At 46.8% G+C, this 288,358-nt stretch overlaps 2 protein-coding genes across 7 annotated transcripts; one reads left to right on the forward strand and one right to left on the reverse strand.

Annotated features, from left to right (window-relative positions):
- Positions 1–8,189: 8,189 nt before the first annotated feature.
- LOC129869502 (protein Shroom2-like) lies at positions 8,190–140,587 on the forward strand. Of its 5 annotated transcripts, XM_055943965.1 has the most exons (12): positions 8,211–8,277; positions 9,061–9,223; positions 9,323–9,544; positions 36,440–36,588; positions 60,252–60,374; positions 63,796–66,604; positions 92,518–92,600; positions 101,591–102,274; positions 110,796–111,476; positions 119,254–119,437; positions 126,802–127,074; positions 134,064–140,587. In XM_055943965.1, exons 3-12 carry the CDS (start codon positions 9,344–9,346, stop codon positions 134,334–134,336), a joined length of 5,460 nt encoding a protein of 1,819 aa, XP_055799940.1. In that variant the 5' UTR covers positions 8,211–8,277; positions 9,061–9,223; positions 9,323–9,343; the 3' UTR covers positions 134,337–140,587. The 5 variants fall into 5 exon arrangements, with proteins under 5 accessions (XP_055799938.1, XP_055799942.1, XP_055799940.1 ...); XM_055943963.1 differs by lacking the exon at positions 9,061–9,223 and having other exon boundaries at positions 8,190–8,277; XM_055943964.1 differs by lacking the exons at positions 8,211–8,277; positions 9,061–9,223 and adding an exon at positions 8,288–8,442.
- A 2,044-nt stretch (positions 140,588–142,631) lies between these two features.
- Positions 142,632–194,479, reverse strand: LOC129869504 (AP-1 complex subunit sigma-2-like). Of its 2 annotated transcripts, XM_055943968.1 has the most exons (5): positions 194,036–194,477; positions 189,399–189,577; positions 179,596–179,704; positions 173,765–173,902; positions 142,632–147,232 (listed from the first exon to the last, which is right to left on the reverse strand). In XM_055943968.1, exons 2-5 carry the CDS (start codon positions 189,575–189,577, stop codon positions 147,197–147,199), a joined length of 462 nt encoding a protein of 153 aa, XP_055799943.1. In that variant the 5' UTR covers positions 194,036–194,477; the 3' UTR covers positions 142,632–147,196. The 2 variants fall into 2 exon arrangements, with proteins under 2 accessions (XP_055799943.1, XP_055799944.1); XM_055943969.1 differs by lacking the exon at positions 173,765–173,902 and having other exon boundaries at positions 194,036–194,479.
- Positions 194,480–288,358: the final 93,879 nt, after the last annotated feature.

Here is a 288,358-nt window from a genome sequence, read left to right on the forward strand (position 1 = left end):
TTCAGACAGACAGTATGGATCTGTAGCATTGAGTTCAGTCAGACAGTATTGATCTGTAGCATTGAGTTCAGACAGACAGTATGGATCTGTAGCATTGAGTTCAGTCAGACAGACAGTATTGATCTGTAGCATTGAGTTCAGTCAGACAGTATTGATCTGTAGCATTGAGTTCAGTCAGACAGACAGTATTGATCTGTAGCATTGAGTTCAGTCAGACAGACAGTATTGATCTGTAGCATTGAGTTCAGTCAGACAGACAGTATTGATCTGTAGCATTGAGTTCAGTCAGACAGACAGTATTGATCTGTAGCATTGAGTTCAGTCAGACAGACAGTATTGATCTGTAGCATTGAGTTCAGTCAGACAGACAGTATTGATCTGTAGCATTGAGTTCAGTCAGACAGACAGTATTGATCTGTAGCATTGAGTTCAGTCAGACAGACAGTATTGATCTGTAGCATTGAGTTCAGTCAGACAGACAGTATTGATCTGTAGCATTGAGTTCAGTCAGACAGACAGTATTGATCTGTAGCATTGAGTTCAGTCAGAGAGACAGTATTGATCTGTAGCATTGAGTTCAGTCAGAGAGACAGTATTGATCTGTAGCATTGAGTTCAGTCAGACAGTATTGATCTGTAGCATTGAGTTCAGACAGACAGTATTGATCTGTAGCATTGAGTTCAGTCAGACAGACAGTATTGATCTGTAGCATTGAGTTCAGTCAGACAGACAGTATTGATCTGTAGCATTGAGTTCAGTCAGACAGACAGTATTGATCTGTAGCATTGAGTTCAGTCAGACAGACAGTATTGATCTGTAGCATTGAGTTCAGTCAGACAGACAGTATTGATCTGTAGCATTGAGTTCAGTCAGACAGACAGTATTGATCTGTAGCATTGAGTTCAGTCAGTCAGACAGTATTGATCTGTAGCATTGAGTTCAGTCAGAGAGACAGTATTGATCTGTAGCATTGAGTTCAGTCAGAGACAGTATTGATCTGTAGCATTGAGTTCAGACAGACAGTATTGATCTGTAGCATTGAGTTCAGTCAGAGAGACAGTATTGATCTGTAGCATTGAGTTCAGTCAGACAGACAGTATTGATCTGTAGCATTGAGTTCAGTCAGACAGACAGTATTGATCTGTAGCATTGAGTTCAGTCAGACAGACAGTATTGATCTGTAGCATTGAGTTCAGTCAGAGACAGTATTGATCTGTAGCATTGAGTTCAGTCAGACAGACAGTATTGATCTGTAGCATTGAGTTCAGTCAGAGAGACAGTATTGATCTGTAGCATTGAGTTCAGTCAGAGACAGTATTGATCTGTAGCATTGAGTTCAGACAGACAGTATTGATCTGTAGCATTGAGTTCAGTCAGAGAGACAGTATTGATCTGTAGCATTGAGTTCAGTCAGAGACAGTATTGATCTGTAGCATTGAGTTCAGACAGACAGTATTGATCTGTAGCATTGAGTTCAGTCAGACAGACAGTATTGATCTGTAGCATTGAGTTCAGTCAGACAGACAGTATTGATCTGTAGCATTGAGTTCAGTCAGAGACAGTATTGATCTGTAGCATTGAGTTCAGTCAGACAGACAGTATTGATCTGTAGCATTGAGTTCAGTCAGACAGACAGTATTGATCTGTAGCATTGAGTTCAGTCAGAGAGACAGTATTGATCTGTAGCATTGAGTTCAGTCAGACAGTATTGATCTGTAGCATTGAGTTCAGTCAGAGAGACAGTATTGATCTGTAGCATTGAGTTCAGTCAGAGACAGTATTGATCTGTAGCATTGAGTTCAGTCAGACAGACAGTATTGATCTGTAGCATTGAGTTCAGTCAGAGACAGTATTGATCTGTAGCATTGAGTTCAGTCAGACAGACAGTATTGATCTGTAGCATTGAGTTCAGTCAGACAGACAGTATTGATCTGTAGCATTGAGTTCAGTCAGACAGACAGTATTGATCTGTAGCATTGAGTTCAGTCAGACAGTATTGATCTGTAGCATTGAGTTCAGTCAGAGACAGTATTGATCTGTAGCATTGAGTTCAGTCAGACAGTATTGATCTGTAGCATTGAGTTCAGTCAGAGACAGTATTGATCTGTAGCATTGAGTTCAGTCAGACAGACAGTATTGATCTGTAGCATTGAGTTCAGTCAGACAGTATTGATCTGTAGCATTGAGTTCAGTCAGACAGACAGTATTGATCTGTAGCATTGAGTTCAGACAGACAGTATTGATCTGTAGCATTGAGTTCAGTCAGACAGACAGTATTGATCTGTAGCATTGAGTTCAGTCAGACAGTATTGATCTGTAGCATTGAGTTCAGTCAGACAGACAGTATTGATCTGTAGCATTGAGTTCAGTCAGAGAGACAGTCTATAGTCTGTATAGCAGTGAGTTCAGACAGTCTATTGATCTGTAGTAGTGAGTGAGTTCATTCAGTCTATTGATCTGTAGTAGTGAGTTCAGACAGTCTATTGATCTGTAGTAGTGAGTTCAGACAGTCTATTGATCTGTAGTAGTGAGTTCAGACAGTCTATTGATCTGTAGTAGTGAGTTCACTCAGTCTATTGATCTGTAGTAGTGAGTTCAGACAGTCTATTGATCTGTAGTAGTGAGTTCATTCAGTCTATTGATCTGTAGTAGTGAGTTCATTCAGTCTATTGATCTGAAGTAGTGAGTTCACTCAGTCTATTGATCTGTAGTAGTGAGTTCAGACAGTCTATTGATCTGTAGTAGTGAGTTCAGACAGTCTATTGATCTGTAGTAGTGAGTGAGTTCATTCAGTCTATTGATCTGAAGTAGTGAGTTCACTCAGTCTATTGATCTGTAGTAGTGAGTTCAGACAGTCTATTGATCTGTAGTAGTGAGTTCAGACAGTCTATTGATCTGTAGTAGTGAGTTCAGACAGTCTATTGATCTGTAGTAGTGAGTTCAGACAGTCTATTGATCTGTAGTAGTGAGTTCAGACAGTCTATTGATCTGTAGTAGTGAGTTCAGACAGTCTATTGATCTGTAGTAGTGAGTTCAGACAGTCTATTGATCTGTAGTAGTGAGTTCACTCAGTCTATTGATCTGTAGTAGTGAGTTCAGACAGTCTATTGATCTGTAGTAGTGAGTTCAGACAGTCTATTGATCTGTAGTAGTGAGTTCACTCAGTCTATTGATCTGTAGTAGTGAGTTCAGACAGTCTATTGATCTGTAGTAGTGAGTTCAGACAGTCTATTGATCTGTAGTAGTGAGTTCACTCAGTCTATTGATCTGTAGTAGTGAGTTCAGACAGTCTATTGATCTGTAGTAGTGAGTTCAGACAGTCTATTGATCTGTAGTAGTGAGTTCAGACAGTCTATTGATCTGTAGTAGTGAGTTCAGACAGTCTATTGATCTGTAGTAGTGAGTTCAGACAGTCTATTGATCTGTAGTAGTGAGTTCAGACAGTCTATTGATCTGTAGTAGTGAGTTCAGACAGTCTATTGATCTGTAGTAGTGAGTTCACTCAGTCTATTGATCTGTAGTAGTGAGTTCACTCAGTCTATTGATCTGTAGTAGTGAGTTCACCCAGTCTATTGATCTGTAGTAGTGAGTTCACTCAGTCTATTGATCTGTAGTAGTGAGTTCACTCAGTCTATTGATCTGTAGTAGTGAGTTCACTCAGTCTATTGATCTGTAGTAGTGAGTTCAGACAGTCTATTGATCTGTAGTAGTGAGTTCAGACAGTCTATTGATCTGTAGTAGTGAGTTCACTCAGTCTATTGATCTGTAGTAGTGAGTTCACTCAGTCTATTGATCTGTAGTAGTGAGTTCACCCAGTCTATTGATCTGTAGTAGTGAGTTCACTCAGTCTATTGATCTGTAGTAGTGAGTTCACTCAGTCTATTGATCTGTAGTAGTGAGTTCAGACAGTCTATTGATATGCTGTCACGTTCCTGACCTATTTCTGTTAGTTTGTTGTATGTGTTAGTTGGTCAGGACGTGAGTTTGGGTGGGCATTCTATGTTTTCTGTTTCTATGTTGGTTTAAGGGTTGCCTGGAATGGCTCTTAATTAGAGGCAGGTGTTTTGCGTTTTCCTCTAATTGAGAGTCATGTTTAGGTAGGTTGTTTCACAGTGTTCGTTGTGGGTGGTATGTCTCCTGTGTCAGTGTTTGTCGCACCATACGGGACTGTTCGGTATGTTTGTACATCGTCATTTTTGTGTAGTCTATTTTTCCCTGTTCGTGCGTTCTTCGTGTTTTATTGTAAGTTCGTATGACTAGGTTTGTCTACACATTCGTTTTGTTATTTTGTTAGTTTATTCAAGTATAGTTCGTTTTCTGTCTTTGTTGTTTTGTCATGTCTTTATTAAATTATGTCATTTCACAACGCTGCGCCTTGGTTCCATCACTACTCCTCCTCTTCGGTTGAAGAGGAGGAGGACCACCGTTACAAATGTAGTAGTGAGTTCACTCAGTCTATTGATCTGTAGTAGTGAGTTCACTCAGTCTATTGATATGTAGTGGTGAGTTCACTCGGTCTATTGATCTGCAGTAGTGAGTTCAGACTCACTAGGGCTCAGGTCCTCCGAGAGAGAGAGAGAGAGAGAGAAGGAGAGAATTAGAGAGAGCATACTTAAATTCACACAGGACACCGGATAAGACAGGAGAAGTACTCCAGATATAACAGACTGACACTAGCCCCCCGACACAAACTACTGCAGCATAAATACTGGAGGCTGAGACAGGAGGGGTCAGGCGACACTGTGGCAGTAGTTTTGTGGCAGTAGACACATTTTTGGACTCACCTTGTTGTGCTGTGCTCACTTGAACAGGAAGGTGGCGCGGCGGTCCTTCTTGTGGGCAAATTTTGCCATCAAACTTTGTCATCAAAGTCCGGCATTCTTTGGATTTATGGTGCTTTCAAGACAACTGAGAACTCTGAAGAAACAGGGTTGAATTATGACGTCAGTGATCTTCAGGTCGGAACTCTAGAAAGAGGCCTGAGTTCCCGACTTGGAATGCCGAGTTGGATGCCTTTTCAAAACGTATTTTCCCAGTCGGAGCTAGTTATTTTCAGAGTTCCCAGTTGTCTTGAACTCACTGAAGTCTGAGATTTTCCAGTTGTTTTGAATGTGGCAGAAGTCATGCTGGTTTGACAGCATGGCCAATGTGTTCAACCTTTTCTGGCCCATGGCATGTGAATATTTATCCTTTTAAGCTTGGAAAAGAGACCCTTAAACCCAGACTTGGACAACACACCCACTCCACCGAATAGTGGTAGGCCTGATCAGAGACCTGGTCGTGTGGTGCCAGGACAATAACCTCTCCCTCAGTGTGAGCAAGACAAAGGAGATGATGGTGGACTACAGGAAAAGGAGGGCCGAACAGGCCTCCATTAACATCGACGGAGATGTAGTGGAGCGGGTCGAGAGTTTCAAGTTCCTTGGTGTCCACATCACCAACAAACTACCATGGTCCAAACACACCAAGACAGTCGTGAAGAGGGCACCACAACACCTTTTCCCCTCAGAAGACTGAAAAGATTTGGCATGTGTCCCCAGATCCTCAAAAATTCTACAGCTGCACCATCGAGAGGATCCTGACCGGTTGCATCACCGCCTGGTATGGCAGCTGCTCGGCATCTGATCGTAAGGCACTACAGAAGGTAGTGCGTACGGCCCAGTACATCACTGGGGCCAAGCTTCCTGCCATCCAGGACCTATATAATAGGCGTGTCAGAGGAAAGCCCCCAAAATTGTCAGAGACTCCAGTCACCCTGGTCATAGACTGTTTCTCTGCTACCGCACGGCAAGCGGTACCGGAGAGCAAAGTCTAGGACCAAAAGGCTCCTTAACAGCTTCTACCCCCAAGCCATCAGACTGCTGAACAATTAATCAAATGGCCTCCGGACTATTTACACAGACACCCCCCCCCCCCCCCCCCCCCCCTCCATTTGTTTTGTACACTGCTGCTACTCGCTGTTTATTATCTATGTATAGTCACTTCACTCCTACCTACATGTACAAATTACCTTGACTAACCTGTACCCCCACACACTGACTCGGTACCAGTACCCCCTGTATATTTTCTTAACTCTTCTTGAACTGCACTGTTGGTTAAGGGCTTGTACGTAAGCATTTCACGAATAAAGGCGAACACTTGTTGTATTCGGCGCATGTGACAAATAAAGTTTGATTTGATAGCAGACTAGTGATTGCTTTGCAACGCTTGCAGTTAGCCACTGATTCCTTTCAAACCACAAATTGTTGAATTTGAGATTTCCAACTTGTGTAATATTTATGTCCAATGGCCAATGAGCACCGATACGTTTTATCTATAATTTCTCTTCATATGACAAGGATTGAAAAGGATTCGCCAGTAGATTGTCGATGTGATTCATGATGATGACTAATGTATGATGTTGACATGATCAGTCCAATCAAAGCTACTGTAGAAATAACGTGATAACATTTTATATGTGGCCAATTACCTTGGGCCTTCTTGGATGGGCACTTCTAATGTAAATCTAAATCTCCCCATAGATTTTGCGGCGAAGTAGTGTCCTCATGAGTGACAGAACATTGAGCCAATCACGGCGCAACTAGGGAACATTACCAACCCCTACGCTCTGTATTTTCCGCTGGCTGCCCCACCACCACAGAAAGCACTGAGCTAGGCTGAAACACCTGCATTTTGGAGCTGCCTTACTCAAGAAAGCAGAGACCATGTTTGTATATATATTTTTTTACATTGTTTGCAAACTGATATGTGACACAAATCAAATCTTATTGGTCACATACACATGGTTAGCAGATGTTAATGCGAGTGTAGCGGAATGCTTGTGCTTCTAGTTCCGACCATGCAATAATATCTAACCTAACGATTTTACAACAACTAACTTATTCACACGAGTGTAAAGGAATGAATAAGAATATGTACATAAAAAGATATGAATGAGCGATGGCCGAACGGCATAGGCAAGATGCAGTAGATGGTATAGAGTACAGTATATACATATGAGATGAGTAATGTAGGTTATGTAAACATTATATAAAGTGGCATTGTTTAAAGTGGCTAGTGATACATTTATTTTTCATTATTAAAGTGGCTAGAGATGAGTCAGTATGTTGGCAGCAGCCACTCAATGATAGTGGTGGCTGTTCAACAGTCTGATGGCCTTGAGATAGAAGCTGTTTTTAAGTCTCTCGTTCCCCGCTTTGATGCACATATTAATGCCAAATAGGTGGGGCTCAAATGACGTGTCGCCCTGAATGATGGGTCGCCACTGCTCTATGCACTCACTAGACTCTACCTACACACTCACATATACGTACACTGACCCTCCAACACACACACACATATGCTGCTGCTACTCTGTTGATTATCTATCCCGATTGCCTAGTGACTATTACCTCTACGTACATATTACTACGTGGTACCCCAGCACATTGGCTCTGTACAGCTACTCCTTGTATATACCCTCATTATTATCTATTGTGTTACAATTTCCTTACTTTTTAAGTCTCCAATGTTGGGAAAGGGCTAGTAGTATTTCACTGTAAAGTCTAAATGAGTCCAAACACGTGATGTGATTGATTTTGATGATATACCAGAACGGGTTTGCCCCGCCTACTTCAGGCTGGCAAGCTCTAGAGAATAATAGGATCTACTCGATAGCACGTCAACTTTATGTGCATAAACTAATGTCATCCTATTCCAGGTAAAGTTACATGTGTACAACACCAGGTGGTGCTGTTGTAGTATATGTCAGAGGCTCGTTGGCAATTTGGAAGATCAACCTAGACTCACGGTTAGACGTAACTTAGTAAAAGTAAATTTGTACCCAATGACTTACTATATGTTACGTTTCGTATTGTATGGATTCATTTGTGGTTGTCCATCATACATTTCATATGATATGTTGCGAATTACAATTTATATTATATGTGCTAGCATGCTAGCAGATACCCATAGACTTCCAGCCAATGCGCTAATGCTAGTTAGTTTTGTGAGCCAATACTATCTCTAACTTCCTTCATACTGAACAGAGACTTAAAATGGTATCCATAAGTTCATCTTTCGCTGGCGAAGTAGATAAAGGCCTCATTGCCAAAATCCTGAAGTATACCTTCAACATATCATACTCATTGAGTGCCCTGGATTTCCGTTTACGATGTTATGTCTAGTCTATGACACCAGGCTGCAACTGTCCAAATCCCAGGTTGCTGTGTAATCCATTGGCAGGCGACTCAATCCACAGGTTAATCAACTAGCATGCTAGCTAGTCTCTTGTAAAAGGTGGGTCGCTTGAAAACGATTTGTTAACTAGATCATTCCACGTATTTCGTTAATTGGCACAAGACAAGTGACGAATATTATGAAGAATGCATAACTTTGAAAGCTGTGCTCGTCGACAAAGTAAACCAGGCAAGATCGGTCATTTTCAACAAATTGAATTCCCAGGTAGCTAACGTTGGAAACACAATTTAACATTATCGAGTTTAAACCTCTGCGATTAATTACTCTAGGAAACAGTTCATGCCTGAATGTTGAATTTATTTAAGTTGAGTGTAATACTTTATTGAATTTATATACCGGTTTCCAGCAAGTCCCAGGTATTTCCATGTATTTGGAAAAATAGCTAATCGACTGCTAGTTTGGAGCTAGCCTAGCAAACATTAACTAGCTTGACGTGCGTGAGACTTTCCGAGTTTGTTGTTTGTGAACAATATGATTTTAGCTGGCTAGTTAAATATTACATTGAACGTATTTGAGTTAACTAACTAGATACAACTTTGCCTGTAAGTGTGATAACTTATTACAGTGACTCACAAAGCAGGGGTCCTACTCTATTTGGACGGGTTATTTAGCTAACGTCAGTTCAACCCTGTATGCTGACAACATGTTTTAAGTCTCAACTAAGAGCATTACGCCTCATGTCCACCAGATTCATCAAACTGTTTGCGTTCCGGCGGAAGTCATTCATTGTCAAGGGAGCAGTCCGAAACGCGACGCTGGGGATGCCGCACTAGGTTTCGGTGCATTCTGCATGAGTCAAATATTTCCTGCTTTGCTTTACAGAGCGGTGGTACAAACGGAAGTACACACATACTCCAACAAGTTGCAAAGCGACGCAGGTGCATCAAGTACAAAAATGTGGACTAGACATCTGGCAAAACAAAACGCAGATGTATCTGGTGGACATTGGGCGTTACAGTCTGGAGTGTGATCAGAAGGCATAGTGGTGTAGTACTTTACTTTTTTCTCATTTTTTTTCTTCAGTTATTAAGAAAAAAATATATTTTATTCTGTTATTGAAAACGGACCTTTTTCTTTTATCAAGTGAGGTGTTTTTCTAAGCCCCATGGACACCTTGAATAGTAGGAGTGAGCCCCGATATTCTGATGGCGATCACAACCACTGGCTGATTGAGAGACCTGAAGACATGGATCACAGGAGCCGGGAGGCGTGGCGGCTGGTAGATGTCCTGCTGTCCGGGGGTGCTCCATGGGGATTCACACTCAAAGGAGGCAGAGAGCACCGAGAACCACTGCTCATCACAAAGGTAATTCAGGAGACAGTCTGCTCTAATTTAAACATTTAATACCATGCAAGAAAGGCCCTCTTCCAAGTATGAGTTGTGAAATATCAGAGGACATTAATACGGTACACTCTTTACTGGTTTATGTTCCTGATAACGTTGACAAGTGTTTCCTGTTGTGGAAGGACGTGTGCTTGTCTTAACTGGGTTGATGGATTGTCTGAAAGCGTATATTCAATAGGTCATGTGTAGACTAGTCTCTATGCCCCAGGAGACCTGTACTTGGTCTGTCGCTGCTGAAGGTAACATCCCGTACTCTAGAAACATATTTAACAGCCCTCTGTTTGACCCATTTCTGATAGATAGATAGATGGATAGAAAACACTCTCTAGTTTCTAAAACCGTTTGAATTATATCTGTGAGTAAAACAGAACTGGAGTTAGAGCAATTTTCCTATGAGGATGTGAGAATGCTGAAATCTGCAGGCTGTTCTGAGGTCAGTTTATTAATTTGCCTGTCTTCTATTGGTTGAGATGCACTGCATACGCCTTCCCCTGGATGTCAGCGAATAGTGAGAATTGAAGTGGTGTTGCTAGGCAGATCTGAGAGCTTATAAATGGGCTGGCAACGTGGGGTCCGTCCTTTCTTCTCTTCGCCATGACGCAAAAAGGACCTCTTGGTGTCGTTATAGAAAGCTCCCTTTATAGCCCTTAGATATATCCGGCTCTGTTTTTATTCGATATAGGTGTTAAAGACATAATGTTGTTATTTTAAAACGAGTTATATCAGTTTATATCAGTATATTGCTATTTTCTGATATTTATTAGTGCTGCGTTATAGTGAGTTGGGCACGTCTTTGCCACATGGCTAATGTTTACTGCTAATTCCAACGTTGAAGACGACAATCTACAACCGAGCAACGATTCTTTTGGAAAAAGGACAACTTGCCCAAGATTCTGATGGAAGCTCATCAAATAGTAAGAATTATTTATGATGTTAATTCGTTGTTCTGTTGAAAAATGTTAAGCTCATATTCCGCCATTAATCTCGGTGCGGTCTCGCTGTAACGCACGCTGTATGTCGTAGTAACGTTAATTGTAAAAATCTAACACAGCGATTGCATTAAGAACTAATGTATCTTTCATTTGCTGTCCAACCTGTATTTTTTAGTCAAGTTTAAATTTAGTTACTGATTAGATTAGGTGCCTCTCCCAAGATTTCTCCCGACATTTTGTTGGCAGCTTGGCTACTTTTCTCATTGTATAACCACGATTTGTGCCGCTAAATATGCACATTTTCGAACAAACTCTATATGTATTGTGTAATATGATGTCATAGGATTGTCATCTGAAGAAGTTTGAGAAGTTAGTGAAAAAATTAATATCTTTTGCTAGTTTATTCGTTATCGCTATTGTTGGCCTGAATCAATGCTGTTGTGTGGTTGGCTATTGTAGTATGCTAATATAATGCTATATTGTGTTTTCGCTGTAAAACACTTAAAAAATCTGAAATATTGGCTGGATTCACAAGATCTTTGTCTTTCATTAGCCGTATGCTGTGTATTTTTCAGAAATGTTTTATGATGAGTATTTAGCTAATTAACATTGGTCTCTGTAGTTATTCTAGTTGCTTTGGTGATTTATACCTGAAATATGCACATTTTTCTAACAAAACATATGCTATACAATAAATATGTTATCAGACTGTCATCTGATTAAGTTGTTGCTTGGTTAGTGGCTATTTATATCTTTATTTGGTCGAAATTGTGATAGCTACCTATGCAGGAAAAAAATGGTGGAGAAAAAAAAGTTGTCTTTTGCTATCGTGGTTAGCTAATAGATTTACATATTGTGTCTTCCCTGTAAAACATTTTAAAAATCAGAAATGATGGCTGGATTCACAAGATGTGTATCTTTTCATCTGGTGTCTTGGACTTGTGATTTAATGATATTTAGATGCTACTATTTACTTGTGACGCTATGCTAGGCTATGCTAGTCAGCTTTTTTACTGATGGGGGTGCTCCCGGATCCGGGACTGTGATGAAGTAGAAGTTAAATAAATTTTTTCCTAAGCTCACTACCTAGTTCCCATACGCCGTAGTAGTTGCCTTGCGAGATTACTGCGTGATCCCAGATGGCAGATTACCTTTAGGGAGATATGGTTAGAATTCGGTAAACTCTGGAGAAGTTGGATATAAACATTTATTTTCACACATTGTATGTATGGCCCGTACCGACTGGTAAGGCATTGCGGTTTATAGATTTGCCTTTGGTGATGTCCCCTTCAGCAGCGACAGACCAAGTACAGGTCTCCTGGAGCAAAGACACTAGTGGAGGTTTGACCTCTCACACAGCAGAAAGACACTAGTGGAGGTTTGACCTCTCACACAGCAGAAAGACACTAGTGGAGGTTTGACCTCTCACACAGCAGAAAGACACTAGTGGAGGTTTGACCTCTCACACAGCAGAAAGACACTAGTGGAGGTTTGACCTCTCACACAGCAGAAAGACACTAGTGGAGGTTTGACCTCTCACACAGCAGAAAGACACTAGTGGAGGTTTGACCTCTCACACAGCAGAAAGACACTAGTGGAGGTTTGACCTCTCACACAGCAGAAAGACTAGTGGAGGTTTGACCTCTCACACAGCAGAAAGACACTAGTGGAGGTTTGACCTCTCACACAGCAGAAAGACACTAGTGGAGGTTTGACCTCTCACACAGCAGAAAGACACTAGTGGAGGTTTGACCTCTCACACAGCAGAAAGACACTAGTGGAGGTTTGACCTCTCACACAGCAGAAAGACACTAGTGGAGGTTTGACCTCTCACACAGCAGAAAGACACTAGTGGAGGTTTGACCTCTCACACAGCAGAAAGACACTAGTGGAGGTTTGACCTCTCACACAGCAGAAAGACACTAGTGGAGGTTTGACCTCTCACACAGCAGAAAGACACTAGTGGAGGTTTGACCTCTCACACAGCAGAAAGACACTAGTGGAGGTTTGACCTCTCACACAGCAGAAAGACACTAGTGGAGGTTTGACCTCTCACACAGCAGAAAGACACTAGTGGAGGTTTGACCTCTCACACAGCAGAAAGACACTAGTGGAGGTTTGACCTCTCACACAGCAGAAAGACACTAGTGGAGGTTTGACCTCTCACACAGCAGAAAGACACTAGTGGAGGTTTGACCTCTCACACAGCAGAAAGACTAGTGGAGGTTTGACCTCTCACACAGCAGAAAGACACTAGTGGAGGTTTGACCTCTCACACAGCAGAAAGACACTAGTGGAGGTTTGACCTCTCACACAGCAGAAAGACACTAGTGGAGGTTTGACCTCTCACACAGCAGAAAGACACTAGTGGAGGTTTGACCTCTCACACAGCAGAAAGACACTAGTGGAGGTTTGACCTCTCACACAGCAGAAAGACACTAGTGGAGGTTTGACCTCTCACACAGCAGAAAGACTAGTGGAGGTTTGACCTCTCACACAGCAGAAAGACTAGTGGAGGTTTGACCTCTCACACAGCAGAAAGACTAGTGGAGGTTTGACCTCTCACACAACAGAAAGACACTAGTGGAGGTTTGACCTCTCACACAGCAGAAAGACACTAGTGGAGGTTTGACCTCTCACACAGCAGAAAGACACTAGTGGAGGTTTGACCTCTCACACAGCAGAAAGACACTAGTGGAGGTTTGACCTCTCACACAGCAGAAAGACACTAGTGGAGGTTTGACCTCTCACACAGCAGAAAGACTAGTGGAGGTTTGACCTCTCACACAGCAGAAAGACACTAGTGGAGGTTTGACCTCTCACACAACAGAAAGACACTAGTGGAGGTTTGACCTCTCACACAGCAGAAAGACACTAGTGGAGGTTTGACCTCTCACACAGCAGAAAGACACTAGTGGAGGTTTGACCTCTCACACAGCAGAAAGACTAGTGGAGGTTTGACCTCTCACACAGCAGAAAGACTAGTGGAGGTTTGACCTCTCACACAGCAGAAAGACTAGTGGAGGTTTGACCTCTCACACAACAGAAAGACACTAGTGGAGGTTTGACCTCTCACACAGCAGAAAGACACTAGTGGAGGTTTGACCTCTCACACAGCAGAAAGACACTAGTGGAGGTTTGACCTCTCACACAGCAGAAAGACTAGTGGAGGTTTGACCTCTCACACAGCAGAAAGACTAGTGGAGGTTTGACCTCTCACACAGCAGAAAGACACTAGTGGAGGTTTGACCTCTCACACAACAGAAAGACACTAGTGGAGGTTTGACCTCTCACACAACAGAAAGACACTAGTGGAGGTTTGACCTCTCACACAGCAGAAAGACACTAGTGGAGGTTTGACCTCTCACACAGCAGAAAGACACTAGTGGAGGTTTGACCTCTCACACAACAGAAAGACACTAGTGGAGGTTTGACCTCTCACACAGCAGAAAGACTAGTGGAGGTTTGACCTCTCACACAGCAGAAAGACACTAGTGGAGGTTTGACCTCTCACACAGCAGAAAGACACTAGTGGAGGTTTGACCTCTCACACAGCAGAAAGACACTAGTGGAGGTTTGACCTCTCACACAGCAGAAAGACACTAGTGGAGGTTTGACCTCTCACACAACAGAAAGACACTAGTGGAGGTTTGACCTCTCACACAGCAGAAAGACACTAGTGGAGGTTTGACCTCTCACACAGCAGAAAGACTAGTGGAGGTTTGAGCTCTCACACAGCAGAAAGACACTAGTGGAGGTTTGACCTCTCACACAGCAGAAAGACACTAGTGGAGGTTTGACCTCTCACACAGCAGAAAGACACTAGTGGAGGTTTGACCTCTCACACAGCAGAAAGACACTAGTGGAGGTTTGACCTCTCACACAGCAGAAAGACACTAGTGGAGGTTTGACCTCTCACACAGCAGAAAGACACTAGTGGAGGTTTGACCTCTCACACAGCAGAAAGACACTAGTGGAGGTTTGACCTCTCACACAGCAGAAAGACACTAGTGGAGGTTTGACCTCTCACACAGCAGAAAGACACTAGTGGAGGTTTGACCTCTCACACAGCAGAAAGACACTAGTGGAGGTTTGACCTCTCACACAGCAGAAAGACACTAGTGGAGGTTTGACCTCTCACACAGCAGAAAGACACTAGTGGAGGTTTGACCTCTCACACAGCAGAAAGACACTAGTGGAGGTTTGACCTCTCACACAGCAGAAAGACACTAGTGGAGGTTTGACCTCTCACACAGCAGAAAGACACTAGTGGAGGTTTGACCTCTCACACAGCAGAAAGACACTAGTGGAGGTTTGACCTCTCACACAGCAGAAAGACACTAGTGGAGGTTTGACCTCTCACACAGCAGAAAGACACTAGTGGAGGTTTGACCTCTCACACAGCAGAAAGACACTAGTGGAGGTTTGACCTCTCACACAGCAGAAAGACTAGTGGAGGTTTGACCTCTCACACAGCAGAAAGACACTAGTGGAGGTTTGACCTCTCACACAGCAGAAAGACACTAGTGGAGGTTTGACCTCTCACACAGCAGAAAGACACTAGTGGAGGTTTGACCTCTCACACAGCAGAAAGACACTAGTGGAGGTTTGACCTCTCACACAGCAGAAAGACACTAGTGGAGGTTTGACCTCTCACACAGCAGAAAGACACTAGTGGAGGTTTGACCTCTCACACAGCAGAAAGACTAGTGGAGGTTTGACCTCTCACACAGCAGAAAGACACTAGTGGAGGTTTGACCTCTCACACAACAGAAAGACTTCTTCCATCAGAGAAGCATGTTTCAAACCCTTGTTCATTTGCACAATGTCTCTCGTTCACATTCACTTGTTAATGTCCAAACTCCCCAAAAAATGACATTCGGTGGCTACTACCTACAATGCCTTCAGAAAGTATTCATACCCTTTGACTTATTCCACATTTTGTTAGTCTGATTTAACACTGATGAAATTATATTATTTCTCACCCATCTACACACAACACCCCATAATGACAAAGTGAGAGTATGTTCTTATACGTTTTTAGAAAATGAAATGCAGGTCTTATTTACGTAAGTATTCACACCCCGGAGTCAATACGTGTTAGAATCACTTTTGGCAGCGACTACATCTTCCTGGGTAAGTCTCTAAAAGCTTTGCACACCTGGCTTGTACAGTATTTCCACTTCTTCAATCTTGTCAAGTTGGTTGTTGATCATTGCTAGACAGACATTTTCAAGTCTTGCCGTAGATTTAAATGAACTGTACCTCAGCTACTCGGGAACATTCAATGTCGTCTTGGCAAGCAGCTCCAGTGTATATTTGGCCTTGTGTTTTAGGTTATCGTCCCGTTGAAAGGTGAATTTGTCTCTCAGTGTTTGTGGAAAAGCAGAAGCAGGATTTTGCTTGTTCTTAGCTCTATAATGTTTATTTTTATGCTAAAAAAACTCCTTGGTCCTTGCCGGAGACAAACACAACATGATGCAACCACCACTATGCTTGAACATATGAAGTGGTACTCGGTGATGTTCTGCCCCAAACATAAACGCTTTTCAGGATAAAGTTGTTTTACTTCAGTGCCTTATTTCAAACAGGATGTTCCTGAATATTTGTCTTCTCTTCACTCTGTCATGTAGGTTAGTATTGTGGAGTAACTACAATACTGTTGATCCATCCTCAGTTGTCTCCTATCACAGCCATTAAACTCTGTAACTGTTTTCAAGTCCCCATTGGCCTCATGGTGAAATCCCTGAGTAGGGAACCAATAGGTGCCCTTCTTGGTGAGATGTTGGACAACCTCTCTGGTCTTTGTGGTGTTTTGTATACCAGACAAAGTGGCAGGTACAGTGCATTCCTGAAGTATTCAGACCCCATTTTGTTACATTACAGCCTTATTCTAAAATTGATTAAGAATTTTTCTCAGCAATCTACACAGCTTATTTTAAATTTTATTTATTGCAAATGTATTAAAACTTAACTGAAATCACATTTACATAAGTATTCAGATCCTTTACTCAGTACTTTGTTGAAGCACCTTTGGCAGTGATTACAGCCTCGAGTCTTCTTGGGTATGACGTTACCAGCTTGGCACACCTGTATTTGGGGAGTTTCTCCCATTCTTCTCTGCAGATCCTCTCAAGCTCTGTCAGGTTGGATGGGGAGCGTCGCTGCACAGCTATTTTCAGGTCTCTCCAGGGATGTTCGTTTGGGCTCAAGTCCGGGCTCTGGCTGGGCCACTCAAGGACATTCAGAGACTTGTCCCGAAGCCACTCCTGCGTTGTCTTGGCTGTGTGCTTAGGGTCGTTGTCCTGTTGGAAGGTGAACCTTCACCCCAGTCTGAGGTCCTGAGTGCTCTGGAGCAGGTTTTCATCAAGGATCTCTCTGTACAACGCTCCGTTCATCTTCATCCTGACTTGTGACGCTTGGCATTCAGGCCAAAGAGTTCAATCTTGGTTTCATCAGACCAGAGAATCTTGTAAATAAGAATTTGTTCTTAACTGACTTGCCTAGAATTGATTTTACTAAGGCTGTTTTTGCTTTGTCATTATGGGGTATTGTGTGTAGATTGATGAGGAAATCCATTTTAGAATAAGGCTGTAATGTAACAAAATGTGTGAAAAGTCAAAGGGTCTGAATACTTTCCCAATGCGCTGTACATACCGTCCACTACAATGTTGTTGTTGTTGCCCTAATTACACAAATAAGCAACAACAACAAAGATCTGCGTGCTTATTAATGTTTCTAAAACAAGAAATGTGGTACCAGTAAGAAGTAATGTGGTATATTGCTCATTTTAATATTCTCTGACCTTTTTAGTATTTTAACAAATCAGAATTTTTAGCTGCCCCTTTAAGGTTACCTTGGTAACAGGGCCACTGGAGTCATCACTGTACATTAAAGGCCAATGTCTCTTGCTTGCAGTGGGAGCTAACTCAAACACTGTAAAGCAACCTAGCGCTGTGAACAAGAAAGGCAGTGTTGCTATGCGAGGTGGGATAGCGATAACGTGAGGATTCGGTTTATGCGTTACCAGATATGAAACAAATGAGCAGAAATACTTTGAAAACAGCTACATTTATTTAGCTATTATAATCACAACTCTCACTTGTGCCCATACCTGACTATTGGTGTTAAATGCAACACTGTAGAGCCCAAAGTGTTACCACGTGCCAACATGGCTGGTGAATTAGACATTTGTTACCCGTTTGACAGATGGAGGCCCTGCCATAACAAGTGACACAATCTCAATTTTAAAATGCAGGCTGTAACACAAAACAAAATGTCTCAAAAGTAAAGGTTTGTGAATACTTCCTGGCGGGAATGTGTGGTAGGTTCGTTTAATGGGGAGATGCTCCATCATAGTACTAAGGGCGATTTTGAAACAAAGTCCATCTGGCCGTATAGACAATCATATAGAATGGTTCTGAAAAAATCCCACTAACTTGTTTGTTATCTCACGCTGCAGGTTAATGATTAACCAGCAAGGTCTTCACCAGACAGTGAGTTCCAGGGGGTATGACAGCAGGCAGCTCCTGTCGTCTGGTTGCTGTGAACCTCTTCTACTTAGTGTAACATTCTGTATTGACCCAAACAGGTGTAAAGTTCAGCTCTCAGTGCTGCACAGTGGGCTCAGTCCCAACACACCACAGCATGCAGAGCTCTCAGTGGGCTCAGTCCCAACACACCACAGCATGCAGAGCTCTCAGTGCTTAGTGCTGCACAGTGGGCTCAGTCCCAACACACCACAGCATGCAGAGCTCTCAGTGCTTAGTGCTGCACAGTGAGCTCAGTACCAACACACCACAGCATGCAGAGCTCTCAGTGCTTAGTGCTGCACAGTGGGCTCAGTCCCAACACACCACAGCATGCAGAGCTCTCAGTGGGCTCAGTCCCAACACACCACAGCATGCAGAGCTCTCAGTGCTGCACAGTGGGCTCAGTCCCAACACACCACAGCATGCAGAGCTCTCAGTGCTTAGTGCTGCACAGTGGGCTCAGTCCCAACACACCACAGCATGCAGAGCTCTCAGTGCTGCACAGTGAGCTCAGTCCCAACACACCACAGCATGCAGAGCTCTCAGTGCTGCACATTGGGCTCAGTCCCAACACACCACAGCATGCAGAGCTCTCAGTGGGCTCAGTCCCAACACACCACAGCATGCAGAGCTCTCAGTGCTCAGTGCTGCACATTGGGCTCAGTCCCAACACACCACAGCATGCAGAGCTCTCAGTGCTTAGTGCTGCACAGTGCGCTCAGTCCCAACACACCACAGCATGCAGAGCTCTCAGTGCTTAGTGCTGCACAGTGAGCTCAGTCCCAACACACCTCAGCATGCAGAGCTCTCAGTGCTTAGTGCTGCACAGTGGGCTCAGTCCCAACACACCACAGCATGCAGAGCTCTCAGTGCTTAGTGCTGCACAGTGAGCTCAGTACCAACACACCACAGCATGCAGAGCTCTCAGTGCTTAGTGCTGCACAGTGGGCTCAGTCCCAACACACCACAGCATGCAGAGCTCTCAGTGCTTAGTGCTGCACAGTGGGCTCAGTCCCAACACACCACAGCATGCAGAGCTCTCAGTGCTGCACAGTGGGCTCAGTCCCAACACACCACAGCATGCAGAGCTCTCAGTGCTTAGTGCTGCACAGTGGGCTCAGTCCCAACACACCACAGCATGCAGAGCTCTCAGTGCTTAGTGCTGCACAGTGGGCTCAGTCCCAACACACCACAGCATGCAGAGCTCTTAGTGCTTAGTGCTGCACAGTGGGCTCAGTCCCAACACACCACAGCATGCAGAGCTCTTAGTGCTGCACAGTGGGCTCAGTCCCAACACACCACAGCATGCAGAGCTCACCGTGCTTAGTGCTGCACAGTGGGCTCAGTCCCAACACACCACAGCATGCAGAGCTCTCAGTGCTTAGTGCTGCACAGTGGGCTCAGTCCCAACACACCACAGCATGCAGAGCTCTCAGTGCTTAGTGCTGCACAGTGGGCTCAGTCCCAACACACCACAGCATGCAGAGCTCTCAGTGCTGCACAGTGGGCTCAGTCCCAACACACCACAGCATGCAGAGCTCTCAGTGCTTAGTGCTGCACAGTGGGCTCAGTCCCAACACACCACAGCATGCAGAGCTCTCAGTGCTTAGTGCTGCACAGTGGGCTCAGTCCCAACACACCTCAGCATGCAGAGCTCTCAGTGCTGCACAGTGGGCTCAGTCCCAACACACCACAGCATGCAGAGCTCTCAGTGCTTAGTGCTGCACAGTGGGCTCAGTCCCAACACACCACAGCATGCAGAGCTCTCAGTGCTTAGTGCTGCACAGTGGGCCCAGTCCCAACACACCACAGCATGCAGAGCTCTCAGTGGGCTCAGTCCCAACACACCACAGCATGCAGAGCTCTTAGTGCTGCACAGTGAGCTCAGTCCCAACACACCACAGCATGCAGAGCTCTCAGTGCTTAGTGCTGCACAGTGGGCTCAGTCCCAACACACCACAGCATGCAGAGCTCTCAGTGCTTAGTGCTGCACAGTGGGCTCAGTCCCAACACACCACAGCATGCAGAGCTCTCAGTGCTGCACAGTGGGCTCAGTCCCAACACACCACAGCATGCAGAGCTCTCAGTGAGCTCAGTGGGCTCAGTCCCAACACACCTCAGCATGCAGAGCTCTCAGTGCTTAGTGCTGCACAGTGGGCTCAGTCCCAACACACCACAGCATGCAGAGCTCTCAGTGCTTAGTGCTGCACAGTGGGCTCAGTCCCAACGCACCACAGCATGCAGAGCTCTCAGTGGGCTCAGTCCCAACACACCACAGCATGCAGAGCTCTCAGTGCTTAGTGCTGCACAGTGGGCTCAGTCCCAACACACCACAGCATGCAGAGCTCTCAGTGCTTAGTGCTGCACAGTGGGCTCAGTCCCAACACACCACAGCATGCAGAGCTCTCAGTGCTGCACAGTGGGCTCAGTCCCAACACACCTCAGCATGCAGAGCTCTCAGTGCTTAGTGCTGCACAGTGGGCTCAGTCCCAACACACCACAGCATGCAGAGCTCTCAGTGCTTAGTGCTGCACAGTGGGCTCAGTCCCAACACACCACAGCATGCAGAGCTCACCGTGCTTAGTGCTGCACAGTGGGCTCAGTCCCAACACACCACAGCATGCAGAGCTCTGTGGGCTCAGTCCCAACACACCACAGCATGCAGAGCTCTCAGTGCTTAGTGCTGCACAGTGGGCTCAGTCCCAACACACCACAGCATGCAGAGCTCACCGTGCTTAGTGCTGCACAGTGGGCTCAGTCCCAACACACCACAGCATGCAGAGCTCTCAGTGCTTAGTGCTGCACAGTGGGCTCAGTCCCAACACACCACAGCATGCAGAGCTCACCGTGCTTAGTGCTGCACAGTGGGCTCAGTCCCAACACACCACAGCAGCTCATAGCACCTTCCTTCACTCCCTGAGGTTAGGGACGTGATCCACACCAGCAGAATTCCTGAGCAGCTTATGGTCAGGTGGGTTCGGCTGCTGAATGGTGTTTAAGCCACCGACCAAGCGTAGCGTTCTGAAGTTGGCTCCAGTTGTCTTGGCAGGAGTTCAGTGGCTTTGTCACAGAGTTGTAGAACAGCCAGCAGTGTCCTAGTGTGAGCTTGGCCAGTGTACCGTGTATAGCAGTGTCCTAGTGTGAGCTTGGCCAGTGTACCGTGTATTGCAGTGTCCTAGTGTGAGCTTGGCCACTATACCGTGTATAGCAGTGTCCTAGTGTGAGCTTGGCCACTATACCGTGTATAGCAGTGTCCTAGTGTGAGCTTGGCCACTATACCGTGTATAGCAGTGTCCTAGTGTGAGCTTGGCCACTATACCGTGTATAGCAGTGTCCTAGTGTGAGCTTGGCCACTATACCGTGTATAGCAGTGTCCTAGTGTGAGCTTGGCCACTATACCGTGTATAGCAGTGTCCTAGTGTGAGCTTGGCCACTATACCGTGTATAGCAGTGTCCTAGTGTGAGCTTGGCCACTATACCGTGTATAGCAGTGTCCTAGTGTGAGCTTGGCCACTATACCGTGTATAGCAGTGTCCTAGTGTGAGCTTGGCCACTATACCGTGTATAGCAGTGTCCTAGTGTGAGCTTGGCCACTATACCGTGTATAGCAGTGTCCTAGTGTGAGCTTGGCCACTATACCGTGTATAGCAGTGTCCTAGTGTGAGCTTGGCCACTATACCGTGTATAGCAGTGTCCTAGTGTGAGCTTGGCCACTATACCGTGTATAGCAGTGTCCTAGTGTGAGCTTGGGCACTATACCGTGTATAGCAGTGTCCTAGTGTGAGCTTGGCCACTATACCGTGTATAGCAGTGTCCTAGTGTGAGCTTGGCCACTATACCGTGTATAGCAGTGTCCTAGTGTGAGCTTGGCCACTATACCGTGTATAGCAGTGTCCTAGTGTGAGCTTGGCCACTATACCGTGTATAGCAGTGTCCTAGTGTGAGCTTGGGCACTATACCGTGTATAGCAGTGTCCTAGTGTGAGCTTGGGCACTATACCGTGTATAGCAGTGTCCTAGTGTGAGCTTGGGCACTATACCGTGTATAGCAGTGTCCTAGTGTGAGCTTGGGCACTATACCGTGTATAGCAGTGTCCTAGTGTGAGCTTGGGCACTATACCGTGTATAGCAGTGTCCTAGTGTGAGCTTGGCCACTATACCGTGTATAGCAGTGTCCTAGTGTGAGCTTGGGCACTATACCGTGTATAGCAGTGTCCTAGTGTGAGCTTGGGCACTATACCGTGTATAGCAGTGTCCTAGTGTGAGCTTGGCCACTATACCGTGTATAGCAGTGTCCTATTTGAGCTTGGCCAGTATACCTTGTATAGCAGTGTCCTATTTGAGCTTGGCCAGTATACCTTGTATAGCAGTGTCCTATTTGAGCTTGGCCAGTATAGCAGGGTATTTTGAAATGCCCACTTCATGATTTTAAATGCCTCCTTTTTTTTCTTTCTCTTTTTGTGTGGGACACCCTAAAGTTTGCAGGGGTGCATGCTACGCCCCAACTATAAGTAATCTCCAGCTCAGGGATCCAGCTATGCTTTTGGTTTGCTAACTGGCTAGATGTCAAGATCAATCTTTTTGGTTACAGCAGAGAATCAATCCCCTCCTGGATAAAGATCCCTGATGCCTAAATTTATTTTGTGCATTAAATATTTTGTTTGGAATGAAATGGCGCCCCTTGTGTGCACTGCCGGTAATACAGTATACCCTAGTATTGTAGAGGTATGGAAAGCTGGAGGTTGCCCAATCCTACCCTAGGGTTCTAGAACAGCCATCCAGCGCTCCAGGGGACCAGCAGGGAAAATGGCCGTCACACCTCAACGACTAACTGGTGAGAGGATGTTAATGTGACTCTGACTAACAAAGTAGACCTAACCGTTTAATATACAGTCTAATAGGTGGACTAGATGGGGGGGGGGGGGCTAGCTTAGTAGTGTGTAGGGGCGGAAGCCGACAGCTTTACGACTCAATGTTTTGCTAGTGATGGGCTTTCACTTTGACACTAGAATGTACCGTTGACGTGGTCACTAATACGATTATTGTGAACAGGGAGGGACATTAACACCTGTTAAATGCGAGTAGGTTTTGGCATTGGTGGGTAAGAATGTCTTTCAACAGTCACGGTGGCGGGTGGTGTGGTGGTTCATTTCTTTACTTTCAAATGAGGAGAGACAAACTTATCACACAAGTCAGCTTTATACTTAAACTAAATCTTTATTCACTTATTAATAAGGGAGCAGGTCAATACAACACACACAGAGTGAATCGATTGAGTGCTCTACGATAATGACGGCTGGTCTACGAATCACCCTCAGATGATTCGTTGAGAGCCCCCGAGACAAAAGTACAAAGGTCTTTTATAGCCAAGATACACCCACCTACATGACAAACAACAGATGTATGGAATGGGTCACAAGGTTAAGATTTGTATGAAAGATACTTATAATTCACAGTAGACATTATCTGCTGTAAAAACAGTACTCTTTGTGTAGAGACCAAGGTCTGGCCTTTTAGTCATCTCTTCCTGGTACCAAATAGAACAGAAACATTAACTCATGCTATGGAATGTGGAATCACCCAAAAGACATTGTACATCTCCTGTCAGTGTTAAATCTCCCAGAAGCCCACTTTCAGTTAACACAGACATAATAGAGTTAAAATAACTATTCTGTTTCATAAAACAACCATTTGATGCAATTAAACTATTATAGCATAATCTTGTAATTTCTCTCAGAGAGCATTTGGGAAGTGTTTTTTTTCAATCGAAAGGACACGTAGAAGTTGGTTGAGTTGACCTGAAAAGATACTTTGTGCTCGTGTTTCTTGGCTCACACACTAGGTGGTATTTCAATAGTAAACTGAACAAAAATATAAATGCAACATGTAAAAAGTGTTTTCATCAGCTGAAATAAAAGATCCCAGAAATGTTCCATACGAACAAAAAGCGCATTTCTTTCAAATTTTGTGCACAAATTTGTTTACTTCCCTGTTAGTGAGCGTTTCTCCTTTGCCAAGATAATCCATCCACCTGCTGGGGACAATAAAAGGCCATTCTAAAATGTGCAGTTTTGTCACACAACACAATGCCACTGTCTCAAGTTTTGAGGGAGCGTGCAATTGGCATGCTGACTGTAGGAATGTCCACCTGAGCTGTTGCCAGAGAATTTAATGTTCATTTCTCTACCATAAGCCACCTGCAATGTCGTTTTAGAGAATTTGGCAGTATGTCCAACCGGCCTCATAACCGCAGACCACGTATCACCATGCCAGCTCAGGACCTCCACATGCGGCTTCTTCACCTGCGGGATCGTCTGAGACCAGGCACCCGTACGGCTGATGAAACTGAGGAGTATTTCTGTCTGTCATAAACCCCTTTTTGTGGGGAAAAACTAATTCTGATTGGCTGGGCCTGGCCTGGCAACCAAGTGGGTGAGCCTATGTCCTCCAAGGTCCATCCATGGCTGCGCTCCTGCCCAGTCCATATATTGGGGCCTAATGAATTTATTTAGTGTTTTAGTGTTGAACACAGTTATAGTGTTTATGTAAATGTACTCAGCCACGGTATCAGTGTTTATGTAAATGTACTCAGACACGGTATCAGTGTTTATGTAAATGTACTCAGCCACGGTATCAGTGTTCATGTAAATGTACTCAGCCACGGTATCAGTGTTCATGTAAATATACTCAGCCACGGTATCAGTGTTTATGTAAATGTACTCAGCCACGGTATCAGTGTTTATGTAAATGTACTCAGCCACGGTATCAGTGTTCATGTAAATGTACTCAGCCACGGTATCAGTGTTCATGTAAATGTACTCAGCCACGGTATCAGTGTTTATGTAAATGTACTCAGCCACGATATCAGTGTTCATGTAAATGTACTCAGCCACGGTATTCGTGTTTATGTAAATGTACTCAGCCACGGTATTAGTGTTTATGTAAATCTACTCAGCCACGGTATTAGTGTTTATGTAAATGTACTCAGCCACGGTATTAGTGTTTATGTAAATGTACTCAGCCACGGTATTCGTGTTTATGTAAATGTACTCAGCCACAGTATTAGTGTTCAAGATGTTCAAATGTTCATAGATGACCAGCAGGGTCAAATAATAATCATCACAGTGGTTGTAGAGGGTGCAGCAGGTCAGTACCTCAGGAGTAAATGTCAGTTGGCTTTTCATAGCCGATCATTCAGAGTTAGAGACAGCAGGTGTGGTACAGAGAGAGTCGAAAACAGCAGGTCCGGGACAGGTAGCACGCCCAGTGAACAGGTCAGTGTTCCATAGCCGCAGGCAGAACAGTTGAAACTGGAGCAGCAGCACGACCAGGTGGACTGGGGACAGCAAGGAATCATCAGGCCAGGTAGTCCTGAGGCATGGTCCTAGGGCTCAGGTCCTCTGAGAGGAGAGAGCGGGAGAATATTGGAGGGAGCATACTTAAATTCACACAGGACACCGGATAAGACAGGAAAAATACTCCAGAATTAACCGCCCGACCCTAGCCCCCCGACAAAAACTACTGCAGCATAAATACTGGAGGCTGAGACAGATGCCCTGGTCAGTCTGTCATCAGGGGTTCATGACCCCAGTTGACCTGGTCAGTCTCTCGTCAGGGGTTCATGACCCCAGTTGACCTGGTCAGTCTCATCAGGGGTTCAGATCATTCCCTTGGAACTCTTATTTGTTCCGTCACTGTGCTGAGGAACACAGAGAGCAGAGCTGACATTAGAGCCTCTGATAGTTATTTTATCTCCATATTTCTTCTTGAATGCGTAAATTAAAGCGCACAGAGGACCAGCAGTTTGAAAATTGCAATATAGTATTGTTTCAACCAGACAGCCAGTCAGAGAGCAGCGTTGTTTCAACCAGACAGCCAGTCAGAGAGCAGCGTTGTTTCAACCAGACAGCCAGTCAGAGAGCAGCGTTGTTTCAACCAGACAGCCAGTCAGAGAGCAGCGTTGTTTCAACCAGACAGCCAGTCAGAGAGCAGCGTTGTTTCAACCAGACAGCCAGTCAGAGAGCAGCGTTGTTTCAACCAGACAGCCAGTCAGAGAGCAGCGTTGTTTCAACCAGACAGCCAGTCAGAGAGCAGCGTTGTTTCAACCAGACAGCCAGTCAGAGAGCAGCGTTGTTTCAACCAGACAGCCAGTCAGAGAGCAGCGTTGTTTCAACCAGACAGCCAGTCAGAGAGCAGCGTTGTTTCAACCAGACAGCCAGTCAGAGAGCAGCGTTGTTTCAACCAGACAGCCAGTCAGAGAGCAGCGTTGTTTCAACCAGACAGCCAGTCAGAGAGCAGCGTTGTTTCAACCAGACAGCCAGTCAGAGAGCAGCGTTGTTTCAACCAGACAGCCAGTCAGAGAGCAGCGTTGTTTCAACCAGACAGCCAGTCAGAGAGCAGCGTTGTTTCAACCAGACAGCCAGTCGGAGAGCAGCGTTGTTTCAACCAGACAGCCAGTCGGAGAGCAGCGTTGTTTCAACCAGACAGCCAGTCGGAGAGCAGCGTTGTTTCAACCTGAAAAATAATATTTTAGTTTTTTTGTTTTGTGACCAACTTTTTATTTTTCAGAAGGGGGTACAAAGATAACCCATTCCCCCCTCAGTCCGCATCCTCCCTCCCCACCCAGAAACCACGCTCCCTTCCCCAACCAGAAACCACGCTCCCCTCCCCACCTAGAAACCACGCTCCCCTCCCCACCTAGAAACCACGCTCCCCTCCCCACCCAGAAACCAAGGTAGGTTGCTTATCAGTAATGTAAAATTAAAATTCTTAACATTCCTCCCATACCGTTAAGTTTTGCCAAAGGTCTTGGTGGACTTTAAGTCCTCGGTCTCAATGAAGCTACATAACCCTGTTCTACATGGCAGCACCTCATACACAGGCAGCTGTGGGTTTTCATTCTTTAAAATGCTCTGCTGGCAGTGGAAGTCTTTAGCCCCGCTGGCAGTGGAAGTCTTTAGCCCCGCTGGCAGTGGAAGCCGTTAGCCCCGCTGGCAGTGGAAGCCGTTAGCCCCGCTGGCAGTGGAAGCCGTTAGCCCCGCTGGCAGTGGAAGCCGTTAGCCCCGCTGGCAGTGGAAGCCGTTAGCCCCGCTGGCAGTGGAAGCCGTTAGCCCCGCTGGCAGTGGAAGCCGTTAGCCCCGCTGGCAGTGGAAGCCGTTAGCCCCGCTGGCAGTGGAAGCCGTTAGCCCCGCTGGCAGTGGAAGCCGTTAGCCCCGCTGGCAGTGGAAGTCGTTAGCCCCGCTGGCAGTGGAAGTCGTTAGCCCCGCTGGCAGTGGAAGTCGTTAGCCCCGCTGGCAGTGGAAGTCGTTAGCCCCGCTGGCAGTGGAAGTCGTTAGCCCCGCTGGCAGTGGAAGTCGTTAGCCCCGCTGGCAGTGGAAGTCGTTAGCCCCGCTGGCAGTGGAAGTCGTTAGCCCCGCTGGCAGTGGAAGCCGTTAGCCCCGCTGGCAGTGGAAGCCGTTAGCCCCGCTGGCAGTGGAAGCCGTTAGCCCCGCTGGCAGTGGAAGCCGTTAGCCCCGCTGGCAGTGGAAGCCGTTAGCCCCGCTGGCAGTGGAAGCCGTTAGCCCCGCTGGCAGTGGAAGCCGTTAGCCCCGCTGGCAGTGGAAGCCGTTAGCCCCGCTGGCAGTGGAAGCCGTTAGCCCCGCTGGCAGTGGAAGCCGTTAGCCCCGCTGGCAGTGGAAGCCGTTAGCCCCGCTGGCAGTGGAAGCCGTTAGCCCCGCTGGCAGTGGAAGCCGTTAGCCCCGCTGGCAGTGGAAGCCGTTAGGCCCGCTGGCAGTGGAAGCCGTTAGGCCCGCTGGCAGTGGAAGCCGTTAGGCCCGCTGGCAGTGGAAGCCGTTAGGCCCGCTGGCAGTGGAAGCCGTTAGGCCCGCTGGCAGTGGAAGCCGTTAGGCCCGCTGGCAGTGGAAGCCGTTAGGCCCGCTGGCAGTGGAAGCCGTTAGGCCCGCTGGCAGTGGAAGCCGTTAGGCCCGCTGGCAGTGGAAGTCGTTAGCTAAATGCTGGAACTCAACATCCTGTCGAGGAATGTTACATGTTCTGAACAATCACCCGCACTTATTTATCAGGTTCTGCTCATTAACCTCTCTGGGATATTCGGGACGGTAGCATCCCACCTCAACAGCCAGTGAATGTGCAGGGCGCCAAATTCAAAACAACAAATCCCATAATTAAAATTCCTCAAACATACAAGTATTTTACACCATTTTGAAGATAAACTTGTTGTAAATCCAGCCACAGTGTCCGATTTCAAAAAGGCTTTACGACGAAAGTACACCAAACGTTTGTTAGGTCAGTACCTAGTCACAAAAAAACACAGCCATTTTTCCAGCCAAAGAGAGGAGTCACAAAAAGTAGAAATAGAGAGAAAATGAATCACTAACCTTTGATGATCATCAGATGACACTCATAGGACTTCATGTTACACAATACATGTATGTTTTGTTCAATAAAGTTCATATTTATATCCCAAAATCTCAGTTTACATTGGTACGTCACGATCAGTAATGTTTTGCTTCCAAAACATCCAGTGATTTTGCAGAGAGCCACATGAATTTACAGAAATACTCATCATAAATGTTGATGGAAAATACAACTGTTATGCATGGAACTATAGATAAACTGCCCCTTAAATCTTCAATAATGTTTCAACCGGAGAATTCCTTTGTCTGTAGAAATGCGATGGAACGCAGCTAACTCTCACTTGAGCGCGAGTGATCAGCTCATGGCACTCTGCCAGAACCCTGACTCAATCGGCTCTCATTCCCCCCTCCTTCACGGTAGAAGCATCAAACAAGGTTCTAAAGACTGTTGACATCTAGTGGAAGCCTTAGGAAGTGCAATATGACCCCATAGACACTGTATATTCGATAGGCAATGACTTGAAAAACTATGTTTAACATTAAAGAAGTCTCAAGGTATTGCTCGCCTGAGGTAGAGTACCTTATTACAAGTTGTCGGCCACACTATCTACCAAGAGAGTTCTCATCTGTATTATTCGTAGCCGTCTATTTACCACCACAAAGCAAAGCTGGCACTAAGATCGCTCTCAAGCAGCTCTATAAAGCCATAAGCAAAGAAGAAAATGCTCACCCAGAAGCGGCGCTCCTAGTGGCCGGGGACTTTAATGCAAGCAAACTTAAATCAGTTTTAACACATTTTTACCAGCATGTCACATGTGCAACCAAGGGAGAATTAAAAATCCTAGACCACCTTTACTCCACACACAGATGCATACAAAGCTCTCCCCCGCCCTCTATTTGGCAAATCTGACCACAATTCTATCCTCCTGATTCCTGCTTACAAGCCAAAACTAAAGCAGGAGGTACCAGTGACTCGCTCAATACGGAACTGGTCAGATAACGCGGATGCTGCAATACAGATCTGTTTTGCACAGACTGGAATATGTTCCAGAATTCATCCAATGGCATTGAGGAATACACCACCTCAGTCATTGGCTTCATCAATAAGTGCATCGATGACGTCGTCCCCACAGTAACTGTACGTACATATCCCAACCAGAAGCCATGGATTACAGGCAACATCCGCATCAAGCTAGAGCTTGACAAGCACGCAGATGAGCTTCCCTGAGACGGTTTCTGACAGTTTCTGCAGAAATGATTCGGTTGTGCAAACCCACAGTTTAATCAGCTGTCTGGGTGGCTGGTCTCATGATCTAGCAGGTGAAGAAGCCGGATGTCGAGGGCCTGAGTTGGCGTGGTTACACATGGTCTGAGGTTGTGAGGCTGTTTGGACATACTGACAAATTCTCTAAAACAACGTTGGATGCGGCTTATGGTAGATAAATTAACATTTTAATTCTCTGGCAACAGCTCTGGTGGAAATTCCTACAGTCAGCATTCCAATTGTACTCTCCCTTAACTTCAGACATCTGTGGCATTGTGTTGTGTGACAAAACTGCACATTTTAGTGGCCTTTTATTGTCCCCAGCACAAGGTGCACCTGTGTAATGATCATGCTGTTTAATCAGCTTCTTGATATGCCACACCTGTCAGTTGGATGGATTATCTTGGCAAAGGAGAAATGCTCACTGACAGGGATGTGCGTATGTAACATTTCTGGGATATTTTATTTCAGCTCATGAAACAGGACCAACACTTTACATGTGTTTATATTTTTGTTCTGTAAAGATCGAAACGTTTCAATGTGGATTGTTATGTTTCCCTTCAACATGGATAGGATCATCAATGAATACTCTGTTTTAGCCCTAACCCTGCTGTGTTAACCCTAAATCAGGTGTTTTAGCCCTAAATCAGGTGTTTTAGCCCTAACCTTGATGTGTTAACCCTAAATCAGGTGTTTTAACCCTAACCCTGATGTGTTAACCCTAAATCAGGTGTTTTAACCCTAACCCTGCTGTGTTAACCCTAAATCAGGTGTTTTAACCCTAAATCGGGTGTTTTAACCCTAACCCTGCTGTGTTAACCCTAAATCAGGTGTTTTAACCCTAAATCAGGTGTTTTAACCCTAACCCTGATGTGTTAACCCTAAATCAGGTGTTTTAGCCCTAAATCAGGTGTTTTAGCCCTAACCTTGATGGTTTAACCCTAAATCAGGTGTTTTAGCCCTAACCCTGATGGTTTAACCCTAAATCAGGTGTTTTAGCCCTAAATCAGGTGTTTTAGCCCTAAATCAGGTGTTTTAGCCCTAAATCAGGTGTTTTAGCCCTAAATCAGGTGTTTTAGCCCTAAATCAGGTGTTTTAACCCTAACCCTGATGGTTTAACCCTAACCCTGATGTTTTAACCCTAAATCAGGTGTTTTAGCCCTAAATCAGGTGTTTTAGCCCTAACCCTGATGTGTTAACCCTAAATCAGGTGTTTTAGCCCTAACCCTGATGTTTTAACCCTGATGTTTTAACCCTAAATCAGGTGTTTTAACCCTAAATCAGATGTTTTAACCCTAAATCAGGTGTTTTAACTGTTTTAACCCTAAATCAGGTGTTTTAACCCTAAATCAGGTGTTTTAACCCTAAATCAGGTGTTTTAGCCCTAACCCTGATGGTTTAACCCTAAATCAGGTGTTTAACCCTAACCCTGATGGTTTAACCCTAAATCAGGTGTTTTAACCCTAAATCAGATGGTTTAACCCTAAATCAGGTGTTTTAACCCTAAATCAGGTGTTTTAGCCCTAACCCTGATGTTTTAACCCTAAATCAGGTGTTTTAGCCCTAAATCAGGTGTTTTAACCCTAACCCTGATGTTTTAACCCTAAATCAGGTGTTTTAGCCCTAACCCTGATGTTTTAGCCCTAAATCAGGTGTTTTAACCCTAAATCAGGTGTTTTAACCCTAAATCAGGTGTTTTAACCCTAACCCTGATGTTTTAGCCCTAAATCAGGTGTTTTAGCCCTAAATCAGGTGTTTTAGCCCTAAATCAGGTGTTTTAGCCCTAAATCAGGTGTTTTAACCCTAAATCAGGTGTTTTAACCCAGATGTTTTAACCCTAAATCAGGTGTTTTAACCCTAAATCAGGTGTTTTAACCCTAAATCAGGTGTTTTAGCCCTAAATCAGGTGTTTTAGCCCTAAATCAGGTGTTTTAGCCCTAAATCAGGTGTTTTAGCCCTAAATCAGGTGTTTTAGCCCTAAATCAGGTGTTTTAGCCCTAAATCAGGTGTTTTAGCCCTAAATCAGGTGTTTTAGCCCTAACCCTGATGGTTTAACCCTAAATCAGGTGTTTAACCCTAACCCTGATGGTTTAACCCTAAATCAGGTGTTTTAACCCTAAATCAGATGGTTTAACCCTAAATCAGATGGTTTAACCCTAAATCAGGTGTTTTAACCCTAAATCAGGTGTTTTAACCCTAAATCAGGTGTTTTAGCCCTAACCCTGATGTTTTAACCCTAAATCAGGTGTTTTAACCCTAAATCAGGTGTTTTAACCCTAAATCAGGTGTTTTAGCCCTAACCCTGATGTTTTAACCCTAAATCAGGTGTTTTAACCCTAAATCAGGTGTTTTAACCCTAAATCAGGTGTTTTAACCCTAAATCAGGTGTTTTAACCCTAACCCTGATGTTTTAGCCCTAACCCTGATGTGTTAACCCTAAATCAGGTGTTTTAGCCCTAAATCAGGTGTTTTAGCCCTAACCCTGATGTTTTAACCCTATTGTGACTCCTGTTTGCCACATCTTCAATTTCAGCCTAGAAGACAGTTTGTGCCCTCAGACATGGCGGGGGGCAAAGGTCATTCAGCTACCCAAGAATAGCAGAGCACCCTTTAATGGTTCAAACAGCTGACCAATCAGCCTGTTACAAAACTTTTGGAAAAAATGTGTTTGATCAAATGAAAAACCGTAGGTGTTATGGATTTGCATCCTCTGCCTTATTATGGTTTGAGATTAACCTAATAGAGGGTGTTCCTTAGTGGAAGCCCCTTATTATGGCTTGAGATTAACCTAACAGAGGGTGTTCCTTAGTGGAAGCCCCTTATTATGGCTTGAGATTAACCTAATCGAGGGTGTTCCTTAGTGGAAGCCCCTTATTATGGCTTGAGATTAACCTAATAGAGGGTGTTCCTTAGTGGAAGCCTCTTATTATGGCTTGAGATTAACCTAATAGAGGGTGTTCCTTAGTGGAAGCCCCTTATTATGGTTTGAGATTAACCTAACAGAGGGTGTTCCTTAGTGGAATCCTCTTATTATGGCTTGAGATTAACCTAATAGAACAGAGGGTTTTCCTTAGTGGAAGCCTCTCCAATGCTAATTCAGTTGAGTCTGGTGTACCGCAGGGAAGCTGGCTAGGGCCATTATTGTTTTCAGTTTTTACTAATGACCTTGAATAAAGCCTGTGTGTCTATGTACGCTGACAACTCAACAGTATACACTTCGGCTGCAACAGTAAAATAAATATCTGAGACACTTAACGTAGAGTTGCAGTCGGGTTTTAGAATGGGTAACTAACGATAGGCCGGTGCTAAATATCTCAAACTAAAAGCATCGTTTTTGGGATGAAATCACTCGCTCAACGTTAAACCTCATTTCAATCTATTACTGAATAATGTGGTGATTGAGCAAGTTGAGGAGACTAAGCTGCTTGGTGTAACCCTGGATAGCAAGTTGTCATGGTCAAAACCATATAGACTCAAACGTTGCTAAAATGGAAAGAGGTGTGTCCATGATAGGGCATTGCGCTGCCTACTGCCCAGCTGTGTGTTCATGTGTAGTTTATCCCTAACCCTGCTGTGTTAACCCTGCTGTGTTAACCCTAACCCTGCTGTGTTAACCCTAACCCTGCTGTGTTAACCCTAACCCTGCTGTGTTAACCCTAACCCTGCTGTGTTTACCCTAACCCTGCTGTGTTAACCCTGCTGTGTTAACCCTAACCCTGCTGTGTTAACCCTAACCCTGCTGTGTTAACCCTAACCCTGCTGTGTTAACCCTAACCCTGCTGTGTTATCCCTAACCCTGCTGTGTTAACCCTAACCCTGCTGTGTTAACCCTAACCCTGCTGTGTTAACCCTAACCCTGCTGTGTTAACCCTAACCCTGCTGTGTTAACCCTAACCCTGCTGTGTTAACCCTAACCCTGCTGTGTTAACCCTAACCCTGCTGTGTTAACCCTAACCCTGCTGTGTTAACCCTGACCCTGCTGTGTTAACCCTGACCCTGCTGTGTTAACCCTGACCCTGCTGTGTTAACCCTGACCCTGCTGTGTTAACCCTGACCCTGCTGTGTTAACCCTGACCCTGCTGTGTTAACCCTGACCCTGCTGTGTTAACCCCGACCCTGCTGTGTTAACCCCGACCCTGCTGTGTTAACCCCGACCCTGCTGTGTTAACCCCGACCCTGCTGTGTTAACCCCGACCCTGCTGTGTTAACCCCGACCCTGCTGTGTTAACCCTAACCCTGCTGTGTTAACCCTAACCCTGCTGTGTTAACCCTAACCCTGCTGTGTTAACCCTAACCCTGCTGTGTTAACCCTAACCCTGCTGTGTTAACCCTAACCCTGCTGTGTTAACCCTAACCCTGCTGTGTTAACCCTAACCCTGCTGTGTTAACCCTAACCCTGCTGTGTTAACCCTAACCCTGCTGTGTTAACCCTAACCCTGCTGTGTTATCCCTAACCCTGCTGTGTTAACCCTAACCCTAAACCTGCTGTGTTAACCCTAACCCTAAACCTGCTGTGTTAACCCTAACCCTAAACCTGCTGTGTTAACCCTAACCCTGCTGTGTTAACCCTAACCCTGCTGTGTTATCCCTAACCCTGCTGTGTTATCCCTAACCCTGCTGTGTTAACCCTAACCCTGCTGTGTTAACCCTAACCCTGCTGTGTTAACCCTAACCCTGCTGTGTTAACCCTAACCCTGCTGTGTTAACCCTAACCCTGCTGTGTTAACCCTAACCCTGCTGTGTTAACCCTAACCCTGCTGTGTTAACCCTAACCCTGCTGTGTTAACCCTAACCCTGCTGTGTTAACCCTAACCCTGCTGTGTTAACCCTAACCCTGCTGTGTTATCCCTAACCCTGCTGTGTTAACCCTAACCCTAAACCTGCTGTGTTAACCCTAACCCTAAACCTGCTGTGTTAACCCTAACCCTAAACCTGCTGTGTTAACCCTAACCCTGCTGTGTTATCCCTAACCCTGCTGTGTTATCCCTAACCCTGCTGTGTTATCCCTAACCCTGCTGTGTTAACCCTAACCCTGCTGTGTTAACCCTAACCCTGCTGTGTTAACCCTAACCCTGCTGTGTTAACCCTAACCCTGCTGTGTTAACCCTAACCCTGCTGTGTTAACCCTAACCCTGCTGTGTTAACCCTAACCCTGCTGTGTTAACCCCGACCCTGCTGTGTTAACCCCGACCCTGCTGTGTTAACCCCGACCCTGCTGTGTTAACCCCGACCCTGCTGTGTTAACCCTATCCCTGCTGTGTTAACCCTGACCCTGCTGTGTTAACCCTGACCCTGCTGTGTTAACCCTGACCCTGCTGTGTTAACCCTGACCCTGCTGTGTTAACCCTGACCCTGCTGTGTTAACCCTGACCCTGCTGTGTTAACCCTGACCCTGCTGTGTTAACCCTGACCCTGCTGTGTTAACCCTGACCCTGCTGTGTTAACCCTGACCCTGCTGTGTTAACCCTAACCCTGCTGTGTTAACCCTAACCCTGCTGTGTTAACCCTAACCCTGCTGTGTTAACCCTAACCCTGCTGTGTTAACCCTAACCCTGCTGTGTTAACCCTACCCTGCTGTGTTAACCCTAACCCTGCTGTGTTAACCCTAACCCTGCTGTGTTAACCCTAACCCTGCTGTGTTAACCCTAACCCTGCTGTGTTAACCCTGACCCTGCTGTGTTAACCCTGACCCTGCTGTGTTAACCCTGACCCTGCTGTGTTAACCCCGACCCTGCTGTGTTAACCCCAACCCTGCTGTGTTTCCCCAACCCTGCTGTGTATCCCTAACCCTGCTGTGTTAACCCTAACCCTGCTGTGTTAACCCTAACCCTGCTGTGTTAACCCTGACCCTGCTGTGTTAACCCTGACCCTGCTGTGTTAACCCTGACCCTGCTGTGTTAACCCTGACCCTGCTGTGTTAACCCTGACCCTGCTGTGTTAACCCTGACCCTGCTGTGTTAACCCTGACCCTGCTGTGTTAACCCTGACCCTGCTGTGTTAACCCTGACCCTGCTGTGTTAACCCTGACCCTGCTGTGTTAACCCTGACCCTGCTGTGTTAACCCTGACCCTGCTGTGTTAACCCTGACCCTGCTGTGTTAACCCTGACCCTGCTGTGTTAACCCTGACCCTGCTGTGTTAACCCTGACCCTGCTGTGTTAACCCTGACCCTGCTGTGTTAACCCTGACCCTGCTGTGTTAACCCTGACCCTGCTGTGTTAACCCTGACCCTGCTGTGTTAACCCTAACCCTGCTGTGTTAACCCTAACCCTGCTGTGTTAACCCTAACCCTGCTGTGTTAACCCTAACCCTGCTGTGTTAACCCTGCTGTGTTAACCCTGCTGTGTTAACCCTGCTGTGTTAACCCTGCTGTGTTAACCCTGCTGTGTTAACCCTGCTGTGTTAACCCTGCTGTGTTAACCCTGCTGTGTTAACCCTGCTGTGTTAACCCTGCTGTGTTAACCCTGCTGTGTTAACCCTGCTGTGTTAACCCTGCTGTGTTAACCCTGCTGTGTTATCCCTAACCCTGCTGTGTTAACCCTGCTGTGTTAACCCTAACCCTGCTGTGTTAACCCTAACCCTGCTGTGTTAACCCTAACCCTGCTGTGTTAACCCTAACCCTGCTGTGTTAACCCTAACCCTGCTGTGTTAACCCTAACCCTGCTGTGTTAACCCTAACCCTGCTGTGTTAACCCTAACCCTCCTGTGTTAACCCTAACCCTGCTGTGTTAACCCTAACCCTGCTGTGTTAACCCTAACCCTGCTGTGTGTGGTATAGGTGGAGGAGGGCAGCAAGGCAGCAGCGGTCAGCCTCCAGGTTGGAGACGAGATGGTGAACATCAACCAGATCCCTCTGAGCGGTTACAGACAGGAGGCCATCTGCCTGGTCAAGGGATCGTACAAGACCCTCAATCTGGTTGTCAAGAGGTAGGAAACCACACACACCCCAACACACAACTGCTGCTCTTATCCCCCTGGCTGCTCCTCCAGGTAACCGGTCCCTATGGTTACAGGGGAGAGATGAGATGGAGGTCCCTGGGCTATCACTGAGCTGCTCTTCTCTGCACAGTGTCGGTCTGACTGGACTAGGGCTAGGGCTGAGGCTCTGCTACAGGGCTGTCTGGGCTAGGGCTGAGCCTCTGCTACAGGTCTGTCTGGACTAGGGCTAGGGCTGAGCCTCTGCTACAGGGCTGTCTGGACTAGGGCTAGGGCTGAGGCTCTGCTACAGGGCTGTCTGGACTAGGGCTGAGCCTCTGCTACAGGGCTGTCTGGACTAGGGCTAGGGCTGAGGCTCTGCTACAGGGCTGTCTGGACTAGGGCTGAGGCTCTGCTACAGGTCTGTCTGGACTAGGGCTAGGGCTGAGTCTCTGCTACAGGTCTGTCTGGACTAGGGCTGAGCCTCTGCTACAGGGCTGTCTGGACTAGGGCTGAGGCTCTGCTACAGGGCTGTCTGGACTAGGGCTAGGGCTGAGGCTCTGCTACAGGTCTGTCTGGACTAGGGCTAGGGCTGAGCCTCTGCTACAGGTCTGTCTGGACTAGGGCTAGGGCTGAGCCTCTGCTACAGGTCTGTCTGGACTAGGGCTAGGGCTGAGTCTCTGCTACAGGTCTGTCTGGACTAGGGCTGAGCCTCTGCTACAGGGCTGTCTGGACTAGGGCTGAGGCTCTGCTACAGGGCTGTCTGGACTAGGGCTAGGGCTGAGGCTCTGCTACAGGTCTGTCTGGACTAGGGCTAGGGCTGAGCCTCTGCTACAGGTCTGTCTGGACTAGGGCTAGGGCTGAGCCTCTGCTACAGGTCTGTCTGGACTAGGGCTAGGGCTGAGTCTCTGCTACAGGGCTGTCTGGACTAGGGCTGAGCCTCTGCTACAGGGCTGTCTGGACTAGGGCTGAGGCTCTGCTACAGGGCTGTCTGGACTAGGGCTAGGGCTGAGGCTCTGCTACAGGGCTGTCTGGACTAGGGCTAGGGCTGAGGCTCTGCTACAGGGCTGTCTGGACTAGGGCTAGGGCTGAGGCTCTGCTACAGGGCTGTCTGGACTAGGGCTAGGGCTGAGGCTCTGCTACAGGGCTGTCTGGACTAGGGCTGAGGCTCTGTTACAGGGCTGTCTGGACTAGGGCTAGGGCTGAGGCTCTGCTACAGGTCTGTCTGGACTAGGGCTAGGGCTGAGGCTCTGCTACAGGGCTGTCTGGACTAGGGCTAGGGCTGAGGCTCTGCTACAGGGCTGTCTGGACTAGGGCTGAGGCTCTGCTACAGGGCTGTCTGGACTAGGGCTAGGGCTGAGGCTCTGCTACAGGGCTGTCTGGACTAGGGCTGAGGCTCTGTTACAGGGCTGTCTGGACTAGGGCTGAGGCTCTGCTACAGGGCTGTCTGGACTAGGGCTGAGGCTCTGCTACAGGGCTGTCTGGACTAGGGCTGAGGCTCTGCTACAGGTCTGTCTGGACTAGGGCTGAGGCTCTGCTACAGGGCAGTCTGGACTAGGGCTAGGGCTGAGGCTCTGTTACAGGGCTGTCTGGACTAGGGCTGAGGCTCTGCTACAGGGCTGTCTGGACTAGGGCTGAGGCTCTGCTACAGGGCTGTCTGGACTAGGGCTAGGGCTGAGGCTCTGTTACAGGGCTGTCTGGACTAGGGCTGAGGCTCTGCTACAGGGCTGTCTGGACTAGGGCTGAGGCTCTGCTACAGGGCTGTCTGGACTAGGGCTGAGGCTCTGCTACAGGGCTGTCTGGACTAGGGCTAGGGCTGAGGCTCTGCTACAGGGCTGTCTGGACTAGGGCTGAGGCTCTGCTACAGGGCTGTCTGGACTAGGGCTAGGGCTGAGGCTCTGCTACAGGGCTGTCTGGACTAGGGCTAGGGCTGAGGCTCTGCTACAGGGCTGTCTGGACTAGGGCTAGGGCTGAGGCTCTGCTACAGGGCTGTCTGGACTAGGGCTGAGGCTCTGTTACAGGGCTGTCTGGACTAGGGCTAGGGCTGAGGCTCTGCTACAGGTCTGTCTGGACTAGGGCTAGGGCTGAGGCTCTGCTACAGGGCTGTCTGGACTAGGGCTAGGGCTGAGGCTCTGCTACAGGGCTGTCTGGACTAGGGCTGAGGCTCTGCTACAGGGCTGTCTGGACTAGGGCTAGGGCTGAGGCTCTGCTACAGGTCTGTCTGGACTAGGGCTGAGGCTCTGTTACAGGGCTGTCTGGACTAGGGCTGAGGCTCTGCTACAGGGCTGTCTGGACTAGGGCTGAGGCTCTGCTACAGGGCTGTCTGGACTCGGGCTGAGGCTCTGCTACAGGGCTGTCTGGACTAGGGCTGAGGCTCTGCTACAGGTCTGTCTGGACTAGGGCTGAGGCTCTGCTACAGGGCTGTCTGGACTAGGGCTAGGGCTGAGGCTCTGTTACAGGGCTGTCTGGACTAGGGCTGAGGCTCTGCTACAGGGCTGTCTGGACTAGGGCTGAGGCTCTGCTACAGGGCTGTCTGGACTAGGGCTAGGGCTGAACCTCTGCTACAGGGCTGTCTGGACTAGGGCTAGGGCTGAGGCTCTGCTACAGGGCTGTCTGGGCTAGGGCTGAGGTTCTGCTACAGGGCTGTCTGGACTAGGGCTGAGGCTCTGCTACAGGGCTGTCTGGACTAGGGCAAGGGCTGAGGCTCTGCTACAGGGCTGTCTGGACTAGGGCTAGGTCTGAGCCTCTGCTACAGGGCTGTCTGGACTAGGGCTGAGGCTCTGCTACAGGGCTCTCTGGGCTAGGGCTTAGGCTCTGCTACAGGGCTGTCTGGACTAGGGCTGAGGCTCTGCTACAGGGCTGTCTGGACTAGGGCTGAGGCTCTGCTACAGGGCTCTCTGGACTAGGGCTGAGCCTCTACTACAGGGCTGTGACTCTGCTCTGTGCTGAGGCTCTGCTACAGGGCTGTGACTCTGCTCTGTCCGCTACAGGGCTGTGACTCTGCTCTGTCCGCTACAGGGCTGTGACTCTGCTCTGTGCTGAGGCTCTGCTACAGGGCTGTGACTCTGCTCTGTCCGCTACAGGGCTGTGACTCTGCTCTGTCCGCTACAGGGCTGTGACTCTGCTCTGTGCTGAGGCTCTGCTACAGGGCTGTGACTCTGCTCTGTCTGCTACCCGGGCTGTGACTCTGCTCTGTCTGCTACAGGGCTGTGACTCTGCTCTGTCTGCTACAGGGCTGTGACTCTGCTCTGTCTGCTACAGGGCTGTGACTCTGCTCTGTCCGCTACAGGGCTGTGACTGCTCTGTCCGCTACAGGGCTGTGACTGCTCTGTCCGCTACAGGGCTGTGACTGCTCTGTCCGCTACAGGGCTGTGACTCTGCTCTGTCCGCTACAGGGCTGTGACTGCTCTGTCCGCTACAGGGCTGTGACTCTGCTCTGTGCTGTGACTCTGCTCTGTCTGCTACAGGGCTGTGACTCTGCTCTGTCTGCTACAGGGCTGTGACTCTGCTCTGTCTGCTACAGGGCTGTGACTCTGCTCTGTCTGCTACAGGGCTGTGACTCTGCTCTGTCTGCTACAGGGCTGTGACTGCTCTGTCCGCTACAGGGCTGTGACTGCTCTGTCCGCTACAGGGCTGTGACTGCTCTCTGCTCTGTCCGCTTCAGGGCTGTGACTCTGCTCTGTCCGCTACAGGGCTGTGACTGCTCTGTCCGCTACAGGGCTGTGACTGCTCTCTGCTCTGTCTGCTACAGGGCTGTGACTCTGCTCTGTCCGCTACAGGGCTGTGACTCTTCTGTCTGCTACAGGGCTGTGACTGCTCTGTGCTCTGTCTGCTACAGGGCTGTGACTGCTCTGTCCGCTACAGGGCTGTGACTCTGCTCTGTCTGCTACAGGGCTGTGACTCTGCTCTGTCCGCTACAGGGCTGTGACTCTGCTTTGTCCGCTACAGGGCTGTGACTCTTCTCTGTCTGCTACAGGGCTGTGACTGCTCTGTGCTCTGTCTGCTACAGGGCTGTGACTGCTCTGTCCGCTACAGGGCTGTGACTCTGCTCTGTCTGCTACAGGGCTGTGACTCTGCTCTGTCCGCTACAGGGCTGTGACTCTGTTCTGTCTGCTACAGGGCTGTGACTCTGCTCTGTCTGCTACAGGGCTGTGACTCTGCTCTGTCTGCTACAGGGCTGTGACTCTGCTCTGTCTGCTACAGGGCTGTGACTCTGCTCTGTCCGCTACAGGGCTGTGACTCTGCTCTGTCCGCTACAGGGCTGTGACTGCTCTCTGCTCTGTCCGCTACAGGGCTGTGACTGCTCTGTCCGCTACAGGGCTGTGACTCTGCTCTGTCCGCTACAGGGCTGTGACTCTGCTCTGTCCGCTACAGGGCTGTGACTCTGCTCTGTCCGCTACAGGGCTGTGACTCTGCTCTGTCTGCTACAGGGCTGTGACTCTGCTCTGTCTGCTACAGGGCTGTGACTCTGCTCTGTCTGCTACAGGGCTGTGACTCTGCTCTGTCTGCTACAGGGCTGTGACTCTGCTCTGTCTGCTACAGGGCTGTGACTGCTCTGTCTGCTACAGGGCTGTGACTGCTCTGTCCGCTACAGGGCTGTGACTGCTCTGTCCGCTACAGGGCTGTGACTGCTCTGTCCGCTACAGGGCTGTGACTGCTCTGTCCGCTACAGGGCTGTGACTGCTCTGTCCGCTACAGGGCTGTGACTGCTCTGTCCGCTACAGGGCTGTGACTGCTCTGTCCGCTACAGGGCTGTGACTGCTCTGTCCGCTACAGGGCTGTGACTCTGCTCTGTCCGCTACAGGGCTGTGATAGCAGGCTGGTTGTGTGCTGCGAGATTGCAGCAGCAGTTGAGAGTTCAGGGTTGTTGACACAGCTTCCAGCAGTATTGATTTAAGATGAGAGGAGGAGGGGGAGGAAAGAATGACATTTTGATGTAGTAGTGGGTTTGGGTTAAGGCCCCACCCCAGCCAGGTTTGGGTTAAGGCCCCACCCCAGCCAGGTTTGGGTTAAGGCCCCACCCCAGCCAGGTTTGGGTTAAGGCCCCACCCCAGCCAGGTTTGGGTTAAGGCCCCACCCCAGCCAGGTTTGGGTTAAGGCCCCACCCCAGCCAGGTTTGGGTTAAGGCCCCACCCCAGCCAGGTTTGGGTTAAGGCCCCACCCCAGCCAGGTTTGGGTTAAGGCCCCACCCCAGCCAGGTTTGGGTTAAGGCCCCACCCCAGCCAGGTTTGGGTTAAGGCCCCACCCCAGCCAGGTTTGGGTTAAGGCCCCACCCCAGCCAGGTTTGGGTTAAGGCCCCACCCCAGCCAGGTTTGGGTTAAGGCCCCACCCCAGCCAGGTTTGGGTTAAGGCCCCACCCCAGCCAGGTTTGGGTTAAGGCCCCACCCCAGCCAGGTTTGGGTTAAGGCCCCACCCCAGCCAGGTTTGGGTTAAGGCCCCACCCCAGCCAGGTTTGGGTTAAGGCCCCACCCCAGCCAGGTTTGGGTTAAGGCCCCACCCCAGCCAGGTTTGGGTTAAGGCCCCACCCCAGCCAGGTTTGGGTTAAGGCCCCACCCCAGCCAGGTTTGGGTTAAGGCCCCACCCCAGCCAGGTTTGGGTTAAGGCCCCACCCCAGCCAGGTTTGGGTTAAGGCCCCACCCCAGCCAGGTTTGGGTTAAGGCCCCACCCCAGCCAGGTTTGGGTTAAGGCCCCACCCCAGCCAGGTTTGGGTTAAGGCCCCACCCCAGCCAGGTTTGGGTTAAGGCCCCACCCCAGCCAGGTTTGGGTTAAGGCCCCACCCCAGCCAGGTTTGGGTTAAGGCCCCACCCCAGCCAGGTTTGGGTTAAGGCCCCACCCCAGCCAGGTTTGGGTTAAGGCCCCACCCCAGCCAGGTTTGGGTTAAGGCCCCACCCCAGCCAGGTTTGGGTTAAGGCCCCACCCCAGCCAGGTTTGGGTTAAGGCCCCACCCCAGCCAGGTTTGGGTTAAGGCCCCACCCCAGCCAGGTTTGGGTTAAGGCCCCACCCCAGCCAGGTTTGGGTTAAGGCCCCACCCCAGCCAGGTTTGGGTTAAGGCCCCACCCCAGCCAGGTTTGGGTTAAGGCCCCACCCCAGCCAGGTTTGGGTTAAGGCCCCACCCCAGCCAGGTTTGGGTTAAGGCCCCACCCCAGCCAGGTTTGGGTTAAGGCCCCACCCCAGCCAGGTTTGGGTTAAGGCCCCACCCCAGCCAGGTTTGGGTTAAGGCCCCACCCCAGCCAGGTTTGGGTTAAGGCCCCACCCCAGCCAGGTTTGGGTTAAGGCCCCACCCCAGCCAGGTTTGGGTTAAGGCCCCACCCCAGCCAGGTTTGGGTTAAGGCCCCACCCCAGCCAGGTTTGGGTTAAGGCCCCACCCCAGCCAGGTTTGGGTTAAGGCCCCACCCCAGCCAGGTTTGGGTTAAGGCCCCACCCCAGCCAGGTTTGGGTTAAGGCCCCACCCCAGCCAGGTTTGGGTTAAGGCCCCACCCCAGCCAGGTTTGGGTTAAGGCCCCACCCCAGCCAGGTTTGGGTTAAGGCCCCACCCCAGCCAGGTTTGGGTTAAGGCCCCACCCCAGCCAGGTTTGGGTTAAGGCCCCACCCCAGCCAGGTTTGGGTTAAGGCCCCACCCCAGCCAGGTTTGGGTTAAGGCCCCACCCCAGCCAGGTTTGGGTTAAGGCCCCACCCCAGCCAGGTTTGGGTTAAGGCCCCACCCCAGCCAGGTTTGGGTTAAGGCCCCACCCCAGCCAGGTTTGGGTTAAGGCCCCACCCCAGCCAGGTTTGGGTTAAGGCCCCACCCCAGCCAGGTTTGGGTTAAGGCCCCACCCCAGCCAGGTTTGGGTTAAGGCCCCACCCCAGCCAGGTTTGGGTTAAGGCCCCACCCCAGCCAGGTTTGGGTTAAGGCCCCACCCCAGCCAGGTTTGGGTTAAGGCCCCACCCCAGCCAGGTTTGGGTTAAGGCCCCACCCCAGCCAGGTTTGGGTTAAGGCCCCACCCCAGCCAGGTTTGGGTTAAGGCCCCACCCCAGCCAGGTTTGGGTTAAGGCCCCACCCCAGCCAGGTTTGGGTTAAGGCCCCACCCCAGCCAGGTTTGGGTTAAGGCCCCACCCCAGCCAGGTTTGGGTTAAGGCCCCACCCCAGCCAGGTTTGGGTTAAGGCCCCACCCCAGCCAGGTTTGGGTTAAGGCCCCACCCCAGCCAGGTTTGGGTTAAGGCCCCACCCCAGCCAGGTTTGGGTTAAGGCCCCACCCCAGCCAGGTTTGGGTTAAGGCCCCACCCCAGCCAGGTTTGGGTTAAGGCCCCACCCCAGCCAGGTTTGGGTTAAGGCCCCACCCCAGCCAGGTTTGGGTTAAGGCCCCACCCCAGCCAGGTTTGGGTTAAGGCCCCACCCCAGCCAGGTTTGGGTTAAGGCCCCACCCCAGCCAGGTTTGGGTTAAGGCCCCACCCCAGCCAGGTTTGGGTTAAGGCCCCACCCCAGCCAGGTTTGGGTTAAGGCCCCACCCCAGCCAGGTTTGGGTTAAGGCCCCACCCCAGCCAGGTTTGGGTTAAGGCCCCACCCCAGCCAGGTTTGGGTTAAGGCCCCACCCCAGCCAGGTTTGGGTTAAGGCCCCACCCCAGCCAGGTTTGGGTTAAGGCCCCACCCCAGCCAGGTTTGGGTTAAGGCCCCACCCCAGCCAGGTTTGGGTTAAGGCCCCACCCCAGCCAGGTTTGGGTTAAGGCCCCACCCCAGCCAGGTTTGGGTTAAGGCCCCACCCCAGCCAGGTTTGGGTTAAGGCCCCACCCCAGCCAGGTTTGGGTTAAGGCCCCACCCCAGCCAGGTTTGGGTTAAGGCCCCACCCCAGCCAGGTTTGGGTTAAGGCCCCACCCCAGCCAGGTTTGGGTTAAGGCCCCACCCCAGCCAGGTTTGGGTTAAGGCCCCACCCCAGCCAGGTTTGGGTTAAGGCCCCACCCCAGCCAGGTTTGGGTTAAGGCCCCACCCCAGCCAGGTTTGGGTTAAGGCCCCACCCCAGCCAGGTTTGGGTTAAGGCCCCACCCCAGCCAGGTTTGGGTTAAGGCCCCACCCCAGCCAGGTTTGGGTTAAGGCCCCACCCCAGCCAGGTTTGGGTTAAGGCCCCACCCCAGCCAGGTTTGGGTTAAGGCCCCACCCCAGCCAGGTTTGGGTTAAGGCCCCACCCCAGCCAGGTTTGGGTTAAGGCCCCACCCCAGCCAGGTTTGGGTTAAGGCCCCACCCCAGCCAGGTTTGGGTTAAGGCCCCACCCCAGCCAGGTTTGGGTTAAGGCCCCACCCCAGCCAGGTTTGGGTTAAGGCCCCACCCCAGCCAGGTTTGGGTTAAGGCCCCACCCCAGCCAGGTTTGGGTTAAGGCCCCACCCCAGCCAGGTTTGGGTTAAGGCCCCACCCCAGCCAGGTTTGGGTTAAGGCCCCACCCCAGCCAGGTTTGGGTTAAGGCCCCACCCCAGCCAGGTTTGGGTTAAGGCCCCACCCCAGCCAGGTTTGGGTTAAGGCCCCACCCCAGCCAGGTTTGGGTTAAGGCCCCACCCCAGCCAGGTTTGGGTTAAGGCCCCACCCCAGCCAGGTTTGGGTTAAGGCCCCACCCCAGCCAGGTTTGGGTTAAGGCCCCACCCCAGCCAGGTTTGGGTTAAGGCCCCACCCCAGCCAGGTTTGGGTTAAGGCCCCACCCCAGCCAGGTTTGGGTTAAGGCCCCACCCCAGCCAGGTTTGGGTTAAGGCCCCACCCCAGCCAGGTTTGGGTTAAGGCCCCACCCCAGCCAGGTTTGGGTTAAGGCCCCACCCCAGCCAGGTTTGGGTTAAGGCCCCACCCCAGCCAGGTTTGGGTTAAGGCCCCACCCCAGCCAGGTTTGGGTTAAGGCCCCACCCCAGCCAGGTTTGGGTTAAGGCCCCACCCCAGCCAGGTTTGGGTTAAGGCCCCACCCCAGCCAGGTTTGGGTTAAGGCCCCACCCCAGCCAGGTTTGGGTTAAGGCCCCACCCCAGCCAGGTTTGGGTTAAGGCCCCACCCCAGCCAGGTTTGGGTTAAGGCCCCACCCCAGCCAGGTTTGGGTTAAGGCCCCACCCCAGCCAGGTTTGGGTTAAGGCCCCACCCCAGCCAGGTTTGGGTTAAGGCCCCACCCCAGCCAGGTTTGGGTTAAGGCCCCACCCCAGCCAGGTTTGGGTTAAGGCCCCACCCCAGCCAGGTTTGGGTTAAGGCCCCACCCCAGCCAGGTTTGGGTTAAGGCCCCACCCCAGCCAGGTTTGGGTTAAGGCCCCACCGCAGCCAGGTTTGGGTTAAGGCCCCACCGCAGCCAGGTTTGGGTTAAGGCCCCACCGCAGCCAGGTTTGGGTTAAGGCCCCACCGCAGCCAGGTTTGGGTTAAGGCCCCACCGCAGCCAGGTTTGGGTTAAGGCCCCACCGCAGCCAGGTTTGGGTTAAGGCCCCACCGCAGCCAGGTTTGGGTTAAGGCCCCACCGCAGCCAGGTTTGGGTTAAGGCCCCACCGCAGCCAGGTTTGGGTTAAGGCCCCACCGCAGCCAGGTTTGGGTTAAGGCCCCACCGCAGCCAGGTTTGGGTTAAGGCCCCACCGCAGCCAGGTTTGGGCTGATCCATTGCGGAGGCCCGTCTCGGTGGGCTGATCCATTGCGGAGGCCACGAGGATAACACACCAGTATCACCAGTAGTACATTCACCATTAATTACCATCATTCCTAATCTAAATTTCTTTTGATGCATTCAATCAATCAATCAAGTTTATTTTATATAGCCCTTCGTACATCAGCTAATATCTCAAAGTGCTGTACAGAAACCCAGCCTAAAACCCCAAACAGCAAGCAATGCAGGTGTAGAAGCACGGTGGCTAAAATCTCCCTAGAAAGGCCAAAACAAAGGAAGAAACCTAGAGAGGAACCAGGCTATGAAGGGTGGCCAGTCCTCTTCTGGCTGTGCCGGGTGGAGATTATAACAGAACATGGCCAAGATGTTCAAAATGTTCATAAATGACAATCATGGTCAAATAATAATCATGAATAAATGTCAGTTGCCTTTTCATAGCCGATCATTAAGAGTTGAAAACAGCAGGTCTGGGACAGGTGGCGGTTCCATAACCCCAGGCAGAGCAGTTGAAACTGGAACAGCAGCAAGGCCAGGTGGACTGGGGACAGCAAGGAGTCATCATGCCTGTTAGTCCTGACGTATGGTCCTAGGGCTCAGGTCCTCCGAGAGAGAGAAAGAGAGGAGAGAATTAGAGAGAGCATACTTAAATTCACACAGGACACTGGATAAGACAGGAGAAGTACTCCAGATATAACCAACTGACCCTAGCCCCCCGACACAAACTACTGCAGCATAAATACTGGAGGCTGAGACAGGAGGGGTCAGGAGACACTGTGGCCCCATCCGATGATACCCCCGGACAGGGCCAAACAGGAAGGATATAACCCCACCCACTTTGCCAAAGCACAGCCCCCGCACCACTAGAGCGATATCTTCAACCACCAACTTACAATCCTGAGACAAGGCCGAGTATAGCCCACAAAGATCTCCGCCACGGCTCAAACCAAGGGGGGGAGCCAACCCAGACAGGAAGATCACGTCAGTAACTCAACCCACTCAAGTAACGCACCCCTCCTAGGGACGGCATGAAAGAGCACCAGTAAGCCAGTGACTCAGCCCCTGTAATAGGGTTAGAGGTAGAGAATCCCAGTGGAGAGAGGGGAACCGGCCAGGCAGAGACAGCAAGGGCGGTTCGTTGCTCCAGAGCCTTTCCGTTCACCTTCACCCTCCTGGGCTAGACTACACTCAATCAAATGACCTACTGAAGAGATAAGTCTTCAGTAAAGACTTAAAGGTTGAGACCGAGTCTGCGTCTCTCACATGGGTAGGCAGACCATTCCATAAAAATGGAGATCTATAGGAGAAAGCCCTGCCTCCAGCTGTTTGCTTAGAAATTCTAGGGACAATTAGGAGGCCTGCGTCTTGTGACCGTAGCGTACGTGTAGGTATGTACGGCAGGATCAACTCGGAAAGATAGGTAGGAGCAAGCCCATGTAACGCTTTATAGGTTAACAGTAAAACCTTGAAATCAGCCCTTGCCTTAACAGGAAGCCAGTGTAGGGAAGCTAGCACTGGAGTAATATGATCAAATTTCTTGGTTCTAGTCAGGATTCTAGCAGCCGTATTTAGCACTAACTGAAGTTTATTTAGTGCTTTCTGCATTTTTGGACAGAAAATTTCTGATTTTTGCAATGTTACGTAGATGGAAAAAAAGCTGTCCTTGAAACAGTCTTTATGTTCGTCAAAAGAGAGATCAGGGTCAAGATTAACGCCGAGGTCCTTCACAGTTTTATTTGAGACGACTTTACAACCATCAAGATTAATTGTCAGATTTAACAGAAGATCTCTTTGTTTCTTGGGACCTAGAACAAGCATCTCTGTTTTGTCCGAGTTTAAAAGTAGGAAGTTTTCAGCCATCCACTTCCTTATGTCTGAAACACAGGCTTCTAGCGAGGGCAATTTTGGGGCTTCACCATGTTTCATTGAAATGTACAGCTGTGTGTCATCCGCATAGCAGTGAAAGTTAACATTATGTTTTCGAATAACATCCCCAAGAGGTAAAATATATAGTGAAAACAATAGTGGTCCTAATACGGAACCTTGAGGAACACCGAAATGCACAGTTGATTTGTCGGAGGACAAACCATTGACAGAGACAAACTGATATCTTTCCGACAGATAAGATCTAAACCAGGCCAGAACTTGTCTGTGTAGACCAATTTGGGTTTCCAGTCTCTCCAAAAGAATGTGGTGATCGATGGTGTCAAAGGCAGCACTAAGGTCTAGTAGCACGAGGACAGATGCAGAGCCTCGGTCTGACGCCATTAAAAGGTCATTTACCACCTTCACAAGTGCAGTCTCAGTGCTATGATGGGGTCTAAAACCAGACTGAAGCATTTCGTATACATTGTTTGTCTTCAGGAAGATAGTGAGTTGCTGATCAACAGCTTTTTCTAAAATTTTTGAGAGGAATGGAAGATTCGATATAGGCCAATAGTTTTTTATATTTTCCGGGTCAAGGTTTGGCTTTTTCAAGAGAGGCTTTATTACTGCCACTTTTAGTGAGTTTGGTACACATCCGGTGGATAGAGAGACGTTTATTATGTTCAACATAGGAGGACCAAGCACAGGAAGCAGCTCTTTCAGTAGTTTAGTAGGAATAGGATCCAGTATGCAGCTTGAAGGTTTAGAGGCCATGATTATTTTCATCATTGTGTCAAGAGATATAGTACTAAAACAGTTAAGTGTCTCTCCCGATCCCAGGCCCTCGCAGAGCTGTGCAGATCCAGGACAGCTAAGCCCTGGAGGAATATGCAGATTTAAAGAGGAATCCGTAATTTGCTTTCTAATGATCATGATCTTTTCCTCAAAGAAGTTCATGAATTTATTACTGCTGAAGTGAAAGCCATCCTCACTTGGGGAATGCTGCTTTTTAGTTAGCGATAGTATTCAATCCATTATTATCCCAATCGTACTGGTGTCATTGTAGGAGTGGGGCACGTTGTTAGCAGAGAGCACCATCTGGGGTTAAGGTTCAACTAGGCTACACTTGGGAGAAAGTTTTGATTTCATTCCAGCTATGAGTTGTCAATTAATTGTCTTTTGTTTGGAGCTCTCCTGCCATTCTTGAGTAAGGACACGCACCTGATTACAGATAGAAGTAGTACTAGGTGACCTGGCCTGCGCGCAAATGTAGTCCTATAGAATGTGTCCCTTTTGGGATCTGATAGTGTCTGATTGTCTTAACTCACCACCACCGTGGAGCTTCTCAAAGTCTGTTTTTCTTCACCTCAAACAGCAAGTAAACAAAGTCTGTTTTTACATCCATTGAGAATGACAATAATTCCTCAAAGTAGCCTATTAGAGAAATATTTCCAGTTCTCTACCACCCAGCATGAAAGGGAAAAATGTTATGCTCTGATCCAGTGGAAACTTCATAAAATATGCCTACCTGATGACTTCTTATCCCTTAAGCAAATAGTCTAAAGCTGTGTCTGTCCAGAGCTCACTGATACAGGAAACACTGAGGGGACAGAATATTTTATACAATGTTGCCAGTTGGTTAGCACCAGTTTGGGGCTGGACCAGGTTAATATTTATACAATGTTGCCAGTTGGTTAGCACCAGTTTGGGGCTGGACCAGGTTAATATTTATACAATGTTGCCAGTTGGTTAGCACCAGTTTGGGGCTGGACCAGGTTAATATTTTATACAATGTTGCCAGTTGGTTAGCACCAGTTTGGGGCTGGACCAGGTTAATATTTTATACAATGTTGCCAGTTGGTTAGCACCAGTTTGGGGTGGACCAGGTTAATATTTTATACAATGTTGCCAGTTGGTTAGCACCAGTTTGGGGTGGACCAGGTTAATATTTATACAATGTTGCCAGTTGGTTAGCACCAGTTTGGGGCTGGACCAGGTTAATATTTTATACAATGTTGCCAGTTGGTTAGCACCAGTTTGGGGCTGGACCAGGTTAATATTTTATACAATGTTGCCAGTTGGTTAGCACCAGTTTGGGGTGGACCAGGTTAATATTTATACAATGTTGCCAGTTGGTTAGCACCAGTTTGGGGTGGACCAGGTTAATATTTATACAATGTTGCAGACTGGCCATGCGTAGCCTATGTGATTTATAGGATATTTATTTTTATCAGGATATTTTCTACCTGCAGGCTGCACTGTTGTTGTTTGGTGGCTTTATGTAGGCTATTTTTACATGTTGACAATGTCAATAGAAGTTACATTTTAGATTTGTATCATTTTCCTTTAGATATAATTTTAATTAACCACACAACATTGATTTTGAGATATGAAGACATTTAAAGTAAATGAAACTGTTCCACGAAAATGGTCTAAGAGTTCAATCTTGGTTTCATCAGACCAGCTAATCTTATTTTTCATGGTCTGAGAGTCCTTCAGGTGCCCTTTGGCAAACTCCAGCGGGCTGTCATGTGCCTTTTACTGACGAGTGGCTTCCGTCTGTCTACCATAAAGGCCTGATTGGTGGAGTGCTGCAGAGATGGTTGTCCTTTTGGAAGGTTTCCCCTAGCCGTTAGCCTCATGGATGAGTAGAGTTAGCTGTTAGCCTCATGGATGAGTAGAGTTAGCTGTTAGCCTCATGGATGAGTAGAGTTAGCTGTTAGCCTCATGGGTGAGTAGTGTTAGCTGTTAGGCTCATGGGTGAGTAGAGGTAGCTGTTAGCCTCATGGGTGAATAGTGCTAGGCTGTTAGTCTCATGGGTGAGTAGAGGTAGCTGTTAGCCTCATGGGTGAGTAGCGTTAGCTGTTAGCCTCATGGGTGAGTAGCGTTAGCTGTTAGCCTCATGGGTGAGTAGCGTTAGCTGTTAGCCTCATGGGTGAGTAGCGTTAGCTGTTAGCCTCATGGGTGAGTAGCGTTAGCTGTTAGCCTCATGGGTGAGTAGAGGTAGCTGTTAGCCTCATGGGTGAGTAGCGTTAGCTGTTAGCCTCATGGGTGAGTAGCGTTAGCTGTTAGCCTCATGGGTGAGTAGCGTTAGCTGTTAGCCTCATGGGTGAGTAGAGGTAACTGTTAGCCTCATGGATGAAGAGTGCTAGGCTGTTAGCCTCATGGGTGAATAGTGCTAGGCTGTTAGCCTCATGGGTGAATAGTGCCAGGCTGTTAGCCTCATGGGTGAATAGTGCCAGGCTGTTAGCCTCATGGGTGAATAGTGCCAGGCTGTTAGCCTCATGGGTGAATAGTGCTAGGCTGTTAGCCTCATGGATGAATAGTGCCAGGCTGTTAGCCTCATGGGTGAATAGTGCTAGGCTGTTAGCCTCATGGGTGAATAGTGCCAGGCTGTTAGCCTCATGGATGAATAGTGCCAGGCTGTTAGCCTCATGGATGAATAGTGCCAGGCTGTTAGCCTCATGGGTGAATAGTGCCAGGCTGTTAGCCTCATGGGTGAATAGTGCCAGGCTGTTAGCCTCATGGGTGAATAGTGCCAGGCTGTTAGCCTCATGGGTGAATAGTGCTAGGCTGTTAGCCTCATGGGTGAATAGTGCTAGGCTGTTAGCCTCATGGGTGAATAGTGCTAGGCTGTTAGCCTCATGGGTGAGTAGCGTTAGCTGTTAGCCTCATGGATGAATAGTGCTAGGCTGTTAGCCTCATGGATGAATAGTGCTAGGCTGTTAGCCTCATGGGTGAATAGTGCTAGGCTGTTAGCCTCATGGGTGAATAGTGCTAGGCTGTTAGCCTCATGGGTGAATAGTGCTAGGCTGTTAGCCTCATGGGTGAATAGTGCTAGGCTGTTAGCCTCATGGGTGAATAGTGCTAGGCTGTTAGCCTCATGGGTGAATAGTGCTAGGCTGTTAGCCTCATGGGTGAATAGTGCTAGGCTGTTAGCCTCATGGGTGAATAGTGCTAGGCTGTTAGCCTCATGGGTGAATAGTGCTAGGCTGTTAGCCTCATGGGTGAATAGTGCTAGGCTGTTAGCCTCATGGGTGAATAGTGCTAGGCTGTTAGCCTCATGGGTGAATAGTGCTAGGCTGTTAGCCTCATGGGTGAATAGTGCTAGGCTGTTAGCCTCATGGGTGAATAGTGCTAGGCTGTTAGCCTCATGGGTGAATAGTGCTAGGCTGTTAGCCTCATGGGTGAATAGTGCTAGGCTGTTAGCCTCATGGGTGAATAGTGCTAGGCTGTTAGCCTCATGGGTGAATAGTGCCAGGCTGTTAGCCTCATGGGTGAATAGTGCCAGGCTGTTAGCCTCATGGGTGAATAGTGCCAGGCTGTTAGCCTCATGGGTGAATAGTGCTAGGCTGTTAGCCTCATGGGTGAATAGTGCTAGGCTGTTAGCCTCATGGGTGAATAGTGCTAGGCTGTTAGCCTCATGGGTGAATAGTGCTAGGCTGTTAGCCTCATGGGTGAATAGTGCTAGGCTGTTAGCCTCATGGGTGAATAGTGCTAGGCTGTTAGCCTCATGGGTGAATAGTGCTAGGCTGTTAGCCTCATGGGTGAATAGTGCCGGCCGTTAGCCTCATGGGTGAATAGTGCTAGGCTGTTAGCCTCATGGGTGAATAGTGCCAGGCTGTTAGCCTCATGGGTGAATAGTGCCAGGCTGTTAGCCTCATGGGTGAATAGTGCCGGCCGTTAGCCTCATGGGTGAATAGTGCCAGGCTGTTAGCCTCATGGGTGAATAGTGCTGGCCGTTAGCCTCATGGGTGAATAGTGCCAGGCTGTTAGCCTCATGGGTGAATAGTGCTGGCCGTTAGCCTCATGGGCGCTGAAGTCGTTAGCCTCAAGCGCCTGTACTGGGCGCTGAAGTCGCAAATCATAGGAGCAGTTATATCAGAACTGGAGGGCAGAACTTCACAATTTTACCTGCAGACTTTCTTGTTCAATAGTAGTTAGTTGAATGACTGTTCAGAAATTAAACTGTTTCCTTCTGTATCTTACTTGTCCAAATGCAACTGATTAAAACTCATAACTGTTGATCAAAACTGTCGGTAGTGTTTAACTGTTAATTAACATGATGATTTTATTTGAATGATGAATTAATCAAGAAGCATACATCTAAGTTTGATGTTTACTTTGTTACTGTCAACAACAGAACAATGATACATATTACAGCTGTACTGATAAATACAAATCCAGATCATTAAGAAATATTTAGTGACGACATGAATTGATTTTGCCTCCTGCTGCTCCTCCCAATCACTGTCTTCCTCAGTTTGGGGACACTTAGAAATGTCCTTGTTTATGAAAGAAAAGCAAAAAAAATATTGTCCATTTTTAAAACAACATCAAATTGATCAGAAATACAGTGTAGACATCGTTCATGTTGTAAATGACTATTGTAGCTGGAAACGGCTGATTTTTTTTTAATGGAATATCTACATAGGCGTACAGAGGCCCATTATCAGCAACCATCACTCCTGTGTTCCATTGGCATGTTGTGTTAGCTAATCCAAGTTTAGCATTTTAAAAGGCTAATTGATCATTAGAAAACCCTTTTGCAATTATCTTAGCACAGCTGAAAACTGTTGTTCTGATTAAAGAAGCAACACAACTGGTCTTCTTTAGACTAGTTGAGTATCTGGAGCATCAGCATTTGTGGGTTCGATTACAGGCTCAAAATGGCCAGAAACAAAGAACTTTCTCCTGAAACTCGTCAGTCTATTCTTGTTCTGAGAAATGAAGGCTATTCTATGCGAGAAATTGCCAAGAAACTGAAGATCTCGTACAATGCTGTGTACTACTCCCTTCACTGGCTCTAACCAGAATAGAAAGAGGAGTGGGAGGCCCCGGTGCACAACTGAGCAAGAGGACACGTACATTAGTGTTTAGTTTGAGAAACAGACGCCTCACAAGTCCTCAACTTGCAGCTTCATTAAATAGTACCCGCAACATACCAGTCTCAATGTCAACAGTTTATTATATTTAACCAGGTAGGCCAGTTGAGAACACGTTCTCATTTACAACTGCGACCTGGCCAAGGATGGCACTGTGATAGACTACAGCTAATTTGCTGAGTAGAGTGCTGGAGGCTATTTTGTAAATGACATCGCTGAAGTCAAGGATCGTTTAGTCGTGAACTAAACCACCCCCACAGATTATCAGAGGACGCTGATTGGTGCAGCCATACGGTGGACGGAAGGGAGGGTCCAAAGCGGTTCTGGTCGTGGCCAGACTATCCGTGTGGCGAAACAGAATGTGAGCTCCCAAGACCAGGATGGTTCGTACGAGGCTAAAAGAAAATTCCGCCTGTGGGCCACAAGTTGGAGAACCCGGCCTTAGAGCGTGGTATTACTTGTTGTCCTGTTTTCCATTCATGACGTCACCGAGATCAGTGGTTCCCAAACTGGGTCCTACAGGGGTCGCGGACAGATTTATTTTATTTTATAAATATTGCTACAAACAACACATTTGGCCAATGGGTCTATGGAAGAAGTTTTAGAGGGTGCAATACGATGTCATATTATTCATCTATACCCTTAGATGCGCAACAGGGCAAATAGTACTCCATCAATGTGTATATATATATACATGGTGACTGAGTCAGCGTGCATGCGCTCGGCCCGCCACAAGGAGTCGCTAGAGCGCGATGGGACAAGGACATCCCAGGCCAGCCAAACCCTCCCCTTACCCGGATGACGCTTGGCCAATTGTGCGACGCCTCATGGGTCTCCTGGTCGCGGCCGGCTGCAACACAGACGGGGATCGAACCCGGGTCTATAGTGACGTTTCTTAGACTGCTGTAGCACTCAGGTGGCCACTGTAATTTTAAGTTTAAACTGCAAAATTGTCTCTGACCCATGAGGAAAATGTGTAGAATTTCAGGAAATGAGCTTTAAAACGGCAAGAGTTTCTCTCGTATGTGAAGAGGCTTTAAATAGTTCTTTCCCAGGGACCGAGAATTGAATAGTCCGGCCATGCACTGCAGCAGTCATAGTAAAACTCCTTGCATGCTATTTCTATCGCTCTCCAAAATTGGAGTTGAGGTCTGATTTTGAGGGGGAGGAAGTTGGAGTTGAGGTCTGATTTTGAGGGGGAGGAAGTTGGAGTTGAGGTCTGATTTTGAGGGGGAGGAAGTTGGAGTTGAGGTCTGATTTTGAGGGGGAGGAAGTTGGAGTTGAGCTCTGATTTTGAGGGGGAGGAAGCTGGAGTTGAGCTCTGATTTTGAGGGGGAGGAAGCTGGAGTTGAGCTCTGATTTTGAGGGGGAGGAAGCTGGAGTTGAGCTCTGATTTTGAGGGGGAGGAAGTTGCTATCACAAACGGGATGTGACGCAGTCATGGAATTCTGGATGGTGGGATATTGGTCAGCCAAAGGACCCTCCCATCATCAAACCTTATAAATTTGGGACACAACGCACATTTTCTCCTCCTGACTGGATGTGCTGCTGCTGCAGGGAGGGGGGTGTTGCCTACGCAACCAAAAACATGTTTGTTTAAGAAAGGAGGAACAAAGTTTTAGTCACATTGTAAAGAGTGTTACCGCGGAAACAAAGGTCGTCCCGTCTTCAGTCAGCTGTTCGTTCTACAAAAACAAACAAAACCTTTTATTTTCATGACGGTCTTAATCCATAATCGTTGTTTACACGATTATACGGTTATTGTGCCAGGCCTAGTCCCTCCAGCGCTTAGGTTGGCCATTTTGTTAGGTTTGTTAAAACAGCCCTACGTGTAGTTGTATGGTTCAGCGTTTCAGCCTGTGTTCCTCCTCCCCTGTCGGCAGGAATATGACAATGGTGGATTTAGTAGCTACTGGAAAAATGCCCTCTGAGACTGATGTCCATGTGGCCAGGAGCTTTCTCAACAAGATATTACGAAGTTCCATGAGGTATGCTTCCATTAGCTAGTTAGCCAATAGTATCTCCTCCGCTTGCTGTCATCCACCCAGACCTCTACCCATAATGCCGTTCTTCTGCTGTGTGGTAATATCATCATTCCAACCATCAGTGTTTCTTCCTAGTTCAACATCTCCCATGAGTAGTCACCATTTTGTTTCATGATAAGTGACCATTTTCTTTCCTTCATCAAGTAGAGTCATGAATAATGCTTTTATCATGAGATTTATAGACTATAGGTAAGATTAATGTCAAGACCTTGACCTGTCATTCATGTTGAGAGTTTCCATGGTTATCATAAACATTATCAGCCCATCTACACTGCCCTCATGTCTTGTGTTGTCAATACTCCTGTTGTGTTGTCAATACTGCCTGTTGTGTTGTCAATACTGCCTGTTGTGTTGTCAATACTGCCTGGTGTGTTGCCGTCAATACTGCCTGTTGTGTTGTTGTCAATACTGCCTGTTGTGTTGTCAATACTGCCTGTTGTGTTGTCAATACTGCCTGTTGTGTTGTCAATACTGCCTGTTGTGTTGTCAATACTGCCTGTTGTGTTGTTGTCAATACTGCCTGTTGTGTTGTCAATACTGCCTGTTGTGTTGTCAATACTGCCTGTTGTGTTGTTGTCAATACTGCCTGTTGTGTTGTTGTCAATACTGCCTGTTGTGTTGTCAATACTCCCTGTTGTGTTGTCAATACTGCCTGTTGTGTTGTCAATACTGCCTGGTGTGTTGTCAATACTGCCTGGTGTGTTGTCAATACTGCCTGTTGTGTTGTTGTCAATACTGCCTGTTGTGTTGTTGTCAATACTGCCTGTTGTGGTGTCAATACTGCCTGTTGTGTTGTCAATACTGCCTGTTGTGTTGTCAATACTGCCTGTTGTGTTGTCAATACTGCCTGTTGTGTTGTCAATACTGCCTGTTGTGTTGTCAATACTGCCTGGTGTGTTGTCAATACTGCCTGGTGTGTTGTCAATACTGCCTGGTGTGTTGTCAATACTGCCTGTTGTGTTGTCAATACTGCCTGTTGTGTTGTCAATACTGCCTGTTGTGTTGTCAATACTGCCTGTTGTGTTGTCAATACTGCCTGTTGTGTTGTCAATACTGCCTGGTGTGTTGTCAATACTGCCTGGTGTGTTGTCAATACTGCCTGGTGTGTTGTCAATACTGCCTGGTGTGTTGTCAATACTGCCTGGTGTGTCGTCAATACTGCCTGGTGTGTCGTCAATACTGCCTGGTGTGTCGTCAATACTGCCTGGTGTGTCGTCAATACTCCTGTTGTGTCGTCAATACTCCTGTTGTGTCGTCAATACTGCCTGTTGTGTTGTCAATACTGCCTGGTGTCAATACTGCCTGTTGTGTTGTCAATACTCCTGTTGTGTTGTCAATACTGCCTGTTGTGTTGCCGTCAATACTCCTGTTGTGTTGTCAATACTGCCTGTTGTGTTGTCAATACTGCCTGTTGTGTTGTCAATACTGCCTGGTGTCAATACTGCCTGTTGTGTTGTCAATACTGCCTGTTGTGTTGTCAATACTCCCTGTTGTGTTGTCAATACTGCCTGTTGTGTTGTCAATACTGCCTGTTGTGTTGTCAATACTGCCTGTTGTGTTGTCAATACTGCCTGGTGTGTTGTCAATACTGCCTGTTGTGTTGTCAATACTGCCTGTTGTGTTGTCAATACTGCCTGTTGTGTCGTCAATACTGCCTGTTGTGTTGTCAATACTGCCTGTTGTGTCGTCAATACTGCCTGTTGTGTCGTCAATACTGCCTGTTGTGTCGTCAATACTGCCTGGTGTGTCGTCAATACTGCCTGGTGTGTTGTCAATACTGCCTGTTGTGTTGTCAATACTCCTGTTGTCAATACTGCCTGTTGTGTTGTCAATACTCCTGTTGTGTTGTCAATACTGCCTGTTGTGTTGTCAATACTGCCTGTTGTGTCGTCAATACTGCCTGTTGTGTTGTCAATACTCCTGTTGTGTTGTCAATACTCCTGTTGTCAATACTGCCTGTTGTGTTGTCAATACTGCCTGTTGTGTTGTCAATACTGCCTGGTGTGTTGCCGTCAATACTGCCTGTTGTGTTGTCAATACTGCCTGGTGTGTTGTCAATACTGCCTGGTGTGTTGTCAATACTGCCTGGTGTGTTGTCAATACTGCCTGGTGTGTTGTCAATACTGCCTGGTGTGTTGTCAATACTGCCTGGTGTGTTGTCAATACTGCCTGGTGTGTTGTCAATACTGCCTGTTGTGTTGTCAATACTGCCTGGTGTGTTGTCAATACTGCCTGTTGTGTTGCCAATACTGCCTGTTGTGTTGCCGTCAATACTGCCTGTTGTGTTGTCAATACTGTGTGGTGTTGTGTTGTTGCTGTAATGGCCGTAGTGATCATGGCGTCATGGCCGTAGTGATCATGGCGTCATGGCCGTAGTGATCATGGCGTCATGGCCGTAGTGATCATGGCGTCATGGCCGTAGTGATCATGGCGTCATGGCCGTAGTGATCATGGCGTCATGGCCGTAGTGATCATGGCGTCATGGCCGTAGTGATCATGGCGTCATGGCCGTAGTGATCATGGCGTCATGGCCGTAGTGATCATGGCGTCATGGCCGTAGTGATCATGGCGTCATGGCCGTAGTGATCATGGCGTCATGGCCGTAGTGATCATGGCGTCATGGCCGTAGTGATCATGGCGTCATGGCCGTAGTGATCATGGCGTCATGGCCGTAGTGATCATGGCGTCATGGCCGTAGTGATCATGGCGTCATGGCCGTAGTGATCATGGCGTCATGGCCGTAGTGATCATGGCGTCATGGCCGTAGTGATCATGGCGTCATGGCCGTAGTGATCATGGCGTCATGGCCGTAGTGATCATGGCGTCATGGCCGTAGTGATCATGGCGTCATGGCCGTAGTTTCATGTTGTGTGTGTGTGATTTTCAGACGTGTGGTGTTACTACTGTAACTCTGTGTGGTGTTACTACTCTGTGTGGTGTTACTACTCTGTGTGGTGTTACTACTGTAACTCTGTGTGGTGTTACTACTGTAACTCTGTGTGGTGTTACTACTGTAACTCTGTGTGGTGTTACTACTGTAACTCTGTGTGGTGTTACTACTGTAACTCTGTGTGGTGTTACTACTGTAACTCTGTGTGGTGTTACTACTGTAACTCTGTGTGGTGTTACTACTGTAACTCTGTGCGGTGTTGTTACTGTAACTCTGTGCGGTGTTGTTACTGTAACTCTGTGGTGTTACTACTGTAACTCTGTGCGGTGTTACTACTGTAACTCTGTGCGGTGTTACTACTGTAACTCTGTGCGGTGTTACTACTGTAACTCTGTGCGGTGTTACTACTCTGTGTGGTGTTACTGTAACTCTGTGTGGTGTTACTACTGTAACTCTGTGTGGTGTTGTTACTGTAACTCTGTGTGGTGTTACTACTCTGTGTGGTGTTACTACTGTAACTCTGTGTGGTGTTGTTACTGTAACTCTGTGTGGTGTTACTACTCTGTGCGGTGTTACTACTGTAACTCTGTGTGGTGTTACTACTGTAACTCTGTGTGGTGTTACTGTAACTCTGTGTGGTGTTACTGTAACTCTGTGTGGTGTTACTGTAACTCTGTGTGGTGTTACTGTAACTCTGTGCGGTGTTACTACTGTAACTCTGTGCGGTGTTACTACTGTAACTCTGTGTGGTGTTACTACAGTAACTCTGTGTGGTGTTACTACAGTAACTCTGTGTGGTGTTGTTACTGTAACTCTGTGCGGTGTTACTACTGTAACTCTGTGTGGTGTTACTACTCTGTGTGGTGTTGTTACTGTAACTCTGTGCGGTGTTACTACTGTAACTCTGTGTGGTGTTACTACTCTTTGTGGTGTTACTGTAACTCTGTGTGGTGTTACTGTAACTCTGTGTGGTGTTACTGTAACTCTGTGTGGTGTTACTACTGTAACTCTGTGTGGTGTTACTACTGTAACTCTGTGTGGTGTTACTACTGTAACTCTGTGCGGTGTTACTACTGTAACTCTGTGTGGTGTTACTACTGTAACTCTGTGTGGTGTTACTACTGTAACTCTGTGTGGTGTTACTACTGTAACTCTGTGTGGTGTTACTACTGTAACTCTGTGTGGTGTTACTACTGTAACTCTGTGTGGTGTTACTACTGTAACTCTGTGTGGTGTTACTACTGTAACTCTGTGTGGTGTTACTACTGTAACTCTGTGTGGTGTTACTACTGTAACTCTGTGTGGTGTCAATCAGCCAGTCACAGTAATGGAGGCCTGTTCATTTCTGCTTCCCAAGAGGACTTGGTCTAATCTAGTGTTATCTCTCTCTCTCACTCATATCTTTAGGAAGAATGAAGCCGTAAGCAGGCCTCACTCCTGGCACGCCACCAAGTTCAACGAGAGCCAATCAGAGACTGCCAAAACTCAGTCCCCGCCCCTGCCAGTCTGGCAGACCAGATATGATGCAAGGTAACCCAGTGTTCTGATCAGACTGCCTGAATCCCCCACTAAGACATCAGGCTTAGAGCCCTACCCATGCCCACAACATTCAGGCCCTGCCCATGCCCACAACATTCAGGCCCTGCCCATGCCCACAACATTCAGGCCCTACAGGCCCGATTGTTTGTGCCAAATTTAAGACCGAAATCAGAAATAACTTCCTCCATTAGTAAATCTATTAGCTGCTTCTGTCTGTCACTTGCTCCCTGCCCGCAGCTTGCTCTGCTCATTGCCGCTCTGGGTCTGTGAGTATCCATAGCAACAGCTCCGCTTGGGCTGCTCTGCTCATTGCCGCTCTGGGTCTGTGAGTATCCATAGCAACAGCTCCGCTTGGGCTGCTCTGCTCATTGCCGCTCTCGGTCTGTGAGTATCCATAGCAACAGCTCTGCTTGGGCTGCTCTGCTCATTGCCGCTCTCGGTCTGTGAGTATCCATAGCAACAGCTCCGCTTGGGCTGCTCTGCTCAACGAAGACCATGAGAATGCAGTTAGCTGTTAACTACTTTTCATCAGTCTAGGAACATTTTATTATTTTCTGTTAAATAATCTCTCCTGTTTTATATTTGACAGGGTTGAAGCACTTCTAACACCACATGATCTTAGTCAGATATGACTGTACTGCATGAGCAAATGGCTCAGCCCGAGCCCTGCCGTACCCTAGTTACTGATGAAACATAAAACGGGCCCTAACCCTATGTATAATGTTAGTGATACCCGAGCCCTGTCGTACCCTAGTTACTGATGAAACATAAAACGGGCCCTAACCCTATGTATAATGTTAGTGATACCCGAGCCCTGTCGTACCCTAGTTACTGATGAAACATAAAACGGGCCCTAACCCTATGTATAATGTTAGTGATACCCGAGCCCTGTCGTACCCTAGTTACTGATGAAACATAAAACGGGCCCTAACCCTATGTATAATGTTCGTGATACCCGAGCCCTGCCGTACCCTAGTTACTGATGAAACATAAAACGGGCCCTAACCCTATGTATAATGTTAGTGATACCCGAGCCCTGTCGTACCCTAGTTACTAATGAAACATAAAACGGGCCATACCCGGATGTAGAATGTCTGGGCCCGTTGTGCTCGGTCGGGTAACTGAGCTCTATTCAGGCTCCATGATCTGATGAAAGTTTTACTATGACTACTTTCCACAACGTCAGAGATTTGTTTCAAAATAAGACCAGTAGTTATTCTGTACCTCAATGCAGTATGGACCTTTTTCATCGTTTTTATAGAGTTGTCTATAGTGCCTAAAGTGCCTAAGATATTGTCAGTTAGTGTAGATAGTTGAGCTAGCATGTAGAGGGTTTCTCAGGTCTAAAAAGTTGAACCCGAACGGAACAGAGGACGATCAGACCCGGACCCTAAAGAACACAATTTAAAAAAATTAAAGGGGGACGTGGACCTGATCCGACCCGAACCTGAATGGACCCGATGATAACCAGACCTATACCCGTACCCTTACGGGTCAAGGTCTAGACCAGATCCGATTGGACTTGAGAGACAATTTTTGGGGGGTTTATCAGCGAAGTTGCTCTTCTGGTTAACACATATATCTACAGTTGAGGTTGGAAGTTTACATACACTTAGGTTGGAGTCATTAAAACTTGTTTTTCAACCACTCCACAAATTTCATGTTAACAAACTATAGTTTTGGCAAGTCGGTTAGGACTTTGTGCATGACACACGTCATTTTTCCAACAATTGTTTACAGACAGATTATTTCACTTATAATTCACTGTATCACAATTCCAGTGGGTCAGAAGTTTACATACACTAAGTTGACTGTGCCTTTAAACAGCTTGGAAAATTCCAGAAAATTCCGGAAAATCAAAAGAAATCAGCCAAGACCTCAGAAAATAAATTGTAGACCTCCACAAGTCTGGTTCATCCTTGGGAGCAATTTCCAAACGCCTGAAGGTACCATGTTCATCTGTACAAACAATAGTACGCAAGTATAAACACCATGGGACCACGCAGCTGTCATACCGCTCAGGAAGGAGACGCGTTCTGTCCCCTAGAGATGAACGTACTTTGGTGCGAAAAGTGCAAATCAATCCCAGAACAACAGCAAAGGACCCTGTGAAGATGCTGGAGGAAACGGGTACACAAGTATCTATATCCACCATAAAACGAGCCCTATATCGACATAACCTGAAAGGCCGCTCATCAAGGAAGAAGCCACTGCTCCAAAACTGCCATAAAAAAGCCAGACTACGGTTTGCAACTGCACATGGGGACAAAGGTCGTACTTTTTGGAGAAATGTCCTCTGGTCCGATGAAACAAAAATAGAACTGTTTGGCCATAATGACCATCGTTATGTTTGGAGGAAAAAGGGGGAAGCTTGCAAGCCGAAGAACACCATCCCAACCGTGAAGCACGGGGGTGGTAGCATCATGTTGTGGGGGTGCTTTGCTGCAGGAGGGACTGGTGCACTTCACAAAATAAATGGCATCATGAGGAATGAAAATTATGTGGATGTATTGAAGCAACATCTCAAGACATCAGTCAGGAAGTTAAAGCTTGGTCGCAAATGGGTCTTCCAGCTGGACAATGATCCCAAGCATACTTCCACAGTTGTGGCAAAATGGCTTAAGGACAACAAAGTCAAGGTGTTGGAGTGGCCATCACAAAGCCCTGACCTCAATCCTATAGAAAATGTGTGGGCAGAACTGAAAAAGCGTGTGCGAGCAAGGAGGCCTATAAACCTGACTCAGTTACACCAGCTCTGTCAGGAGGAATGGGCCAAAATTCACCCAACTTATTGTGGGAAGCTTGTGGAAGGCTACCTGAAACGTTTGACCCAAGTTAAACAATATAAAGGCAATGCTACTAAATACTAATTGAGTGGATGTAAACTTCTGACCCACTGGGAATGTGATGAAAGAAATAAAAGCTGAAATAAATCATTCTCACTACTATTATTCTGACATTTCACATTCTTAAAATAAAGTGGTGATCCTAACTGACCAAAGACAGGGATTTTTTACAAGGATTAAATGTCAGGAATTGTGAAAAACTGAGTTTAAATATATTTGGCTAAGGTGGATGTAAACTTCCGACTTTAACTGTTTGTGCTGGCTAGGCCTTCTGAAAGTCAATAAATTCACCTTATTAGCAGAGCCGTGGTCCGGTCCAATCGGGTCTATCAACTGTAGTTACATAGACCCGAAAAAAACCATCCCACAGGAAAGTTAGAATTTTGGAACCAGACCCGCCCGGGTTCCAGGTCAAGTATTGGGTTGGGGTCGACCCGTGAATACCTCTACTAGCATGTCCCCACAAGTACTGTGTTAGATAATGCATTGTCTTACATAATGCTATTGTGCTACATAATGCTATTGTCTATCTCAAACAGCCCTCCTCCCACCTCTGTCTTCCCCAGCTCCTCCTCTACCAACCTCTCCTCGTCCGGCTGGGACCAGAACCAGACTAACCTACGGCGAGTGTCAGACCAGTTCAGCTCTCTGGGCAGCATGGACAGTCTAGACGTCTCCTACCCCCCTGGACAGCTGTCCCCAGGATGTCTCTCCCCGGTCAAGTCCAACACCAGCACGGAGCTCCCGGGAGGGGGCAAGAGGGACTCGGCATACAGCTCCTTTTCCACCAACTCTGGTACCCCAGACTACACCCTCTCCAAGACACCAGACTACACCCTCTCCAAGACACCAGACTACACCCTCTCCAAGACACCAGACTACACCCTCTCCAAGACACCAGACTACACCCTCTCCAAGACACCAGACTACACCCTCTCCAAGACACCAGACTACACCCTCTCCAAGACACCAGACTACACCCTCTCCAAGACACCAGACTACACCCTCTCCAAGACACCAGACTACACCCTCTCCAAGACACCAGACTACACCCTCTCCAAGGCACCAGACTACACCCTCCCCAAGGCACCAGACTACACCCTCCCCAAGGCACCAGACTACACCCTCCCCAAGGCACCAGACTACACCCTCCCCAAGGCACCAGACTACACCCTCCCCAAGGCACCAGACTACACCCTCCCTAAGGCACCAGACTACACCCTCCCTAAGGCACCAGACTACACCCTCCCTAAGGCACCAGACTACACCCTCCCTAAGGCACCAGACTACACCCTCCCTAAGGCACCAGACTACACCCTCCCTAAGGCACCAGACTACACCCTCCCTAAGGCACCAGACTACACCCTCCCTAAGAGCAATGCTGCCTCCATAGAGAACATGCTGTATGAGGTGAGCCAGTGGGAATCAGGGGGGCGTCCCAGTAACGGCAGACACAGCCTGAGTAGTGAGGGGGTCAGGCAGGATGAGAGACCAGTGTACCTGCAGCTGGCTGTGGGACTTGGGGCCAGCATGGACCGGGACAGCCCCAGGACAGAGGAGCAGTCAGGGCCAGGTTCTTCCCACTCCTCCAGCTCTGCTAGGCCTAGCTGTGGTCCCGTCTGGTACGTTCCTGACAAGAAGAAGACCTCCGATCCCTCTCCTCCCTCACCGCCAGTACGCAGTGACAGTTTCGCTGCTACGAAGTCCCATGAGAAGGTTCTGGTTATAGCCTGTCCAGAGGGACCCGGTGCTCACACCCAGCCCAATGCCCATGGTAAAGGACTGGACAAAGGAATGGACTCTGATAACTCACAATGTGCCAATGACTCTCGGCGTAGCCATCACAACCTACCCTCCAAGAACAACATGGTCCCTCCTTACATTTCACCAAAGAACTGTCATCAGAACCAGGTGAACTGTAACGAGCTGTGCTCTCTATCCAGTAGTGATGTCAGGCTGGGCCAGCCCCACCCTACCTACCTGCCCTGCCACCAGAGACAGTACAGTAATGAGAGCTCTCTCTACTCCCACCCCAGGACTTGGTCTGTCCCCAAACAGCGGAACGTCAGCGGCTGCTACAGCAGCATGCAGGAGCTCCCCACCAACGAAAATGCACAGAACACCCAGCTCTACAGCCAGACCCCCAACTACAGTACCCAGAACACCCTGCTCTACAGCCAGACCCCCAACTACAGTACCCAGAACACCCAGCTCTACAGCCAGACCCCAGACAGCACTGAAGACAGCCGGTACTACTGTGTGACGGCCAGACAGCCTGGTCAACCGGTCACCCAGGCCCTGCTGGTCAAGACTGACGACAGGAGGGGTGGAGGGGGCAGAGAGGAGGGTTTGGAGGGTGGCGGTGAAAGGAGGAGTGCAGTGAGCATCGTACAGGGTAGAGGAGATAAGAAGTCACTCACTTCCCTGGGGTCAGGGGGTTCCAGTGGGGAGACTGGAGATCTCTCCGGTAACCAGTGCACCAGGACTGACCGGTACGCCACCACCCTGAGGAATGAGATCCAGATGAGACGAGCCCAGCTGCAGAAGAGTAAGAGCGCTGCCTCCCTGAGTGGACCCTGTGAGGCGGAGGAGGACCATGAGGTGCCAGAGGTCTGGAGGCCCAAAGACACCACCTCTTCTTCAGATGGCTCCTTCACCTCCACCTATAAGGATCATCTGAAGGAGGCGCAGGCCCGTGTGCTGAAGGCCACCTCCTTTAGAAGGAGAGATCTGGAGCCTGTCCTTCTGGAGCACCCTGGGGCGGAGCCAGGGTCCCCGCCGGACTCCTCCTCTGGTCTGGGGAGGAGCGACAACTCTAACCCCCTGTCCAGCCTCTCTGAGGGCCTCCCAGCCAGGTCTGGCTCTGCCCAGAGTCAGGTGACCCGTATCGGAAGCAGGAAGCGTTTCACCACGGAGAAGAAGGTACGGTGTTTCTCTGAGCCAGACAAAATCAATGAGGTGGGGGTGGAGGAGGAGCAGACCCCCCCTGAGGCTGCAGGCGCCTTGCTGAACCGACGCTCCACCGCCAGACCTGCCTTCACCAGACCCCTCCCTAAAACTGCCCTGCCAGGCCCTGTAGAGGACTGGGGAGAGGGTAAAGAGACAGCCAGGGGTGATTGTGACATGTCCAGCGGCAGGAAGGACCAGAGAGAGTGTCAGGGACAGGACCACAGACAGCAGAGACTGGAGCTGCAGAGACTGGGGACCTTTGCTGAGTACGAGACCACCTGGAACACCCAGAGGAAAGCAGCTGAGACCAGAGGCTCAGGACGCTCCCACTCTGCTGATAACATCCTGGATCCTGGAGGAGATGGGAGGACCAAACCAGCCCCAGTCCACGAGAGGTCCTCACCCTCCTCTGACTTCTATGACAAGGTGAGATACTGGCCTCCTATCCTCCCCCTCCTCTGACTTCTATGACAAGGTGAGATACTGGCCTCCTATCCTCCCCCTCCTCTGACTTCTATGACAAGGTGAGATACTGGCCTCCTATCCTCACCCTCCTCTGACAAGGTGAGATACTGGCCTCCTATCCTCCCCCTCCTCTGACTTCTATGACAAGGTGAGATACTGGCCTCCTATCCTCCCCCTCCTCTGACTTCTATGACAAGGTGAGATACTGGCCTCCTATCCTCCCCCTCCTCTGACTTCTATGACAAGGTGAGATACTGGCCTCCTATCCTCACCCTCCTCTGACTTCTATGACAAGGTGAGATACTGGCCTCCTATCCTCCCCCTCCTCTGACTTCTATGACAAGGTGAGATACTGGCCTCCTATCCTCCCCCTCCTCTGACTTCTATGACAAGGTGAGATACTGGCCTCCTATCCTCACCCTCCTCTGACTTCTATGACAAGGTGAGATACTGGCCTCCTATCCTCCCCCTCCTCTGACTTCTATGACAAGGTGAGATACTGGCCTCCTATCCTCCCCCTCCTCTGACTTCTATGACAAGGTGAGATACTGGCCTCCTATCCTCCCCCTCCTCTGACTTCTATGACAAGGTGAGATACTGGCCTCCTATCCTCCCCCTCCTCTGACAAGGTGAGATACTGGCCTCCTATCCTCCCCCTCCTCTGACTTCTATGACAAGGTGAGATACTGGCCTCCTATCCTCCCCCTCCTCTGACTTCTATGACAAGGTGAGATACTGGCCTCCTATCCTCCCCCTCCTCTGACTTCTATGACAAGGTGAGATACTGGCCTCCTATCCTCCCCCTCCTCTGACTTCTATGACAAGGTGAGATACTGGCCTCCTATCCTCCCCCTCCTCTGACAAGGTGAGATACTGGCCTCCTATCCTCACCCTCCTCTGACTTCTATGACAAGGTGAGATACTGGCCTCCTATCCTCCCCCTCCTCTGACTTCTATGACAAGGTGAGATACTGGCCTCCTATCCTCACCCTCCTCTGACTTCTATGACAAGGTGAGATACTGGCCTCCTATCCTCCCCCTCCTCTGACAAGGTGAGATACTGGCCTCCTATCCTCCCCCTCCTCTGACAAGGTGAGATACTGGCCTCCTATCCTCCCCCTCCTCTGACAAGGTGAGATACTGGCCTCCTATCCTCCCCCTCCTCTGACTTCTATGACAAGGTGAGATACTGGCCTCCTATCCTCCCCCTCCTCTGACTTCTATGACAAGGTGAGATACTGGCCTCCTATCCTCCCCCTCCTCTGACTTCTATGACAAGGTGAGATACTGGCCTCCTATCCTCCCCCTCCTCTGACTTCTATGACAAGGTGAGATACTGGCCTCCTATCCTCACCCTCCTCTGACTTCTATGACAAGGTGAGATACTGGCCTCCTATCCTCCCCCTCCTCTGACTTCTATGACAAGGTGAGATACTGGCCTCCTATCCTCCCCCTCCTCTGACTTCTATGACAAGGTGAGATACTGGCCTCCTATCCTCCCCCTCCTCTGACTTCTATGACAAGGTGAGATACTGGCCTCCTATCCTCCCCCTCCTCTGACTTCTATGACAAGGTGAGATACTGGCCTCCTATCCTCCCCCTCCTCTGACTTCTATGACAAGGTGAGATACTGGCCTCCTATCCTCCCCCTCCTCTGACTTCTATGACAAGGTGAGATACTGGCCTCCTATCCTCCCCCTCCTCTGACAAGGTGAGATACTGGCCTCCTATCCTCCCCCTCCTCTGACAAGGTGAGATACTGGCCTCCTATCCTCCCCCTCCTCTGACTTCTATGACAAGGTGAGATACTGGCCTCCTATCCTCCCCCTCCTCTGACTTCTATGACAAGGTGAGATACTGGCCTCCTATCCTCCCCCTCCTCTGACTTCTATGACAAGGTGAGATACTGGCCTCCTATCCTCCCCCTCCTCTGACTTCTATGACAAGGTGAGATACTGGCCTCCTATCCTCCCCCTCCTCTGACTTCTATGACAAGGTGAGATACTGGCCTCCTATCCTCCCCCTCCTCTGACTTCTATGACAAGGTGAGATACTGGCCTCCTATCCTCCCCCTCCTCTGACTTCTATGACAAGGTGAGATACTGGCCTCCTATCCTTGTTGTAGTGCACCACAAGGGCCCGTAGGTCTCGAAACTGAGTCACTGTCCAACTCATTGTTGGTTCAAATGTTCCTGCGTGTTATGACTTTACTCTCAGTACAGCATCTCTATGGGGAGTAGCTCTCTGCTCCACTGAAGAAGTTACGATCACGCCTGACAAGGCCAATAAAAAACATGCCTCGCTGGAACCTTCCACAGGTCATAATGCCGAGGCTCGGATTCATTCCTTCCATTTTTTCCACTCTTCACCTTGAGCTGAGCAGAACTCGCACTGATTCGCACTGTTAAAAAACATTTGGAACGTGTAAAGAAAAGGACGAGGATGGACCATCTTAGGCTAGGTTGAGGAGTGACGTCTTAGGCTAGGTTGAGGAGTGACTACCTTAGGCTAGGTTGAGGAGTGACTCCTTAGGCTAGGTTGAGGAGTGACGACCTTAGGCTAGGTTGAGGAGTGACGTCTTAGGCTAGGTTGAGGAGTGACGCCTTAGGCTAGGTTGAGGAGTGACGTCTTAGGCTAGGTTGAGGAGTGACGGCCTTAGGCTAGGTTGGGGAGTGACGTCTTAGGCTAGGTTGAGGAGTGACTCCTTAGGCTAGGTTGGGGAGTGACGTCTTAGGCTAGGTTGAGGAGTGACGTCTTAGGCTAGGTTGAGGAGTGACGACCTTAGGCTAGGTTGAGGAGTGACGGCCTTAGGCTAGGTTGAGGAGTGACGGCCTTAGGCTAGGTTGGGGAGTGACGGCCTTAGGCTAGGTTGAGGAGTGACGCCTTAGGCTAGGTTGAGGAGTGACGCCTTAGGCTAGGTTGAGGAGTGACGACCTTAGGCTAGGTTGAGGAGTGACGTCTTAGGCTAGGTTGAGGAGTGACGACCTTAGGCTAGGTTGAGGAGTGACGTCTTAGGCTAGGTTGAGGAGTGACGTCTTAGGCTAGGTTGGGGATGACGTCTTAGGCTAGGTTGAGGAGTGACGACCTTAGGCTAGGTTGAGGTGTGACGTCTTAGGCTAGGTTGAGGAGTGACGTCTTAGGCTAGGTTGAGGAGTGACGTCTTAGGCTAGGTTGGGGAGTGACGTCTTAGGCTAGGTTGAGGAGTGACGTCTTAGGCTAGGTTGAGGAGTGACGTCTTAGGCTAGGTTGGGGAGTGACTCCTTAGGCTAGGTTGAGGAGTGACTCCTTAGGCTAGGTTGGGGAGTGACTCCTTAGGCTAGGTTGAGGAGTGACTCCTTAGGCTAGGTTGAGGTGTGACGTCTTAGGCTAGGTTGAGGAGTGACGTCTTAGGCTAGGTTGAGGAGTGACGTCTTAGGCTAGGTTGGGGAGTGACTCCTTAGGCTAGGTTGAGGAGTGACGTCTTAGGCTAGGTTGAGGTGTGACGTCTTAGGCTAGGTTGAGAAGTGACGACCTTAGGCTAGGTTGAGGAGTGACGTCTTAGGCTCCGGGGATATAAGCATTGAGTTATTTTTTTTTTAAATATATTTTATTTTTGCATTTTCCAATTAACAACATTCAAGACAAACGTGAAAAGATATTAGACAACAATAGGACAAAGTGACAGTGACAGATGAGCGTAACAAAGAAAGAAAAAATAAAACTAATTATATATACAAACATACAATAAAAGAAATATATAATGAGACATTGGATCATATAGTCACCTGCTGTAGGCTACATATTATACATTACGTGTGAAACATTATATAAGGATAATATAGAGATTCATTCAATGTGATGTGGGGGGAGATTCTCCATATAGTCAATAAAAGGTTGCCAAATTCTGTAAAATGTATTTAACTTATTCCTCAAGCGGTAAGTAATTTTCTCCAGTGGGATACAACTATTAACTTCTGATAGCCACATTGCAACTGGCAGGGGGGAATCCAGTTTCCATTTCAAGGCGATACATTTCTTGGCAATCGCTAGCAATATTTCTGTTAGCTTTATAGCGTGGCTTTGCCTAAGATTGGTGTTAGTAAAGTTGCCCACTAGACAGACTTCCGGGTCTGAAGGGAATGCAACCCCATGAATTGAGGATATGGTATCGCATACCCCCTGCCAGAGACCGTGTAGTTTTGAACACTGCCAAGTGGAATGGAGGAATGTTCCTTCATCTGAGCCACATCTAAAACATAGGGAGGAGATATCAGGGTTGAACTTGTGCAGTCTAGATGAGGTGATATAGAGCTGATGGAGGAAATTAAACTGAATCAGTCTGTATCTGGAGTTCAATGTGGATGTAACACCATCCCTGCATAGGTCACTCCATAGACCCTCATCAAGATCAATACCCAGATCTTTTTCCCATCTAAGTCGGGGTTTATCTAGCCCAGGCAGTGTTAGTCCTGACATAAGAGCATCGTAAACACGGGAAATGGTCTTGAACAGTGGTTGGTCTGCGTGGCAGAGTTGTTCAATAGGTGACATCTTAGGTAGGTTCCATTGTCCCGTGAGAGTCACCCTAATAAAGTTTCGTAGTTGTAGGTAGCTAAAGAAGTCCCTGTTAGGCAAGTGGTATTTCTGTTTCAGCTGATCAAAAGACATAAGAACTCCCTCCTCGTAACAATGCTCCAGAAGAGTGATCCCCCTTATCAGACCATAGTCTAAAGTTACTATTCTGGAAAAACATAGGGATCAATCTATTGTTCCATAAAGGGGTTTTAGGGGAAAGGAATCCCCCTCGTCCGAACAGCTCATGCAGTTTGCACCATGCCAGGACAGAATGTATGATTAAAGGGTTGTCTGTGATGGTTTTTATAGATTTTCTGTCCCATTTGTAAAACAATTCTGCCCCAGTGTCATCATTTACCTCAAGCTTTTCAATGTTCAACCATGAGGGAGAGGGACCCTTGTCAAACCTCTGAGCCAGAAACCTAGACTGTGCTGCCCAGTAGTACATTCTAAAGTTGGGGAGGTTTAAGCCCCCTTGACTGTAATCCAGGGTCAGTTTATCCAGGCCAACCCTAGGGGTTTTGCCTTGAGTTGTTATTTTACCTGAAATGCACAAGGTCCTCTACTCCGACAATTAATCCACACATAAAACGTTTCTAGTCATCTCTCCTCCTTCCAGGCCTTTTCTTCTCTGGACTTTATATTGTGATTGGCAACTTTCATAAATTAGGTGCATTACCTCCACCGACCTCATTCGTCTTTCAGTCACACACGTAGGTATAACTTCTTATGGCTGCAATCCCGTTAACGGGATCGATATGACAACAGCCAGTGAAAGTGCAGGGCGCCAAATTCAAACAACAGAAATCTCATAATTAAAATTCCTCAAGCATACAAGTATTTCACACCATTTTAAAGATGGACTTCTTTCTAATCCCACCACAGTGTCCGATTTCAAAAAGGCTTTACAGCGAAAGCACCACACACGATTGTTAGGTCACTGCAAAATCACAGAAAGACACAGCCATTTTTCCAGCCATAGACAGGAGTCACAAAAAGCAGAAATAGAGATAAAATTAATCACTAACCTTTGATGATCTTCATCAGATGACACTCATAGGACTTCATGTTACACAATACATGTATGTTTTGTTCAATAAAGTTAATATTTATATCCAAAAACCTCAGTTTACATTGGCGCCTTGTTCAGAAATGCCTCCAAAATATCCGGAGAAATTGCATAAATACTCATCATAAACTTTGATGAAAGATACATGTTTTACATAGAATTAAAGATACACTTGTTCTTAATGCAACCGCTGTGTCAGATTTAAAAAACCTTTACGGCAAAAGCACACTATTCAATAATCTGAGAACAGCGTTCAGCCACAAAAGGAAGCCATACAGTTACCCGCCAAATTGTGCAGTCAACAAAACTCATAAATAGCATTATAAATCTTCACTTACCTTTGCTGATCTTCACCGGAATGCACTCCCAGGACTCCCACTCCCAAATGTTTGTTTTGTTCGGTAATGTCCATCATATATGTCCAAATAGCTATTTTTGTTAGCGTGTTTGGGAAACAAATCCAAAGTCAGGAAGCGCGTCACTAAAAGCAGATGAAATGTCAAAAAGTTCCGTAACAATCAGTAGAAACATGTCAAACGATGTATTGAATCAATCTTTAGGATGTTTTTAACATAAATCTTCAATAACGTTCCAACCGGAGAATTCCATTGACTTCAGATGTGCGATGGAACAGAGCTCCCTCTCATGTGAACGCGCATGGTCAGAGCATGGTCAGCTCATGGTCAGAGCATGGTCAGCTCATGGTAGACCTGACTCATTCCTGTCTCCTTCGGCCCCACTTCACAGTAGAAGCATCAGACAAGGTTCTAACGACTGTTGACATCTAGTGGAAGCCGTAGGAAGTGCAAACTGATCCATATCCGATAGGCGTAGAGTTGAAAATCAACCAACCTCAGATTTCCCACTTCCTGTTTGGATTTCTAAATTCTGTTATACTCACAGACATCATTCAAACAGTTTTATAAACTTCAGTGTTTTCTATCCAATACTAATAATTATATGCATATATTAGCAACTGGGACTGAGAAGCAGGCAGTTTACTCTGGGCACCTCTGATCCAAGCTACTCAATACTGCCCCTGCAGCCATAAGAAGATAACCAATGAGGAGATGGCACGTCGGTACCTGCTTCTATAAACTAATGAGGAGATGGGAGAGGCAGGACTTGCAGCGCGATCTGCGCCACAAATAGAACTGACTTCTATTTTAGCGCTTGGCAACGCAGACACTCGTTCGCGAGCAGTGTGGGTGCAATAATTGAATAATATAGATTTCTACATTAATTTTGCGACGCGAGCGGTGTAGTCAGAGTATTAGGCTAGGTTGAGGAGTGACCCCTTAGGCTAGGTTGAGGAGTGACCCCTTAGGCTAGGTTGAGGAGTGACCCCTTAGGCTAGGTTGAGGAGTGACCCCTTAGGCTAGGTTGAGGAGTGACCCCTTAGGCTAGGTTGAGGAGTGATCACAATGGTGCATCTGTAGTAGAGGTCGACCGATTAATCGGAATGGCCGATTAATTAGTGCCGATTTCAAGTTTTCATAACAATCGGAAATCGATATTATTATTATTATTATATTTTTTTTTTTACACCTTTATTTAACTAGGCAAGTCAGTTAAGAACACATTCTTAAATTTTCAATGACGGCCTCGGAACAGTGGGTTAACTGCCTTGTTCAGGGGCAGAACGACAGATTTTCACCTTGTCAGCTCAGGGATTCAATTTTGCAACCTTACAGTTAACTAGTCCAACGCTCTAACCACCTGCCTCACGAGGAGCCCGCCTATTACGCGAATGCAGTAAGAAGCCAAGGTAATTTGCTAACTAGCTTTAAACTTATCTTATAAAAAACAATCAATCAATCAATTATAATCACTAGTTATAACTCCACATGGTTGATGATATTACTAGTTTATCTAGCGTGTCCTGCATTGCATATAATCGATGCGGTGGCATTCGCGAAAAATGACTGTCGATGCTCCAACGTGTACCTAACCATAAACATCAATGCCTTTCTTAAAATCAATACACAGAAGTATATATTTTTAAACCTGCATATTTAACTAAAATAAATCCAGGTTAGCAGGCAATATTAACCAGGTGAAATTGTGTCACTTCTCTTGCGTTCATTGCACGCAGAGTCAGGGTATATGCAGCAGTTTGGGCCGCCTGGCTCATTGCGAACTAATTTGCCAGAATTTTACGTAATTATGACATAACATTGAAGGTTGTGCAATGTAACAGGAATATTTAGACTTATGGATGCCACCCGTTAGATAAAATACGGAACGGTTCAGTATTTCACTGAAATAATAAATGTTTTGTTTTCGAGATGATAGTTTCCGGATTCGACCATATTAATGACCAAAGGCTCGTATTTCTGTGTGTTATTATGTTATAATTAAGTCTATGATTTGATAGAGCAGTCTGACTGAGCGGTGGTAGGCACCAGCAGGCTCGTAAGCATTCATTCAAACAGCACTTTTGTGCGTTTTGGCAGCAGCTCTTCGCAATGCTTCAAGCATTGCGCTGTTTATGACTTCAAGCCTATCAACTCCCGAGATTAGGCTGGTGTAACCGATGTGAAATGGCTAGCTAGTTAGCGCGCGCTAATAGCGTTTCAAACGTCACTCGCTCTGAGACTTGGAGTAGTTGTTCCCCTTGCTCTGCATGGGTAACGCTGCTTCGAGGGTGGCTGTTGTCGATGTGTTCCTGGTTCGAGCCCAGGTAGCGGCGAGGAGAGGGATGGAAGCTATACTGTTACACTGGCAATACTAAAGTGCCTAGAAGAACATCCAATAGTCAAAGGTATATGAAATACAAATCGTATAGAGAGAAATAGTCCTATAATTCCTAAAATAACTACAACCTAAAACTTCTTAACTGGGAATATTGAAGACTCATGTTAAAAGGAACCACCAGCTTTCATATACCACCAGCTTTCTCATGTTCTGAGCAAGGAACTTAAACGTTAGCTTTCTTACATGGCACATATTGCACTTTTACTTTCTTCTCCAACACTTTGTTTTTGCATTATTTAAACCAAATTGAACGTTTCATTATTTATTTGAGGCTAAATTGATTTTATTGATGTATTATATTAAGTTAAAATAAGTGTTCATTCAGTATTGTTGTAATTGTCATTATTACAAAAAAAAAAAAAAAAACGTCCGATTTAATCGGTATCGGCTTTTTTGGCCCTCCAATAATCGATATCGGTATCGGCATTGAAAAATCATAATGGGTCGACCTCTAATCTGTAGACTGCAGGAATGATGGTTGAAGACAAGGTTTCCAGGTCTGGTTATTTATTAACCAACTAAAAGGTCAGAGCACAAGGACTCAGGAGCACATGGGGGTAGGTAAGATGAAATGGCTTGTAAGGCTGATAAGGTTGTGTGTGTTCTGGAACATACCTGGCTGGCCATAACTAATAACAGGAGTATTTGCAGTAGACTATACTATGTAGCTAGACAACAATACTAGGATAGGACAACGAGGGACTCCGTCTCTCTTGGCATTGGCTTGCTTTTTTGCAAAGGTTACAGGTAACCTTTGAGATATTTTGTCACGTTTCACAATAGTTAACACACACACATGGACACAGCGGTGTAAGGCACTGCATCTCAGTGTAAGAGGCGTCACTACAGTCCCTGGTTCGAATCCATGCTGTTTCACACGGCGCACAACAAACTGCAAATTTCAAACAACTTTAGGTATTTTCTTACGTAAATAATCGATAAAATTGAAGACGGGATGATCTGTGTTCAATACAGGATTAAAACTAACTGTAGCTAGCTTTCTGGTCCCGCGCTTCTAACAAACAGGACACTTCGAGTGACCCTCCTTCAAGATGGCCGTACTTCTTCATTACACAAAGGAATAACCTCAACCAATTTCTAAAGACTGTTGACATCCAGTGGAAGCGGTAGGAACTGCAAGAAGTTCCCTTAGAAATCTGGTTTCCCAGATCTCTTTTCTCATTGAACAGAGAGTGACCTCACCAAAAAAAAACATCTGAATGGTTTGTCCCCCCTGAATGGTTTTGCCTGCTTAATAAGTTCTGTTATACTTACAGACATGATTCAAACAGTTTTAGAAACTTCAGAGTGTTTTCTATCCAAATCTACTAACAATATGCATATCTTATCTTCTGGGGATGAGTAGCTGGCAGTTTAATTTTGGTATGCTTTTCATCAAAAATACTGCCCCCTACCCAAGAGTTAAGAACAAATTCTTATTTACCATGACGGCCTACCAAAAGGCCTCCTGCGGGGACGGGGGCAGGGATTAAAAAAAGAAATACATTAAATTAAAATATAGGACAAAACACACATCACGACAATAGAGACACAACACTACATAAAGAGAGACCTAAGACAACAACATGGTAGCAACACATGACAACAACATGGTAGCAACACATGACAACAACATGGTAGCAACACATGACAACAACATGGTAGCAACACATGACAACAACATGGTAGCAACACATGACAACAACATGGTAGCAACACATGTCAACAACATGGTAGCAACACATGTCAACAACATGGTAGCAACACATGACAACAACATGGTAGCAACACATGTCAACAACATGGTAGCAACACATGACAACACAGCATGGTAGCAACACATGACAACACAGCATGGTAGCAACACATGTCAACAACATGGTAGCAACACATGACAACACAGCATGGTAGCAACACAACATGGAGCAGCACAAAACAGGGTACATTATTGGGCACCGACAACAGCACAAAGGGCAAGAAGGTAGAGACAACAATACATCACGCAAAGCAGCCACAACTGTCAGTAAGAGTGTCCATGATTGAGTCTTTGAATGAAGAGATTGAGATAAAACTGTCCAGTTTGAGTGTTTGTTGCAGCTCATTCCAGTCGCTAGCTGCAGTGAACTGAAAGAGGAACGACCCAGGGATGTGTGTGCTTTGGGGACCTTTAACAGAATGTGACTGGCAGAACGGGTGTTGTATGTGGAGGATGAAGGCTGCAGTAGATATCTCAGATAGGGGGGAGTGAGGCCTAAGAGGGTTTTATAAATAAGCATCAACCAGTGGGTCTTGCGACGGGTATACAGAGATGAACCGTTTACAGAGGAGTATAGAGTGCAGTGATGTGTCCTGTAAGGAGCATTGGTGGCAAATCTGATGGCCGAATGGTAAATAACATCTAGCTGCTCAAGAGCACCCTTACCTGCTGATCTATAAATTATGTCTCCGTAATCTAGCATGGGTAGGATGGTTATCTGAATCAGGGTTAGTTTGGCAGCTGGGGTGAAAGAGGAGCGATTACGATAGAGGAAACCAAGTCTAGATTTAACTTGAGCCTGTAGTTTTGTTATGTCCTGAGAGAAGGACAGTGTACAGTCCAGCCATACTCCCAAGTACTTGTATGAGGTGACTACCTCAAGCTCTAAACCCTCAGAGGTAGTAATCACACCTGTGGGGAGAGGGGCGTTCTTCTTACCAGCGTCTCCCCTGACACAGACATCTGGCTCAGTAGCATCAGATACCAGCTGGAGCCTCTCCCCTGACACACAGACATCTGGAGCTTCTCCCCTGACACACAGACATCTGGCTCAGTAGCATCAGATACCAGCTGGAGCTTCTCCCCTGACACACAGACATCTGGCTCAGTGGCATCAGATACCAGCTGGAGCTTCTCCCCTGACACACAGACATCTGGAGCTTCTCCCCTGACACACAGACATCTGGAGCTTCTCCCCTGACACACAGACATCTGGCTCAGTAGCATCAGATACCAGCTGGAGCTTCTCCCCTGACACACAGACATCTGGCTCAGTAGCATCCGTTTCCCTCTTTGTGAAGAACATGCAAACAGTTTTTTTCACATTGAGATGCAAACACGAGTCACTGAGCCACTTTGTAACCTGGACCATTACAGTAGTGAGTCACTGAGCCACTTTGTAACCTGGACCATTACAGTAGTGAGTCACTGAGCCACTTTGTAACCTGGACCATTACAGTAGTGAGTCACTGAGTCACTATGTAACCTGGACCATTACAGTAGTGAGTCACTGAGCCACTTTGTAACCTGGACCATTACAGTAGTGAGTCACTGAGCCACTTTGTAACCTGGACCATTACAGTAGTGAGTCACTGAGCCACTTTGTAACCTGGACCATTACAGTAGTGAGTCACTGAGCCACTTTGTAACCTGGACCATTACAGTAGTGAGTCACTGAGCCACTTTGTAACCTGGACCATTACAGTAGAGTCACTGAGCCACTTTGTAACCTGGACCATTACAGTAGTGAGTCACTGAGTCACTCTGTAACCTGGACCATTACAGTAGTGAGTCACTGAGCCACTTTGTAACCTGGACCATTACAGTAGTGAGTCACTGAGCCACTTTGTAACCTGGACCATTACAGTAGTGAGTCACTGAGCCACTTTGTAACCTGGACCATTACAGTAGTGAGTCACTGAGCCACTTTGTAACCTGGACCATTACAGTAGTGAGTCACTGAGCCACTTTGTAACCTGGACCATTACAGTAGTGAGTCACTGAGCCACTTTGTAACCTGGACCATTACAGTAGTGAGTCACTGAGTCACTCTGTAACCTGGACCATTACAGTAGTGAGTCACTGAGCCACTTTGTAACCTGGACCAGTACAGTAGTGAGTCACTGAGCCACTTTGTAACCTGGACCATTACAGTAGTGAGTCACTCTTTACATGCACATATATCACTGTATCATCTGCATACATTTGAACGTCAGACCCAGTACAGACAGAAGGCAGATCATTGATGTACAGGCTGAACTACAGACCCAGTACAGACAGAAGGCAGATCATTAATGTACAGGCTGAACAGGAGGGGCCCCAGTATTGACCCTTGGGGCACACCCACATCATAGCTAAGAGTGGGGCGACAGCTCATTGCTCACTCTGACACACTGAGTTCTGCCTTCAAGGTAGGATTTCATCCATCTCAAGGCATCGGGGGAAAAGTTGAACTTGGACAATTTTGTGATTAGAACCTCATGGTAACAGTATCACAAGCCTTCCTTAGGTCCAGAAACACAGCCCCAACAACGCCCCCTTTGTCCATCTTGGACTTCACATTTTCCAGAAGAAAATGGCAGTTTCTGTGGAGTGTTTCGCTCTGAAGCCAAACTGCATGGAGTGTAATGTGAAGGGGCTGTTGTTGAGGTGGGCAGTTGTTCTGCTACACACTTTTCAACAACCTTTGACACCACGGGTAGTATGGTCTACCATATCGAAAGCTTTGGCCAAGTCAATAAAAATAGCAGCACAACATTGCTTAGAATTAAGGGCAATGGTGACATCATTGAGGACCTTTAAAGTTGCAGTGACACATCCATAACCTGAGCGGAAACCAGACTGCAAACCAGAGAGAATACTATAGACATCAAGAAAAGCCAGTCAGTTGATTATTGACATGTTTTTCCAACACTTTTGATAAACAGGGCAAAATAGAAATAGGCCTATAACATTTAGGATCAGCTTGATCTCCCCCTTTATATAAAGGACAACACAACTGATTGGCTTAGACACATTAAGAAGGAAAGAAATGCCACTATAACTTTTAACAAGGCTCACCTGTTAATTGAAATGCATTCCAGGTGACTACCTCCTATGGCTGATTTTTTTTTTTTTTTTTTATTTATTTCACCTTTATTTAACCAGGTAGGCTAGTTGAGAACAAGTTCTCATTTACAACTGCGACCTGGCCAAGATAAAGCATAGCATTGTGAACAGACAACAACACAGAGTTACACATGGAGTAAACAATAAACAAGTCAATAACATGGTAGAAAAAAGAGAATCTATATACAATGTGTGCAAAAGGCATGAGGTAGGCAATAAATCGAATAATTACAATTTAGCAGATTAACACTGGAGTGATAAATCATCAGATGATCATGTGCAAGAAGAGATACTGGTGTGCAAAAGAGCAGAAAAGTAAAAAAATGAAAACAGTATGGGGATGAGGTAGGTAAATTGGGTGGGCTATATACCGATGGACTATGTACAGCTGCAGCGATCGGTTAGCTGCTCGGATAGCAGATTTTTAAAGTTGTTGAGGGAGATAAAAGTCTCCAACTTCAGAGATTTTTGCAATTCGTTCCAGTCGCAGGCAGCAGAGAACTGGAAGGAAAGGCGTCCAAATGAGGTTTTGGCTTTAGGGATGATCAGTGAGATACACCTGCTGGAGCGCGTGCTACGGGTGGGTGTAGCCATCGTGACCAGTGAACTGAGATAAGGCGGCACTTTACCTACCATAGCCTTGTAGATGACCTGGAGCCAGTGGGTCTGACGACGAACATGTAGCGAGGGCCAGCCGACTAAGGCATACAGGTCGCAGTGGTGGGTCTTATAAGGTGCTTTAGTAACAAAACGGATGGCACTGTGATAAACTGCATCCAGTTTGCTGAGTAGAGTATTGGAAGCTATTTTGTAGATGACATCGCCGAAGTCGAGGATCGGTAGGATAGTCAGTTTTACTAGGGTAAGTTTGGCGGCGTGAGTGAAGGAGGCTTTGTTCCGGAATAGAAAGCCGACTCTAGATTTGATTTTGGATTGGAGATGTTTGATATGAGTCTGGAAGGAGAGTTTGCAGTCTAGCCAGACACCTAGGTACTTATAGATGTCCACATATTCTAGGTCGGAACCGTCCAGGGTGGTGATGCTAGTCGGGCGTGCGGGTGCAGGCAGCGAACGGTTGAAAAGCATGCATTTGGTTTTACTAGCATTTAAGAGCAGTTGGAGGCCACGGAAGGAGTGTTGTATGGCATTGAAGCTCGTTTGGAGGTTAGATAACACAGTGTCCAGGGAAGGGCCGGAAGTATACAGAATGGTGTCGTCTGCGTAGAAGTGGATCAGGGAATCGCCCGCAGCAAGAGCAACATCATTGATGTATACAGAGAAAAGAGTCGGCCCGAGAATTGAACCCTGTGGTACCCCCATAGAGACTGCCAGAGGACCGGACAGCATGCCCTCCGATTTGACACACTGAACTCTGTATGCAAAGTAGTTGGTGAACCAGGCAAGGCAGTCATTAGAAAAACCGAGGCTATTGAGTCTGCCGATAAGAATATGGTGATTGACAGAGTCGAAAGCCTTGGCCAGGTCGATGAAGACGGCTGCACAGTAATGTCTTTTATCGATGGCGGTTATGATATCGTTTAGTACCTTGAGCGTGGCTGAGGTGCACCCGTGACCGGCTCGGAAACCGGATTGCACAGCGGAGAAGGTACGGTGGGATTCGAGATGGTCAGTGATCTGTTTGTTGACTTGGCTTTCGAAGACCTTAGCTAGGCAGGGCAGGATGGATATAGGTCTGTAACAGTTTGGGTCCAGGGTGTCTCCCCCTTTGAAGAGGGGGATGACAGCGGCAGCTTTCCAATCCTTGGGGATCTCAGATGATACGAAGGAGAGGTTGAACAGGCTGGTAATAGGGGGTGCGACAATGGCGGCGGACAGTTTCAGAAATAGGGGGTCCAGATTGTCAAGCACAGCTGATTTGTATGGGTCCAGGTTTTCCAGCTCTTTCAGAACATCTGCTATCTGGATATGGGTAAAGGAGAAGCTGGGGAGGCTTGGGCGAGTAGCAGCGGGGGGGGCGGGGCTGTTGGCCAAGGTTGGAGTCGCCAGGTGGAAGGCATGGCCAGCCATTGAGAAATGTTTGTTGAAGTTTTCGATTATCACGGACTTATCAGTGGTGACCGTGTTATCTAGCCTCAGTGCAGTGGGCAGCTGGGAGGAGGTGCTCTTGTTTTCCATGGACTTTACAGTATCCCAGAACTTTTTGGAGTTAGAGCTACAGGATGCAAATTTCTGCTTGAAAAAGCTGGCCTTTGCTTTCCTGACTGACTGCGTGTATTGGTTCCTGACTTCCCTGAACAGTTGCATATCACGGGGGCTCTTCGATGCTATCGCAGTTCGCCACAGGATGTTTTTGTGCTGGTCGAGGGCAGTCAGGTCTGGAGTGAACCAAGGGCTATATCTGTTCTTGGTTCTGCATTTTTTGAACGGAGCATGCTTGTCTAATATGGTGAGGAAGTAACTTTTAAAGAATGACCAGGCATCCTCAACTGACGGGATGAGGTCAATATCCTTCCGGGGTACCCGGGCCAGGTCGATTAGAAAGGCCTGCTCGCAGAAGTGTTTCAGGGAGCGTTTGACAGTGATGAGGGGTGGTCGTTTGACCGTGGACCCGTGGCGGATACAGGCAATGAGGCAGTGATCGCTGAGATCTTGATTGAAGACAGCAGAAGTGTATTTGGAGGGCAAGTTGGCCAGGATAATGTCTATTAGGGTGCCCATGTTTACGGATTTAGGGTTGTACCTGGTGGGTTCCTTGATGATTTGTGTGAGATTGAGGGCATCAAGCTTAGATTGTAGGACTGCCGGGGTGTTAAGCATATCCCAGTTTAGGTCACCTAACAGAACAAACTCTGAAGCTAGATGGGGAGCGATCAATTCACAGATGGTGTCCAGGGCACAGCTGGGAGCTGAGGGGGGTCGGTAGCAGGCGGCAACAGTGAGAGACTTATTTCTGGAGAGATTAATTTTTAAATTGATTAGATTGAGAGAATGCCAAGAGTGTGTAAAGCTGTCAAGTCAAAGGGTTTTGAAGACTTTGAAGAATCTCAAATATAAAATAACACTTTTTTTTGTTTACTACATGACTCCATATGTGTTATTTCATAGTTTTGATATCTTCACTATTATTCTACAATGTACAGCTGGGACAGGAGAGAGTCGATCTTTGAGGCATTCTTAGTCGATCACCAAACATTTCTACAGAAAAGTCAACAATAAAGCCTTGAACTTTATATCATTGGTGTTGCTCTGTTGGCGGTAGGTGCACTTGATTCAGAAGCCCTGTTGGCGGTAGGTGCACTTGATTCAGAAGCCCTGTTGGAGGTAGGTGCACTTGATTCAGAAGCCCTGTTGGCGGTAGGTGCACTTGATTCAGAAGCCCTGTTGGCGGTAGGTGCACTTGATTCAGAAGCCCTGTTGGCGGTAGGTGCACTTGATTCAGAAGCCCTGTTGGCGGTAGGTGCACTTGATTCAGAAGCCCTGTTGGTGGTAGGTGCACTTGATTCAGAAGCCCTGTTGACGGTAGGTGCACTTGATTCAGAAGCCCTGTTGGTGGTAGGTGCACTTGATTCAGAAGCCCTGTTGGCGGTAGGTGCACTTGATTCAGAAGCCCTGCGCACCGGGTAGGCAAAGTGTTCCCATTTTGACCGGTCCGCTCCTGATCCCCAGGATCGTCATCTTGGTTGGCGTCCTGCGGTAGGAGCGTCGGGGAGGGGGTACTGTCACGTGTGCTCCCCCTCCGGCCTCTAGGTCACCAGGCAGCTCGTTATGGTGCACACCTGTCACCATCTTTACTTGCATCTGCGCATATTGACACTCACCTGGACTCCATCACCTCCTTGATTACCTGCCCTATATATGTCACTCCCCTTTTGTTCCTTCGTCATTGTTTCTGTTTCCTGTCTGTGCGTTGTGCATGTTTCGTTGTTTTGTTCATTAAATGATGCTCTCCCTGAACTTGCTTCCCGACTCTCAGCGCACATGGTTATAAGAACATTATTGGTAGGTATATAGCCAATATGCTATGATAACGTATTAGGCCAGGTATATAGCCAATATGCTATGATAATGTATTAGGCCAGGTATATAGCCAATATGCTATGATAATGTATTAGGCCAGGTATATAGCCAATATGCTATGATAATGTATTAGGCCTACTGCACAAACCTCATTCCTACAGAACTGTTTTTATTAGGTTACATTTTTAAAGTCATGTTTAAAAATCTATATTTCTGAGCGGTAGTTGTCGGCTTGCTGCGAAAGTGATCTTGACTCAGAAAAGGTTGGTGACCACTGCTTTACTTTATTTGGATCTCCGTTAGCTTTTGCCGAAGCAGCAGCGTTTCTTCTTGGGGTCAACTAAATAATAAAATGGTATTTATACCGCTGGACTTACAGGGACTTCAGAGAGTATTTATACCCCTGGACTTCAGAGAGTATTTATACCCCTGGACTTCAGAGAGTATTTATACCCCTGGACTTCAGAGAGTATTTATACCCCTGGACTTCAGAGAGTATTTATACCCCTGGACTTCAGAGAGTATTTATACCCCTGGACTTCAGAGAGTATTTATACCCCTGGACTTCAGAGAGTATTTATACCCCTGGACTTCAGAGAGTATTTATACCCCTGGACTTCAGAGAGTATTTATACCCCTGGACTTCAGAGAGTATTTATACCCCTGGACTTCAGAGAGTATTTATACCCCTGGACTTCAGAGAGTATTTATACCCCTGGACTTACAGGGACTTCAGAGAGTATTTATACCGCTGGACTTCAGAGAGTATTTATACCCCTGGACTTACATGGACTTCAGAGAGTATTTATACCCCTGGACTTACAGGGACTTCAGAGAGTATTTATACCGCTGGACTTCAGAGAGTATTTATACCCCTGGAATTACAGGGACTTCAGAGAGTATTTATACCCCTGGACTTACAGGGACTTCAGAGAGTATTTATACCCCTGGACTTACAGGGACTTCAGAGAGTATTTATACCGCTGGACTTACAGGGACTTCAGAGAGTATTTATACCCCTGGACTTCAGAGAGTATTTATACCCCTGGACTTACAGGGACTTCAGAGAGTATTTATACCCCTGGACTTACAGGGACTTCAGAGAGTATTTATACCGCTGGACTTACAGGGACTTCAGAGAGTATTTATACCGCTGGACTTACAGGGACTTCAGAGAGTATTTATACCGCTGGACTTACAGGGACTTCAGAGAGTATTTATACCCCTGGACTTACAGGGACTTCAGAGAGTATTTATACCGCTGGACTTACAGGGACTTCAGAGAGTATTTATACCCCTGGACTTCAGAGAGTATTTATACCCCTGGACTTACAGGGACTTCAGAGAGTATTTATACCCCTGGACTTACAGGGACTTCAGAGAGTATTTATACCCCTGGACTTCAGAGAGTATTTATACCGCTGGACTTCAGAGAGTATTTATACCGCTGGACTTACAGGGACTTCAGAGAGTATTTATACCGCTGGACTTACAGGGACTTCGGAGAGTATTTATACCGCTGGACTTACAGGGACTTCAGAGAGTATTTATACCCCTGGACTTACAGGGACTTCAGAGAGTATTTATACCCCTGGACTTACAGGGACTTCAGAGAGTATTTATACCGCTGGACTTCAGAGAGTATTTATACCGCTGGACTTACAGGGACTTCAGAGAGTATTTATACCGCTGGACTTACAGGGACTTCAGAGAGTATTTATACCGCTGGACTTACAGGGACTTCAGAGAGTATTTATACCCCTGGACTTCAGAGAGTATTTATACCCCTGGACTTACAGGGACTTCAGAGAGTATTTATACCCCTGGACTTACAGGGACTTCAGAGAGTATTTATACCGCTGGACTTACAGGGACTTCAGAGAGTATTTATACCCCTGGACTTACAGGGACTTCAGAGAGTATTTATACCCCTGGACTTACAGGGACTTCAGAGTATTTATACCGCTGGACTTACAGGGACTTCAGAGAGTATTTATACCCCTGGACTTCAGAGAGTATTTATACCCCTGGACTTACAGGGACTTCAGAGAGTATTTATACCGCTGGACTTACAGGGACTTCAGAGAGTATTTATACCGCTGGACTTACAGGGACTTCAGAGAGTATTTTTACCCCTGGACTTCAGAGAGTATTTATACCCCTGGACTTACAGGGACTTCAGAGAGTATTTATACCCCTGGACTTACAGGGACTTCAGAGAGTATTTATACCGCTGGACTTACAGGGACTTCAGAGAGTATTTATACCGCTGGACTTACAGGGACTTCAGAGAGTATTTATACCGCTGGACTTACAGGGACTTCAGAGAGTATTTATACCCCTGGACTTACAGGGACTTCAGAGAGTATTTATACCGCTGGACTTACAGGGACTTCAGAGAGTATTTATACCCCTGGACTTCAGAGAGTATTTATACCCCTGGACTTACAGGGACTTCAGAGAGTATTTATACCCCTGGACTTACAGGGACTTCAGAGAGTATTTATACCGCTGGACTTCAGAGAGTATTTATACCGCTGGACTTACAGGGACTTCAGAGAGTATTTATACCGCTGGACTTACAGGGACTTCAGAGAGTATTTATACCGCTGGACTTACAGGGACTTCAGAGAGTATTTATACCCCTGGACTTACAGGGACTTCAGAGAGTATTTATACCCCTGGACTTACAGGGACTTCAGAGAGTATTTATACCCCTGGACTTACAGGGACTTCAGAGAGTATTTATACCGCTGGACTTCAGAGAGTATTTATACCGCTGGACTTACAGGGACTTCAGAGAGTATTTATACCGCTGGACTTACAGGGACTTCAGAGAGTATTTATACCGCTGGACTTACAGGGACTTCAGAGAGTATTTATACCCCTGGACTTCAGAGAGTATTTATACCCCTGGACTTACAGGGACTTCAGAGAGTATTTATACCCCTGGACTTACAGGGACTTCAGAGAGTATTTATACCCCTGGACTTACAGGGACTTCAGAGAGTATTTATACCGCTGGACTTACAGGGACTTCAGAGAGTATTTATACCGCTGGACTTACAGGGACTTCAGAGAGTATTTATACCCCTGGACTTACAGGGACTTCAGAGAGTATTTATACCCCTGGACTTACAGGGACTTCAGAGAGTATTTATACCGCTGGACTTACAGGGACTTCAGAGAGTATTTATACCGCTGGACTTACAGGGACTTCAGAGAGTATTTATACCCCTGGACTTACAGGGACTTCAGAGAGTATTTATACCGCTGGACTTACAGGGACTTCAGAGAGTATTTATACCGCTGGACTTACAGGGACTTCAGAGAGTATTTATACCGCTGGACTTACAGGGACTTCAGAGAGTATTTATACCGCTGGACTTACAGGGACTTCAGAGAGTATTTATACCCCTGGACTTACAGGGACTTCAGAGAGTATTTATACCGCTGGACTTACAGGGACTTCAGAGAGTATTTATACCCCTGGACTTCAGAGAGTATTTATACCCCTGGACTTACAGGGACTTCAGAGAGTATTTATACCCCTGGACTTACAGGGACTTCAGAGAGTATTTATACCGCTGGACTTCAGAGAGTATTTATACCGCTGGACTTACAGGGACTTCGGAGAGTATTTATACCGCTGGACTTACAGGGACTTCAGAGAGTATTTATACCCCTGGACTTACAGGGACTTCAGAGAGTATTTATACCCCTGGACTTACAGGGACTTCAGAGAGTATTTATACCGCTGGACTTCAGAGAGTATTTATACCGCTGGACTTACAGGGACTTCAGAGAGTATTTATACCGCTGGACTTACAGGGACTTCAGAGAGTATTTATACCGCTGGACTTACAGGGACTTCAGAGAGTATTTATACCCCTGGACTTCAGAGAGTATTTATACCCCTGGACTTACAGGGACTTCAGAGAGTATTTATACCCCTGGACTTACAGGGACTTCAGAGAGTATTTATACCGCTGGACTTACAGGGACTTCAGAGAGTATTTATACCCCTGGACTTACAGGGACTTCAGAGAGTATTTATACCCCTGGACTTACAGGGACTTCAGAGAGTATTTATACCGCTGGACTTACAGGGACTTCAGAGAGTATTTATACCCCTGGACTTCAGAGAGTATTTATACCCCTGGACTTACAGGGACTTCAGAGAGTATTTATACCGCTGGACTTACAGGGACTTCAGAGAGTATTTATACCGCTGGACTTACAGGGACTTCAGAGAGTATTTATACCCCTGGACTTCAGAGAGTATTTATACCCCTGGACTTACAGGGACTTCAGAGAGTATTTATACCCCTGGACTTACAGGGACTTCAGAGAGTATTTATACCGCTGGACTTACAGGGACTTCAGAGAGTATTTATACCGCTGGACTTACAGGGACTTCAGAGAGTATTTATACCGCTGGACTTACAGGGACTTCAGAGAGTATTTATACCCCTGGACTTACAGGGACTTCAGAGAGTATTTATACCGCTGGACTTACAGGGACTTCAGAGATTATTTATACCCCTGGACTTCAGAGAGTATTTATACCCCTGGACTTACAGGGACTTCAGAGAGTATTTATACCCCTGGACTTACAGGGACTTCAGAGAGTATTTATACCGCTGGACTTACATGGACTTCAGAGAGTATTTATACCGATGGACTTACAGGGACTTCAGAGAGTATTTATACCCCTGGACTTACAGGGACTTCAGAGAGTATTTATACCGCTGGACTTACAGGGACTTCAGAGAGTATTTATACCCCTGGACTTCAGAGAGTATTTATACCCCTGGACTTACAGGGACTTCAGAGAGTATTTATACCGCTGGACTTCAGAGAGTATTTATACCGCTGGACTTACAGGGACTTCAGAGAGTATTTATACCGCTGGACTTACAGGGACTTCAGAGAGTATTTATACCGCTGGACTTACAGGGACTTCAGAGAGTATTTATACCCCTGGACTTCAGAGAGTATTTATACCCCTGGACTTACAGGGACTTCAGAGAGTATTTATACCCCTGGACTTACAGGGACTTCAGAGAGTATTTATACCCCTGGACTTACAGGGACTTCAGAGAGTATTTATACTGCTGGACTTACAGGGACTTCAGAGAGTATTTATACCGCTGGACTTACAGGGACTTCAGAGAGTATTTATACCCCTGGACTTCAGAGAGTATTTATACCCCTGGACTTACAGGGACTTCAGAGAGTATTTATACCGCTGGACTTACAGGGACTTCAGAGAGTATTTATACCGCTGGACTTACAGGGACTTCAGAGAGTATTTATACCCCTGGACTTACAGGGACTTCAGAGAGTATTTATACCGCTGGACTTACAGGGACTTCAGAGATTATTTAAACCGCTGGACTTACAGGGACTTCAGAGAGTATTTATACCGCTGGACTTACAGGGACTTCAGAGAGTATTTATACCGCTGGACTTACAGGGACTTCAGAGAGTATTTATACCGCTGGACTTACAGGGACTTCAGAGAGTATTTATACCCCTGGACTTACAGGGACTTCAGAGAGTATTTATACCCCTGGACTTACAGGGACTTCAGAGAGTATTTATACCCCTGGACTTCAGAGAGTATTTATACCCCTGGACTTACAGGGACTTCAGAGAGTATTTATACCCCTGGACTTACAGGGACTTCAGAGAGTATTTATACCGCTGGACTTACAGGGACTTCAGAGAGTATTTATACCGCTGGACTTACAGGGACTTCAGAGAGTATTTATACCGCTGGACTTACAGGGACTTCAGAGAGTATTTATACCCCTGGACTTACAGGGACTTCAGAGAGTATTTATACCGCTGGACTTACAGGGACTTCAGAGAGTATTTATACCCCTGGACTTCAGAGAGTATTTATACCCCTGGACTTACAGGGACTTCAGAGAGTATTTATACCCCTGGACTTACAGGGACTTCAGAGAGTATTTATACCCCTGGACTTACATGGACTTCAGAGAGTATTTATACCGCTGGACTTACAGGGACTTCAGAGAGTATTTATACCGCTGGACTTACAGGGACTTCAGAGAGTATTTATACCCCTGGACTTCAGAGAGTATTTATACCCCTGGACTTACAGGGACTTCAGAGAGTATTTATACCGCTGGACTTACAGGGACTTCAGAGAGTATTTATACCGCTGGACTTACAGGGACTTCAGAGAGTATTTATACCCCTGGACTTACAGGGACTTCAGAGAGTATTTATACCCCTGGACTTACAGGGACTTCAGAGAGTATTTATACCCCTGGACTTACAGGGACTTCAGAGAGTATTTATACCGCTGGACTTACAGGGACTTCAGAAAGTGTTTTTTTTTTTATTTTTTTTTTTTGTATTTTTGTACTAAAAACTCCCTACTCCTTGCCGGTGACAAGCATACCCATAACGATGCAACCTCCACCATGCTTGAAAATATGAAGAGTGGTACTCAGTGATGTGTTGTGTTGGATTTGCCCCAAACATAACACTTTGTATGTAGGACGTAATGTACAAATCTGTTTTACTTTAGTGTGCATGTTTTTGGAATATTTTTTATTTTGTACATCAGGGATCATCAACTAGATTCAGCTGCGGGCCGATTTCAATTCTGGAGCGGATGGTCAGGAGGCCAGAACATAATTACAAATAATTTGAAGACTGTAAATTTACCGCAAGAAGCCCAAACAAATATGTTTGACTGAATCATAATCATTTCAAACCTTGCTTCCATTAAACTCTGTTTTAAAGTCACCGTTGTCCTCATGGTGAAATCCCGAAGCGGTTTCCTTCCTCTCCGGCAACTGAGTTAGGAAGGACGCCTGTATCTTTGGATGGTGTATCAATATACCCTGTCACTACAAAGTGTAATGAATAACTTCACCATGTTCAAAGGGATATTCATCTGCTTTTTAAATGTTTACCCATCTACCAATCAGTGCCCCTCTTTGCGAGGCATTCGAAAACCTCCCTGGTCTTTGTAGTTTAATCTGTGCTTGAAATTCACTACTCGATTGAGCGCCCTAACAGATAATTGTATGTGTGGGGTACAGAGATGGGGTAGTCATTCAAAAATGATTGAACACTGAATGAGTCCATGCGTTTTATGTGACTTGTTAAACACATGTTTCCTCCTGAACTTATTGAGGCTTGCTCTAACAAAGGGGTTGAACTTATTTACTGAAGACATTTCTGCTTTTATTTTTTTCTTAATTAAAAAAAAAAAAGTGACATCAAATCCACTTTGACATTATGGGGTATTTTGTGTGGGCTAGTGACAAAACATCTCAATTGAATCCATTTTAAGTTCAGGCTGTAACACAACAAAATGTGGAAAAAGCAAAGGGTAAGTACTTTCTGAAGGCACTGTATGAGCTCATCTTGTGAGGACAAGTTGACTGAGTGAGTAATATAGTAAACAAATATTCATCCAGGTTAACACAGACACACCCTCAGATGAGATCACAAAACTGAAAACCTTCAGTAATCACTGACTGGATGTTTCACTAACGTACACGAATCTAAATCCCGTCTGTCTGTTGCTGCAGAGGTGAGGGTGGTTGTCTGTCTATCTGGCTGTCTGTCTTCAACAGTGGTGAGGGGTTTTGTCTGTCTCTGTCTGTTGCTGCAGTGGTGAGGGTTTTTGTCTGTCTCTGTCTGTTGCTGGAGAGGTGAGGGTTTTTGTCTGTCTCTGTCTGTTGCTGCAGTGGTGAGGGTTTTTGTCTGTCTCTGTCTGTTGCTGCAGAGGTGAGGGTTTTTGTCTGTCTCTGTCTGTTGCTGCAGTGGTTAGGGTTTTTGTCTGTCTGTCTGTTGCTGCAGTGGTGAGGGTTTTTGTCTGTCTCTGTCTGTTGCTGCAGAGGTGAGGGTTTTTGTCTGTCTCTGTCTGTTGCTGCAGAGGTGAGGGTTTTTGTCTGTCTCTGTCTGTTGCTGCAGAGGTTAGGGGTTTTGTCTGTCTCTGTCTGTTGCTGCAGTGGTGAGGGTTTTTGTCTGTCTCTGTCTGTTGCTGCAGAGGTGAGGGTTTTTGTCTGTCTCTGTCTGTTGCTGCAGAGGTGCGGGTTTTTGTCTGTCTCTGTCTGTTGCTACAGTGGTGAGGGTTGTTGTCAATGGGGAGGGTTCTAGTCTGATGGTGAGGGTTCTAGTCTAATGGTGAGGGTTCTAGTCTGATGGTGAGGGTTCTAGTCTGGTGGCGAGGGTTGCAGTCTATGGCGAGGGTTGCAGTCTATGGCGAGGGTTGCAGTCTATGGCGAGGGTTGTAATCTAATGGCGAGGGTTGTAGTCTGGTGGTGAGGGTTGCAGTCTATGGCGAGGGTTGCAGTCTATGGCGAGGGTTGTAGTCTGGTGGCGACGGTTGTAGTCTGGTGGCGAGGGTTGTAGTCTGGTGGTGAGGGTTGCAGTCTATGGCGAGGGTTGTAGTCTGGTGGCGAGGGTTGTAGTCTGGTGGCGAGGGTTGTAGTCTGGTGGTGAGGGTTGCAGTCTATGGCGAGGGTTCTAGTCTGGTGGCGAGGGTTGTAGTCTGGTGGCGAGGGTTGTAGTCTGGTGGCGAGGGTTCTAGTCTGGTGGCGAGGGTTCTAGTCTGATGGATGGTGAGTTTACAGCGTTTATGTTCTATCTTCCTCTCAGAGCCACGTTCCAGGGAGGAAGTCAGCAGAATATTCCCACCTGGACAGCCAACCTGCCCAACAGGACAACAACACCACTGTGAGGTGAGCATCTCATTAATATCCCTGCAGTTATACAGTTACACGACGTTTCTGTCTGGGGAACGTTGCTCTCATAGCAATCCTCCAAGGAGATATTTCAACTGGAGTGTTCAAGAGTTTTGTCTCGCCCGGTGAAACGGAGGATGGTCTTTAGTTACTGAGGAGAGTGCTGTTACAGGTGTACATCTCTTTTCAAAATGTTGTGATTGGCAGTCTTTGCTCTACTGGATCTATTGTCTCACCATGATAGACTCCCAATGGTAATGTCTGCTGTGAGGCTTTGCCAGTAGAGTAACCCTTCCCAAGGGTGTTCTCTGTCAGACCAGTGGTATGTAATGTAGCATGGCTGTAACCCTGTCAGACCAGTGGTACGTAATGTAGCATGGCTGTAACCCTGTCAGATCAGTGGTACGTAATGTAGCATGGCTGTAACCCTGTCAGACCAGTGGTAGGTAATGTAGCATGGCTGTAACCCTGTCAGACCAGTGGTACGTAATGTAGCATGGCTGTAACCCTGTCATACCAGTGGTACGTAATGTAGCATGGCTGTAACCCTGTCAGACCAGTGGTACGTAATGTAGCATGGCTGTAACCCTGTCAGACCAGTGGTATGTAATGTAGCATGGCTGTAACCCTGTCAGACCAGGGGTACGTAATGTAGCATGGCTGTAACCCTGTCAGACCAGTGATAGGTAATGTAGCATGGCTGTAACCCTGTCAGACCAGTGGTACGTAATGTAGCATGGCTGTAACCCTGTCATACCAGTGGTACGTAATGTAGCATGGCTGTAACCCTGTCAGACCAGCAGTATGTAATGTAGCATGGCTGTAACCCTGTCAGACCAGTGGTAGGTAATGTAGCATGGCTGTAACCCTGTCAGACCAGTGGTACGTAATGTAGCATGGCTGTAACCCTGTCAGACCAGTGGTACGTAATGTAGCATGGCTGTAACCCTGTCAGACCAGTGGTACGTAATGTAGCATGGCTGTAACCCTGTCAGACCAGTGGTATGTAATGTAGCATGGCTGTAACCCAGCTGTGACAACACACATTCGCTCTCTGGCCGACCGGCTGCTCATATGTCGTCATCAGACCTTCTGCTAGACCAGACCGGTCCGTCTGCTGCAGGCATGTGGGTCATTAGCTCTCTACCAGACCACCAAAATGGCCATTGTTCGGTTCAGCGGGGGAATCTGAAATATCATAGCCAGTCGTGGTTTAAAAATCGTTATTAAACCAAAGTGAGATTATTAAGCAACACTGAAGCATGCTTGAGAGCACCAGCTGTTCCGGATGACTGTGTGATCACGCTCTCCGCAGCCCATGTGAGTAAGACCTTTAAACAGGTCAACATTCACAAGGCCGCTGGGCCAGACGGATTGCCAGGACGTGTACTCCGAGCATGCACAGACCAACTGGCAAGTGACTTCACTGACATTTTCAATCTGTCCCTGGCTGAGTCTGTAATACCAACATGTTTCAAGCAGACCACCATAGTGCCTGTGCCCAAGAACACTAAGGTAACCTGCCTAAATCTAATTGACTACCGACCCGTAGCACTCACGTCTGTAGCCATGAAATGCTTTGAAAGACTGGTCATTGCTCACATCAACACCATTATCCTAGAAACCCTAGACCCACTCAATTTGCATACCGCCCCAACAGATCCACAGATGATGCGGTCTCTATTGCACTCCACACTGCCCTTTCCCACCTGGACAAAAGGAACACCTATGTGAGAATGCTATTCATTGACTACAGCTCAGCGTTCAACACCATAGTGCCCTCAAAAGCTCATCACTAAGCTAAGGACCCTGGGACAAAACACCTCCCTCTGCAACTGGATCCTGGACTTCCTGATGGGCCCCCAGGTGGTAAGGGTAGGCAACAACACATCCACCACGCTGATCCTCAACACTGGAGCTCCCCAGGGGTGCGTGATCAGTCCCCTCCTGTACTCCCTGTTCACTCATGACTGCGTGACCAAACATGACTCCAACACCATCATTAAGTTTGCTGACGACACAACTGTGGAAGGCCTGATCACCGACAACGATGAGACAGCCTATAGGGAGGAGGTCAGAGACCTGACAACGATGAGACAGTCTATAGGGAGGAGGTCAGAGACCTGACAACGATGAGACAGCCTATAGGGAGGAGGTCAGAGAACTGGCAGTGTGGTGCCAGGACAACAACCTCTCCCTCAACGTCAGCAAGACAAAGGAGATGATTGTGGACTACAGGAAAAGGAGGACCGAGCACGCCCCCATTCTCATCAACGGGGCTGTAGTGGAATATATCGAAAGCTTCAAGTTCCTTGGTGTCCACATCACCAACAAACTATCATGGTCCAAACATACCAAGACAGTCGTGAAGAGGGCACGACAAAAACTTTTCCCCCTCTGGAGAATGAAAAGATTTGGCATGGGTCCCCAGATCCTCAAAATATTTTACAGCTGCACCATCGAGAGCATCCTGACTGGTTGCATCACTGCCTGGTATGGTAACTGCTCGGCCTCCGACCGCAAGGCACTACAGAGGGTAGTGCGTACGGCCCAGTACATCACCGGGGCCAAGCTTCCTGCCATCCACGACCTCTATACCAGGCGGTGTCAGAGGAATGCCCTAAAAATTGTCAGACTCCAGCCACCGTAGTCAGAGTCATCTCTGCTACCGCATGGCAAGCTGTACCGGAGCGCCAAGTCTAGGTCCAAGAGGCTTCTAAACAGCTTCTACCCCCATGTCATGAGACTCCTGAACACCTAATCAAATGGCTACCCAGACTATTTGCACCCCCCCCCCCCCCCCCCCCCTCTTCTACGCTGCTGCTACTCTCTATTATCTATGCATAGTCACTTTAATAACTCTACCTACATGTACATATTACCTCAATTACCTCGACACCGGTGCCCCTGCACATTGACTCTGTACCGGTACCCCCTGTATATTCCCGCTATTGTTATTTACTGTTGCTCTTCAATTATTTGTCATTCTTATCTTTTACTTTTTAAAGGTATTTTCTTAACTGCATTGTTGGTTATTAAGGGCTTGTAAGTAAGGTCTACACCTGTTGTATTCAGCATTTCACTGTGAGGTCTACTACACCTGTTGTATTCAGCATTTCACTGTAAGGTCTACACCTGTTGTATTCAGCATTTCACTGTGAGGTCTACTACACCTGTTGTATTCAGCATTTCACTGTGAGGTCTACTACACCTGTTGTATTCAGCATTTCACTGTAAGGTCTACTACACCTGTTGTATTCAGCATTTCACTGTGAGGTCTACTACACCTGTTGTATTCAGCATTTCACTGTGAGGTCTACTACACCTGTTGTATTCAGCATTTCACTGTGAGGTCTACTACACCTGTTGTATTCAGCATTTCACTGTGAGGTCTACTACACCTGTTGTATTCAGCATTTCACTGTGAGGTCTACTACACCTGTTGTATTCAGCATTTCACTGTAAGGTCTACTACACCTGTTGTATTCAGCATTTCACTGTGAGGTCTACTACACCTGTTGTATTCAGCATTTCACTGTGAGGTCTACTACACCTGCTGTATTCGGCATTTCACTGTGAGGTCTACTACACCTGTTGTATTCGGCATTTCACTGTAAGGTCTACTACACCTGTTGTATTCAGCATTTCACTGTAAGGTCTACTACACCTGTTGTATTCAGCATTTCACTGTAAGGTCTCCTACACCTGTTGTATTCAGCATTTCACTGTAAGGTCTACTACACCTGTTGTATTCAGCATTTCACTGTAAGGTCTACTACACCTGTTGTATTCAGCATTTCACTGTGAGGTCTACTACACCTGTTGTATTCAGCATTTCACTGTGAGGTCTACTACACCTGTTGTATTCAGCATTTCACTGTGAGGTCTACTACACCTGTTGTATTCAGCATTTCACTGTGAGGTCTACTACACCTGTTGTATTCAGCATTTCACTGTAAGGTCTACTACACCTGTTGTATTCAGCATTTCACTGTAAGGTCTACTACACCTGTTGTATTCAGCATTTCACTGTGAGGTCTACTACACCTGTTGTATTCAGCATTTCACTGTGAGGTCTACTACACCTGTTGTATTCAGCATTTCACTGTGAGGTCTACTACACCTGTTGTATTCAGCATTTCACTGTAAGGTCTACTACACCTGTTGTATTCAGCATTTCACTGTAAGGTCTACTACACCTGTTGTATTCAGCATTTCACTGTAAGGTCTACTACACCTGTTGTATTCAGCATTTCACTGTAAGGTTTACTACACCTGTTGTATTCAGCATTTCACTGTAAGGTTTACTACACCTGTTGTATTCAGCATTTCACTGTAAGGTCTACTACACCTGTTGTATTCAGCATTTCACTGTGAGGTCTACTACACCTGTTGTATTCAGCATTTCACTGTGAGGCCTACTACACCTGTTGTATTCAGCATTTCACTGTAAGGTCTACTACACCTGTTGTATTCAGCATTTCACTGTAAGGTCTACTACACCTGTTGTATTCAGCATTTCACTGTAATGTCTACTACACCTGTTGTATTCAGCATTTCACTATAAGGTCTACTACACCTGTTGTATTCAGCATTTCACTGTAAGGTCTACTACACCTGTTGTATTCAGCATTTCACTGTGAGGTCTACTACACCTGTTGTATTCAGCATTTCACTGTAAGGTCTACTACACCTGTTGTATTCAGCATTTCACTGAGGTCTACTACACCTGTTGTATTCAGCATTTCACTGTGAGGTCTACTACACCTGTTGTATTCAGCATTTCACTGTGAGGTCTACACCTGTTGTATTCAGCATTTCACTGTGAGGTCTACACCTGTTGTATTCAGCATTTCACTGTGAGGTCTACTACACCTGTTGTATTCAGCATTTCACTGTAAGGTCTACTACACCTGTTGTATTCAGCATTTCACTGTGAGGTCTACTACACCTGTTGTATTCAGCATTTCACTGTGAGGTCTACTACACCTGTTGTATTCAGCATTTCACTGTGAGGTCTACTACACCTGTTGTATTCAGCATTTCACTGTGAGGTCTACTACACCTGTTGTATTCAGCATTTCACTGTGAGGTCTACTACACCTGTTGTATTCAGCATTTCACTGTGAGGTCTACTACACCTGTTGTATTCAGCATTTCACTGTGAGGTCGACTACACCTGTTGTATTCAGCATTTCACTGTAAGGTCTACTACACCTGTTGTATTCAGCATTTCACTGTGAGGTCTACTACACCTGTTGTATTCAGCATTTCACTGTGAGGTCTACTACACCTGTTGTATTCAGCATTTCACTGTCAGGTCTACTACACCTGTTGTATTCAGCATTTCACTGTGAGGTCTACTACACCTGTTGTATTCAGCATTTCACTGTGAGGTCTACTACACCTGTTGTATTCAGCATTTCACTGTAAGGTCTACTACACCTGTTGTATTCAGCATTTCACTGTAAGGTCTACTACACCTGTTGTATTCAGCATTTCACTGTGAGGTCTACTACACCTGTTGTATTCAGCATTTCACTGTGAGGTCTACTACACCTGTTGTATTCAGCATTTCACTGTGAGGTCTACTACACCTGTTGTATTCAGCATTTCACTGTGAGGTCTACTACACCTGTTGTATTCAGCATTTCACTGTGAGGTCTACTACACCTGTTGTATTCAGCATTTCACTGTAAGGTCTACTACACCTGTTGTATTCAGCATTTCACTGTGAGGTCTACTACACCTGTTGTATTCAGCATTTCACTGTGAGGTCTACTACACCTGTTATTTCACTGTGAGGTCTACTACACCTGTTGTATTCAGCATTTCACTGTGAGGTCTACTACACCTGTTGTATTCAACATTTCACTGTGAGGTCTACTACACCTGTTGTATTCAGCATTTCACTGTGAGGTCTACTACACCTGTTGTATTCAGCATTTCACTGTGAGGTCTACTACACCTGTTGTATTCAGCATTTCACTGTCAGGTCTACTACACCTGTTGTATTCAGCATTTCACTGTGAGGTCTACTACACCTGTTGTATTCAGCATTTCACTGTCAGGTCTACTACACCTGTTGTATTCAGCATTTCACTGTAAGGTCTACTACACCTGTTGTATTCAGCATTTCACTGTGAGGTCTACTACACCTGTTGTATTCAGCATTTCACTGTGAGGTCTACACCTGTTGTATTCAGCATTTCACTGTGAGGTCTACTACACCTGTTGTATTCAGCATTTCACTGTGAGGTCTACTACACCTGTTGTATTCAGCATTTCACTGTAAGGTCTACTACACCTGTTGTATTCAGCATTTCACTGTGAGGTCTACTACACCTGTTGTATTCAGCATTTCACTGTAAAGTCTACTACACCTGTTGTATTCAGCATTTCACTGAGGTCTACTACACCTGTTGTATTCAGCATTTCACTGTAAGGTCTACTACACCTGTTGTATTCAGCATTTCACTGTGAGGTCTACTACACCTGTTGTATTCAGCATTTCACTGTAAGGTCTACTACACCTGTTGTATTCAGCATTTCACTGTAAGGTCTACTACACCTGTTGTATTCAGCATTTCACTGTGAGGTCTACTACACCTGTTATTTCACTGTGAGGTCTACTACACCTGTTGTATACAGCATTTCACTGTGAGGTCTACTACACCTGTTGTATTCAGCATTTCACTGTGAGGTCTACTACACCTGTTGTATTCAGCATTTCACTGTAAGGTCTACTACACCTGTTGTATTCAGCATTTCACTGTAAGGTCTACTACACCTGTTGTATTCAGCATTTCACTGTGAGGTCTACTACACCTGTTGTATTCAGCATTTCACTGTGAGGTCTACTACACCTGTTGTATTCAGCATTTCACTGTAAGGTCTACTACACCTGTTGTATTCAGCATTTCACTGTAAGGTCTACTACACCTGTTGTATTCAGCATTTCACTGTGAGGTCTACTACACCTGTTGTATTCAGCATTTCACTGTGAGGTCTACTACACCTGTTGTATTCAGCATTTCACTGTGAGGTCTACTACACCTGTTGTATTCAGCATTTCACTGTAAGGTCTACACCTGTTGTATTCAGTATTTCACTGTCAGGTCTACTACACCTGTTGTATTCGGTGAATGTGACAAATAACATTTTATTTGATTTTGGGTAGGTGCAATGTACAGTACATTCGGAAAGTATTTAGACCCCTTTACTTTTTCCACATTTTGTTACGTTACAGACTTATTTTAAAATGGATAAAATAAAACCTTTCCTCATTCATCTACACACAATAATTGGGGGAGAAGGGCCTTGGTCAGGGAGGTGACCAAGAACCTGATGGTCACTCTGACAGAGCTCCAGAGTTCCTCTCTGGAGATGGTAGAACCTTCCAGAAGGACAATCATCTCTGCAGGAATCAACCAATCAGGCCTTTATGGTAGAGTGGCCAGAGGGAAGCCACTCCTCAGTAAAAGGCACGACAGCCCGCTTGGAGGTTGCCAAGAGGCACCTAAAGGACTCTGAGACCATGAGAAACAAGATTCTCTGGTCTGATGAAACCAAGATTGAACTCTTTAGCCTGAATGCCAAGCGTCACTTCTGGAGGAAACCTGACACTATCTCTACGGTGAAGCATGGTGGTGGCAGCATCATGCTGTGGGGATGTTTTTCAGGGACTAGGAAACTAGTCAGGATCGAGGGAAAGTTGAACAGAGCATTGTACAGAGAGATCCTTGATGAAAACCTGCTGCAGAGCTCTCAGGACCTCAGACTGGGGCGAAGGTTCACCTTCCAACAGGACAATGACCTTAAGCACACAGCCAAGACAATGCAGGAGTGGCTTCGGGACAAGTCTCTGAATGTCCTTGAGGCCCAGCCAGATCCCGGACTTGAACCTGATCGAACATCCCCGGAGACCTGAAAATAGGTGTGCAGCAACGCTCCCCATCCAACCTGACAGAGCTTGAGAGGATCTGCAGAGAAGAATGGGAGAAACTCCCCAAATACAGATTTGCCAAGCTTGTACTGAGTAAAGGGTCTGAATACTTATGTAAATGTGATTTATATAAATTTGCCAAAATGTTTTGACCTTTTTTTGCTTTGTCATTATGGGGTATTGTGATGTCATTATGTGGTATTGTGATGTCATTATGGGGTATTGTGATGTCATTATGGGGTATTGTGATGTCATTATGGGGTATTGTGATGTCATTATGGGGTATTGTGTGTAGATTGATGAGGGGGGGGGGGAACTATTTCATCCATTTTAGAATAAGGCTGTAACAAAATGTTAAGTCAAGGGGTCTAAATGCTTCCAGAATGCACTGTGTGTGTACTGTAATAGGCTACATATGGTTAACATGAAGTATGACACACACTGATCCTCTCTTTATACTCTACATATGTAGAAGTGTTTTGGTTGTGAACGTCCTCAGAGAGCCTTTGGGAGCAGGGACTGCTGCTATATTATCCATCTCCCAGAGGTCTGTTATAGGCCTGACCCCCATTTCCCCCTCAGACAGGAGCATTTTGTCCCACAGCCTTGAGCCATCGGCTTTGACATCCAAGGGTTAAAGATCTGAAAGAACAAGAGTGATCTGGGCCCGAGTGGCGTAGGAGGATAATTTATTCTCCTCTGTGACGGGGCTGTGGGAACACAAAACATGTCATCAGACTGGCAGCCCACAGTTTGCAGAGAGGAGTGTGTCCTGTCATGTCCTAGTTATTAGTTACAGTCATCATTACTTCAGTTAGCTGGTGTCAACATGACTTTCTCTGTTATGTGTATGTATACTGTGTGTGTGTGTGTGTGTGTATGTATACTGTGTGTGTGTGTGTATGTATACTGTGTGTGTGTGTGTGTGTGTGTGTGTGTGTGTGTGTGTGTGTGTGTGTGTGTGTGTGTGTGTGTGTGTGTATGTATACTGTGTGTTTGTGTGTGTGTCATATGAACAGTGTTTGACTATGCTTTCTCCCAGGTTATCTGACAGATGTCGTGTTGGAGAATTCAGAGGAAGCGTGAAGAGAGAGAAGGCTCTGGAACCTCTGGAGCTGAAAGACTTCCCAGAACCCCCTCCACCCGTGACCAACGAGGAGAGCCCTGACATCAGATCCACCGCTGCCCCCTTCGACCCCCTCCCTGTAACTTCTGCCCCCTGCCCTGCCTACCACAGACCCACATCCATCTCTTACCAGCCCCTGGAAACTGACCTCCCTCCCCCAGATGAGTCCTACACCGAGCCCCAGACCTCAATGCCCCAGCTTTATACCCAGCTCCAGTCTGGTACCAGGAGGAAGGGTCCGATCCCCCCACCCAGACAAGACCATTCAAGACATTCACAGAACGCCCACTCCCAGGAGTCTCTGTCTGGCTCTCAGGGCGGAGCTTCCGCCTCCCACGCCCCGGTCTCCTCCCACTCCCCAAGGGGGGATTCTGAGCAGAGCAGAGGATTGGTGGAGAGGGAGCAGGAGGCGGTACGCCAGGTAGTGCCATCCAATCCCGGTCCAGCCCTTCCTGCCCTGCCCAGTATGGAGTGCCATCGTTCTCCCTCTCCTCAGTTTGCTCCTCCTCAGCTGACAGACAAGCCTCCTGTCTCTCTCCAGCAGCACCATGACAACCCTGTCTCTCTCTCTGTCTGTCTGCACTATGACCAAAACGACAGGTATGATTAGACTTCACTCTCTGATCTAGTTGGGACTATGATAGATAGACGTTGGTGTTATCGGGCTGCTTGTAACTGGTTTGAGAATTATTTAAAAGACAGAACAGTGTGTATTTACTGACGGCATTAAATCGGGGTTTTTAGACATAACAAAAGGTGTCCCACAGGGTTTGATTCTTGGTCCAGTTGTTTTCACTACTTATATGAACAGCATTTGTACAAAACTGTAACTTTCATCTGTACGCAGACGCCACTGTTGTATGTCCTACTGCCCCTACGGCAGCTCTGTTGACGCCACTGTTGTATGTGCTACTGCCCCTACGGCAGCTCTGTTGACGACACTGTTGTATGTCCTACTGCCCCTACGGCAGCTCTGTTGACGCCACTGTTGTATGTCCTACTGCCCCTACGGCAGCTCTGTTGACGCCACTGTTGTATGTCCTACTGCCCCTACGGCAGCTCTGTTGACGCCACTGTTGTATGTCCTACTGCCCCTACGGCAGCTCTGTTGACGACACTGTTGTATGTCCTACTGCCCCTACGGCAGCTCAGGCTCTGTTGACGACACTGTTGTATGTGCTACTGCCCCTACGGCAGCTCTGGCTCTGTTGACGACACTGTTGTATGTGCTACTGCCCCTACGGCAGCTCTGGCTCTGTTGACGACACTGTTGTATGTCCTACTGCCCCTACGGCAGCTCTGTTGATGACACTGTTGTATGTCCTACTGCCCCTACGGAAGCTCTGGCTCTGTTGACGACACTGTTGTATGTCCTACTGCCCCTACGGCAGCTCTGGCTCTGTTGATGACACTGTTGTATGTCCTACTGCCCCTACGGCAGCTCTGTTGACGACACTGTTGTATGTCCTACTGCCCCTACGGCAGCTCTGTTGATGACACTGTTGTATGTCCTACTGCCCCTACGGCAGCTCTGTTGATGACACTGTTGTATGTCCTACTGCCCCTACGGCAGCTCTGTTGATGACACTGTTGTATGTGCTACTGCCCCTACGGCAGCTCTGGCTCTGTTGATGACACTGTTGTATGTCCTACTGCCCCTACGGCAGCTCTGTTGACGACACTGTTGTATGTCCTACTGCCCCTACGGCAGCTCTGTTGATGACACTGTTGTATGTCCTACTGCCCCTACGGCAGCTCAGGCTCTGTTGACGACACTGTTGTATGTCCTACTGCCCCTACGGCAGCTCTGTTGACGCCACTGTTGTATGTCCTACTGCCCCTACGGCAGCTCAGGCTCTGTTGATGACACTGTTGTATGTGCTACTGCCCCTACGGCAGCTCTGTTGACGCCACTGTTGTATGTGCTACTGCCCCTACGGCAGCTCAGGCTCTGTTGACGACACTGTTGTATGTCCTACTGCCCCTACGGCAGCTCTGTTGATGACACTGTTGTATGTGCTACTGCCCCTACGGCAGCTCTGGCTCTTTTGATGACACTGTTGTATGTCCTACTGCCCCTACGGCAGCTCTGTTGACGACACTGTTGTATGTCCTACTGCCCCTACGGCAGCTCTGTTGATGACACTGTTGTATGTGCTACTGCCCCTACGGCAGCTCTGTTGACGCCACTGTTGTATGTGCTACTGCCCCTACGGCAGCTCAGGCTCTGTTGACGACACTGTTGTATGTCCTACTGCCCCTACGGCAGCTCTGTTGACGACACTGTTGTATGTCCTACTGCCCCTACGGCAGCTCTGTTGATGACACTGTTGTATGTCCTACTGCCCCTACGGCAGCTCAGGCTCTGTTGACGACACTGTTGTATGTCCTACTGCCCCTACGGCAGCTCTGTTGATGACACTGTTGTATGTGCTACTGCCCCTACGGCAGCTCAGGCTCTGTTGACGACACTGTTGTATGTGCTACTGCCCCTACGGCAGCTCAGGCTCTGTTGACGACACTGTTGTATGTCCTACTGCCCCTACGGCAGCTCAGGCTCTGTTGATGACACTGTTGTATGTCCTACTGCCCCTACGGCAGCTCAGGCTCTGTTGACGACACTGTTGTATGTCCTACTGCCCCTACGGCAGCTCTGTTGATGACACTGTTGTATACGCTACTGCCCCCTACGTCAGCTCAGTCTCTGTTGATGACACTGTTGTATACGCTACTGCCCCCTACGTCAGCTCAGTCTCTGTTGATGACACTGTTGTATACGCTACTGCCCCTACGGCAGCTCTGTTGACGCCACTGTTGTATGTGCTACTGCCCCTACGGCAGCTCAGGCTCTGTTGACGACACTGTTGTATGTCCTACTGCCCCTACGGCAGCTCAGGCTCTGTTGATGACACTGTTGTATGTCCTACTGCCCCTACGGCAGCTCTGTTGATGACACTGTTGTATGTGCTACTGCCCCTACGGCAGCTCAGGCTCTGTTGACGACACTGTTGTATGTCCTACTGCCCCTACGGCAGCTCTGTTGACGACACTGTTGTATGTCCTACTGCCCCTACGGCAGCTCAGGCTCTGTTGACGACACTGGACCTCACCACTACATCCTTTACCATACAGTTGGTTGGACCTCACCACTCCATCCTTTACCATACAGTTGGTTGGACCTCACCACTACATCCTTTACCATACAGTTGGTTGGACCTCACCACTACATCATGAAGTTGGTTAGACCTCACCACTACATCCTCTATCATGAAGTTGGTTAGACCTCACCACTACATCATGAAGTTGGTTAGACCTCACCACTACATCATGAAGTTGGTTAGACCTCACCACTACATCATGAAGTTGGTTAGACCTCACCACTACATCATGAAGTTGGTTAGACCTCACCACTACATCATGAAGTTGGTTAGACCTCACCACTACATCATGAAGTTGGTTAGACCTCACCACTACATCATGAAGTTGGTTAGACCTCACCACTACATCATGAAGTTGGTTAGACCTCACCACTACATCATGAAGTTGGTTAGACCTCACCACTACATCATGAAGTTGGTTAGACCTCACCACTACATCACGAAGTTGGTTAGACCTCACCACTACATCATGAAGTTGGTTAGACCTCACCACTACATCATGAAGTTGGTTAGACCTCACCACTACATCATGAAGTTGGTTAGACCTCACCACTACATCATGAAGTTGGTTAGACCTCACCACTACATCATGAAGTTGGTTAGACCTCACCACTACATCATGAAGTTGGTTAGACCTCACCACTACATCATGAAGTTGGTTAGACCTCACCACTACATCATGAAGTTGGTTAGACCTCACCACTACATCATGAAGTTGGTTAGACCTCACCACTACATCACGAAGTTGGTTAGACCTCACCACTACATCACGAAGTTGGTTAGACCTCACCACTACATCATGAAGTTGGTTAGACCTCACCACTACATCATGAAGTTGGTTAGACCTCACCACTACATCATGAAGTTGGTTAGACCTCTCTAAAATCACGTAGGTCACTTCATTATTCTGTTTTTGTGCATAAAGCCTCAATAAACTACCAATTTACTTAATATCATTGTTGAAATATAGAAACTGGGATTATAAGACTAGATCACAGAGTTGGTTAATGATAGAGACTCCACCTGTATCCACAGAGTTGGTTAATGATGGAGACTCCACGTGTATCCACAGAGTTGGTTAATGATGGAGACTCCACGTGTATTCACTGAGTTGGTTAATGATGGAGACTCCACAGAGTTGGTTAATGATGGAGACTCCACGTGTATCCACAGAGTTGGTTAATGATGGAGACTCCACGTGTATCCACAGAGTTGGTTAATGATGGAGACTCCACAGAGTTGGTTAATGATGGAGACTCCACAGAGTTGGTTAATGATAGAGACTCCACATGTATCCACAGAGTTGGTTAATGATAGAGACTCCACGTGTATCCACAGAGTTGGTTAATGATGGAGACTCCACGTGTATCCACAGGGTTGGTTAATGATGGAGACTCCACAGAGTTGGTTAATGATGGAGACTCCACGTGTATCCACAGAGTTGGTTAATGATGGAGACTCCACGTGTATCCACAGAGTTGGTTAATGATGGAGACTCCACGTGTATCCACAGAGTTGGTTAATGATGGAGACTCCACGTGTATCCACAGGGTTGGTTAATGATGGAGACTCCACGTGTATCCACAGAGTTGGTTAATGATAGAGACTCCACGTGTATCCACAGGGTTGGTTAATGATGGAGAATCCGTGTATCCACAGAGTTGGTTAATGATGGAGACTCCACGTGTATCCACAGAGTTGGTTAATGATGGAGACTCCACGTGTATCCACAGGGTTGGTTAATGATGGAGAATCCGTGTATCCACAGGGTTGGTTAATGATGGAGACTCCACGTGTATCCACAGAGTTGGTTAATGATGGAGACTCCACGTCTATCCACAGAGTTGGTTAATGATGGAGACTCCCGTGTATCCACAGGGTTGGTTAATGATGGAGACTCCACGTGTATCCACAGAGTTGGTTAATGATAGAGACTCCACGTGTATCCACAGAGTTGGTTAATGATGGAGACTCCACGTGTATCCACAGAGTTGGTTAATGATGGAGACTCCACGTGTATCCACAGAGTTGGTTAATGATGGAGACTCCACGTGTATCCACAGAGTTGGTTAATGATGGAGACTCCACGTGTATCCAGAGTTGGTTAATGATGGAGACTCCACGTGTATCCACAAAGTTGGTTAATGATGGAGACTCCACGTGTATCCACAGAGTTGGTTAATGATGGAGACTCCACGTGTATCCACAGGGTTGGTTAATGATGGAGACTCCCGTGTATCCACAGGGTTGGTTAATGATGGAGACTCCACGTGTATCCACAGGGTTGGTTAATGATAGAGACTCCACGTGTGTCCACAGGGTTGGTTAATGATAGAGACTCCACGTGTGTCCACAGAGTTGGTTAATGATGGAGACTCCACAGAGTTGGTTAATGATGGAGAATCCGTGTATCCACAGGGTTGGTTAATGATGGGGACTCCACGTGTATCCACAGAGTTGGTTAATGATGGGGACTCCGTGTATCCACAGAGTTGGGTAAATCTGCCTTTTCCTACCAGACCCCTGTCATGTGCGGCAGGGTAGCCTAGTGGTTAGAGTGTTGTACTATTACCTGAAAGGTTGCAAGTTCGAATCCCCGAGCTGACAAGGTACAAATCTGTCGTTCTGCCCCTGGACAAGGCAGTTAACCCACTGTTCCTAGGCCACCATTGAAAATAAGAATTTGTTCTTAACTGACTTGCCTTGTTAAATAAAGGTAAAATAAATACAAATAAATGTGGAATAATCTCCAAGTAACGTTTCATTTGGATGTGTTGTCTCTGGGTCAGTTTAGGAGAAAGGGATTTTTATATTGATACATGTGTTTTGTTTGTTTTTTGTGTATATAATATTTGCTATTTAATTTTGTGTTTTAAATTGTGTATAATAAATCTATTAGAAGTCACTCTGATCTAGTTGGAACTATGATAGATAGACATTAGTTATCTATTTTGTTATCCATTGTAGCTGTAGGAGTCTGTAGTGACTGGTCTGCTCCTCTTCTCCTCAGCAGTCGGTAGTAGTCTGTAGTAGTCAGCAGTAGTCTGTAGTAGTCTGTAGTAGTCAGCAGTAGTCTGCAGTAGTCTGTAGTAGTCTGTAGTAGTCTTTAGTGTCTGGTCTGCTCCTCTTCTCAGTAGTCTGCAGTAGTCTGCAGTAGTCTGCAGTAGTCAGCAGTAGTCAGCAGTAGTCAGCAGTAGTCTGCAGTAGTCTGCAGTAGTTTGCAGTAGTCTGCAGTAGTCTGTAGTAGTCTGTAGTAGTCTTTAGTGTCTGGTCTGCTCCTCTTCTCAGTAGTCGGTAGTAGTCGGTAGTAGTCGGTAGTAGTCGGTAGTAGTCGGTAGTAGTCGGTAGTAGTCGGTAGTAGTCTGTAGTAGCCGGTAGTAGCCGGTAGTAGTCGGTAGTAGTCGGTAGTAGTCGGTAGTAGTCTGTAGTATCTGTCTGCTCCTCTTCTCAGTAGTCTGTAGTAGTCTGTAGTAGTCTGTAGTAGTCTGTAGTAGTCTGTAGTAGTCTGTAGTAGTCGGTAGTAGTCGGTAGTAGTCGGTAGTAGTCGGTAGTAGTCGGTAGTAGTCGGTAGTAGTCTGTCTGCTCCTCTTCTCAGTAGTCGGTAGTAGTCTGTAGTAGTCGGTAGTAGTCTGTAGTATCTGTCTGCTCCTCTTCTCAGTAGTCGGTAGTAGTCGGTAGTAGTCTGTAGTAGTCGGTAGTAGTCGGTAGTAGTCTTTAGTGTCTGGTCTGCTCCTCTTCTCAGTAGTCTGTAGTAGTCGGTAGTAGTCTGTAGTAGTCGGTAGTAGTCGGTAGTAGTCGGTAGTAGTCGGTAGTAGTCGGTAGTAGTCGGTAGTAGTCGGTAGTAGTCGGTAGTAGTCGGTAGTAGTCGGTAGTAGTCTGTAGTATCTGTCTGCTCCTCTTCTCAGTAGTCGGTAGTAGTCGGTAGTAGTCTGTAGTAGTCTGTAGTAGTCTGTAGTAGTCTGTAGTAGTCTGTAGTAGTCGGTAGTAGTCGGTAGTAGTCGGTAGTAGTCGGTAGTAGTCTGTAGTATCTGGTCTGCTCCTCTTCTCAGTAGTCTGTAGTATCTGGTCTGCTCCTCTTCTCAGTAGTCTGTAGTAGTCTTTAGTATCTGGTCTGCTCCTCTTCTCAGTAGTCTGTAGTAGTCTGTAGTAGTCTTTAGTATCTGGTCTGCTCCTCTTCTCAGTAGTCTGTAGTAGTCTGTAGTAGTCTGTAGTATCTGGTCTGCTCCTCTTCTCAGTAGTCTGTAGTAGTCTGTAGTATCTGGTCTGCTCCTCTTCTCAGTAGTCTGTAGTAGTCTAGTATCTGGTCTGCTCCTCTTCTCAGTAGTCTGTAGTAGTCTGTAGTAGTCTTTAGTGTCTGCTCCTCTTCTCCTCAGTCTCTCTGTACAAAGGCTCTTATTGATTGTCTCCATCCAGCAGCATTACCATGTGAATAACTCTTCCAACGCAGTAGCAGAATAGTTCAACAGACTAGATCTGATGCCTTTCCAGAGCAGACCGACGTGGCCTGTTACAGAGGCCGTTTGTTGCAGCTCTGAGTTGAAACATAATTGATATCATCTGTAGAGAGGAGAGCTCTGTGGCGTACCGGACATTCCAGCCTTGCTGGGTTAGGGGTGAGGGGAGGAGCACCAGAGCGCCTCAGCATTGCCAGGATGTTGGGCACAGAGTCATGTGACAATCAGCCACTGGACGGTAGAAGGACTGTAGTCCAGCTCCTCTCTGAGGAACATTAGTTCTGGTAGAAGGACTGTAGTTCAGCTCCTCTCTGAGGAACATTAGTTCTGGTAGAAGGACTGTAGTTCAGCTCCTCTCTGAGGAACATTAGTTCTGGTAGAAGGACTGTAGTCCAGCTCCTCTCTGAGGAACATTAGTTCTGGTAGGACTGTAGTCCAGCTCCTCTCTGAGGAACATTAGTTCTGGTAGAAGGACTGTAGTCCAGCTCCTCTCTGAAGAACATTAGTTCTGGTAGAAGGACTGTAGTCCAGCTCCTCTCTGAGGAACATTAGTTCTGGTAGAAGGACTGTAGTCCAGCTCCTCTCTGAGGAACATTAGTTCTGGTAGAAGGACTGTAGTCCAGCTCCTCTCTGAGGAACATTAGTTCTGGTAGAAGGACTGTAGTCCAGCTCCTCTCTGAGGAACATTAGTTCTGGTAGAAGGACTGTAGTCCAGCTCCTCTCTGAGGAACATTAGTTCTGGTAGAAGGACTGTAGTCCAGCTCCTCTCTGAGGAACATTAGTTCTGGTAGAAGGACTGTAGTTCAGCTCCTCTCTGAGGAACATTAGTTCTGGTAGAAGGACTGTAGTTCAGCTCCTCTCTGAGGAACATTAGTTCTGGTAGAAGGACTGTAGTTCAGCTCCTCTCTGAGGAACATTAGTTCTGGTAGAAGGACTGTAGTTCAGCTCCTCTCTGAGGAACATTAGTTCTGGTAGAAGGACTGTAGTCCAGCTCCTCTCTGAGGAACATTAGTTCTGGTAGAAGGACTGTAGTCCAGCTCCTCTCTGAGGAACATTAGTTCTGGTAGAAGGACTGTAGTCCAGCTCCTCTCTGAGGAACATTAGTTCTGGTAGAAGGACTGTAGTCCAGCTCCTCTCTGAGGAACATTAGTTCTGGTAGAAGGACTGTAGTCCAGCTCCTCTCTGAGGAACATTAGTTCTGGTAGAAGGACTGTAGTCCAGCTCCTCTCTGAGGAACATTAGTTCTGGTAGAAGGACTGTAGTCCAGCTCCTCTCTGAGGAACATTAGTTCTGGTAGAAGGACTGTAGTCCAGCTCCTCTCTGAGGAACATTAGTTCTGGTAGAAGGACTGTAGTCCAGCTCCTCTCTGAGGAACATTAGTTCTGGTAGAAGGACTGTAGTCCAGCTCCTCTGAGGAACATTAGTTATAACAGCTTTTGGACTTTTTGGGGCATCCTGTTCCACGGTCTGAGTGTTCTCTCTCCATCTGTGTGTCTGTGATGATTCTAGGATGGAGAATGTGATGGAGCCAACCAGTGTGAGGAAGGTTCCTATAAAGATTGTTCACTCAGAGAGCGAGAAGGAGAAGGAGAGTCGACAGTACCTGCTGCGTCACAGTCACTCCACAGTGGAAGAAGCCCAGGGGCCCGGTCTGGTCCCCCTCAGCAGCCTGGGGACCTCAGGGGCCCCTGAACAGTCCTACTCTCTGTTCTGTGCCTACAGCCGGCAGAGGGACCAGGGCCCAGAGATAGAGAAGACACTGGCTCCACCCAGCTACCCAGCCCCAGAACTGCCTACATCCCCACCCCTTTACCAAACTCCAACCCATGAGATGGACCTGGAGCAACACAGAGACACACACATGGGTCCTCTCAGGGTCCACAACAGCCAAATGGCAGTCCTGGCCACATCCCCACCCAGCCGGCAGACCACCTCGGACCCCGCCAGCGGTAACTGTGTGTTCCCTCCCGTCCCTCTCCCCCACTCTGAGGAGGATGTGAAGAGAGAGCAGCTGGCCAGAGACATCATCAATAAGGACCGGTCCCTAGCTGACATCTTGGACAAGAGCTGGAGGAGGACCACCATGGACCTGATGGAGGGACTCTTTCCCCAGGGAGAAGTGCTGCTGGAGGGGAAGGAGAGGAGGAATGTGTCCCCCAAACACTCCTCACCACGGTCTTCAGAGGATAGGTCAGTTACTGCTCTTAACACCTAACCCTACCCCTTACCTAACGCTAACTTAACTCTTACCTAACTCTACCCCTAACCATACCCTTACCTAACCCTTACCTAACCCTAACCCTACCCCTTACCTAACCCTTACCTAACCCTAACCCTAACCCTACCCCTTACCTAACCCTTACCTAACCCTAACCCTACCCCTTACCTAACCCTTACCTAACCCTAACCTTTACCTAACTCTACCCCTTACCTAACCCTTTACCTAACCGTTAAACTATTCCTTCTCATAGTGGGAGCTGGATTATAATATCAAATTAAAATCAAATGTATTTATATAGCCCTTCTTACATCAGCTAATATCTCGAAGTGCTGTACAGAAACCCAGCCTAAAACCCCAAACAGCAAGCAATGCAGGTGTAGAAGCACGGTGGCTAGGAAAAACTCCCTAGAAAGGCCAAAACCTAGGAAGAAACCTAGAGAGGAACCAGGCTATGAGGGGTGGCCAGTCCTCTTCTGGCTGTGCCGGGTGGAGGTCGACCGATTATGATTTTTCAACGCCGATACCGATCATTGGGGGACCAAAAAAAGCCGATACCGATTAATCAGACGATTTTTATTTATTTATTTGTAATAATGACAATTACAACAATACTGAATGAACACTATATTAGACATCAATAAAATCAATTTAGCCTCAAATAAATAATGAAACATGTTCAATTTGGTTTAAATAATGCAAAAACAAAGTGTTGGAGAAGAAAGTAAAAGTGCAATATGTGCCATGTAAGAAAGCTAACGTTTAAGTTCCTTGCTCAGAACATGAGAAAGCTGGTGGTATATGAAAGCTGGTGGTTCCTTTTAACATGAGTCTTCAATATTCCCAGGTAAGAAGTTTTAGGTTGTAGTTATTATAGGAATTATAGGACTATTTCTCTCTATACCATTTGTATTTCATATACCTTTGACTATTGGATGTTCTTATAGGCACTTTAGTATTGCCAGTGTAACAGTATAGCTTCCATCCCTCTCCTCGCCGCTACCTGGGCTCGAACCAGGAACACATCGACAACAGCCACCCTCGAAGCAGCGTTACCCATGCAGAGCAAGGGGAATAACTACTCCAAGTCTCAGAGCGAGTGACGTTTGAAACGCTATTAGCGCGCGCTAACTATCTAGCCATTTCACATCGGTTACACCAGCCTAATCTCGGGAGTTGATAGGCTTGAAGTCATAAACAGCGCAATGCTTGAAGCATTGCGTAGAGCTGCTGGCAAAAGGCACGAAAGTGCTGTTTGAATGAATGCTTACGAGCCTGCTGCTGCCTACCATCGCTCAGTCAGACTGCTCTATCAAATCAGACTTAGTTATAACATAATAACACACAGAAATACGAGCCTTTGGTCATTAATATGGTCGAATCCGGAAACTATCATCTCGAAAACAAAACATTTATTATTTCAGTGAAATACTGAACCGTTCCGTATTTTATCTAACGGGTGGCATCCATAAGTCTAAATATTCCTGTTACATTGCACAACCTTCAATGTCATAATTACGTAAAATTCTGGCAAATTAGTTCGCAATGAGCCAGGCGGCCCAAACTGTTGCATATACCTTGACTCTGCGTGCAATGAACGAAAGAGAAATGACACAATTTCACCTGGTTAATATTGCCTGCTAACCTGGATTTCTTTTAGCTAAATATGCAGGTTTAAAAATATATGTACTTCTGTGTATTGATTTTAAGAAAGGCATTGATGTTTATGGTTAGGTACACGTTGGAGCATCGACAGTCCTTTTTCGCGAATGCGCACTGCATCGATTATATGCAACGCAGGACACGCTAGATAAACTAGTAATATCATCAACCATGTGTAGTTATAACGATTGATTGTTTTTTATAATATAAGTTTAATGCTAGCTAGCAACTTACCTTGGCTTCTTACTGCATTCGCGTAACAGGCGGGCTCCTCGTGAGGCAGGTGGTTAGAGCGTTGGACTAGTTAACTGTAAGGCTGCTAGATTGAATCCCTGAGCTGACAAGGTAAAAATCTGTTGTTCTGCCCCTGAACGAGGCAGTTAACCCACCGTTCCGAGGTCGTCATTGAAAATAAGAATGTGTTCTTAAATAAATCTATCTATTGAAGCCTAGTTAAATAAAGGTGTAAAAAAAAAATAACGATTTCCGATTGTTATGAAAACTTGAAATCTGCCCTAATTAATCGGCCATACCGATTTAATCGGTCGACCTCTAGTAGAGATTATAACAGAACATGGCCAAGATGATCAAATGTTCATAAATGACCAGCATGGTCAAATAATAATAATCACAGTAGTTGTCGAGGGTGCAACAGGTCAGCACCTCAGGAGTAAATGTCAGTTGGCTTTTCATAGCCGATCATTAAGAGTATCTCTACCGCTCCTGCAGGTGGATTATAATAGTCTTCCTTCTCATAGTGGGAGGTGGATTATAATAGTCTTCTCATAGTGGGAGCTGGATTATAATAGTCTTCCTCCTCATAGTGGGAGCTGGATTATAATAGTCTTCCTCCTCATAGTGGGAGCTGGATTATAATAGTCTTCTCATAGTGGGAGCTGGATTATAATAGTCTTCCTCCTCATAGTGGGAGGTGGATTATAATAGTCTTCCTCCTCATAGTGGGAGCTGGATTATAATAGTCTTCCTCCTCATAGTGGGAGCTGGATTATAATAGTCTTCCTCCTCAGTGGGAGCTGGATTATAATAGTCTTCCTCCTCATAGTGGGAGCTGGATTATAATAGTCTTCCCCCTCATAGTGGGAGCTGGATTATAATAGTCTTCCTCCTCACAGTGGGAGGTGGATTATAATAGTCTTCCTCCTCACAGTGGGAGGTGGACTATAATAGTCTTCCTCCTCATAGTGGGAGGTGGACTATAATAGTCTTCCTCCTCATAGTGGGAGGTGGACTATAATAGTCTTCCTCCTCATAGTGGGAGGTGGACTATAATAGTCTTCCTCCTCATAGTGGGAGGTGGACTATAATAGTCTTCCTCCTCATAGTGGGAGCTGGATTATAATAGTCTTCCTTCTCATAGTGGGAGCTGGATTATAATAGTCTTCCTTCTCATAGTGGGAGGTGGATTATAATAGTCTTCCTTCTCATAGTGGGAGCTGGATTATAATAGTCTTCCTTCTCATAGTGGGAGCTGGATTATAATAGTCTTCTCGTAGTGGGAGGTGGATTATAATAGTCTTCTCATAGTGGGAGGTGGATTATAATAGTCTTCTCATAGTGGGAGGTGGATTATAATAGTCTTCCTCCTCATAGTGGGAGGTGGATTATAATAGTCTTCCTCCTCATAGTGGGAGGTGGATTATAATAGTCTTCTCATAGTGGGAGGTGGATTATAATAGTCTTCTCATAGTGGGAGGTGGATTATAATAGTCTTCTCATAGTGGGAGGTGGATTATAATAGTCTTCCTCCTCATAGTGGGAGGTGGATTATAATAGTCTTCCTTCTCATAGTGGGAGCTGAATTATAATAATCTTCTCATAGTGGGAGCTGGATTATAATAGTCTTCCTCCTCATAGTGGGAGGTGGATTATAATAGTCTTCCTCCTCATAGTGGGAGGTGGATTATAATAGTCTTCCTCCTCATAGTGGGAGGTGGATTATAATAGTCTTCCTCCTCATAGTGGGAGGTGGATTATAATAGTCTTCCTCCTCATAGTGGGAGGTGGATTATAATAGTCTTCCTCCTCATAGTGGGAGCTGGATTATAATAGTCTTCCTCCTCATAGTGGGAGCTGGATTATAATAGTCTTCCTCCTCATAGTGGGAGGTGGATTATACTAGTATTCCTTCTCATAGTGGGAGGTGGATTATAATAGTCTTCCTCCTCATAGTGGGAGCTGGATTATAATAGTCTTCCGTCTCATAGTGGGAGGTGGATTATACTAGTCTTCTGTCTCATAGTGGGAGGTGGATTATAATAGTCTTCCTCCTCATAGTGGGAGGTGGATTATAATAGTCTTCCTTCTCATAGTGGGAGGTGGATTATAATAGTCTTCCTCCTCACAGTGGGAGGTGGACTATAATAGTCTTCCTCCTCATAGTGGGAGCTGGATTATAATAGTCTTCCTCCTCATAGTGGGAGCTGGATTATAATAGTCTTCTCGTAGTGGGAGGTGGATTATAATAGTCTTCTCATAGTGGGAGGTGGATTATAATAGTCTTCTCATAGTGGGAGGTGGATTATAATAGTCTTCCTCCTCATAGTGGGAGGTGGATTATAATAGTCTTCTCATAGTGGGAGGTGGATTATAATAGTCTTCCTCCTCATAGTGGGAGGTGGATTATAATAGTCTTCCTTCTCATAGTGGGAGCTGAATTATAATAATCTTCTCATAGTGGTAGCTGGATTATAATAGTCTTCCTCCTCATAGTGGGAGCTGGATTATAATAGTCTTCCTCCTCATAGTGGGACGTGGATTATAATAGTCTTCCTCCTCATAGTGGGAGGTGGATTATAATAGTCTTCCTCCTCATAGTGGGAGGTGGATTATAATAGTCTTCCTCCTCATAGTGGGTGGTGGATTATAATAGTCTTCCTCCTCATAGTGGGAGGTGGATTATAATAGTCTTCCTCCTCATAGTGGGAGGTGGAATATAATAGTCTTCCTCCTCATAGTGGGAGGTGGATTATAATAGTCTTCCTCCTCATAGTGGGAGGTGGATTATAATAGTCTTCCTCCTCATAGTGGGAGGTGGATTATAATAGTCTTCCTCCTCATAGTGGGAGGTGGATTATAATAGTCTTCCTCCTCATAGTGGGAGCTGGATTATAATAGTCTTCCGTCTCATAGTGGGAGCTGGATTATAATAGTCTTCCGTCTCATAGTGGGAGCTGGATTATAATAGTCTTCCTCCTCATAGTGGGAGCTGGATTATAATAGTATTCTGTCTCATAGTGGGAGGTGGATTATAATAGTCTTCCTCCTCATAGTGGGAGTTGGATTATAATAGTCTTCCTTCTCATAGTGGGAGGTGGATTATACTAGTCTTCCTTCTCATAGTGGGAGGTGGATTATACTAGTCTTCCTCCTCATAGTGGGAGGTGGATTATAATAGTCTTCCTCCTCATAGTGGGAGCTGGATTATAATAGTCTTCCTCCTCATAGTGGGAGGTGGATTATACTAGTCTTCCTCATAGTGGGAGCTGGATTATAATAGTCTTCCTCCTCATAGTGGGAGGTGGATTATAATAGTCTTCCTTCTCATAGTGGGAGCTGGATTATAATAGTCTTCCGTCTCATAGTGGGAGCTGGATTATAATAGTCTTCCTCCTCATAGTGGGAGCTGGATTATAATAGTATTCTGTCTCATAGTGGGAGGTGGATTATAATAGTCTTCCTCCTCATAGTGGGAGTTGGATTATAATAGTCTTCCTTCTCATAGTGGGAGGTGGATTATACTAGTCTTCCTTCTCATAGTGGGAGGTGGATTATACTAGTCTTCCTCCTCATAGTGGGAGGTGGATTATAATAGTCTTCCTCCTCATAGTGGGAGCTGGATTATAATAGTCTTCCTCCTCATAGTGGGAGGTGGATTATACTAGTCTTCCTCCTCATAGTGGGAGCTGGATTATAATAGTCTTCCTCCTCATAGTGGGAGGTGGATTATAATAGTCTTCCTTCTCATAGTGGGAGGTGGATTATACTAGTCTTCCGTCTCATAGTGGGAGGTGGATTATACTAGTCTTCCTTCTCATAGTGGGAGGTGGATTATAATAGTCTTCCTCCTCATAGTGGGAGGTGGATTATAATAGTCTTCCTTCTCATAGTGGGAGGTGGATTATAATAGTCTTCCTCCTCATAGTGGGAGGTGGACTATAATAGTCTTCCTCCTCATAGTGGGAGCTGGATTATAATAGTCTTCCTTCTCATAGTGGGAGCTGGATTATAATAGTCTACCTTCTCATAGTGGGAGCTGGATTATAATAGTCTTCTCATAGTGGGAGCTGGATTATAATAGTCTTCTCATAGTGGGAGCTGGATTATAATAGTCTTCCTTCTCATAGTGGGAGGTGGATTATAATAGTCTTCTCATAGTGGGAGGTGGATTATAATAGTCTTCTCGTAGTGGGAGCTGAATTATAATAATCTTCTCATAGTGGGAGGTGGATTATAATAGTCTTCTCATAGTGGGAGCTGGATTATAATAGTCTTCCTCCTCATAGTGGGAGGTGGATTATAATAGTCTTCTCATAGTGGGAGCTGGATTATAATAGTCTTCCTTCTCATAGTGGGAGGTGGATTATAATAGTCTTCTCATAGTGGGAGGTGGATTATAATAGTCTTCTCATAGTGGGAGGTGGATTATAATAGTCTTCTCATAGTGGGAGGTGGATTATAATAGTCTTCCTTCTCATAGTGGGAGCTGAATTATAATAATCTTCTCATAGTGGGAGCTGGATTATAGTAGTCTTCCTCCTCATAGTGGGAGGTGGATTATAATAGTATTCTGTCTCATAGTGGGAGGTGGATTATACTAGTCTTCCGTCTCATAGTGGGAGGTGGATTATACTAGTCTTCCTCCTCATAGTGGGAGGTGGATTATAATAGTCTTCCTCCTCATAGTGGGAGCTGGATTATAATAGTCTTCCTCCTCATAGTGGGAGCTGGATTATACTAGTCTTCTGTCTCATAGTGGGTGGTGGATTATAATAGTCTTCCTTCTCATAGTGGGAGGTGGATTATAATAGTCTTCCTTCTCATAGTGGGAGGTGGATTATAATAGTCTTCCCCCTCATAGTGGGAGCTGGATTATAATAGTCTTCCTCCTCACAGTGGGAGGTGGATTATAATAGTCTTCCTCCTCACAGTGGGAGGTGGACTATAATAGTCTTCCTCCTCATAGTGGGAGGTGGACTATAATAGTCTTCCTCCTCATAGTGGGAGGTGGACTATAATAGTCTTCCTCCTCATAGTGGGAGGTGGATTATAATAGTCTTCCTCCTCATAGTGGGAGGTGGATTATAATAGTCTTCCTCCTCATAGTGGGAGGTGGATTATAATAGTCTTCCTCCTCATAGTGGGAGCTGGATTATAATAGTCTTCTGTCTCATAGTGGGAGGTGGATTATAATAGTCTTCCTCCTCATAGTGGGAGCTGGATTATAATAGTCTTCCTCCTCATAGTGGGAGGTGGATTATAATAGTCTTCCTCCTCATAGTGGGAGGTGGATTATAATAGTCTTCCTCCTCATAGTGGGAGGTGGATTATAATAGTCTTCCTCATAGTGGGAGGTGGATTGTAATAGTCTTCCTCCTCATAGTGGGAGGTGGATTATAATAGTCTTCCTCCTCATAGTGGGAGGTGGATTATAATAGTCTTCCTCCTCATAGTGGGAGGTGGATTATAATAGTCTTCCTCCTCATAGTGGGAGGTGGATTATAATAGTCTTCCTCCTCATAGTGGGATGTGGATTATAATAGTCTTCCTCCTCATAGTGGGAGGTGGATTATAATAGTCTTCCTTCTCATAGTGGGAGGTGGATTATAATAGTCTTCCTCCTCATAGTGGGAGGTGGATTATAATAGTCTTCCTCCTCATAGTGGGAGGTGGATTATAATAGTCTTCCTCCTCATAGTGGGATGTGGATTATAATAGTCTTCCTCCTCATAGTGGGAGGTGGATTATAATAGTCTTCCTTCTCATAGTGGGAGCTGGATTATAATAGTCTTCCTCCTCATAGTGGGATGTGTATACTGGGGTACTAAATGAGTCCATTTCTTTTTCCAGGAGTGAGGAGGACAGTGTAGCGGCAGCAGTTGCTTTGGTGACCAGCTCCACCTACTACAGCACGTCGGCACCAAAGGCGGAGCTTCTGATCAAGCTGAAAGACATGCAGGAGAGGGAGGGGCTAGAGGAGGAGCTGGAGGAGGAGTCAGCGGATGAGTTGGACCACGACCTGGCCAATAAAAAGGTACCAGGAGCCCTCTCTTTACTGTACTGGTCTCTGTAACTAGACATCTAACTCTGTGTTCTACTGTAACAGACCTCTGTAACTAGACATCTAACTCTGTGTTCTACTGTAACAGACCTCTGTAACTAGACATCTAACTCTGTGTTCTACTGTAACAGACCTCTGTAACTAGACATCTAACTCTGTGTTCTACTGTAACAGACCTCTGTAACTAGACATCTAACTCTGTGTTCTACTGTAACAGACCTCTGTAACTAGACATCTAACTCTGTGTTCTACTGTAACAGACCTCTGTAACTAGACATCTAACCCTAACTCTGTGTTCTACTGTAACAGACCTCTGTAACTAGACATCTAACTCTGTGTTCTACTGTAACAGACCTCTGTAACTAGACATCTAACTCTGTGTTCTACTGTAACAGACCTCTGTAACTAGACATCTAACTCTGTGTTCTACTGTAACAGACCTCTGTAACTAGACATCTAACTCTGTGTTCTACTGTAACAGACCTCTGTAGCTAGACATCTAACCCTAACTCTGTGTTCTACTGTAACAGACCTCTGTAACTAGACATCTAACTCTGTGTTCTACTGTAACAGACCTCTGTAACTAGACATCTAACTCTGTGTTCTACTGTAACAGACCTCTGTAACTAGACATCTAACTCTGTGTTCTACTGTAACAGACCTCTGTAACTAGACATCTAACTCTGTGTTCTACTGTAACAGACCTCTGTAGCTAGACATCTAACCCTAACTCTGTGTTCTACTGTAACAGACCTCTGTAACTAGACATCTAACCCTAACTCTGTGTTCTACTGTAACAGACCTCTGTAACTAGACATCTAACCCTAACTCTGTGTTCTACTGTAACAGACCTCTCTGTAACTAGACATCTAACTCTGTGTTCTACTGTAACAGACCTCTGTAACTAGACATCTAACCCTAACTCTGTGTTCTACTGTAACAGACCTCTGTAACTAGACATCTAACTCTGTGTTCTACTGTAACAGACCTCTGTAACTAGACATCTAACCCTAACTCTGTGTTCTACTGTAACAGACCTCTGTAGCTAGACATCTAACTCTGTGTTCTACTGTAACAGACCTCTGTAACTAGACATCTAACCCTAACTCTGTGTTCTACTGTAACAGACCTCTGTAACTAGACATCTAACCCTAACTCTGTGTTCTACTGTAACAGACCTCTGTAACTAGACATCTAACTCTGTGTTCTACTGTAACAGACCTCTGTAGCTAGACATCTAACCCTAACTCTGTGTTCTACTGTAACAGACCTCTGTAGCTAGACATCTAACTCTGTGTTCTACTGTAACAGACCTCTCTGTAACTAGACATCTAACTCTGTGTTCTACTGTAACAGACCTCTCTGTAACTAGACATCTAACTCTGTGTTCTACTGTAACAGACCTCTGTAACTAGACATCTAACTCTGTGTTCTACTGTAACAGACCTCTGTAACTAGACATCTAACTCTGTGTTCTACTGTAACAGACCTCTGTAACTAGACATCTAACTCTGTGTTCTACTGTAACAGACCTCTGTAACTAGACATCTAACTCTGTGTTCTACTGTAACAGACCTCTGTAACTAGACATCTAACTCTGTGATCTACTGTAACAGACCTCTGTAACTAGACATCTAACTCTGTGTTCTACTGTAACAGACCTCTGTAACTAGACATCTAACCCTAACTCTGTGTTCTACTGTAACAGACCTCTGTAACTAGACATCTAACCCTAACTCTGTGTTCTACTGTAACAGACCTCTGTAACTAGACATCTAACTCTGTGTTCTACTGTAACAGACCTCTGTAGCTAGACATCTAACTCTGTGTTCTACTGTAACAGACCTCTGTAACTAGACATCTAACTCTGTGTTCTACTGTAACAGACCTCTGTAACTAGACATCTAACCCTAACTCTGTGTTCTACTGTAACAGACCTCTGTAACTAGACATCTAACTCTGTGTTCTACTGTAACAGACCTCTGTAACTAGACATCTAACTCTGTGTTCTACTGTAACAGACCTCTGTAACTAGACATCTAACTCTGTGATCTACTGTAACAGACCTCTGTAACTAGACATCTAACCCTAACTCTGTGTTCTACTGTAACAGACCTCTGTAACTAGACATCTAACTCTGTGTTCTACTGTAACAGACCTCTGTAGCTAGACATCTAACCCTAACTCTGTGTTCTACTGTAACAGACCTCTGTAACTAGACATCTAACTCTGTGATCTACTGTAACAGACCTCTGTAACTAGACATCTAACCCTAACTCTGTGTTCTACTGTAACAGACCTCTGTAACTAGACATCTAACTCTGTGTTCTACTGTAACAGACCTCTGTAGCTAGACATCTAACTCTGTGTTCTACTGTAACAGACCTCTGTAACTAGACATCTAACTCTGTGTTCTACTGTAACAGACCTCTGTAACTAGACATCTAACTCTGTGTTCTACTGTAACAGACCTCTGTAGCTAGACATCTAACTCTGTGTTCTACTGTAACAGACCTCTGTAACTAGACATCTAACTCTGTGTTCTACTGTAACAGACCTCTGTAACTAGACATCTAACCCTAACTCTGTGTTCTACTGTAACAGACCTCTGTAACTAGACATCTAACCCTAACTCTGTGTTCTACTGTAACAGACCTCTGTAACTAGACATCTAACCCTAACTCTGTGTTCTACTGTAACAGACCTCTGTAACTAGACATCTAACCCTAACTCTGTGTTCTACTGTAACAGACCTCTGTAACTAGACATCTAACTCTGTGTTCTACTGTAACAGACCTCTGTAACTAGACATCTAACTCTGTGTTCTACTGTAACAGACCTCTGTAACTAGACATCTAACCCTAACTCTGTGTTCTACTGTAACAGACCTCTGTAACTAGACATCTAACTCTGTGTTCTACTGTAACAGACCTCTGTAACTAGACATCTAACTCTGTGTTCTACTGTAACAGAACTCTGTAACTAGACATCTAACTCTGTGTTCTACTGTAACAGACCTCTCTGTAACTAGACATCTAACTCTGTGTTCTACTGTAACAGACCTCTGTAACTAGACATCTAACTCTGTGTTCTACTGTAACAGACCTCTGTAACTAGACATCTAACCCTAACTCTGTGTTCTACTGTAACAGACCTCTGTAACTAGACATCTAACTCTGTGTTCTACTGTAACAGACCTCTGTAACTAGACATCTAACCCTAACTCTGTGTTCTACTGTAACAGACCTCTGTAACTAGACATCTAACTCTGTGTTCTACTGTAACAGACCTCTCTGTAACTAGACATCTAACTCTGTGTTCTACTGTAACAGACCTCTGTAACTAGACATCTAACTCTGTGTTCTACTGTAACAGACCTCTGTAACTAGACATCTAACTCTGTGTTCTACTGTAACAGACCTCTGTAACTAGACATCTAACTCTGTGTTCTACTGTAACAGACCTCTGTAACTAGACATCTAACCCTAACTCTGTGTTCTACTGTAACAGACCTCTGTAACTAGACATCTAACTCTGTGTTCTACTGTAACAGACCTCTGTAACTAGACATCTAACTCTGTGTTCTACTGTAACAGACCTCTGTAACTAGACATCTAACTCTGTGTTCTACTGTAACAGACCTCTGTAACTAGACATCTAACTCTGTGTTCTACTGTAACAGACCTCTCTGTAACTAGACATCTAACTCTGTGTTCTACTGTAACAGACCTCTGTAACTAGACATCTAACCCTAACTCTGTGTTCTACTGTAACAGACCTCTGTAACTAGACATCTAACTCTGTGTTCTACCGTAACATACCTCTGTAGCTAGACATCTAACTCTGTGTTCTACTGTAACAGACCTCTGTAACTAGACATCTAACCCTAACTCTGTGATCTACTGTAACAGACCTCTGTAACTAGACATCTAACCCTAACTCTGTGTTCTACTGTAACAGACCTCTGTAACTAGACATCTAACTCTGTGTTCTACTGTAACAGACCTCTGTAACTAGACATCTAACTCTGTGTTCTACTGTAACAGACCTCTGTAACTAGACATCTAACCCTAACTCTGTGTTCTACTGTAACAGACCTCTGTAACTAGACATCTAACCCTAACTCTGTGTTCTACTGTAACAGACCTCTGTAACTAGACATCTAACTCTGTGTTCTACTGTAACAGACCTCTGTAACTAGACATCTAACTCTGTGTTCTACTGTAACAGACCTCTGTAACTAGACATCTAACTCTGTGTTCTACTGTAACAGACCTCTGTAGCTAGACATCTAACTCTGTGTTCTACTGTAACAGACCTCTGTAGCTAGACATCTAACTCTGTGTTCTACTGTAACAGACCTCTGTAGCTAGACATCTAACTCTGTGTTCTACTGTAACAGACCTCTGTAGCTAGACATCTAACTCTGTGTTCTACTGTAACAGACCTCTGTAACTAGACATCTAACTCTGTGTTCTACTGTAACAGACCTCTGTAACTAGACATCTAACTCTGTGTTCTACTGTAACAGACCTCTGTAACTAGACATCTAACTCTGTGTTCTACTGTAACAGACCTCTGTAACTAGACATCTAACTCTGTGTTCTACTGTAACAGACCTCTGTAACTAGACATCTAACTCTGTGTTCTACTGTAACAGACCTCTGTAACTAGACATCTAACCCTAACTCTGTGTTCTACTGTAACAGACCTCTGTAACTAGACATCTAACTCTGTGTTCTACTGTAACAGACCTCTGTAACTAGACATCTAACTCTGTGTTCTACTGTAACAGACCTCTGTAACTAGACATCTAACTCTGTGTTCTACTGTAACAGACCTCTGTAACTAGACATCTAACTCTGTGTTCTACTGTAACAGACCTCTGTAACTAGACATCTAACTCTGTGTTCTACTGTAACAGACCTCTGTAACTAGACATCTAACTCTGTGTTCTACTGTAACAGACCTCTGTAACTAGACATCTAACTCTGTGTTCTACTGTAACAGACCTCTGTAGCTAGACATCTAACCCTAACTCTGTGTTCTACTGTAACAGACCTCTGTAACTAGACATCTAACTCTGTGTTCTACTGTAACAGACCTCTCTGTAACTAGACATCTAACTCTGTGTTCTACTGTAACAGACCTCTGTAACTAGACATCTAACTCTGTGTTCTACTGTAACAGACCTCTGTAACTAGACATCTAACTCTGTGTTCTACTGTAACAGACCTCTGTAACTAGACATCTAACTCTGTGTTCTACTGTAACAGACCTCTGTAACTAGACATCTAACCCTAACTCTGTGTTCTACTGTAACAGACCTCTGTAACTAGACATCTAACTCTGTGTTCTACTGTAACAGACCTCTCTGTAACTAGACATCTAACTCTGTGTTCTACTGTAACAGACCTCTGTAACTAGACATCTAACCCTAACTCTGTGTTCTACTGTAACAGACCTCTGTAACTAGACATCTAACTCTGTGTTCTACTGTAACAGACCTCTGTAACTAGACATCTAACTCTGTGTTCTACTGTAACAGACCTCTGTAGCTAGACATCTAACTCTGTGTTCTACTGTAACAGACCTCTGTAACTAGACATCTAACTCTGTGTTCTACTGTAACAGACCTCTGTAACTAGACATCTAACTCTGTGTTCTACTGTAACAGACCTCTCTGTAACTAGACATCTAACTCTGTGTTCTACTGTAACAGACCTCTGTAACTAGACATCTAACCCTAACTCTGTGTTCTACTGTAACAGACCTCTGTAACTACTACACTCATTTACAGTGGGGCAGGGAACAGTGGGTGAATCATGGTTTGTTTACCTAAGACCCCAAACATGCCACTATTGAACATCATTGATCATAGACTGAGAATTAAAAGTAGGTATTTCCCTTGGTTCAGTCCAGCGCTATCTGAAGTCCTGCACAACAGAGATGCTGCCTGGGCCACAGCTAGACTCCCAGACTGGCAGACTCCCAGACTGGCAGACTCCCAGACTGGCAGACTCCCAGACTGGCAGACTCCCAGACTGGCAGTCTTTCAAGCGATCTGAGAAATCTGTGTGTAAAACTAGTTAAAAAAGCAAAATCTGATTATTTTGTAAATACTCTATCTGAATGTACAGGGAACCCAGCTACATGTTGGAAAGCTGTTACGTCACTGAAGGGTTGTGTCTCCTCTTTTCTCCCCCAATAAATTCATTTAGATTCTGGCCCTATTACTAATGCATGTAATCACCAGTATCTCTGCAGGCTTTATATTTGATTTATTTCAGAGCTCTTGGAAAGAGTCATTTGGATGTAGAAGGTGAAAATCTATTGAATGATCTTGAACATGCTGGTCCGGAGTTTCCTTCTCTGAAATTCCCTGATACAGAAGTCCTGGATGCTGTGTTAACATTAGACGTGATTACATCCCTTATTGCTGGATCAGTAGCCCATATTTAATATTAACATTGTTATCAGGAAGTATTCCAAAAGCATGGACATCTGTATATGATTCTTGAATCCTTGGTTAATGTACAACTTCGTTCCTTTTTATCTGATAATTGTTTTTTTTAATATACACCAATCAGGGTTTAGGCCTAGTACTACCACGCTGGTTGCCAAGGCCTTGGATGCTAAAAATAGCTTTGCTGCCTTGTTCATTGACCTGTCAAAGGTGATCGACACTGTTGATCATTCTGTTTGACTGAAGAAGTTATCAAGAGTCGTCCTGGGATATACAGCCTCAGGCCATCTTGAAAGATGGGGTTAAATCAGAATTATCTCAGTGACAGAACTCAGGCCATCTTGATAGATGGGGTTAAATCAGAATTATCTCAGTGACAGAACTCAGGCCATCTTGATAGATGGGGTTAAATCTGAATTATCTTAGTGACAGAACTCAGGACATCTTGATAGATGGGGTTAAATCAGAATTATCTCAGTGACAGAACTCAGGCCATCTTGATAGATGGGGTTAAATCTGAATTATCTTAGTGACAGAACTCAGGCCATCTTGATAGACGGGGTTAAATCAGAATTATCTCAGCGACAGAACTCAGGCCATCTTGATAGATGGGGTTAACCCTCTCCCTCTCGTCCTGCAGCAGGAGCTGGTGGACTCTCTCAGCAGGAAGCTGCATCCTGACCTCTGACCTCTAACCCTCTCCCTCTCGTCCTGCAGCAGGAGCTGGTGGACTCTCTCAGCAGGAAGCTGCATCCTGACCTCTGACCTCTAACCCTCTCCCTCTCGTCCTGCAGCAGGAGCTGGTGGACTCTCTCAGCAGGAAGCTGCATCCTGACCTCTGACCTCTAACCCTCTCCCTCTCGTCCTGCAGCAGGAGCTGGTGGACTCTCTCAGCAGGAAGCTGCAGGTGCTGCGTGAGGCCAGAGAGAGTCTCCAGGAGGACGTCCATGATAACAACGCCCTAGGAGAGGAGGTGGAGGCCACGGTGCAGCAGGTCTGTACGCCAAACCAGCTGGACAAGTTCAGGATGTTCATAGGAGACCTGGACAAGGTGGTCAGCCTGCTGCTGTCCCTGTCCGGACGCCTGGCCAGAGTGGAGAACGCCCTCAACAGCCTGGAGGAGGGTACATCACCTGAGGAGAGGGTGAGTTAGAGTTGGGGAGGGGAGAGGTGAGGGGGAGGAAATGATGAGTTAGAGTTGAGGAGAGAAGAGGAAATTATGAGTTAGAGTTGGGGAGAGAAGAGGAAATGATGAGTTAGAGTTGAGGAGGGGAGAGGTGAGGGGGAGGAAATGATGAGTTAGAGTTGAGGAGGGGAGAGGTGAGGGGGAGGAAATGATGAGTTAGAGTTGAGGAGGGGAGAGGTGAGGGGGAGGAAATGATGAGTTAGAGTTGGGGAGAGAAGAGGAAATGATGAGTTAGAGTTGAGGAGGGTGAGTAATTTGGGAGGAGAGCTGGGGAGGGGAGGGTGGGTTAGGAGAGGGGAGGAGAGGGTGGGTTAGAGTTGGAGAGGGTGGGTTAGAAGTGGAGAGGGTGGGTTAGAGTTGGAGAGGGTGGGTTAGAGTTGGAGAGGGTGGGTTAGAAGTGGGGAGGAGAGGGTGGGTTAGAAGTGGGGAGGAGAGGAGAGCTGGGGAGGGGAGAGGGTGGGTTAGGAGAGGGGAGGGAGGGTGGGTTAGAGTTGGAGAGGGTGGGTTAGAGTTGGAGAGGGTGGGTTAGAGTTGGAGAGGGTGGGTTAGAGTTGGAGAGGGTGGGTTAGAAGTGGGGAGGGGAGAGGGTGGGTTAGAGTTGGAGAGGGTGGGTTAGAAGTGGAGAGGGTGGGTTAGAGTTGGAGAGGGTGGGTTAGAGTTGGAGAGGGTGGGTTAGAGTTGGAGAGGGTGGGTTAGAGTTGGAGAGGGTGGGTTAGAAGTGGGGAGGAGAGGAGAGCTGGGGAGGGGAGAGGGTGGGTTAGGAGAGGGGAGGGGAGGGTGGGTTAGAGTTGGAGAGGGTGGGTTAGAGTTGGAGAGGGTGGGTTAGAGTTGGAGAGGGTGGGTTAGAGTTGGAGAGGGTGGGTTAGAAGTGGAGAGGGTGGGTTAGAGTTGGAGAGGGTGGGTTAGAGTTGGAGAGGGTGGGTTAGAAGTGGGGAGGGTGGGTTAGAGTTGGAGAGGGTGGGTTAGAAGTGGAGAGGGTGGGTTAGAGTTGGAGAGGGTGGGTTAGAGTTGGAGAGGGTGGGTTAGAGTTGGAGAGGGTGGGTTAGAGTTGGAGAGGGTGGGTTAGAGTTGGAGAGGGTGGGTTAGAGTTGGAGAGGGTGGGTTAGAGTTGGAGAGGGTGGGTTAGAGTTGGAGAGGGTGAGTTAGAGTTGGAGAGGGTGGGTTAGAGTTGGAGAGGGTGGGTTAGAAGTGGGGAGGAGAGGAGAGCTGGGGAGGGGAGAGGGTGGGTTAGGAGAGGGGAGGGTGGGTTAGGAGAGGGGAGGGTGGGTTAGAGTTGGAGAGGGTGGGTTAGAGTTGGAGAGGGTGGGTTAGAGTTGGAGAGGGTGGGTTAGAGTTGGAGAGGGTGGGTTAGAGTTGGAGAGGGTGGGTTAGAGTTGGAGAGGGTGGGTTAGAGTTGGAGAGGGTGGGTTAGAGTTGGAGAGGGTGGGTTAGAAGTGGGGAGGGGAGAGGGTGGGTTAGAGTTGGAGAGGGTGGGTTAGAAGTGGAGAGGGTGGGTTAGAGTTGGAGAGGGTGGGTTAGAAGTGGGGAGGAGAGGAGAGCTGGGGAGGGGAGAGGGTGGGTTAGGAGAGGGGAGGGGAGGGTGGGTTAGAGTTGGAGAGGGTGGGTTAGAGTTGGAGAGGGTGGGTTAGAGTTGGAGAGGGTGGGTTAGAGTTGGAGAGGGTGGGTTAGAAGTGGAGAGGGTGGGTTAGAGTTGGAGAGGGTGGGTTAGAGTTGGAGAGGGTGGGTTAGAAGTGGGGAGGGTGGGTTAGAGTTGGAGAGGGTGGGTTAGAAGTGGAGAGGGTGGGTTAGAGTTGGAGAGGGTGGGTTAGAGTTGGAGAGGGTGGGTTAGAGTTGGAGAGGGTGGGTTAGAGTTGGAGAGGGTGGGTTAGAGTTGGAGAGGGTGGGTTAGAGTTGGAGAGGGTGGGTTAGAGTTGGAGAGGGTGAGTTAGAGTTGGAGAGGGTGGGTTAGAGTTGGAGAGGGTGGGTTAGAAGTGGGGAGGAGAGGAGAGCTGGGGAGGGGAGAGGGTGGGTTAGGAGAGGGGAGGGTGGGTTAGGAGAGGGGAGGGTGGGTTAGAGTTGGAGAGGGTGGGTTAGAGTTGGAGAGGGTGGGTTAGAGTTGGAGAGGGTGGGTTAGAGTTGGAGAGGGTGGGTTAGAGTTGGAGAGGGTGGGTTAGAGTTGGAGAGGGTGGGTTAGAAGTGGAGAGGGTGGGTTAGAGTTGGAGAGGGTGGGTTAGAGTTGGAGAGGGTGGGTTAGAGTTGGAGAGGGTGGGTTAGAGTTGGAGAGGGTGGGTTAGAGTTGGAGAGGGTGGGTTAGAAGTGGGGAGGAGAGGAGAGCTGGGGAGGGGAGAGGGTGGGTTAGGAGAGGGGAGGGTGGGTTAGAGTTGGAGAGGGTGGGTTAGAGTTGGAGAGGGTGGGTTAGAGTTGGAGAGGGTGGGTTAGAGTTGGAGAGGGTGGGTTAGAGTTGGAGAGGGTGGGTTAGAGTTGGAGAGGGTGGGTTAGAAGTGGAGAGGGTGGGTTAGAGTTGGAGAGGGTGGGTTAGAAGTGGAGAGGGTGGGTTAGAGTTGGAGAGGGTGGGTTAGAAGTGGAGAGGGTGGGTTAGAGTTGGAGAGGGTGGGTTAGAGTTGGAGAGGGTGGGTTAGAGTTGGGGAGGGTGGGTTAGAGTTGGAGAGGGTGGGTTAGAGTTGGAGAGGGTGGGTTAGAAGTGGAGAGGGTGGGTTAGAGTTGGAGAGGGTGGGTTAGAGTTGGAGAGGGTGGGTTAGAGTTGGAGAGGGTGGGTTAGAAGTGGGGAGGAGAGGAGAGCTGGGGAGGGGAGAGGGTGGGTTAGGAGAGGGGAGGGGAGGGTGGGTTAGAGTTGGAGAGGGTGGGTTAGAGTTGGAGAGGGTGGGTTAGAGTTGGAGAGGGTGGGTTAGAGTTGGAGAGGGTGGGTTAGAGTTGGAGAGGGTGGGTTAGAGTTGGAGAGGGTGGGTTAGAGTTGGAGAGGGTGGGTTAGAAGTGGAGAGGGTGGGTTAGAAGTGGAGAGGGTGGGTTAGAAGTGGAGAGGGTGGGTTAGAGTTGGAGAGGGTGGGTTAGAAGTGGAGAGGGTGGGTTAGAGTTGGAGAGGGTGGGTTAGAAGTGGAGAGGGTGGGTTAGAGTTGGAGAGGGTGGGTTAGAAGTGGAGAGGGTGGGTTAGAGTTGGGGAGGGTGGGTTAGAGTTGGAGAGGGTGGGTTAGAGTTGGAGAGGGTGGGTTAGAGTTGGAGAGGGTGGGTTAGAGTTGGAGAGGGTGGGTTAGAGTTGGAGAGGGTGGGTTAGAGTTGGAGAGGGTGGGTTAGAAGTGGGGAGGGGAGAGGGTGGGTTAGAGTTGGAGAGGGTGGGTTAGAGTTGGAGAGGGTGGGTTAGAGTTGGAGAGGGTGGGTTAGAGTTTGGAGAGGGTGGGTTAGAGTTGGAGAGGGTGGGTTAGAGTTTGGAGAGGGTGGGTTAGAAGTGGGGAGGAGAGGAGAGCTGGGGAGGGGAGAGGGTGGGTTAGGAGAGCTGGGGAGGGGAGGGTGGGTTAGAGTTGGAGAGGGTGGGTTAGAGTTGGAGAGGGTGGGTTAGAGTTGGAGAGGGTGGGTTAGAGTTGGAGAGGGTGGGTTAGAGTTGGAGAGGGTGGGTTAGAGTTGGAGAGGGTGGGTTAGAAGTGGAGAGGGTGGGTTAGAGTTGGAGAGGGTGGGTTAGAGTTGGAGAGGGTGGGTTAGAAGTGGAGAGGGTGGGTTAGAGTTGGAGAGGGTGGGTTAGAAGTGGAGAGGGTGGGTTAGAAGTGGAGAGGGTGGGTTAGAGTTGGAGAGGGTGGGTTAGAGTTGGAGAGGGTGGGTTAGTTGGAGAGGGTGGGTTAGAGTTGGAGAGGGTGGGTTAGAGTTGGAGAGGGTGGGTTAGAGTTGGAGAGGGTGGGTTAGAAGTGGGGAGGGGAGAGGGTGGGTTAGAGTTGGAGAGGGTGGGTTAGAGTTGGAGAGGGTGGGTTAGAGTTGGAGAGGGTGGGTTAGAGTTGGAGAGGGTGGGTTAGAGTTTGGAGAGGGTGGGTTAGAGTTTGGAGAGGGTGGGTTAGAGTTGGAGAGGGTGGGTTAGAGTTTGGAGAGGGTGGGTTAGAAGTGGGGAGGGGAGAGGGTGGGTTAGAGTTGGAGAGGGTGGGTTAGGAGAGGGTGGGTTAGAAGTGGAGAGGTTGGGTTAGAGTTGGGGAGGGTGGGTTAGAGTTGGGGAGGGTGGGTTAGAGTTGGGGAGGGTGGGTTAGAGTTGGGGAGGGTGGGTTAGAGTTGGGGAGGGTGGGTTAGAGTTGGAGAGGGTGGGTTAGAGTTGGAGAGGGTGGGTTAGAGTTGGAGAGGGTGGGTTAGAAGTGGGGAGGGTGGGTTAGAGTTGGAGAGGGTGGGTTAGAGTTGGAGAGGGTGGGTTAGAGTTGGAGAGGGTGGGTTAGAAGTGGGGAGGGTGGGTTAGAGTTGGAGAGGGTGGGTTAGAGTTGGGGAGGGTGGGTTAGAGTTGGGGAGGGTGGGTTAGAGTTGGAGAGGGTGGGTTAGAGTTGGAGAGGGTGGGTTAGAGTTGGAGAGGGTGGGTTAGAGTTGGAGAGGGTGGGTTAGAGTTGGAGAGGGTGGGTTAGAGTTGGAGAGGGTGGGTTAGAGTTGGAGAGGGTGGGTTAGAGTTGGAGAGGGTGGGTTAGAAGTGGGGAGGGGAGAGGGTGGGTTAGAGTTGGAGAGGGTGGGTTAGAGTTGGAGAGGGTGGGTTAGAGTTGGAGAGGGTGGGTTAGAGTTTGGAGAGGGTGGGTTAGAGTTTGGAGAGGGTGGGTTAGAGTTTGGAGAGGGTGAGTTAGAGTTTGGAGAGGGTGGGTTAGAGTTGGAGAGGGTGGGTTAGAGTTGGAGAGGGTGGGTTAGAGTTGGAGAGGGTGGGTTAGAGTTGGAGAGGGTGGGTTAGAGTTGGAGAGGGTGGGTTAGAGTTGGAGAGGGTGGGTTAGAGTTGGAGAGGGTGGGTTAGGAGAGGGTGGGTTAGAAGTGGAGAGGGTGGGTTAGGAGAGGGGAGGAGAGGAGAGCTGGGGAGGGGAGAGGGTGGGTTAGAGTTGGAGAGGGTGGGTTAGAAGTGGAGAGGGTGGGTTAGAAGTGGGGAGGAGAGGAGAGCTGGGGAGGGGAGAGGGTGGGTTAGAGTTGGAGAGGGTGGGTTAGAAGTGGGGAGGGTGGGTTAGAGTTGGAGAGGGTGGGTTAGAAGTGGAGAGGGTGGGTTAGAGTTGGGGAGGGTGGGTTAGAGTTGGAGAGGGTGGGTTAGAGTTGGAGAGGGTGGGTTAGAAGTGGGGAGGGGAGGGTGGGTTTCCACTTCACAATAACAGCACTTACAGTTGACCGGGGCAGCTCTAGCAGGGCAGAAATTTGAAAACTGACTTGTTGGAAAGGTGTCATCCTGTGACGATGCCACGTTGAAAGTCACTGAGCTCTTCATTCAGTAAGGCCATTCTACTGCCAATGTTTGTCTATGGAGAAGGAATGGCTGTGTGCCCGATTTGATACACTTGTCAGCAATGGGTGTGGCTGAAATAGCCGAATCCACTAATTTGAAGGGGTGTCCATATACTTTTGTATATATATAGTGTACATGTTATCTCCCCTACCAGCTCTACTCCATTAACAGATACATGTTATCTCCCCTCCCAGCTCTACTTCATTAACAGATACATGTTATCTCCCCTCCCAGCTCTACTTCATTAACAGATACATGTTATCTCCCCTCCCAGCTCTACTTCATTAACAGATACATGTTATCTCCCCTCCCAGCTCTACTCTATTAACAGATACATGTTATCTCCCCTTCCAGCTCTACTTCATTAACAGATACATGTTATCTCCCCTCCCAGCTCTACTTCATTAACAGATACATGTTATCTCCCCTCCCAGCTCTACTTCATTAACAGATACATGTTATCTCCCCTCCCAGCTCTACTTCATTAACAGATACATGTTATCTCCCCTCCCAGCTCTACTTCATTAACAGATACATGTTATCTCCCCTCCCAGCTCTACTTCATTAACAGATACATGTTATCTCCCCTCCCAGCTCTACTCCATTAACAGATACATGTTATCTCCCCTCCCAGCTCTACTCCATTAACAGATACATGTTATCTCCCCTCCCAGCTCTACTCCATTAACAGATACATGTTATCTCCCCTCCCAGCTCTACTTCATTAACAGATACATGTTATCTCCCCTCCCAGCTCTACTCTATTAACAGATACATGTTATCTCCCCTTCCAGCTCTACTTCATTAACAGATACATGTTATCTCCCCTCCCAGCTCTACTCTATTAACAGATACATGTTATCTCCCCTTCCAGCTCTACTTCATTAACAGATACATGTTATCTCCCCTCCCAGCTCTACTTCATTAACAGATACATGTTATCTCCCCTCCCAGCTCTACTCCATTAACAGATACATGTTATCTCCCCTCCCAGCTCTACTCCATTAACAGATACATGTTATCTCCCCTCCCAGCTCTACTTCATTAACATATACATGTTATCTCCCCTCCCAGCTCTACTCCATTAACAGATACATGTTATCTCCCCTCCCAGCTCTACTCCATTAACAGATACATGTTATCTCCCCTCCCAGCTCTACTCCATTAACAGATACATGTTATCTCCCCTCCCAGCTCTATTCCATTAACAGATACATGTTATCTCCCCTCCCAGCTCTACTCTATTAACAGATACATGTTATCTCCCCTCCCAGCTCTACTCTATTAACAGATACATGTTATCTCCCCTCCCAGCTCTACTCCATTAACAGATACATGTTATCTCCCCTCCCAGCTCTACTTCATTAACAGATACATGTTATCTCCCCTCCCAGCTCTACTCCATTAACAGATACATGTTATCTCCCCTTCCAGCTCTACTTCATTAACATATACATGTTATCTCCCCTCCCAGCTCTAATCCATTAACAGATACATGTTATGCCCACCCTCTCTTCCACAGAGAACCCTGACAGACAAGAGGAAGCTGTTGATCCAGCAGCATGAGGACGCCAAGGAGCTGAAGGAGAACCTGGACCGCCGGGAGAGAGTGGTCTACAACATCCTGGCCACCTACCTCCCAGAGGAGAGCCTGACCGACTACCAACACTTTGTCAAGATGAAGTCGGCCCTCATTATTGAGCAGCGCAAACTAGAGGACAAGATTAAACTGGGAGAGGAGCAGCTCAAGTGTCTAATGGACAGCCTGCCGCTAGAGCAGAGGATAAGCCTGTAACCCCTGACCCCTGGATCAGAGAATGGCCCTGTGAGGGCGACACTGGGATCCAAACGCACATGACTTCTCAAACTGTGTATAATGGACCTGACCACTCTGGCCTCACTGCAGTGGAACCCCATGGCCACTAAGGGGCAGCAGAGAGGAGCAGAGAGGAGCAGGCAGTACCCCACTAGATGGCAGCAAAGCTCGAGACTGGAGGGGTTGTAATGTTTAGCTGTATCTCAACACTGATCTGAGTCTAATGGAGCCCTACCAGAACACATGGCAGATCATATATATACACCAAAAAAAGTTCAATAAAGCTTAAATAAATAAACAAATTAAAATAAACGCAACATGAAACAATTTCAATGATTTTACTGGGTTACAATTCATATAAGGAAATCAGTCAATTGAAATAAATTCATTACATCAGAATCTATGGATTTCACATGACTGGGCATGGGCACAGCCAAGGTTGGGCATGGGAGGGCATAGGCCCACCCACTGGGGAGCCGGGCTTAGCCAATCATAATTAGTTTTCCCCCACAAAAGGGCTTTATTACAGGCAGAAATACTCTTCAGTTTCATCAGCTGTCTGGGTGGCTGTTCTCAGACAATCCCGCAGGTGAAAAAGCCGGATGTGGATGTCCTAAACTGGTATGGTTATACGTGGTCTGCGGTTGTGAGGCCGGTTGGACGCACTGCAGCATAGTAGAGAAATGAAAATTAAATTATCTGGCAACAGCTCTGGTGGACATTCCTGCAGTCAGCAGAACAATTGCACACTCCCTCAACATGAGACATCTGTGGCATTGTGTTGTGTGACGACAACTGCAGATTTAGAGTGGCCTTTTTATTGTCCCCAGCACAAGGTGCACATGCGTAATGATCATGCTGTTTAATCAGCTCCTTGATATGCCACACCTGTCAGGTGGATGGATTATCTTGGCAAAGGAGAAATGCTCACTAACAGGGATGTAAACAAATTTGTGCATAAAATGAGAGAAATACACTTTTTCTGCGTATGGAACATTTCTGGGATCTTTTTATTTCAGCTCATGAAACATGGGATCAACACTTTACATGTTGCGTTTATGTTCATATATATATATATACGGTGCATTCGGGCGGTGCACAATTGTCCCAGCGTCGTTTGGCCGTCATTGTAATTAAGTTAAAGGTTCAATTAAAAATACAAAATAGAAATTCCGAATGCGTTCTGACTTTGTCCACAGTTTGTTACGTTACAGCCTTCTTCTAAAATGGATTAAATCGTTTTTTCACCTCATCAATCTACACCATAACCCATAATGACATCACAATACCCCATAATGACATCACAATACCCCATAATGACAAAGCAAAAAAAAAAAAAAAAAAGAAATGTTTGCAAATGTATAAAAAAAAAAGTACTGAAATATCACATTTACATAAATATTCAGACCCTTTACTCAGTACTTTGTTGTAGCACCTTTGGCAGTGATTACAGCCTCGAGTCTTCTTGGGTATGACGCTACCAGCTTGGCACACCTGTATTTGGGGAGTTTCTCCCAATCTTCTCTGCAGATTCTCTCAAGCTCTTTCAGGTTGGATGGGGAGTGTCACAGCTATTTTCAGGTCTCTCCAGAGATGTTCGATCGGGTTCAAGTCCGGGCTCTGGCTGGGCCACTTAAGCACATTCAAAGACTTGTACCGAAGCCACTCCTACGTTGTCTTGGCTGTGTGCTTAGGGTCGTTGTCCTGTTGGAAGGTGAACCTTAGCCCCAGTCTGAGGTCCTGAGCAAGTTTTCATCAAGGATCTCTGTGTACTTTGCTCCATTCATCTTTCCCCTCAATCCTCACTAGTCTCCCAGTCCCTGCCCCTGAAAAACACCACTACAGCATGATGCTGCCACCACCATGCTTCACCATAGGGATGGTGCCAAATTTCCTCCAGACGTGACGCTTGGCATTCAGGCAAAAGAGTTCAACCTTGGTTTCATCAGACCAGACAATTTTGTTTCTCATGGTCAGAGTCCTTTAGGTGCCTCTTGGCAACCTCCAAGCGGTCTGCCGTGCCTTTTACTGAGGAGTGGCATCCGTCTGGCCACTCTACCATAAAGGCCTGATTTATGGAGTGCTGCAGAGAAGGTTGTCCTTCTGGAAGGTTCTCTCATCTTCACAGAGGAACTCTCTGGAGCTCTGTCAGAGTGACCATCGGGTCCTTGGTCACCTCCCTGACCAAGGCCCTTCTCCCCCGATTGCTCAGTTTGGCCGGGCAGCCAGCTCTAGGAAGAGTCTTGGTGGTTCCAAACTTCCATTTAATAATGATGGAGGCCACTGTGTCTTGGGGGACCTTCAATGCTCCAGAAATTTTTTGGTACCCTTCCCCAGATCTGTGCCTCGACACAATCCTGTCTCGGAGCTCTACGGACAATTCCTTCGACCTCATGGCTTGGTTTTTGCTCTGACATGCACTGTCAACTGTGGGACCTTATATAGACAGGTGTGTGCTTTTCCAAATCATGTCCAATCAATTGAATTTACCACAGAATTAAATTTACCACAGGTGGACTCCAATCAAGTTGTAGAAACATCTCAAGGATGATCAATGGAAACATGATGCACCTGAGATCAATTTCGAGTCTCATAGCAAAGGGTCTGAGTACTTACTAAAAACCTGTTTTTGCTTTGTCATTATGGGTTATTGTGATGTCATTATGGGGTATTGTGATGTCATTATGGGTTATTGTGTGTAGATTGAGGATTTTGTTTTATTTAATCAATTTTAGAATTAATTACAAAATGTGGGAAAAGGGAAGGGGTCTGAATACTTTCCGAATGCACTCTGTGTGTGTATATATACATACTGTATATACAATACCAGTCAAAAGTTTGGACACACCTACAGTCAGCAGCATACCACTGCTGGCTTGCTTCTGAAGCTAAGCAGGGTTGGTCCTGGTCAGTCCCTGGATGGGAGACCAGATGCTGCTTGAAGTGGTGTTGGAGGGCCAGTAGGAGGCACTCTTTCCTCTGGTCTAAAAAATATCCCAATGCCCCAGGGCAGTGATTGGGGACACTGCCCTGTGTAGGGTGCCGTCTTTCGGATGGGACGTTAAACGGGTGTCCTGACTCTCTGAGGTCATTAAAGATCCCATGGCACTTATCGTAAGAGTAGGGGTGTTAACCCCGGTGTCCTGGCTAAATTCCCAATCTGGCCCTCAACCATCACGGTCACCTAATAATCCCCAGTTTACAATTGGCTCATTCATCCCCCTCTTCTCCCCTGTAACTATTCCCCAGGTCGTTGCTGCAAATGAGAACGTGTTCTCAGTCAACTTACCTGGTAAAATAACGGTAAAATAAAATAAAAAAAATAAAACTCATTCCAGGGTTTTTCTTTATTTTACTATTTTCTACATTGGAGAATAATATTGAAGACATCAACACTATGAAATAACACATGAAATCATGTAGTAACCAAAAAAGTGTTAAACAAATCAAAATGTATTTTATATTTGAGATTCTTCAAAGTAGCCACCCTTTGCCTTGATGAGGCTTTGCACACTCTTGGCATTCTCTCAACCAGTTTCACGAGGTAGTCACCTGGAATGCATTTCAATTAACAGGTGAGCCTTGTTAAAAGTACATTTGTGGAATTTCTTGCCTTCTTAATGCACTTGAACCAATCAGTTGTGTTGTGACAAGGTAGGGTTGGTATACAGGAGATAGCCCTATTTGGTAAAAGACCAAGTCCATATTATGGCAAGAACAGCTCAAATAAGTAAAGAGAAATGACAGTCCATCATTACTTTAAGACATGAAGGTCAGTCAATCAAGAACTTTGAAAGTTTCTTCAAGAGCAGTCGCAAAAACCATCAGCTTTATGATGAAACTGGCTCTCATGAGGACCGCCACAGGAAAGGAAGACCCAGAGTTACCTCTGCTGCAGAGGATAAGTTCATTAGAGTTAACTGCACCTCAGATTGCAGCCCAAATAAATGCTTCACAGAGTTCAAGTAAAAGACACATCTCAACATCAACTGTTTGATGGAGTGAATCAGGCCTTTATGGTCCATTTGCTGTAAAGAAACCACTACTAAAGGACACCAAAAAGAAGAAGAGACTTGGTTGGGCCAAGAAACACGAGCAATGCACATTTGACCGGTGAAAATCAGTCCTTTGGTCTGATGAGTTCTAATTTGAGACTTTTGGTTCCAACCGCTGTGTATTTGTGAGATGCAGAGTAGGTGAACGGATGATCTCTGCATGTGTGGTTCCCACACATACAGTTACACAGTTACACATGGAATAAACAAACCTACGGTCAATAATACAATAGAAAAAGTCTATATACAGTGTGTCCAAATGAGGTAAGACTTGGGAGGTAGGTAATAAATAGGCCATAGTGGCGAAGTAATTACAATATAGAAATTAAACACTGGAGTGATGGATGTGCAAGTAGAGATACTGGGGTGCAAAGGAGAAGAAATAAATAAAAAATAACAGTATGGGGATGTGGTAGCTGGGTGGGATATTTAGAGATGGGCTATGTACAGATGCAGTGATCTGTGAGCTGCTCAGACAGCTGGTGCTTGAAGCTAGTGAGGGAGATAAGTGTTTCCAGCTTCAGTGATTTTTGCAGTTGGTTCCAGTCATTGGCAGCAGAGAACTGGAAGGAGAGGCGGCCCAACGAGGAATTGGCTTTGGGGATGACCAGTGAAATATACCTGCTGGAGCGCGTGCTACAGGTGGGTGCTGCTATGGTGACCAGTGAGCTGAGACAAGGCGGAGCTTTACCTAGCAAAGACTTATAGATGACCTGGAGGCAGTGGGTTTGGCGACGAATATGTAGCGAGGGCCAGCCAACGAGAGCATACAGGTCGCAGTGGTGGGTACTATATGGGGCTTTGGTGACAAAACGGATGGCACTGTGATCAAGGCAAAGGGTGGCTACTTTGAAGAATCTCAAATATATTTTGATTTGTTTTTGGTTACTACATGACTCCATGTGTTATTTCATAGTTTTGATGTCTTCACTGATATTCTACAATGTAGAAAATAGTACAAATAAAGAAAAATCCTGGAATGAGTAGGTGTGTCCAAACTGTTGACTGGTAGTGTGTGTGTGTGTGTGTGTGTGTGTGTGTGTGTGTGTGTGTGTGTGTGTGTGTGTGTGTGTGTTTATTTTAGACAGGCCTGTACTGCCATGAACCATGATGTCACAGTCTGGGATAAACCACCTCCTATAGACTACTGAGAGTCTGTTCCTCTGTTCCCATGGCACCATCAACCACTGTGTATTATGTTCAATAATCATTTACTGTTAAATTTAGTAATTTATTGTAGCGTTTTGATTATGTACAGAGGAGTAGAGTAGAAGTGTTATATTCTCAACTGATTTTAGTTTGTCTTTAGTCAATAATGCATTTATCAACTACGCTTTATACCTCCACTTTGCAAAGCGCAATATTTAATTAACATGACTGAAATTATATTATCCTATTCATGTCAAATAATCCAAAAGACTGGCCTGATATTTCAGTGGAAAAGGGGTGTTTCTCTTTTTTAAAACTGGCAGCGTTTTGATGTGATGTTGTTTTGATGTTGTTTTGTAAAACTAGCAGCCTTTTGATGTGATGTTGTTTTGATGTTGTTTTGTAAAACTAGCAGCCTTTTGATGTGATGTTGTTTTGATGTTGTTTTGTAAAACTAGCAGCCTTTTGATGTGATGTTGTTTTGATGTTGTTTTGTAAAACTAGCAGCCTTTTGATGTGATGTTGTTTTGAAAAACTAGCAGCCTTGTGATGTTTCATGCTGTTTCCTCGTCTAGATTCTCTGTCCTGTTTTCTATTGAGAAGCATTAAGCTTATTGACACCATGTGAAGGCAGAAGAACACTATGTGAAGGCAGAGTTGCATCACTGTATAAGGAATCAATGGTTAAATGGTTCCTGCTATATTCAAGGAGCACTTTGTTCAACAATGATAAAGACAGATTTAGCAAGAACTAGTCCACATCGGATGTGGCTGAGACGTCCTTTACTCGTCTGTAGTAGTTCATCAGGTGCTGCTGTTTTATTAAGTGACCATTACTTCCTGCTTCTACCTCGCAAGGTTTAAAGGAGTGTGATATAAAGGACAGCCAGGATCAGGGTTCAGGGCATTTCCCAAAGGTAAAGTAAATGAGTGTTACATCGCTCTATACACACCGCTACACTTTCTCGCAGATGTGCTGCTTTATGTCAAATAAACAGGCTGCTGAGGGTGGGTGTGTGTCATCAACACATTCTCCAGTGTAATATTTAACCCTTCACTGATCATGTTAATAACAGGGAAGACATCACATCAAGCTTAATGTACAGTGCATTCGGAAAGTATTCAGACCCCTTCACTTTTTCACATGAATTGCCTTACAGCCTTATTCTAAAATGGATTAAATCATTTTTACCCCTCATCAATCTACAAACAATGCCCCAAAATGACAAAGCGAACAGTTAAAAAAAAAAAAAAAAAAAAATGTTAATAATTTAAAAAAACGAAATACCTTATTTCGGCACACACCTGTCTATGTAAGATCTGGGGAAGGGTACCAGAAAATGTCTGGAGCATTGAAGGCCCGCAAGAACACAGTGACCTCCATCATTCTTAAATGGAAGAAGTTTGGAACCACCAAGACTCTTCCTGGAGCTGACCTCCCAGCCAAACTGAGCCATCAGGGGAGAAGGACCTTGGTCAGGGAGGTGACCAAGAACCCGATGATCACTCTGACGGAGCTCTAGAGTTTCTCTGTGGAGATGAGAGAACTGTCTAGAAGGACAACCATCCCTGCAGCACTCCACCAATCAGGCCTAGTGGCCAGACGGAAGCCATTCCTCAGTATTTTTTTATTTGTAATGTATCCCCATTAGTTCCTGCCAAGGCAGCAGCTACTCTTCCTGGGGTTTATTATGGATCCCCATTAGTTCCTGCCAAGGCAGCAGCTACTCTTCCTGGGGTTTATTATGGATCCCCATTAGTTCCTGCCAAGGCATCAGCTACTCTTCCTGGGGTTTATTATGGATCCCCATTAGTTCCTGTCAAGGCAGCAGCTACTCTTCCTGGGGTTTATTATGGATCCCCATTAGTTCCTGCCAAGGCAGCAGCTACTCTTCCTGGGGTTTATTATGGATCCCCATTAGTTCCTGTCAAGGCAGCAGCTACTCTTCCTGGGGTTTATTATGGATCCCCATTAGTTCCTGCCAAGGCAGCAGCTACTCTTCCTGGGGTTTATTATGGATCCCCATTAGTTCCTGCCAAGGCAGCAGCTACTCTTCCTGGGGTTTATTATGGATCCCCATTTAGTTCCTGCCAAGGCAGCAGCTACTCTTCCTGGGGTTTATTATGACTCCCCATTAGTTCCTGCCAAGGCAGCAGCTACTCTTCCTGGGGTTTATTATGGATCCCCATTAGTTCCTGTCAAGGCAGCAGCTACTCTTCCTGGGGTTTATTATGGATCCCCATTAGTTCCTGCCAAGGCAGCAGCTACTCTTCCTGGGGTTTATTATGGATCCCCATTAGTTCCTGCCAAGGCAGCAGCTACTCTTCCTGGGGTTTATTATGGATCCCCATTTAGTTCCTGCCAAGGCAGCAGCTACTCTTCCTGGGGTTTATTATGACTCCCCATTAGTTCCTGCCAAGGCAGCAGCTACTCTTCCTGGGGTTTATTATGGATCCCCATTAGTTCCTGTCAAGCAACGTATCAACACCCTGGAGGCCCTCATCACATGGTGGGACTGTCATGTAGGCAGCAGTTTGTTATCTGACTGATTTGAGGAATAGAATACTTCCCCTGAAATAATACAATTCAAGTGGTAATTGATTGTAACTTTATCCAGCACACCCTCCATTGAAGATCGGGTATGGGCACATAACAGAAAATGCTCCCTCTCTGAAAAACATTGAGGATTTGTGTGCAAATACAGTATACTTCAGCATGTGGAAGCAGTGCCAGGGAAACAACCAAAGAATGGATTGCTGTCATACCTTGTCCATATACTGCTTACATAAGGAAACCAGTATGTCATTCTGTAATTTGGGTGAACTATCCCTTTAAGAGCGCTAGCTCAGCTTAAAGTTTAGACCAATACAGCCATTTTGTAACATTTGTATTGTGGATTCCTCAATGGTTTCTATTGTCTTCTAAATCTCATGAACTCTTAAGTAGTGAAACTGATTAATGGACTATTTAATTCTGCAAGTCAATGGACATGATTTAGGGTGCCAGCGGACAAACTATAAAAATAAACTGATTAACTACCAGCCAGTGACGAGACCATGGCCATGAGGATAAAATATTAACTTTGTATTTTAATAGAGAATGTATCAACATTACACAGTAAACCATGGACTCTTCAGAGACACAATGTATCAACATTTAAGTGATAATTCCCACGAAGCCGGTGTTTGGAGGATATATTGGCACGGGTCTTGTTAGGCCCAGCAAACCATGGATATATTGGCACGGGTCTTGTTAGGCCCAGCAAACCATGGATATATTGGCACGGGTCTTGTTAGGCCCAGCAAACCATGGATATATTGGCACGGGTCTTGTTAGGCCCAGCAAACCATGGATATATTGGCACGGGTCTTGTTAGGCCCAGCAAACCATGCCAATATATCCTCCAAACACCGGCTTCAAGGGAACTATCACTTTTATACAAAGGTTTACCAACATATTCAAATAATGATTGACATGTTTTCATTAACTTATTGTGATGAATTTATTCATATTATTTCATCCTTCCACAAGATATAGTCCTGACACAAATCTAGGGTTGCTACCCAAGCCGGCTGGTCGTTCGTTCTATCGGTTCGGTTGCCAGAGACGCGACCCAGTCGTTCGGTCTTTTTGTTCTGTATCTATGGACGCGACCCAGTCGTTGTTCTGTATCTATGGACGCGACCCAGTCGTTGTTCTGTAGCTATGGACGCGACCCAGTCGTTGTTCTGTATCTATGGACGCGACCCAGTCGTTGTTCTGTATCTATGGACTCGACCCAGTCGTTGTTCTGTATCTATGGACGCGACCCAGTCGTTGTTCTGTATCTATGGACGCGACCCAGTCTTTATGTTCTGTATCTATGGACGCGACCCAGTCTTTATGTTCTGTATCTATGGACGCGACCCAGTCGTTGTTCTGTATCTATGGACGCGACCCAGTCGTTGTTCTGTAGCTATGGACGCGACCCAGTCGTTGTTCTGTATCTATGGACGCGACCCAGTCGTTGTTCTGTATCTATGGACGCGACCCAGTCGTTGTTCTGTATCTATGGACGCGACCCAGTCGTTGTTCTGTATCTATGGACGCGACCCAGTCGTTGTTCTGTATCTATGGACGCGACCCAGTCGTTGTTCTGTATCTATGGACGCGACCCAGTCGTTGTTCTGTAGCTATGGACTCGACCCAGTCGTTGTTCTGTATCTATGGACGCGACCCAGTCGTTGTTCTGTATCTATGGACGCGACCCAGTCGTTGTTCTGTATCTATGGACGCGACCCAGTCGTTGTTCTGTATCTATGGGACGCGACCCAGTCGTTGTTCTGTATCTATGGACGCGACCCAGTCGTTGTTCTGTATCTATGGACGCGACCCAGTCGTTGTTCTGTATCTATGGACTCGACCCAGTCGTTGTTCTGTATCTATGGACGCGACCCAGTCGTTGTTCTGTATCTATGGACGCGACCCAGTCGTTGTTCTGTATCTATGGACGTGACCCAGTCGTTGTTCTGTATCTATGGACGCGACCCAGTCGTTCGGTCTTTTTGTTCTGTATCTATGGACGTATCCCAGTCGTTGTTCTGTATCTATGGACGTGACCCAGTCGTTGTTCTGTATCTATGGACGCGACCCAGTCGTTCGGTCTTTTTGTTCTGTATCTATGGACGTGACCCAGTCGTTGTTCTGTATCTATGGACGCGACCCAGTCGTTCGGTCTTTTTGTTCTGTATCTATGGACGCGACCCAGTCGTTCGGTCTTTTTGTTCTGTATCTATGGACGTATCCCAGTCGCTCGTTCTAAATGTTCCACACAGGCTGGCAGCGTTCTTATCCCTTGCTTGCTAGCTAGCCAACTACGGCTAACTTACAGTCACGTCTAACAGTGCAGCCAGAATAACAACAAAGGAGCTGTTTTCTAAGGACATTTATTTGGATACATCCATAACAATGAGCTAATGAGGCACGATTTCACCTGGCATAGAACATGTGCTCTCTCTCTCGTCAGGACACTGTTGTTCAGAGGAGCCAACAACACATCTAACAACACAACTTCAAACTGAATCAGGAAAGACTGTAAACTAGCTGGACTTGGTTTCGTTTGACCTGTTTTCTATTGACAGTTCTTTGTATATACAGTTGGAGTCGGAAGTTTACATACATCCTCAGCCAAATACATTTAAACTCACTTATTCACAATTCCTGACATTTAAACCTTGTAAAAAATTCCCTGTTTTAGGTCAGTTAGGATCACCACTTTATTTTAAGAATGTGAAATGTCAGAATAATAGTAGAGAGAATGATTTATTTAAGCTTTTATTTCTTTCATCCTATTCCCATTGGGTCAGAAGTTTACATCCACTCAATTAGTATTTGATAGCATTGCCTTTAAATTGTTTAACTTGGGTCAAACGTTTTGGGTAGCCTTCCCACAATAAGTTGGGTGAATTTAGGCCCATTCCTCCTGACAGAGCTGGTGTAACTGAGTCAGGTTTGTAGGCCTCCTTGCTTGCACACGCTTTTTCAGTTCTGCCCACAAATCTTCTATAGGATTGAGGTCAGAGCTTTGTGATAGCCACTCCAATACCTTGACTTTGTTGTCCTTAAACCATTTTGCCACAACTTTGGAAGTATGCTTGGGTTCATTGTCCATTTGGAAGACCCATTTGCGACCAAGCTTTAACTTCCTGACTGATGTCTTGAGATGTTGCTTTAATATATCCACGTAATTTTCCTGTCTCATGATTTCATCTATTTTGTGAAGTGCACCAGTCCCTCCTGCAGCAAAGCACCCCCACAACATGATGCTGCCACCCCCGTGCTTCACGGTTGGGATGGTGTTCTTCGACTTGCAAGCCTCCCCCTTTTTCCTCCGAACATAACGATGGTCATTATGGCCAAACGGTTCTATTTTTGTTTCATCAGACCAGAGGACATTTCTCCAAAAAGTATGATCTTTGTCCCCATGTGCAGTTGCAAACCGTAGTCTGGCTTTTTTATGGCAGTTTTGGAGCAGTGGCTTCTTCCTTTCTGAGCGGCCTTTCAGGTTATGTCGATATAGGACTCGTTTTTACTGTGGATATAGATACTTTTGTACATGTTTCCTCCAGCATCTTCACGGGGTCCTTTGCTGTTGTTCTGGGATTGATTTGCACTTTAAGCACCGAAGTAGGTTCATCTCTAGGAGACAGAACGCGTCTCCTTCCTGAGCGGTATGATGGCTGCGTGGTCCCATGGTGTTTATACTTGCGTACTATTGTTTGTACAGATGAATGTGGTACCTTCAGGCATTTGGAAATTGCTCCCAAGGATGAACCAGACTGATTTCTTTTGATTTTCCCATGATGTCAAGCAAAGAGGCACTGAGTCTGAAGGTAGGCCTTGATATACATCCACAGGTATACCTCCAAATGACTCAAATGATGTCAATTAGCCTATCAGAAACTTCTAAAGCCATGACACCATTTTCGGGAATTTTCCAAGCTGTTTAAAGGCACAGTCAACTTAGTGAATGAAAACTTCTGACCCACTGGAATTGTGATGCAGTGAATTATAAGTGAAATAATCTGTCTGAAAACAATTGTTGGAAAAATTACTTGTCATGCACAAAGTATATGTCCTAACCGACTTGCCAAAACTATAGTTTGTTAAAAAGAAATTTGTGGAGTGGTTGAAAAACGAGTTTTAACGACTCCAACCTAAGTGTATGTAAACTTCCGACTTCAACTGTATCCATAAAAATGATGTTGATTAGTTTCGACTGGCTGAGAAAAGATGCCTGCCTGTCTCGTCCCGACACGTTCGTTACTATGGGGACAGCTGGAGATTGAATATTGAAACAATGTTGCTAATGTCGGAGAGACAGACAGCCAGGTTTATACAAATCTCTGCTGTTGAAAACTAAATGTCGGAGAGACAGACAGCCAGGTTTATACAAATCTCTGCTGTTGAAAACTAAATGTCGGAGAGACAGACAGCCAGGTTTATACAAATCTCTGCTGTTGAAAACTAAATGTCGGAGAGACAGACAGCCAGGTTTATACAAATCTCTGCTGTTGAAAACTAAATATTAGTCTAAAAGAAATATGAGATAATATCTAGATGCTTTTTATAGTGGAGATCAAGTTAATAAATTGCCTGGCTGGGCTGATGAGACAGTGCATTGTGCAGTCAGATGGAAGAGTAAATAGGCATTTTAACGGCATAGATTTAACCGGTGGTAACTTGTGGAATAGACACCGGCTGAGTAAATAGGCATTTTAACGGCATAGATTTTGCCGGTAGTCACTTGTGGAATAGACACCGGCTGGAATGCAGTTTTAAGCAATCAGCATTCAGGATTAGACCCGTTGTATTATACACAGTAAACCATGGACTCTTCAGATAGACAACAAACAGTGGAAACAGCTGATGGAAGTATGTGATAAACTGAACGTGTGGACCAATGACCTATGACCTTTGATGATGTAGCTGTGGTCCTGTGTGGATCTGTTGGTAAAGCATGGCGCTTTATGGTTCTTATGGAGCTGAGGATGAGGAGCCAGGTGCTGGAGGGACCATGTGCCGGAGGGGAGGGGCCACATGTTGAGTGGGAGGGGCTCCGCATGCAGAGTGGACAGGACAGCAGGAGTGGACGTTTAGTACACAGGCACATTAAAGTACTCATGACGGGGCTGAGGGAAGAGAGATGCACACAGCTGTAAGACAACAGCCATCCCAGGTCCCACCCCGACCCACGACAGACAGCATCCACATGACTGGGCGATGAGAGGGAGCAGGACACGGAGCAGCAGGCAGAGCTTCATAGATTAATAGACTACAGATCTGCACACTGTGAATAAAGGCCTTTATAGTAATCAGAATACCGTTTTGAAGAACAGTCAAAATGTTCTGTAAAGGCAAACTATCATTGTTGGCTTTAACCTGTGATTTGTTTAAAGTGCTAAACAGACTTCACAAGATTACAGGTGAGACAAGTGTATACAGAGACAAAAACCCTCACACACAGAGACAAAAACCCTCACACACAGAGACAAAAACCCTCACACACAGAGACAAAAAAAACCACACACAGAGACAAAAAAAACCACACACAGAGACAAAAACCCTCACACACAGAGACACACTGTTTTCCAGTGACATAAAAACATTTAGTAACTGCCTTCCACAAATACGAAACGTTACAATAGACTGGGGACCAATAGACTGGGGACCAATAGACTGGGGACCAGATTCCACCCTGTGTTTCGAGACAGGTGCATGACAATGACAATTCTAAATCAAAACAAATTTCACACATAATATTTTGCATAGTATTTAGCATATTATTTAGTATATATTTAGCATATTATTTAGTATATTATTTAGCATTTATTTAGTATATATTTAGCATATTATTTAGCATATTATTTAGTATATTATTTAGCATATTATTTAGCATATTATTTAGTATATATTTAGTATATATTTAGCATATTATTTAGCATATTATTTAGTATATTATTTAGTATATTATTTAGTATATTATTTAGTATATTATTTAGCATATTATTTAGTATATTATTTAGCATATTATTTAGTATATTATTTAGCATATTATTTAGTATATTATTTAGCATATTTAGTATATTATTTAGCATATTATTTAGCATATTATTTAGTATATTATTTAGTATATTATTTAGCATATTATTTAGCATATTATTTAGTATATTATTTAGCATATTATTTAGTATATCATTTAGCATATTATTTAGTATATTATTTAGCATATTATTTAGTATATTATTTAGTATATTATTTAGCATATTATTTAGTATATTATTTAGCGTATTATTTAGTATATTATTTAGCATATTATTTAGTATATTATTTAGCATATTATTTAGTATATTATTTAGCATATTATTTAGTATATTATTTAGTATATTATTTAGCATATTATTTAGTATATTATTTAGCATATTATTTAGTATATTATTTAGCATATGTAAAGACAAGATTAAATCAAGAATAGTCTGATGGGTGACAATATTAGCCTTTCACTGAACTATATAATATCACTTGTGAATGATATATTATCAATTGTGAATGATGCCCAGCTTGTGCGCAGCAAGGCAAGAAAGAGTGCCTTTTTTTGTGACATAATCGCACACCTCCTGTAGCCCATAGGCCTATATGTTTTAATAAGGTTAGTATCACACCTCATGTAGCCCATAGTCCTATATGTTTTAATAAGGTTAGTATCACACCTCATGTAGCCCATAGGCCTATATGTTTTGATAAGGTTAGTATCACACCTCATGTATCCTAGCCCATAGTCCTGTATGTTTTAATAAGGTTAGTATCACACCTCGTGTAGCCCATAGTCCTATATGTTTTAATAAGGTTAGTATCACACCTCATGTAGCCCATAGTCCTGTATGTTTTAATAAGGTTAGTATCACACCTCATGTAGCCCATAGTCCTATATGTTTTAATAAGGTTAGTATCCCACCTCATGTAGCCTAGCCCATAGTCCTATATGTTTTAATAAGGTTAGTATCACACCTCATGTAGCCTAGCCCATAGGCCTATATGTTTTAATAAGGTTAGTATCACACCTCATGTAGCCCATAGTCCTATATGTTTTAATAAGGTTAGTATCACACCTCATGTAGCCCATAGTCCTATATGTTTTAATAAGGTTAGTATCACACCTCATGTAGCCTAGCCCATAGTCCTATATGTTTTAATAAGGTTAGTATCACACCTCGTGTAGCCTAGCCCATAGTCCTATATGTTTTAATAAGGTTAGTATCACACCTCATGTAGCCTAGCCCATAGTCCTATGTTTTAATAAGGTTAGTATCACACCTCATGTAGCCCATAGTCCTATATGTTTTAATAAGGTTAGTATCCCACCTCATGTAGCCTAGCCCATAGTCCTATATGTTTTAATAAGGTTAGTATCCCACCTCATGTAGCCTAGCCCATAGTCCTATATGTTTTAATAAGGTTAGTATCACACCTCATGTAGCCTAGCCCATAGTCCTATATGTTTTAATAAGGTTAGTATCACACCTCATGTAGCCTAGCCCATAGTCCTATATGTTTTAATAAGGTTAGTATCCCACCTCATGTAGCCTAGCCCATAGTCCTATATGTTTTAATAAGGTTAGTATCACACCTCATGTAGCCCATAGTCCTATATGTTTTAATAAGGTTAGTATCCCACCTCATGTAGCCTAGCCCATAGTCCTATATGTTTTAATAAGGTTAGTATCCCACCTCATGTAGCCTAGCCCATAGTCCTATATGTTTTAATAAGGTTAGTATCACACCTCATGTAGCCCATAGTCCTATATGTTTTAATAAGGTTAGTATCACACCTCATGTAGCCTAGCCCATAGTCCTATATGTTTTAATAAGGTTAGTATCCCACCTCATGTAGCCTAGCCCATAGTCCTATATGTTTTAATAAGGTTAGTATCACACCTCATGTAGCCCATAGTCCTATATGTTTTAATAAGGTTAGTATCACACCTCATGTAGCCCATAGTCCTATATGTTTTAATAAGGTTAGTATCACACCTCATGTAGCCTAGCCCATAGTCCTATATGTTTTAATAAGGTTAGTATCCCACCTCATGTAGCCTAGCCCATAGTCCTATATGTTTTAATAAGGTTAGTATCACACCTCATGTAGCCTAGCCCATAGTCCTATATGTTTTAATAAGGTTAGTATCACACCTCATGTAGCCCATAGTCCTATATGTTTTAATAAGGTTAGTATCACACCTCATGTAGCCCATAGTCCTATATGTTTTAATAAGGTTAGTATCACACCTCATGTAGCCCATAGTCCTATATGTTTTAATAAGGTTAGTATCCCACCTCATGTAGCCCATAGTCCTATATGTTTTAATAAGGTTAGTATCACACCTCATGTAGCCCATAGTCCTATATGTTTTAATAAGGTTAGTATCACACCTCATGTAGCCCATAGTCCTATATGTTTTAATAAGGTTAGTACCACACCTCATGTAGCCCATAGTCCTATATGTTTTAATAAGGTTAGTATCCCACCTCATGTAGCCTAGCCCATAGTCCTATATGTTTTAATAAGGTTAGTACCACACCTCATGTAGCCTAGCCCATAGTCCTATATGTTTTAATAAGGTTAGTACCACACCTCATGTAGCCTAGCCCATAGTCCTATATGTTTTAATAAGGTTAGTATCCCACCTCATGTAGCCCATAGTCCTATATGTTTTAATAAGGTTAGTATCACACCTCATGTAGCCCATAGTCCTGAATGTTTTAATAAGGTTAGTATCACACCTCATGTAGCCCATAGTCCTATATGTTTTAATAAGGTTAGTATCACACCTCATGTAGCCTAGCCCATAGTCCTATATGTTTTAATAAGGTTAGTATCACACCTCATGTAGCCCATAGTCCTATATGTTTTAATAAGGTTAGTATCACACCTCATGTAGCCCATAGTCCTATATGTTTTAATAAGGTTAGTATCACACCTCATGTAGCCTAGCCCATAGTCCTATATGTTTTAATAAGGTTAGTATCACACCTCATGTAGCCTAGCCCATAGTCCTATATGTTTTAATAAGGTTAGTATCACACCTCATGTAGCCCATAGTCCTATATGTTTTAATAAGGTTAGTATCACACCTCATGTAGCCTAGCCCATAGTCCTATATGTTTTAATAAGGTTAGTATCACACCTCATGTAGCCTAGCCCATAGTCCTATATGTTTTAATAAGGTTTCTTTTACTAAGGTGGCTAAACAACTTCTTAAAATGAAGCACATTAATCCACTTTACAACGGGTGTAGAGAACTGGCATACATAAGCAGGGCGTGAGTTTCAAGTTTGGGGAAGATAATTTTCACCATTAAAATGCCCCTTTTGCATTAGATGCATATTCGCATTTGCGGTCACTTTCGAGAATGGTGTTTTCCAGCAAATGTATTGCATTTTGGAACGTTTGCGCTCATAGCCTACTGCTGTGATTATATAGCCTACTGCTGTGATTATATAGCCTACTGCTGTGATTATATAGCCTACTGCTGTGATTATATAGCCTACTGCTGTGATTATATAGCCCACTGCTGTGATTATATAGCCTACTGCTGTGATTATATAGCCCACTGCTGTGATTATATAGCCTACTGCTGTGATTATATAGCCTACTGCTGTGATTATATAGCCTACTGCTGTGATTATATAGCCCACTGCTGTGATTATATAGCCCACTGCTGTGATTATATAGCCCACTGCTGTGATTATATAGCCCACTGCTGTGATTATATAGCCCACTGCTGTGATTATATAGCCTACTGCTGTGATTATATAGCCTACTGCTGTGATTATATAATCTACTGCTGTGATTATATAGCCTACTGCTGTGATTATATAGCCTACTGCTGTGATTATATAGCCTACTGCTGTGATTATATAATCTACTGCTGTGATTATATAGCCTACTGCTGTGATTATATAGCCTACTGCTGTGATTATATAACCCACTGCTGTGATTATATAGCCTACTGCTGTGATTATATAGCCTACTGCTGTGATTATATAGCCTACTGCTGTGATTATATAGCCTACTGCTGTGATTATATAGCCTACTGCTGTGATTATATAGCCCACTGCTGTGATTATATAGCCCACTGCTGTGATTATATAGCCCACTGCTGTGATTATATAGCCCACTGCTGTGATTATATAGCCCACTGCTGTGATTATATAGCCCACTGCTGTGATTATATAGCCTACTGCTGTGATTATATAGCCCACTGCTGTGATTATATAGCCTACTGCTGTGATTATATAGCCTACTGCTGTGATTATATAGCCTACTGCTGTGATTATATAGCCCACTGCTGTGATTATATAGCCCACTGCTGTGATTATATAGCCCACTGCTGTGATTATATAGCCTACTGCTGTGATTATATAGCCTACTGCTGTGATTATATAGCCTAATAGTTTATTAACATTTTAAGCTAAACGTCCTGAGCTGTTGCGTCAACCTCATTGCTTGAAAAAGTTTTTGGGATGCTATTAATTTGGGATCTATTATTTCCTACAAGTATGTTTGGGGGCGGGGGGGGGGGGGGGCATTACGGCCACACAAAGGGGATGCCGCCTTGAAATTCTAGGCATTATCAAGTGCTTGTCTCATTGTGAATGAGAGACTGATGTAGTGTGTACAGCCTGCTTAAAAAAACAAAGCAGAGCTCATGCCTTTCAAGTGACTTTTTTCAAATTATCATTAGAGTCTCATCATGCAGCCTTACAATGTATTTAACATCAAAACATATATAGCCCAACGTTTGTAGAACAACTAAAGTTACATTAGTAACTCTACATGAAGCATATAGGAGGACCTGTTTCTTTGTTAACCGCTCAACACAGAATAGCAGCATGTGAACACTCCCTCAAATCATTTGGAGAAAATATCCTGTCTATTTTATTCAGCTTTGATCAACTATATTCTTCATACTATAAGAGAATATAAAATAATGCTATGGAAATTCTAAGCAAATCTTGTCTGCTAAATGAACTAGTGTCGCCCACAGCCATATGGCATAGCCAGGTTAGGACCTGCTAAATGAACTAGTGTCGCCCACAGCCATATGGCATAGCCAGGTTAGGACCTGCTAAATGAACTAGTGTAGCCCACAGCCATATGGCATAGCCAGGTTAGGACCTGCTAAATGAACTAGTGTAGCCCACAGCCAGATCAGGACCTAACATCAGTACAACTCAGAGTATGCTATTCTGTTCTTCTGAAATAAACTACATTTTATTCATATCGTATTTCTTTAGACCGGTCTAAAATAAATAATGGATTTATTGTGACGGTGTAGGCTATATTACATGGATTTATTATACTTTTAAAAAATGTTACAAAGGTCTGCATCAGTGGATTGTAGGCGGAAGCCAGGAGATGCTAAATGTATTACAGTAACGGTCAGTGAGACAGACTTATCTGCTTGACAATCACCGGCTAACAAAATGTCCGACACCGCCCTAGTAGTGCTTCCCTCGACGCTGCACTAGAATCCATTTTGTTTGCTTGTGTATTTCATTGTGTTCTCCTGTGTGCTTCTTATCCATTGGCCCGTCTTAAGAGATTGAAGTCTGAGGTTTTAACTAACGGTGGAGAAGGAGAAAATAAAACTTGCAACCTGTTGTTGACCTCTTTTATTTTGTCACTCAACCCAAACTTTAAGAACCTGTATTAAGCAGAGCTTCCTTAAACCTTATCCAATCAGTATACAGAGAGAAACCTTCCTTATCCAATCAGTAGAGAGAGCAAAACTTCCCTTATCCAATCAGTATACAGAGAGAAACTTTCCTTAGTCCTGTAGTGCTGAGTGTCTATTGGCTCAGACGCCAGTATTTGAACATAGTGTAATGGTCTCTTACTCTACAATAGCACTGAGCTGCTCCAGTTTCATCCTAAGCCCAGTATTTGAACATAGCATTGTGGTCTCTTACTCTACAATAGCACTGAGCTGCTCCAGTTTCATCCTAAGCCCAGTATTTGAACATAGTGTAATGGTCTCTTACTCTACAATAGCACTGAGCTGCTCCAGTTTCATCCTAAGCCCAGTATTTGAACATAGCATTGTGGTCTCTTACTCTACAATAGCACTGAGCTGCTCCAGTTTCATCCTAAGCCCAGTATTTGAACATAGTGTAATGGTCTCTTACTCTACAATAGCACTGAGCTGCTCCAGTTTCATCCTAAGCCCAGTATTTGAACATAGCATTGTGGTCTCTTACTCTACAATAGCACTGAGCTGCTCCAGTTTCATCCTAAGCCCAGTATTTGAACATAGCATTGTGGTCTCTTACTCTACAATAGCACTGAGCTGCTCCAGTTTCATCCTAAGCCCAGTATTTGAACATAGTGTAATGGTCTCTTACTCTACAATAGCACTGAGCTGCTCCAGTTTCATCCTAAGCCCCCCATGGCATACACTACGTCTAGCAACCTAAGCCCCCCATGGCATACACTACGTCTAGCAACCTAAGCCCCCCATTCTCATACACTACGTCTAGCAACCTAAGCCCCCCATGGCATACACTACGTCTAGCAACCTAAGCCCCCCATGGCATACACTACGTCTAGCAACCTAAGCCCCCCATGGCATACACTACGTCTAGCAACCTAAGCCCCCCATGGCATACACTACGTCTAGCAACCTAAGCCCCCCATGGCATACACTACGTCTAGCAACCTAAGCCCCCCATGGCATACACTACGTCTAGCAACCTAAGCCCCCCATGGCATACACTACGTCTAGCAACCTAAGCCCCCCATGGCATACACTACGTCTAGCAACCTAAGCCCCCCATGGCATACACTACGTCTAGCAACCTAAGCCCCCCATGGCATACACTACGTCTAGCAACCTAAGCCCCCCATGGCATACACTACGTCTAGCAACCTAAGCCCCCCATGGCATACACTACGTCTAGCAACCTAAGCCCCCCATGGCATACACTACGTCTAGCAACCTAAGCCCCCCATGGCATACACTACGTCTAGCAACCTAAGCCCCCCATGGCATACACTACGTCTAGCAACCTAAGCCCCCCATGGCATACACTACGTCTAGCAACCTAAGCCCCCCATGGCATACACTACGTCTAGCAACCTAAGCCCCCCATGGCAACCTAAGCCCCCATGGCAACCTAAGCCCCCCATGGCATACACTACGTCTAGCAACCTAAGCCCCCCATGGCATACACTACGTCTAGCAACCTAAGCCCCCCATGGCATACACTACGTCTAGCAACCTAAGCCCCCCATGGCATACACTACGTCTAGCAACCTAAGCCCCCCATGGCATACACTACGTCTAGCAACCTAAGCCCCCCATGGCATACACTACGTCTAGCAACCTAAGCCCCCCATGGCATACACTACGTCTAGCAACCTAAGCCCCCCATGGCATACACTACGTCTAGCAACCTAAGCCCCCCATGGCATACACTACGTCTAGCAACCTAAGCCCCCCATGGCATACACTACGTCTAGCAACCTAAGCCCCCCATGGCATACACTACGTCTAGCAACCTAAGCCCCCCATGGCATACACTACGTCTAGCAACCTAAGCCCCCCATGGCATACACTACGTCTAGCAACCTAAGCCCCCCATGGCATACACTACGTCTAGCAACCTAAGCCCCCCATGGCATACACTACGTCTAGCAACCTAAGCCCCCCATGGCATACACTACGTCTAGCAACCTAAGCCCCCCATGGCATACACTACGTCTAGCAACCTAAGCCCCCCATGGCATACACTACGTCTAGCAACCTAAGCCCCCCATTCTCATACACTACGTCTAGCAACCTAAGCCCCCCATGGCATACACTACGTCTAGCAACCTAAGCCCCCCATGGCATACACTACGTCTAGCAACCTAAGCCCCCCATGGCATACACTACGTCTAGCAACCTAAGCCCCCCATGGCATACACTACGTCTAGCAACCTAAGCCCCCATGGCATACACTACGTCTAGCAACCTAAGCCCCCATGGCATACACTACGTCTAGCAACCTAAGCCCCCCATGGCATACACTACGTCTAGCAACCTAAGCCCCCCATTCTCATACACTACGTCTAGCAACCTAAGCCCCCATTCTCATCTCCCTGGAATGTTTCCTCCCCTCCTCTGATATATGCCCCCTGCTGGACACTTTTAGATACTCAGACATGGCCAAAACCCGTCCAGTTTGGGTTCATGTCCGATGACGACTGACTGCTGCCATCTACTTTCCCCATAGCATTACAAGGTAAAGAGCATGCTACATGCAGTCACCGAATACAGCACACTGAACACCATGCAGACTGACTGGCTGGCTGGTTCACACCATGCTGATTGACTGACTGGTTCACACCATGCTGATTGACTGACTGGTTCACACCATGCTGATTGACTGACTGGTTCACACCATGCAGACTGACTGGCTGACTGGTTCACACCATGCTGACTGACTGGTTGGCTGGTTCACACCATGCTGATTGACTGACTGGTTCACACCATGCTGATTGACTGACTGGTTCACACCATGCTGATTGACTGACTGGTTCACACCATGCAGACTGACTGGCTGACTGGTTCACACCATGCTGACTGACTGGTTGGCTGGTTCACACCATGCTGACTGACTGACTGACTGGTTCACACCATGCTGACTGACTGACTGGTTCACACCATGCTGACTGACTGACTGGTTCACACCATGCTGATTGACTGACTGGTTCACACCATGCTGACTGACTGGTTGGCTGGTTCACACCATGCTGACTGACTGGTTGGCTGGTTCACACCATGCTGACTGACTGACTGGTTCACCACACAATGTTGACTGACTGACTGGTTCACACAATGCTGACTGACTGGTTGGCTGACTGGTTGGCTGGTTCACACCATGCTGACTGACTGGCTGGCTGGTTCACACCATGCAGACTGACTGACTGGTTCACCACACAATGCTGATTGACTGACTGGTTCACACAATGCTGATTGACTGACTGGTTCACACCATGCTGACTGACTGGTTGGTTCACACCATGCTGACTGACTGACTGGCTGACTGGTTCACACCATGCAGACTGACTGACTGGCTGGCTGGTTCACACCATGCTGACTGACTGACTGGCTGACTGGTTCACACCATGCTGACTGACTGGCTGACTGGTTCACACAATGCTGACTGACTGGTTGGCTGACTGGTTCACACCATGCTGACTGACTGACTGACTGGTTCACACCATGCTGACTGACTGACTGGTTCACACCATGCTGACTGACTGACTGGCTGACACCATGCTGACTGACTGACTGGCTGACTGGTTCACACCATGCAGACTGACTGACTGACTGGTTCACACCATGCTGACTGACTGACTGGCTGGCTGGTTCACACCATGCAGACTGAATGACTGGCTGACTGGTTCACACCATGCAGACTGACTGACTGACTGACTGGTTCACACCATGCTGACTGACTGACTGGCTGACTGGTTCACACCATGCAGACTGACTGACTGGCTGGCTGGTTCCCACCATGCAGACTGACTGGCTGGCTGACTGGTTCACACCATGCTGACTGACTGTATCAGTCATACAACACTCCACTCTGAACACATTGCACCATAGTATTTACCCAGCAGGACCTGGTGTAAAGGGGAGGTACTCCATTCTGCTATAAGATCTCCTCATTAGGTAAACCTCCCCAGTCCTCATTCTGGATCTACAAACACACAACCAGCCAATCAGAGGTTTCTCACTGGTCAGCTGAGCAGGTCTGAGCAGAGAAAACAACTGTGGGGGAGGTTCTCTTCTGCACTGTTGAACCAATCCAGTAAATATGAAGCAGGAATTAAGATTGTGTGTCGCACTTTAACGTCCAAAATAATAAATCGGTCACAGGCTCTCCATTTTCCCTGAAAACGTTGTTCTCCCCCGTAGAGGGTGGCTGGGGAGTGAAGGGGGGGTTCTCTCTGGTCATTATCTGGGCTCAGAGGGTGGCTGGGGAGTGAAGGGGGGGGGGGGGGGGTTCTCTCTGGTAACTCTCCGGTCTCTCTATGGTATCTGTTTTTTCTCCGGTCTCTCTCCTCTCTCTGGTCTCTCTCTGGCCCCTGTCCTCTCTTTTCTCTCTGCTTTCTCTCTGGTCTTTCTCCCTCTCTCCTCTCTCTGGTCTCTCTCCTCTCTCCGGTTTCTCTCCAGTCTCTCTCTGGTCTCTCTCCTCTCTCTGGTCTCTCTCCGGTCTCTCTCTGGCCCCTGTCCTCTCTTTTTTCTCTCTGGTCTCTCACCCCTCTGGTCTTTCTTCCTCTCTCCTCTCTCTGGTTTCTCTCCAGTCTCTCCTCTCTGTAGCCTGGTCTCTACACACAATTAGACTTTGTCTGGCCCTGATCCCTGTTTTAAACCAAAATCCTATAAGAGCTGGTGTTGGACTATTAAGAAATCTGCCTCAGGGGTGAGGTAAAGGGGAGCTGTGAGGAGTAGCAGTGAGGCTGTAAGGAGTAGCAGTGAGGCTGTAAGGAGTAGCAGTGAGGCTGTAAGGAGTAGCATTGCGGCTGTAAGGAGTAGCAGTGAGGCTGTAAGGAGTAGCATTGAGGCTGTAAGGAGTAGCAGTGAGGCTGTAAGGAGTAGCATTGCGGCTGTAAGGAGTAGCAGTGAGGCTGTAAGGAGTAGCAGTGAGGCTGTGAGGAGTAGCAGTGAGGCTGTGAGGAGTAGCAGTGAGGCTGTAAGGAGTAGCATTGCGGCTGTAAGGAGTAGCAGTGAGGCTGTAAGGAGTAGCATTGCGGCTGTAAGGAGTAGCAGTGAGGCTGTAAGGAGTAGCAGTGAGGCTGTGAGGAGTAGCAGTGAGGCTGTAAGGAGTAGCATTGAGGCTGTAAGGAGTAGCAGTGAGGCTGTAAGGAGTAGCATTGCGGCTGTAAGGAGTAGCAGTGAGGCTGTAAGGAGTAGCAGTGAGGCTGTGAGGAGTAGCAGTGAGGCTGTGAGGAGTAGCAGTGAGGCTGTAAGGAGTAGCATTGAGGCTGTAAGGCTGTAAGGAGTAGCAGTGCGGCTGTAAGGAGTAGCAGTGAGGCTGTAAGGAGTAGCAGTGAGGCTGTAAGGAGTAGCAGTGAGGCTGTGAGGAGTAGCAGTAAGGCTGTGAGGAGTAGCTGTGAGGCTGTGAGGAGTAGCAGTGAGGCTGTGAGGAGTAGCAGTGAGGCTGTGAGGAGTAGCAGTGAGGCTGTAAGGAGTAGCAGTGAGGCTGTGAGGAGTAGCAGTGAGGCTGTGAGGAGTAGCATTGAGGCTGTAAGGAGTAGCAGTGAGGCTGCAAGGAGTAGCAGTGAGGCTGTAAGGAGTAGCAGTGAGGCTGTGAGGAGTAGCAGTGAGGCTGTGAGGAGTAGCAGTGAGGCTGTAAGGAGTAGCAGTGAGGCTGTGAGGCTGTGAGGAGTAGCAGTGAGGCTGTGAGGAGTAGCATTGAGGCTGTAAGAAGTAGCAGTGAGGCTGTAAGAAGTAGCAGTGAGGCTGTAAGGAGTAGCAGTGAGGCTGTAAGGAGTAGCAGTGAGGCTGTAAGGAGTAGCAGTGAGGAGTAGCAGTGAGGCTGTGAGGAGTAGCAGTGAGGCTGTGAGGCTGTGAGGAGTAGCAGTGAGGCTGTGAGGAGTAGCATTGAGGCTGTAAGAAGTAGCAGTGAGGCTGTAAGGAGTAGCATTGAGGCTGTGAGGAGTAGCAGTGAGGCTGTGAGGAGTAGCAGTGAGGCTGTGAGGAGTAGCAGTGAGGCTGTGAGGAGTAGCAGTGAGGCTGTAAGGCTGTGAGGAGTAGCAGTGAGGCTGTGAGGAGTAGCATTGAGGCTGTGAGAAGTAGCAGTGAGGCTGTAAGGAGTAGCAGTGAGGCTGTAAGGAGTAGCAGTGAGGCTGTGAGGAGTAGCAGTGAGGCTGTGAGGAGTAGCAGTGAGGCTGTGAGGAGTAGCATTGAGGCTGTGAGGAGTAGCAGTGAGGCTGTAAGGAGTAGCAGTGCGGCTGTAAGGAGTAGCAGTGAGGCTGTGAGGAGTAGCAGTGAGGCTGTGAGGAGTAGCAGTGAGGCTGTGAGGAGTAGCAGTGAGGCTGTGAGGACTAGCAGTGAGGCAGTGAGGCTGTGAGGAGTAGCAGTGAGGCTGTGAGGAGTAGCAGTGAGGCTGTGAGGAGTAGCAGTGAGGCTGTGAGGAGTAGCAGTGAGGCTGTGAGGAGTAGCAGTGAGGCTGTGAGGAGTAGCAGTGAGGCTGTGAGGAGTAGCAGTGAGGCTGTGAGGAGTAGCATTGAGGCTGTGAGGAGTAGCAGTGAGGCTGTAAGGAGTAGCAGTGAGGCTGTAAGGAGTAGCAGTGAGGCTGTGAGGAGTAGCAGTGAGGCTGTGAGGAGTAGCAGTGAGGCTGTGAGGAGTAGCATTGAGGCTGTGAGGAGTAGCATTGAGGCTGTAAGGAGTAGCAGTGAGGCTGCAAGGAGTAGCAGTGAGGCTGCGAGGAGTAGCAGTGAGGCTGTAAGGAGTAGCAGTGAGGCTGTAAGGAGTAGCAGTGAGGAGTAGCAGTGAGGCTGTGAGGAGTAGCAGTGAGGCTGTGAGGCTGTGAGGAGTAGCAGTGAGGCTGTGAGGAGTAGCATTGAGGCTGTAAGAAGTAGCAGTGAGGCTGTAAGGAGTAGCATTGAGGCTGTGAGGAGTAGCAGTGAGGCTGTGAGGAGTAGCATTGAGGCTGTGAGGAGTAGAATTGAGGCTGTGAGGAGTAGCAGTGAGGCTGTGAGGAGTAGCAGTGAGGCTGTGAGGAGTAGCAGTGAGGCTGTAAGGAGTAGCAGTGAGGCTGTAAGGCTGTGAGGAGTAGCAGTGAGGCTGTGAGGAGTAGCATTGAGGCTGTGAGAAGTAGCAGTGAGGCTGTAAGGAGTAGCAGTGAGGCTGTAAGGAGTAGCAGTGAGGCTGTGGGGAGTAGCAGTGAGGCTGTAAGGAGTAGCAGTGAGGCTGTGAGGAGTAGCAGTGAGGCTGTGAGGAGTAGCAGTGAGGCTGTGAGGAGTAGCATTGAGGCTGTGAGGAGTAGCATTGAGGCTGTAAGGAGTAGCAGTGAGGCTGTAAGGAGTAGCAGTGAGGCTGTAAGGAGTAGCATTGAGGCTGTGAGGAGTAGCAGTGAGGCTGTGAGGAGTAGCAGTGAGGCTGTGAGGAGTAGCAGTGAGGCTGTGAGGAGTAGCAGTGAGGCTGTCAGGAGTAGCAGTGAGGCTGTGAGGAGTAGCAGTGAGGCTGTGAGGAGTAGCATTGAGGCTGTGAGGAGTAGCATTGAGGCTGTGAGGAGTAGCAGTGAGGAGGTAAGGAGTAGCATTGAGGCTGTGAGGAGTAGCATTGAGGCTGTGAGGAGTAGCATTGAGGCTGTGAGGAGTAGCATTGAGGCTGTGAGGAGTAGCATTGAGGCTGTGAGGAGTAGCATTGAGGCTGTGAGGAGTAGCAGTGAGGCTGTGAGGAGTAGCATTGAGGCTGTGAGGAGTAGCAGTGAGGCTGTGAGGAGTAGCAGTGAGGCTGTGAGGAGTAGCAGTGAGGCTGTGAGGAGTAGCAGTGAGGCTGTGAGGAGTAGCAGTGAGGCTGTGAGGAGTAGCAGTGAGGCTGTGAGGAGTAGCATTGAGGCTGTGAGGAGTAGCAGTGAGGCTGTGAGGAGTAGCAGTGAGGCTGTAAGGAGTAGCATTGAGGCTGTAAGGAGTAGCAGTGAGGCTGTAAGGAGTAGCAGTGAGGCTGTGAGGAGTAGCAGTGAGGCTGTGAGGAGTAGCAGTGAGGCTGTGAGGAGTAGCAGTGAGGCTGTGAGGAGTAGCATTGAGGCTGTGAGGAGTAGCATTGAGGCTGTCAGGAGTAGCAGTGAGGCTGTCAGGAGTAGCAGTGAGGCTGTGAGGAGTAGCAGTGAGGCTGTGAGGAGTAGCAGTGAGGCTGTGAGGAGTAGCAGTGAGGCTGTCAGGAGTAGCAGTGAGGCTGTCAGGAGTAGCAGTGAGGCTGTCAGGAGTAGCAGTGAGGCTGTCAGGAGTAGCAGTGAGGAGTAGCAGTGAGGCTGTCAGGAGTAGCAGTGAGGCTGTCAGGAGTAGCAGTGAGGAGTAGCAGTGAGGCTGTGAGGAGTAGCAGTAAGGCTGTAAGGAGTAGCATTGAGGCTGTGAGGAGTAGCATTGAGGCTGTAAGGAGTAGCATTGAGGCAGTAAGGAGTAGCATTGAGGCTGTGAGGAGTAGCAGTGAGGCTGTGAGGAGTAGCAGTGAGGCTGTGAGGAGTAGCAGTGAGGCTGTGAGGAGTAGCATTGAGGCTGTGAGGAGTAGCAGTGAGGCTGTAAGGAGTAGCAGTGAGGCTGTGAGGAGTAGCATTGAGGCTGTACGGAGTAGTATTGAGGCTGTGAGGAGTAGCAGTGAGGCTGTCAGGAGTAGCAGTGAGGCTGTGAGGAGTAGCAGTGAGGCTGTGAGGAGTAGCAGTGAGGCTGTGAGGAGTAGCAGTGAGGCTGTAAGGAGTAGCAGTGAGGCTGTGAGGAGTAGCAGTGAGGCTGTGAGGATTAGCATTGAGGCTGTGAGGAGTAGCAGTGAGGCTGTAAGGAGTAGCATTGAGGCTGTGAGGAGTAGCAGTGAGGCTGTAAGGAGTAGCATTGAGGCTGTGAGGAGTAGCATTGAGGCTGTGAGGAGTAGCAGTGAGGCTGTGAGGAGTAGCAGTGAGGCTGTAAGGAGTAGCAGTGAGGCTGTAAGGAGTAGCAGTGAGGCTGTAAGGAGTAGCAGTGAGGCTGTAAGGAGTAGCATTGAGGCTGTAAGGAGTAGCAGTGAGGCTGTGAGGAGTAGCAGTGAGGCTGTAAGGAGTAGCAGTGAGGCTGTAAGGAGTAGCAGTGAGGCTGTGAGGAGTAGCAGTGAGGCTGTGAGGAGTAGCAGTGAGGCTGTGAGGAGTAGCAGTGAGGCTGTAAGGAGTAGCAGTGAGGCTGTAAGGAGTAGCAGTGAGGCTGTGAGGAGTAGCAGTGAGGCTGTAAGGAGTAGCAGTGAGGCTGTGAGGAGTAGCAGTGAGGCTGTAAGGAGTAGCATTGAGGCTGTGAGGAGTAGCAGTGAGGCTGTGAGGAGTAGCATTGAGGCTGTGAGGAGTAGCAGTGAGGCTGTGAGGAGTAGCAGTGAGGCTGTGAGGAGTAGCAGTGAGGCTGTGAGGAGTAGCAGTGAGGCTGTAAGGAGTAGCAGTGAGGCTGTAAGGAGTAGCAGTGAGGCTGTAAGGAGTAGCAGTGAGGCTGTGAGGAGTAGCAGTGAGGCTGTAAGGAGTAGCAGTGAGGCTGTAAGGAGTAGCAGTGAGGCTGTGAGGAGTAGCAGTGAGGCTGTGAGGAGTAGCAGTGAGGCTGTGAGGAGTAGCAGTGAGGCTGTGAGGAGTAGCAGTGAGGCTGTGAGGAGTAGCAGTGAGGCTGTGAGGAGTAGCAGTGAGGCTGTGAGGAGTAGCAGTGAGGCTGTGAGGAGTAGCAGTGAGGCTGTAAGGAGTAGCAGTGAGGCTGTGAGGAGTAGCAGTGAGGCTGTGAGGAGTAGCAGTGAGGCTGTAAGGAGTAGCAGTGAGGCTGTGAGGAGTAGCAGTGAGGCTGTGAGGAGTAGCAGTGAGGCTGTGAGGAGTAGCAGTGAGGCTGTGAGGAGTAGCATTGAGGCTGTAAGGAGTAGCAGTGAGGCTGTAAGGAGTAGCAGTGAGGCTGTAAGGAGTAGCAGTGAGGCTGTGAGGAGTAGCAGTGAGGCTGTGAGGAGTAGCATTGAGGCTGTGAGGAGTAGCAGTGAGGCTGTAAGGAGTAGCAGTGAGGCTGTGAGGAGTAGCAGTGAGGCTGTAAGGAGTAGCAGTGAGGCTGTAAGGAGTAGCAGTGAGGCTGTGAGGAGTAGCAGTGAGGCTGTGAGGAGTAGCAGTGAGGCTGTGAGGAGTAGCAGTGAGGCTGTGAGGAGTAGCAGTGAGGCTGTAAGGAGTAGCAGTGAGGCTGTGAGGAGTAGCAGTGAGGCTGTGAGGAGTAGCAGTGAGGCTGTGAGGAGTAGCAGTGAGGCTGTAAGGAGTAGCAGTGAGGCTGTAAGGAGTAGCAGTGAGGCTGTGAGGAGTAGCAGTGAGGCTGTGAGGAGTAGCAGTGAGGCTGTAAGGAGTAGCAGTGAGGCTGTGAGGAGTAGCAGTGAGGCTGTGAGGAGTAGCAGTGAGGCTGTGAGGAGTAGCAGTGAGGCTGTGAGGAGTAGCAGTGAGGCTGTAAGGAGTAGCAGTGAGGCTGTAAGGAGTAGCAGTGAGGCTGTAAGGAGTAGCATTGAGGCTGTGAGGAGTAGCAGTGAGGCTGTAAGGAGTAGCAGTGAGGCTGTAAGGAGTAGCAGTGAGGCTGTGAGGAGTAGCAGTGAGGCTGTAAGGAGTAGCAGTGAGGCTGTAAGGAGTAGCAGTGAGGCTGTGAGGAGTAGCAGTGAGGCTGTAAGGAGTAGCAGTGAGGCTGTAAGGAGTAGCAGTGAGGCTGTAAGGAGTAGCAGTGAGGCTGTGAGGAGTAGCAGTGAGGCTGTAAGGAGTAGCAGTGAGGCTGTAAGGAGTAGCAGTGAGGCTGTGAGGAGTAGCAGTGAGGCTGTAAGGAGTAGCAGTGAGGCTGTAAGGAGTAGCATTGAGGCTGTAAGGAGTAGCAGTGAGGCTGTAAGGAGTAGCATTGAGGCTGTAAGGAGTAGCAGTGAGGCTGTAAGGAGTAGCAGTGAGGCTGTGAGGAGTAGCAGTGAGGCTGTAAGGAGTAGCAGTGAGGCTGTGAGGAGTAGCAGTGAGGCTGTGAGGAGTAGCAGTGAGGCTGTAAGGAGTAGCAGTGAGGCTGTAAGGAGTAGCAGTGAGGCTGTGAGGAGTAGCAGTGAGGCTGTAAGGAGTAGCAGTGAGGCTGTGAGGAGTAGCAGTGAGGCTGTGAGGAGTAGCAGTGAGGCTGTAAGGAGTAGCAGTGAGGCTGTGAGGAGTAGCAGTGAGGCTGTAAGGAGTAGCAGTGAGGCTGTGAGGAGTAGCAGTGAGGCTGTGAGGAGTAGCAGTGAGGCTGTGAGGAGTAGCAGTGAGGCTGTGAGGAGTAGCAGTGAGGCTGTAAGGAGTAGCAGTGAGGCTGTGAGGAGTAGCAGTGAGGCTGTGAGGAGTAGCAGTGAGGCTGTGAGGAGTAGCAGTGAGGCTGTAAGGAGTAGCATTGAGGCTGTAAGGAGTAGCAGTGAGGCTGTAAGGAGTAGCATTGCGGCTGTAAGGAGTAGCAGTGAGGCTGTAAGGAGTAGCAGTGAGGCTGTAAGGAGTAGCAGTGAGGCTGTAAGGAGTAGCAGTGAGGCTGTAAGGAGTAGCAGTGAGGCTGTGAGGAGTAGCAGTAAGGCTGTAAGGAGTAGCAGTGAGGCTGTGAGGAGTAGCAGTGAGGCTGTGAGGAGTAGCAGTGAGGCTGTGAGGAGTAGCAGTGAGGCTGTAAGGAGTAGCAGTGAGGCTGTGAGGAGTAGCAGTGAGGCTGTGAGGAGTAGCAGTGAGGCTGTAAGGAGTAGCAGTGAGGCTGTAAGGAGTAGCATTGAGGCTGTAAGGAGTAGCAGTGAGGCTGTAAGGAGTAGCAGTGAGGCTGTAAGGAGTAGCAGTGAGGAGTAGCAGTGAGGCTGTGAGGAGTAGCAGTGAGGCTGTAAGGAGTAGCAGTGAGGCTGTAAGGAGTAGCAGTGAGGCTGTAAGGAGTAGCAGTGAGGAGTAGCAGTGAGGCTGTAAGGAGTAGCATTGAGGCTGTGAGGAGTAGCAGTGAGGCTGTAAGGAGTAGCAGTGAGGCTGTAAGGAGTAGCAGTGAGGCTGTGAGGAGTAGCAGTGAGGAGTAGCATTGAGGCTGTAAGGAGTAGCAGTGAGGCTGTAAGGAGTAGCATTGCGGCTGTAAGGAGTAGCAGTGAGGCTGTAAGGAGTAGCAGTGAGGCTGTAAGGAGTAGCAGTGAGGCTGTAAGGAGTAGCAGTGAGGCTGTAAGGAGTAGCAGTGAGGCTGTGAGGAGTAGCAGTAAGGCTGTAAGGAGTAGCAGTGAGGCTGTGAGGAGTAGCAGTGAGGCTGTGAGGAGTAGCAGTGAGGCTGTGAGGAGTAGCAGTGAGGCTGTAAGGAGTAGCAGTGAGGCTGTGAGGAGTAGCAGTGAGGCTGTGAGGAGTAGCAGTGAGGCTGTAAGGAGTAGCAGTGAGGCTGTGAGGAGTAGCAGTGAGGCTGTGAGGAGTAGCAGTGAGGCTGTGAGGAGTAGCAGTGAGGCTGTAAGGAGTAGCAGTGAGGCTGTAAGGAGTAGCAGTGAGGCTGTAAGGAGTAGCATTGAGGCTGTAAGGAGTAGCAGTGAGGCTGTGAGGAGTAGCAGTGAGGCTGTAAGGAGTAGCAGTGAGGCTGTGAGGAGTAGCAGTGAGGCTGTAAGGAGTAGCAGTGAGGCTGTGAGGAGTAGCAGTGAGGCTGTAAGGAGTAGCAGTGAGGCTGTGAGGAGTAGCAGTGAGGCTGTGAGGAGTAGCAGTGAGGCTGTAAGGAGTAGCAGTGAGGCTGTGAGGAGTAGCAGTGAGGCTGTGAGGAGTAGCAGTGAGGCTGTGAGGAGTAGCATTGAGGCTGTGAGGAGTAGCAGTGAGGCTGTGAGGAGTAGCAGTGAGGCTGTGAGGAGTAGCAGTGAGGCTGTAAGGAGTAGCAGTGAGGCTGTGAGGAGTAGCAGTGAGGCTGTGAGGAGTAGCAGTGAGGCTGTGAGGATTAGCAGTGAGGCTGTGAGGAGTAGCAGTGAGGCTGTAAGGAGTAGCAGTGAGGCTGTGAGGAGTAGCAGTGAGGCTGTGAGGAGTAGCAGTGAGGCTGTGAGGAGTAGCAGTGAGGCTGTGAGGAGTAGCAGTGAGGCTGTGAGGAGTAGCAGTGAGGCTGTGAGGAGTAGCAGTGAGGCTGTAAGGAGTAGCAGTGAGGCTGTAAGGAGTAGCAGTGAGGAGTAGCAGTGAGGCTGTGAGGAGTAGCAGTGAGGCTGTAAGGAGTAGCAGTGAGGCTGTAAGGAGTAGCAGTGAGGCTGTAAGGAGTAGCAGTGAGGAGTAGCAGTGAGGCTGTAAGGAGTAGCATTGAGGCTGTGAGGAGTAGCAGTGAGGCTGTAAGGAGTAGCAGTGAGGCTGTAAGGAGTAGCAGTGAGGCTGTGAGGAGTAGCAGTGAGGAGTAGCAGTGAGGCTGTAAGGAGTAGCATTGAGGCTGTGAGGAGTAGCAGTGAGGCTGTAAGGAGTAGCAGTGAGGCTGTAAGGAGTAGCAGTGAGGCTGTGAGGAGTAGCAGTGAGGCTGTGAGGAGTAGCAGTGAGGCTGTAAGGAGTAGCATTGAGGCTGTGAGGAGTAGCAGTGAGGCTGTAAGGAGTAGCAGTGAGGCTGTAAGGAGTAGCAGTGAGGCTGTGAGGAGTAGCAGTGAGGCTGTAAGGAGTAGCAGTGAGGCTGTGAGGAGTAGCAGTGAGGCTGTGAGGAGTAGCAGTGAGGCTGTAAGGAGTAGCAGTGAGGCTGTGAGGAGTAGCAGTGAGGCTGTGAGGAGTAGCAGTGAGGAGTAGCAGTGAGGCTGTAAGGAGTAGCAGTGAGGCTGTGAGGAGTAGCAGTGAGGAGTAGCAGTGAGGCTGTAAGGAGTAGCATTGAGGCTGTGAGGAGTAGCAGTGAGGCTGTGAGGAGTAGCAGTGAGGCTGTGAGGAGTAGCAGTGAGGCTGTGAGGAGTAGCAGTAAGGAGTAGCAGTGAGGCTGTGAGGAGTAGCAGTGAGGCTGTAAGGAGTAGCAGTGAGGCTGTGAGGAGTAGCAGTGAGGCTGTGAGGAGTAGCAGTGAGGCTGTGAGGAGTAGCAGTGAGGCTGTAAGGAGTAGCAGTGAGGCTGTGAGGAGTAGCATTGAGGCTGTAAGGCTGTAAGGAGTAGCAGTGAGGCTGTAAGGAGTAGCAGTGAGGCTGTGAGGAGTAGCAGTGAGGCTGTGAGGAGTAGCAGTGAGGCTGTGAGGAGTAGCAGTGAGGCTGTGAGGAGTAGCAGTGAGGCTGTGAGGAGTAGCAGTGAGGCTGTGAGGAGTAGCAGTGAGGCTGTGAGGAGTAGCAGTGAGGCTGTGAGGAGTAGCAGTGAGGCTGTAAGGAGTAGCAGTGAGGCTGTGAGGAGTAGCAGTGAGGCTGTAAGGAGTAGCAGTGAGGCTGTGAGGAGTAGCAGTGAGGCTGTAAGGAGTAGCAGTGAGGCTGTGAGGAGTAGCAGTGAGGCTGTGAGGAGTAGCAGTGAGGCTGTAAGGAGTAGCAGTGAGGCTGTGAGGAGTAGCAGTGAGGCTGTGAGGAGTAGCAGTGAGGCTGTGAGGAGTAGCAGTGAGGCTGTAAGGAGTAGCAGTGAGGCTGTGAGGAGTAGCATTGAGGCTGTGAGGAGTAGCAGTGAGGCTGTAAGGAGTAGCAGTGAGGCTGTGAGGAGTAGCAGTGAGGCTGTGAGGAGTAGCAGTGAGGCTGTGAGGAGTAGCAGTGAGGAGTAGCAGTGAGGCTGTGAGGAGTAGCAGTGAGGCTGTAAGGAGTAGCAGTGAGGCTGTAAGGAGTAGCAGTGAGGCTGTAAGGAGTAGCAGTGAGGCTGTGAGGAGTAGCAGTGAGGAGTAGCAGTGAGGCTGTGAGGAGTAGCAGTGAGGCTGTGAGGAGTAGCAGTGAGGCTGTAAGGAGTAGCAGTGAGGCTGTGAGGAGTAGCAGTGAGGCTGTAAGGAGTAGCAGTGAGGCTGTGAGGAGTAGCAGTGAGGCTGTGAGGAGTAGCAGTGAGGCTGTGAGGAGTAGCAGTGAGGCTGTAAGGAGTAGCAGTAAGGAGTAGCAGTGAGGCTGTAAGGAGTAGCAGTAAGGCTGTGAGGAGTAGCAGTGAGGCTGTGAGGAGTAGCAGTGAGGCTGTAAGGAGTAGCAGTAAGGCTGTGAGGAGTAGCAGTAAGGCTGTGAGGAGTAGCAGTGAGGCTGTGAGGAGTAGCAGTGAGGCTGTAAGGAGTAGCAGTAAGGCTGTGAGGAGTAGCAGTGAGGCTGTAAGGAGTAGCAGTGAGGCTGTAAGGAGTAGCAGTGAGGCTGTAAGGAGTAGCAGTAAGGCTGTGAGGAGTAGCAGTGAGGCTGTAAGGAGTAGCAGTGAGGCTGTAAGGAGTAGCAGTGAGGCTGTGAGGAGTAGCAGTGAGGCTGTGAGGAGTAGCAGTGAGGCTGTGAGGAGTAGCAGTGAGGCTGTGAGGAGTAGCAGTAAGGAGTAGCAGTGAGGCTGTAAGGAGTAGCAGTGAGGCTGTAAGGAGTAGCAGTGAGGCTGTAAGGAGTAGCAGTGAGGCTGTGAGGAGTAGCAGTGAGGCTGTAAGGAGTAGCAGTGAGGCTGTGAGGAGTAGCAGTGAGGCTGTAAGGAGTAGCAGTAAGGCTGTGAGGAGTAGCAGTGAGGCTGTAAGGAGTAGCAGTGAGGCTGTGAGGAGTAGCAGTGAGGCTGTAAGGAGTAGCAGTGAGGCTGTGAGGAGTAGCAGTGAGGCTGTGAGGAGTAGCAGTGAGGCTGTGAGGAGTAGCAGTGAGGCTGTAAGGAGTAGCAGTGAGGCTGTGAGGAGTAGCAGTAAGGAGTAGCAGTGAGGCTGTAAGGAGTAGCAGTGAGGCTGTAAGGAGTAGCAGTGAGGAGTAGCAGTGAGGCTGTGAGGAGTAGCAGTAAGGAGTGTTCTGCAATTAAAAAGCTTTTATTTCCTACTCTACTCTGCTATAATAATGATCTATTTCAAATCAGACTGCAGAGTAGCTGCTACAGTGAGATACATACATTAGTACTGGAGTGATGTAGAGAGGAGCACTTCTTCAGTGTGCTGTTAGATGTGACAATGTAAGCTGAGAAGAGAGCATCCTTTCCAGGCTATATTTCTCCCTGTTGGTAGCATGGAACACAGCTAGAGGAATATAGGGTTCTCTACGCTTCCACTGGATTAAAAACATCACTTTAACAGGCTGTCAACATTAGTAAGTCCACATACATGCAATAGAAGACTTCTGAAATAACGATCAATATGTTGCTGGTATGTGGTTGTTGTTTGCTGGTTAGCTACAACTAAGGGTCTGATGCTAAAGGCCATGTACCCTGGGTCTGATGTAAAGGCTATGTACCCTGGGTCTGATGCTAAAGGCTATGTACCCTGGGTCTGATGCTAAAGGCTATGTACCCTGGGTCTGATGCTAAAGGCTATGTACCCTGGGTCTGATGCTAAAGGATATGTGGTCTGGGTCTGATGCTAAAGGCTATGTACCCTGGGTCTGATGCTAAAGGCTATGTACCCTGGGTCTGATGCTAAAGGATATGTACCCTGGGTCTGATGCTAAAGGCTATGTACCCTGGGTCTGATGCTAAAGGATATGTACCCTGGGTCTGATGCTAAAGGCTATGTACCCTGGGTCTGATGCTAAAGGCTATGTACCCTGGGTCTGATGCTAAAGGCCATGTACCCTGGGTCTGATGCTAAAGGCCATGTACCCTGGGTCTGATGCTAAAGGCTATGTACCCTGGGTCTGATGCTAAAGGCTATGTACCCTGGGTCTGGTGCTAAAGGCCATGTACCCTGGGTCTGATGCTAAAGGCCATGTACCCTGGGTCTGATGCTAAAGGCCATGTACCCTGGGTCTGATGCTAAAGGCCATGTACCCTGGGTCTGATGCTAAAGGCCATGTACCCTGGGTCTGATGCTAAAGGCCATGTACCCTGGGTCTGATGCTAAAGGCCATGTACCCTGGGTCTGATGCTAAAGGCCATGTACCCTGGGTCTGGTGCTAAAGGCCATGTACCCTGGGTCTGGTGCTAAAGGCCATGTACCCTGGGTCTGATGCTAAAGGCCATGTACCCTGGGTCTGATGCTAAAGGCCATGTACCCTGGGTCTGATGCTAAAGGCCATGTACCCTGGGTCTGATGCTAAAGGCCATGTACCCTGGGTCTGATGCTAAAGGCCATGTACCCTGGGTCTGATGCTAAAGGCCATGTACCCTGGGTCTGATGCTAAAGGCCATGTACCCTGGGTCTGATGCTAAAGGCCATGTACCCTGGGTCTGGTGCTAAAGGCCATGTACCCTGGGTCTGGTGCTAAAGGCCATGTACCCTGGGTCTGGTGCTAAAGGCCATGTACCCTGGGTCTGGTGCTAAAGGCCATGTACCCTGGGTCTGATGCTAAAGGCCATGTACCCTGGGTCTGATGCTAAAGGCCATGTACCCTGGGTCTGATGCTAAAGGCCATGTACCCTGGGTCTGATGCTAAAGGCCATGTACCCTGGGTCTGATGCTAAAGGCTATGTACCCTGGGTCTGATGCTAAAGGCTATGTACCCTGGGTCTGATGCTAAAGGCCATGTACCCTGGGTCTGATGCTAAAGGCCATGTACCCTGGGTCTGGTGCTAAAGGCCATGTACCCTGGGTCTGATGCTAAAGGCCATGTACCCTGGGTCTGATGCTAAAGGCCATGTACCCTGGGTCTGATGCTAAAGGCCATGTACCCTGGGTCTGATGCTAAAGGCTATGTACCCTGGGTCTGATGCTAAAGGCTATGTACCCTGGGTCTGATGCTAAAGGCTATGTACCCTGGGTCTGATGCTAAAGGCCATGTACCCTGGGTCTGATGCTAAAGGCCATGTACCCTGGGTCTGATGCTAAAGGCCATGTACCCTGGGTCTGATGCTAAAGGCCATGTACCCTGGGTCTGATGCTAAAGGCCATGTACCCTGGGTCTGATGCTAAAGGCCATGTACCCTGGGTCTGGTGCTAAAGGCCATGTACCCTGGGTCTGGTGCTAAAGGCCATGTACCCTGGGTCTGATGCTAAAGGCCATGTACCCTGGGTCTGATGCTAAAGGCCATGTACCCTGGGTCTGATGCTAAAGGCCATGTACCCTGGGTCTGATGCTAAAGGCCATGTACCCTGGGTCTGATGCTAAAGGCCATGTACCCTGGGTCTGATGCTAAAGGCTATGTACCCTGGGTCTGGTGCTAAAGGCCATGTACCCTGGGTCTGATGCTAAAGGCCATGTACCCTGGGTCTGATGCTAAAGGCCATGTACCCTGGGTCTGATGCTAAAGGCCATGTACCCTGGGTCTGATGCTAAAGGCCATGTACCCTGGGTCTGATGCTAAAGGCCATGTACCCTGGGTCTGATGCTAAAGGCTATGTACCCTGGCTCTGATGCTAAAGGCTATGTACCCTGGGTCTGATGCTAAAGGCCATGTACCCTGGGTCTGATGCTAAAGGCCATGTACCCTGGGTCTGATGCTAAAGGCCATGTACCCTGGGTCTGATGCTAAAGGCCATGTACCCTGGGTCTGGTGCTAAAGGCCATGTACCCTGGGTCTGGTGCTAAAGGCCATGTACCCTGGGTCTGGTGCTAAAGGCCATGTACCCTGGGTCTGGTGCTAAAGGCCATGTACCCTGGGTCTGATGCTAAAGGCCATGTACCCTGGGTCTGATGCTAAAGGCCATGTACCCTGGGTCTGATGCTAAAGGCCATGTACCCTGGGTCTGATGCTAAAGGCCATGTACCCTGGGTCTGATGCTAAAGGCCATGTACCCTGGGTCTGATGCTAAAGGCCATGTACCCTGGGTCTGATGCTAAAGGCCATGTACCCTGGGTCTGATGCTAAAGGCCATGTACCCTGGGTCTGATGCTAAAGGCCATGTACCCTGGGTCTGGTGCTAAAGGCCATGTACCCTGGGTCTGATGCTAAAGGCCATGTACCCTGGGTCTGATGCTAAAGGCCATGTACCCTGGGTCTGATGCTAAAGGCTATGTACCCTGGGTCTGATGCTAAAGGCTATGTACCCTGGGTCTGATGCTAAAGGCTATGTACCCTGGGTCTGATGCTAAAGGCCATGTACCCTGGGTCTGATGCTAAAGGCCATGTACCCTGGGTCTGATGCTAAAGGCCATGTACCCTGGGTCTGATGCTAAAGGCCATGTACCCTGGGTCTGATGCTAAAGGCCATGTACCCTGGGTCTGGTGCTAAAGGCCATGTACCCTGGGTCTGATGCTAAAGGCCATGTACCCTGGGTCTGATGCTAAAGGCTATGTACCCTGGGTCTGATGCTAAAGGCCATGTACCCTGGGTCTGATGCTAAAGGCCATGTACCCTGGGTCTGATGCTAAAGGCCATGTACCCTGGGTCTGATGCTAAAGGCCATGTACCCTGGGTCTGGTGCTAAAGGCCATGTACCCTGGGTCTGATGCTAAAGGCCATGTACCCTGGGTCTGATGCTAAAGGCCATGTACCCTGGGTCTGATGCTAAAGGCTATGTACTCTGGGTCTGATGCTAAAGGCTATGTACCCTGGGTCTGATGCTAAAGGCTATGTACCCTGGGTCTGATGCTAAAGGCTATGTACCCTGGGCCTGATGCTAAAGGCTATATACCCTGGGTCTGATGCTAAAGGCTATGTACCCTGGGCCTGATGCTAAAGGCTATATACCCTGGGTCTGATGCTAAAGGCTATGTACTCTGGGTCTGATGCTAAAGGCTATGTACCCTGGGTCTGATGCTAAAGGCTATGTACCCTGGGTCGGATGCTAAAGGCTATGTACCCTGGGTCGGATGCTAAAGGCTATGTACCCTGGGTCTGATGCTAACGGGTCTGGCTCCTGCAGGGTTAATGGACTATACCTGGGAAGAGATGGATCTGAAAGTGTACATTCTGTAAATCATAGCATAGGAAACGAGGCAGTAGAGAGAGAGTGAGCGAGAGAGAGATGTCTGGGTCATCGTAGATTAGACAGGTCCCTGTCTTGGGGTCAGTGAGGTATTTTACCTCCTGCAGTAGGTCAGCTTGTTCTATAGCCTTCAGTACATTCTTCTTAGATGTGTCCTGGGCCTCTCCTCCCAGCAAGAACTCATCCAGGATGAAGTAGGCCTTCTCAAAGTTAAATATGATGTCCAGCTCACACACCTATAACACACACACACACACACACACACACACACACACACACACACACAGTGGTGGAAAAAGTACCCATTTGTCAAAGATACCTTAATAAAAAATGACAGCATGGTGAAGCAAGGTAATGTTTCCCACATTTTCAGACTAATAAACAACTATTGATTTAGAACTACGGAAAGTTACCACAAGTCGCAAAGGAAACAGGATCTGCCTCCACTGTTCCACGGGGGACCAGTACGGACATGTGTGCACTCACTCTGCAAGTGGCTCTGGATAAGAGCGCCCGACCAGTACGGACATGAACTCACTCTGCAAGTGGCTCTGGATAAGAGCGCCCGACCAGTACGAACATGAACTCACTCTGCAAGTGGCTCTGGATAAGAGCGCCCGACCAGTACGAACATGAACTCACTCTGCAAGTGGCTCTGGATAAGAGCGCCCGCTAAATTACTAAAATGTCACATGTAAAAAAAGTAGAAGAGACATGTTGACTAACATTACCCTGGATACGCCAACGTTGACAAAACGCTCTGTCATACAGTCCTCGCTAGCCTAACTTCCTTTCATGGCCAACGTTAGCTAGTTAACATTCGCCTTCTACATCTAGCTACATATTAAACGTCCATCCTCTCAGGCCAGGGGCACAACAATGTATGAACTAATGGTTGTATCAGAATCCCTGTTATAATCATTGGCCAGTACAGAGAGGCACAACCACAAGTCCTCATCCCTATCTCCATTCATGGATCATTTAGGAAAGGGCCCAGTTTACCTAGCTAGCATCCGGATGACAACAACACAACGAGATGCAACAATTCATGTTGTCAATGACGTACTGCTCTCGATGTGATGTGAGTGAAGCCAAATCCAAACTGGCTTCCCTTGGCAACCATGAATACACGCCACTGAAAGGCAGTAGGGATGACCAGGGATGCTCTCTTGATAAGTGTGTGAATTGGACCATTTTCCTGTCCTGCTAAGCGTTCATAATGTAACTGAAGTAAAGTAAAAGTTTTCAAACATATAAATAGTAAAGTTAAGTACAGATACTCCAAAAAATTACTTAAGTAGAGAGTAGGGAATAGAGAGTAGAGAGTAGGGAGTAGGGAATAGAGAGTAGAGAGTAGAGTAGGGAGTAGGGAATAGAGAGTAGTGAGTGGGGAATAGAGAGTAGAGTAGAGATTAGGGAGTAGGGAATAGAGAGTAGTGAGTGGGGAATAGAGAGTAGGGAGTAGGGAATAGAGAGTAGGGAGTAGGGAATAGAGAGTAGAGTAGGGAGTAGGGAATAGAGAGTAGTGAGTGGGGAATAGAGAGTAGAGTAGAGATTAGGGAGTAGGGAATAGAGAGTAGTGAGTGGGGAATAGAGAGTAGGGAGTAGGGAATAGAGAGTAGTGAGTGGGGAATAGAGAGTAGAGTAGGGAGTAGGGAATAGAGAGTAGTGAGTGGGGAATAGGGAATAGAGAGTAGAGAGAGTAGGGAGTAGGGAATAGAGAGTAGTGAGTGGGGAATAGAGAGTAGAGAGTAGAGTAGGGAGTAGGGAATAGAGAGTAGTGAGTGGGGAATAGAGAGTAGAGAGTAGTGAGTGGGGAATAGAGAGCAGGGAGTAGGGAATAGAGAGTAGAGTAGGGAGTAGGGAATAGAGAGTAGTGAGTGGGGAATAGAGAGTAGGGAGTAGGGAACAGAGAGTAGAGTAGGGAGTAGGGAGTGGGGAATAGGGAGTAGGGAATAGAGAGTAGAGTAGGGAGTAGGGAGTAGGGAATAGAGAGTAGAGAGTAGGGAATAGAGAGTAGGGAATAGAGAGTAGGGAGTGGGGAATAGAGAGTAGGGAGTAGGGAATAGAGAGTAGGGAGTAGAGAGTAGATATTAGGGAGTAGAGAGTAGAGAATAGAGAATAGAGAGTAGAGAGTAGAGAATAGAGAGTAGGGAGTAGGGAATAGAGAGTAGAGAGTAGGGAGTGGGGAATAGAGAGTAGAGAGTAGAGAGTAGGGAATAGAGAGTAGGGAATAGAGAGTAGGGAGTAGGGAGTAGAGAGTAGAGTAGGGAGTAGGGAGTAGAGAGTAGGGAATAGAGAGTAGTGAGTGGGGAATAGAGAGTAGGGAGTAGGGAATAGAGAGTAGAGAGTAGAGTAGGGAGTGGGGAATAGAGAGTAGAGAGTGGGGAATAGAGAGTAGGGAGTAGGGAATAGAGAGTAGAGAGTAGAGTAGGGAGTGGGGAATAGAGAGTAGAGAGTGGGGAATAGAGAGTAGGGAGTAGGGAATAGAGAGTAGGGAGTGGGGAATAGAGAGTAGGGAATAGAGAGTAGAGAGCAGAGTAGGGAGTGGGGAATAGAGAGTAGAGTGGGGAATAGAGAGTAGAGTAGGGAATAGAGTAGGGAGTGGGGAATAGAGAGTAGAGAGTAGAGTAGGGAGTGGGGAATAGAGAGTAGGGAGTAGGGAATAGAGAGTAGGGAGTAGAGAGTAGAGTAGGGAGTGGGGAATAGAGAGTAGGGAATAGAGAGTAGGGAGTAGGGAATAGAGAGTAGAGAGTAGAGAGTAGAGTAGGGAGTAGAGAGTAGAGAGTAGAGTAGGGAGTAGGGAATAGAGAGTAGAGAGTAGAGAGTAGAGTAGGGAGTAGAGAGTAGAGAGTAGAGTAGGGAGTGGGGAATAGAGAGTAGAGTAGGGAGTAGAGTAGGGAGTGGGGAATAGAGAGTAGAGTAGGGAATAGAGAGTAGGGAGTAGGGAGTAGATATTAGGGAGTAGAGAGTAGAGAGTAGAGAGTAGAGATTAGGGAGTAGATATTAGGGAGTAGAGAGTAGAGAGTAGAGAGTAGAGAGTAGAGAGTAGAGATTAGGGAGTAGGGAGTAGGGAATAGAGAGTATATAGTAGGGAGTAGGGAATAGAGAGTATATAGTAGGGAGTAGGGAATAGAGAGTATATAGTAGGGAATAGAGAGTAGAGAGTAGAGAGTAGGGAATAGAGAGTAGGGAATAGAGAGTAGGGAGTAGGGAATAGAGAGTAGCGATTAGGGAATAGAGAATAGAGGGTAGAGATTAGGGAGTAGGGAATAGAGAGTAGAGATTAGGGAGTAGGGAATAGAGAGTATATAGTAGGGAGTAGAGAGTAGGGATTAGGGAATAGAGAGTAGGGAATAGGGAGTAGAGTAGGGAGTAGGGAGTGGGGAATAGGGAGTAGGGAATAGAGAGTAGAGTAGGGAGTAGGGAGTGGGGAATAGGGAGTAGGGAATAGAGAGTAGAGTAGGGAATTGAGAGTAGGGAGTAGAGTGGGGAATAGAGAGTAGAGAGTAGGGAATAGAGAGTAGGGAGTGGGGAATAGAGAGTAGGGAATAGAGAGTAGGAAGTAGAGAGTAGATATTAGGGAATAGAGAGTAGAGAGTAGAGAATAGAGAGTAGGGAGTAGGGAATAGAGAGTAGAGAGTAGGGAGTGGGGAATAGAGAGTAGGGAGTAGAGAGTAGGGAATAGAGAGTAGGGAGTAGGGAGTAGAGAGTAGAGTAGGGAGTAGGGAGTAGAGAGTAGGGAATAGAGAGTAGAGAGTAGGGAGTGGGGAATAGAGAGTAGTGAGTGGGGAATAAAGAGTAGGGAGTAGGGAATAGAGAGTAGAGAGTAGAGAAGGGAGTGGGGAATAGAGAGTAGAGAGTGGGGAATAGAGAGTAGGGAGTAGGGAATAGAGAGTAGAGAGTAGAGTAGGGAGTAGAGAGTAGAGTAGGGAGTAGAGAGTAGGGAATAGAGAGTAGAGAGTAGGGAGTGGGGAATAGAGAGTAGTGAGTGGGGAATAGAGAGTAGGGAGTAGGGAATAGAGAGTAGAGAGTAGAGAGTAGAGAAGGGAGTGGGGAATAGAGAGTAGAGAGTGGGGAATAGAGAGTAGGGAGTAGGGAATAGAGAGTAGAGTAGGGAGTGGGGAATAGAGAGTAGAGTGGGGAATAGAGAGTAGGGAGTAGGGAATAGAGAGTAGAGAGTAGGGAGTGGGGAATAGAGAGTAGGGAATAGAGAGTAGAGAGTAGAGTAGGGAGTGGGGAATAGAGAGTAGAGTGGGGAATAGAGAGTAGAGTAGGGAATAGAGAGTAGGGAGTAGAGAGTAGAGAATAGAGAGTAGGGAGTGGGGAATAGAGAGTAGAGAGTAGAGAGTAGAGTAGGGAGTGGGGAATAGAGAGTAGGGAGTGGGGAATAGAGAGTAGGGAGTAGGGAATAGAGAGTAGGGAGTAGGGAATAGAGAGTAGAGAGTAGAGTAGGGAGTAGAGAGTAGAGAGTAGAGTAGGGAGTGGGGAATAGAGAGTAGGGAATAGAGAGTAGAGAGTAGAGAGTAGAGTAGGGAGTGGGGAATAGAGAGTAGGGAGTGGGGAGTAGATATTAGGGAGTAGAGAGTAGAGAGTAGGGAGTAGAGAGTAGAGAGTATATAGTAGGGAGTAGGGAATAGAGAGTATATAGTAGGGAGTAGGGAATAGAGAGTATATAGTAGGGAGTAGGGAATAGAGAGTATATAGTAGGGAGTAGAGAGTAGAGATTAGGGAGTAGGGAATAGAGAGTATATAGTAGGGAGTAGAGAGTAGAGATTAGGGAGTAGGGAATAGAGAGTAGCGATTAGGGAATAGAGAATAGAGAGTAGAGTAGGGAGTGGGGAATAGAGAGTAGAGTAGGGAATAGAGAGTAGGGAATAGAGAGTAGGGAGTAGGGAGTAGATATTAGGGAGTAGAGAGTAGAGAGTAGGGAGTAGAGAGTAGAGAGTAGAGAATAGAGAGTATATAGTAGGGAGTAGGGAATAGAGAGTATGTAGTAGGGAGTAGAGAGTAGAGATTAGGGAGTAGGGAATAGAGAGTAGCGATTAGGGAATAGAGAATAGAGGGTAGAGATTAGGGAGTAGGGAATAGAGAGTAGAGATTAGGGAGTAGAGAGTAGGGAGTAGGGAATAGAGAGTAGAGATTAGGGTATAGGGAATAGAGAATAGAGAGTAGAGATTAGGGAGTAGGGAATAGAGAGTATATAGTAGGGAGTAGAGAGTAGGGATTAGGGAATAGAGAGTAGGGAATAGGGAGTAGGGAATAGAGAGTAGAGATTGGGGAATAGAGAATAGAGAGTAGGGAATAGAGAGTAGAGATTAGGGAGTAGGGAATAGAGAGTAGGGATTAGGGAATAGAGAATAGAGAGTAGGGAATAGAGAGTAGAGATTAGGGAGTAGGGAATAGAGAGTAGGGAGTGGGGAATAGAGAGTAGGGAATATGGAGTAGGGAATAGAGAGTAGAGATTAGGGAATAGAGAGTAGAGATTAGGGAATAGAGAATAGAGAGTATATAGTAGGGAATATAGAGTAGAGATTAGGGAATAGAGAGTAGCGATTAGGGAATAGAGAGTAGCGATTAGGGAATAGAGAGTAGGGAATAGAGAGTAGGGAATAGAGAGTAGAGAATAGAGAGTAGGGAGTGGGGAATAGAGAGTGGGGAATAGAGAGTGGGGAATAGAGAGTAGTGAGTAGGGAATAGAGAGTAGGGAATAGAGAGTAGGGAGTAGGGAATAGAGAGTAGGGAATAGAGAATAGAGAGTAGTGAGTAGGGAATAGAGAGTAGGGAATAGAGAGTAGGGAATAGAGAGTAGGGAATAGAGAGTGGGGAATAGAGAGTGGGGAATAGAGAGTGGGGAATAGAGAGTGGGGAATAGAGAGTGGGGAATAGAGAGTAGGGAATAGAGAGTAGGGAATAGATGGATACGTACACTGCCAAAGTACTTATCCAGTAGTTCCACATATCTGTGGATGATCTCTAGTGTGATCAGCTCGTTGTCCTGGTTCTCTATGGCACAGCAGAAATACAGGCTGGCATACCTGGAACACAAACACACACACACACCTGTTAATAACACTCACAGCTTGGTGTCCTGGTTCCTCCATGGCACAGCAGAAACAGAATAACAACATGGGAGCATGAGTAACAGAACAGAGCCGAGTCTGTCGAGACGACAGGACAGAGCCGAGTCTGTCGAGACGACAGGTCAGAGCCGAGTCTGTCGAGACGACAGGTCAGAGCCGAGTCTGTCGAGACGACAGGTCAGAGCCGAGTCTGTCGAGACGACAGGTCAGAGCCGAGTCTGTCGAGACGACAGGACAGAGCCGAGTCTGTCGAGACGACAGGACAGAGCCGAGTCTGTCGAGACGACAGGACAGAGCCGAGTCTGTCGAGACGACAGGACAGAGCCCAGTCTGTCGAGACGACAGGACAGAGCCCAGTCTGTCGAGACGACAGGACAGAGCCCAGTCTGTCGAGACGACAGGACAGAGCCCAGTCTGTCGAGACGACAGGACAGAGCCCAGTCTGTCGAGACGACAGGACAGAGCCCAGTCTGTCGAGACGACAGGACAGAGCCCAGTCTGTCGAGACGACAGGACAGAGCCCAGTCTGTCGAGACGACAGGACAGAGCCCAGTCTGTCGAGACGACAGGACAGAGCCCAGTCTGTCGAGACGACAGGACAGAGCCCAGTCTGTCGAGACGACAGGACAGAGCCCAGTCTGTCGAGACGACAGGACAGAGCCCAGTCTGTCGAGACGACAGGACAGAGCCCAGTCTGTCGAGACGACAGGACAGAGCCCAGTCTGTCGAGACGACAGGACAGAGCCGAGTCTGTCGAGATGACAGGACAGAGAAACTATGAAATAACATCTATGGAATCATAACCAAAAAAGTGTTAATCAAATCAAAATATATTTTATATTTGAGATTCTTCTAATACCTTCCCTCTGCCTTGATGACAGCTTTGCACATTCTTGGCATTCTCTCAACCAGCTTCAGCTGGAATGCTTTTCCAACAGTCTTGAGTTCCCACATATGCTGAGCACTTGTTCGCTGCATTTAATTCACTCTGCGGTCCGACTCATCGCAAACCATCTCAATTTGGTTGAGGCCAGGTCATCTGATGCAGCACTCCATCACTCTCCTTCTTGGTAAAATAGCCCGTACACAGCCTGGAGGTGTGTTGGGTCATTGTCCTGTTGAAAAACAAATGATAGTCCCACTAAGCCCAAACCAGATGGGATGGCGTATCGCTGTAGAATGCTGTGGTATCCATGCTGGTTAAGTGTGCCTTGAATTGTAAATAAATCACATACAGTGTCAACAGCAAAGCACCATCACACCTCCTCCTCCATGCTTCACGGTGGGAACCACACATGCAGAGATCACCCGTTCACCCACACCACGTCTCACAAAGACACGGCAGTTGAAACCAAAAATCTCCAATTTGGACTCTAGACCAAAGGACAAATTTCCACCGATCTAATGTCCATTGCTCATGTTTCTTCATGCAGGTGAGTCTCTTCTTCTTATTGGTGTCCTTTAGTAGTGATTTCTTTGCAGCAATTCAACAATGAAGGCCTGATTCACGCAGTCCCCTCTGAACAGTTGATGTTGAGATGTGTCTGTTACTTGAACTCTGTGAAGCATTTATTTGGGCTGCAATTTCTGATGCTGTTAACTCTAATGAACTTATCCTTTGCAGCAGAGGTAACTCTGGGTCTTCCATTCCTGTGGCGGTCCTCCTGAGAGCCAGTTTCATCATAGCACTTGATGGTTTTTGCGACTGCACTTGAAGAAACTTTCAAAGTCCTTGAAATTTTCCAGATTGACTGACCTTCATGTCTTAAAGTAATGATTGACTGTCATTTCTCTTAGCTTACTTGAGCTGTTCTTGCCATAATATGGACTTGGTCTTTTACCAAATAGGGCTATATACTGTATACCCTCCCCCTTACCAACACAACTGATTGGCTCAAACGCATTAAGAAGGAAAGAAATTTCACAAATGTACTTTTAAAAAGGCACACCTGTTAATTGAAATGCATTCCAGGTGACTACATCATGAAGCTGGTTGAGACAATGCCAAGAGTGTGCAAAGCTGTCATCAAGGCAAAGGGTAGCTATTTGAAGAATCGCCAATATGAAATATATTTTGATTTGTTTAACACTTTTTTGGTTACTACATGATTCCATATGTGTTATGTCATAGTTTGTCTTCACTATTATTCTACAAAATAGAAAATAGTACAAATAAAGAAAAACCCTTGAATGAGTTCTAAAACTCTTGACCGGCAAAAATAAATTACAACCTGTTTTCGCTTTGTCATTATGGGTTATTGTGTGTAGATTGATGAGGAAAATGTTTTATTTAATCCATTTTTAGAACAACGCTGTAACCTAACAAAATGTGGAAAAAGTCAAGGGGTCTGAATACTTTCCGGATTCACCGTATGTCTACCAGCAGCATACCACCCTGCATTCCACTGCTGACTTGCCTCTGAAGCTAAGCAGGGTTGGTCCTGGTCAGTCCCTGGATGGGAGACCAGATGCTGCTGGAAGTGGAGGGCCAGCCAGTTTTTCCCCGTTGTTTGTAACTTATTTTGTCCATAATGTTGCTGCTACCGTCTCTTTTGACCGAAAAGACCTTCTGGACATCAGAACAGCGATTACTCACCTCAAACTGGCCGAAGATTTTTTTTGTTAATGAGTCCGACACGAAGGATATACTGCTTCCCCAAGACCAGGCCCAAATCCTCGTCATCCGCATGAAGAAAAGACAGAGATACAGGAAGTCGGGGTGCCTTCTGAGAATTCGTCAGCGAGTGGGTAAACCGCCATAACCATCCGTTCTATTGGCCAATCGAGACTATCCTATCAACGGGACATTAAAAACTGTAACGTCTTATGTTTCACCGAGTTGTGGCTGAACGAAGACACAGAATATATAGCTGGCTGGGTTTTCCATGCATTGAGCAGCTACGTCTGGTAAGACAAGGGGTGGGGGTGTGTGTCTATTTGTCAATAACAGCTGGTGTGCAATGTCTAATATTAAAGAAGTCTCGAGGTATTGCTCACCTGAGGTAGAGTACATCATGATAAGCTGTAGACCACACTATCTACCAAGAAAGTTTATCTATATTATTCGTAGCTGTCTATTTACCACCACAAACAGATGCCGGCACTAAGACCGCACTCAACGAGCTGTATAAGGCCAAAAGCAAACAAGAAGATGGTAATCCAGAAGCGGCGCTCCTAGTGGCCGGAGACTTTAATGCAGGCAAACTTAAACTTTTACCTCATTTCTACCAGCATGTCACAAGTGCAACCAGAGGGGAAAAAAACTCTAGACCACCTCCACACACAGAGACGCATACACAGCTCTCCCTCCATTTGGCAAATCTGACCATAATTCTATCCTCCTGATTACTGCTTACAAGCTAAAACTAAAGCAGGAAGTACCAGTGACTCGTTCAATACGGAAGTGGTGAGATGAAGCGGATGCTACTCTATAGGACTGTTTTGCTAGTACAGACTGGAATATTTTTCCGGGATTCATCCAATGACATTGAGGAGTATACCACCTCAGTCACTGGCTTAATCAATAAGTGCATCGACAGCGTCGTCCCCACAGTGACCATATGTACATATCCCAACCAGAAGCCATGGATTACAGGCAACATCCGCACCGAGCTAAAGGCTAGAGCTGACGCTTTCAAGGAGTGGGACACTAATCCGGATGCTATGCCTTCAGACGAACCATCAAACAGGCAAAGTGTCAAAACACCAGCTCTGACTTTCGTCGGATGTGGCTGGGCTTGCAAACTATTTCGGACTACAAAGGGAAACCCAGCAGCGACCTGCCCAGTGACGTGAGCCTACCAGACGAGCTAAATGCCTTTTATGCTAGCTTCCAGCGAAGCAACACTGAAGCATGCATGAGAGCACCAGCTGTTCCGGTTGACTATGTTATCACACTCTCCATAGCCGATGTGATCAAGACCTTTAACTTCTCTAGGATAGGGGGCAGCATTTTCACATTTGGATGAAAAGCATACCCAAATTCAACTGCTAGCTACTCATCCCCAGAAGATAAGATATGCATATTGTTAGTAGATTTGGATAGAAAACACTCTGAAGTTTCTAAAACTGTTTGAATCATGTCTGTGAGTATAACATAACTTATTTAGCAGGCGAAACCCCGAGGACAAACCTTTCAGGTCACTTTTTGAGGTCACTCTCTTTTCAATGGGTTTTCATTGGGAAACCAGATTTCTAATTGACCTGCTTGCAGTTCCTACCGCTTCCACTGGATGTCAACAGTCTTGAGAAATTGGTTGAGGTTATTCCTTTGTGTAATGAAGAAGTATGGCCATGTTGAACGAGAGTCACATTAAGTGTCCTGTTTGTTAGAAGCGCGTGAGCAGAAAGCTGGCTGTTGGTTTTAATCCTGTATTGAACACAGATCATCCCGTCTTCAATTTTATCGATTATTAACGTTAAAAAATACCTAAAGTTGTATTACCAAAATAGTTTGAAATTTTTTGGCAAAGTTTACAGGTAACCTTTGAGATATTTTGTAGTCTCATTTGAGCAATTTGTAAGCTGTGTTTTTCTGGATCAAACGCACCAAATAAATGGACATTTTGGATATATATCGACGGAATTAATCGAACAAAAGGACCATTTGTGATGTTTATGGGACATATTGGAGTGCCAACAACAGAAGCTCGTCAAAGGTAAGGCATGAATTTTATTTTTATTTCTGCGTTTTGTGTCGTGCCTGCAGGGTTGAAATATATCTCTCTTTGTTTACAATGGTGCTAACTCAGATAATAGCATCGTTTGCTTTCACCGAAAAGCCTATTTGAATGGATTCACAACCAGTGTAGCTTTAATTTGGTAACTTTCATGTGTGATTTAATGAAAGTTTGATTTTTATAGTAATTTTCATTGTAATTCATTTGAATTTGGCGCTCTGCATTTTCTCTGGCTTTTTGCCAAGTGAGACAGTAGCGTCCTGCCTAAACTCAGATTTTTTTATATAAATATGAACTTTACCGAACAAAGCATACATGTATTGTGTAACATGAAGTCCTATGAGTGTCATCTGATGAAGATCATCAAAGGTTAGTGATTAATTTTATCTCTTTCTGCTTTTTGTTACTCCTCTCTGGCTGGAAAAATGGCTGTGTTTTTCTGTGGCTATCTACTGACCTAACATAATCGTTTGGTGTGCTTTCGCCGTAAATCCTTTTTGAAATCAGACATGTTGGCTGGATTCACAACAAGTGTAGCTTTAATTTGGTGTCTTTCATGTGTGATTTCATGAAAGTTTGATTTTTATAGTAATATATTTGAATTTGGCGCTCTTCATTTTTACTAGCTTTTGGCCAAGTGGGACGTTAGTGTCCCACATATCCCAGAGAAGTTAAACAGGTCAACATTCACAAGTCAGCGGGGACAGCCAGATTACCAGGACGTGCAATCAGAGCATGCGGGGAACAACTGGCAATTGTCTTCACTGACATTTTCAACCTCTCCCTGACCGAATCTATAATACCTACATGTTTCAAGCAGACCACCATAGTCCTTGTGCCCAAGAAAGTGAAGGTAACCTACCTAAATGACTACCGGCCCGTAGCACTCACGTTGGTAGCCATGAAGTGCTTTGAAAGGCTAGTCATGGTTCACATCAACACCATCATCCCGGAAACCCTAGACCCACTCCAATTCGTATACCGCCCCAACAGATCCACAGATGATGCAATCTCAATAGCACTCCACACTTCCCTTTCCCACCTGGACAAAAGGAACACCTATGTGAGAATGCTGTTCATTGACTACAGCTCAGCATTCAACACCATAGTGCCCTCAAAAGCTCATCACTAAGCTAAGGACCCTGGGACTAAACACCTCCCTCTGCAACTGGATCCTGGACTTCCTGATGGGCCCCCAGGGGGTAAGGATAGGCAACAACACATCCACCACACTGATCCTCAACACTGGAGCTCCCCAGGGGTGCGTGCTCAGTCCCCTCCTGTACTCCCTGTTCACCCACGACTGCGTGGCCAAGCACGACTCCAACACCATCATTACGTTTGCTGACGACACAACAGTGGTAGACCTGATCACCGATAGCGATGAGACAGCCTATTGGGGGGAGGTCAGAGAACTGGCATTGTGGTGCCAGGACAACAACCTCTCCCTCAATGTGAGCAAGACAAAGGAGCTGATCGTGGTGGTGCTACAGAGGGTAGTGGGGGGAGTGATGAGCTCTACAGCAGAGTCTCACAACTCAATCGCTGCAGGTAATAGCGTATACCCCGCGGTGGTACAGGAACGCTATGAAGGTCTGGAAATCTGGGCCCGGCCCTAATTCCTTATGAAGTAATAAGTGTGTATGTACGGCACAACAATGTCAAATATCCCAAAATAAATCCTGATCCGAAGATACTTTTGTGACAGTGATAAGGATGGCAACCTGGTGGGGGATGGCATGCTTCCCAAATACCATCCTATTCCCTACATAGTGCACTACGTTCGACCAAAGCCAAAAGTAGTGCACTATATACAGTTGAAGTCGGAAGTTTACATACACCTTAGCCAAATACATTTAAACTCATTTTTTTCACAATTCCTGACATTTAATCCTAGTAAAAATTCCCTGTCTTAGGTCAGTTAGGATCACCACTTTATTTTAAGAATGTGAAATGTCAGAATAATAGTAGTGAGAATGATTTATTTCAGATTTTATCACATTCCCAGTGGGTCAGAAGTTTACATACTCTCAATTAGTATTTGGTAGCATTGCCTTTAAATTGTTAAACTTGGGTCAAACTTTTCAGGTAGCCTTCCACAAGCTTCCCACAATAAGTTGGGTGAATTTAGGCCCATTCCTCCTGACAGAGCTGGTGCAACTGAGTCAGGTTTGTAGGCCTCCTCGCTCGCACACGCTTTTTCAGTTCTGCCCACAAATCTTCTATAGGATTGAGGTCAGGGTTTTGTGATGGCCACTCCAATACCTTGACTTTGTTGTCCTTAAGCCATTTTGCCACAACTTTGGAAGTATGCTTTGGTTCATTGTTCATTTGGAAGACCCATTTGTGACCAAGCTTTAACGTCCTGACTGATGTCTTGAGATGTTGTTTTAATATATCTATATAATTTTCATTCCTCATGATGCCATCTATTTGTGAAGTGCACCAGTCCCTCCTGCAGCAAAGCACCCCCACAACATGATGCTGCCACCCCGTGCTTCACGGTTGGGATGGTGTTCTTCGGCTTGCCAGCCTCCCCCTTTTTCCTCCAAACATAACGATGGCCAAACAGTTCTATTTTTGTTTCATCAGACCAGAGGACATTTCTCCAAAAAGTATGATCTTTGTCCCCATGTGCAGTTGCAAACCGTAGTCTGGCTTTTTTATGGCGGTTTTGGAGCAGTGGTTTCTTCCTTGCTGAGCGGCCTTTCAGGTTACGTCGATATAGGACTCGTTTTACTGTGGATATAGATACTTTTGTACCTATTTCCTCCAGAATCTTCACAAGGTCCTTTGCTGTTGTTCTGGGATTGATTTGCACTTTTCGCACCAAAGTACGTTCATCTCTAGGAGACAGAACGCGTCTCCTTCCTGAGCGGTATGACGGCTGCGTGGTACCATGGGGTTTATACTTGCGTACTATTGTTTGTACAGATGAACGTGGTACCTTCAGGCGTTTGGAAATTGCGCCCAAGGATGAACCAGACTTGTGGAGGTCTACAATTTGTTTTCGGCGGTCTTGTCTGATTTCTTTTGATTTTCCCATGATGTCAAGCAAAGAGACACTGAGTTTGAAGGTAGGCCTTGAAATGCATCCACAGGTACACCTACAGTGGGGCAAAAAAGTATTTAGTCAGCCACCAATTGTGCAAGTTCTCCCACATAAAAAGATGAGAGAGGCCTGTAATTTTCATCATAGGTACACTTCAACTATGACAGACAAAATGAGAAAAGAAAATCCAGAAAATCACATTGTAGGATTTTTATGAATTTATTTGCAAATTATGGTGGAAAATAAGTATTTGGTCAATAACAAAAGTTTATCTCAATACTTTGTTATATACCCTTTGTTGGCAATGACAGAGGTCAAACGTTTAAACAAAGTCTTCACAAGGTTTTAACACACTGTTGCTGGTATTTTGGCCCATTCCTCCATGCAGATCTCCTCTAGAGCAGTGATGTTTTGGGGCTGTTGCTGGACAACACGGACTTTCAACTCCCTCCAAAGATTTTCTATGGGGTTGAGATCTGGAGACTGGCTAGGCCACTCCAGGACCTTGAAATGCTTCTTACGAAGATACTCCTTCGTTGCCCGGGCGGTGTGTTTGGGATCATTGTCATGCTGAAAGACCCAGCCACGTTTCATCTTCAATGCCCTTGCTGATGGAAGGAGGTTTTCACTCAAAATCTCACGATACATGGCCCCATTCATTCTTTCCTTTACACGGATCAGTCGTCCTGGTCCCTTTGCAGAAAAACAGCCCCAAAGCATGATGTTTCCACCCCCATGCTTCACAGTAAGTATGGTGTTCTTTGGATGCAACTCAGCATTCTTTGTCCTCCAAACACGACGAGTTGAGTTTTTACCAAAAAGTTCTATTTTGGTTTCATCTGACCATATGGCATTCTCCCAATCTTCTTCTGGATCATCCAAATGCTCTCTAGCAAACTTCAGACGGGCCTGGACATGTACTGGCTTAAGCAGGGGGACACGTCTGGCACTGCAGGATTTGAGTCCCTGGCGGCGTAGTGTGTTACTGATGGTAGGCTTTGTTACTTTAGTCCCAGCACTCTGCAATTCATTCACTAGGTGCCCCCGTGTGGTTCTGGGATTTTTGCTCACAGTTCTTGTGATCATTTTGACCCCACGGGGTGAGATCTTGCGTGGAGCCCCAGATCGAGGGAGATTATCAGTGGTCTTGTATGTCTTCCATTTCCTAATAATTGCTCCCACAGTTGATTTCTTCAAACCAAGCTGCTTACCTATTGCAGATTCAGTCTTCCCAGCCTGGTGCAGGTCTACAATTTTGTTTCTGGTGTCCTTTGACAGCCCTTTGGTCTTGGCCATAGTGGAGTTTGGAGTGTGACTGTTTGAGGTTGTGGACAGGTGTCTTTTATACTGATAACAAGTTCAAACAGGTGCCATTAATACAGGTAACGAGTGGAGGACAGAGGAGCCTCTTAAAGAATAAGTTGTGAGAGCCAGAAATCTTGCTTGTTTGTAGGTGACCAAATACTTATTTTCCACCATAATTTGCAAATAAATTCATTAAAAATCATACAATGTGATTTTCTGGATTTTTTTTCCTCATTTTGTCTGTCATAGTTGATGAAAATTACAGGCCTCTCTCATCTTTTTAAGTGGGAGAACTTGCACAATTGGTGGCTGACTAAATACTTTTTTGCCCCACTGTTATTAGACTATCAGAAGCTTAAGCCATGACATCCCTTTCTGGAATTTTCCAAGCTGTTTAAAGGCACAGTCAACTTAGTGTATGTAAACTTCTGACCCACTGGAATTGTGATACAGTGAATTATAAGTGAAATAATCTGTCTGTAAACAATTGTTGGAAAAATGACTTGTGTCATGCATAAAGTAGATGTTCTAACCGACTTGGCAACACTATAGCTTGTTAACAAGAAATGTGAGGAGTGGCTGAACAACGTGCTTGAACTCTATCACTACTCACCTCTTGTAAACAACCTTGAGGTCTCTCCACTCCAGAAATGAACACATCTTTGGTTTCCTGGCCAGAACCGTCTGGACCAGCTCTCTGGTAATCTTCTTCTTCTCCTTATCAGACAGAGGAACATACCACTTCTGGAGACGCAGCTTCCCCTGCCTACTGAACAGCAGCATGAACTGCATCTGGAAGAGAGGGCGAGAAGAAGGGATATTAGTGGAGACGGAAAGGAGAGACAAGGAGGGATATTAGTGGAGACGGAAAGGAGAGACAAGGAGAGATATTAGAGGAGACGGAAAGGAGAGACAAGGAGGGATATTAGTGGAGACAGGGAGGAGGGATATTAGTGGAGACGGAAAGGAGAGACAAGGAGGGATATTAGTGGAGACGGAAAGGAGAGACAAGGAGGGATATTAGTGGAGACAGGGAGGAGGGATATTAGTGGAGACGGAAAGGAGAGACAAGGAGGGATATTAGTGGAGACAGGGAGGAGGGATATTAGTGGAGACGGAAAGGAGAGACAAGGAGGGATATTAGTGGAGACAGGGAGGAGGGATATTAGTGGAGACGGAAAGGAGAGACAAGGAGGGATATTAGTGGAGACAGGGAGGAGAGGAGAGACAAGGAGGGATATTAGGGGAGACAGGGAGGAGAGGAGAGACAAGGAGGGATATTAGTGGAGACGGAGGAGGGATATTAGAGGAGACGGAGGAGAGGAGAGAGAAGGAGGGATATTAGAGGAGACGGAGGAGAGGAGAGAGAAGGAGGGATATTAGTGGAGACGGAGGAGGGATATTAGTGGAGACGGAGGAAAGACAAGGAGGGATATTAGTGGAGACAGGGAGGAGAGGAGAGACAAGGAGGGATATTAGAGGAGACAGGGAGGAGAGGAGAGACAAGGAGGGATATTAGAGGAGAGGAGGAGAGGAGAGACAAGGAGGGATATTAGAGGAGACGGAGGAGGGATATTAGTGGAGACGGAGGAGAGGAGAGAGAAGGAGGGATATTAGTGGAGACGGAGGAGAGGAGAGACAAGGAGGGATATTAGAGGAGACGGAGGAGGGATATTAGAGGAGACGGAGGAGGGATATTAGAGGAGACGGAGGAGGGATATTAGAGGAGAGGAGAGACAACGAGGGATATTAGAGGAGAGGAGAGACAAGGAGGGATATTAGTGGAGACGGAGGGAGAGACAAGGAGGGACATTAGTGGAGACGGAGGGAGAGACAAGGAGGGACATTAGTGGAGACGGAGGGAGAGACAAGGAGGGACCCAAACACAAATGTCCCTTCAACCGAACACAAACAGGCCCTGTAGCCAAACACAAACAGCCCTATAAGGGCACCTTGCCCGACTTGTATTGTTCAGAGGACTGTAAGGACACCTTGCCCCATCATGTATTGTTCAGAGGACTGTAAGGGCACCTTTCCCCATCATGTATTGTTCAGAGGACTGTAAGGGCACCTTGCCCCATTTTAAATATCACATTTAAATAAGTATTCAGAACCTTTACTCAGTACTTGTTTTAGCAACTTTGGCAGCGATTACAGCCTGGAGTCTTCTTGGGTATGACGCTACACGCTTGGCACATCTGTATTTGGGGAGTTTCTCCCATTCTTCTCTGCAGATTCTCTCAAGCTCTGTCAGGTTGGATGGGGAGCGTCGCTGCACAGCTATTTTCAGGTCTCTCCAGAAATGTTCGATCTTTTTCAAGTCCGGGATCTGGCTGGGCCACTCAAGGACATTCAGAGACTTGTCCCGAAGCCACTCCTGCGTTGTCTTGGCTGTGTGCTTAGGGTCATTCTCCTGTTGGAAGGTGAACCTTCGCCCCAGCCTGAGGTCCTGAGTACTCTGGAGCAGGTTTTCATCAACGATCTCTCTGTACTTTGCTTCGCTCATCTTTCCCTCGATCCTGACTAGTCTCCCAGTCCCTGCTGCTGAGAAACATCCCCACAGCATGATGCTGCCACCACCATGCTTCACCGTAGGGATGGTGCCAGGTTTCCTCCAGACATGATGCTTGGCATTCTGGCCAAAGAGTTCAATCTTGGTTTCATCAGACCAGAGAACCTTGTTTCTCATGGTCTGAGAGTCTTTAGGTGCCTTTTGGCAAATTCCAAGCTGGCTGTCATGTGCCTTTTACTGAGGAGTGGCTTCCCTCTGGCTACTCTACCATAAAGGCCTGATACTGCAGGGATGATTGTCCTTCTGGAAGGTTCCTCCATCTCCACAGAGGAACTCTGGAGCTCTGTCAGAGTGACCATTGGGTTCCTGGTCACCTCCCTGACCAAGGCTCTTCTCTCCCGATTGCTCAGTTTGGCCAGGCAGCCAGCTCTAGGAAGAGTTGCTTCTGTCTGGCCACTCTACCACAAAGGCCTGATTGGTGAAGTGCTGCAGAGATTGTTGTATTTCTGGAAGGGTCTCACATCTCCACAGAGGAACTGGATCTCTGTGACCACCGGGTTCTTGGACACCTCCCTGACCAAGGCCCATCTCCCCCAATTGCTCAGTTCGGCCGCGCGGCCAGCTCTAGGAAGAGTCTTGGTGGTTCCAAATTTCTATCAACTAATGATGGAGGGCACTGTGTTCTTGGGGACCTTCAATGCTGCAAAAATGTTTTGGTACCCTTCCCCAGATCTGAGCCTCAACACATCCTGTCTCGGAGCTCTACAGACAATTCCTTTGACCTCATGGCTTGGATTTTGCTCTGACATGCACTGTCAACTGTGGGACCAGGTGTGTGACTTTCCAAATCATGTCCAATTAACAGGTGGACTCCAATCAAGTTGTAGAAACATCTCAAGGATAATCAATGGAAACAGGATGCACCTGAGCTCAATTTCGAGTCTCATAGCAAAGGGTCTGAATAGTTATGTAAATAAGGTATCTTTTTTATTTTTAACACATTTGCCAAAATAAAATAAAACACTTCTTTAAAATTATTATTATGGGGTATTCTGTGTAGATTGATGAGTAAAAAATAATTTAATACATTTTTGAATAAGGCTGTAATGTAACAACATTTGGAAAATGTCAAGGGGTCTGAATACTTTCCGAAGGCACTGCAAATTATGTAATCTGCCAGGGAGATATGTATACTGTAGCTAAGAAAGTAATACTAAGTGTATGTTGTGTAGTAAGCTGTTAGTAGCCCATGTGCCTCACTCTAATAATTTGGTCCCTCTCCCCATCATAACTACAGTTCTGAATTGGTGGTGCACGTCTAGCCTAAAGACATACAGTTTTAGAAAAATGTACTCATTGAATATTGTAAGAGCTTTCATTGTCTGCTTATTTTTTTTTATTTAACCAGGTATTTATATATATATAACCCTAACCCTTTATTTAACCAGGTAGGCTAGTTGAGAAAAAGTTCTCATTTACAACTGGGACCTGGTCAAGATAAAGAACACCAGTGCGACACAAACAACAACACAGAGTTACACATGGAATAAAACAAACATACAGTCAATAATACAGTAGAGAAAAAGTCTACATACAGGGAGTGTAAATGAGGTAAGATTAGGGAGGTAAGGCAATAAATAGGCCATAGTGGGGAAATAATTACAATTTAGCAATTAAACACTGGAGTGATAGATGTGCAGAAGATGAATGTGCAAGTAGAGATACTGGGGTGCAAAGGAGAAAAATAAATCAAATAAATACAGTATGGGGATGAGGTAGTTGGATGGGCTATTTACAGATGGGCTATGCACAGGTGCAGTGATCTGTGAGCTGCTCTGACAGCTGGTGCTTAAAGTTAGTGAGGGAGATATGGGTGTCCAGCTTCAGTGATTTTTGCAGTTGGTTCCAGTCATTGGCAGCAGAGAACTGGAAGGAGAGGCGGCCCAACGAGGAATTGGCTTTGGGGATGACCAGTGAAATATACCTGCTGGAGCGCGTGCTACAGGTGGGTGCTGCTATGGTGACCAGTAAGCTGAGATAAGGCTGGGCTTTACCTAGCAAAGACTTATAGATGACCTGGAGGCAGTGGGTTTGGCGACGAGTATGAAGCGAGGGCCAGCCAACGAGAGCATACAGGTCAAAAGTGGATCCTCGTGATTGTATTTCCCCTCCTTTTGAGGCCACATAGGTCTAATAAAATAATACATATTTTGTAGTGGCTTTGATGGCATGCACCACCAATATTGACATGCTAAAATCGCCACTGCACGTTTAAAAACCCTCGCTTAAATTAGCGAACCACAAGCATAAATTAGCATAAATAATTGAATGAGCTAGCTGTGGACAGATTGAAATCCATCCCAACTCCAAGCGTGACCGTATAGTCTCTCCCCCACCGGCCACTACCTGGTTTCCACTAGCTTCCATAGCCACAAAGTCAGACTCACAGCCACAAGTCAAAATTGGCTACAGAAATGTGCTTTTTGGTCTTAATTTAAGGTTAGCAGTGTGGTTACTGTTAGGTTCAAATCAAATTTGAAGAAGATAAATTGTATAAATGGGCGAGGTTTATGACTTTGGCTATGGAAGCTAGTAACGTATGGAGGTGCATTTGTGCTGCCTTGGCCAACATAACGGAGTAACGTTATATTTGGACTTTATGTCAGCGATAGAAACAGGTGGAGAGTTCTAAATATATATATTAAAAGTCAAACAATATCATGCCGGAGACGACTTACCTTTCACTCTTAGTTAAATTCTTCAAGGGGGAATGATGTACTCAATACACAGTCTGTTAGTTTGGTATTCACAGAGAATGAATGTCTACTGCTCCTGTTGTCAACACCAAGCAGTTGTCAAACGACAACTACATTTACTATTGGACTCCGGGCGCTTTTACGATTTTTCATTGGTCAAAAAACTCCGTTATTCCCGCCTACTCTGGATCAGGCTTGACATCATGGCGGTGTTTGGTTGTCTAGGTTCAGTCTCGGTTCAGAATATTATCAGCCTCGGCTTGTGTTCGTCAATCACTATATCGCCCCCGATGTTATTCTCCAATGTTGTCTGAACATTCAAATCTGAAATATATCGATAAAGCTTTACATAATTCCTAATCAATAAATTGAAAGTATAGTAGCCTAAAAGTGTCCGTCTGTCACCAGTTTGTTTCAGATGCAATGTGAAATACAAAAAGTCTAACATTTCTAAAGTGGTCAAGACATGTTCAGTGCAGCAGCGCGGCCACGTGACCGACCATCATAACACACCTGCAGCAGTATTTCCACTAGATAATACAGCCACAAAGTCAATATTGGCTAAATCGGAAAAATTCATGAATACAAACATTTGATTTTTGGTACTAATTTAAGGTTAGGAATTAGGTTAGCAGTGTGGTTAAGGTTGTTTAAAATCACTTTCGAAGAAAAGATACTGTAGAAATAGGCGGGGTTTCTGACTTTGTGGCGTTGGTAACTAGTGACAACCCTGCAGCAGGTCGGTAAATCGTGCAATAAATTACGAGACGCTGCTCCTTAATAAATCACCATATTTATTTGGGAATGTAGAGCTAGGACATGATGCAGTTGATGCAATTTAAAATGTATAACTCTTGACAGATTTGCCTTGGATTCAGCAGGCTACTGCCATTACACATCTGGCTAAAGATAACTTTGGCACCTTCTGGAAACAGAAGATGCTACAGGAATGACGAGTCCATCCATATCATATTGGTGCCTGGACCTTGTCCAGGTCGCATTGAGACAATGCTTTATCAATGACCCAAGCCCTGCTCAGATGATCCCTACCATTGAGACAATGATTTATCAATGACCCAAGCCCTGCTCAGATGATCCCTACCATTGAGACAATGATTTATCAATGACCCAAGCCCTGCTCAGATAATCCCTAACATTGTGTCGCTGAGTTGTCGTAGTACTGCTACAGATGTTCATTGTCCCAGGGGCGTTTGAAGACATAATGTAAGTAACCTAACTTGTGTCCCTGTAACTTCCCCGAATGCCTCTTTCAATCCTACAGCTATTGTCAGCAGTAATAATCTGCCTATGAACCAGAGTTATACTTTTAGCACTGAAGCTGTGTGACCTAGTAGGAAGTCCACTGTGCGCAGCTCATCCTGCGCTATCAACTCAAACATAAATATCACCGTTATGTCTACATCTGATAAGCTTCCCAGTAAAGCAATAAAAACAATCAATCATCCTTGAAAAGCCCCCAAAAATGGCCGACGTTAATGTAGCCGAAGAAACAAGGTTAATGAAATCGATTACTTGCTAGTAACAGATAACATTCATATTCAATTCAATTCAATTCAATTGACTTTATTGACATGGTAAGTTCGTTATTACTTACATTGTCAAAGTATACATATCGAAAAATAAAAATCAAATATATATGTATATATATACAAAATATATATATATATATTTATATATAAATAAATGGTGGGACCAACAGCAATAATAACAGTAGTAGTGGACATGGGATCACCATTAACAACAACTACAACAACAATATTAATCAGAACAACAATAAATTAAAGCAACAGTAGTAGACCAGTGTCAATATGACTTGAGAAGACATATGACCTGGTATGAAAGACAAAACAAAACTAAGCTAAATCGGAAATATTATCAATATTACTTTGCATTTTTCACTGGCTGTCCCTCAGGTTGTGGCAGGAGGACACATATTTGGCTGCCAGAACTGCACATTTTGGCTTTTCATCCAATAAATATTTGATTTTTTCTTCATCTTTTATAGTTTCAAATTCTTTGTATTGAGTTATAATTTTGGGAAAGAAATATGCTCTTAGGTCTGAGTATTTGTCACAGTGTAGTAGGAAATGCACCTCTGTCTCTACCTCTCCCCTGGAGCAGAGTGAGCACAGCCTGTCCTCTCTGGGCAGCCAGGTTTGTCTGTGACGACCGGTCTCTATAGCCAGACGGTGCTCACTGAGTCTGTACCTAGTCAATGTTTTCCTCAGTTTTCTATCAGTCACAGTGGTCAGATAGTCTGCCACCATGTACTGTCTGTTTAGAGCCAAATAGCATTGAAGTTTACTTTGATTTTTTGTGGTGTCTTTCCAATAGGTTATATATATTTCTTTTTGTTTTGTGATGATTTGGTTGGGCCAGATTTTCTGAGGGCTGTCCCGAGGCTCTATGGGGTTGGTTTGGGTTGGTGAACTGAGCCTAAGAACCAGCTGGCTGAGGGGACTCTTCTCTGGTTTCATCTCTTGACATTGTAGAGCTGTGTGATGGAATGTTTTAGGGTCACTTGTTTTTAGATGGTTGTAAAATTTGATGGCTCTTTTTTCTATTCGAATGAGGAGGGGGTATTGGCCCAATTCTGCCCTACATGTGTTATTTGGAGCTTTTCTTTGTACTTGCAATACAGTCTTGCAAAACTCTGCATGCAATATTTCAGTTGGATGTTTGTCCCATTTAGTAAATTCATTATTAGAGAGTGGACCCCATACTTCACTGCCATATAGAGCAATTGGTTCTATAACTGATTGAAAAATTTTGAGCCAGATTCTAATTGGAATTTCAATTTTGATGTTCCTTTTAATGGCATAGAATGCTCTTCTTGCTTTGTCTCTCAGCTCATTCACAGCCATGTGAAAGCTACCTGTGTTGCTCATATTTAGTCCTAGATATGTGTAGTTTTTGGTGTGTTCTAATAGAACTGTGTCCAAATAGAATTTATATTTGTCATCCTTATTTCCCGACCTTTTTTGGAATATCATTATATTTGTTTTTTTTAGGTTAACGGTCAGAGCCCAGGTCTGACAGAACCTGTGAAGACGATCTAGGTGCTGCTGTAACCCCTCTTTAGTGGGAGACAGCAGCACCAGGTCATCTGCGTACAGCAGACACTTGATTTCAGTGTTGTGTAGGGTGATACCAGGTGCTGCCGATTCTTCTAATGTTTTTGCCAATTCATTAATGTAGATGTTAAATAATGTTGGACTTATTGGGCAGCCCTGTTTCACTCCCCGCCCTTGAGAGAAGAAGTCTGTTTGCTTGTTGCCAATTTTAACCGCACATTTGTTTTTAGTGTACATTGATTTAATAAAATCATATGTTTTCCCTCCAATACCACTTTCTATTAGTTTATAAAAAAGACCTTCGTGCCAAATTGAATCAAATGCTTTCTTGAAATCTACAAAACACGAGTAGATTTTGCCTTTGTTTTGGTTAACTTGTTTATCAATTAGAGTGTGGAGGGTGTAAATGTGGTCTGTTGTATGATAATTTTTTTGAAATCCAATCTGGTTTCTGCTCAGGACGTTGTGTTCGTCAAGGAAATGATGTAGTCTGCTATTTATAATACTGCAGAGGATTTTCCCCAAGTTGCTGTTAACGCAAATTCCTCTGTAATTATTTGGGTCAAATTTGTCTCCATTTTTATAGATTGGTGTGATCAATCCCTGGTTCCAAATATCGGGGAAAATACCTGCAGTGAGGATAATGTTGAAGAGTTAGAGTATAGCCAATTTGAATTTGTGGTCTGTATATTTGATAATTTCATTTAAAATACCATCAGCACCACAGGCCTTTTTGGGTTGAAGATTGCATAGTTTTTCCAATAATACTTCTTCTGTAATTGGGGTATCTACAGGATTCTGATAGTCTTTGACTGCTAATTCAAGGATTTGTAATTTTTCTTGTATATCTTTTTGTTCTGGGCTCTTTGTTATATTGCTGTAGAGGTTTGCAAAGTGATTTCTCCACATATCCCCATTTTGGATAGCCAATTCCTCATGATGAGGTTTGTTTAATTTATTCCAATTCTCCCAGAAGTGGTTTGATTCTATGGATTCCTCAATTCCATCCAGCTGATTTCTAATGTGCTGTTCCGTTTTCTTCTTAGGGTGCGTTTGTATTGCTTCAGTGTTTCCCCATATTGAAGGCGTATATTTTTGTTGTCTGGTTCTCTGTGTTTTTGATTAGATATATTTCTCAATGACTTTCTTAGATTTTTGCAATCATTATCAAACCATTTTTCATTATCTGTTATTTTTGGTTTGCTCTTATGCTTCTTTAGATTAGCCAAGGAGGCTAATTTGTCAAATATAAAGTTTATGTTTCTAACGGCCAAATTTACACCTTCATTGCTGAAGGAGAATGTTAAGGCTCATATTCTGACTACTGTATCTCTGAAACTCAGTTAGATAATACCTTTGATGATACAAGGGTATCAATACAAGGTTATAACATCTACCTTAGAGACAGCAATGTCACTGGAGGAGGGGTTACTGTTTATATGTAGAATCATATTCCTGTAAAGCCTAGAGAGGATCTCATGTTAAATACTATTGAAGTGATATGGCCACAGTTTCACCGGCCTCACCTCAATATAATGTATTTATAATGCCCTTTCTACATCAGCAGTTGTCACAAAGTGCTTTACAGAAACCAAGCCTTAAGTCTCAAAGAGCAAGCAATGCCTGTTCTTATGGGAAGCTGCTATACACCACCAAGTGTTAACAGTCAGTATATGGATAATATCTGTGAAATGCCTAATAATTTATGTGATATCAACAGAGTTATATTTTCTGGGGGACCTAAATATTGACTGGCTTTCATCAAGCTGCCCACTCAAGAAAAAGCTTCAAACTGTAACCAGTGCCTGCAACCTGGTTCAGGATATCAGTCAACCTACCAGGGTAGATAGAAACAGCACAGGAATTAAATCATCAACATGTATTGAAATTTGTTTTAAAGCAGTATCCTGATCAGCAAACGTACTGTAAATTGAGTAATCATGTAACTAAATAAAAAGAAGAAGAATCTGCACTATGAAATAAAGATAAATGACATAAATAATGAGTAAAAAGCCTTAAATGAAATACATGCTGAGGAAAAATAGAAACTCATCCTCATTGAATCAGATCATTTGATATTGTCAAATACAGAATTTTTCATTGGCAAGATTAGCAAACTTATGCATGACATGCCAGCAACAAATTCTAAATGCATAACTGACCAGATTATGAAAGATGAGCATCGTCATTTTGAATTCCGTAAAGTCAAGTGTGTAAGAGGTGAAAAATTAATTGTTCTCTATGAACACTGACAAGCCACCTGGGTCTGATAACTTGGATGGACAATTACTGAGGATGATAGCGGACGATATTGCCATCTCTTCAATCTAAGTCTACGGGAAAGTGTGTACCCTCAGGCCTGGAGGGACGCAAAAGTCATTCTGCTACCCAAGAATATTAAAGCACCCTTTACTGGCTCAAACAGCCGTCCAATCAGCCTGCTACCAACCAACCAATCAAATGTATTTATAAAGCCCTTTTTACATTAGCAGCAGCCTAAAACCCCAAACAGCAAGCAATGCAGATGTAGAAGCACAGTGGCTAGGAAAAACCCAGTAGAATGGCAGGAACCTAGGAAGAAACATGGAGAGGAACCAGGCTCTGATGGGTGGCCAGTCCTCTTCTGGCTGTTTCGGGAGGAGATTATAACAGTACATGAACATTAAGGCCAGATTGTTCTTCAAGATGTTAAAATTTTCATAGATGACCAGCAGGGTCAAATAATAATCATCACAGTGGTTGTAGAGGGTACAACAGGTCAGCACCTCAGGAGTAAATGTCAGTTGGCTTTTCATAGCCAAGCATTCAGAGGTCTAGACAGCAGATGCGATGGAGAGAGTTGAAAACAGCAGGTCCGGGACAAGGTAGCACGTCCGGTGAACAGGTCAGGGTTCCATAGCCGCAGGCAGAACAGTTGAAAACTGGAGCAGCAGCACAACCAGGTGCACTGGGGACAACAAGGATTCATCAGGCCAGGTAGTCCTGAGGCATGGTCCTAGGGTTCAGGTCCTCCGGGAGGGGAGGGAGAGAGAGCGAATTAGAGGGAACATACTTAGATTCACACAGGACACCAGATAAGACAGACTAACCCTAGCCCCCGGCACATAGACTATTGCAGCATAGAAACTGGAGACTGAGACAGAGGGGGGCGGGGGCCCTGTCCGTTACACTGTGGCCCCGTCCAATGATATCCCCAGACAGGGCCAACCAGGCAGGCTATAACCCAACCCACTTTGCCAAAGCACAGCCCCCACACCACTGAACGGATATCAACAGACCACCAACTTACTACCCTGAGACAAGGCTGAGTATAGCCCATGAATCAAATCAAATCAAATGTATTTATATAGCCCTTCTTACATCAGCTGATATCTCGAAGTGCTGTACAGAAACCCAGCCTAAAACCCCAAACAGCAAGCAATGCAGGTGTAGAAGCACGGTGGCTAGGAAAAACTCCCTAGAAAGGCCAAAACCTAGGAAGAAACCTAGAGAGGAACCAGGCTATGAGGGGTGGCCAGTCCTCTTCTGGCTGTGCCGGGTGGAGATTATAACAGAACATAGCCAAGATGTTCAAATGTTCATAAATGACCAGCATGAAGGTAGGCAAGGTAGCATGTCCAGTCGAGAGTTCCTTGGTGTCCACATCACCAACAAACTACCATGGTCCAAACACACCAAAACAGTCTTGAAAAGGGCACAACAAAACCTATTGCCCCCCAGGAGACTGAAAAGATTTGGCATGGGTCCCCAGATCCTCAAAGTTCTACAGCTGCACCATCAAGGGCACCCTCACCGGTTGCATCACCGCCTGGTATGGCAACTGCTCGGCATCCGACCGTAAGGCGCTACAGAGGGTAGTGCGTACGGCTTAGTACATCACTTGGGCCAAGCTTCCTGCCATCCAGGACCTATAGTACCAGTCAAAGTTTGGACACACCTACTCATTCAAGGGTTTTTCTTAATTTTTTCTACATTGTAGAATAATAGTGACGACATCAGAACTATGAAATAACACATATGGAATCATGTAGTAACCAAAAAAGTGTTAAACAAATCAAAATATATTTTAGATTTTAGATTCTTCAAAATAGCCACCCTTTGCCTTGATGACAGCTTGGCACACTCTTGGCATTCTCTCAACCAGCTTCATGAGGTAGTCACCTGGAATGGATTTCAATTAACAGGTGTGCCTTGTTGAAAGTGAATTTGTGGAATTTCTTTCCTTTTTAATGCGTTTAAGCGAATCAGTTGTGTTGTGACAAGGTAGGGGTGGTATACAGAAGACAGACCTATTTGGTAAAAGACGAAGTCCATATTATGGCAACAACAGGTCCAATAAGCAAAGAGAAACAACAGTCCAGCAGTACTTTAAGACATGAAGGTCAGTCCATCATTACTTTAAGACATGAAGGTCAGTCCATCATTACTTTAAGACATGAAGGTCAGTCCATCATTACTTTAAGACATGAAGGTCAGTCCATCATTACTTTAAGACATGAAGGTCAGTCCATCATGACATGAAGGTCAGTCCATCATTACTATAAGACATGAAGGTCAGTCCATCATTACTTTAAGACATGAAGGTCAGTCCATCATTACTTTAAGACATGAAGGTCAGTCCATCATCACTTTAAGACATGAAGATCAGTCCATCATTACTATAAGACATGAAGGTCAGTCCATCATTACTTTAAGACATGAAGATCAGTCCATCATTACTTTAAGACATGAAGGTCAGTCCATCATTACTTTAAGACATGAAGGTCAGTCCATCATTACTTTAAGACATGAAGGTCAGTCCATCATTACTTTAAGGCATGAAGGTCAGTCCATCATTACTTTAAGACATGAAGGTCAGTCCATCATTACTTTAAGGCATGAAGGTCAGTCCATCATTACTTTAAGACATGAAGGTCAGTCCATCATTACTTTAAGGCATGAAGGTCAGTCCATCATTACTTTAAGGCATGAAGGTCAGTCCATCATTACATTAAGACATGAAGGTCAGTCAACCCGGAACATTTAAAGAACTTTGTAAATCTCATCAGGACCGTCACAGGAAACAAATGATCAACTGCCTTTCAGCATGCTTATAGGGGAGGGCACTTAACAGGCATGGTACTTACACAAACGATTGATGATTGGCTGAAAGATATTCATAATAAAAAAAGTTGGACATGTTTTGCTAGATTTCAGTGCAGCTTTTGACATTAGCTATCATAATTTGCTGCTGGAAAAACTAATGTGTTATGGCTTTACATCCCGGCTATATTGTGGATCGAGAGTTACCTGTCCAGCAGAGCAGAGGGTGTTCTTTAATGGAAGTCTCTCCAACATAATCCAGGTAGAGTCAGGAATTCCCCAGGGCAGCGGTCTTGGCCTCTTACTTTTTTCAATCTTTACTAAGGACTTGCCACTGAGTAAAGCCTGTGTCTGTGTATGCTGATGACTCAACACTATACACATTTGTATTTTTATTTTATTTCACCTTTATTTAACCAGGTAGGCCAGTTGAGAACAAGTTCTCATTTACAACTGTGACATGGCCAAGATAAAGCAAAGCAACACAGAGTTACACATGGAATAAACAATATAGTACCCGGCTGCACAGTATTGTCTTTTATCGATGGCGGTTATGATATTGTTTAGGACCTTGAGCGTGGCTGAGGTGCACCCATGACCAGCTCGGAAACCAGATTGCATAGGTACGGTGGGATTCAAAATGGTTGGTGATCTGTTTCTTAACTTGGCTTTCGAACCTTAGAAAGGCAGGGTAGGATAGATATAGGTCTGTAACAGTTTGGGTCTAGAGTGTCTCCCCCGTTGAAGAGGGGGATGACCGCGGAAGCTTTCCAATCTTTGGGGATCTCAGACGATATAAAAGAGAGGTTGAACAGGCAAGTAATGGGGGGTGCAACAATTGCGGTGGATAATTTTAGAAAGAAGGGGTCCAGATTGTCTAGCTGGTTTGTAGGGGTCCAGATTGTCTAGCCCAGCTGGTTTGTAGGGGTCCAGATTGTCTAGCCCAGCTGATTTGTAGGGGTCCAGATTGTCTAGCCCAGCTGGTTTGTAGGGGTCCAGATTGTCTAGCCCAGCTGATTTGTAGGGGTCCAGATTGTCTAGCCCAGCTGGTTTGTAGGGGTCCAGATTGTCTAGCCCAGCTGATTTGTAGGGGTCCAGATTGTCTAACCCAGCTGATTTGTAGGGGTCCAGATTGTCTAGCTGGTTTGTAGGGGTCCAGATTGTCTAGTCTAGCTGATTTGTAGGGGTCCAGATTGTCTAGCCCAGCTGATTTGTAGGGGTCCAGATTGTCTAGTCTAGCTGGTTTGTAGGGGTCCAGATTGTCTAGTCTAGCTGATTTGTAGGGGTCCAGATTGTCTAACCCAGCTGATTTGTAGGGGTCCAGATTGTCTAGTCTAGCTGGTTTGTAGGGGTCCAGATTGTCTAGTCTAGCTGATTTGTAGGGGTCCAGATTGTCTAACCCAGCTGATTTGTAGGGGTCCAGATTGTCTAGCTGGTTTGTAGGGGTCCAGATTGTCTAGCTGGTTTGTAGGGGTCCAGATTGTCTAGCTGATTTGTAGGGGTCCAGATTGTCTAGTCTAGCTGATTTGTAGGGGTCCAGATTGTCTAGCTGATTTGTAGGGGTCCAGATTGTCTAGTCTAGCTGATTTGAAGGGGTCCAGATTGTCTAACCCAGCTGATTTGTAGGGGTCCAGATTGTCTAGCCCAGCTGATTTGTAGGGGTCCAGATTGTCTAGCCCAGCTGATTTGTAGGGGTCCAGATTGTCTAGCCCAGCTGATTTGTAGGGGTCCAGATTGTCTAGCTGGTTTGTAGGGGTCCAGATTGTCTAGCCCAGCTGATTTGTAGGGGTCCAGATTGTCTAGCCCAGCTGATTTGTAGGGGTCCAGATTGTCTAGCTGGTTTGTAGGGGTCCAGATTGTCTAGCCCAGCTGATTTGTAGGGGTCCAGATTGTCTAGCCCAGCTGGTTTGTAGGGGTCCAGATTGTCTAGCCCAGCTGGTTTGTAGGGGTCCAGATTGTCTAGCCCAGCTGATTTGTAGGGGTCCAGATTGTCTAGCCCAGCTAATTTGTAGGGGTCCAGATTGTCTAGCCCAGCTGATTTGTAGGGGTCCAGATTGTCTAGCCCAGCTGATTTGTAGGGGTCCAGATTGTCTAGCCCAGCTGATTTGTAGGGGTCCAGATTGTCTAGCCCAGCTGATTTGTAAGGGTCCAGATTGTCTAGCCCGGCTGATTTGTAGGGGTCCAGATTGTCTAGTCTAGCTGATTTGTAGGGGTCCAGATTGTCTAGCCCAGCTGGTTTGTAGGGGTCCAGATTGTCTAGCCCGGCTGATTTGTAGGGGTCCAGATTGTCTAGTCTAGCTGATTTGTAGGGGTCCAGATTGTCTAGTCCAGCTGGTTTGTAGGGGTCCAGATTGTCTAGCCCAGCTGATTTGTAGGGGTCCAGATTGTCTAGCCCAGCTGATTTGTAGGGGTCTAGTTTGTCTAGCCCAGCTGGTTTGTAGGGGTCCAGATTGTCTAGCCCAGCTGGTTTGTAGGGGTCCAGATTGTCTAGTCTAGCTGATTTGTAGGGGTCCAGATTGTCTAGCCCAGCTGGTTTGTAGGGGTCTAGTTTGTCTAGCCCAGCTGGTTTGTAGGGGTCCAGATTGTCTAGCCCAGCTGGTTTGTAGGGGTCCAGATTGTCTAGCCCAGCTGATTTGTAGGGGTCCAGATTGTCTAGCCCAGCTGATTTGTAGGGGTCCAGATTGTCTAGCCCAGCTGATTTGTAGGGGTCCAGATTGTCTAGCCCAGCTGATTTGTAGGGGTCCAGATTGTCTAGCCCAGCTGATTTGTAGGGGTCCAGATTGTCTAGCCCAGCTGATTTGTAGGGGTCCAGATTGTCTAGCCCAGCTGATTTGTAGGGGTCCAGATTGTCTAGCCCAGCTGATTTGTAGGGGTCCAGATTGTCTAGCCCAGCTGATTTGTAGGGGTCCAGATTGTCTAGCCCAGCTGATTTGTAGGGGTCCAGATTGTCTAGCCCAGCTGATTTGTAGGGGTCCAGATTGTCTAGCCCGGCTGATTTGTAGGGGTCCAGATTGTCTAGTCTAGCTGATTTGTAGGGGTCCAGAGAGTCTAGCCCAGCTGGTTTGTAGGGGTCCAGATTGTCTAGCCCGGCTGATTTGTAGGGGTCCAGATTGTCTAGTCTAGCTGATTTGTAGGGGTCCAGATTGTCTAGCCCAGCTGATTTGTAGGGGTCCAGATTGTCTAGCCCAGCTGATTTGTAGGGGTCCAGATTGTCTAGCTGGTTTGTAGGGGTCCAGATTGTCTAGCCCAGCGGATTTGTAGGGGTCCAGATTGTCTAGCCCAGCTGGTTTGTAGGGGTCCAGATTGTCTAGCCCAGCTGGTTTGTAGGGGTCCAGATTGTCTAGCCCAGCTGATTTGTAGGGGTCCAGATTGTCTAGCCCAGCTGATTTGTAGGGGTCCAGATTGTCTAGCCCGGCTGATTTGTAGGGGTCCAGATTGTCTAGTCTAGCTGATTTGTAGGGGTCCAGATTGTCTAGCCCAGCTGGTTTGTAGGGGTCCAGATTGTCTAGCCCGGCTGATTTGTAGGGGTCCAGATTGTCTAGTCTAGCTGATTTGTAGGGGTCCAGATTGTCTAGCCCAGCTGATTTGTAGGGGTCCAGATTGTCTAGCCCAGCTGATTTGTAGGGGTCCAGATTGTCTAGCTGATTTGTAGGGGTCCAGATTGTCTAGCCCAGCTGATTTGTAGGGGTCCAGATTGTCTAGCCCAGCTGGTTTGTAGGGGTCCAGATTGTCTAGCCCAGCTGGTTTGTAGGGGTCCAGATTGTCTAGCCCAGCTGATTTGTAGGGGTCCAGATTGTCTAGCCCAGCTAATTTGTAGGGGTCCAGATTGTCTAGCCCAGCTGATTTGTAGGGGTCCAGATTGTCTAGCCCAGCTGATTTGTAGGGGTCCAGATTGTCTAGCCCAGCTGATTTGTAGGGGTCCAGATTGTCTAGCCCAGCTGATTTGTAAGGGTCCAGATTGTCTAGCCCGGCTGATTTGTAGGGGTCCAGATTGTCTAGTCTAGCTGATTTGTAGGGGTCCAGATTGTCTAGCCCAGCTGGTTTGTAGGGGTCCAGATTGTCTAGCCCGGCTGATTTGTAGGGGTCCAGATTGTCTAGTCTAGCTGATTTGTAGGGGTCCAGATTGTCTAGCCCAGCTGATTTGTAGGGGTCCAGATTGTCTAGCCCAGCTGATTTGTAGGGGTCCAGATTGTCTAGCTGGTTTGTAGGGGTCCAGATTGTCTAGCCCAGCTGATTTGTAGGGGTCCAGATTGTCTAGCCCAGCTGATTTGTAGGGGTCCAGATTGTCTAGCCCAGCTGATTTGTAGGGGTCCAGATTGTCTAGCCCAGCTGATTTGTAGGGGTCCAGATTGTCTAGCCCAGCTGATTTGTAGGGGTCCAGATTGTCTAGCCCAGCTGATTTGTAGGGGTCCAGATTGTCTAGCTGGTTTGTAGGGGTCCAGATTGTCTAGCCCAGCTGATTTGTAGGGGTCCAGATTGTCTAGCCCAGCTGGTTTGTAGGGGTCCAGATTGTCTAGCCCAGCTGGTTTGTAGGGGTCCAGATTGTCTAGCCCAGCTGATTTGTAGGGGTCCAGATTGTCTAGCCCAGTTGATTTGTAGGGGTCCAGATTGTCTAGCCCGGCTGATTTGTAGGGGTCCAGATTGTCTAGTCTAGCTGATTTGTAGGGGTCCAGATTGTCTAGCCCAGCTGGTTTGTAGGGGTCCAGATTGTCTAGCCCGGCTGATTTGTAGGGGTCCAGATTGTCTAGCCCAGCTGATTTGTAGGGGTCCAGATTGTCTAGCCCAGCTGATTTGTAGGGGTCCAGATTGTCTAGCCCAGCTGATTTGTAGGGGTCCAGATTGTCTAGCTGGTTTGTAGGGGTCCAGATTGTCTAGCCCAGCTGATTTGTAGGGGTCCAGATTGTCTAGCCCGGCTGATTTGTAGGGGTCCAGATTGTCTAGCCCAGCTGATTTGTAGGGGTCCAGATTGTCTAGCTGGTTTGTAGGGGTCCAGATTGTCTAGCCCAGCTGATTTGTAGGGGTCCAGATTGTCTAGCCCAGCTGGTTTGTAGGGGTCCAGATTGTCTAGCCCAGCTGGTTTGTAGGGGTCCAGATTGTCTAGCCCAGCTGATTTGTAGGGGTCCAGATTGTCTAGCCCAGCTAATTTGTAGGGGTCCAGATTGTCTAGCCCAGCTGATTTGTAGGGGTCCAGATTGTCTAGCCCAGCTGATTTGTAGGGGTCCAGATTGTCTAGCCCAGCTGATTTGTAGGGGTCCAGATTGTCTAGCCCAGCTGATTTGTAAGGGTCCAGATTGTCTAGCCCGGCTGATTTGTAGGGGTCCAGATTGTCTAGTCTAGCTGATTTGTAGGGGTCCAGATTGTCTAGCCCAGCTGGTTTGTAGGGGTCCAGATTGTCTAGCCCGGCTGATTTGTAGGGGTCCAGATTGTCTAGTCTAGCTGATTTGTAGGGGTCCAGATTGTCTAGCCCAGCTGATTTGTAGGGGTCCAGATTGTCTAGCCCAGCTGATTTGTAGGGGTCCAGATTGTCTAGCTGGTTTGTAGGGGTCCAGATTGTCTAGCCCAGCTGATTTGTAGGGGTCCAGATTGTCTAGCCCAGCTGATTTGTAGGGGTCCAGATTGTCTAGCCCAGCTGATTTGTAGGGGTCCAGATTGTCTAGCCCAGCTGATTTGTAGGGGTCCAGATTGTCTAGCCCAGCTGATTTGTAGGGGTCCAGATTGTCTAGCCCGCTGGTTTGTAGGGGTCCAGATTGTCTAGCCCAGCTGATTTGTAGGGGTCCAGATTGTCTAGCCCAGCTGGTTTGTAGGGGTCCAGATTGTCTAGCCCAGCTGGTTTGTAGGGGTCCAGATTGTCTAGCCCAGCTGATTTGTAGGGGTCCAGATTGTCTAGCCCAGCTGATTTGTAGGGGTCCAGATTGTCTAGCCCGGCTGATTTGTAGGGGTCCAGATTGTCTAGTCTAGCTGATTTGTAGGGGTCCAGATTGTCTAGCCCAGCTGGTTTGTAGGGGTCCAGATTGTCTAGCCCGGCTGATTTGTAGGGGTCCAGATTGTCTAGTCTAGCTGATTTGTAGGGGTCCAGATTGTCTAGCCCAGCTGATTTGTAGGGGTCCAGATTGTCTAGCCCAGCTGATTTGTAGGGGTCCAGATTGTCTAGCTGGTTTGTAGGGGTCCAGATTGTCTAGCCCAGCTGATTTGTAGGGGTCCAGATTGTCTAGCCCGGCTGATTTGTAGGGGTCCAGATTGTCTAGTCTAGCTGATTTGTAGGGGTCCAGATTGTCTAGTCCAGCTGGTTTGTAGGGGTCCAGATTGTCTAGCCCAGCTGATTTGTAGGGGTCCAGATTGTCTAGCCCAGCTGATTTGTAGGGGTCTAGTTTGTCTAGCCCAGCTGGTTTGTAGGGGTCCAGATTGTCTAGCCCAGCTGGTTTGTAGGGGTCCAGATTGTCTAGTCTAGCTGATTTGTAGGGGTCCAGATTGTCTAGCCCAGCTGGTTTGTAGGGGTCTAGTTTGTCTAGCCCAGATGGTTTGTAGGGGTCCAGATTGTCTAGCCCAGCTGGTTTGTAGGGGTCCAGATTGTCTAGCCCAGCTGATTTGTAGGGGTCCAGATTGTCTAGCCCAGCTGATTTGTAGGGGTCCAGATTGTCTAGCCCAGCTGATTTGTAGGGGTCCAGATTGTCTAGCCCAGCTGATTTGTAGGGGTCCAGATTGTCTAGCCCAGCTGGTTTGTAGGGGTCTAGTTTGTCTAGCCCAGCTGGTTTGTAGGGGTCCAGATTGTCTAGCCCAGCTGGTTTGTAGGGGTCCAGATTGTCTAGCCCAGCTGATTTGTAGGGGTCCAGATTGTCTAGCCCAGCTGATTTGTAGGGGTCCAGATTGTCTAGCCCAGCTGATTTGTAGGGGTCCAGATTGTCTAGCCCAGCTGATTTGTAGGGGTCCAGATTGTCTAGCCCAGCTGATTTGTAGGGGTCCAGATTGTCTAGCCCAGCTGATTTGTAGGGGTCCAGATTGTCTAGCCCAGCTGATTTGTAGGGGTCCAGATTGTCTAGCCCAGCTGATTTGTAGGGGTCCAGATTGTCTAGCCCAGCTGATTTGTAGGGGTCCAGATTGTCTAGCCCGGCTGATTTGTAGGGGTCCAGATTGTCTAGCCCAGCTGGTTTGTAGGGGTCCAGGTTGTCTAGCCCAGCTGGTTTGTAGGGGTCCAGATTGTCTAGCCCAGCTGATTTGTAGGGGTCCAGATTGTCTAGCCCAGCTGATTTGTAGGGGTCCAGATTGTCTAGCCCGGCTGATTTGTAGGGGTCCAGATTGTCTAGTCTAGCTGATTTGTAGGGGTCCAGATTGTCTAGCCCAGCTGGTTTGTAGGGGTCCAGATTGTCTAGCCCGGCTGATTTGTAGGGGTCCAGATTGTCTAGTCTAGCTGATTTGTAGGGGTCCAGATTGTCTAGCCCAGCTGATTTGTAGGGGTCCAGATTGTCTAGCCCAGCTGATTTGTAGGGGTCCAGATTGTCTAGCTGGTTTGTAGGGGTCCAGATTGTCTAGCCCAGCTGATTTGTAGGGGTCCAGATTGTCTAGCCCAGCTGGTTTGTAGGGGTCCAGATTGTCTAGCCCAGCTGGTTTGTAGGGGTCCAGATTGTCTAGCCCAGCTGATTTGTAGGGGTCCAGATTGTCTAGCCCAGCTAATTTGTAGGGGTCCAGATTGTCTAGCCCAGCTGATTTGTAGGGGTCCAGATTGTCTAGCCCAGCTGATTTGTAGGGGTCCAGATTGTCTAGCCCAGCTGATTTGTAGGGGTCCAGATTGTCTAGCCCAGCTGATTTGTAAGGGTCCAGATTGTCTAGCCCGGCTGATTTGTAGGGGTCCAGATTGTCTAGTCTAGCTGATTTGTAGGGGTCCAGATTGTCTAGCCCAGCTGGTTTGTAGGGGTCCAGATTGTCTAGCCCGGCTGATTTGTAGGGGTCCAGATTGTCTAGTCTAGCTGATTTGTAGGGGTCCAGATTGTCTAGTCCAGCTGGTTTGTAGGGGTCCAGATTGTCTAGCCCAGCTGATTTGTAGGGGTCCAGATTGTCTAGCCCAGCTGATTTGTAGGGGTCTAGTTTGTCTAGCCCAGCTGGTTTGTAGGGGTCCAGATTGTCTAGCCCAGCTGGTTTGTAGGGGTCCAGATTGTCTAGTCTAGCTGATTTGTAGGGGTCCAGATTGTCTAGCCCAGCTGGTTTGTAGGGGTCCAGTTTGTCTAGCCCAGCTGGTTTGTAGGGGTCCAGATTGTCTAGCCCAGCTGGTTTGTAGGGGTCCAGATTGTCTAGCCCAGCTGATTTGTAGGGGTCCAGATTGTCTAGCCCAGCTGATTTGTAGGGGTCCAGATTGTCTAGCCCAGCTGATTTGTAGGGGTCCAGATTGTCTAGCCCAGCTGATTTGTAGGGGTCCAGATTGTCTAGCCCAGCTGATTTGTAGGGGTCCAGATTGTCTAGCCCAGCTGGTTTGTAGGGGTCCAGATTGTCTAGCCCAGCTGGTTTGTAGGGGTCCAGATTGTCTAGCCCAGCTGATTTGTAGGGGTCCAGATTGTCTAGCCCAGCTGATTTGTAGGGGTCCAGATTGTCTAGCCCAGCTGATTTGTAGGGGTCCAGATTGTCTAGCTGGTTTGTAGGGGTCCAGATTGTCTAGCCCAGCTGATTTGTAGGGGTCCAGATTGTCTAGCCCAGCTGGTTTGTAGGGGTCCAGATTGTCTAGCCCAGCTGGTTTGTAGGGGTCCAGATTGTCTAGCCCAGCTGATTTGTAGGGGTCCAGATTGTCTAGCCCAGCTAATTTGTAGGGGTCCAGATTGTCTAGCCCAGCTGATTTGTAGGGGTCCAGATTGTCTAGCCCAGCTGATTTGTAGGGGTCCAGATTGTCTAGCCCAGCTGATTTGTAGGGGTCCAGATTGTCTAGCCCAGCTGATTTGTAAGGGTCCAGATTGTCTAGCCCGGCTGATTTGTAGGGGTCCAGATTGTCTAGCCCGGCTGATTTGTAGGGGTCCAGATTGTCTAGTCTAGCTGATTTGTAGGGGTCCAGATTGTCTAGTCCAGCTGGTTTGTAGGGGTCCAGATTGTCTAGCCCAGCTGATTTGTAGGGGTCCAGATTGTCTAGCCCAGCTGATTTGTAGGGGTCTAGTTTGTCTAGCCCAGCTGGTTTGTAGGGGTCCAGATTGTCTAGCCCAGCTGGTTTGTAGGGGTCCAGATTGTCTAGTCTAGCTGATTTGTAGGGGTCCAGATTGTCTAGCCCAGCTGGTTTGTAGGGGTCTAGTTTGTCTAGCCCAGCTGGTTTGTAGGGGTCCAGATTGTCTAGCCCAGCTGGTTTGTAGGGGTCCAGATTGTCTAGCCCAGCTGATTTGTAGGGGTCCAGATTGTCTAGCCCAGCTGATTTGTAGGGGTCCAGATTGTCTAGCCCAGCTGATTTGTAGGGGTCCAGATTGTCTAGCCCAGCTGATTTGTAGGGGTCCAGATTGTCTAGCCCAGCTGATTTGTAGGGGTCCAGATTGTCTAGCCCAGCTGATTTGTAGGGGTCCAGATTGTCTAGCCCAGCTGATTTGTAGGGGTCCAGATTGTCTAGCCCAGCTGGTTTGTAGGGGTCTAGTTTGTCTAGCCCAGCTGGTTTGTAGGGGTCCAGATTGTCTAGCCCAGCTGGTTTGTAGGGGTCCAGATTGTCTAGCCCAGCTGATTTGTAGGGGTCCAGATTGTCTAGCCCAGCTGATTTGTAGGGGTCCAGATTGTCTAGCCCAGCTGATTTGTAGGGGTCCAGATTGTCTAGCCCAGCTGATTTGTAGGGGTCCAGATTGTCTAGCCCAGCTGATTTGTAGGGGTCCAGATTGTCTAGCCCAGCTGATTTGTAGGGGTCCAGATTGTCTAGCCCAGCTGATTTGTAGGGGTCCAGATTGTCTAGCCCAGCTGATTTGTAGGGGTCCAGATTGTCTAGCCCAGCTGATTTGTAGGGGTCCAGATTGTCTAGCCCAGCTGATTTGTAGGGGTCCAGATTGTCTAGCCCAGCTGATTTGTAGGGGTCCAGATTGTCTAGCCCAGCTGATTTGTAGGGGTCCAGATTGTCTAGCCCGGCTGATTTGTAGGGGTCCAGATTGTCTAGCCCGGCTGATTTGTAGGGGTCCAGATTGTCTAGTCTAGCTGATTTGTAGGGGTCCAGATTGTCTAGTCCAGCTGGTTTGTAGGGGTCCAGATTGTCTAGCCCAGCTGATTTGTAGGGGTCCAGATTGTCTAGCCCAGCTGATTTGTAGGGGTCTAGTTTGTCTAGCCCAGCTGGTTTGTAGGGGTCCAGATTGTCTAGCCCAGCTGGTTTGTAGGGGTCCAGATTGTCTAGTCTAGCTGATTTGTAGGGGTCCAGATTGTCTAGCCCAGCTGGTTTGTAGGGGTCCAGTTTGTCTAGCCCAGCTGGTTTGTAGGGGTCCAGATTGTCTAGCCCAGCTGGTTTGTAGGGGTCCAGATTGTCTAGCCCAGCTGATTTGTAGGGGTCCAGATTGTCTAGCCCAGCTGATTTGTAGGGGTCCAGATTGTCTAGCCCAGCTGATTTGTAGGGGTCCAGATTGTCTAGCCCAGCTGATTTGTAGGGGTCCAGATTGTCTAGCCCAGCTGATTTGTAGGGGTCCAGATTGTCTAGCCCAGCTGATTTGTAGGGGTCCAGATTGTCTAGCCCAGCTGATTTGTAGGGGTCCAGATTGTCTAGCCCAGCTGGTTTGTAGGGGTCTAGTTTGTCTAGCCCAGCTGGTTTGTAGGGGTCCAGATTGTCTAGCCCAGCTGGTTTGTAGGGGTCCAGATTGTCTAGCCCAGCTGATTTGTAGGGGTCCAGATTGTCTAGCCCAGCTGATTTGTAGGGGTCCAGATTGTCTAGCCCAGCTGATTTGTAGGGGTCCAGATTGTCTAGCCCAGCTGATTTGTAGGGGTCCAGATTGTCTAGCCCAGCTGATTTGTAGGGGTCCAGATTGTCTAGCCCAGCTGATTTGTAGGGGTCCAGATTGTCTAGCCCAGCTGATTTGTAGGGGTCCAGATTGTCTAGCCCAGCTGATTTGTAGGGGTCCAGATTGTCTAGCCCAGCTGATTTGTAGGGGTCCAGATTGTCTAGCCCTGCTGATTTGTAGGGGTCCAGATTGTCTAGCCCAGCTGGTTTGTAGGGGTCCAGGTTGTCTAGCCCAGCTGGTTTGTAGGGGTCCAGATTGTCTAGCCCAGCTGATTTGTAGGGGTCCAGATTGTCTAGCCCAGCTGATTTGTAGGGGTCCAGATTGTCTAGCCCGGCTGATTTGTAGGGGTCCAGATTGTCTAGTCTAGCTGATTTGTAGGGGTCCAGATTGTCTAGCCCAGCTGGTTTGTAGGGGTCCAGATTGTCTAGCCCGGCTGATTTGTAGGGGTCCAGATTGTCTAGTCTAGCTGATTTGTAGGGGTCCAGATTGTCTAGCCCAGCTGATTTGTAGGGGTCCAGATTGTCTAGCCCAGCTGATTTGTAGGGGTCCAGATTGTCTAGCTGGTTTGTAGGGGTCCAGATTGTCTAGCCCAGCTGATTTGTAGGGGTCCAGATTGTCTAGCCCAGCTGGTTTGTAGGGGTCCAGATTGTCTAGCCCAGCTGGTTTGTAGGGGTCCAGATTGTCTAGCCCAGCTGATTTGTAGGGGTCCAGATTGTCTAGCCCAGCTGATTTGTAGGGGTCCAGATTGTCTAGCCCAGCTGATTTGTAGGGGTCCAGATTGTCTAGCCCAGCTGATTTGTAGGGGTCCAGATTGTCTAGCCCAGCTGATTTGTAGGGGTCCAGATTGTCTAGCCCAGCTGATTTGTAAGGGTCCAGATTGTCTAGCCCGGCTGATTTGTAGGGGTCCAGATTGTCTAGTCTAGCTGATTTGTAGGGGTCCAGATTGTCTAGCCCAGCTGGTTTGTAGGGGTCCAGATTGTCTAGCCCAGCTGATTTGTAGGGGTCCAGATTGTCTAGCCCAGCTGATTTGTAGGGGTCCAGATTGTCTAGCCCAGCTGATTTGTAGGGGTCCAGATTGTCTAGCCCAGCTGATTTGTAGGGGTCCAGATTGTCTAGCCCAGCTGATTTGTAGGGGTCCAGATTGTCTAGCCCAGCTGGTTTGTAGGGGTCTAGTTTGTCTAGCCCAGCTGGTTTGTAGGGGTCCAGATTGTCTAGCCCAGCTGGTTTGTAGGGGTCCAGATTGTCTAGCCCAGCTGATTTGTAGGGGTCCAGATTGTCTAGCCCAGCTGATTTGTAGGGGTCCAGATTGTCTAGCCCAGCTGATTTGTAGGGGTCCAGATTGTCTAGCCCAGCTGATTTGTAGGGGTCCAGATTGTCTAGCCCAGCTGATTTGTAGGGGTCCAGATTGTCTAGCCCAGCTGATTTGTAGGGGTCCAGATTGTCTAGCCCAGCTGATTTGTAGGGGTCCAGATTGTCTAGCCCAGCTGATTTGTAGGGGTCCAGATTGTCTAGCCCAGCTGATTTGTAGGGGTCCAGATTGTCTAGCCCAGCTGATTTGTAGGGGTCCAGATTGTCTAGCCCGGCTGATTTGTAGGGGTCCAGATTGTCTAGCCCGGCTGGTTTGTAGGGGTCCAGGTTGTCTAGCCCAGCTGGTTTGTAGGGGTCCAGATTGTCTAGCCCAGCTGATTTGTAGGGGTCCAGATTGTCTAGCCCAGCTGATTTGTAGGGGTCCAGATTGTCTAGCCCGGCTGATTTGTAGGGGTCCAGATTGTCTAGTCTAGCTGATTTGTAGGGGTCCAGATTGTCTAGCCCAGCTGGTTTGTAGGGGTCCAGATTGTCTAGCCCGGCTGATTTGTAGGGGTCCAGATTGTCTAGTCTAGCTGATTTGTAGGGGTCCAGATTGTCTAGCCCAGCTGATTTGTAGGGGTCCAGATTGTCTAGCCCAGCTGATTTGTAGGGGTCCAGATTGTCTAGCTGGTTTGTAGGGGTCCAGATTGTCTAGCCCAGCTGATTTGTAGGGGTCCAGATTGTCTAGCCCAGCTGGTTTGTAGGGGTCCAGATTGTCTAGCCCAGCTGGTTTGTAGGGGTCCAGATTGTCTAGCCCAGCTGATTTGTAGGGGTCCAGATTGTCTAGCCCAGCTAATTTGTAGGGGTCCAGATTGTCTAGCCCAGCTGATTTGTAGGGGTCCAGATTGTCTAGCCCAGCTGATTTGTAGGGGTCCAGATTGTCTAGCCCAGCTGATTTGTAGGGGTCCAGATTGTCTAGCCCAGCTGATTTGTAAGGGTCCAGATTGTCTAGCCCGGCTGATTTGTAGGGGTCCAGATTGTCTAGTCTAGCTGATTTGTAGGGGTCCAGATTGTCTAGCCCAGCTGGTTTGTAGGGGTCCAGATTGTCTAGCCCGGCTGATTTGTAGGGGTCCAGATTGTCTAGTCTAGCTGATTTGTAGGGGTCCAGATTGTCTAGTCCAGCTGGTTTGTAGGGGTCCAGATTGTCTAGCCCAGCTGATTTGTAGGGGTCCAGATTGTCTAGCCCAGCTGATTTGTAGGGGTCTAGTTTGTCTAGCCCAGCTGGTTTGTAGGGGTCCAGATTGTCTAGCCCAGCTGGTTTGTAGGGGTCCAGATTGTCTAGTCTAGCTGATTTGTAGGGGTCCAGATTGTCTAGCCCAGCTGGTTTGTAGGGGTCCAGATTGTCTAGCCCAGCTGGTTTGTAGGGGTCCAGATTGTCTAGCCCAGCTGGTTTGTAGGGGTCCAGATTGTCTAGCCCAGCTGATTTGTAGGGGTCCAGATTGTCTAGCCCAGCTGATTTGTAGGGGTCCAGATTGTCTAGCCCAGCTGATTTGTAGGGGTCCAGATTGTCTAGCCCAGCTGATTTGTAGGGGTCCAGATTGTCTAGCCCAGCTGATTTGTAGGGGTCCAGATTGTCTAGCCCAGCTGATTTGTAGGGGTCCAGATTGTCTAGCCCAGCTGATTTGTAGGGGTCCAGATTGTCTAGCCCAGCTGGTTTGTAGGGGTCTAGTTTGTCTAGCCCAGCTGGTTTGTAGGGGTCCAGATTGTCTAGCCCAGCTGGTTTGTAGGGGTCCAGATTGTCTAGCCCAGCTGATTTGTAGGGGTCCAGATTGTCTAGCCCAGCTGATTTGTAGGGGTCCAGATTGTCTAGCCCAGCTGATTTGTAGGGGTCCAGATTGTCTAGCCCAGCTGATTTGTAGGGGTCCAGATTGTCTAGCCCAGCTGATTTGTAGGGGTCCAGATTGTCTAGCCCAGCTGATTTGTAGGGGTCCAGATTGTCTAGCCCAGCTGATTTGTAGGGGTCCAGATTGTCTAGCCCAGCTGATTTGTAGGGGTCCAGATTGTCTAGCCCAGCTGATTTGTAGGGGTCCAGATTGTCTAGCCCGGCTGATTTGTAGGGGTCCAGATTGTCTAGTCTAGCTGATTTGTAGGGGTCCAGATTGTCTAGCCCGGCTGGTTTTTAGGGGTCCAGATTGTCTAGCCCGGCTGATTTGTAGGGGTCCAGATTGTCTAGTCTAGCTGATTTGTAGGAGTCCAGATTGTCTAGTCCAGCTGGTTTGTAGGGGTCCAGATTGTCTAGCCCAGCTGATTTGTAGGGGTCCAGATTGTCTAGCCCAGCTGATTTGTAGGGGTCTAGTTTATCTAGCCCAGCTGATTTGTAGGGGTCTAGTTTGTCTAGCCCAGCTGGTTTGTAGGGGTCCAGATTGTCTAGCCCAGCTGGTTTGTAGGGGTCCAGATTGTCTAGTCTAGCTGATTTGTAGGGGTCCAGATTGTCTAGCCCAGCTGGTTTGTAGGGGTCTAGTTTGTCTAGCCCAGCTGGTTTGTAGGGGTCCAGATTGTCTAGCCCAACTGGTTTGTAGGGGTCCAGATTGTCTAGCCCAGCTGATTTGTAGGGGTCCAGATTGTCTAGCCCAGCTGATTTGTAGGGGTCCAGATTGTCTAGCCCAGCTGATTTGTAGGGGTCCAGATTGTCTAGCCCAGCTGATTTGTAGGGGTCCAGATTGTCTAGCCCAGCTGATTTGTAGGGGTCCAGATTGTCCAGCCCAGCTGATTTGTAGGGGTCCAGATTGTCTAGCCCAGCTGGTTTGTAGGGGTCCAGATTGTCTAGCCCAGCTGATTTGTAGGGGTCCAGATTGTCTAGCCCAGCTGATTTGTAGGGGTCCAGATTGTCTAGCCCAGCTGATTTGTAGGGGTCCAGATTGTCTAGCCCAGCTGATTTGTAGGGGTCCAGATTGTCTAGCCCAGCTGATTTGTAGGGGTCCAGATTGTCTAGCCCAGCTGATTTGTAGGGGTCCAGATTGTCTAGCCCAGCTGATTTGTAGGGGTCCAGATTGTCTAGCCCAGCTGATTTGTAGGGGTCCAGATTGTCTAGCCCAGCTGGTTTGTAGGGGTCTAGTTTGTCTAGCCCAGCTGATTTGTAGGGGTCCAGATTGTCTAGCCCAGCTGATTTGTAGGGGTCCAGATTGTCTAGCCCAGCTGATTTGTAGGGGTCCAGATTGTCTAGCCCAGCTGATTTGTAGGGGTCCAGATTGTCTAGCCCAGCTGATTTGTAGGGGTCCAGATTGTCTAGCCCAGCTGATTTGTAGGGGTCCAGATTGTCTAGCCCAGCTGATTTGTAGGGGTCCAGATTGTCTAGCCCAGCTGGTTTGTAGGGGTCTAGTTTGTCTAGCCCAGCTGATTTGTAGGGGTCCAGATTGTCTAGCCCAGCTGATTTGTAGGGGTCCAGATTGTCAAGCCCAGCTGATTTGTAGGGGTCCAGATTGTCTAGCCCAGCTGGTTTGTAGGGGTCCAGATTGTCTAGCCCAGCTGGTTTGTAGGGGTCCAGATTGTCTAGCCCAGCTGGTTTGTAGGGGTCCAGATTGTCTAGCCCAGCTGGTTTGTAGGGGTCCAGATTGTCTAGCCCAGCTGGTTTGTAGGGGTCCAGATTGTCTAGCCCAGCTGGTTTGTAGGGGTCCAGATTGTCTAGCCCAGCTGGTTTGTAGGGGTCCAGATTGTCTAGCCCAGCTGATTTGTAGGGGTCCAGATTGTCTAGCCCAGCTGATTTGTAGGGGTCCAGATTGTCTAGCCCAGCTGATTTGTAGGGGTCCAGATTGTCTAGCCCAGCTGATTTGTAGGGGTCCAGATTGTCTAGTCCAGCTGGTTTGTAGGGGTCCAGATTGTCTAGTCCAGCTGGTTTGTAGGTGTCCAGATTGTCTAGTCCAGCTGGTTTGTAGGGGTCCAGATTGTCTAGTCCAGCTGATTTGTAGGGGTCCAGATTGTCTAGTCCAGCTGGTTTGTAGGGGTCCAGATTGTCTAGTCCAGCTGGTTTGTAGGGGTCCAGATTGTCTAGCCCAGCTGGTTTGTAGGGGTCCAGATTGTCTAGCCCAGCTGATTTGTAGGGGTCCAGATTGTCTAGCCCAGCTGGTTTGTAGGGGTCCAGATTGTCTAGTCCAGCTGGTTTGTAGGGGTCCAGATTGTCTAGCCCAGCTGATTTGTAGGGGTCCAGATTGTCTAGTCTAGCTGATTTGTAGGGGTCCAGATTGTCTAGCCCAGCTGGTTTGTAGGGGTCCAGATTGTCTAGCCCAGCTGATTTGTAGGGGTCCAGATTGTCTAGTCCAGCTGATTTTGTAGGGGTCCAGATTGTCTAGTCCAGCTGGTTTGTAGGGGTCCAGATTGTCTAGCCCAGCTGGTTTGTAGGGGTCCAGATTGTCTAGTCTAGCTGATTTGTAGGGGTCCAGATTGTCTAGCCCAGCTGGTTTGTAGGGGTCCAGATTGTCTAGCCCAGCTGGTTTGTAGGGGTCCAGATTGTCTAGTCTAGCTGATTTGTAGGGGTCCAGATTGTCTAGCCCAGCTGGTTTGTAGGGGTCCAGATTGTCTAGTCTAGCTGATTTGTAGGGGTCCAGATTGTCTAGCCCGGCTGATTTGTAGGGGTCCAGATTGTCTAGCCCAGCTGGTTTGTAGGGGTCCAGATTGTCTAGTCCAGCTGGTTTGTAGGGGTCCAGATTGTCTAGCCCAGCTGGTTTGTAGGAGTCCAGATTGTCTAGCCCGGCTGATTTGTAGGGGTCCAGATTGTCTAGTCTAGCTGATTTGTAGGGGTCCAGATTGTCTAGTCTAGCTGATTTGTAGGGGTCCAGATTGTCTAGTCCAGCTGGTTTGTAGGGGTCCAGATTGTCTAGCCCAGCTGATTTGTAGGGGTCCAGATTGTCTAGTCTAGCTGATTTGTAGGGGTCCAGATTGTCTAGCCCAGCTGGTTTGTAGGGGTCCAGATTGTCTAGTCTAGCTGATTTGTAGGGGTCCAGATTGTCTAGCCCAGCTGATTTGTAGGGGTCCAGATTGTCTAGTCTAGCTGATTTGTAGGGGTCCAGATTGTCTAGTCTAGCTGATTTGTAGGGGTCCAGATTGTCTAGTCCAGCTGGTTTGTAGGGGTCCAGATTGTCTAGCCCAGCTGATTTGTAGGGGTCCAGATTGTCTAGCCCAGCTGGTTTGTAGGGGTCCAGATTGTCTAGTCTAGCTGGTTTGTAGGGGTCCAGATTGTCTAGCCCAGCTGGTTTGTAGGGGTCCAGATTGTCTAGTCTAGCTGATTTGTAGGGGTCCAGATTGTCTAGCCCAGCTGATTTGTAGGGGTCCAGATTGTCTAGCCCAGCTGATTTGTAGGGGTCCAGATTGTCTAGCCCAGCTGGTTTGTAGGGGTCCAGATTGTCTAACCCAGCTGATTTGTAGGGGTCCAGATTGTCTAGCCCAGCTGATTTGTAGGGGTCCAGATTGTCTAGTCCAGCTGATTTGTAGGGGTCCAGATTGTCTAGTCCAGCTGATTTGTAGGGGTCCAGATTGTCTAGCCCAGCTGATTTGTAGGGGTCCAGATTGTCTAGCCCAGCTGGTTTGTAGGGGTCCAGATTGTCTAGCCCAGCTGATTTGTAGGGGTCCAGATTGTCTAGTCTAGCTGATTTGTAGGGGTCCAGATTGTCTAGTCCAGCTGGTTTGTAGGGGTCCAGATTGTCTAGCCCAGCTGGTTTGTAGGGGTCCAGATTGTCTAGTCTAGCTGATTTGTAGGGGTCCAGATTGTCTAGCCCAGCTGGTTTGTAGGGGTCCAGATTGTCTAGTCTAGCTGATTTGTAGGGGTCCAGATTGTCTAGCCCGGCTGATTTGTAGGGGTCCAGATTGTCTAGCCCAGCTGGTTTGTAGGGGTCCAGATTGTCTAGTCCAGCTGGTTTGTAGGGGTCCAGATTGTCTAGCCCAGCTGATTTGTAGGGGTCCAGATTGTCTATCCCGGCTGATTTGTAGGGGTCCAGATTGTCTAGTCTAGCTGATTTGTAGGGGTCCAGATTGTCTAGCCCAGCTGGTTTGTAGGGGTCCAGATTGTCTAGCCCAGCTGATTTGTAGGGGTCCAGATTGTCTAGTCCAGCTGATTTGTAGGGGTCCAGATTGTCTAGTCCAGCTGATTTTGTAGGGGTCCAGATTGTCTAGTCCAGCTGGTTTGTAGGGGTCCAGATTGTCTAGCCCAGCTGGTTTGTAGGGGTCCAGATTGTCTAGTCTAGCTGATTTGTAGGGGTCCAGATTGTCTAGCCCAGCTGGTTTGTAGGGGTCCAGATTGTCTAGCCCAGCTGGTTTGTAGGGGTCCAGATTGTCTAGTCTAGCTGATTTGTAGGGGTCCAGATTGTCTAGCCCAGCTGGTTTGTAGGGGTCCAGATTGTCTAGTCTAGCTGATTTGTAGGGGTCCAGATTGTCTAGCCCGGCTGATTTGTAGGGGTCCAGATTGTCTAGCCCAGCTGGTTTGTAGGGGTCCAGATTGTCTAGTCCAGCTGGTTTGTAGGGGTCCAGATTGTCTAGCCCAGCTGGTTTGTAGGAGTCCAGATTGTCTAGCCCGGCTGATTTGTAGGGGTCCAGATTGTCTAGTCTAGCTGATTTGTAGGGGTCCAGATTGTCTAGTCTAGCTGATTTGTAGGGGTCCAGATTGTCTAGTCCAGCTGGTTTGTAGGGGTCCAGATTGTCTAGCCCAGCTGATTTGTAGGGGTCCAGATTGTCTAGTCTAGCTGATTTGTAGGGGTCCAGATTGTCTAGCCCAGCTGGTTTGTAGGGGTCCAGATTGTCTAGTCTAGCTGATTTGTAGGGGTCCAGATTGTCTAGCCCAGCTGATTTGTAGGGGTCCAGATTGTCTAGTCTAGCTGATTTGTAGGGGTCCAGATTGTCTAGTCTAGCTGATTTGTAGGGGTCCAGATTGTCTAGTCCAGCTGGTTTGTAGGGGTCCAGATTGTCTAGCCCAGCTGATTTGTAGGGGTCCAGATTGTCTAGCCCAGCTGGTTTGTAGGGGTCCAGATTGTCTAGTCTAGCTGGTTTGTAGGGGTCCAGATTGTCTAGCCCAGCTGGTTTGTAGGGGTCCAGATTGTCTAGTCTAGCTGATTTGTAGGGGTCCAGATTGTCTAGCCCAGCTGATTTGTAGGGGTCCAGATTGTCTAGCCCAGCTGATTTGTAGGGGTCCAGATTGTCTAGCCCAGCTGGTTTGTAGGGGTCCAGATTGTCTAGCCCAGCTGATTTGTAGGGGTCCAGATTGTCTAGCCCAGCTGATTTGTAGGGGTCCAGATTGTCTAGCCCGGCTGATTTGTAGGGGTCCAGATTGTCTAGTCCAGCTGATTTGTAGGGGTCCAGATTGTCTAGCCCAGCTGATTTGTAGGGGTCCAGATTGTCTAGCCCAGCTGGTTTGTAGGGGTCCAGGTTGTCTAGCCCAGCTGATTTGTAGGGGTCCAGATTGTCTAGTCTAGCTGATTTGTAGGGGTCCAGATTGTCTAGCCCAGCTGATTTGTAGGGGTCCAGATTGTCTAACCCAGCTGATTTGTAGGGGTCCAGATTGTCTAACCCAGCTGATTTGTAGGGGTCCAGATTTTGTAACTCTTTCAGAACATCACCTATCTGGATTTGGGTGAAGGAGAAATGGCATGCTTATTTAAGATGGTGAGGAAAGCACTTTTAAAGAATAACCAGGGCTCCTCTACTGACGGAATGAGGTCAATATCCTTCCAGGATACCCGGGCCAGGTCGATTAGAATGGCCTGCTCGCTGAAGTATTTTAGGGAGCCTTTGACAGTGATGAGGGGTGGTCGTTTGACCGCAGACCCATTACGGACGCAGGCAATGAGGCAGTGATCGCTGAGATCCTGGTTGAAGACAGCAGAGGTGTATTTAGAGGGCAGGTTGGTCAGGATGATATCTATGAGGGTACCCGTTTTTACGGATTTGGGGTTGTACCTGGTAGGTTCATTGATAATTTGTGTGAGATTGAGGGCATCTAGCTTAGATTGTAGGACGGCCGGGGTGTTAAGCATGTCCCAGTTTAGGTCACCTAACATTACGAGCTCTGAAGATAGATGGGGGCAATCAATTCACATATGGTGTCCAGGGCACAGCTGGGGGCTGAGAGGGGTCTATATCAAGCAGCAATGGTGAGAGACTTGTTTCTGGGAAGGTGGATTTTTAGAAGTAGAAGCTCAAATTGTTTGGGCACAGACCTAGAAAGTATGACAGAACTCTGCAGGCTATCTCTGCAGTAGATTGCAACTCCGCCCCCTTTGGCAGTTCTATCTTGTCGGAAAATGTTATAGTTAGGGATGGAAATTTCAGGATTTTTGGTGGCCTTCCTAAGCCAGGATTCAAACACGGGTTGGCAGAGTGTGCTAAAGCAGTGAATACAACAAACTTCGGGAGGAGGCTTCTAATGTTAACATGCATGAAACCAAGGCTTTTACGGTTACAGAAGTTAACAAATGAGAGCGCCTGGGGAATGGGAGTGGAGCTAGGCGCTGCAGGGCCTGGATTAACCTCTACATCACCAGAGGAACAGAGGAGGAGTACCCTCCAGCATGACAATGCCACCAGCCATACTGCTCGTTCTGTGCGTGATTTCCTGCAAGACAGGAATGTCAGTGTTCTCCCATGGCCAGCGAAGAGCCCGGATCTCAATCCCATTGAGCACGTCTGGGACCTGTTGGATCGGAGGGTGAGGGCTAGAGCCATTCCACCCCCAGAAATGTCCTATAACTTGCAGGTTCCTTGGTGGAAGAGTGGGGTAAAATCTCACAGCAAGAACTGGCAAATCTGGTGCAGTCCATGAGGAGGAGATGCACTACAGTACTTAATGCAGCTGGTGGCCACACCAGATACTGACTGTTACTTTTGATTTTGACCCCCCCCCACCTTTGTTCAGGGACACATTATTCCGTTTCTGTTAGTCACATGTCTGTGGAACTTGTTTAGTTTATGTCTCAGTTGTTGAATCTTGTTATGTTCATACAAATATTTACACGTGTTAAGTTTGCTGAAAATAAACGCAGTTGACGGTGAGAGGACGTTTCTTTTTTTGCTGAGTTTATAAAATTACGTTGGAGGCGGCCTATGGTAGATATGAACATTCAGTTCTCTGGCATGTACTCTGGTAGACATTCCTGCAGTCAGCATGCTCATTTGACACTCCCTCAACTTCAGACTTCTGTGGCATTGTGTTGTGTGACAAACTGAGTGGCCTTTTGTCCCCAGCACAAGGTGCACCTTTGCAATGATCATGCTGTTTAATCAACCACATAAAGAAATGCCCAAAATTGCAGGCCATAATCACACTACTGGAGCCTACTAGAAAAACTTAGGCTAACCCACTTTTGCAGCCAAAAATGCACTGAAGCACAAAAACAATAATAAATACTATCATATTTAAAAATGGCTATGAAAATCTTAAAACAGGTTGTTGTGTTCAAGCTCAGGCTCCCCCAGCATGCTGACAAGGCCAGGATCTTCAGGGCAGAATGAACGTCCAGCCTGGTGATGGCTCAGTGTCTGTTCATCCTGGAGTCACGCTGCCTCTGATCCCATCTGGAGTGTCTCTCTCCTCTGGGTAGAGGGCGAGGCACAGCGGGATGGGGGCCAATCTGCTCAGGATCAAACAGACGTGGCGTGTGTTCCAAATGACGCCCTACCCTATGGGCCCTGGTCAAAATCAGTGCACTATATAGGGAATAGGGTGCCATTTGAGACAAACATGGGCCCTGTTGGAATTCCTTCAGCGTATCCTTCCTCCATGCAAGTAATTAGTGATTAGACATTGGAAAGGTGATCTCAAGGGCTCCACCACACAGCTTTCACCTGCCCACTCATTCCTAATCCGTGATCTGATCAGGCCTACTTCAAGGAAGGAACTTCACCACACTTCACCTGCCCACTCATTCCTAATCCGTGATCTGATCAGGCCTACTTCAAGGAAGGAACTTCACCACACTTCACCTGCCCACTCATTCCTAATCCGTGATCTGATCAGGCCTACTTCAAGGAAGGAACTTCACCACACTTCACCTGCCCACTCATTCCTAATCCGTGATCTGATCAGGCCTACTTCAAGGAAGGAACTTCACCACACTTCACCTGCCCACTCATTCCTAATCCGTGATCTGATCAGGCCTACTTCAAGGAAGGAACTTCACCACACTTCACCTGCCCACTCATTCCTAATCCGTGATCTGATCAGGCCTACTTCAAGGAAGGAACTTCAATAGGTCGAAACGGCATCCAACTATGATGAATCAGTGAATGATCATCAATGTTTCTGAAGCCTGTAGGTTGAATAAGCCTGGACTCTACTGCTGTCCACATTACATCTTTACCTTCTTAGCCATTGGAATGCCAGGATTTGTCATTGTGTATTTCTAAAAAGACTAAAACATGTACACATTGTTCTTTGGGACACCGGCTACACCATATTCCATAGATACCTACTCCCTCACCACCATTATAGATACCTACTCCCTCACCATATTCCATAGATACCTACTCCCTCACCACCATTAAAGATACCTACTCCCTCACCACCATTAAAGATACCTACTCCCTCACCACCATTATAGATACCTACTCCCTCACCACCATTAAAGATACCTACTCCCTCACCACCATTAAAGATACCTACTCCCTCACCACCATTATAGATACCTACTCCCTCACCACCATTATAGATACCTACTCCCTCACCACCATTATAGATACCTACTCCCTCACCACCATTAAAGATACCTACTCCCTCACCACCATTAAAGATACCTACTCCCTCACCACCATTAAAGATACCTACTCCCTCACCACCATTAAAGATACCTACTCCCTCACCACCATTAAAGATACCTACTCCCTCACCACCATTAAAGATACCTACTCCCTCACCACCATTAAAGATACCTACTCCCTCACCATATTCCATAGATACCTACTCCCTCACCACCATTAAAGATACCTACTCCCTCACCATATTCCATAGATACCTACTCCCTCACCACCATTATAGATACCTACTCCCTCACCACCATTATAGATACCTACTCCCTCACCACCATTAAAGATACCTACTCCCTCACCACCATTATAGATACCTACTCCCTCACCATATTCCATAGATACCTACTCCCTCACCACCATTATAGATACCTACTCCCTCACCACCATTATAGATACCTACTCCCTCACCACCATTAAAGATACCTACTCCCTCACCACCATTATAGATACCTACTCCCTCACCACCATTAAAGACACCTACTCCCTCACCACCATTAAAGATACCTACTCCCTCACCACCATTAAAGATACCTACTCCCTCACCACCATTAAAGATACCTACTCCCTCACCACCATTAAAGATACCTACTCCCTCACCACCATTAAAGATACCTACTCCCTCACCACCATTAAAGACACCTACTCCCTCACCACCATTAAAGATACCTACTCCCTCACCACCATTAAAGATACCTACTCCCTCACCACCATTAAAGATACCTACTCCCTCACCACCATTAAAGATACCTACTCCCTCACCACCATTAAAGATACCTACTCCCTCACCACCATTAAAGATACCTACTCCCTCACCACCATTAAAGATACCTACTCCCTCACCACCATTAAAGATACCTACTCCCTCACCACCATTAAAGATACCTACTCCCTCACCACTCAAGAAATAAAATAGTGTGCACCAGGTTTCCTCATTAGGCGATTACTGTTTTCGTGCTGTGGTAGTACCTTTTCCTGCCCAATACCAACTGGACCCCTAGTCCCTTACCTTTAGCTCTATCCCTTAGCCCCTTCCCCTAGCCCCTACCCTTAGCACCTTCCCTTAGCACCTTCCCTTAGTGCCTTCCCCTAGCCTCTTACCTTAGCTCCTACTGTTAGCTCCTTCCCTTAGCCCCTTCCCCTAGCCCCTACCGTTAGCACCTTCCCTTAGCCTCTTACCTTAGCTCCTACTGTTAGCTCCTTCCCTTAGCGCCTTCCCCTATCCCCTTCCCTTAGCTCCTTCCCTTAGGCACTTTCTCACTCACACACTCTGGAATATCAATAGACGTAGTGAGGAATATTAGCTTGGCATACATCCAAGTCCTGACTTTGAATATGAAAGTGATTAATGCCAGAAGCAAGATTGATATTCACTGTCAACACAGGCCTGTTATAAGAGAGACTAAAAAGCTCTGCAGATTCTGCTGTGAGGAGGCAGAGCCATTAGATCATTTATTTTGGTACTGTCCATATGTAGCTCGTTTCTGGTCACAGGTCCACGAATGACTGAAGAATTGCAACATTTACCTAGAACTAACGCTGCAGCAATACTGGGTTATTTGAAAAGTAATAGTCAATCGATCAATTATGTAATAATTATTTTAGCAAAAATGTTTATTTAATTTACAATCTGTAGAAACTATGAGAATAGAAAGGTTCAGTACTTTTGTGAAGCATCACAGCACAGTTGAAAAATATATGGCAAATAGAAATCCAAAATGGATGGTGTTAAGCGATAGATGGGAGGGGTTGAATGGAGCTGAAGGGTGGGACTAATAACAAGATAACCAATGTAAAACATACGGGGTCTGTAAAATGGATATAGGTTCAGAAGTTTTGTGAAATAGCACAAGTTACAAATAGAAATCAAACTGGATGGACATCAGAAATAGAGGAAGGACTAAAAACAAACAAAATATAACTATTGTAAAATAGATTGTGTCTGTAAAATGTGTATTGTATGTACACTACCGTTCAAAAGTTTGGTGTCACTTAGAAATGTCCTTGTTTTTGAAAGAAAAGCACATTTTGTACATGGATTTTCTGTCCATAACATCAAATTGATCAGAAATACAGTGTAGTCATTGTTCATGTTGTAAATGACTATTGTAGCTGGAAACGGCTGATTTTTAATGGAATATCTACATAGGCGTACAGAGGTCCATTATCAGCAACCATCACTCCTGTGTTCCAATGGCATGTTGTGTTAGCTAATCCAAGTTTATCATTTTAAATGGCTAATTGATCATTAGAAAACCCTTTTGCAATTATGTTAGCACAGCTGAAAACTGTTGTTATTTTAATGGACAAAAAAATTGCAGGACATTTCTAAGTGACCCCAAACTTTTGAACGGTAGTGTATATAGATATATATATTTACCCCCAAAATATATCGGGGATTGGAAATGATGCAGACAATTACATTGATGGAAGCGACAATCTATCCACAACATTAAAGCTGATCCACCCTCTATAAAATCATTTAAAAAATAGTGACTAAAAAGAGACATATGGTGAATTTAATTTGAAGGTTTAGAAGATGGTTAGAGACAAAATGTTTGACAATCAGGCAGAGGGAATGTGTGTCACTCTAGTAGAAATGTTTAACATAATGAGTAGTTCTCTGTTGCCAAATGGCCCAGGGCTGAGGGATGGCCAGGAGAACTGAGGGAGGGAGGGGTTTGGTCATGGGGCAGATTGTGGGTATTAGATGAGGCCATCAGAGTCCAGTGGATTACTGTAAGCCTATCCAGCAGCCTACAGCAGCCTCCACTAGCCTCGGTGTCCTGCTCAGTCACATCATATCACTCTGCTCACACCAGTCCAGTCCGGGAGGAAGATGGGGGTCAATACTCGCTGTGTTGCACTGCTGGCTCTGCTGCTGTTAGCTCAAGGTAAGATTCATCTCCCTAACCCAGGTACCCTGTCAGAACTGTCTCTAACCTAACTCACCCTAACCCATATGTCCAGTTACCCAAATCAGCATGATTTTCCTGTGTTTTATATATATTTCCACACTGAGGTTGGAATGATACTTAGACATTTAGAAAATTATTATAATGCCCTTTTAGGGAAAGAGCTGTTTGAAAATGCAGCCTGCTATTTCAGCCTGTTTTGGTGGGATGGAGTTTCAGCTTGCCTGGTGACATCACCTGGCGGTAAATTAGTTAACAGACCAATAAGAAAGAGTGTTCCAACCCGCTCTGCCGATAACAGCTAGGTTTCAGTTTTCCTCTCCCCACTCAGACCCCTCCCAGAAAGTTCTAGCAAAAGTCTTGCTTGAGAAATTGCTGTTTGCTCAGAAGCAATTTTTGTTTATTTTTGAGATACATAATTGTTACCCCGAAATGATTTTATATTGAGATCAAAACTGCTGCATTGGACCTTAACCAGGACCCATGCCCAGTTTACTGAATCAGCAGTTTACTAACCATGACCCAGTTTACTGAATCAGCAGTTTACTAACCATGACCCATGACCCAGTTTACTGAACCAGCGGTTTACTAACCATGACCCATGACCCAGTTTACTGAATCAGCGGTTTACTAACCATGACCCATGACCCAGTTTACTGAATCAGGAGTTTACTACCCATGCCCCAGTTTACTGAATCAGCAGTTTACTAACCATGACCCAGTTTACTGAATCAGCGGTTTACTAACCATGACCCAGTTTACTGAATCAGCGGTTTACTAACCATGACCCAGTTTACTGAACCAGCGGTTTACTAACCATGACCCAGTTTACTGAATCAGCGGTTTACTAACCATGACCCAGTTTACTGAATCAGCGGTTTACTAACCATGACCCAGTTTACTGAATCAGGAGTTTACTAACCATGACCCATGACCCAGTTTACTGAATCAGCGGTTTACTAACCATGACCCATGACCCAGTTTACTGAATCAGGAGTTTACTAACCATGACCCAGTTTACTGAATCAGCAGTTTACTAACCATGACCCAGTTTACTGAACCAGCGGTTTACTAACCATGACCCATGACCCAGTTTACTGAATCAGGAGTTTACTAACCATGACCCAGTTTACTGAATCAGTGGTTTATTAACCATGACCCATGACCCAGTTTACTGAATCAGGAGTTTACTAACCATGACCCAGTTTACTGAATCAGCGGTTTACTAACCATGACCCATGACCCAGTTTACTGAATCAGCAGTTTACTAACCATGACCCAAGACCCAGTTTACTGAATCAGGAGTTTACTAACCATGACCCAGTTTACTGAATCAGCAGTTTACTAACCATGACCCAGTTTACTGAACCAGCGGTTTACTAACCATGACCCATGACCCAGTTTACTGAATCAGGAGTTTACTAACCATGACCCAGTTTACTGAATCAGCGGTTTACTAACCATGACCCATGACCCAGTTTACTGAATCAGCAGTTTACTAACCATGACCCATGACCCAGTTTACTGAATCAGCGGTTTACTAACCATGACCCATGACCCAGTTTACTGAATCAGGAGTTTACTAACCATGACCCAGTTTACTGAATCAGCAGTTTACTAACCATGACCCAGTTTACTGAATCAGCGGTTTACTAACCATGACCCATGACCCAGTTTACTGAATCAGGAGTTTACTAACCATGACCCAGTTTACTGAATCAGCGGTTTACTAACCATGACCCATGACCCAGTTTACTGAATCAGGAGTTTACTAACCATGACCCAGTTTACTGAATCAGCGGTTTACTAACCATGACCCATGACCCAGTTTACTGAATCAGCAGTTTACTAACCATGACCCAGTTTACTGAATCAGCGGTTTACTAACCATGACCCATGACCCAGTTTACTGAATCAGGAGTTTACTAACCATGACCCATGACCCAGTTTACTGAACCAGCAGTTTACTAACCATGACCCATGACCCAGTTTACTGAATCAGCAGTTTACTAACCATGACCCAGTTTACTGAACCAGCAGTTTACTAACCATGACCCAGTTTACTGAATCAGGAGTTTACTAACCATGACCCAGTTTACTGAATCAGGAGTTTACTAACCATGACCCAGTTTACTAACCATGACCCAGTTTACTAACCATGACCCAGTTTACTAACCATGACCCAGTTTACTGAATCAGCAGTTTACTAACCATGACCCAGTTTACTAACCATGACCCAGTTTACTAACCATGGTCTGACAGCCCTGAGATGATCTGGAATAGACATCGCTAAACTCTGTTGGTCTCTGCTTGTCTTCCTGCTGTCCGGTTGTTAGACCGGGTAATGCCTTAGACTGGGTAATGCCTTAGACTGGGTAATGCCTTAGACTGGGTAATGTCTTAGAATGGGTAATGCCTTAGACTGGGTAATGTCTTAGAATGGGTAATGTCTTAGAATGGGTAATGCCTTAGACTGGGTAATGTCTTAGACTGGGTAATGTCTTAGAATGGGTAATGCCTTAGACTGGGTAATGTCTTAGAATGGGTAATGCCTTAGACTGGGTAATGCCTTAGACTGGGTAATGCCTTAGAATGGATTAGACTAGGTGCTGTCCTAGACTGGGTTAGACTAGGTGCTGTCCTAGACTGGGTTAGACTGGGTCATGTTTTAGACTGGGTTAGACTAGGTGCTGTCTTAAACTGGGTTAGACTAGGTGCTGTCTTAAACTGGGTTAGACTAGGTAATGTCTTAGACTGGGTTAGACTGGGTAATGCCTTAGAATGGATTAGACTAGGTGCTGTCCTAGACTGGGTTAGACTGGGTCATGTTTTAGACTGGGTAATATTTTAGACTGGGTTAGACTAGGTAATGTCTTAGACTGGGTTAGACTAGGTAGTGTCTTAGACTGGTTGGACTGGGTAATGTCTTAGACTGGTTTAGACTGGATAATGTCTTAGACTGGGTTTGAGAGGGCAATGTCTTAGACTGGGTTAAACTGGGTTAGACTGGGTAATGTCAGAGGGGGTTAGACTGGGTAATGTCACACTGGGTTAAACTGGGTTAGACTGGGTAATGTCAGAGTGGGGTAAACTGGGTAATGTCAGACTGGGTTAAACTGGGTTAGACTGGGTAATGTCAGAGTGGGTTAGACTGGGTAATGTCAGAGTGGGTTAAACTGGTTTAGACTGGGTAATGTCAGACTGGGTTACACTGGGTAATGTCACACTGGGTTAAACTGGGTTAGACTGGGTAATGTCAGACTGGGTTAAACTGGGTAATGTCAGAGTGGGTTAAACTGGTTTAGAGTGGGAAATGTCAGACTGGGTTACACTGGGTAATGTCACACTGGGTTAAACTGGGTTAGACTGGGTAATGTCAGACTGGGTTAAACTGGGTAATGTCAGAGTGGGTTAAACTGGTTTAGAGTGGGAAATGTCAGACTGGGTTACACTGGGTTAGACTGGGTAATATCAGAGTGGGTTAGACTGGGTAATTTCAGACTGGGTTAAACTGGGTAATGTCAGACTGGGTTAAACTGGTTTAGAGTGGGGAATGTCAGACTGGATTAAACTGGGTTAGACTGGGTAATGTCAGACTGAGTTAAACTGGGTTAGACTGGGTAATATCAGAGTAGGTTAGACTGGGTAATATCAGACTGCATTAGACTGGGTAATGTCAGACTGGGTTAAACTGGGTAATGTCAGACTGGGTTAGACTGGGTAAAGTCAGACTCTATTAAACTGGGTTAGACTGGGTAATGTCAGACTGGGTTAGACTGGGTAAAGTCAGACTGGGTTAGACTGGGTAATGTCAGACTGGGTTAAACTGGGTAATGTCAGAGTGGGTTAAACTGGTTTAGAGTGGGAAATGTCAGACTGGGTTACACTGGGTTAGACTGGGTAATATCAGAGTGGGTTAGACTGGGTAATTTCAGACTGGGTTAAACTGGGTAATGTCAGACTGGGTTAAACTGGTTTAGAGTGGGGAATGTCAGACTGGATTAAACTGGGTTAGACTGGGTAATGTCAGACTGAGTTAAACTGGGTTAGACTGGGTAATATCAGAGTAGGTTAGACTGGGTAATATCAGACTGCATTAGACTGGGTAATGTCAGACTGGGTTAAACTGGGTAATGTCAGACTGGGTTAGACTGGGTAAAGTCAGACTCTATTAAACTGGGTTAGACTGGGTAATGTCAGACTGGGTTAGACTGGGTAAAGTCAGACTGGGTTAGACTGGGTAATGTCAGACTGGGTTAGACTGGGTAAAGTCAGACTCTATTAAACTGGGTTAGACTGGGTAATGTCAGACTGGGTTAGACTGGGTAATGTCAGACTGCATTAGACTGGGTAAAGTCAGACTCTATTAAACTGGGTTAGACTGGGTAATGTCAGACTGGGTTAGACTGGGTAATGTCAGACTGGGTTAACTGGGTTAGACTGGGTTAAACTGGGTTGGACTGGGTTATGGAAGAACTGGACAGTAGTTTAGCAGTTAAATGTCTTAAAGGGATTCATACTAGATCTCTGAAATGCAGCTCTGAGTACCTAATGTGTAAAGAGTCTGTAGAAGTTGACTGGACCTTTAAACTCAGCTCATGGTAAGGTCATCGGTGGAATAATGTTAAATAGGGTCAGTCAGTCAAGAATGCCTGTAATGTTGGGGATATCAGCCCAGACGTTGGGGGTATCAGACCGGATGTTGGGGATATCAGACAGGATGTTGGGGGTATCAGACCGGACGTTGAGGGAATCAGACCGTATGTTGGGGATATCAGACCGGATGTTGGGGGTATCAGACCGGACGTTGGGGATATCAGACCGGACGTTGGGGATATCAGCCCAGATGTCGGGGATATCAGACCGGATGTTGGGGGTATCAGACCGGATGTTGGGGATATCAGACAGGATGTTGGGGGTATCAGACCGGACGTTGAGGGAATCAGACCGTATGTTGGGGATATCAGACCGGATGTTGGGGGTATCAGACCGGACGTTGGGGATATCAGACCGGACGTTGGGGATATCAGCCCAGATGTCGGGGATATCAGACCGGACGTTGGGGATATCAGCCCAGATGTTGGGGGTATCAGACCGGATGTTGGGGGTATCAGACCGTATGTCGGGGGTATCAGACCGGATGTTGGGGGTATCAGACCGGATGTTGGGGGTATCAGACCGTGTGTTGGGGGTATCAGACCGTGTGTTGGGGGTATCAGACCGGATGTTGGGGATATCAGACCGGATGTCGGGGGTATCAGACCGGACGTTGGGGGTATCAGACCGGACGTTGGGGGTATCAGACCGGATGTCGGGGGTATCAGACCGTATGTCGGGGGTATCAGACCGGATGTTGGGGGTATCAGACCGGATGTTGGGGGTATCAGACCGTATGTTGGGGGTATCAGACCGGACGTTGGGGTTATCAGACCGTATGTTGGGGATATCAGACCGGATGTCGGGGGTATCAGACCGGATGTTGGGGGTATCAGACCGGACGTTGGGGGTATCAGACCGTATGTTGGGGATATCAGACCGGATGTCGGGGGTATCAGACCGGACGTTGGGGGTATCAGACCAGATGTTGGGGATATCAGACCGGATGTTGGGGGTATCAGACCGTATGTTGGGGATATCAGACCGGATGTTGGGGGTATCAGACCGGATGTTGGGGATATCAGACCGGATGTCGGGGGTATCAGATCACACTTTGGGGATATTTGTTAGAGATTAGTTTGCTGCATCCAAAATGCTGTGGTTTTATTTTCGTTTTTCAGAGTGCTCTCAAAACCAATGTAGTTTATTTTGACTCTATATTTCAGTATTTTTCTCACTGTATTTCCCTCCTCCTGTCTGTCTGTCTTTTTCTCTTTCTTTCTCTGCTGCCTGTCTGTCGGTGCTGCAGTCCTAAGCGGTGTTCACTCTCAGGAGGTAGGTACTCTAATACATTGAAATGGGATTGGGTTGTTAGGACTCTAGTTACTCTAGTACAATGGGATGGGATTGGGCTGTTAGGACTCTAGTTACTCTAGTACATTGAGATGGGATTGGGCTAATTAGAACTCGAATTACTCTAGTACATTGCTATGGGATTGGGCTGGTTAGAACTCGAATTACTCTAGTATATTGAGATACGATTGGGCTGGTTAGAACTCGAATTACTCTAGTATATTGAGATGCGATTGGGCTGGTTATAACTGTATTTATTTTAGTTAAGGTAGGTGGTATTGGGCTGGTTTTTGAGATGGGATTGGGCTGGATAAAACTCTAGTTGCTATAGAACAATACAATGGGATTGGGCTAATTAGAACTCTAGTTACTCTAGTACAGTGAGATGGGATTGGGCTGGTTAGAATCTAGTTACTCTAGTACAGTGAGATGGGATTGGGCTGGTTAGAACTCTAGTTACTCTAGTACATTGCTATGGGATTGGGCTGGTTAGAATCTAGTTACTCTAGTACATTGCTATGGGATTGGGCTGGTTAGAATCTAGTTACTCTAGTACATTGCTATGGGATTGGGCTGTTAGGACTCTAGTGCATTGAGATGGGATTGGGCTGGTTAGAATCTAGTTACTCTAGTACATTGCTATGGGATTGGGCTGGTTAGAATCTAGTTACTCTAGTACATTGAGATGCGATTGGGCTGTTTATAACTGTATTTGTTTTAGTTAAGGTAGGTGGTATTGGGCTGGTTTTTGAGATGGGATTGGGCTGGATAAAACTCTAGTTGCTATAGAACAATAAAATGGGATTGGGCTAATTAGAACTCTAGTTACTCTAGTACAGTGAGATGGGATTGGGCTGGTTAGAATCTAGTTACTCTAGTACATTGCTATGGGATTGGGCTGGTTAGAACTCTAGTTACTCAAGTACAGTGAGATGGGATTGGGCTGGTTAGACCTCTAGTTACTCTAGTACAGTGAGATGGGATTGGGCTGGTTAGAACTCTAGTTACTCTAGTACAGTGAGATGGGGTTGGGCTGGTTAGAACTCTAGTTACTTTAGTACATTGAGATGGGATTGGGCTGGTTAGTACTCTAGTTACTTTAATACTGTGAGATGGAATTGGGCTGGTTATAATCTAGTTACTCTAACACATTGAGATAGGATTGAGCTGGTTAGAACTCTAGGTACTCTAGTACAGTGAGATGGGATTCTGCTGGTTATTGAGATTGTATTGGGCTGGTTAGAACTGTAGTTACTTTATTACGGTGAGATTGGAGTGGGCTGGTCAGTACTCTAGTTACTTCAGTACAGTGAAATGGGATTGGGCTATTTAGAATCTAGTTACTGTAGTTTGTACATTGTGATGGGATTGGGCTGGTTAGAACTCTCGTTACTCTAGTATATTGAGATGGTAACTGGCTGGTTAGAACTCTAGTGCATTGAGATGGGATTGGGCTGGTTATTGAGATGGGATTGGGCCGGAAAAAACTCTCGTTACTCTAGTACATTGAGATAGGATTGGAGTGAGATGGGATTGGGCTGGTTAGAATCTAGTTACTCTAGTACATTGAGATGCGATTGGGCTGGTTATAACTGTATTTGTTTTAGTTAAGGTAGGTGGTATTGGGCTGGTTTTTGAGATGAGATTGGGCTGGATAAAACTCTAGTTGCTATAGAACAATAAAATGGGATTGGGCTAATTAGAACTGTAGTTACTCTAGTACAGTGAGATGGGATTGGGCTGGTTAGAATCTAGTTACTCTAGTACAGTGAGATGGGATTGGGCTGGTTAGAACTCTAGTTACTCTAGTACAGTGAGATGGGATTGGGCTGGTTAGAACTCTAGTTACTCTAGTACAGTGAGATGAGATTGGGCTGGTTAGAATCTAGTTACTTTAGTATAGCAAGATGGGATTGGGCTGGTTATAATCTAGTTACTTTAGTATAGCAAGATGGGATTGGGCTGGTTATAATCTAGTTACTCTAACACATTGAGATGGGATTCTGCTCGTTATTGAGATTGTATTGGGCTGGTTAGAACTGTAGTTACTTTATTACGGTGAGATTCGAGTGGGCTGGTCAGTACTCTAGTTACTTCAGTACAGTGACATGGGATTGGGCTATTTAGAATCTAGTTACTCTAGTACAATGGGATTGGGCTGGTTAGAACTCTAGTTACTATAGTACAGTTTGATGGGATTGGCTGGTGATTGAGATTGGATTGGGCTGGGTAGAACTCTAGTTATACTAATACATTGAGATGGGATTGGGCTGGTTAGAACTCTAGTTACTATAGTACAGTGAGATGGGATTGGGCTGGTTAGAACTCTAGTTACTCTAGTACATTGAGATGGGATTGGGCTGGTTAGAACTCTAGTTACTATAGTACAGTGAGATGGGATTGGGCTGGTTAGAACTCTAGTTACACTAATACATTGCTATGGGATTGGGCTGGTTAGAACTCTAGTTACTATAGTACAGTGAGATGGGATTGGGCTGGTTAGAACTCTAGTTACACTAATACATTGAGATGGGATTGGGCTGGTCAGTACTCTAGTTACTCTAGTACAATGGGATTGGGCTGGTTAGAACTCTAGTTACTCTAGTACAGTGAGATGGGATTGGGCTGGTTAGAACTCTAGTTACTCTAGTACATTGAGATGGGATTGGGCTGGTCAGAACTCTAGTTACTTCAGTACAGTGAGATGGGATTGGGCTGGTTAGAATCTAGTTACTCTAGTACAATGGGATTGGGCTGGTTAGAACTCTAGTCACCCTATTACAATGAGATGGGATTGGGCTGGTTAAAACTCTAGTAACTCTAGTGCATTGAGATGGCACTGGTTATTTAGATGGGATTGGGCTGGTTAGTACTCTAGTTACTCTAATACACTGAGATGGGATTTGCCTGGTAATAATTAATTTAGTCTAATACAGCAAGATGGGATTGGGCTGGTTAGAACTCTAGGTACGTTAGTAAAGTGAGATTGGATTGGGCTGGTTACAACTAGTTACTCTAGTACAGTGAGATGGGATTGGGCTGGTTACAACTAGTTACTCTAACACATTGAGATGAGATTGGGCTGGTTAGTACTCTAGTTACTTTAATACAGGGAGGTGGGATTGGGCTGGTTAGAACTCTAGTTACTTTAATACAGTGATATGGATTGGGCTGGTTAACACTACTCTAGTACAGTGAGATGGGATTGGGCTGGTCAGATCTCTAGTTACTCTAGTACAGTGAGATGGGATTGGGCTGGTTACTACTCTAGTTACTTTAATACATGGAGGTGGGATTGGGCTGGTTAGAACTCTAGTTACTCTAGTACAGGGAGATGGGATTGGGCTGGTTAGTACTCTAGTTACTTTAATACAGTGAGATGGGATTGGGCTGGTTAGAACTCTAGTTACTTTAATACAGTGATATGGATTGGGCTGGTCAGTACTCTAGTTACTCTAGTACAGTGATATGGATTGGGCTGGTTAGTACTCTAGTTACTCTAGTACAGTGAGATGGGATTGGGCTGGTCAGTACTCTAGTTACTTTAATACAGTGAGGTGGGATTGGGCTGGTTAGAACTCTAGTTACTTTAATAGTGATATGGATTGGGCTGGTTAGTACTCTAGTTACTTTAATACAGTGATATGGATTGAGCTGGTTAGTACTCTAGTTACTCTAGTACAGTGAGATGGGATTGGGCTGGTCAGATCTCTAGTTACTCTAGTACAGTGAGATGGGATTGGGCTGGTTAGTACTCTAGTTACTCTAGTACATTTAGATGGGATTGGGCTGGTTAGTACTCTAGTTACACTAACACATTGAGATGGGATTTGCCTGGTAATAATTAATTTAGTCTACTACAGCAAGGTGGGATTGGGCAGGTTAGAACTCTAGTTACTTTAATACAGTGAGATTTGATTGGTCTGGTTAGAACTATTTTACTCAAGTACAGTGAGATGGGATTGGGCTGGTTAACACTACTCTAGTACAGTGAGATTGGATTGGGCTGGTTAGAACGAATTTAGTCTAGTACAGCAAGATGGGATTGGGCTGGTTAAAACTCTAGGTACTCTTGTACATGGATATGGAAATGGGCTGGTTATTGAGATTGGATTGGGCTGGTTAGAATCTAGTTACTCTAACACATTGAGATGGGATTGGGCTGGTTAGAACAATAGTAGGCTAAAATAAGATTGTAACCATTTCTGGACCTGTATTCCAGGAGGAAGAGGAGGTCCAGGAGGAGCAGGAGGAGGAGGTGCAACCAGAGGAGGAGGTGCAGGAGGAGCAGCAGCAGGAGGAAGAGGTCCTAGAGACATGGACTGGGACAGGGAAAGCCTGCACATGTGACTGTGAAGGGGGGGATTCTGCAACAGGTACCCCCACTATGACATCACCTGTCCTGGCCACATCGCCTCCTCAGAGCCGCCCACTAGACTGCATGCCAGGTGAGGATAGGATTCCGCCCAGGTCACCTGAACTTGCGGTGGTGAACGACTATCTGTGGTCACCTACTGTACCTGTGGTCACCTAGCTATAGTCACCTAGCTATAGTCACCTACTGTACCTGTGGTCACCTAGCTATAGTCACCTAGCTATAGTCACCTACTGTACCTGTGGTCACCTAGCTATAGTCACCTAGCTATAGTCACCTAGCTATAGTCACCTAGCTATAGTCACCTAGCTATAGTCACCTAGCTATAGTCACCTAGCTATAGTCACCTCGCTATAGTCACCTACTGTACCTGTGGTCACCTAGCTATAGTCACCTAGCTATAGTCACCTCGCTATAGTCACCTACTGTACCTGTGGTCACCTAGCTATAGTCACCTAGCTATAGTCCCCTAGCTATAGTCACCTACTGTTAGGGTTAGTACTGTTTGGTTAGGGTTAGTACTGTTTAGTAAGGGTTAGTACTGTTTGGTTAGGGTTAGTACTGTTTGGTTAGGGTTAGTACTGCTGGGTTAGGGTTAGTACTGTTGGGTTAGGGATAGTACTGCTGGGTTAGGGATAGTACTGCTGGGTTAGGGATAGTACTGCTGGGTTAAGGATAGTACTGCTGGGTTAGGGATAGTACTGCTGGGTTAGGGATAGTACTGCTGGGTTAGGGTGGGGGTTAGTACTGTTGGGTTAGGGATAGTACTGCTGGGTTAGGGATAGTACTGCTGGGTTAGGGATAGTACTGCTGGGTTAGGGATAGTACTGCTGGGTTAGGGATAGTACTGCTGGGTTAGGGTTAGTACTGCTGGGTTAGGGATAGTACTGCTGGGTTAGGGATAGTACTGCTGGGTTAGGGATAGTACTGCTGGGTTAGGGATAGTACTGCTGGGTTAGGGATAGTACTGCTGGGTTAGGGTTAGTACTGCTGGGTTAGGGTTAGTACTGTTTAGTAAGGGTTAGTACTGTTGGGTTAGGGATAGTACTGCTGGGTTAGGGATAGTACTGCTGGGTTAGGGATAGTACTGCTGGGTTAGGGTTAGTACTGCTGGGTTAGGGATAGTACTGCTGGGTTAGGGATAGTACTGCTGGGTTAGGGATAGTACTGCTGGGTTAGGGATAGTACTGCTGGGTTAGGGATAGTACTGCTGGGTTAGGGATAGTACTGCTGGGTTAGGGATAGTACTGCTGGGTTAGGGATAGTACTGCTGGGTTAGGGATAGTACTGCTGGGTTAGGGATAGTACTGCTGGGTTAGGGATAGTACTGCTGGGTTAGGGATAGTACTGCTGGGTTAGGGTTAGTACTGCTGGGTTAGGGTTAGTACTGTTTAGTAAGGGTTAGTACTGTTGGGTTAGGGATAGTACTGCTGGGTTAGGGATAGTACTGCTGGGTTAGGGATAGTACTGCTGGGTTAGGGTTAGTACTGCTGGGTTAGGGATAGTACTGCTGGGTTAGGGATAGTACTGCTGGGTTAGGGATAGTACTGCTGGGTTAGGGATAGTACTGCTGGGTTAGGGATAGTACTGCTGGGTTAGGGATAGTACTGCTGGGTTAGGGATAGTACTGCTGGGTTAGGGATAGTACTGCTGGGTTAGGGATAGTACTGCTGGGTTAGGGATAGTACTGCTGGGTTAGGGTTAGGGATAGTACTGCCGGGTTAGGGATAGTACTGCTGGGTTAGGGATAGTACTGCTGGGTTAGGGTTAGGGATAGTACTGCCGGGTTAGGGATAGTACTGCTGGGTTAGGGATAGTACTGCTGGGTTAGGGATAGTACTACTGGGTTAGGGATAGTACTGCTGGGTTAGGGTTAGTACTGCTGGGTTAGGGATAGGGATAGTACTGCTGGGTTAGGGATAGTACTGCTGGGTTAGGGATAGTACTGCTGGGTTAGGGATAGTACTGCTGGGTTAGGGATAGGGATAGTACTGCTGGGTTAGGGATAGTACTGCTGGGTTAGGGATAGTACTGTTGGGTTAGGGATAGTACTGCTGGGTTAGGGATAGGGATAGTACTGCTGGGTTAGGGATAGTACTGCTGGGTTAGGGATAGTACTGCTGGGTTAGGGATAGTACTGTTGGGTTAGGGATAGTACTGTTGGGTTAGGGATAGTACTGCTGGGTTAGGGATAGTACTGCTGGGTTAGGGATATTACTGCTGGGTTAGGGATAGTACTGCTGGGTTAGGGATAGTACTGCTGGGTTAGGGATAGTACTGCTGGGTTGGGGATAGTACTGCTGGGTTAGGGATAGTACTGCTGGGTTGGGGTTAGTACTGCTGGGTTAGGGATAGTACTGCTGGGTTAGGGATAGTACTGCTGGGTTGGGGTTAGTACTGCTGGGTTAGGGATAGTACTGCTGGGTTAGGGATAGTACTGCTGGGTTAAGGATAGTACTGCTGGGTTAGGGATAGTACTGCTGGGTTGGGGTTAGTACTGCTGGGTTAGGGATAGTACTGCTGGGTTAGGGTGGGGGATAGTACTGCTGGGTTAGGGATAGTACTGCTGGGTTAGGGATAGTACTGCTGGGTTAGGGATAGTACTGCTGGGTTAGGGATAGTACTGCTGGGTTAGGGTGGGGGTTAGTACTGCTGGGTTAGGGATAGTACTGCTGGGTTAGGGATAGTACTGCTGGGTTAGGGATAGTACTGCTGGGTTAGGGTTAGTACTGCTGGGTTAGGGATAGTACTGCTGGGTTAGGGATAGTACTGCTGGGTTAGGGATAGTACTGCTGGGTTAGGGATAGTACTGCTGGGTTAGGGATAGTACTGCTGGGTTAGGGATAGTACTGCTGGTTTAGGGATAGTACTGCTGGGTTAGGGATAGTACTGCTGGGTTAGGGATAGCACTGTTGGGTTAGGGTTAGGGATAGTACTGCTGGGTTAGGGATAGTACTGCTGGGTTAGGGATAGTACTGCTGGGTTAGGGATAGTACTGCTGGGTTAGGGATAGTACTGCTGGGTTAGGGATAGTACTGCTGGGTTAGGGATAGTACTGCTGGGTTAGGGTTAGTACTGCTGGGTTAGGGATAGTACTGTTGGGTTAGGGATAGTACTGCTGGGTTAGGGATAGTACTGCTGGGTTGGGGATAGTACTGCTGGGTTAGGGATAGTACTGCTGGGTTAGGGATAGTACTGCTGGGTTAGGGATATTACTGCTGGGTTAGGGATAGTACTGCTGGGTTAGGGTTAGGGATAGTACTGCTGGGTTAGGGATAGTACTGCTGGGTTAGGGATAGTACTGCTGGGTTAGGGATAGTACTGCTGGGTTAGGGATAGTACTGCTGGGTTAGGGATAGTACAGTTGGGTTGGGGATAGCACTGCTGGGTTAGGGATAGTACTGCTGGGTTAAGGATAGTACTGCTGGGTTAGGGATAGTACTGCTGGGTTGGGGTTAGTACTGCTGGGTTAGGGATAGTACTGCTGGGTTAGGGATAGTACTGCTGGGTTAGGGATAGTACTGCTGGGTTAGGGATAGTACTGCTGGGTTAGGGATAGTACTGCTGGGTTAGGGATAGTACTGCTGGGTTAGGGATAGTACTGCTGGGTTAGGGATAGTACTGCTGGGTTAGGGATATTACTGCTGGGTTAGGGATAGTACTGCTGGGTTGGGGTTAGTACTGCTGGGTTAGGGTTGGGGTTAGTACTGCTGGGTTAGGGATAGTACTGCTGGGTTAGGGATAGTACTGCTGGGTTAGGGATAGTACTGCTGGGTTAGGGATAGTACTGCTGGGTTAGGGATAGTACTGCTGGGTTAGGGATAGTACTGCTGGGTTAGGGATAGTACTGCTGGGTTAGGGATAGTACTGCTGGGTTAGGGATAGTACTGCTGGGTTAGGGATAGTACTGCTGGGTTAGGGTTAGTACTGCTGGGTTAGGGATAGTACTGCTGGGTTAGGGTTAGGGATAGTACTGCTGGGTTAGGGATAGTACTGCTGGGTTAAGGATAGTACTGCTGGGTTAGGGATAGTACTGCTGGGTTGGGGTTAGTACTGCTGGGTTAGGGATAGTACTGCTGGGTTAGGGATAGTACTGCTGGGTTAGGGATAGTACTGCTGGGTTAGGGATAGTACTGCTGGGTTAGGGATAGTACTGCTGGGTTAGGGATAGTACTGCTGGGTTAGGGATAGTACTGCTGGGTTAGGGATAGTACTGCTGGGTTAGGGATAGTACTGTTGGGTTAGGGATAGTACTGCTGGGTTAGGGATAGTACTGCTGGGTTAGGGTTAGTACTGCTGGGTTAGGGATAGTACTGCTGGGTTAGGGTGGGGGTTAGTACTGCTGGGTTAGGGATAGTACTGCTGGGTTAGGGTGGGGGATAGTACTGCTGGGTTAGGGATAGTACTGCTGGGTTAGGGATAGTACTGCTGGGTTAGGGATAGTACTGCTGGGTTAGGGATAGTACTGCTGGGTTAGGGATAGTACTGCTGGGTTAGGGTTAGTACTGCTGGGTTAGGGATAGTAATGCTGGGTTAGGGATAGTACTGTTGGGTTAGGGATAGTACTGCTGGGTTAGGGATAGTACTGCTGGGTTAGGGATAGTACTGCTGGGTTAGGGATAGTACTGCTGGGTTAGGGATAGTACTGCTGGGTTAGGGTTAGGGATAGTACTGCTGGGTTAGGGATAGTACTGCTGGGTTAAGGATAGTACTGCTGGGTTAGGGATAGTACTGCTGGGTTGGGGTTAGTACTGCTGGGTTAGGGATAGTACTGCTGGGTTAGGGATAGTACTGCTGGGTTAGGGATAGTACTGCTGGGTTAGGGATAGTACTGCTGGGTTAGGGATAGTACTGCTGGGTTAGGGATAGTACTGCTGGGTTAGGGATAGTACTGCTGGGTTAGGGATAGTACTGCTGGGTTAGGGATAGTACTGCTGGGTTAGGGATAGTACTGCTGGGTTAGGGATAGTACTGCCGGGTTAGGGATAGTACTGCTGGGTTAGGGTTAGTACTGCCGGGTTAGGGATAGTACTGCTGGGTTAGGGATAGTACTGCTGGGTTAGGGATAGTACTGTTGGGGTAGGGTTAGGGATAGTACTGCTGGGTTAGGGTTAGTACTGCTGGGTTAGGGATAGTACTGCTGGGTTAGGGATAGTACTGCTGGGTTAGGGTTAGTACTGTTGGGTTAGGGATAGTACTGCTGGGTTAGGGATAGTACTGCCGGGTTAGGGATAGTACTGCTGGGTTAGGGATAGTACTGCTGGGTTAGGGTTAGGGTTAGTACTGCTGGGTTAGGGATAGTACTGCTGGGTTAGGGATAGTACTGCTGGGTTAGGGATAGTACTGCTGGGTTGGGGTTAGTACTGCTGGGCTAGGGATAGTACTGCTGGGTTAGGGATAGTACTGCTGGGTTAGGGATAGTACTGCTGGGTTAGGGATAGTACTGCTGGGTTAGAGATAGTACTGCTGGGTTAGGGATAGTACTGCTGGGTTAGGGTTAGTACTGCTGGGTTAGGGATAGTACTGCTGGGTTAGGGATAGTACTGCTGGGTTAGGGATAGTACTGCTGGGTTGGGGTTAGTACTGCTGGGCTAGGGATAGTACTGCTGGGTTAGGGATAGTACTGCTGGGTTAGGGATAGTACTGCTGGGTTAGGGATAGTACTGCTGGGTTAGGGATAGTACTGCTGGGTTAGGGTTAGTACTGCTGGGTTAGGGATAGTACTGCCGGGTTAGGGATAGTACTGCTGGGTTAGGGTTAGGGATAGTACTGCTGGGTTAGGGATAGTACTGCTGGGTTAGGGATAGTACTGCTGGGTTAGGGATAGTACTGTTGGGTTAGGGTTAGTACTGTTGGGTTAGAGATAGTACTGCTGGGTTAGGGATAGTACTGCTGGGTTAGGGTGGGGGATAGTACTGCTGGGTTAGGGTTAGTACTGTTGGGTTAGGGTGGGGGATAGTACTGCTGGGTTAGGGTGGGGGATAGTACTGCTGGGTTAGGGATAGTACTGCTGGGTTAGGGATAGTACTGCTGGGTTAGGGATAGTACTGCTGGGTTAGGGATAGTACTGCTGGGTTAGGGATAGTACTGCTGGGTTAGGGGTAGCACTGCTGGGTTAGGGATAGTACTGCTGGGTTAGGGTTAGTACTGCTGGGTTAGGGATAGTACTGCTGGGTTAGGGATAGTACTGCTGGGTTAGGGATAGTACTGCTGGGTTAGGGATAGTACTGCTGGGTTAGGGATAGTACTGTTTGGTTAGGGTTAGTACTGCTGGGTTAGGGATAGTACTGCTGGGTTAGGGATAGTACTGCTGGGTTAGGGATAGTACTGCTGGGTTAGGGATAGTACTGCTGGGTTAGGGATAGTACTGCCGGGTTAGGGATATTACTGCTGGGTTAGGGATAGTACTGTTTGGTTAGGGTTAGTACTGCTGGGTTAGGGATAGTACTGCTGGGTTAGGGATAGTACTGCTGGGTTAGGGATAGTACTGTTGGGTTAGGGTTAGGGATAGTACTGCTGGGTTAGGGATAGTACTGCTGGGTTAGGGATAGTACTGCTGGGTTAGGGATAGTACTACTGGGTTAGGGATAGTACTGCTGGGTTAGGGTTAGTACTGCTGGGTTAGGGATAGTACTGCTGGGTTAGGGATAGTACTGCTGGGTTAGGGATAGTACTGCTGGGTTAGGGATAGTACTGCTGGGTTAGGGTTTGTACTGCTGGGTTAGGGTTAGGGATAGTACTGCTGGGTTAGGGTTAGTACTGCTGGGTTAGGGTTAGGGATAGTACTGCTGGGTTAGGGATAGTACTGTTGGGTTAGGGATAGTACTGCTGGGTTAGGGATAGTACTGCTGGGTTAGGGATAGTACTGTTGGGTTAGGGATAGTACTGCTGGGTTAGGGATAGTACTGCTGGGTTAGGGATAGTACTGCTGGGTTAGGGATAGTACTGCTGGGTTAGGGATAGTACTGCTGGGTTAGGGATAGTACTGCTGGGTTAGGGATAGTACTGCTGGGTTAGGGATAGTACTGCTGGGTTAGGGATAGTACTGCTGGGTTAGAGATAGTGCTGCTGGGTTAGGGATAGTACTGCTGGGTTAGGGATAGTACTGCTGGGTTAGGGATAGTACTGCTGGGTTAGGGATAGTACTGCTAGGTTAGGGTGGGGGTTAGTACTGCTGGGTTAGGGATAGTACTGCTGGGTTAGGGATAGTACTGCTGGGTTAGGGATAGTACTGCTGGGTTAGGGTGGGGGTTAGTACTGCTGGGTTAGGGATAGTACTGCTGGGTTAGGGATAGTACTGCTGGGTTAGGGATAGGGATAGTACTGCTGGGTTAGGGATAGTACTGTTGGGTTAGGGATAGTACTTCTGGGTTAGGGATAGTACTGTTGGGTTAGGGATAGTACTGTTGGGTTAGGGATAGTACTGCTGGGTTAGGGATAGTACTGCTGGGTTAGGGATAGTACTGCTGGGTTAGGGTTAGTACTGCTGGGTTAGGGATAGTACTGCTGGGTTAGGGATAGTACTGCTGGGTTAGGGATAGTACTGCTGGGTTAGGGATAGTACTGCTGGGTTAGGGATAGTACTGTTGGGTTAGGGATAGTACTGCTGGGTTAGGGATAGTACTTCTGGGTTAGGGATAGTACTGCTGGGTTAGGGATAGTACTGCTGGGTTAGGGATAGTACTGCTGGGTTAGGGTTAGTACTGCTGGGTTAGGGATAGTACTGCTGGGTTAGGGATAGTACTGTTGGGTTAGGGATAGTACTGCTGGGTTAGGGATAGTACTTCTGGGTTAGGGATAGTACTGTTGGGTTAGGGATAGTACTGCTGGGTTAGGGATAGTACTGCTGGGTTAGGGTTAGTACTGCTGGGTTAGGGATAGTACTGCTGGGTTAGGGATAGTACTGCTGGGTTAGGGATAGTACTGCCGGGTTAGGGATAGTACTGCTGGGTTAGGGATAGTACTGCTGGGTTAGGGTTAGGGATAGTACTGCTGGGTTAGGGATAGTACTGCTGGGTTAGGGATAGTACTGCTGGGTTAGGGATAGTACTGCTGGGTTAGGGATAGTACTGCTGGGTTAGGGATAGTACTGCCGGGTTAGGGTTAGTACTGCTGGGTTAGGGATAGTACTGTTGGGTTAGGGATAGTACTGCTGGGTTAGGGATAGTACTGCTGGGTTAGGGATAGTACTGCTGGGTTAGGGATAGTACTGCCGGGTTAGGGATAGTACTGCTGGGTTAGGGATAGTACTGCTGGGTTAGGGTGGGGGTTAGTACTGCTGGGTTAGGGATAGTACTGCTGGGTTAGGGATAGTACTGCTGGGTTAGGGTTAGGGATAGTACTGCTGGGTTAGGGATAGTACTGCTGGGTTAGGGATAGTACTGCTGGGTTAGGGTTAGGGATAGTACTGCTGGGTTAGGGATAGTACTGCTGGGTTAGGGATAGTACTGCTGGGTTAGGGTTAGGGATAGTACTGCTGGGTTAGGGATAGTACTGCTGGGTTAGGGATAGTACTGCTGGGTTAGGGTTAGGGATAGTACTGCTGGGTTAGGGATAGTACTGTTGGGTTAGGGATAGTACTGTTGGGTTAGGGATAGTACTGCTGGGTTAGGGTGGGGGATAGTACTGCTGGGTTAGGGTGGGGGATAGTACTGCTGGGTTAGGGATAGTACTGCTGGGTTAGGGATAGTACTGCTGGGTTAGGGATAGTACTGCTGGGTTAGGGTTAGTACTGCTGGGTTAGGGTTAGTACTGCTGGGTTAGGGATAGTACTGCTGGGTTAGGGATAGTACTGCTGGGTTAGGGATAGTACTGCTGGGTTAGGGATAGTACTGCTGGGTTAGGGATAGTACTGCTGGGTTAGGGATAGTACTGCTGGGTTAGGGATAGTACTGCTGGGTTAGGGATAGTACTGCTGGGTTAGGGATAGTACTGCTGGGTTAGGGATAGTACTGCTGGGTTAGGGTTAGGGATAGTACTGCTGGGTTAGGGATAGTACTGCTGGGTTAGGGATAGTACTGCTGGGTTAGGGATAGTACTGCTGGGTTAGGGATAGTACTGCTGGGTTAGGGATAGTACTGCTGGGTTGGGGTTAGTACTGCTGGGTTAGGGTGGGGGATAGTACTGCTGGGTTAGGGATAGTACTCCTGGGTTAGGGATAGTACTGCTGGGTTAGGGTTAGTACTGCTGGGTTAGGGATAGTACTGCTGGGTTAGGGTGGGGGATAGTACTGCTGGGTTAGGGTTAGTACTGTTGGGTTAGGGTGGGGGATAGTACTGCTGGGTTAGGGTGGGGGATAGTACTGCTGGGTTAGGGATAGTACTGCTGGGTTAGGGATAGTACTGCTGGGTTAGGGATAGTACTGCTGGGTTAGGGATAGTACTGCTGGGTTAGGGATAGTACTGCTGGGTTAGGGATAGTACTGCTGGGTTAGGGATAGTACTGCTGGGTTAGGGATAGTACTGCTGGGTTAGGGATAGTACTGCTGGGTTAGGGATAGTACTGCTGGGTTAGGGATAGTACTGCTGGGTTAGGGATAGTACTGCTGGGTTAGGGATAGTACTGCTGGGTTAGGGATAGTACTGCTGGGTTAGGGATAGTACTGCTGGGTTAGGGTTAGTACTGCTGGGTTAGGGATAGTACTGCCGGGTTAGGGATAGTACTGTTGGGTTAGGGTTAGTACTGCTGGGTTAGGGATATTACTGCTGGGTTAGGGATAGTACTGTTGGGTTAGGGATAGTACTGCTGGGTTAGGGATAGCACTGTTGGGTTAGGGTTAGGGATAGTACTGCTGGGTTAGGGTGGGGGATAGTACTGCTGGGTTAGGGATAGTACTGTTGGGTTAGGGATAGTACTGCCGGGTTAGGGATAGTACTGCTGGGTTAGGGATAGTACTGCTGGGTTAGGGATAGTACTGCTGGGTTAGGGATAGTACTGCTGGGTTAGGGATAGTACTGCTGGGTTAGGGATAGTACTGCTGGGTTAGGGATAGTACTGCCGGGTTAGGGATAGTACTGCCGGGTTAGGGATATTACTGCTGGGTTAGGGATAGTACTGCTGGGTTAGGGATAGTACTGCTGGGTTAGGGTTAGTACTGCTGGGTTAGGGATAGTACTGCTGGGTTAGGGTTAGGGATATTACTGCTGGGTTAGGGATAGTACTGCTGGGTTAGGGATAGTACTGCTGGGTTAGGGTTAAGACTGCTGGGTTAGGGATAGTACTGTTGGGTTGGGGTTAGTACTGCTGGGTTAGGGATAGTACTGCTGGGTTAGGGATAGTACTGCTGGGTTAGGGATAGTACTGCTGGGTTAGGGATAGTACTGCTGGGTTAGGGATAGTACTGCTGGGTTAGGGTTGGGGTTAGTACTGCTGGGTTAGGGATAGTAATGCTGGGTTAGGGTGGGGGTTAGTACTGCTGGGTTAGGGTTGGGGTTAGTACTGCTGGGTTAGGGATAGTAATGCTGGGTTAGGGTGGGGGTTAGTACTGCTGGGTTAGGGTTGGGGTTAGTACTGCTGTGTTAGGGATAGTACTGCTGGGTTAGGGTTAGTACGGTTGGGTTAGGGTTAGTACTGCTGGGTTAGGGATAGTACTGCTGGGTTAGGGATAGTACTGCTGGGTTAGGGATAGTACTGCTGGGTTAGGGATAGTACTGCTGGGTTAGGGTGGGGGTTAGTACTGCTGGGTTAAGGATAGTACTGCTGGGTTAGAGATAGTGCTGCTGGGTTAGGGATAGTACTGCTGGGTTAGGGTTAGTACTGCTGGGTTAGGGATAGTACTGCTGGGTTAGGGATAGTACTGCTGGGTTAGGGATAGTACTGCTGGGTTAGGGTTAGTACTGCTGGGTTAGGGATAGTACTGCTGGGTTAGGGTTAGTACTGCTGGGTTAGGGATAGTACTGCTGGGTTAGGGATAGTACTGCTGGGTTAGGGATAGTACTGCTGGGTTAGGGTTAGGGATAGTACTGCTGGGTTAGGGATAGTACTGCTGGGTTAGGGATAGTACTGCTGGGTTAGGGTTAGGGATAGTACTGCTGGGTTGGGGTTAGTACTGCTGGGTTAGGGATAGTAATGCTGGGTTAGGGTGGGGGTTAGTACTGCTGGGTTAGGGTTGGGGTTAGTACTGCTGTGTTAGGGATAGTACTGCTGTGTTAGGGATAGTACTGCTGGGTTAGGGATAGTACTGCTGGGTTAGGGTGGGGGTTAGTACTGTTGGGTTAGGGATAGTACTGCTGGGTTAGGGATAGTACTGCTGGGTTAGGGATAGTACTGCTGGGTTAGGGATAGTACTGCTGGGTTAGGGATAGTACTGCTGGGTTAGGGATAGTACTGCTGGGTTAGGGATAGTACTGCTGGGTTAGGGATAGTACTGCTGGGTTAGGGATAGTACTGCTGGGTTAGGGATAGTACTGCCGGGTTAGGGATAGTACTGCTGGGTTAGGGATAGTACTGCTGGGTTAGGGATAGTACTGCTGGGTTAGGGATAGTACTGCTGGGTTAGGGATAGTACTGCTGGGTTAGGGATAGTACTGCTGGGTTAGGGATAGTACTGCTGGGTTAGGGATAGTACTGCTGGGTTAGGGATAGTACTGCTGGGTTAGGGTTAGGGATAGTACTGCTGGGTTAGGGATAGTACTGCTGGGTTAGGGATAGTACTGCTGGGTTAGGGATAGTACTGCTGGGTTAGGGTGGGGGTTAGTACTGCTGGGTTAGGGTTAGTACTGTTGGGTTAGGGATAGTATTACTGGGTTAGGGATAGTACTGCTGGGTTAGGGATAGTACTGCTGGGTTAGGGTTAGGGATAGTACTGCTGGGTTAGGGTTAGTACTGCTGGGTTAGGGATAGTACTGCTGGGTTAGGGATAGTACTGTTGGGTTAGGGTTAGGGTTAGTACTGCTGGGTTAGGGTTAGTACTGCTGGGTTAGGGATAGTACTGCTGGGTTAGGGATAGTACTGCTGGGTTAGGGTGGGGGATAGTACTGCTGGGTTAGGGATAGTACTGCTGGGTTAGGGATAGTACTGCTGGGTTAGGGATAGTACTGCTGGGTTAGGGATAGTACTGTTGGGTTAGGGATAGTACTGTTGGGTTAGGGATAGTACTGCTGGGTTAGGGATAGTACTGCTGGGTTAGGGATAGTACTGCTGGGTTAGGGATAGTACTGCTGGGTTAGGGATAGTACTGCTGGGTTAGGGATAGTACTGCTGGGTTAGGGATAGTACTGCTGGGTTAGGGTTAGGGATAGTACTGCTGGGTTAGGGATAGTACTGCTGGGTTAGGGATAGTACTGTTGGGTTAGGGATAGTACTGCCGGGTTAGGGATAGTACTGCCGGGTTAGGGATAGTACTGCTGGGTTAGGGATAGTACTGCTGGGTTAGGGATAGTACTGCTGGGTTAGGGTTAGTACTGCTGGGTTAGGGTTAGGGATAGTACTGTTGGGTTAGGGATAGTACTGCTGGGTTAGGGATAGTACTGTTGGGTTAGGGATAGTACTGTTGGGTTAGGGATAGTACTGTTGGGTTAGGGATAGTACTGCCGGGTTAGGGATAGTACTGCTGGGTTAGGGATAGTACTGCTGGGTTAGGGTTAGTACTGCTGGGTTAGGGTTAGGGATAGTACTGCTGGGTTAGGGATAGTACTGTTGGGTTAGGGATAGTACTGCTGGGTTAGGGATAGTACTGCTGGGTTAGGGATAGTACTGCTGGGTTAGGGATAGTACTGCTGGGTTAGGGATAGTACTGCTGGGTTAGGGATAGTACTGCTGGGTTAGGGATAGTACTGCTGAGTTAGGGATAGTACTGCTGGGTTAGGGTTAGTACTGTTGGGTTAGGGTTAGTACTGCTGGGTTAGGGATAGTACTGCTGGGTTAGGGATAGTACTGCTGGGTTAGGGATAGTACTGCTGGGTTGGGGATAGTACTGCTGGGTTAGGGATAGTACTGCTGGGTTAGGGATAGTACTGCTGGGTTAGGGATAGTACTGCTGGGTTAGGGATAGTACTGCTGGGTTAGGGATAGTACTGCTGTGGTAGGGTTAAGACTGCTTGGTTAGGGATAGTACTGCTGGGTTAGGGATAGTACTGTTGGGTTAGGGATAGTACTGCTGGGTTAGGGATAGCACTGCTGGGTTAGGGATAGTACTGCTGGGTTAGGGTTAGGGATAGTACTGTTGGGTTAGGGATAGTACTGCTGGGTTAGGGATAGTACTGCTGGGTTAGGGATAGTACTGCTGGGTTAGGGATAGTACTGCTGGGTTAGGGATAGTACTGCTGGGTTAGGGATAGTACTGCTGGGTTAGGGATAGTACTGCTGGGTTAGGGATAGTACTGCTGGGTTAGGGATAGTACTGCTGGGTTAGGGTTGGGGTTAGTACTGCTGGGTTAGGGATAGTACTGCTGGGTTAGGGATAGTACTGCTGGGTTAGGGATAGTACTGCTGGGTTAGGGATAGTACTGCTGGGTTAGGGATAGTACTGCTGGGTTAGGGATAGTACTGCTGGGTTAGGGATAGTACTGCTGGGTTAGGGATAGTACTGCTGGGTTAGGGTTAGTACTGCTGGGTTAGGGATAGTACTGCTGGGTTGGGGTTAGTACTGCTGGGTTAGGGATAGTACTGCTGGGTTAGGGATAGTACTGCTGGGTTAGGGTTAGTACTGCTGGGTTAGGGATAGTACTGCCGGGTTAGGTCTAACCTTAACCCTAACCCAGTGGCACCATTGTAAAGGTTGTCACACTGCCTGCTTAGCGAGTACCTCTTCCCCCTGATTCAACTCATATGGAGACAGGTCTTCTACCTCGAAAACACCAGTGACCGCCCTCCTGAAGCATTTCAACCCATCATGCTAACAAAAAAGGCCTTCTTCAAAGTCAATGTGCCCTTGAGCAAGTCACTTAACCCTAGTTGCTCCTGTCAATCGCTCTGGGTAACTGCGTTTGCTAAATGACAAAAACAATCAAATAAATTACATTTTATTTTAAAACTTAATGCAATATTCATTCAACTCAGTTTCAAATCATGAAATACAAGTAAAATGTATGAATTCAATGATTCAATTTGTGCATTACAAATTCAAAAATATTACATTCAAATTCAATATCCTAATACAAATTCAAAAATATTACATTCAAATTCAATATCCTAATACAAATTCAAATACAATTTCTGTTGGCGCTGAAATGGCTCCATAGGAGAGTCAGGAAGAGAAGAAGGAGAGATTGTTGGATGCCATTAGATGATCTCATTACTGTAGTGGCAATGTAAATGAACAGATTACGTCCCTAAATAAGCCTGTCACTCAAAAGCCCTACTGCTCCCTGATACTGGGCCCAGGAGCACACGTGATGGAGGGCATCCTCAGGACTTTGGAACTGGCAACGATAGTTGATCCAGCATAGTGGATTAGAAGCTGCCTTTTATATAAACGGCTGGTGGGGTGAAGCACCACTTTAGTGGACGACTGACCATCTGCTCCCATCAGCCTCCCTCTAAGCCTCCCAGCATGGGGTCAGAGCACCCAGCAGCCTCCCTCTCAGCCTCCCAGCATGGGGTCAGAACACCCAGCAGCCTCCCTCTCAGTCTCCCAGCATGGGGTCAGAGCACCCAGCAGCCTCCCGCTCAGTCTCCCAGCATGGGGTCAGAGCACCCAGCAGCCTCCCTCTCAGCCTCCCAGCATGGGGTCAGAGCACCCAGCAGCCTCCCTCTCAGCCTCCCAGCATGGGGTCAGAGCACCCAGCAGCCTCCCTCTCAGTCTCCCAGCATGGGGTCAGAGCACCCAGCAGGCTCCCTCTCAGCCTCCCAGCATGGGGTCAGAGCACCCAGCAGCCTCCCTCTCAGTCTCCCAGCATGGGGTCAGAGCACCCAGCAGCCTCCCTCTCAGTCTCCCAGCATGGGGTCAGAGCACCCAGCAGCCTCCCTCTCAGTCTCCAACAGTGCAGTAGTATTTAACTAAATGCTTGTCTTCCTAGCTCCAACAGTGCAGTAGTATTTAACTAAATGATTGTCTTCCTAGCTCCAACAGTACAGTAGTATTTAACTAAATGCTTGTGTTCCTAGCTCCAACAGTGCAGTAGTATCTAACTAAATGCTTGGGTTCCTAACTCCAACAGTACAGTAGTATCTAACTAAATGCTTGTGTTTCTAGCTCCAACAGTGCAGTAGTATCTAACTAAATGCTTGTGTTCCTAGCTCCAACAGTGCAGTAGTATCTAACTAAATGCTTGTGTTCCTAGCTCCAACAGTCCAGTAATATCTAACTAAATGCTTGTGTTTCTAGCTCCAGCAGTGCAGTAGTATCTAACTAAATGCTTGTGTTCCTAGCTCCAACAGTGCAGTAATATCTAACTAAATGCTTGTGTTCCTAGCTCCAACAGTGCAGTAATATCTAACTAAATGCTTGTGTTTCTAGCTCCAGCAGTGCAGTAGTATCTAACTAAATGCTTGTGTTCCTAGCTCCAACAGTGCAGTAATATCTAACTAAATGCTTGTGTTCCTAGCTCCAACAGTGCAGTAATATCTAACTAAATGCTTGTGTTTCTAGCTCCAACAGTCGAGTAATATTTAATTAAATGCTTGTGTTCCTAGCTCCAACAGTACAGTAGTATCTAACTAAATGCTTGTGTTCCTAGCTCCAACAGTACAGTAGTATTTAACTAAATGCTTGTGTTCTTAGCTCCAACAGTGCAGTAGTATCTAACTAAATGCATGTGTTCCTAGCTCCAACAGTGCAGTAGTATCTAACTAAATGCTTGTGTTCCTAGCTCCAACAGTCCAGTAATATTTAACTAAATGCTTGTGTTCCTAGCTCCAACAGTCCAGTAATATTTAACTAAATGCTTGTGTTCCTAGCTCCAACAGTACAGTAGTATCTAACTAAATGCTTGTGTTCCTAGCTCCAACAGTACAGTAGTATTTAACTAAATGCTTGTGTTCCTAGCTCCAACAGTGCAGTAGTATCTAACTAAATGCTTGTGTTCCTAGCTCCAACAGTCCAGTAATATCTAACTAAATGCTTGTGTTCCTAGCTCCAACAGTGCAGTAGTATCTAACTAAATGCGTGTGTTCCTAGCTCCAACAGTGCAGTAGTATCTAACTAAATGCTTGTGTTCCTAGCTCCAACAGTCCAGTAATATCTAACTAAATGCTTGTGTTTCTAGCTCCAGCAGTGCAGTAGTATCTAACTAAATGCTTGTGTTCCTAGCTCCAACAGTGCAGTAATATCTAACTAAATGCTTGTGTTCCTAGCTCCAACAGTGCAGTAATATCTAACTAAATGCTTGTGTTTCTAGCTCCAACAGTCGAGTAATATTTAACTAAATGCTTGTGTTCCTAGCTCCAACAGTACAGTAGTATCTAACTAAATGCTTGTGTTCCTAGCTCCAACAGTACAGTAGTATTTAACTAAATGCTTGTGTTCTTAGCTCCAACAGTGCAGTAGTATCTAACTAAATGCATGTGTTCCTAGCTCCAACAGTGCAGTAGTATCTAACTAAATGCTTGTGTTCCTAGCTCCAACAGTCCAGTAATATTTAACTAAATGCTTGTGTTCCTAGCTCCAACAGTCCAGTAATATTTAACTAAATGCTTGTGTTCCTAGCTCCAACAGTACAGTAGTATCTAACTAAATGCTTGTGTTCCTAGCTCCAACAGTACAGTAGTATTTAACTAAATGCTTGTGTTCCTAGCTCCAACAGTGCAGTAGTATCTAACTAAATGCTTGTGTTCCTAGCTCCAACAGTCCAGTAATATCTAACTAAATGCTTGTGTTCCTAGCTCCAACAGTGCAGTAGTATCTAACTAAATGCGTGTGTTCCTAGCTCCAGCAGTGCAGTAGTATCTAACTAAATGCTTGTGTTCCTAGCTCCAACAGTCCAGTAATATTTAACTAAATGCTTGTGTTCCTAGCTCCAACAGTGCAGTAGTATCTAACTAAATGCTTGTGTTCCTAGCTCCAACAGTGCAGTAGTATCTAACTAAATGCTTGTGTTCCTAGCTCCAACAGTCCAGTAATATCTAACTAAATGCTTGTGTTCCTAGCTCCAACAGTGCAGTAGTATCTAACTAAATGCTTGTGTTTCTAGCTCCAACAGTGCAGTAGTATCTAACTAAATGCTTGTGTTCCTAGCTCCAACAGTGCAGTAATATCTAACAATTCACAACAACACACAAATCTAAAAGTAAAATAATGTAATTAAGAAATATATAAATATTAGGATGAACAATGTCGGAGTGGCATTGACTAAAATACAGTGGAATAGAATACCGTACATACATATGAGATGAATAAAGCAGTATGGAAACATTATTAAAGTGACCAGTGATTCCATGTTTATGTATAGAGGGCAGCAGCCTCTAAGGTGGAGGGTGGAGTAACATTATTAAAGTGGCCAGTGATTCCATGTCTATGTATAGAGGGAAACAGTCTCTAAGGTGGAGGGTTGAGTAACATTATTAAAGTGACCAGTGATTCCATGTCTATGTATAGAGGGCAGCAGCCTCTAAGGTGCAGGGTGGAGTAACATTATTAAAGTGTGATTCCATGTCTATGTATAGAGGGCAGCAGCCTCTAAGGTGGAGGGTTGAGTAACATTATTAAAGTGGCCAGTGATTCCATGTCTATGTATAGAGGGCAGCAGCCTCTAAGGTGCAGGGTGGAGTAACATTATTAAAGTGACCAGTGATTCCATGTTTATGTATAGAGGGCAGCAGCCTCTAAGATGCAGGGTGGAGTAACATTATTAAAGTGACCAGTGATTCCATGTTTATGTATAGAGGGCAGCAGCCTCTAAGGTGCAGGGTGGAGTAACATTATTAAAGTGACCAGTGATTCCATGTTTATGTATATAGGGCAGCAGCATTTAAGTTGCAGGGTTGAGTAACCGGGTGGTACCCGGCTAGTGATGGCTATTTAACAGTCTGATTGTAACGCGGGGTGAAGCAGGTGAACCCAAGAGCACACTCAGACGAGGAGACAGGGATAAGGTAACTAAGGTATTTATTGAAAGACGGGGGGAGATTGGGTGCAGGCCAGGGGAAGCTGGGGCGGGTAGCAGGGAACCAGGAACTGGGGCTGAGGCTGGGGCAAGGGGAGAAAGGGCAGGGTAGCAGGGAACTGGGGCTGAGGCTGAGGCAAGGGGAGAAAGGGCAGGGTAGCAGGGGCGGGTAGCAGGGAACCAGGAACTGGGACTGAGGCTGGGGCAAGGGGAGTAGGGGCAGGGGTAGCAGGGAACCAGGAACTGGGACTGAGGCAAGGGGAGAAAGGGCAGGGGAAGCAGGGAACCAGGAACTGAGGCAAGGGGAGTAGGGGCAGGGGTAGCAGGGAACCAGGAACTGAGGCTGGGGCAAGGGGAGTAGGGGCAGGGGTAGCAGGGAACCAGGAACTGGGTCTGGGGCTGGGGCAAGGGGAGAAAGGGCAGGGTAGCAGGGGCGGGTAGCAGGGAACCAGGAACTGGGTCTGGGGCTGGGGCAAGGGGAGAAAGGGCAGGGTAGCAGGGGCGGGTAGCAGGGAACCAGGAACTGGGTCTGGGGCTGGGGCAAGGGGAGAAAGGGCAGGGTAGCAGGGAACTGGGGCTGAGGCTGAGGCAAGGGGAGAAAGGGCAGGGTAGCAGGGGCGGGTAGCAGGGAACCAGGAACTGAGGCTGGGGCAAGGGGAGAAAGGGCAGGGTAGCAGGGGCGGGTAGCAGGGAACCAGGAACTGGGACTGAGGCAAGGGGAGTAGGGGCAGGGGTAGCAGGGAACCAGGAACTGGGGCTGAGGCAAGGGGAGTAGGGGCAGGGGTAGTAGGGGCAGGGGTAGCAGGGAACCAGGAACTGGGGCTGAGGCTGGGGCAAGGGGAGTAGGGGCAGGGGTAGTAGGGGCAGGGGTAGCAGGGAACCAGGAACTGGGGCTGAGGCTGGGGCAAGGGGAGAAGGGGCAGGGGTAGCAGGGAACCAGGAACTGAGGCTGGGGCAAGGGGAGTAGGGGCAGGGGTAGCAGGGGCAGGGGTAGCAGGGAACCAGGAACTGAGGCTGAGGCTGGGGCAAGGAGAGTAGGGGCAGGGGTAGCAGGGGCGGGTAGCAGGGAACCAGGAACTGGGGCTGGGGCAAGGGGAGTAGGGGCAGGGGTAGCAGGGGCGGGTAGCAGGGAACCAGGAACTGAGGCTGGGGCAAGGGGAGTAGGGGCAGGGGTAGCAGGGAACCAGGAACTGGGGCTGGGGCAAGGGGAGTAGGGGCAGGGGTAGCAGGGAACCAGGAACTGGGGCTGGGGCAAGGGGAGTAGGGGCAGGGGTAGCAGGGAACCAGGAACTGAGGCTGGGGCAAGGGGAGTAGGGGCAGGGGTAGCAGGGAACCAGGAACTGAGGCTGGGGCAAGGGGAGTAGGGGCAGGGGTAGCAGGGAACCAGGAACTGAGGTTGGGGCAAGGGGAGTAGGGGCAGGGGTAGCAGGGAACCAGGAACTGAGGCTGGGGCAAGGGGAGTAGGGGCAGGGGTAGCAGGGAACCAGGAACTGGGGCTGGGGCAAGGGTAGCAGGGGCGGGTAGCAGGGAACCAGGAACTGGGGCTGGGGCAAGGGTAGCAGGGGCGGGTAGCAGGGAACCAGGAACTGGGGCTGGGGCTGAGGCTGGGGCAAGGGGAGTAGGGGCAGGGGTAGCAGGAAACCAGGAACTGAGGCTGGGGCAAGGGTAGCAGGGGCGGGTAGCAGGGAACCAGGAACTGGGGCTGGGGCTGAGGCTGGGGTAAGGGGAGAAAGGGCAGGGGAAGCAGGGAACCAGGAACTGAGGCTGGGGCAAGGGGAGTAGGGAACCAGGAACTGGGGCTGGGGCTGGGGAGTAGGGGCAGGGTAGCAGGGAACCAGGAACTGGGGCTGAGGCTGGGGCAAGGGGAGTAGGGGCAGGGTGAGCAGGGAACCAGGAACTGAGGTTGGGGCAAGGGGAGTAGGGGCAGGGTGAGCAGGGAACCAGGAACTGAGGTTGGGGCAAGGGGAGTAGGGAACCAGGAACTGGGGCTGAGGCTGGGGCAAGGGGAGTAGGGGCAGGGGAAGCAGGGAACCAGGAACTGGGGCTGAGGCTGGGGCAAGGGGAGTAGGGGCAGGGGTAGCAGGGAACCAGGAACTGGGGCTGAGGCTGGGGCAAGGGGAGTAGGGGCAGGGGAAGCAGGGAACCAGGAACTGGGACTGAGGCTGGGGCAAGGGGAGTAGGGGCAGGGGTAGCAGGGGCGGGTAGCAGGGAACCAGGAACTGGGGCTGAGGCAAGGGGAGTAGGGGCAGGGGTAGCAGGGAACCAAGAACTGGGGCTGAGGCAAGGGGAGTAGGGGCAGGGGTAGCAGGGAACCAGGAACTGGGGCTGAGGCTGGGGCAAGGGGAGTAGGGGCAGGGTAAGCAGGTCCGGAGCGGAATCCAAGGAAGCAGTAGAGTGGGGTTCCAGGACAGGGAAGCAGGGACTGGAGACAGGAAGCAGAGTCAGAGCGGATGGAACTGTAGAGGAGAGAAAAGCAGCGTCAGGCTAGGGGAAAACAGGCACAACAGGATAAGATCTGTGCGGGACCAAAGGCTTGAATTGCAGACTGACTGAGCAGGGGCTACGAACTGGCAGCGTGGAAGTGGCAGGGCTGAGTATTTGTAGATGCCTTGATTATGGAACAGGTTGCAACTGCCGCTACTCACACAATCACATACACACACACATAGAAAGAGAGGGAGAAAGCACTGGGGCAGTGGCTGCAGGTTAGCGAGACACAGGATGAGAAGTAGAGGGCGTGGCAGGAGTAGATGTAACACTGATGGCCTTGAGATAGAAGCTGTTTTTCAGTGTTTCGGTCCCAGCTTTGATGCACCTGTACTGACCTCGCCTTCTGGATGATGGCGGGGTGAACAGGCCGTGGCTCGGGTGGTTGATGTCCTTGATGATCTTTTTGGCCTTCCTGTGAATACATAAAGGAACTGGTAGCCATGCTGGTTAAGTGTGCCTTGAATTCTAAATAAATACTGAGTGTCACCAGGAAAGCACCCCCACACATCACACCTTCACAATGGGAACCACACATGCAGAGATCATCCGTTCACCTACTCTGCGTCTCACAAAGACACAGCGGTTGAACCAAAAATCTCAAATTTGGACTTCACTTATCACTGGACTTATCACTGACATTACACTGGTCTAATGTCCATTGCTAACGAAGGGGTACTGGCAGAGACCTCCCGGGAGAAGACTTTTCCACACGGGGGGGCTATTCCACTACCGGCTCCACGGAGCACCAGAGACATTTCAGCGACTCCTGGACCGAGTCCTGCGGCCGCACAGTGAGTACGCAGCGGCTTATCTAGATGACCTAATTGTGCACAGTGACAATTTGGAGTCACATCTGTGTAAGTTACAGGCTGTGGTTTATGCGCTAAGGGATGCAGGTCTGACCGCGAACCCCCACAAGTGCAAGCTGGGCTACGCCGAAATGGAGTACCTGGGATATAAGATCGGGAGGGGAAATGTTAAACCCCAAGAAAAAAAATCATTAGGGAATAGCCGGTCCCCTGAACCAAGAGGCAGGTGAAGTCATTCCTGGTGTTAGCAGGCTGCTACAATAGATTTGTACCTAACTTTATCCCAGGAGGTCTACCCCGGGGGGTGGTAATAGAGGGGAGGTACGTGAGGCGACGTTGGCTCCCTCTGCTGGGAATACCGGAGCTGGGCACCCCGACACGGACAGCTAAGTGGAGGTAATTAGAGGAAAGTGCCAACCAGCCGTGGAGGCTAGATAATAGGAGCACGATGGCACACCGCGGAGGAGAGAGAGAAGGAAGACCGAGCAAAACCTAAGTTATTTCTTTGATATATTTATTTTCTGTCTTAAGTAAAGTTGTTTTCGGACTAAAGCCTCCCTGTCTCTGTGTCAATCTCTGCACGCTCAACCCAACACCCCACGGTTTACCACATTATCCTCTGCAGCAGAGAGAACTCTGGGTCTTCCTTTCCTGTGGCGGTCCTCATGAGAGCCAGTTTCATCATATCCTCTGCAGCAGAGAGAACTCTGGGTCTTCCTTTCCTGTGGCGGTCCTCATGAGAGCCAGTTTCATCATATCCTCTGCAGCAGAGAGAACTCTGGGTCTTCCTTTCCTGTGGTGGTCCTCATGACAGTTTCAACATAGTGCTTGATGGTTTTTGAAACTGCACTTAAAGAAACTTTCAAAGTTCTTGAAATGTCCGGGTTGACTGACCTTCATGTCTTAAAGTAATGCTGGACTGACCTTCATGTCTTAAAGTAATGATGGACTGACCTTCATGTCTTAAAGTAATGATGGACTGACCTTCATGTCTTAAAGTAATGATGGACTGACCTTCATGTCCTAAAGTAATGATGGACTGACCTTCATGTCTTAAAGTAATGATGGACTGACCTTCATGTCTTAATGTAATGATGGACTGACCTTCATGTCTTAAAGTAATGATGGACTGACCTTCATGTCTTAAAGTAATGCTGGACTGACCTTCATGTCTTAAAGTAATGATGGACTGACCTTCATGTATTAAAGTAATGCTGGACTGACCTTCATGTCTTAAAGTAATGATGGACTGACCTTCATGTCTTAAAGTAATGATGGACTGACCTTCATGTCTTATAGTAATGATGGACTGATCTTCATGTCCTAAAGTAATGATGGACTGACCTTCATGTCTTAAAGTAATGCTGGACTGACCTTCATGTCTTAAAGTAATGATGGACTGACCTTCATGTATTAAAGTAATGCTGGACTGACCTTCATGTCTTAAAGTAATGATGGACTGACCTTCATGTCTTAAAGTAATGATGGACTGACCTTCATGTCTTATAGTAATGATGGACTGATCTTCATGTCCTAAAGTAATGATGGACTGACCTTCATGTCTTAATGTAATGATGGACTGACCTTCATGTCTTAAAGTAATGATGGCCTGACCTTCATGTCTTAAAGTAATGATGGACTGACCTTCATGTCTTAAAGTAATGATGGACTGACCTTCATGTCCTAAAGTAATGATGGACTGACCTTCATGTCTTAAAGTAATGATGGACTGACCTTCATGTCTTAAAGTAATGATGGACTGACCTTCATGTCTTAAAGTAATGATGGACTGACCTTCATGTCCTAAAGTAATGCTGAACTGACCTTCATGTCTTAATGTAATGATGGACTGACCTTCATGTCTTTAAGTAATGATGGACTGACCTTCATGTCTTAAAGTACTGCTGGACTGTTGTTTCTCTTTGCTTATTGGACCTGTTCTTGCCATAATATGGACTTAGTCTTTTACCAAATAGGGCTATCTTCTGTATACCGCCCCTACCTTGTCACAACACAACTGATTCGCTCACACGCATTAAAAAGGAAAGAAATTCCACAAATGTACTTTTAACAAGGCTCACCTGTTAATTGAAATGCATTCCAGGTGACTACCTCATAAAGCTGGTTAAGAGAATGCCAAGAGTGTGCAAAGCTGTCATCAAGGCAAAGGGTGGCTACTTTGAATAATCTCAAATATAAAATATATTTTGATTTGTTTAACACTTTTTTGGTTACTACATGATCCCATATGTGTTATTTCATAGTTTTGATGTCTTCACTATTATTCTACAATGTAGAAAATAGTAAAAATAAAGAAAAACCATTGAATGAGCAGGTGTCCAAACGTTTGACTGGTAATGTATATATATATAAAATATATAAGGGAGATTGGAAATGATGCAGACATTTACATTGATAGAATCCACAAGCTATGTGCAATTATAAATCTGATCCACCCACTAAGAAAACAAAATCACTCATATTACACTGAGCTCAGTGGTATGAAGGACCCTTATATGGTGAAGGTGACAGCAATGTGTCCTGTAGTTGAAGAACGACCACTGTGCATTCCAGCTAAGTACCAGATAAATGTCCAGCCAACATATACATGCACAGAGAGCCTGATGTGAGACATAATACTTTACATCCAACAGGAACAGACTGGCAGATTGGCAGAGACAAAACCCAGCAGGAGATTTACACAGAATCTCAAACATCTGTAAATCTCTGTAAACGTTTAACGTTTAATCAACTTCCCAGATCGTCTCTCTGTGTCACGCCAGGATGGCGTCAGAGGTTTGATGGAGTGTTACGCAAACACTAGGAGCCCTGACATTTTAACGTTTCATAACCAGATTACAATTTAGATACCGTGCTCTGATCTGTACCACTCCAACTGTGAGAATACAAAAATGAGATTTTGAAAAATGTTATGTTGAAAATAGACTCTTCTGCAATAGCACTTTATGACTTTATAGATGAGTTGTAAAGCAGTGTGTCTGTGCTCCACAGAGTGTCTCTATCACAAGCCCCTGGGGTTCGAGGCTGGTTCAGTGACACCGGACCAGATTAGCTGTTCTAACCAGGAAGAGTACAGCGGCTGGTATTCCTCCTGGACCTCCAACAGGGCACGACTCAACAGCCAGGGCTTCGGGTCAGTGCTGCTGTCTATACTAATGTCCTATCTGTCTGTCCGTCCATAATACCGTCAACCCATAGAGGTTCCCGGTTTCACTTCATACATTCACATTGTCAAAAATCTCTTAACCATCCTCAGAAGAGCTTGGTGGTTAATATGTGCTTGTGGTCACATTTTGCAACAAGGGTCTTTTGTACCTCAGTCATAATCTTGGTGTTGTCCTTCTGTATTATAATGTGTATGTTGGTCTCCTCTCCTAAATCAGGTGTATTCATCACAATGTGTATGTTGGTCTCCTCTCCTAAATCAGGTGTATTCATCACAATGTGTATGTTGGTCTCCTCTCCTAAATCAGGTGTATTCATCACAATGTGTATGTTGGTCTCCTCTCCTAAATCAGGTGTATTCATCACAATGTGTATGTTGGTCTCCTCTCCTAAATCAGCTGTATTCATCACAATGTGTATGTTGGTCTCCTCTCCTAAATCAGGTGTATTCATCACAATGTGTATGTTGGTCTCCTCTCCTAAATCAGGTGTATTCATCACAATGTGTATGTTGGTCTCCTCTCCTAAATCAGGTGTATTCATCACAATGTGTATGTTGGTCTCCTCTCCTAAATCAGGTGTATTCATCACAATGTGTATGTTGGTCTCCTCTCCTAAATCAGGTGTATTCATCACAATGTGTATGTTGGTCTCCTCTCCTAAATCAGGTGTATTCATCACAATGTGTATGTTGGTCTCCTCTCCTAAATCAGGTGTATTCATCACAATGTGTATGTTGGTCTCCTCTCCTAAATCAGCTGTATTCATCACAATGTGTATGTTGGTCTCCTCTCCTAAATCAGGTGTATTCATCACAATGTGTATGTTGGTCTCCTCTCCTAAATCAGGTGTATTCATCACAATGTGTATGTTGGTCTCCTCTCCTAAATCAGGTGTATTCATCACAATGTGTATGTTGGTCTCCTCTCCTAAATCAGGTGTATTCATCACAATGTGTATGTTGGTCTCCTCTCCTAAATCAGGTGTATTCATCACAATGTGTATGTTGGTCTCCTCTCCTAAATCAGGTGTATTCAATCAATCAATCAAGTTTATTTTATATAGCCCTTCGTACATCAGCTAATGTCTCAAAGTGCTGTACAGAGACCCAGCCTAAAACCCCAAACAGCTAGAATGCAGGTGTAGAAGCACGGTGGCTAGGAAAAACTCCCTAGAAAGGCCAAAACCTAGGAAGAAACCTAGAGAGGAACCAGGCTATGAGGGTTGGCCAGTCCTCTTCTGGCTGTGCCGGGTGGAGATTATAACAGAACTATGCCAAGATGTTCAAAAATGTTCATAAGTGACAAGCATGGTCAAATAATAATCATGAATAATATTCAGTTGGCTTTTCATAGCCGATCATTAAGAGTTGAAAAACAACAGGTCTGGGACAGGTGGCGGTTCCATAACCGCAGGCAAAACAGCAGCAAGGCCAGGCGGACTGGGGACAGCAAGGAGCCACCACGCCCGGCAGTCCCGACGTATGGTCCCAGGGCTCAGGTCCTCCGAGAGAAAGAAAGAGAGAAGGAGAAAATTAGAGAGAGCCAAGATTTTCAAAATGTTCATAAATGACAAGCATGGTCAAATAATAATCAGGAATAAATCTGTTGGCTTTTCATAGCCGATCATTAAGAGTTGAAAACAGCAGGTCTGGGACAGGTAGGGGTTCCGTAACCGCAGGCAGAACCGTTGAAACTGGAATAGCAGCAAGGCCAGGCGGACTGGGGGCAGCAGGGAGTCGTCATGCCCGGTAGTCCTGACGTATGGTCCTAGGGCTCAGGTTCTCAGAGAGAGAAAGAAAGAGAGAACGAGAGAATTAGAGAAAGCATACTTAAATTCACACAGGACACTGGATAAGACAGGAGAAGTACTCCAGGTATAACCAACTGACCCTAGCCCCCCGACACAAACTACTGCAGCATAAATACTGGAGGCTGAGACAGGAGCGGTCAGGAGACACTGTGGCCCCATCCGAAGATACCCCCGGACAGGGCCAAATAGGAAGGATATAACCCCACCCACTTTGCCAAAGCACAGCCCCCGCACCACTGGAGGGATATCTTCAACCACCAACTTATAATCCTGAGACAAGGCCGAGTATAGCCAACAAAGATCTCCACCACAGCACAAACCAAGGGGGGGCGCCAACCCAGACAGGAAGATCACGTCAGTAACTCAACCCACTCAAGTGACGCACCCCTCCCAGGGACGGCATGAAAGAGCACCAGTAAGCCAGTGACTCAGCCCCTGTAACAGGGTTAGAGGCAGAGAATCCCAGTGGAGAGAGGGGAACCGGCCAGGCAGAGACAGCAAGGGCGGTTCGTTGCTCCAGAGCCTTTCCGTTCACCTTCACACTCCTGGGCCAGACTACACTCAATCATATGACCTACTGAAGAGATAAGTCTTCAGTAAAGACTTAAAGGTTGAGACCGAGTCTGCGTCTCTCACATGGGTAGGCAGACTGTTCCATAAAAATGGAGATCTATAGGAGAAAGCCCTGCCTCCCGCTGTTTGCTTAGAAATTCTAGGGACAATTAGGAGGCCTGCATCTTGTGACCGTAGCGTACGTATTGGTATGTACGGCAGGACCAACTCGGAAAGATAGGTAGGAGCAAGCCCATGTAACGCTTTATAGGTTAACAGTAAAACCTTGAAATCAGCCCTTGCCTTAACAGGAAGCCAGTGTAGGGGAGCTAGCACTGGAGTAATATGATCAAATTTCTTGGTTCTAGTCAGGATTCTAGCAGCCGTATTTAGCACTAACTGAAGTTTATTTAGTGCTTTATCCGGGTAGCCGGAAAGTAGAGCATTGCAGTAGTCTAACCTAGAAGTAACAAATGCATGGATTAATTTTTCTGCATCATTTTTGGACAGAAAATTTCTGATTTTTGTAATGTTACGTAGATGGAAAAAAGCTGTCCTTGAAACAGTCTTGATATGTTCGTCAAAAGAGAGATCAGGGTCAAGAGTAACGCCGAGGTCCTTCACAGTTTTATTTGAGACGACTTTACAACCATCAAGATGAATTGTCAGATTTAACAGAAGATCTCTTTGTTTCTTGGGACCTAGAACAAGCATCTCTGTTTTGTCCGAGTTTAAAAGTAGAAAGTTTTCAGCCATCCACTTCCTTATGTCTGAAACACAGGCTTCTAGCGAGGGCAATTTTGGGGCTTCACCATGTTTCATTGAAATGTACAGCCGTGTGTCATCCGCATAGCAGTGAAAGTTAACATTATGTTTTCGAATAACATCCCCAAGAGGTAAAATATATAGTGAAAACAATAGTGGTCCTAAAACGGAACCTTGAGGAACACCGAAATGCACAGTTGATTTGTCAGAGGACAAACCATTCACAGAGACAAACTGATATCTTTCCGACAGGTAAGATCTAAACCAGGCCAGAACTGGTCCGTGTAGACCAATTTGGGTTTCCAGTCTCTCCAAAAGAATGTGGTGATCGATGGTGTCAAAGGCAGCACTAAGGTCTAGTAGCACGAGGACAGATGCAGAGCCTCGGTCTGACGCCACCAAAAGGTCATTTACCACCTTCACAAGTGCAGTCTCAGTGCTATGATGGGGTCTAAAACCAGACTGAAGCATTTCGTATACATTGTTTGTCTTCAGAAAGGCAGTGAGTTGCTGCGCAACAGCTTTTTCAAAAAAAAATGAGAGGAATGGAAGATTCGATATAGGCCGATAGTTTTTTATATTTTCCGGGTCAAGGTTTGGCTTTTTCAAGAGAGGCTTTATCACTGCCACTTTTAGTGAGTTTGGTACACATCCGGTGGATAGAGAGCTGTTTATTATGTTCAACATAGGAGGGCCAAGCAAAGGAAGCAGCTCTTTCAGCAGTTTAGTAGGAATAGGATCCAGTATGCAGCTTGAAGGTTTAGAGGCCATGATTATTTTCATCATTGTGTCAAGAGATATAGTACTAAAACACTTAAGTGTCTCTCCCGATCCCAGGCCTTGGCAGAGCTGTGCAGATCCAGGACAGCTAAGCCCTGGAGGAATACGCAGATTCAAAGAGGAGTCCGTAATTTGCTTTCTAATGGTCATGATCTTTTCCTCAAAGAAGTTCATGAATTTATTACTGCTGAAGTGAAAGCCATCCTCTCTTGGGGAATGCTGCTTTTAAGTTAGCTTTGCAACAGTATCAAAAAGAAATTTTGGATTGTTCTTATTTTCCTCGATTAAGTTGGAAAAGTAGGATGATCGAGCAGCAGTGAGGGCTCTTCGGTACTGCACGGTACTGTCTTTCCAAGCTTGGCTGTCTAACATGTTCCTCCTCCTCTCCAGGTGTGCATGGCTGTCTAACATGTTCCTCCTCCTCTCCAGGTGTGCATGGCTGTCTAAGATGTTCCTCCTCCTCTCCAGGTGTGCATGGCTGTCTAACATGTTCCTCCTCCTCTCCAGGTGTGCATGGCTGTCTAACATGTTCCTCCTCCTTTCCAGGTGTGCATGGCTGTCTAACATGTTCCTCCTCCTCTCCAGGTGTGCATGGCTGTCTAACATGTTCCTCCTCCTCTCCAGGTGTGCATGGCTGTCTAACATGTTCCTCCTCCTCTCCAGGTGTGCATGGCTGTCTAACATGTTCCTCCTCCTTTCCAGGTGTGCATGGCTGTCTAACATGTTCCTCCTCCTCTCCAGGTGTGCATGGCTGTCTAAGATGTTCCTCCTCCTCTCCAGGTGTGCATGGCTGTCTAACATGTTCCTCCTCCTCTCCAGGTGTGCATGGCTGTCTAACATGTTCCTCCTCCTCTCCAGGTGTGCATGGCTGTCTAACATGTTCTTCCTCCTCTCCAGATGTGCATGGCTGTCTAACATGTTCCTCCTCCTCTCCAGGTGTGCATGGCTGTCTAACATGTTCCTCCTCCTCTCCAGGTGTGCATGGCTGTCTAACATGTTCCTCCTCCTCTCCAGGTGTGCATGGCTGTCTAACATGTTCCTCCTCCTCTCCAGGTGTGCATGGCTGTCTAAGATGTTCCTCCTCCTCTACAGGTGTGCATGGCTGTCTAACATGTTCCTCCTCCTCTCCAGGTGTGCATGGCTGTCTAAGATGTTCCTTCTCCTCTACAGGTGTGCATGGCTGTCTAACATGTTCCTCCTCCTCTCCAGGTGTGCATGGCTGTCTAACATGTTCCTCCTCCTCTCCAGGTGTGCATGGCTGTCTAACATGTTCCTCCTCCTCTCCAGGTGTGCATGGCTGTCTAACATGTTCCTCCTCCTCTCCAGGTGTGCATGGCTGTCTAAGATGTTCCTCCTCCTCTCCAGGTGTGCATGGCTGTCTAACATGTTCCTCCTCCTCTCCAGGTGTGCATGGCTGTCTAACATGTTCCTCCTCCTCTCCAGGTGTGCATGGCTGTCTAACATGTTCCTCCTCCTCTCCAGGTGTGCATGGCTGTCTAACATGTTCCTCCTCCTCTCCAGGTGTGCATGGCTGTCTAGCATGTTCCTCCTCCTCTCCAGGTGTGCATGGCTGTCTAAGATGTTCCTCCTCCTCTCCAGGTGTGCATGGCTGTCTAACATGTTCCTCCTCCTCTCCAGGTGTGCATGGCTGTCTAACATGTTCCTCCTCCTCTCCAGGTGTGCATGGCTGTCTAACATGTTCCTCCTCCTCTCCAGGTGTGCATGGCTGTCTAAGTTCCAGGACAACAGCCAGTGGATCCAGATTGACCTACAGGATGTGGGTGTGGTCTCAGGTATCCTGACCCAGGGTCGCTGTGATGCTGATGAGTGGCTGACCAAGTACAGTGTCCAGTACCGCACCGATCAGAACCTAAACTGGATCTACTACAAGGATCAGACTGGCAACAACAGGGTCAGTACACAGTAGGACGAACAACAGGGTCAATGTACAATAGGACCAACAAACGGGTCAATTTGCAGTAGGACCAACAACAGGGTCAGTATGCAGTAGGACCAACAACAGGGTCAGTATGCAGTAGGACCAACAACAGGGTCAGTATACAGTAGGACCAACAACAGGGTCAGTGTGCAGTAGACCCAACAACAGGGTCAGTATGCAGTAGGACCAACAACAGGGTCAGTATGCAGTAGGACCAACAACAGGGTCAGTATGCAGTAGGACCAACAACAGGGTCAGTATGCAGTAGGACCAACAACAAGGTCAGTATACAGTAGAACCAACAGGGTCAGTGTGCAGTAGGACCAACAACAGGGTCAGTATGCAGTAGGACCAACAAAAGGGTCAGTATACAGTAGGACCAACAACAGGGTCAGTATGCAGTAGGACTAACAACAGGGTCAGTATGCAGTAGGACCAACAATAGGGTCAGTATACAGTAGGACCAACAATAGGGTCAGTATGCAGTAGGACCAACAACAGGGTCAGTGTGCAGTAGGACCAACAACAGGGTCAGTATACAGTAGGACCAACAACAGGGTCAGTATGCAGTAATACCAACAACAGGGTCAGTATGCAGTAGGACCAACAACAGGGTCAGTATGCAGTAGGACCAACAACAGGGTCAGTATGCAGTAATACCAACAACAGGGTCAGTGTGCAGTAATACCAACAACAGGGTCAGTATGCAGTAGGCCCAGACTGGCAACAACAGGGTCAGTATGCAGTAGGACCAGACTGGCAACAACAGGGTCAGTATGCAATAGGACCAGACTGGCAACAAAAGGGTCAGTATGCAGTAGGACCAACAATAGGGTCAGTGTGTAGTAGGACCAACAAAAGGGTCAGTATACAGTAGGACCAACAACAGGGTCAGTATGCAGTAATACCAACAACAGGGTCAGTATGCAGTAGGACCAACAACAGGGTCAGTATGCAGTAGGACCAACAACAGGGTCAGTATGCAGTAATACCAACAACAGGGTCAGTATGCAGTAGGACCAACAACAGGGTCAGTATGCAGTAGGACCAACAACAGGGTCAGTATGCAGTAATACCAACAACAGGGTCAGTGTGCAGTAATACCAACAACAGGGTCAGTATGCAGTAGGCCCAGACTGGCAACAACAGGGTCAGTATGCAGTAGGACCAGACTGGCAACAACAGGGTCAGTATGCAATAGGACCAGACTGGCAACAAAAGGGTCAGTATGCAGTAGGACCAACAATAGGGTCAGTGTGTAGTAGGACCAACAAAAGGGTCAGTATACAGTAGGACCAACAACAGGGTCAGTATGCAGTAGGACCAACAATAGGGTCAGTATGCAGTAGGACCAACAACAGAGTCAGTGTGCTGTAGGACCAACAATAGGGTCAGTGTGTAGTAGGACCAACAAAAGGGTCAGTATACAGTAGGACCAACAACAAGGTCAGTATACAGTAGGACCAACAACAGGGTTAGTGTGCAGTAGGACCAACAACAGGGTCAGTGTGTAGTAGGACCAACAAAAGGGTCAGTATACAGTAGGACCAACAATAGGGTCAGTATGCAGTAGAACCAACAATAGGGTCAGTGTGTAGTAGGACCAACAAAAGGGTCAGTATACAGTAGGACCAACAACAGGGTCAGTATGCAGTAGGACCAACAATAGGGTCAGTATGCAGTAGGACCAACAACAGGGTCAGTGTGCTGTAGGACCAACAACAGGGTCAGTATGCAGTAGGACCAACAAAAGGGTCAGTATACAGTAGGACCAACAGGGTCAGTGTGCAGTAGGACCAACAACGGGGTCAGTATGCAGTAGGACCAACAACAGGGTCAATGTGCAGTAGGACCAACAACAGGGTCAGTGTGCAGTAGGACCAACAACAGGGTCAGTATGCAGTAGGACCAACAACAGGGTCAGTATACAGTAGGACCAACAACAGGGTCAGTGTGCAGTAGGACCAACAACAGGGTGAGTATACAGTAGGACCAACAACAGGGTCAGTATGCAGTAGGACCAACAACAGGGTCAGTATACAGTAGGACCAACAACAGGGTCAGTGTGTAGTAGGACCAACAACAGGGTCAGTATGCAGTAGGACCAACAAAAGGGTCAGTATACAGTAGGACCAACAACAAGGTCAGTATACAGTAGGACCAACAACAGGGTTAGTGTGCAGTAGGACCAACAACAGGGTCAGTGTGTAGTAGGACCAACAAAAGGGTCAGTATACAGTAGGACCAACAATAGGGTCAGTATGCAGTAGGACCAACAATAGGGTCAGTGTGTAGTAGGACCAACAAAAGGGTCAGTATACAGTAGGACCAACAACAGGGTCAGTATGCAGTAGGACCAACAATAGGGTCAGTATGCAGTAGGACCAACAACAGGGTCAGTGTGCTGTAGGACCAACAACAGGGTCAGTATGCAGTAGGACCAACAAAAGGGTCAGTATACAGTAGGACCAACAGGTTCAGTGTGCAGTAGGACCAACAACAGGGTCAGTATGCAGTAGGACCAACAACAGGGTCAGTGTGCAGTAGGACCAACAACAGGGTCAGTGTGCAGTAGGACCAACAACAGGGTCAGTATGCAGTAGGACCAACAACAGGGTCAGTATACAGTAGGACCAACAACAGGGTCAGTGTGCAGTAGGACCAACAACAGGGTGAGTATACAGTAGGACCAACAACAGGGTCTGTATGCAGTAGGACCAACAACAGGGTCAGTATACAGTAGGACCAACAACAGGGTAAGTGTGTAGTAGGACCAACAACAGGGTCAGTATGCAGTAGGACCAACAAAAGGGTCAGTATACAGTAGGACCAACAACAGGGTCAGTGTGCAGTAGGACCAACAACAGGGTCAGTATACAGTAGGACCAACAACAGGGTCAGTATGCAGTAGGACCAACAACAGGGTCAGTGTGCAGTAGGACCAACAACAGGGTCAGTATGCAGTAGGACCAACAACAGGGTCAGTATGCAGTAGGACCAACAACAGGGTCAGTATGCAGTAGGACCAACAACAGGGTCAGTATGCAGTAGGACCAACAACAGGGTCAGTGTGCAGTAGGACCAACAACAGGGTCAGTGTGCAGTAGGACCAACAACAGGGTCAGTATGCAGTAGGACCAACAACAGGGTCAGTATACAGTAGGACCAACAACAGGGTCAGTATGCAGTAATACCAACAACAGGGTCAGTATGCAGTAGGACCAACAACAGGGTCAGTATGCAGTAGGACCAACAACAGGGTCAGTATGCAGTAATATCAACAACAGGGTCAGTGTGCAGTAATACCAACAACAGGGTCAGTATGCAGTAGGCCCAGACTGGCAACAACAGGGTCAGTATGCAGTAGGACCAGACTGGCAACAACAGGGTCAGTATGCAATAGGACCAGACTGGCAACAAAAGGGTCAGTATGCAGTAGGACCAACAATAGGGTCAGTGTGTAGTAGGACCAACAAAAGGGTCAGTATACAGTAGGACCAACAACAGGGTCAGTATGCAGTAGGACCAACAATAGGGTCAGTATGCAGTAGGACCAACAACAGGGTCAGTGTGCTGTAGGACCAACAATAGGGTCAGTGTGTAGTAGGACCAACAAAAGGGTCAGTATACAGTAGGACCAACAACAAGGTCAGTATACAGTAGGACCAACAACAGGGTTAGTGTGCAGTAGGACCAACAACAGGGTCAGTGTGTAGTAGGACCAACAAAAGGGTCAGTATACAGTAGGACCAACAATAGGGTCAGTATGCAGTAGGACCAACAATAGGGTCAGTGTGTAGTAGGACCAACAAAAGGGTCAGTATACAGTAGGACCAACAACAGGGTCAGTATGCAGTAGGACCAACAATAGGGTCAGTATGCAGTAGGACCAACAACAGGGTCAGTGTGCTGTAGGACCAACAACAGGGTCAGTATGCAGTAGGACCAACAAAAGGGTCAGTATACAGTAGGACCAACAGGGTCAGTGTGCAGTAGGACCAACAACAGGGTCAGTATGCAGTAGGACCAACAACAGGGTCAGTGTGCAGTAGGACCAACAACAGGGTCAGTGTGCAGTAGGACCAACAACAGGGTCAGTATGCAGTAGGACCAACAACAGGGTCAGTATACAGTAGGACCAACAACAGGGTCAGTGTGCAGTAGGACCAACAACAGGGTGAGTATACAGTAGGACCAACAACAGGGTCAGTATGCAGTAGGACCAACAACAGGGTCAGTATACAGTAGGACCAACAACAGGGTCAGTGTGTAGTAGGACCAACAACAGGGTCAGTATGCAGTAGGACCAACAAAAGGGTCAGTATACAGTAGGACCAACAACAGGGTCAGTGTGCAGTAGGACCAACAACAGGGTCAGTATACAGTAGGACCAACAACAGGGTCAGTATGCAGTAGGACCAACAACAGGGTCAGTGTGCAGTAGGACCAACAACAGGGTCAGTATGCAGTAGGACCAACAACAGGGTCAGTATGCAGTAGGACCAACAACAGGGTCAGTATGCAGTAGGACCAACAACAGGGTCAGTATGCAGTAGGACCAACAACAGGGTCAGTGTGCAGTAGGACCAACAACAGGGTCAGTATGCAGTAGGACCAACAACAGGGTCAGTATACAGTAGGACCAACAACAGGGTCAGTTTACAGTAGGACCAACAACAGGGTCAGTATACAGTAGGACCAACAACAGGGTCAGTATACAGTAGGACTAACAACAGGGTCAGTATACAGTAGGACCAACAACAGGGTCAGTATGCAGTAGGACCAACAACAGGGTCAGTATGCAGTTGGACCAACAAAAGGGTCAGTATACAGTAGGACCAACAACAGGGTCAGTATGCAGTAGGACCAACACCAGGGTCAGTATGCAGTAGGACCAACAACAGGGTCAGTATGCAGTAGGACCAACACCAGGGTCAGTATGCAGTAGGACCAACACCAGGGTCAGTATGCAGTAATACCAACAACAGGGTGAGTATGCAGTAGGACCAACAACAGGGTCAGTATGCAGTAGGACCAACAACAGGGTGAGTATACAGTAGGACCAACAACAGGGTCAGTATGCAGTAGGACCAACAACAGGGTCAGTATGCAGTAGGACCAACACCAGGGTCAGTATGCAGTAGGACCAACACCAGGGTCAGTATGCAGTAGGACCAACAACAGAGTGAGTATGCAGTAGGACCAACAACAGGGTCAGTATGCAGTAGGACCAACAACAGGGTGAGTATACAGTAGGACCAACAACAGGGTCAGTGTGCAGTAGGACCAACAACAGGGTGAGTATACAGTAATCCCAACAACAGGCTCAGTATGCAGTAGGACCAACAACAGGGTGAGTATACAGTAGGACCAACAACAGGGTCAGTGTGTAGTAATACCAACAACAGGGTCAGTATACAGTAATACCAACAACAGGGTCAGTATGCAGTAGGACCAACAACAGGGTCAGTATACAGTAGGACCAACAACAGGGTCAGTATACAGTAGGACCAACAACAGGGTGAGTGTACAGTAGGACCAACAACAGGGTGGGTGTACAGGCTGGGCATTCTGTATTATGCTACTAGTAATACTACTAAATCACAAGGGAACAGTTCCTCTTAGGCTCTGTGTTCTAAATGTCACTCTAGTTCCTCTTAGGCTCTGTGTTCTAAATGTTACTCTATTTCCTTTCTAATGCTGTAGTTTTGACCAGAGCTCTATGGGCTCTGGAAAAGTGGTGCACTACATAGGGTGGCTAAAGTGGTGCACTACATAGGGTGGCTAAAGTGGTGCACTACATAGGGTGGCTAAAGTGGTGCACTACATAGGGTGGCTAAAATGGTGCACTACATAGGGTGGCTAAAGTGGTGCACTACATAGGGTGGCTAAAGTGGTGCACTACATAGGGTGGCTAAAATGGTGCACTACATAGGGTGGCTAAAGTGGTGCACTACATAGGGTGGCTAAAGTGGTGCACTACATAGGGTGGCTAAAGTGGTGCACTACATAGGGTGGCTAAAGTGGTGCACTACATAGGGTGGCTAAAATGGTGCACTACATAGAGTGGCTAAAGTGGTGCACTACATAGGGTGGCTAAAATGGTGCACTACATAGGGTAGCTAAAGTGGTGCACTACATAGGGTGGCTAAAGTGGTGCACTACATAGGGTGGCTAAAGTGGTGCACTACATAGGGTGGCTAAAATGGTGCACTACATAGGGTGGCTAAAATGGTGCACTACATAGGGTGGCTAAAGTGGTGCACTGCATAGGGTGGCTAAAATGGTGCACTACATAGGGTGGCTAAAATGGTGCACTACATAGGGTGGCTAAAATGGTGCACTACATAGAGTGGCTAAAGTGGTGCACTACATAGGGTGGCTAAAGTGGTGCACTACATAGGGTGGCTAAAATGGTGCACTACATAGGGTGGCTAAAATGGTGCACTACATAGGGTGGCTAAAATGGTGCACTACATAGAGTGGCTAAAATGGTGCACTACATAGGGTGGCTAAAATGGTGCACTACATAGGGTGGCTAAAGTGGTGCACTACATAGGGTGGCTAAAATGGTGCACTACATAGGGTGGCTAAAGTGGTGCACTACATAGGGTGCCATTTGGGGTTGATCCCATCTCACTTGGGTGACTATAGTCTGTACATCCTTCTCTAGAGAGGACTATAGTCTGTAGGCTGTTAGTCAGCTGATTGGTTGATGTCAGATGGGCATGTTATCGACCTGCCAATGTCGTGTCTCTGTTCCCGCAGGTGTTCTATGGGAACTCGGACCGCTCGTCGTCCGTTCAGAACCTGCTGCGTCCTCCTATTGTGGCCCGCTATGTTAGGCTCCTCCCTCTGGGTTGGCACACCCGCATCGCCCTGCGCATGGAGCTGCTGATGTGTATGAACAAGTGTACCTAAAACCCATAACCCTAACCCTAATAACCCTAACCCCTAACCTCTAACCTTGTCTATCCTACTGGGCACAGATGTCAGTTCAACGTCTAGTTTTGATTTACATTTGGTTAAGTTAACAACTAACGTAAATTCAACGTGAAATCAAGAATCAAATTCACCATGTCATGTGATTTAGGCTAAAAAGTTGGGTGAAAATATGAAATGCTCTCACGTTGATTTGTTTTACACATTTATTCAACGCTATCAAATGTATTTTTTTGTGTTGAAATGACATGGAAACCACGTTGATGTAATCAGTTTTTGCCCAGTGAGGTCAGTGTCCACCTTGCCCTTCCAACTTAACTCCCTGACACCAAAAGGACGACATTATTTAAGCATTTCATTGTACACTTGGCTGTATGACGTGCATATGACAAATAAACGTTGATTTGTTACTGGTCCGGTAACCCTGACACAGTACCAGTACCACAGTACACAGTACCCAGCTAGTAGCAATAGGATGTCTTGATCTCTTACTCTGTTTGTCTTCTAGGGGCTGTGGCTGTCAGTGTGTTTTATTGGCAGAGACCATTGTGTGTTTACCTTTTTTAACTATAGTAAATAATACAGTATTTAATTTGCATATACCCTGCCCATTACCCTCCCCATATCCCAATTTGTGCCACCCGTAAGTTAGAAAAATACATGGCAAGTACACTATATGACCAAAAGTATGTGGACACCTGCTCGTCGAACATCTCATTACTAAATCATGGGCATTTATTTAGAGTTGGTCCCCCCCTTGCTGCTATAACAGCCTCCACTCTTCAGGGAAGGCTTTCCACAAGATGTTGGAACATTGCTGCTATAACAGCCTCCACTCTTCTGGGAAGGCTTTCCACTAGATGTTGGAACATTGCTGCTATAACAGCCTCCACTCTTCTGGGAAGGCTTTCCACTAGATGTTGGAACATTGCTGCGGGGACTGGCTTCCATTCAGCCACAAGAGCGTTAGTGAGGTTGGGCCCAACACAAGTTGCATTATTTCAGAGACAGAAAAAAATGTGTCTGCTTGTATATTTAGCAATGAATCTTCTGATAGGAACATCGCTGAAAGACTCTATGGAACAAGGACAACCATATATCTACACACACAAAAACGTGAAGTGCAATCAATATAACATAGAGCCATCGTGACATGCCACAAAGCAGGACTACATCTATTTTTAGATCTCGCCCCCTCCCCCCCAACACCTGAAGCCGTCGTAGGGTGTACCCTTCAACGAGCGACGCCCAGACCTGCTTTCCTCCTGGGCTATTATGTGTGAAACACATCTCAGTGTCCTAGAAATGCCTCAGACATGATGAAACCAAACCCAGGTTCCCCCGGGGTGAAATTCCTCTTTAACTATGAAGTTGTTCATATTCTTAGCTTTATCCTTTGAAAATAGACAAGTGGAAAAATTCTGGGGATGAGCATTTGTGTCCTCAATATGTACCCATTGTTCCGCTTTAGTGCGTTTAACTCTCTGTCGCAAGTAAAAGCCTTTGGTGGCGAGTCAATACAATTTCAAGTGTGGAAGTTTAAACCCCCTCAGACTCAGGAAGGTTAAAACCACCCTCAGACTCAGGAAGGTTAAACCCCCCTCAAACTCAGGAAGGTTAAAACCCTCCTCAGACTCAGGAAGGTTAAATCCCCCCCCCTCAGACTCAGGAAGGTTAAACCCCCCCCCCCCCCCTCAGACTCAGGAAGGTTAAACCCCCTCCTCAGACTCAGGAAGGTTTAAACCCCCCTCAGACTCAGGAAGGTTAAACCCCCCCTCAGGCTCAGGAAGGTTAAACCCAACTCAAACTCAGGAAGGTTAAACCCTCCTCAGACTCAGGAAGGTTAAACCCCCCCTCAGACTCAGGAAGGTTAAACCCCCCCTCAGACTCAGGAAGGTTAAACCCCCCCTCAGACTCAGGAAGGTTAAACCCCCCCTCAGACTCAGGAAGGTTAAACCCACCCTCAGACTCAGGAAGGTTAAACCCCCCTCAGACTCAGGAAGGTTAAACCCCCCTCAGACTCAGGAAGGTTAAAACCACCCTCAGACTCAGGAAGGTTAAACCCCCCTCAGACTCAGGAAGGTTAAAACCCCCCTCAGGAAGGTTAAAACCCCCCTCAGGAAGGTTAAAACCCCCCTCAGACTCAGGAAGGTTAAAACCAGCCTCAGGAAGGTTAAAACCCCCCTCAGACTCAGGAAGGTTAAACCCCCCCTCAGACTCAGGAAGGTTAAAACCCCCCTCAGACTCAGGAAGGTTAAAACCCCCCTCAGACTCAGGAAGGTTAAAACCAGCCTCAGGCTCAGGAAGGTTAAAACCCCCCTCAGGAAGGTTAAAACCCCCCTCAGACTCAGGAAGGTTAAAACCAGCCTCAGGAAGGTTAAAACCCCCCTCAGACTCAGGAAGGTTAAACCCCCCCTCAGACTCAGGAAGGTTAAAACCCCCCTCAGACTCAGGAAGGTTAAAACCCCCCTCAGACTCAGGAAGGTTAAAACCACCCTCAGACTCAGGAAGGTTAAAACCCTCCTCAGACTCAGGAAGGTTAAAACCCTCCTCAGACTCAGGAAGGTTAAACCCCTCCTCAGGCTCAGGAAGGTTAAACCACCCTCAGACTCAGGAAGGTTAAACCACCCTCAGACTCAGGAAGGTTAAAACCACCCTCAGACTCAGGAAGGTTAAACCCCTCCTCAGACTCAGGAAGGTTAAACCCCTCCTCAGACTCAGGAAGGTTAAACCACCCTCAGACTCAGGAAGGTTAAAACCACCCTCAGACTCAGGAAGGTTAAACCCCTCCTCAGACTCAGGAAGGTTAAACCCCTCCTCAGACTCAGTAAGGTTAAACCCCTCCTCAGACTCAGGAAGGTTAAAACCCACCCTCAGACTCAGGAAGGTTAAAACCCACCCTCAGATTCAGGAAGGTTAAAACCAACCCTCAGACTCAGGAAGGTTAAACCCCCCTCAGACTCAGGAAGGTTAAAACCACCCTCAGACTCAGGAAGGTTAAAACCACCCTCAGACTCAGGAAGGTTAAAACCCTCCTCAGACTCAGGAAGGTTAAAACCCCCCTCAGACTCAGGAAGGTTAAAACCCCCCTCAGACTCAGGAAGGTTAAAACCCTCCTCAGACTCAGGAAGGTTAAAACCCTCCTCAGACTCAGGAAGGTTAAAACCCTCCTCAGACTCAGGAAGGTTAAAACCCTCCTCAGACTCAGGAAGGTTAAAACCCTCCTCAGACTCAGGAAGGTTAAACCCCTCCTCAGACTCAGGAAGGTTAAACCACCCTCAGACTCAGGAAGGTTAAACCCCCCTCAGACTCAGGAAGGTTAAAACCACCCTCAGACTCAGGAAGGTTAAACCCCTCCTCAGACTCAGGAAGGTTAAAACCACCCTCAGACTCAGGAAGGTTAAAACCCAACTCAGACTCAGGAAGGTTAAACCACCCTCAGACTCAGGAAGGTTAAACCCACCCTCAGACTCAGGAAGTTTAAAACCACCCTCAGACTCAGGAAGGTTAAACCCCCCCTCAGACCCAGGAAGGTTAAAACCCCTCCTCAGACTCAGGAAGGTTAAAACCACCCTCAGACTCAGGAAGGTTAAAACCCAACTCAGACTCAGGAAGGTTAAAACCCTCCTCAGACTCAGGAAGGTTAAAACCCTCCTCAGACTCAGGAAGGTTAAAACCCTCCTCAGACTCAGGAAGGTTAAAACCCTCCTCAGACTCAGGAAGGTTAAAACCCCCCTCAGACTCAGGAAGGTTAAAACCCTCCTCAGACTCAGGAAGGTTAAAACCCTCCTCAGACTCAGGAAGGTTAAAACCCTCCTCAGACTCAGGAAGGTTAAAACCCTCCTCAGACTCAGGAAGGTTAAAACCCTCCTCAGACTCAGGAAGGTTAAAACCCTCCTCAGACTCAGGAAGGTTAAACCCCTCCTCAGACTCAGGAAGGTTAAACCACCCTCAGACTCAGGAAGGTTAAACCCCCCTCAGACTCAGGAAGGTTAAAACCACCCTCAGACTCAGGAAGGTTAAACCCCTCCTCAGACTCAGGAAGGTTAAAACCACCCTCAGACTCAGGAAGGTTAAAACCCAACTCAGACTCAGGAAGGTTAAACCACCCTCAGACTCAGGAAGGTTAAACCCACCCTCAGACTCAGGAAGTTTAAAACCACCCTCAGACTCAGGAAGGTTAAACCCCCCCTCAGACCCAGGAAGGTTAAAACCCCTCCTCAGACTCAGGAAGGTTAAAACCACCCTCAGACTCAGGAAGGTTAAAACCCAACTCAGACTCAGGAAGGTTAAAACCACCCTCAGACTCAGGAAGGTTAAAATCACCCTCAGACCCAGGAAGGTTAAAACCCCTCCTCAGACTCAGGAAGGTTAAAACCCCCCTCAGACTCAGGAAGGTTAAAACCCTCCTCAGACTCAGGAAGGTTAAAACCCTCCTCAGGCTCAGGAAGGTTAAAACCCTCCTCAGACTCAGGAAGGTTGAAACCCTCCTCAGACTCAGGAAGGTTAAACCACCCTCAGACTCGAGGGGACATTCCTGCCCCTTTTTTAAAAGCAATTTCATCAGATAATGTATTATTTATGTATATTTAGCTTTAGGACATTTATATACTATTTCTTATTAAATTGTTTTTTTTCAGCTGGATGTGGCTGAAATACCTGAATCCACCAATTTTAAGGGATGTCCTCATACTTTTGTGTATATAGTGTATATACCATATATTGTGTACCAGGTTATAGAATAGAGTAGAAACTGTGATCGAGCCGTTCAATCCCAGGTCCTACCTACCGGTTATGGAAACGTGCTCTTTTAGTATTTCTCCAATAGGTTTCCTGAAGGAGATATCCTCCACTTCTATGTCAAAGATAAAACAAAAATACTATAATAAATACTACAGTGATGTTCTCCAAAATACTATAATAAATACTACAGTGATGTTCTCCAAAATACTATAATAAATACTACAGTGATGTTCTCCAAAACACTATAATAAATACTACAGTGATGTTCTCCAAAACACTATAATAAATACTACAGTGATGTTCTCCAAAACACTATAATAAATACTACAGTGATGTTCTCCAAAACACTATAATAAATACTACAGTGATGTTCTCCAAAATACTATAATAAATACTACAGTGATGTTCTCCAAAACACTATAATAAATACTACAGTGATGTTCTCCAAAATACTATAATAAATACTACAGTGATGTTCTCCAAAACACTACAGTAAACTAGTCGGTAAAACACTACAATAAATACTATAGTTTATACTACAGTTTATTTTACTACAGTATTTATACTATTATTAACTACACACTATACTACAGTTTATTTTACTACAGTATTTATACTATACTACAGTTTATTTTACTACAGTATTTATACTATCAACTACATACTACACTATACTACAGTATTTATACTATCAACTACAGTTTATTTTACTACAGTATTTATACTATCAACTACATACTACACTATACTACAGTATTTATACTATACTACAGTTTATTTTACTACAGTATTTATACTATACTACAGTTTATTTTACTACAGTATTTATACTGTTAACTACATACTACAGTACATGCATATGTATACTAAACACTACATTGAATACTACAATATTTATACCATAGTATACTATAGTATTTGTTTCATGTAAATGAGAACAAGGAACTGTAGACATGATCATTGGGGTCCGGTTTACTGGACACAGATAAAGCCTGTGTCCGGGGAACTAGCCCCTAATGATCTAAAGTCCAGAGTCAGATGAGATGTGGACATGTTGTTGGATGTCCTGTAAACTAAAGTACTGTACTGTCTGTGTCTGTTTGAATGTGACTTGTGTTGTGATGTGTAAGGTATAGTGTTGCTGTATTACAGTGGAGTCTCCAATCTCCTGTTGAATCACATTAGATTGTATATTTAGGGTTAGGTTTAGGGCCAATACACCCCTCAATAAAGTGACAGCATTGAAAACAAAGGAAACTAGTTGTGTACATTATTTCAGATGGTACTCAGATACTGTATCCTCACTGACGTACAGTGCATTCAGATCCATTTACTTTCTGCACATGTTGTTACGTTACTTATTCTAGACTCAATCTGCACACAATACCCCATAATTATAAAGTAAAACAGGTTTAAGGACATTTTTGCAAATATATATAAAATAAAAAAAACGATCACATTTGCATAAGTATTCAGACCCTTAACTCAGTACTTTGTTGAAGCACCTTTGGCAGCGATTACAGCCTGGATTCTTCTTGGGTATGACGCTACAAGCTTGGCACACCTGTATTTGGGGAGTTTCTTCTCTGCAGATCCTCTCAAGCTCTGTCAGGTTGGACAGGGAGCGTTGCTGGCTATTTTCAGGTCTCTCCAGAGATGTTCGATCGGGTTCAAGTCCGGGCTTTGGCTGGGCCACTCAAGGACATTCAGAGACTTGTCCCGAAGCCACTGCTGCGTTGTCTTGGCTGTGTGCTTAGAGTCGTTGTCCTGTTGGAAGGTGAACCTTCACCCCAGTCTGAGGTCCTGAGCGCTCTGGAGCAGGTTTTCATCAAGGATCTCTCGGAACTTTTCTCTGTTCATCTTTCCCTCGATCCTGACTAGTCTCCCAGTCCCTGCCGCTGACACAAGCCACCATGCTTCACCGTAGGGATGGTGCCAGGTTTCCTCCAGATGTGATGCTTGGCATTCTGACCAAAGAGTTCAATCTTGGTTTCATCAGACCAGAGAATCTTTTCTCATGGTCTGAGAGTCCTTTAGGTGCCTTTTGGCAAACTCCAAGCAGGCTGTCATGTGCCTTTTACTGAGGTGTGGCTTCCGTCTGGCCACTCTACCATAAAGGCCTGATTGGTGGAGTGCTGCAGAGATGGTTGTCCTTCTGGAAGGGTCTCACATCTCCACAGAGGAACTGGAGCTCTGTCAGAGTGACCATCGGGTTCTTGGTCACCTCCCTGACCAAGGCCCTTCTCCCCAAATTGTTCAGTTTGGCTGGGCGGCCAGCTCTAGGAAGAGTCTTGGTGGTTCCAAACTTTATCCATTTAATAAAGATGGTGGCCAATGTGTTCTTGGCGATCTTCAATGCTGCAGAAATATTTTGGTACCCTTCCCCAGATCTCTGCCTCAACACAATCCTGTCTCTGAGCTCTACGGACAATTCCTTCGACCTCATGGCTTGGTTTTTGCTCTGACATGCAGTCAACTGTGGGACCTTATATAGACATGTGTGTGCCTTTCCTTATATTGTCCAATCAATTGAATTTACCACAGGTGGACTCCAATCAAGTTGTAGAAACACCTCAAAGATGATCCATGGAAACAGGATGCACCTGAGCTCAATTTCGAGTCTCATAGCAAAGGGTCTGAATACTTATTTACATAAGGTATGTTTTTTAGTTTTAATACATTTGCCAAAATGTCTAAAAACCTGTTTTTGCTTTGTCATTATTTGGTATTGAGTGTGTTTTTATTTAATCCATTTTAGAATAAGGTTGTAATGTAACAAAATGTGGAAAAAGTCCAGGGGTCTGAATACTTTCCGATGCAGGAAACATTCTCCAGACAGGAAGTTGCTTGCTAACAAGCAGAGAACAATAGAAGTGATGGTGTTCTATACGTTTAATCAACCCTGTATTAAGGTTAACCCCAGATAGCTGTGTCCTATAAGGTTAAACAAATCTACTTTGAAACAAGAGTATACACCTCACACACATGATTATAGGCTTAAAAAAAGAAGACGCCTGTACCATGTCAGATATAGAATTGTAATGTGTTCAGTTGAGTTTGCATCCCGATATTACACTTTATATACATCACAAATAAAAGCAAAACTGTTTACATAGAAACAACACGTTTTCATTGGGGGGAAAAAAGTTTATTAATTTGAAATTTAAAAAAATATGAATAACATTCCACCCAAAAGGCCACTGGGTAATTTCACTGCAGGAAAGGGATTTATTGAACACCATGTGGCTATGAACAAAGAGAGGAGGACTGTCGAGTTGGTATCTGACCATGTCTGCTCAGGTGCACCATTCAAAAAAGACAATGTGAGATCACTTGAGCCAGGCTAAATTAAACCAGGCTAAATTAAACCAGGCTATTTGAATACAATCAGATGGTAGAAAACAGTCATTCAGTGTCCGACTAAAGATGTTCTCTCCCAGGCTGGTGCAAGAGCTGCTCTGTAAAATAAACAAGTTAAATATTCTGTTATGAGCGCTTGAAATGAATAATAACAGCGCACAGCGTCTAAAGCACAAGCCAAGCTCCTTGACCATCTGCAATGGATCTATTCAATATCCCTCTTCCAGAATTCACATGTATTATAGAATCATTTCAACAGCTATTCACCAGAATTGTAGCATAGTAAATATGTTTGTATAAATAGCAGCATCATTAAATAATAAATATATAATAAAATAATTGGATTATAGTGATATTTCAAACTAATTAGTTTATTTAATTAGTATCACACGTCTCCAATCTTGTAATCAGTCATTCAGCCTATTTAAATGGAGTAAAGTAGTCACTGTGCTGTTTGGTATCATTGTGTGAACAACACTGAACATGGACCAGAGAAAGCAAAGGAGAGATTTGTCTGATGAGAAAAGAAAGAAAATAGACAAGCATGGTAAAGGCTACAAGACCATCTCCAAGCAGCTTGGTGTTCCTGTGACAACAGTTGCAAATATTAGTAAGAAGTTTAAGGTCCATGGAACTGCAGCCAACCTCCCTGGGCGCGGCCGCAAGAGGAAAATCAACCCCAGATTGAACAGAAGGAGAGTGCGTAAGGTAGAAAAAGAACCATGGATAACTGCCAAAGAGATACAAGCTAAACTCCAAGGTGAAGGTACGTCAGTTTCTGATCGCACCATCCGTCGCTTTTTGAACTAAAATGGGCTCCATGGAAGAAGACCAAATATTATTAAGAAGATGAAGATGATTGTGATGAAGCCAGATCCTAATATATTAACCTGAATGTGATGAAGCCAGATCCTAATATATTAACCTGAATGTGATGAAGCCAGATCCTAATATATTAACCTGAATGTGATGAAGCCAGATCCTAATATATTAACCTGAATGTGATGAAGCCAGATCCTAATATATTAACCTGAATGTGATGAGGCCAGATCCTAATATATTAACCTGAATGTGATGAAGCCAGATCCTAATATATTAACCTGAATGTGATGAGGCCAGATCCTAATATATTAACCTGAATGTGATGAGGCCAGATCCTAATATATTAACCTGAATGTGATGAAGCCAGATCCTAATATATTAACCTGAATGTGATGAGGCCAGATCCTAATATATTAACCTGAATGTGATGAAGCCAGATCCTAATATATTAACCTGAATGTGATGAGGCCAGATCCTAATATATTAACCTGAATGTGATGAAGCCAGATCCTAATATATTAACCTGAATGTGATGAGGCCAGATCCTAATATATTAACCTGAATGTGATGACGCCAGATCCTAATATATTAACCTGAATGTGATGAAGCCAGATCCTAATATATTAACCTGAATGTGATGAAGCCAGATCCTAATATATTAACCTGAATGTGATGAAGCCAGATCCTAATATATTAACCTGAATGTGATGAAGCCAGATCCTAATATATTAACCTGAATGTGATGAGGCCAGATCCTAATATATTAACCTGAATGTGATGAAGTCAGATCCTAATATATTAACCTGAATGTGATGAGGCCAGATCCTAATATATTAACCTGAATGTGATGAAGCCAGATCCTAATATATTAACCTGAATGTGATGAAGCCAGATCCTAATATATTAACCTGAATGTGATGAAGCCAGATCCTAATATATTAACCTGAATGTGATGAGGCCAGATCCTAATATATTAACCTGAATGTGATGAAGCCAGATCCTAATATATTAACCTGAATGTGATGAAGCCAGATCCTAATATATTAACCTGAATGTGATGAAGCCAGATCCTAATATATTAACCTGAATGTGATGAAGCCAGATCCTAATATATTAACCTGAATGTGATGAAGCCAGATCCTAATATATTAACCTGAATGTGATGAAGCCAGATCCTAATATATTAACCTGAATGTGATGAAGCCAGATCCTAATATATTAACCTGAATGTGATGAGGCCAGATCCTAATATATTAACCTGAATGTGATGAAGCCAGATCCTAATATATTAACCTGAATGTGATGAAGCCAGATCCTAATATATTAACCTGAATGTGATGAAGCCAGATCCTAATATATTAACCTGAATGTGATGAAGCCAGATCCTAATATATTAACCTAATTGTGATGAAGCCAGATCCTAATATATTAACCTGAATGTGATGAAGCCAGATCCTAATATATTAACCTGAATGTGATGAAGCCAGATCCTAATATATTAACCTGAATGTGATGAAGCCAGATCCTAATATATTAACCTGAATGTGATGAAGCCAGATCCTAATATATTAACCTGAATGTGATGAAGCCAGATCCTAATATATTAACCTGAATGTGATGAAGCCAGATCCTAATATATTAACCTGAATGTGATGAAGCCAGATCCTAATATATTAACCTGAACGTGATGAAGCCAGATCCTAATATATTAACCTGAACGTGATGAAGCCAGATCCTAATATATTAACCTGAACGTGATGAAGCCAGATCCTAATATATTAACCTGAATGTGATGAGGCCAGATCCTAATATATTAACCTGAATGTGATGAGGCCAGATCCTAATATATTAACCTGAATGTGATGAGGCCAGATCCTAATATATTAACCTGAATGTGATGAAGCCAGATCCTAATATATTAACCTGAATGTGATGAAGCCAGATCCTAATATATTAACCTGAATGTGATGAAGCCAGATCCTAATATATTAACCTGAATGTGATGAAGCCAGATCCTAATATATTAACCTGAATGTGATGAAGCCAGATCCTAATATATTAACCTGAATGTGATGAAGCCAGATCCTAATATATTAACCTGAATGTGATGAAGCCAGATCCTAATATATTAACCTGAATGTGATGACGCCAGATCCTAATACACTATCTATACAAACATTATGTGGACAGCCCTTTAAATTAGTGTATTTGGCTATTTCATGAGGCAGTTGACATTGCTCAGGAGAGGGTTAAGGGCAAGGTGAGGGGTCAGAGGTTAGGGGTCAGGGTTTACCAGAGACGGAAGAGAGACAACACACTCACTGTTTTTTTCTGGTTCAATTAACTAAGTAGACCAGACCCAGCAGCTATTGCATTGGTGTCTATGGGAGAGCCACTCAGATACTGTTTGAAGAGGTAGGGTTTTAGAAGATGGGCAGGGACGCTGTTGTCCTAGCTTCAGGGGGAAGCTGGTTCCACCATTGGGGTGCCAGGACAGAGAAGAGCTTGGACTGGGCTGAGTGGGAGCAGGGCTGTTTTCCGTGCATCGGCAAGATACAACAGCTACGTCTGGTAAGACGAGGAGTGGGGGTGTGTGTCTATTTGTCAATAACAGCTGGTGCGCGATGTCTAATATTAAAGAAGCCTCGAAGGTATTGCTCGCCTGAGGTAGAGTACATCATGATAAGCTGTAGACCACACTATCTACCAAGAAAGTTTATCTATATTATTAGTAGCTGTCTATTTACCACCACAAACAGATGCCGGCACTAAGACCGCACTCAGCGAGCTGTATAAGGCCATAAGCAAACAAGAAGATGGCAATCCAGAAGCGGCGCTCCTAGTGGCCGGGAACTTTAATGCAGGCAAACTTAAATCAGTTTTTCCTCATTTCTACCAGCATGTCACAAAAACTAGACCACCTTTATCCCACACACAGAGACGTGTACAAAGCTCTCCCTCACCCTCCATTTGGAAAATCTGACCATGATTCCTGCTTACAGCAAAAACTAAAGGAAGTACCAGTGACTCGCTCAATACGGAATTGGTCAGATGACGTGGATCCTATGCTACAGGTCTGTTTTGCTAGCACAGACTGGAATATGTTCCAGGATTCATCGAATGGTATTTAGGAGTATACCACCTCAGTCACCGGCTACATCAATGAGTACATCAACGACGACGTACCCACAGTGACCATATGTACATATCCCAACCAGAAGCCATGGATCACAGGCAACATCCGCACGGAGCTAAAGGCTAGAGCTGCTGCTTTCAAGGAGCGGGACACTAATCCGGATGCTATGCCTTCAGACGAACCATCAAACAGGCAAAGCGTCAATACAGGACAAAGATTGAATAATACTAAATCAAATCAAATGTATTTATATAGCCCTTCTTACATCAGCTAATGTCACAAAGTGCTGTGCAGAAACCCAGCCTAAAACCCCAAACAGCAAGCAACGCAGGTGAGGAAGCACGCTGGATAAGAAAAACTCCCTAGAAAGGCCAAAACCTAGGAAGAAACCTAGAGAGGAACCAGGCAATGAGGGGTGGCCAGTCCTCTTCTGGCTGTGCCGGGTGGAGATTATAACAGAACATGGCCAAGATGTTCAAATGTTCATAAATGACCAGCATGGTCAAATAATAATAATCACAGTAGTTGTCGAGGGTGCAGCAAGTCAGCACCTCAGGAGTAAATGTCCGTTGGCTTTTCATTGC

This window comes from Salvelinus fontinalis, chromosome 14, assembly GCF_029448725.1.
Source record: "Salvelinus fontinalis isolate EN_2023a chromosome 14, ASM2944872v1, whole genome shotgun sequence".
NCBI classification, from domain to species: domain Eukaryota; kingdom Metazoa; phylum Chordata; class Actinopteri; order Salmoniformes; family Salmonidae; genus Salvelinus; species Salvelinus fontinalis.

Coding starts and splice junctions, on each gene's coding strand:
- LOC129869502 (XM_055943963.1), top strand. CDS start 9,344: ATGGACACCTTGAATAGTAGGAGTGAGCCCCGATATTCTGATGGCGAT. Junction 66,605..92,517: donor CCTCTGACTTCTATGACAAG/GTGAGATACTGG, acceptor TCTTCCTCTCAG/AGCCACGTTCCAGGGAGGAA. Junction 102,275..110,795: donor CACTATGACCAAAACGACAG/GTATGATTAGAC, acceptor TGATGATTCTAG/GATGGAGAATGTGATGGAGC.
- LOC129869504 (XM_055943968.1), bottom strand. CDS start 189,577: ATGCAGTTCATGCTGCTGTTCAGTAGGCAGGGGAAGCTGCGTCTCCAG. Junction 179,705..189,398: donor CTCAAGGTTGTTTACAAGAG/GTGAGTAGTGAT, acceptor TTTGTGTTCCAG/GTATGCCAGCCTGTATTTCT. Junction 173,903..179,595: donor TGGATAAGTACTTTGGCAGT/GTACGTATCCAT, acceptor TGTGTGTTATAG/GTGTGTGAGCTGGACATCAT.